Raw genomic sequence first — 232,500 nt, forward strand, 5'->3', positions numbered from 1 at the left:
TGTCTTTGAAACGAGTATCTATCAGCGTCCGTTTTACATTTGTGTATATTCAGTGTGGTTACTGTGAATGTGCCAGCGTGTCTGTGCAGTTATTACAGATGGCCTGAGAGTAGTTGAGTTCAAAGAAATATTCATGCAATCCTGTGTTTCGTATTTACATATACATTGCCTTTACTAGTGCACTCTCGACTACAAAACCACTATTTTATGACAGTGGAAAGCTGAATCCAGTGAGGCATTCACATTGCACACACTCAGAATCTCTACTCAATAATATTACCACAAGAAAAGAAAATCCTCTGGCCTGTACTGTACTGCAGCCAGACAAAAAGACAATAATCTATTGTTCTTTAACATACTGCTGTTTGTGCAGCACTACTCAGCCCACACATAGTCAATGATGTAAATAATGGAACAGACCATACTGACTGATGAACCCATGAACAATTTGTTTCTGTTTTCACCAGTCTTTCTCCCAAGTTAAATGTGTTTTGGTGTCTAATAAATTATTCTTGGAGAGCTACACTTCAGGTTAAATGTGTGAAGGAACTATCCAAGGTGCTGAACCTGTCAATGATTCTGGTTCAATACAATAAATTAACAATGGAGCAACAGAATATAAAGACCAATTTCAGCCATTGTGAAAGTCCAAATAGTCTATCAAAATATGACATTTTTGTTTTTGTTGGTACGTTTCAGATAACTCTTCACTTAACGCCTGCACGTCAGACAATGAGAAAAGCTGAACTTCCCTGGAGAGTTAAACTGTTTAGAAAAACAACCCCGGGACAAAATCAAAACAAGATGGTGAGGGACTTATTAGGCTTCACCATGGGAGTTGAAAGAAATGGAGGGTGAGTAGGTGCGCGCACACACACACACACACACACACACACACACACACACACACACACACACACACACACACACAGACTACAATAAGCTGAATGGAGACAACCGTTTTCACGTTTACTGTACGTGTGAGAATAGACCAACAGACTCCTTTAGGCTGCAGACCTCAGGAGTGTTCCAGTCTGTCCAAGAGAGAAAGGAGGGGGGTTGGAGGGTTAAAACAGACTGAACCTCAGCTGGTCTGGATCCCTAATGGAGCTCCTGGCAGCCCCACAAAACACTCGATCCTTCTCTGAGGCTGTGGAGGTTGGATGTGGGTCAGCGCCCGGCGCTCACACAGGTATGTCTGCAGGGTGTGCGAGGCTTCGCGAGGAGAGAAGGAACAGCCTCTTTTCAGCCATTAAAGGAAAAACAAACAGCCTCCTGCAGGGTGGAATAATGCTGCTTCTGCTCATATCATAATCTATTCACCCTAAGGATATTTGGGTTTGCTTTCTGAGCAGCCAAGACTTCTTATTTAGTCTTGTGAGAAGAGTGTAGAGGCACAGCGCCACCTAGTGGATAAGAAAAGCTGTAAGTGTGTAAAGTTCACTTTGTAAATGTCTGGTTTGAAGAAGTATTGTACAGAAACCGACGAGCCAAGACAAGACCAGGAAAGACAGGACATGTCAGGACAGTAAAATTAAAAGCTCAGCATAAGCTCAGCTTTTAAATTGCTGTCTCCCAGACGACCCTGCTCGGCACTTGAGCATCTCTGATCTCTCTTAATCTATTAATGACTCCACAACTCACCACCAGTGATTATGGCCGGCCAGACATGGACAGACACTCCTCCCACAAACTGTACAAGGTTACACACTCTGCTGTCAAGTATTAATTTAGTAATGCATTAATTCAATTATATCATCTTAATATTATTCAAGATGGTGGCTATTTAAATTCATAGAACAGTGCCTTACCATGCTGATATGAACCGCTCAAGGGAGAGTCAGAGACAGTGTTGATACCAGGAGCCTTTTTTTTTTTTTAGGTTTATGTAACCATAATGCATCTTATGCTGCAGTACAACATTAATGGAACATGCCTGTTAAAGCTATCATGCACTAAATGGATGGCTTTGTTGTGTGCTACAGAGGTACCCTGTAATTGCTCCATACTCACAGACACGTACAAATACATTTCACAAGCGTGCAGCCAACACACACACACACACACACACACACACACACACACACACACACACACACACACACACACAATGATGCACAAAGTGATTTAACAGGTTTTGGTGGCTTTTTTTGCCCCCTCTTCTCCTCCCAATAGCTTCTTTATCCATTTCCTGATTCCAGCTCTTCTCTTTCACACCAACAATTCCTAATTTAAAAAACCCTTCTCTGCACTTCCACCAGCGTACTTTAGCCCTAATACTCAATAACACCCTCTATCACACCCTCAGCATCTCCACTCTACCCTTGCATGCCCATTCAGCCTTTCCACTCACCATCCCACTTCATTTACACCACATTTTTACCAGTCCCAACATAAGTGCTGAGACGGAAGTCCAAATGCCAGCCCATTAGCATAGCTAATTACATTTCAGTAATAATGACACCGTATTAAAGAGAGTAAGAAGGGGGGAACAAGTCAAAGTGATTATCAAAACAACCTCTTTCCTCTTTCAAGCACCATCACTCCCTTTTCACTAGCAGATGTGCAGAGGAGGCACTTTGTCGTTGACAAAAATGTCCAAATATCACATTGTTCATTAAAGCCAGGCCACTGATACAGTAATTTTAGCAATTTCAGCACCTGCAGAACTGACACACACGCACATGCCCACACAAAGCAATGAAGCAGATGGGAATGCCCATGAATTAAAGTGAAAAAACGTAAAGGTATTTATGATTTTGCAGTAAAAATTAAAAAAATATTGTAATTCTAATTTTTAATTGGATTCATTTCTGACAGGGATGCTGCAGGAAACCAAATACTATCCTGTGGCAAATCGGTGTTGCATTCCACCTTCCTGGATTTGAGCTACAATCTTCTTCCTCCTTTTCAAGGGCTGATGAGAAATATTCAGCCAAACAAAACCAATTTTAACACCATACACAAAAGCACATGCAACTAATACAAAGCATCTATTCCACAGGAGGCACCAGGGGTCATATCAAAACACACTTCAGTGCCACTAAGAGTATTAGAAAGACTCAATTTGGCTTTGAAAAAATATTTTCAGCTTGATGTTTCTCTGCTCCTCTCTCTATGAATGTGTGTGTGATGATTTTGTGTGTGTGCCTGTGTGACGCTTTGTGTGAGAGTGGGAGTGCAGGAGTGGGTCAGACAGTCTAAGCTCCTTATCCAGGTTCAGTGGCCCGCCACACATTACAGGGACGAGTAAAGTGAAAGGACTGGCGTCAGCACACTAAATAAATCACTGTGGCCGGAGCAGCAAATTCAGTTATAAGTCTCGTCTTTGCTGTGAAATAAAAACACTGACTGGAACAAAGCCAGAATCATCTACAAAATCCTGTTGCACACAACCACTTGAGTGTATTTATGCTTATCCAGCTGGGGCCATTTTCTGTCTTACTGAAGGTGAATATAAAAACAATTCTTTTGCAGCCAGCAGATGTATGCCTTTTGTTTTATTCATCAACCACCTGTCCAGTTAGTAATACCATTCTGTAAAGGCATTATTCATTTCCTTCACATTTCCTAAATATCACCTGAATGCTCACCTTTTCTCACTGAGCATTCTTGAATTATTAAAAGACAGGGAAGACAGGGTTATGTTGTGTCAGGTGGCATGTTGTGTTTGTGTCTGGAGCGGGAAGTCTCAGAGTGAAAAGGGGACCCTGGGGGACAGATGTCAGCATGCGACATAACAGGAAATAACATTTCATAGATACGGCACGTCCATTGCTTTGATTTTCAGGTAAATGAAAAGGGATGATGGACGCCCTCCCTCCAGGAACATGGTAACATGGTAATTGAATTCAGGAGCAATAAACAGTGACACATGAAACTGCTGTGAAAGTGCCTACTTTTCCATAGATAGACAGACGAGTTGGCTTTTATAAAACGGGATAGTAAAAATGAGAAGATGAAACGTCGTGTGTACTTTGAATGTTCTTTTCTGTGGGAGGCTGATTATTTGGAAATATCTACTGCTGTGGTAAACCCAACCCATCTGGTGCTCCAAGCAGATTAAATAAAACCCGGGAAATACCTATTTCACTCCTAACTTAGGTATGCTGAAATCATCACATTATCTGCCGCGCTGACCCCTCAGAGTTCAGGGCATCACAATCTGACCTCTATTTAAAAAACCTTCAAGTGCTAAATGAACCGCCAGAGGCCGAATTTTCCACCATCCAATCACATTGTGACAGGTGAAAAGAAGGAACAGAGGTGTCTGTGGGTGAAAGATAAGAGAATGCATGAGACTCAAAGTATTACAGACAGAGGCTGAATGTGTCTCGGGGTCACAAGCTCATGTGTTAGGAATTTTATCTGTGAGGACATTGTTCTGTACGTCCATCAAAACTATCTGATGCCTCAATCTGACAAAGAGCATCAGAGATGGTGGGGAAAAGCTAAAGGAACTGTATCATATAATCAGAGTGGCCTAAAGCCGTAATTTTGCTCCACATTGAATGTAATGCTCCATACGGGGTCAAAGGGACCCTGCATTGCCAAATCCTTTAAATACTCCTTTCATTACTTCTATAAAGAGTCTTTGTGCTGCCAGTTTCATTAAATGCTTTTGTAACATTTTAGGCAATTTGCCTTGAGAAGTTCAGCTAAATCAACAGACATCCAACTTGGCAGAAACACTTACATGGAAATGCCAAAAAGGGGTGTCATTTCTTTATACAAAACATTAAAAATACTCCTTGTGTTTTTGTCAGTTTGTGCTCTCCTGGTTTGAACTAATTATAAATACAAGCTTGTGTGTGTCATTGCCTCACTGAACTATACTGGAATACATTTTGACCTTCATGAAGGTGTGTTCTTTCAAAGAGGGTTCAGATTAGATGACAGCTTGCCCACACTCCATATTGTATGGGCCGTACCCCCCCAGTGACCTAATCCTGTGATATGTCACTCAAGCCCTCGCTGACTGTCAGGTTAAAAGAGATTATAATCTGATCTGCAATGGAAGCTGTCACTGAGAAAGCAGTATGGACTAAACATAAATAACTATTAGTACACACACACACGCGCGCACACACATGTGCCATTTTATCAAACATAATGTTCTGTTACAGAAGCAGAAGCTGAACCAGACATGGCCAATAAGCCCACAGGGTGAAAAAAGCTTGTGCTGGCTGTCATGCGACTGCCGCTATGGCAACGAGTCATAAACACAATCTGGAAAGACAAGGAGAAGAAGCATCAGAATAAATAACAACTCATGCTGCTGCTCTATCCCACACTGACCCTGCTGCCACAGTTCTGAGGCTACAACAGAGTAATGGCTTCATGTTAATGGTCTGGTGGCCTTGAAGACTTGCTCTGGGTCTGTTTAACCACTCAGCTAAACTGCTGACTCCCAGTGGTATGATAGCGGGGAAAAAAAAAAAAAAAAAGAAGATGCATCACGGCTATTTTTAACACCCAGTGTTTGTTTCGGTGTCTGTGTGCAAGTGTGGGCACATGCATGTGTGAAGCCGTGGTATCCAGAGCTGCCGACGATAAATGGTGGTGTCAGAACTAAACAGGAGGCTGGCATGGCTCAAGGTGACCGTCTGCTTCGGCCTTTTCCTTGGCTGCGGCCGAACCATAATGTCGCCCCTGGCAACAGGATGTCACCCTGGCCCTGTGCCAACCTGAGGATCTGTGCCAGTCCCACTAGCAATCAGGAGCTTAAAAACTGGTGTGTGGGCTCCCTCTGTCTCTCCCCCAGTTGTCCAGTCTCATTTTCTTGCTTTTCCCGCTGCCTCTCTCATCCCCGTTTCATCAATCCAACACTCTCAGTGTGGCACTCGTGTCTTCCAGATGTGCCAATCTTGCCCTTTAGACTCTCTTCCTCAACTTTCTTTCCTGCTCAGCATCTTCCTTGACCAAAATAACATTAGCAGGGGCTTATAAAATTAAACTACACTGCATATTTATTTGAATGCAGTCACTCTGCTTTGCACAGCAGAACCCCGAAGCCTCAACTGACTGAGAAACTCAATGTGCGGCCATCTCCGTCTGTATTATCTGATCACAAACAAATTGCCAGTACAGGATTACACACAGCCTACGCACAGAAAACTCAAGCAGGTGCTCCCAACACAATGAGACTTAGCAAACGTGTCCGTTTCACAGGCTAGCAGACGGTAAAACCCAGAGGTGTGGGCGGGAATGTATTCCTCTGCCCGCCCACGACGAGAGAAAACAGGTGAGAAATTGAAATAGGAAAAACAGTGCATCGATTTTCTCATTAATGAGAGACAACAAACAGGCAAATTCCACAGCATATGGAGGAGTTCAGGCTGGGAGGTGTTCAAAGCGGCCTCGCCGTTCTCTGCCATATGGTGTCACTAATTGCTGTTTTTTCACTGCGACAGAGAGGTACACCAAAAGAGATGGTTGAAGGGAGAAAAACACAGACCCAAAACTGGGGCAAAACTTTTGATTGTTTTGATGTTGCATTGAGCAGTTACTAATAGCTTCCAAATTGAGCCTGAAGGGAGTACAGTTCATTTCATGCTATCTGGTGATTTGTGGAACGTGGCTAATTTGAGAACATTGTCCTCTCTTGAGAGGAGGAGTAAAATATGTTAATCTAATCAGGCTTTAAAAGAAATACAAATAGCATGAGATTACCTATGTTTAACTCTCAGGCGGTAAGAAATGATATTGCAATCAGGTTTTCCTCAAAAACAAGTGGATATTAACACATAAGTATAACCCATTTCCAAACAATTACCCCACTGGAGAGACACGATTACTGCAACCCTCAGAAATGAAAAGCAAGCCACCCTGAACAAAGATAACATTGATTTCACTTAGAGCTGTCATTTGGGACCAAGCTTGTGACTACCTATAGAAACACTGCTCATACCAAAGACAAGGAACATATGCTTATGTTATGTTACGTTCCCCTTTCATGTGCAGACTAATGAAAACAGCAAATGTTCCGCTTTGATTCTTACAAAATCGTCTTGATGATATCATCACAGGTTCAGCTCCCGTCTCCCAGGAGATGGACATCAACCAGGACGCATCAAGTAAAATATTATGTCAAATTAGATCCCATGTGCCCCTTGTAAATAAGCTAATGTGATCATGTACTCAGAGGAGAACATACATAGCGTGAATGGTGAAAAAACTGTAACAGATCCACACACCATGTAAGACTTATAGTACTCTATATCTCTACTCAAAGCTAGCACTCAAAGCAGAAGGAACCCCATGTAATTCAGCCACCATAAACACTGTCCATGTGTCTGTGTGGTTAGGGCACACGTGGCTATGTTAAAGCAGGATTGTCCCCACGAACCCTCAGTCCACCCATCTGTATAGATAACCATGGCAACAGAGCACGTCTCATCTGAGATGCTTACATGCCGGGAGACATCAGCAATAAAGCCACTGCTGGTAAAGGGAGTATTTGGCCCCAGACCGCAGGCTCAGTCAGAAGATTATTTTTGGAACAAGCCACATTTGTGGCAAAACTGCGTTATTTACAGCTGATATCATTTTGTGCCTCTGAGTGTTAAATGTGACACCCACACAAGTAGTGGACTTGTGTGGACTTGTGTGGGTGCATATTCTCTACTATACCTTGTTAGTTTGCAGAGATATCCAGAAACACCAAAGTTCTCTGGTGTAGATAAAATATTATTCAGATCCCCAAAATAGTGATTTCTCCTTGACGATGATCAGGTTCTTGAGTAAGATGCTGCACCCTTAAATTAAATTAATTGTGTAATTCTCCCTGAATATGTATCTGCATCAACCTCTCTTCACGCTGGAGAGACAGCTTAAGGGGACGCTTCTAAAATTAGATCAATCACAGTACAATCGGGATTCAGTGTGTGCACCCACACCTGCACAGAGTGATGCAGAGGAGCCACGTGGCTGGTGATGCTGTTCTCAGCTTTCACAGAATCTGCCACCTCAGAAGCCACACAGGGAGCAGCCATATTGGATCTCAGCTCTGGTGTCACCTGACTTTCCTGCTACTTTGCAAGTGTCATCAATCTGATCCTGTCAGTATGGGTTGTGTGTTTTTGCCACACACAGATTCACTGTTTTCGAGTGGAGGCTTGTGAAATGGTAGTAAGAAAACAATACGCCCACATTATTTGACTTCTAGGAAGGGAAAACAATGAATAAATGCTGATATCTGCTGCAAATAAACTGCACAAATGAAAGAAAAGTTAGAGCAGCGGTGAGATAAGATAAGAAAGCCAGAATTGCTTATTTTTATGTGCCAAAGGTTCAAAAGAATAAACATCACGCCTGTAACTCATGCTAGTGGTAAAGCCTCAGAAAATTATATGAACAGTAGGATGAGAATATGATTGTCCAACTACTACAGCAGAGTTAAAAGGGGGGGAATAGACTTCATCCTGTCACCTCCTCTGGGGATTAGCTTTGCTATTGTCTGCTTCCCTGTCTATCCACACACAGAAACACACAGAAACACACACATGCACACGTATGTGCACATGCAAGCTTGTAAACACAGACACATACACAGCAAACACACAGCAAGCATACGCACACATCAACACAGACGGTAAGTGCATACAAAGACAATGCTATAATACAATCTCTCACATACTGACTCACTTAATCTAATTTGCTTTGGTTGTTGTCATGGCATTAAATCTGCCACACTGCATAATTCTATACACAGACTACCACCTCCATCTCTACTCTCAATCGAAAAGGAAAAAAACTCCACAGAAAGTAAAGCAAACTAAAGCATCGATAGCAACTGAATACCAGACAAAGCACAATTGATAACAACCTAAAAATTTCCAGTGTACTTGAGTGTTGCTTGCTGTGACATTGCGTATCGCATTCAGTTATGTCCTTCCCATACCACAGATTTATAAGCCCTATGAACTTGAATTCCAGCACTCAAGAGATAAGACTTACAGGGTCCTGAGCAGAAGAGAGACGATGCATGTAAAGGATTTTTACAGCAACTGTAAGTGCCTTTAGCTCACACTGTTTTGCTGTGTCATGCCAAGCGCCAGGTCACCTCTAAAAACACTGCAAACCAAGGTGGAGCAGTGTGAGTGAGTAAGCATTTTACACCTACCTTGCAGCTTCTGCATCACATTGGCAATATCCCGAGTAGAGTGTCCATAGTGCCGGGGTGATGCCATGCCACTGTCTTGAGGTCACTAAAGTCACGTTCCAGCTCCGGCGCGTCACCCTCGCTGCGCTCTCATGTTCTGATCAGGACTCAGATTGGGCTGCAGTAGTTTTGTGTCTTCGCACTGACTGCAAGATATCAAGACTCAATCGTGTCCATGTTGCTGTGTTTCTCCTCTCAAGTCATCCCTGTTGCAGCAGCAGTCTGCAATCCTCAGACTCAGTGAAGCTCCTCCTCCACTGATGATGTAAGTGCCCACCGTATATGTATGAGAGCATGAATGTGTGTGTGTGTGTGTGTGTGTGTGTGTGTGTATTGAACATCTCAGAGGTCCCCTCCCTCGCCTGAGTCTTTTACTTCTGCAGACAGGACAGCTTCCTTGTCTGCATGCACTGCCACCTGCTGTCCAATCAAAAGGGATGGCTCTTCCATCTCATTGAGACGTCAGGACCAATAGTGTGCCAGGTATCTTCTGGCGCCACTGTAATAGGTGTGTGTGTGTGTGTTTATGTGTGTGTGTGTGTGTGTGTGTGTGTGTGTGTGTGTGTGTGTGAAGGAGAGTGAGAAAGTGAGAGAGAGACCAAATGAGGGAAGAAGAGAGAACAGAATTAGCTGCAGCAGACCTGTGACGGCAACAACACATTGCTTACTTGATGTGAATTTCTAAAAGGGAAATTAACATAAAAGGGAAAATCCACCCTAAAACAGGATTTACATTGTGTGATTTTGGACACTGAGGACAGCATCTACAAACACAACACTAATAACTGTTAGCTGGAAATCAGGGCATCAAGACTTCCTAGTGACTCTATCTTTAATAGCTTTATGATTTGTTACGTGCTGGATAAATGACATTACAGTAGTGTTTAAGTCATTGTTTGACTAGTGTATTTCGACAGTGAAAGCTATCTTTGTTGGATTATCAATTTATTTTAATCAAAAATTATGATAACCAGATGAATATCTTATGTTTCAAAAAATCAATTCTAACTTTTCTTCATCAAAGAATGTCTTTGCTCATCTGTCCTCACTGACGAGTTGTATTCCTTCCAGACGAACAGATATTCTACAAAATATTTTCATACAGATCTATATGTGTGCATATGTATGTGTATGTACATGTTTTGTTATTAGTTTCCTTTTTATTAGAATGTGCACTATTATACCCACAAATGTAAAATAAATACGATGACTTGGATCCTGTAATGACATGATGATGATTAATGTTCTGAACTAATTAAAGTATAACGTAAAAAATAGTTTTATTTGAATGAAGTCACCACTGGTGCTCTTTGAGTCTTATGGGTTGCTCCAGTGTTCACTGTTCAATAACCAGCTCCAGGATTTATCTCATGACATCACCACTACACAGTCAGCATCTCTGCTGCTCAGGCTAAAAGGGGATTTGTTCTATTTCACAAATCAAATCCTGCACAATATCGTAGGAATAACAAATTGGAATTCTAAGCATAGCAGATTTACCCTTGAAAATCATTTTCGTGATGCGTTCAAAATTTACAGCTATAAAGAAAAACAGCGAAATAAGTAAACAATCAAAACACGCCCCTGCCAATAAAAGTCCCTAAAACTCTACATCCAAGATATAGCTACTCCGCAGCAGATCAATGGCACTCTTTGAAATCCAGGAGGGAGGTGTGATGAAGCACTCGGCTCTGAGCACTTATCGCGATGTGTAATCCCATTAGACGAGTCCTTTCATCATCATCTCAGGAGAGCTCTTAGAGGAGCTGAAAGGGGAGCTGTGCTGCTCTGGCCACAGTGTCGTTCAATAAAGTTGGGGATGGAGGAGTGGGCATGAAAAATGTAAAAGTTGATAAATGTTCATTGATTGCAGATCCTCAGCTCAATTTTGGTACGCGATACTGAATATAAAGATGTATCGCACATTGAAGTCAATCAGTTCTGTGTACATATTTGGACCATCTGCTCCTCTGATTAATTTATGGAATGGCTTAATGTTGGTAAGATGGTGGCAGTGGGAGCAGGTGAATGAGGGTGATTTTATGGATTTTATGGTGAATCTGTAGAAACAGCCCTCCACACTCTATTTGTGAGTCCAGATTTCTAGTTTTCTGTACTGTCTAGGCGCCCTTTTCAAGCTCTGCTGTGTACTATTTGTCAGCAGTGACTGAGTAAACATGATGTTTACTATGGGAAAAATCTCTCAGCTAGCCAATATGGCGTGGGGGAGGGGGAATGATTGAGATTTTAGGAATTGTTGAACATGAAAACCTCTCATTCCCAAAAGCAAACTACTGTGATAATAGGTTATTATTGGCAAAGCTTAGGGCCAAATAAATTGTATAACAAGGTTTCTACACATTGTCAAAAAAAATGGCAGGTTATTGCCAACATTATATGTCATGATAATGAAAAAAAATATATAATCCATCCAAATTACAGGCATGCCCAATCACAATTGTCATAGCAAAGCCAGTGGTAAAATCAATTACCTTGGTAGTTTAACCACAACCCACTCAGTAGCAACAAAATCAGCACTTCATTTCAATAACTGTACATATGAATCTAACCATTTTGTGGTTAGGTTGTCAGAATCAGCTGTTTGACTTGCCAGTGTGATGAAACATTGTGAGATTTAGTTGGATTCGTCCAGCTCCTCTGCAGCAGGGACAGACTGCTGATTCCTACATTTTTATGCAGCTCGGCTCGGGGTGACCTCTATCGTCCAGAACCCCTCAGGACCAAACGCATTCAGCAAAAGAGAGACGAGGCATTGCTGCAGCAGAGGGGAGCAGAGAGCAGAGACAAAGCACGTGGGTCAGTAGGAAATCTTCCCCGTTAGAATCCCTGTTTTCTTATCTAATCATTGCACAGGCAGAGAGCTTGGACCAAGACCGCCAGTGTGGTAATCTCTTTCATGCGTGGTCAGCAGTTTTCCCAAAATCTCATTAGAAAGTTTGCTGTCAACCTGCATGTCAAAATCAACATAATGCCAAAGAGAAATAGTGGCCTGCAACTCTATTTTATGTACTGCAAACGTATCTGTCTAAATAAGCTATTCAATCTTGTGCTGACTCAGATTTTTCCTTAAAAAGAGAGAAAAATTCATTATAGTTACAAATTATGTGAAATGAATTAATCTTACATTTGCAGCCCAATGTACCAGAAGTTATGAGACATCAAAAAAAGATGTGGAATTTAACTCACTACTCTATTCCATTGTTTTCCATATTAAAAAGGCCACAGGTTTTCGCAACTCTTGCAAAAAGTGTATGTAAAGTGACTGCTTTGTGTCATAGCGGACCATGAGCATACTGTACAAACTTTGAGCTGCACAATGCGTGTGATGTCAAAACTGTGTTTTCTGCTAAAAAAAAATATGTGGAGGACTATGTAGTGTATACATCTAATATAATAATCAGAGCAGGATGTGCAGCAAATACACAGTAATACATTAAGAGCAGTTTGTATGTCAAATATGAGGCGTTACCTCTTAGCTCATATGTGATTTCTGTGGAAAAATAGAGGTTGATTAGCTAAACTGGATGCTTTTTTTCATTTGGACTATGAGCAAGACACAAGACCACATGTGTACTGGACAGGTTGTTAGTGGACCTGCACATGATGAGATGTGCTGAGAAGTTATGCTGGAGTGTTACTCCATCTACTGGTCAAGGAGGGAATACAGGGAGCACATAGTAGAGTCTGTCGCTCCCTGATGGTTGGAATTTTTTTCTAACCAACACAGCCTCTCTACATACAAACATTACGGATCAGAGAAAAAATAATAAAAAATATCCCCCAATGTATCATTTTCCCTTCTTCCCTCCTATAATATGTTAGTTTATACAGTGCTGTCCAAGTATAGCAGAAGCTACTGTTCAGGGGGATTCATCAAAGTTTGACATGTACAAACTGCTCACTGTTCTGTGTGATTTTTATAACACAGCAATAATAAAATATATCTTTCATTGCTCCCTCTATTTGTGAAGTCCTTACACAAAGCTAATTTCCTTGTTAAGATATTAACGACTGCACACTTTAATTTCTCTGCCCAATGACATTTTGACTAAGCCATGAACTTTAACTATAAAGCACAAAGGATTTTCTCCTTCACCTATGAACAGAACAGTCATTACCCACCGGTTTCACTAAAACAGGACACAATGGCGACACATACTATTTCACAGTGTTGTGGGTGTCTGCTGGTTATTTTGGACAAATTTTATAGCAGAGCCAACAATTAAAGGAAGTTCAAGCTTTGGTTGGGCCTCTCTATTTCTCTCTCTTTGCCAGTGAGAAGGCTGAAAGTAGTCAACATCTTAATATAATACACTCACAAAGGATTTGACTGAAAATCAACTTACTATTTTAGAGAATGGGTTGGCTTGACTAATGTGGGATGGATTATGATAAACTCTGCAGAATAAAATACAAAGCTGATGGGGCAAATGGGCTGGTCTACATTAAGATACATACCAATAAGACTACTCGCATCCTTCCCTCTGACTGTACTGATGACCTTGCAGATTTGGCTTTGAGTGTATTAAAACAACGCTAAGTGAGGCATCAAGAAAGAGTAACATGAGGAGTTTCAGTTTCATTCACTGTATCGTGATTTGTCATGGAGCAAAAAAAAAAAAAAGAAAGAAAAAAAAAAAACTTGCATTGAAAAGGTATCTGTGCTTCTTTTCTATCTTATCAAACTACAATGTTTTTACTGGATCACTCCAACTGGGAAAAGACCAGACGTCCAATGCAGGCACTGCTGACCTGGCAGACGCTGTGGAAAGACTGAGCTTACTAACAAATATGCTGCAAATCAGAACAGAAACAGGCAGATATCCACATAGTCACTCAAAAATGCTCCAGAGTAGCATATTTCTTGCATCATTACAACTGAGAAACTATTAAAAGCACTTATATTGTTGCCACCATCAATTCCAGCTGTGGGTTTGCCTTCAACACCCATTTCAGACCCAAGACGGTAAGTGCTGGTGCAGCTAATGGCAACACTGTCGCCTGTGGTCTCTGTGGTGGAGGGAAAAAATAGGAGAGTGATCGAAATATTTATCATCTGTGAAAGGAGCAAAAACACTGGTGAGTGTTTTGGACTTTCCTATGGTGAAAGCTGAAGAACTGAGTCTTACGGCTCAGGGGTGATTCTGTTTTACATTAATCAACCTGAAGGAAATGATGGGAGAGGAAGTGATTATAGCAACAACCCCGTCTCCCCACCTCCAGGATCTCTGTCCTGCATAGATAAGCCACTCCTGTTGCTAATTTCAAGCAGAAAAGCAGGAAATGTGACAGTGTAGTTTTCCGCTTCCATAAACAAGACGACTGCCAGAGTTAGCCGCCAGTCCTGTGTGCCTCTGGGCTGAGTCTCCCCTCTGAGGGAGACAGACACACTGACAGAGAAAGTGAGCAAGGGACGAAAAGAGGGAGAAAGTGAGAGAACAGGAAAGAGGGGAGGCAAAAAAGACAGGAAAACCCATCAGAAGAACAGAAAGACGGCGAGACCTGACAGAGGAAGAGGAGAAGGGAGAAGAAGAGAGATTAAAATAAAGACTTGAGAGTTGAGTCTCTCTTCTTCTCCTCTAACACAGCAGATAAAGTCATGGCCGAGAACAACACAAATCTCTTTCTGGAAATACTTCAGTCTTTCGATGCTGGTGAGTTTTTTTTTCCAATTTCCCTTCTCTTTTAGCTGGTCTGGGCTTTTTCATGTGGTCTCTGATTGGCACCTTTGTTCTCTCAGGAATTTAAGCTTTAATCACCCCTGGAATAGATTTAATGTGGGGGCCTGGTTCCTGTTGAGATTACTTGATCAAACAAATTAGACTAGTCAAAGAAAACCTTTTTCAGTTTCTAAAAACACTCCAAGTCCAAATCTTTAAAGTACTGTTATGTTTTCTTGGTGTGTTTTTTTTTTTTTTTCCTCAGTTTTCCCAAATGTCATTTCCAGATGACTTTTGGCCAGTGTCTGTTTTCCCCTTTCCTAAAGTCTTAGAAAAAAAACCCGCTGTGGAAATATGGGCTGGTGGCAAAATAAGTTCAGTCTTTTTAACGTTTAACTGTATTGAAAGGAAATTGATTTGTTTTCCCTGGCAGAAGTCCAACAGGATTTGTCTTAGCCGCTGTATTCTCTCTCTTCTCCCAAGCACGCTTATGTTGGCAAAACTGCATCCAAGGCAAGAAGCAGTGAACAAAAGTCAGTGCCCTTTTTTGTGGGAAAGAAATGAAATCAGTTTGTTTTCTCCAAGAGACTTGCTCTGGTAAACATGAAAGACGGAAGTCTATTATTATTTTGTCAAGATGCACAATCTTGTAAGACCCTGCTGGCAATCCTCCATTTGTTACACACAGATGGTTTTTGTAATCTTGGTAAGGACATAGATTCTAATTAAAATTCCTTCCGTTCCCAGGGGATGACGTAAAAAGACTGCTATTAAGGATAAAGTGCATTTAGATATATTGCATGTACATAACTATTTTTAAACTCTTGCCCTAAAGAGTATAAATGTCAATAGGGTAGAAGAGATAAAATGCAAATCATGTAGAAAGCAAGACTCAGGAGGATGTTTGTGAAGTATTAATTAAAAATGCAGACCATAAATGATCCTTTTTGTTACATGTTTCTCTCTTCACAGCTCCGCTGATCATAGCTTTCTGTGTGTCCATGGCTGTGGGCCTGGTCTTGGGGGCCCTGGTTTACGTTATCTTGACCTGGATGTCCCGACGCAGAGCTGGCTCTGCCAATATCACCCGGCGCCCGCCTCGCCGGTCACGCACCTCTTCTCGCAACCGTCCAGGCTTTAACCGCAACAGCAGCTACGACCGGCGCAGCAACAACAGTTTGGTCAGTGCTGCTTTCAGCTTCCACCGCCAGACTTCCTCCCCAGATCACCTCGACCCACTGGGCCACAAATCCAGCTTCAGGGCCTCCACTTTCCACCCTCTTCTTCAGTGCAGCCAAATCGCAAGGGAGGCAGAGGAGGGAAGCCAGACCACGCTGCCCCGTACACCGACTCTAAGCACAACGTCTGGGTCACCTCAAACTGCAGCCCAGTCAGCTGCTACCCCACCCAGACCTGAGTCATTTTGGGGGAACAACGGTCTGAGGGGTTTCCATGCTACACAGACCCCACCTCCAGCTTATGAGAGCATTATTAGAGCTTATCAGGAAACATGCACCTGAGAGGAGAGAGAGCGCTATGCTGACACAAACTGAATGAGCCCTGAGTTGTAAATGGATTTACAAATGATATTGGACTAAAGCTATATTGATTTATATGTCCAGGTGGGGCTGGGTGGAGTGAACAAGGAAGTCGAGGTCGAATGTGCGTCCTGCTCGACACAATAACACTCAAGAACAACCAGTTTTGTATGTCTTTTGGTTAGTTAATATATATCTGGTGCTGACAAAGGCATACTTGTCTTTCATCATTCAATACTGATGCAAAGTATTTAAAAAAGAAACGAACATTTGACACTTTCAGCAATGTTGCAATGGCTGCTTACTGGAACCAAAATTATTCCTCTTAAAAATTAGCAGCCTGTATCTAATGGTGATTGACACTAATGTATGCTTGCACAGAATCTTTGTTTAGTTTAGACAAGGCAAAAATCTACAAATACATACTGTTGGCTGGGCATTCAAGATGCAAGGCAAGACTTCTGCTTGGTTCCTGCTGATCATCTATTAACTATGCAAAAGAGAGAAGGATTGTGTATGTGTACCGCACAGGAAGACGAGTGTTTGTGTGTTAACCTGTAATTAATAAATTGTAGATGTGTCATTTATGTATCAATGCAAAAGTGGATATATGGATAGTGTGGGTATGTGTGCCATTCAAAGTAATTTAGTGTCTGTCTGTGTGTGTGTGTGTGTGTGTGTGTGTGTGTGTGTGCGTCCGGGTGTGTTTGCATGTATGTGTGAGCATGAGAGAGAGAGACAGAAAAGAGGGCATTGGGTGCAAGTTGTTTTTGTATGTTATGTATGTTTGAATGTGATTAACTGAACTCTGCTCATAAGTTAATGCAATAAAAAGCAAGAATCAGAAACACGGCGACTGAGTTTTCCATACAAAGCTTGGAGGATGTTTGTTATCACACACAAAGCAGTGCCTTGTTCTTGCGTATGGCAATACATGGACAATACACATTGACTGTGTTGGACAAATGTTGATTGAATTTTGAGATTGTGGTGCAATTTTACATTGTGATGTTGTCCATTAGTGCATTAGACATAATAAGGGAAATACCTTACAAAGGAAGTACACAAGCAACTGCAATTTAATACACCACCACCACAAACTGCAGCTCCATGTCGATCAGTCCTTTCCACCAGCATCAACACCTACTCCTTTACGACCTTTACAATAGTCGGTGTTGGGGAGTAACTAGTTACATGTAACCGGATTACGTCATCAAAATTTTATTAAATCAAAATGTTGGTGATTACAAAGGGGTTATATCCAAATGTATTCTTTTTGGTAAAGAGCTGACTAGTAGAATAACATTTATTCTCTTGCTTTTCATCTTCTAGCTGAGTTAGAGCGCCTTGTTTTGGCATATCTGCAAACAACTTGAGTGTTATGTGTGATAGGTGTGAGATCTAATAACACTCACTAAATTAATTCAGCAGTGTGTTTTCATTAGGGAGGTCCTTAGGTAGTGATATTTCTATAGGGCACCAACAAAGTACATGAATGGTACTGAAGAGCAATCAAAAAGTAATGAATTAATAAAAAAAAAACGCATTACTTATTATATCTCTAGGAGGGTAATTCATCATTTGTAATCCATTACATTTCAAAAGTAACCTTTCCAACACTGACAAGAGTTAGTATTTGGTTCATGATTGTTGTACACTACAGGTGTTTTTATTATTTTGTCCACCCTCTTTAAGCGTGCATATTATTTCTCTAGTGTGACTGCTGTTTCCTGATGGGGAAACTGGTCTGATGCAGTAAAGTTTGGCAGGTGAAGGACACTGATGTCTCCAGAGTCCCTTAGCTTCACAGGACCAAAAGAACAGCTGCTTTCCTCACAGCACTAACACGTCGTATTATTGCACGTCGAGTGAATAAAAACTACACACAAGGAACAGCATACGTCTAGTATCGTTTTGATATTAATCTAAAACACATTTGTTGAGTTTTTTTTTTCATTTCGCGTTAGTTGCGGCATGACGTATTATTTGTGAGACAAGTTTACGTTGTGTTTTTGTGATGACCAGGCGCTGCAGTGGTGGGAAATATTAACAGTCAGTCCTTTTAAACCTTGTCAGTCGATGAATAAGGTAATGTCCTTGTACAGCAATGAAAATGAACCCGCACGAAAAGGTTAATTTAATCAGTCAGCTGGGCAGCTTACAGTTCAGTACAGTTGTTAAGCTCTGAAAGCTCTGACACGTTAGCCAAAAGCTAATTCTTTAGTAAGTTGGTGTTAAAGGTAAACGTAGCTTTGTGTTTAATGTTAATGTTTGAGTTAGGAGTGTCAAAAGTTGTGCTTTGGTGTAAGATTACGGTGAACGATGGGGTTAGATTTACTGACCGATTTAGTTATTCTGAGTTAACACCAGCTAAGTTAGCTAAGGTTAGCTAAACGACTTGTGTATGAGTTGATAACCTTACATTATTTCGTTGACTGTAGTCGACATTAATTATTTATCACAAGTTGGTTAAATGCTGGTATTGTACGTTTGTTTGCTCATTACAGTCGTGAAGCGCCAGTGAAGTTTTGCATCAGGTACCTTTGATATACGTACTTGGCATTAAATTAGCTTTAGCAAACGTGCTATTGACCACACGATACGTAATTGAGTTTCCAGTGTGAGATAAGCCCAAATTGGAGTAAGTGGCTGCTCTTCTTTGGCGGTTTGATTTACGTAACTTAGCCTCACCATACTGGGGGTCATGCAGGCGGAGGATGTCTGCTGCAGCTCTACGTTTGATCCGCTGCCGGAGACTGAGCACAGCTGGGCCTCCTGGAGTGAAGAGAGTGCTTCAGTGGAAAGATTTAAGTGAGTTAATGGACCTGTATTTGTCTATGTGTATGCTGATGTTTGTTGTCAGCAATCGCGAAGACCTAATTACTCTAAAAACACGGATTCAGCCTGTATGCTTTTGTGTAAACTGTTTTAAAGCCTTTGTAAATATATAATTCTTTCTGCTGAAATGTAGGGAAGGTTGCTAAAGTAACTGGTGCAGTTGTCTTGGGGTAAGTTACAGTATTTACATTCAGATTTTACTACTTGAATCCTAAATGGCCAAATCTCATCCTTGTAGTTTGTGTGTAATATCATGAATGTGCCTCAGCTTGTCCATTATCTTTCTGCAGGGGCTGTCTTTTTATCACATATGAGGTTGTAGCCTTGGACAAGGCTGTGACCATTGACACCAGTGCAATTTTTCAAGAGAAGTACAAGTCTTACATTTATCTGAGAGCCACACCCTCAGATGAAAAGGAGAACCTTACTGCAGGTAATGAATGTCATTCATTGAGACTTTATAAGTGGGAAGTGATGTGTCCCTTTAAAACACCTTAGGAAACTTAAAAGGACTATTCTGAGATTTCTTTTTAGTTTAGAAGAGTTGTTTTTTTGGATACTGTCCTACTTCCACAGACAGCCTTGATGACATCTGACAAATATGCTGAGTGGCTTCATTTATTTCTTGTATATTTTAAGTTTGTCATGTCCAGATGCCCAATGACATCTGCGAACATTTCTTCCTGCCGTTCCTTCCTTCCCCTCTCGACTATCTTTCCTGCCTAAATATTTGGGTCAGTCTGCTGCCTGATCTCACTTCCACTAGTCAAGGCTCACTTACTTCCTGGAACAATCACTAACCAACCTACTGTATACTGAGAAACCAACTAGCAAGCATTACTTCAGTAATAGTTTGTTATTGTGGTAGTGTAAATACAACCCAGATTTTGTAGAAGGCCATGGTAGTTATTTTTTCCATTGTGTGTGTGTCTCAGGGCTTACACACAAAGCAAGGAGGGAACTTCATAAAGCAGCACGGCGGTTTCTGGAAATATCCTCTAGGCTTTTACTGCAATCACTAGATGGTAAGAAACCAAAAGTTGCCTTTATACTAGTTAACCTGGAAACCAGACTGAAAAGTCCACAGTGTGAAACCATAATACTCCCCCCCAATGTTTCTTGAAGTAGAAAGCAGAAGTTGTTGCTAATAGAAGCACAAATGTTTACTCTCAGTAAACCCAGTCAGTGCCCAGTCATTTTTATGTGGTATGAAGATGAAGAACAAAGGAAACACCTGCCCAGCACATGCACATCCTGTTTTTGAATGTCACATAGTTCATGCATTAAGTATATTGTGCAGCTGACAGTAAAATAGATGATTCTGATTGTTTTGTTCCCCCTATATAACTATATTTATCACTTACTCCCATAATTATATTACAGTGAGCTCTCTAATAAATTGACTTTTGACCTTTTAAAAATGAACAGCTGCCAAACTGATGACTCAAGGTTTGCAACCACAAGGTTTGTAACTTCCTAGCTGATGTAATCTGCAGGTGGTGTTGTAGATCCTGATAGTTAGTCATCGTAGACAGAGTGTGAGTATAATTTCAGTGTGCCCATAGGGATATTTGTGCACACTTTAACTCTTTGTTCTCTAAATGTTCAGCCAATCAGTTTGTTCTGTATCGTTATGTTGTAGAGCACTTTAGCCATGTAGATGCAGACCCACATGAGGTGGCATTGTGGGTCCTGCTGAAGAGGACACAGTCAGCCAATAAAGCCATCAGACTACCAGCTGTACAGGAGCTTGCAGATAATCACCACTGGCACGGTAAAATATGCAAAAACTGTTGCATATCATGTTGGGTGTATTTACAACAAGTGAAATGAGGAGAGATTAGGTCACACCTGTTGTCTATATTACAGACTACCAGTACCAGACAGCAGCCCAATTTATAGACCAGCGAACAGCAGTGGGCTTGGCCCGGACTCCTCAGGTAGACCTGCGATTCTTCCTGCCCCCACCTGTGCTACCTGATCTGGAAGATGTATGTATAATATACGTGACTATATGCTTATTGCTCTCTTGCCTTAGCTTCACCTCACACATGTACTGAATTTAAGATTGTAACTAAGATCTGTTAACAATTTTTTCCACAGGGTTTGACAGCAGAGGATGGACTGAGGCAGCTGCTGGCGTCTCTGCCTCTGTCTGAGGTGGACAAATGTGTTCAGTACTTCACTTCACTGGCTCTCAGAGAGAGCACTCAGTCCATGGCAGCACAACGGGTAATCATGACAGATGTATTAGTACACGTACTCTGTCTTAAGTCTTTAGGAAGATGACGTCCTGGAACACAAAACAGCAGGACAACAACAATCTATTGTATGCCCGAAAGGTTTGAAAACTCAAATCTCTGAATGTTGTCACTAACACCCGTGCTCTCATGTTGCAGGGTGGTCTTTGGTGCTTTGGCGGCAATGGTCTGCCCTACGCCCAGAGCCTCACCTCTGTCCCCTCAGAGAAGGTGGAATCCTTCTGTCTGCAGGCACTGGTACAGCACTCAAAGGTAACAATGTCCCTTGTGCATCTAAATTTGATTTTGTTGAAAACAAATTCAAACACAAAGCACTCTTTGAAGAAACAGCTATTACCTCATTATTGAAGCAGTCAGTGTGGTGTGTGGAGAATATGACTGACATTTAAGGTGAAGTGAATAACTGGTCTGAACTTACTCACACACATTTCTTGTCTACAGGTCCAGAGCCACTGTGACCACATAGTTGCCAACGGGGGCCTGCAGCTCCTCCAGAGGGTTTATCAGCTCCGTAGAGACTCCCAGAAGATTCAGAGGAACATTGTTCGTATCATAGGAAACTTGGCGCTCAATGAGAGTGTTCACCAGGCCATATCCCAGTCTGGTAAGTCTGTAACACATCAGATTATTCCATAAAGGGTTCTGCTTATGTGCAATCTTGACTGGGTGTATTGAGGATGTTAATAAAAACAACATCTAAAGCCTATTTTTGCATGTGCCCATTTCATCTACAGATAATATATTCACAATTACAAAGACTATCAACTGTCAACCCAGGCATGCGTTACAATATTCATACTTGTTAACACTTTTTGTGTTTGTTTGTTTTTAATTTTTTGGTTTTAATAATTTCAATCCCAATTCTAACAACAGACTATAATCAATCCAATATTTTTTTTTTCATTTCATCCCTACCTATGTGACACCTTCAGGCTGGGTATCTGTCCTGGCTGAGATGATGCAGTCTCCTCATGTCATGCAGGCGTCTCATGCGGCTCGCGCTCTGGCCAACCTGGACAGGGAGACGGTGAAAGAGAAATACCAAGATGGTGTCTACATCCTCCATCCACAAACACGTGGCAAGTAGGAAAACAATTCATTCCTCTTGTCATGTACTTTTAATAATTAGTTTCATTTTATTTTACATTTAAACCAACACTTGTCTTTGATAATGTTTTCATTTCCAGCCAGCAAATCAAAGCAGATGTGCTTTTCATCCATGGGATTCTCGGGGCAGCATTTAAAACGTGGAGGCAGAAGGACCGCAATACGCTAGAGGAAGAGAAGGAGGCAGAAAGCAGGGACGACTACACAGAGTGCTGGCCAAAGGTAGGAAATCCACCTTATTCCTCTTATTACTGTGGAGTATAATGGATCACCATACAGTGTCTGCCTCTGTTTGTCCTACTACAAATCAAATCAAATCAAATGAATAAAATTAGATCAAGGTCCCAAGCAGATTTGGATTAATCATAAGGAAATTAATAATCTCTCACTGTTGTTCTTGTGTGTTGTTGTGTCCTTTTATTGACAGTCATGGTTGGCTGCTGACTGTCCAAATCTGAGAGTACTATCAGTAGAGTATGACAGTCACCTCAGTGACTGGATGGCCAAGTGTCCCGCTGAGAATCAGAGGTGAAAAATCTGTAATTTCTTAAAATGTCCACTGGAGTTTAAGTATGAAATATTGTGAAACATTTTTTACATTTCATTTCTCTAAGAGTTGTAGCTTAATTAGTTTGAAATAGTCATGATGTTTGATACATTGTACAAAATATTAGGATTATTACTGTTGGTAAGTGTGTTAAGCGAAATCAGTACATTCTCTTTAATAACAGAGATGACATAATTGTCCCATACTCATACAGCTCTACAATCTCAAACGTTCATTATACACAATTCCAACAGGCTATCAGGGAGCAAACGGTTGATTCATTCTTTGTTTTCGTCTCTTCAGGAAATCCTTGGCCTACAGAAGTCGAGAGCTGCTAAAGAAGTTAAAGCTGGCAGGGGTTGGAGAGAGGCCTGTGGTCTGGGTAGCCCACAGTATGGGAGGTATTTTGTCAGACAGTTCCTTCCACAAGCATGTCAGATTTTCACTTACATCCCTTGAACACAACATGACAAAACAAGTGTCTTGGTCTTATTTAACATCTGCACCTAGATGTGCCTGTATATGTCTGATTTAAAGGTTCTCTATCTGTCTGTATCCTCCGTTTGATTTTTCCGTCAGGATTACTTGTGAAGAAAATGCTCCTTGATGCCTCTGAGGACCCAGATATGCATGAGCTGTTAAAAAACACCAAGGGCATTGTGTTCTATAGTGTTCCTCACCGTGGAACATCTATGGCAGAGTACTCAGTCAATGTCAGATATCTCCTCTTTCCCTCTATAGAAGTCAGAGAACTTTGTAAAGGTAAGTGCATGAAATCAATTCTGAGGTCCAAGACTGTTTGTGTTTCATAGAACTTGTTCAGTATCAACTGTGAGCTGTTGTCCTTGTGTTTCAAGACTCACCAGCACTGCGAAATCTAAATGAGAACTTCTTGAACATGGCCAGAGAAAAGGAAATCAAGGTCCTGAGCTTTGCAGAGAGGCTGCCAACAAACATTGGTCCCATGATCAAGATACTGGTGGTACCATCACAGTCAGCAAGTATGCAACACACGTGGGAAATAAGACACATCTATCTGTTACATATAGCTTAAATATGAATGGATGAGCCAAAAGAATCTTGTTCCTTTAGCTCTTACCTTTGCTTCTCTCATTTGGTTTCAGATCTTGGCATCGGTGAGCTCATCGAGGTGGATGTAGATCATCTCAACATATGCAAGCCAGAGAAGAAAGACTCATTCCTGTACAAACGCAGCCTCCAGTTCATCCAGGAAGCACTGCAGAGCTACATCAGCCACTGACTGAAATATATGAACACAAACACACTGATACAACCTACTGTATACTTGAAATGGGGGAGAGCTCTGTCACCCATCCACACCCTAACCAAATGGAAACATAACTGCCTCTTCTTGTTGAAAACTTACATAAACACTCACTAATGTGATCATAGTATAATTGGGGAAATTAAATGAATTTTACACAGTGATATATTTGAAGAGTTGCCAGTTGTGATGATTTTATTCTCCTAGTCATCCTCCTAGATTGGTTTCTCTAACTAGTGAGTGAGATGAATTTTAAAGATTGTTTGAATTTTTAAAGCACATAATATGTTTACAAGTAAATTCAGAAAAATTAATTTTAGATTTTATTTTTCTGGATTTTTTTCCCAATTTCATCTGAACCATAGCAGTTTAACTTAGCACGTGGTGCGTAATGCTCATATTGTATCAGTTCAAGATGCACTGACATGTCGTTGCCACTAATGCTCCTTACATTTCTGACCAGAGCAATGGTTTAAGATTTTATTTTTATATTTATATTTTATTATAACTGCAGTATGACATGTCATTGTGTGCCAAAACATATTACTTCCTGAGCCTTACCTTAAATGGACCTGTATTAATATTAGTTCAGGCTGCTTTATTTATCTGTATGGGACAAATCAAGAAATTGTTTTTTAATTTCCAAACTGTCCAAACTGCCACTAGCAATGACAATTAATAAATGTATAAAGTTGGAGGCTTTATTTGACTTCTATACACTCTTGCATTGCTTCATTTTTATCTCAAAGCTGCTTTACGCTACACATATCATCTTAATGTATTTATTTTACAATATTAATACTATGATGTTGTGAAATATGCTTTTGCTGTCTGTGTGACAAAACTGAAAAAACAACACAGTACATTCTTCTAGGGTTAAGTGATATGACCAAAGAAATGGAGACAATATAAAAATGTCCAATGCCAGAGATCTTCCTTTCCTGTGGTATATATGCCTTTACTATCTCTGGGTGTGTTAGACTATTGTGGAAAATGTAAATAACCAAGCATGACTGCTTTATGGTAATAATATATGCATAAATGAGATGATATACCTTTATTCGTCAGATACTTAATTCATTGAATTGGCCAAAAGCTATTATATAATGATATACACTCACTGAGCACTTTATTAGGAAAACCGAACTAATACTGCAGCCTCATTTCTTTGTGGCATAGACTCCGCAAAGGTGTTGGAAACATTTCTCTGAGATTTTGCTGCATTAAATCATTTGTACAGATTTGTCTGCTGTTCATTCATTCTGCCAATCTCCTGTTCTACCCTGGTTCTACCACATCCCAAATGTGTTTCTATTGAATTGACTCTTTATCACGTTCATGAAACCACTTCGAGACGACTTTTGCAGAAATACTTATACTAGCACGTCTAGCACGTACAACGATGTTTGATGTGAACATTAACTGAATATGCTGACCTGTATCTGCATGATTTTATGCCTTTCTCTGTTTCGACATGATCGATTGGATACTGGCATGAGTCAGCAGGTGCGCAGGTATTCCTACTAAAGTGCTCAGTAAGTGTATTTATGCAACATGCCCACATTTTTTGCATCGCAGAAGATTGTCCCTCGACACACACCGTACGTCACCGTACGATGCTTTGAGAAGCTAAAGCTTTCACATTAGTCAGTCCTCTCTCGTCTTCGTTAACTTCTTCGCCTGAATATAATCAGGTATGTCAACATTTATTAGCTGATTTTTTTTTCTTTTTAGTATTTGAAAACTGCAGTATTAAGCAAAAATATCCCCGAGGTTTTATACTTTAGAACTAACGTTAGCGATAACAAGCTAGACAGGCTACAACAAAAAGCCAGCTATTGTTATTTACATGTTAGCAAACTGTTTTCGTTTTCTGAAGTCACTTTAAGATATGTTAAAAAAAAGAAACTTATTGAAAGATACTGAGACCTACACACGCCGGACTTTTCCCTATATGATCTACGTATCTTTACCGGAATTTCCTCCTGAGTTTAGCGTTTGCTACGTTAGTTGCTCGTGTTTCCAGGGAAGTCATGCATTTGTTTGTTACGCCGCAGGTTTTGAGCATTGTGGACTTCTCTGCACCTGTCAACATGGTCAACGTACACAAAGGTGTCCTTGTTGAGTGGTAAGGAAAGCTATAAATCTGCCCTCAAATTTTGCATCCTACTCATGTAATGCTGGCAAAAAGATGTGCCTCTACTGATGCTAAGGTGTTAGAAAGAAAAAGTATTGTGATTAAAAAAAAAAAAAACATTTTTCTCCTCACATTTGTGCTGAATGTACTAACAGTAGTTTTCGCCTCCCCCCAATGAACCAGTGATCCTGCCATGAAACAGTTCCTCCTCTACCTGGATGAAACAATGGCCTTGGGAAAGAAGTTCATCCTCAAGGACCTTGATGACACACATGTCTTTATCCTGGCAGAGGTGGTTCACACCCTCCAGGATAGAGTTGGCGAGTTAATGGACCAGAATTCATTCCCCATCACGCAGAAATAACTTTTTCAAAGAACTGTCTATTCTTGGACTACAGACTCTTCATGAAATGAACACTGCAATGTTTTAAATGCAGACTGAAATAGAAAAATTGCTGTATTTTTTTGTTATATTACTGTGAAAAAACTGTAAGTAAAAAACAGAGCATTTTGCTTCTTGGTTGCACCATGGCTTAATTTGTGCTGTCTTTTGTGTCCAAGGAGCCACAAGAGTGAGTAAAAACAGAAAACAAGTTCACTGGGCGCTTTATGTGCGCAATACCATGCAAACACACAAAATATGTAAATCTATAAGAAACATCGAATTCATAATGCAGTGCCTGGGGTCATCTTGGTTACGTGATACGCTCTTATTCAGTGATAATAAATATCATCAGAAACTGATCTAATTTACAGCCACATTATTGATGAATCTTCAGCATCTAGGCCAAAGACTGAGAGTCAATGTCGGGAAATCTTGCAAATGTTAAATATACAACAAAAACAACCAACGCAGTTCTCTGAGGGAGATGAATATAATGTGTTTTTACGGCTCTGTGACAAACTACACAGCAACAAATAGAGCTCAGATAGTCTCTAGTGGAGAACAGAGCCAATTGCAATATTCAACTCTGTACGTAAAGCATTCATTTGCTGTGGACTGTCAACCTTAATAAGATTTCAAAACATATTTCAATAGAGAAAAATAAAGAGCAATAAGATATTGTCAGACTGTTCTTACAAACTAACAAAACCAAAGGCTATAGGGGGGGGCATGTTAAATATGATATATTAAGACAAAACAGTTTTGCACAAAGGCTGACAAAGATTATCTAAATTTTATTTGAAAAATAATGCTTGTATTTCCCACTATGCAACCCTGCATTTCCATATCAAAAGCTGACCTAAAATCGCATATTTCTTGTATTGTACTTCCTAAAAATGAACAACAGCCCAACTGCTATTTCAAATGAGTGAAAGTTAAATCAGACTGCAACACGTTGGTTGATCCACATTCAAAATCCTGTTCTCATCTCTGTAACTCATAGCAAGTAGAAATCATTTAGATAATACCATAAAATGAAATACACACTGTGTATTTGCTTGAAAAACAACAACAGAAGAAATTATGCAATTATTAAGAATGAGCTAGAGTAATAATCAGCCTGAATTGATAGTTCATTTCAAAACTAGGATGTAATGAAGCAAAGAAACTCGATCAAACAAGGACAGTTTCAAGACCTACTGACCTAACACTGAAATAGAAATAATGCATTAATTGTGTGTTAAAAGTGTGCAACTACGGCAACATGGTGTTACACCTCATTTTGATTTCCACAATAATACCGTTTAGCATTACGGGTTAATAATTAAGGTATTAAGTCTCTTAAATCGATATTTTTAAACAGAGAGAGGGGGTGCACCGTTCCTGGATGTACTGCAATACCAGGCCGATGCGTGGAGTGGACGGAGCAAGCCCCTGTTCCATCTCCCTATTCCAAAAATCAATTTAATATATGGTCCCCGGGTAGGGGAACTATCAGATATTAAACTGATAAGAACAGATACTACACTTGATCTTAGCCAAAAGGCCGAGAAGCGATAATTTAAAAGTGTCACAGACAGGACAGTGATTCTCCTCACTGTTACTCTCACTCACGGTTCAACATAGTTTTAATTACTACAAAAAAAAAAAAAAAAAAAAAAACAACACCCAATTTACAACTACAAAACTACCAAACCAGCAAACTGTGAAAGCTCAGTTTGATGTTTCAGGACACACAAAGTACGCAAGTTTGAAGAGTCTAGTTTGAAAACATTTGGATAGTACGCCGGGTTGTTAGTATCACGTGATCTGCTATTGCCCAATAAGCGAACACTACAAACCAGTATCCTTAACTCTTATATATAGATTTAACGGCTTGCTTCTTCAGTTAAACTACATGATTTAATTTTCGTATGTATATTTCTGATAACAAGACTGTGTGTATTGATAGACATAACCCAAATACATGAGTTTGCATTTGAGGGCTCACGGGTTCACAGTGATAATTTGAGCTGTTTCTCCCTCCCTGGTGCAGAATCAGGAAACTACATTCAAATATAAACCACACTATGCATTATACGCAAGTACATATTTCGATTTGATATCCATTAAATTATTATGATGACGTCCATTTTAGTACAACTAAACCACCAAAATGTGCACAGACCCAGAGCATCAAGCTAGAAGCTGAACCAAATAATTTCCGCCACTCTGTTTCAAAATAAAGGTTGTAATAGCTCGATCGATTCATGTAATTCGAAGTTAATGGTAACAGGTGAATTCATGACTAAGTTCTAAATTTTTAAGATGCTGTTTTAATGATTTTAAAATATATATTTCTAATTGTGGGAGTAACGCTAAAGTACAACTTAGCGGACTTGCTAACTTTACCCCTTGCAGCCATGGATGAATTATAAGAACATCCATGCTTGTAACTTTAGCCAGCAAATTAGTTAGCCTAGCGTAACATGTGACCGTTTAGGCTAGCAACATTAACATTAGCCTTGCAGTTCGAAAAATACGTTACTAACAAATGTCTACAAAATTCTTGAACGTAGATGTAAAGTCAGAACTCAGTGATGGATGATAATAAATACGCTGGTTTGTAAAATCATTAGCCTACCTGAAATTGTCATCAAAACACCGAGGACCACAGAGGTTACCAATCGTCGCGTTGGCTTCACCTGAGGTGAAATAATGATTTTTCTACAATTGACCAGCAGAGGGAGCTGACTGCCTTCCAGGAGCTGTTTAACAGTGTTTGTAAGAATTTAAGTAAATACATCCAATTGTACATTTACTCAAGTCCTGTACTCAAGTATAAATAGGTAATTGGGCTCTACTTGAGTATTTCCAATTTATACTTCATTAAACGTATACTCCACTACATTACAGAACTAAAAATAGTACTCTTTACTGCACTACATACTGTATACAGTGGCATCAGATAGTATACAGACCTCTTTTGCACACTGTGTTGTTGCTTTAACTGCAAATGCTATTTTTCTCCAGCAGTCTACACTCAATATCCCATGACAAAGTGAAATCTGCTTTTAGAAATTTTTTATAAACTTATAAAAATATAGAACTGAAATCACCCATTTACAAAAATATTCAGACCCTTATCACTTTGTATAACCCGCCTTTGGCAACAATTTGAGATCTTTAATGGGTTGCAATTCAAAGCTTAAAGTCCGGGCCATTCCATCCTTGTCACTGACTTGCTCAAAGATGAACCATCGCCCCAGTCTCAGGGCGTGTGCACTCTGCAGCAGACTTTCTTTAAGTCTGTGTTTAGTTGCATTCCCCTTTCCCTCAATTAAGACCATGGCCTGCCCCTGCTGCTGAGACACAAATCCAGAGCACAACGTCGCGACCACCATGCTTTACTGTAAGGGCGGCATTTGCCAGGTGGCTAGTGGCTAAAGCTGTAGGAATTCGATATTATGAGCAGATAAAAGAAATAGTAGAAGTTTTGGCCGGATTATTTGTGTTACTTTGTGTTTTGGGCCCAGCGATTCAATGAACTGATGGACGAACTGATGGACGATGAAAAAAATGTTCTTCACTCGCTACCTGAGTCCAGTAGATCTTTAGAGACCAAACCTTTATTGTGAAGAAATATGACCGGAAGTCTTCTTCCTTGGTTTACCTGGTATTGTTTATTCTTGAGGTACTGATTATGGACGAGTACCAAACAGAAGAGGAGGTGAGTTGAATGTGGTAAAGTAGTCACTGCACGTATTTTTTATTTGCCTATAGCTTATATATTTGAAAGTTCTACCTAAGATTGTAACTAACAGATAATAATTTGGCCAGAAAGTAGAAGGTGAACATTCACGTCGACTGGCTAGCTTAAACTGCAACTTCTTTTAATGTTTTTCACCTAACAGACTGCGTTCGTCGTTGAAGACGTGAGCACAATAATTAAAGAGGTAATGTCGCTATCTTCTGGATCACCCGTAAAGTTTGGGTATTAGGTATTAGGTATTGGGGTATTATCGGCTCATTGCTACCGCTAGCTACCAACTTTATGTTTAGCGACGCGTTAGTTGCTAAGTAACACTCTAACGGTTGCTAGGCACCGATTCAAATAATTTATAGCATAACATACAACTGATTCTTAGTACAATTTTTATTCGGTAGTTTGTGGTTAAGTTGCATTATATTATGCGGTTTACAAAGTCGTGGATTTACATGTATTAGTATTATTGCAGTAAGGCAACTAAAAGATAGAGACATTGTGGGTGTTGATTTGTTTAAACACAGCTTTGTTAACAATGTCTCTGTAGTCAGTGGAAGCAGCCATAGGAGGAAATGCCTACCAGCACAGCAGAGTGAACCAGTGGACCACCAGTGTAGTGGAGCAGTGCCTCAGTCAACTTAGCAAGCTGGGAAAGCCTTTCAAATATATTGGTATGTGGTGTGTTGCGTCAGAAATAACACGCTTCTGGCTCTTATGCTCTGAGGTTGGCATTAAAAGACAGTATTTGTGTTTTCTTTCAGTCACCTGTATCATCATGCAGAAAAATGGAGCAGGTCTGCAAACAGCAAGCGCCTGCTTCTGGGACAACACTACTGATGGTAAAAATAAAACACCTCTGTGTACATATAATCTTGAATATGATCTAAGAGTTGTTTTCTTCAACATCCAAGAAACACTTAACTTGTCCCCAGGGGTAAATGTAAAAGGCACATAGTGTAATAAAATGATTCTGCACATTATGCAGCCAAGTTACAACAGTAAAAGTTTGTGTGACAGTCTTGAAAATGCATAAACACAGGAGAGACTTGTGGTAATTTTATTTACAGAGGAGGTCCTGGACAGTCTTGAAAATGCTCAAGTCAAGCTTTTTGAGTGGTCCATTGTCACAAACTGATGCATTGTCTATACTTCACATTTAAATGCATTGGTGATACTGTCACTGAATGTATTGTGTATTTCTCCCAACAGATAGCTGTGCAGTGAGATGGGAAAACAAGTCCATGTACTGCATTGTCAGTGTTTTTGGGCTGGCTATCTGAACGTACTACGATGCACCTCAAGCGTTTGCATGATTTTATGTATTTTTGAGAACCTACATGTTATGTTTTTATGTTTAATGCCATTGATTAAAACAATACCATGCTGAATACACTTTGCTTTATTTACACGTGACATGACAGTGCTATACGTACAACTTTTATCTCTTAAAGCAACAAAAATATCAAGAGCTTCCCATATATCAGGACTCACAACAACCTCATTTAACCACCTTGAATCAACATAAGCCACATTCACACTAAAACAACCAAACAGGTACATTTTATGTCAAAAGCATTTACAACTTTGAGACTGCAGCCCATTTAGAAGAAAACTGATGTAAAGACAAGGCACCATCTTGATTAGAAAACATGTTGAGATATTATTTGTAAAGAACAGACACGCATTTGTTTTGGCTGTTTTTGTCCAAAAGCTCCAGTTTCATAAAACAAAGGAAAGTTCAGCAAGTAAATAGAGGCAATATAGAAGGTTACAGAGAAAAAAAAAATCTTACTTGAAATCATATGCTCTACATAAGGCAAAATATATGTGGCCAATGGTATAACTACCATATATGCTGGGATACCAAATGTTTAAAATAATAGATCAGTAGTCCATTAACAAAACAGTGTAAAATCCATGCATCCAAATCATCAGATCATACAGCATCAAATGTCATCACTTTTCAGCAAAATAAATAACATTTTTAAACAAGTGCAATTTCAAAGCTGCTTTCCAAGGAAATAAGTGGTAAAAGAAGTGGTAGCAGCTCAGTGGCTCCAATTCCAGGTCAGGCTCTCTTATTTTTTTATTTTTTTTTTAAACATGTCTGAGGACAAAGAGGATTTGTCAACAGCCAACACTGTTATGGCACTTAAATTCCCCATTCATGACACTAGTCAGTGATAGTGAGCCACAGTGTACTGTTTTACCATCAGCACAATGTTACTCAGCTTTGGCCAGATATATGCATTCTCATTATTCTCAGACGGTCAGAGAGCAGAAAGGAATGGCAAAAACAACACAGTAGAAGTATATAGAGACAACAGTGTTCCAACACAAAGGATTAAAAAATAGCATTGATTTCACATATAAACAAATCCCCAATTAATATTAGCACTTTTCCCGATCATTTTTAAATAAGGTTGTGAAGAAATGCTGGTTATGAAGGAAAAACATTTTTATAAACTGGTAAAAATTGTATTGTTTTACATCAGTGTTTCTGCTGTTTTTAATTAGACTGAAAGCATAAACAATGGAGAGGAAAGTCTGAGTGGCTACATGCCTCAACTTTCAGTAAATTTACAGTACATTCAGTAGACATGGAATTTATCTTTTTAAAAATATATTTATGTACAACTAGAGTATCATATCATTCCATAGTACCAATCCAAATATCCTGTATGTACACAAAGAAATGATGGTTTGTTTTAATACATTTTCATAGTTTCCAACAGGGACACAGAGGAGGAGCAGTCGGAGATCCATCAGTCACTGTCACTCTCATCCCGGTACTTGGTGGTTGCTTTGATAGCACGTCCGTTTTGTAAAGGCATGTCTTCATAATCACTCCTTTACAAAAAAAGAGAAAGAAATATCAGTGGGTTTATATATGTTCACCCTGTGTATAACCTGCCAAGCTGTAAAGAGTAATAATTCACAAAAGCCATCAACACTGGCCTATTTCCACAGGGAAAACCTAACCACCTGAGGTAAAGTGTGCTTTTAATTTAATTTAATCACAAAAAATGCCAGCTGAATTGTAGAGGCTGTGAGTTGTCTGATATACATACCCATATATCACTTCATCATCTGAGTCATTTAGCATGGAGAAAGCAGGATTATCCTTTAACTGGGAGTCTGGGAAATTAAACAAACAACATCAGGTGCATTGATATAATAGTTCATTATCTACTGCAGAAAAGAGAGAAGACGTAGAATTAGTAAAGGCCACGCTGTATTACCTACCGTAAAGGCCATTTTTAGAGGGGGAATACACAAATGCTAATGTGTACAAGTAAAAGTTGAGTAGGCCATAGAAGGATAAAAATTCAGCTGGTATGTCTGGAGTTAAAGAATAATAACTTTCCATTTAAGACACTAACATGTTATGTCACATGGTATATTTAAAGTGAAATTGTGGTTAAAACATTTTTTAGAAAGGATATAGTTTTGGTAATGAGTAGACAATTCAGCCACAAAATTGTCTTGAAGAGCCTTTGCACCAAACCTCAGGTAGAGAATGACCATGCTGGAGAACAAAAAAAAAAAAAAAAAAGAGTAACCAGAACAATCGGATCAAATTAGACCAAACTCTTCAAAAATCTCAATGCACAGAGAGGGTGCTTTTCCAATAGACACACCTTATAATGAGCACCACAAACGTCAGTGCTGTCAAAAACTTCAGCCGAAGATCTAGTGTTTGAAAACACACAGCACACTAGTGTTATCATAGTAAAATGTAAAGTTGAATCAGATCCAGAGGCGTGTGGTGTGGTGTTGTACCTGAGTAAGGCATGTTCTTGAGTTCAGAACAAGCTCTGACAATCAGGAAAATCAGGTAGAGGATGTAGAGGGCAACTACAATCAGGAAGAAGACCTTCATACCCTGGAGAAATAACATAGGACGTTATGGTATAGTAACTATAAAAGGTTCTATTCTCTATCCTTTCCCTTTTCTCCATCTTTGACTCCAGCTTCATAAAAATTATTCGACACATTGCTTAGAGTGCCATTATAGGTAACAGTCTCACCTGAAAGTTCACTATATCCACTTTATATTGATAGGTGGGATCCTGGAGTTCATTGACCCTGCAATTTCAGAAAAGAAGAGTGGATCTTTGCAGTCCTGTTGCAGTTCACAGTTTGAATCAGGCTAGTGGCAGCCAGTGAAGTTAGACTTACGTTTGCCAAATGCCCAGTGTAACCGCTGAGAGCCACAGAAGACCTACAATGATCATCTTAGGTAGGTAGAACGTCAGGCATTTCCTCTCACCCTGTGGAAACAGGATAAAACATATGAAAAATGATTCATAACTAGCTAAATAAGGGGAAAATCTTTAAGTATGGGAATAATACTGTACCCACCTGAACCCTGATGCCATGGTAGACACAGAGCCAGAAGAGCAGCAGAGAACACAGGAACAGAGCCTGAAAGAAAGCATCCAACATCCCTGGAAACCAGCTGTTCACCAGGAATGACAGCGGGAAGAATGGATCTGAATAGCAAAAGCAACAAAACACAATAAGCAACACACCTGACCATAGAGTTGTACTTCTTTTAAATTGCACAGGACACGTTACACTTGCACAGACAGATTAAACCCACTATTCTTTCTCTGTCAAATTAAAAGCCACTGTACTTCTGTAATAGTTAAAAAGGAAAGAACATGGAATGATAATTAAATTAAAAGGTAAAATGTAGCTTTGAGAGGGAGAATATTGAAACTCACCATTATAGAGTAGGAGCAATGGGAGTAGAATAGACATCCACTTTTGCTCTATGCCCCAGTCCCTCATAGAAAATTTCCTCAGGGAATGAGCAAACATACACTGTAACACACAGAAAGAAATCATTAGTCATCCTGCGTTCTGAAAAGAAATGTAATGAGGGTAATGAGAAATTCATTTAGATGTAGAAAACCTAAAGTAACCGGTATGAGTGCTCTTACCGTCACCATGAAGGTCAGCACCACAAAGACGAACCGGAACCAGATTTCCACTTGCGAGAAAGTGGGATTGTACGTTTTCCACTAAGGACGAATAAAAAAAAAAAAAATTAAACAGGGAAACAAAACAGTAAAAGAGTTGGTGAGTGACCTGTTAGCTCGAGCAATAAAAATAAAATTAAATGCAACAAAGTATTACAGAGTTTGTTTAATGAGTTGGAAGAAAAATACAGATTTTGTCACTTACCACAAACTTGACCTTAATTTCATACGTGATATTTTCAAGGCCCTTGAAGCTGACCATAACCTGATACTGGGTGTAGTTCAGATAGCCCAGATGGAGCACAATGATCTCATCACATTTCTGTAAGGAAACAAAAAAAGGATGCATCACTGCCAATTCAGCAAAGAGCACAACTGCACAGTAGATCAATGAATTTGAAATGGAAAGGACTGCATGCATTTCATAGACTCACACTGCCGTGCTGGTTGCTGCTGCCTGCCTAAATGATTAATGACATCCCAGTGTGCTGTAATAGAGAAAGCAATGGTTGGGTCTGATTGACACTTACTGTACCGCAGTGAAGTGTTCGTGATTTCTGGTGCATGTTGTTGATGTACATCACGCTGGCGTCCGGCATCACTCCCTTTAGCTCAACGTTAATCTCGAAAGGCTGCTGGAAGTCTCCCACTGTCACAGACAGCAGTGAGAACATGTTATTAACCAGCCAGGTATGTTTACAACATATAAAAGATAAATTGCTGAAAGCGCAGTGTGTCGTCTTACTGTTACTGTTTTCAACCTGCATCACACAGGTGAGCCATAGCTGCTGGTTGTAAGTGGTGAGGGGAGGAGAAACTAAATTGAAAGGCCCAGTCTGAAAAAATACAATGAATGACATCAATAATATGTTATTATGAATGATAATTATTATAAGTGCCAATAATTAAAACACAGAGGACTTCTGCAATCTGTCTGTACATCACACAAAATATATTGCTCAAACCCAAATACCTTGTCCTAACACAGGGACGTTCCTTAAATTAGAATTGCACAAATTAGTCAGTAAATCGATAAGTCGATGAATAAAAAATGAATAAGCAACTATAAGGATATTTTGAGTAATTTTTTTTTAAAGAAATGCCAAAATTCTAAAAACAACCCATTTTAAAATTTTACTTTAATCAAATACATCAAGAAAAAAAAAAAATATAATTATTAGTTGCAACCCCACATTGAAATCTTTGACATGGAAAAGTATACACTTTCTATCTACTACAATATGAAATTCTTCCAGAGTCACATTTTTAGACCACTCAGACATGCAATGAAGTCACGTATAACAAGAATCGTAGTATTTCTTTTCAGCGCATTCTCAAAATGTTTACATGTGTCCCATCATTCAAATGCCCAGCAGCCAAAAACTACAAAAAGACTGACAATATACACGCTTCTGCCTTAGAAACGTCTTACCTTCAATGAGGCATTTTTTACTAGTAACTGATCACCACTGTGCTCTTGCTCAGCAATAATCCTAGGACCTACAGATATGAAGAAAACACAAACACATTTTACTTAATGTGATGCCGAAGAAAAAAGTGAAACCCTCCTTGACTTTTAAAATAAAAAGTAAATATTAAATAAATAATAAATGAATTAAATAAATAAATTTCACCTACATAATTATGGTTGCTTTCTTTGTTTTTCTGTAACAGTAGCTATATACTGAAATCACTAAAACATTAAAAATGTGATACTCAAATTGTGGTGAAACTATGAGATGTAAAGGAATTGTAGCAAAGAGCATGTATGCCCAGAGAGAAAAATGTGGATGCTAAATTGCAGTGTTGAATTAATCTGATTTAAGGTGTATGATAAACAATACAACAATACAAGAGAGCTGGGGGGCATGGATGCTTCCATGCTTCTGCTTTCAAATATATGTATGATAGAAGAAGTCTAAGAACCACTGGACTATCCAGGGAAGAGCAGAGTAGGGGTGAAAGGGGATTCATGTTTTTCAAGTACTTTGTTATCAAAACTTGTTTACAGTTGGTGATGACTCACCCACTGACTGTATTTCAAAACCAGAAGTCTGTGTCAAAATGAGTTCAGACCAACACCCAGCTTTGGTGTGTTGGTGCTGCAGTAATGTTTATTGGTCATACCTGCAATCCCAATGAAGACAGTGAGGCCGAAGCAGATCAGGAACACCACGAAGACCAAGACAAAATGTCTTTTAGACAGGGTGTAAAGCCGCATAGGGGCTAGTCTGTTACAGGAAGACAAACATTAGTGTTAACACACACTCGGCAAACACCACAGCTACAAGAAGACACCAGGAGAAACAACACTCGGTAGGTAATATTTATTTTGTGGTTAATGTTGTTAGCCTCCAGCCGGTGGTACAGGCGCGGATATGTCAACACTGCTAGCTTCCATGCTACTTTTACTAGCAGTAACAGATGGCAGGACAGAGCAGCACAGTGGCTTTAACGCGTATCCTCACACGTTTACGCAGCAGTGACACAGCTCGAGTGTATCCGCTGAACAAATCATACACTCACCGCTCCATTTCAGTCGGTGTGAAGTCTCAGGCGAACGAGAAAAAGCGTTAAAATTTCTCAGTGAATCTACATCCGTGAATCCACATCAGCTGACATCTTTTAGTCTGCGACAACTGGAATGCAACGTCATCAAATGGGCGGGACCGGGGACACGTGGTGCCGACGGGGAGAAAAGGGAACTTGATAAGGGGACTTATCTGAGTGAGTAGGGAACAAGGAGACACACTCCGTCCTGCCTTCTCCTCCTTGTTTAGTCTATGAAACTGGGATTTACGATTTCATGTCCTACATTCGGTCAATATATTTTACCTACTATTACAGAATGCATGTGTGAGCTTATAATTTTTCAATGTATTGTCTACCTAGTTGTGTATTTAAATGCAAATTGAAATGCATATTTAAATGCATCTAAATATACACTGTTGTTACCGTTATTGAAATAAATTATTATCTGAATGTATGTTTGAATCACTTCAGTCTATAAATGTATATTCAAATCACAGAAATTTTGTATCTCTGCTATAAATATTTATTTTTGTTATATATTTTATTTTCTGTACTCAGGTCTCACTTATAAATGAGATCTCGATCTCACTGTGACTGCCTGATTAAATAAAATACATATATGTGTGTGTGTGTGTGTGTGTGTGTGTGTGTGTGTGTGTGTGTGTGGCTTAATATATTTAGTCAAAAGGCATGGGGTTCTAAGTCTTGAGGGCATGGGCGGATAATGAGACAACAGGTCCAAGTGCAGAGACCATAAGGCTGTATATAAAGATGCATATAAACATAGTCTATATAAAGTCATACAAAAGGTCCCTTACACAGATGAACATGGTATCCAAAGAGATGATTAACTATGAGGCGGCTGTGTAACTCTGTGATCATTCTGTGTCCGTGTGTGTTCATTTGTGTCTCTTTGGGGTATCTGTGTTTTGCGTGTTTGTGGTTATTTGTCTCTCTTTTGTCTCTGTTGGTTGTTGTTTTTCGTCTCATTTTGGTTGTCTTGCGGCTGTCTGTGTCTGTTTTACGTCTCTCTGTCGTTTTGTGTTTCTTTCTATGAGATTTTGCAGGTGCCCCCCCTAACCCCAGGCCTGTGTCTGGTCGGCTAGTGCAGTAATCCCTCCATGACCGATGGTAACGTCCATCTGACGGCTGAACGTCCTTTGTATGAAAAGAAATTTCGCGCATGCGTAGCACGACTACATCGCGTATCAACGTCTACTTTTAATTTTTAATGAGCTATCCATGAGATATTGTTTCATTTCTTACAGTGTAAAGGACAAAATCTATATTTCAAACCAGGAATGCGGTGTTCAACCACCATCACATGCACGTAAATGCCCATCCACAAGACAACACTTGTTGCCTTATAGGCTATAAGGCCTCTGCCTCGTTTTCAATTGTGATATTTTCTAATAAAATGGTGCTACACATTGAGGTATGTGTACTGTATATGACTTTCTTGTTTTTTCCTCTTTCCACTTATATTTTCTGGCTCTGTTGATCGAAGCCAGCTCTCATCTTCAGTTAAGGCAATGATGCAAAGCAACACAACGATAAAACAATAAGCAAGTATGATTCCTCAGAAACCTAAACTGATGAATACCTTTGTTTGCATCTGCCATCATAACACAACGAGATCACATTAAGCTGTGAAATGGTCCATTATATCACAGCATGCAATACCAATAGCCTGGATACGTAATGCAGCAGAATAATGGATTTGCCTCTGTGTCGGTGAGAAAACAGCAGACCCACCTGTAAAAGCGATCATCTCGGTAAGGTGTCAGGTCCTCCTTCAGCTCGTTGTAGGCCTCCTGTATCTTCCTACAGAAGTATTTCAGCTCGCCGTACAGAGGGTTTTCTAAGCCGGACGTGTAGTCGGTGTCCATTATTATCACACCGAGCCGTCTGGCGGCTGAAAATGGCGATGGAGAAAACAATCAGCGGCCTTTACAGAACAGCACAGCGGTGTGTGTCTGTATTGTCACGTCGTTTAATTGAAAGTGCAGCCGAAGCTGTTTTGTTTGTGTCTGTTCAAAGAAAGAAAAAAAAAAAGCTGTAAAACGAAAAAAAAGAAAAAAAATGGGGTGGAAGCACACCGGCGGGGGTCACGTGATCATTGTTCAGCACCACGGATAGAGGCAGACAGCGGAGACACCACAGTGATGTTGAGGACACATCAGCACGTGTAGATATATGGATGCAACACCCCAGCAGAGTCTACCTTTACATGGCCTCTCAGCTTCCTATGTTTGCAACACACGTCTTTTTCTGAACTAATGTGAGTTACAATAAGTCAAAATTGTTAAACACAAGAGAATTCTCATAACCATAACCTAGATATACTATAACTCACCACCTCACACTAATGACATACACTAGGTCATATCATTGAAAAACCTTATATGTATGACTTGTTATCTCAGTATAAATGTGTTAATTATGAGGAAAAAAATACTAATACTAATGTTTTATCCTCAAATTTTAGAAAAGTTTTCTCAGCAAAGATTTTGATCATGTCGTAGCAGGAAGGTCTGTTATTAATAGTGTTGATTAATGATGGCTGCATTACATTTAGGTGTCAGTTCCAGGGCCCAGGTATTGTACCTGTCGGCTCATTGTCATGACTTGCAGAGACACTTAAATGGAAAAGAGATATTTTTAAAAGTATTAGTTCCACCTGTGCTTTTCTTTCTATGACAATTCAAATTGTTTGCAGTTTGAGACTATGGAGCCACTGAGTAAACTCTAGCCAATAGCTGGTGATGTTTGAACATTGCCATCTTTGAATTCAACAATAATACTGGATATATTTAAGAGACAAAGGGTTTTTTTTTCTGAAACAATGACGTTTTATTCAAAAGATGCGTGACATATACAATTATAAAATAATTTACATGGCATGCCTTACTATCCATTCACTATAAACGTTCAGTCACCAAATCAGACTCAGATTTTTTTCAAGTGTTTTTGTCATTTAAGTCTACATCTACAAATACAAAGCACATATCTTTTCTAAAGAAAAGCCAAATCCTACAATATCTACAACAGGTCATCTCATAAAATCAGTTTAATGTGAATCCTTAACCTAAGTCCATAGGCAATTCCGAACATGAACTCAGTGGCTTACACTTGTGAACTTATGTGAATGATGTGTGTATGTGTAAGAAGCCATGACCCCACACACGTTTGAAGATAATAGATTTAACACTGATGGGATTGGTAGACTGCACAGTTGAATACAGACACACCTCGACTTGACAGTTACACTCTACACAACTAGTCTATCAGCTACACTAAACTGGGCACTGACTCATTCACATCTTTTCCATCCAATGCAAACTTCACAAAACACATAATTTGCCCCTTCCCAAGCCCGCCCCACCCCGCATTCCAATCTCACAATTTGGGCTACACTTGTAACAAAATTTTATCAACACAAAGAAATGTTCTGAAAACTCCACAATATACAGTATGTATAGATACTATATCTCCTTTAGGAAATAATCTCATAAATAAAATATACAGACCAGCAACTGAGATGCTGAACTAAAGGAACGGTATCAAACTGTGGTCAAAAGTGATGACAAAAAAAATTTTCTTCAAAAAAAGTATTGCACAACTAACACAAAAGGTGGATATTTTCTTTATGCCATGCTCATGTTCTTTTCATTTTTTAGGATCAGTAGAGACTTTTTTTTTTCAATCCTCGTCCTTACAACCCTCCTCAGACAAACATGCATTTCGTTTTGATTTTGACAAATCACAATAACCTATATAATAATCTCATAAATTCAGAGACCAAAGCAGAGCTGGTCCAAAGTGATAGCTTTTTTAAATACTAAGTATTAAGTTACACCTCCCTCTAGACCCATTTTTTCCAACTTTCCAATTTTAGCAAATGCATATTTTGGCACAAATGTTTGTGGTAACCCTAATTACACGAACCTTATGTTGCTAAGCCTAAATATTACTGCCCTTTTTAGTGATTTTGGCTACCATCTTATATGAATAAAACCCACTGCAGATATCAGCTGGCCCTGCTCTGTGTCCTTAGTTTAACATGAACACAAGCTTCACTGGCTGAAAGAAAAAAAAATAAACCAGCTTTTCAGTGATTTCAGTGTCAGCTTACTAAATGAACAGATTTCAATAGCTTCATCCTTCATTGGAGTTCTGACTTCAAAGATTCAGTGACAATGATTTCAGCTTAACTGTTAACTTTTTTGTGGTTGTAGCTGTTGAGTTAAACAGTACTACAGCTTTGCTCCACACCTGAAATTACACTTTAAACACAGTGGAAACAGGTGGAAACAGACATCTGTCAAAGTCACCCTAGTCTCTTTACAACATTTACATGACTGATATGTATTTACATGACTTCTGAAGAGTATGAAATGGCATAGGTGAAATATACAAAAATATTTCCTGTACCTTGATAACATGTTTAGTGTGGTCTGTGAGAGCAGGGACGGACAGCCCCCCCCCCCCCCCATGAACTCACTTCACAGAAGTGACAACAGGTGACAAATCACTTCATGCCACAGGTTAAGTTGTTCAATCTAGGCCTTGGCGACTTCTTTTACACCCATGTCACCTTATGTAGATATTTCCCTAAGTACAGGATATGTCAGTCAAAGCTGTTCTGTACACCGCTCCCACCTCAATATTCCACAGCATTATTCAAATTCAGTCACTAGTCTCCCAAATAAAGCAGGTAAGTTGAAATCTATGTTGACAGGGTATGAAGATTGTATATCACAATGATAATAATGTCAAAATTCATATCTGAACAGATAAACAACAAAATGTACATATAAATTAATCCATGTAGCAGAGGAACATTTCTTCTTCCTTCAAAGTCCCAGGAAACCATGTGGAAAAGACTGCAGTTCACCTCAGATATATTTACTCCTTGACCTTCCCAACAGTGACACACCTTTCACAACAGTGAAAAGTGTGAACTCTTAGTCGTGCTCCTAAAGGATGCATATATCTAAGCCTCAATTCCAGCCAAGATAGACTGAGCAAAAGGAATGGCAGAGAGCAAAAACAAAAAGTCCCCCCTACCCTCCACCATGTTTAGTCATTTAATAACATTCTAAAAGCAAAAGCAGTATCATAAAGTGGTAACTGTTTCACTGAAGTTTTGTACAGCAATGGATTTCAGTGCCCAGTAGTACCTGTGCGCTCTGGAGAAAAAACATCTTTGATCTCCAGAGTGTGGTTTTCAAGTATTACTGCTGCCTCTTTTGAAAACTGCACCTTGACAATTCCTCTCTCAGTTAACCGATAGGTTATCATGTCTATAAGCTTCTTCTAGCAAAAGCAGCATTTATTTGCATGACAATTACCAAAGCTCAGCTCTTTGGCCTTACATGCTTTGCAAGGTGCCACTGACTTCCAAACAGAGCAAATCTGAGGGCATCCTTGGCAAATGCAGCCAATGCTTATTGCACCATTTCTAGTGGCAGCATTGTGTAGTGCAGCATGATTGTATCTCTTTCTGTGACTAGGGCTGATTTTACTCTTCTCTCCGAAATCAAAGTTTATTAATCTCAAATGAAACAACTGTGCCCCTTCAACAGATTGCATTTAAATCCCAGATATAACTCAGGGTAAGTAGGGATGGGACATGTCATTTGAGGCGTTGAGTGACATTGGCTAAAGCCACTGCAAAGGCCTGAACAGCAGAGAAGGGATACTGGAAGTCCAGGATGTAGGCGTTGCCATCAATCCTGCCAAACTGCATCACCTGTGTAAAAATACAAACGTTAGTACAGATTATAGGCAAAGAAGATACTATTGTTACACACTGAGTGATATTTCTTGAACTGGAGCTCTCTTACCTGTCTGCCCTCTAGTTCAATTTGAAAGTTCTTGGCAGATTCCTGTGTGACGCGCCCACCAAAGTCCAGCTGGTAGACCTGCGTGGCTTCATTCCACAGTGGCTGCTTGTTGGCCATGACATAGACAAACCCCTGGCTGCCCAGCCCTCTGTCCTCCTTCTCATTGGCCTTTCGACATTTGATCTCATCCAGTTCACTGGCAGCCCTCAGATTCCTCTTACTTTTCCAGCCCTTCTTACCACTCTGGCACTGATTGAGAAGCTCATCCCCACTGATGAACAGCTCTGGCTCACTTTCTGAACTGTCTTGGAACTCACTATTGGCAGTGGTCTTACTCAGCTTCTTAGCCTTCAACTGCTGCTCTTTCTGTCCCTTCAGCTTCTTCTTGTCCCTTCCTCCCAGCCGTGGACTAGAGATGAGTGAGTTGAAATCACCTAGAGCTCTGCCCTCCTTTTTCGACTTGCTCCCTTCAGCCAGTGGTGGCATATTAGCCTCGTCAGCCCGACCATCCACCCGCTTGCGGTTCTTCTTGCTGAACTTCTCAGACCGCTGTGGCACAGGGCTCTCAGTCAAGGAGAGCACCTCCTGGAAACCTTCTCCAGCTTCTGCCATGGCCTCTTGTAATCCTCCATGGCTCTGCAGTTCTGCTGGTGGTGGCGGAGGGGGTGGTGGAGGAGGAGGAGGGGGGGGAGAGAGGACATTTTTGTCTACTGTCATGTGGGATGCTTTGGGTGGAAGTGGCACTGCAGGACTGGGCATAGGGGGGCAAGAGTTATAGGTACCCCAAGGTGTATGCAGGGCAATGGGAGGAATGGGAAGCCCTGAACAAGTGCTTCCTCCTGGATACATAGGTGGGAGGGGGCAGCAGGCCAGGTTTGCCAGGTTTGCAGGGTAACCTGGCGGTAAGACAAGGGTTGCATCCTGCTGTGAGAAGGGTACTGGTGCCACCACCTCCTTTGGGGAGGAGCAAGGGCGTGGCGACCCTGGGATGGGCTGGAGCTGGGCTCCAGAATAGGCAGTTGCTGGAGGGTACTGGAGAGAGATTTGGTAGCCTGCAGCTGCTGCTGCAGCTTGAAATGATGCAGCACTGGGGCTGGTGGGGGACTTTGGAGAAAGAACAAAAGGCAGCCTGGAAACATCCAGGTGCTGGGCTGGGCTAAGAATAAGTGGAGGTGGTTTGTGGGGTCCGGGGGGGCCAGTTGGGTTCAATGTTGCTGTCCGTTCCTGAGGAACCCACACCTCCTCCGTCGCAGCTGGGTCCCACTGATAAGGAGGTGGGCGTTTGACAACCAGGCCTGATGCATCATTTCCTCCTAGTGCCAGATGCCTCAGTGTCTGATTCAGTGTTTCATCCTCAGTAAATGCTGAATTAACATAATCAGCCCTGTCTCTGTTACTTCCTCCTCCTGCTGCAGTCCCAGATCCTTCAAGAGAGCTCAGCAGGTTATAAGAAGACTGGGAGGCCAGAGGAGTAGTGCTGTTGGAGTGAACGATAACTGTGCTGTGTGGTGCCCCATTCCTGGGAGGGAAATCTTGTCTGATAATAGTTCCTCCTGCTATTCCATTAGCACTCCCTGGGGCAGTACCTCCAACACTGGATCCACTGCTACACTGACTGCAGGTGTATAAGGCTGTTGGCACCCTCTGCTGGAATGAGGCTGCTAGTGCGCTATTTTTGGCCTTAGGAGGCAGTGGTCTAGGCGGTTCCAGCATCTGGGAAACTTTGAGAGCGGCCTCTCGGCTGTTTCTCCTGAGAGTGGCATGGATCAGACTGCTGTCAAGCCTCTGTCCAGGGTTCCTGCTAACAGCACTGTTCTGGTTGGCTGTGTCAGGGTATGGGGGTGGGTCTCCACTGGGTATGGAATAGCGAGGTGCTGTGAGTCTATTGAGGGTGGCAGATGTATAGGGCAGCTGGATCTTCTTGTCAGATGATGAGGAGGATGATGAAGAGGTGACCCTGAGAGTGGCAGAGCTGCCAGGTCCCTGGAGTGTATACACATTCTGATTGCAGACAAGGCGCGTTCGCGGACGACATACTTCCTCCACATTCCCACTGCTGTCAAATGTTGTTATCCTTTCATATCCCAGTGGTGTGGGGTATTGCGCTTGTTGCTGACCTGAAGGATAAAGTGGAAACTCTCCCTTCTTCAAACAAAGCTCACCAGGAGGAGTCCCACTGGTTCCCCCTCCTGTTCCAGATGCAGCACTGGAGGCTGCAGCGGATGCTGATGCTGAGGCTGCAGCGGCCGCTGCAGCAGCCACAGCAGCAGCCACCGTCCCGGGGTAGGGGGGCGGGGGGTTCATCTTGCTGAGCTCTAGAGGGGCACTGAACACCACTGTATCACCCTCAGCCAGCTGTGGGGTTGACCGAGTCGTTTTGATTTTCAGTAGGTGCTCATGTTCACCCCCCACTGCTCTCTCAACCACTAAATCAGGTGGATGAGGGATCTGGATCTGCAGTGCCCCCGGTTGTAGCTGGTGCACAGCTGCAGCTGAAGGCTGTCCTGATGACATGGAGGGAACAGGGATTTGAATCTGAAGCTGCTGCTGAAGTTGATGGTGATGCTGCTGTTGTTGTATCTGATGCTGCTGCTGTGATTGCTGTTGATGATGCATTTGTTGTTGTTGTTGTAGTTGCTGCTGAATTTGTTGATGCTGTTGTTGCAGTTGTTGCTGTTGCTGTATGTGCTGTTGGAGCTGCTGTTGATGCTGTTGCTGCTGCTGCATGTGTTGAAGCTGCTGCTGAATGTGCTGTTGCTGAAGCTGCTGCTGTTGTAAGTGTTGGTGCTGGAGCATCTGCTGCTGCTGCTGTTGGAGTTGCTGTTGCTGCTGAAGCTGTTGTTGGTGGTGCTGAATTTGTGGTGGGTGGTGCTGTAGTTGTTGGTGCTGCTGCAGTTGTTGGTGCTGCTGCTGCAGTTGTTGGTGCTGCTGCTGCAGTTGTTGGTGTTGCTGCTGCAGTTGTTGGTGCTGCTGCTGCTGCTGTTGATGGTGATTTGGTTGTTGTGATGGATGATGGGAAGGTGGAGGTCCCACCATTAGGCGACCCATTTCCAGTCCCCCAAAGATGACCTGACCAGGACTAGAATACCTGGTGGGAACTGTGTACTGGGCTGTCAGGATGGTGTCCTGACTTTGGTCTGACCCACCGGCAGCTGCTCCAGCAGGGGTTGTGCTGGGATTTGTTAGGACGTCCAGCTGAACATTTTGATTGGCTAGGAGTGACTGGACCAGACCGATGCTTTGAGCTGGGGACATAGCCTGGGCAGGACTATGGATGGGGGCAATAGGGATGTTGACAGTGCAGGGAGGGTTGTCATCGGCACCACCAGCAGGGCCTGTAACAGGCAGGTCATCTTCATCTTCACTGAAGACGTTGGGGCTGAAGACAGGCAGATTTATGTAGTCCATTGAGATCTTACGCACCTCTGGCAGGTAGATGGTCATCTGTCTGGGCTGCAGATGGAGGAGGCTTGTCTTATAGATGACTGAGGAGAGAGGGACAGGGTAAAATGAGCAAATGAAAAATAAAGGCAAATTCTATTAATTTATTTATTAACTTTAAAATGGCAAAGACAAAGATGTGGATTGTTTACCTGCACCTAGATTGGTAGGCAAGAATGTGGCCAACCCCACTATCTTGAACTTTGTTCCCCAAATATTGGATGTGACCTGAGCAAGGTAATTTTGCTGCAAGACAGGAACAAATGGATTATTTTCTGTGAACACATACAACAATCTGTAGAAGAACATTTATGTTTGAGCTTATCATTAAGCAACATTGCCCCCACCCCTGGACAAACAGCTACCTGACTAATCCATAGGTGACAGCACTGTAGCAAAAATGGCATGGACCCCCTCACTGGTTTCCCAGCCAGCCAACAATGCCATGTGTTGATGCACTTAGTGGGCAATTAATTAGACTTTTACCTGAGTGATGTCATCTAAAGGAAATTCCCTCCGTGTTAGACTAGGTGAACCAATAGAGGGCTTCCGTATGGGTAACCGTGGTGACCTGGAGATCTCCTGTGTAGCACGGGACAATTTGGGCGATTTTCTGGGATCAATGTTGATCCTGTTGGTAAAGGGACAAACTAAGTCTCTACAGAGAAGGTAGCAAATGAAAAAGAAAGTTTAGGCATGCAGTGAAACAAAAAACGAACGAAGAACATTCCATTTAAATGCATCACTGATGCAAAGGGTTAATATAGGAAGGTTAATATTTCAATAACAGTTGGGATGCCACACAATTTCTAAAATGCAAAATTACACTTATTTTGGTACAATTTGTATTGGGCAGAAATGTAAATTAAAAAGGGCAAAATAGTAATTTAACATTCATTTAAAGGTTAATTCTTATGTTTTCAAGTTGTTGTTGTAGGATGATATAACAGCTATGTCAAAAATCTGAATTCATCCTTTGGCTCGCTCCTTTCACAGAAACATGTAAAACTAACCTTTAATAACTCCAAGTCCAAAAAAATCTCAGTTTGCATACAAAATGTTTCTCAATTCACACTGAATAACTGTGACCCCACTTATTTAATACTGTGGAAACTTGCAGGCAGAGTGTTTCACCTGGACTGTTGACTGCTACTGGGTCAAAAACACACAAAAACAGTAAATATTAGTTATAGATGACATGCTGCAGTGCACACAGATCAAGTGTCTGGTTACCTGGGCAGTTTGGGGGATTTGCTGCCCCTGGATATCTTTGGAGATTTCTTGCCAATCCAGTCATCACTCAGCTCAATGTCACTGGAGTCTGAGCAGTTACAGCTGTCGATCATGGCAGATATCAGACTATTGCCGTATATCTCATCTGAGGAGAGAAAATGGGACGATGGACGGAAAGAATGGAGTTACTTTCGAGCAAATGGGTTATCAGTGTGAAGTCCCTAAGTTTCCAACTTCTACCCCTGCGATCAACACTGCTAAATTGTGAGTGATATTGCTGTTTCAAAGAGTTTAAATCAGTAAGGAAAGATTGGAATAAATAAATACAAAATAGCAGTCTTTTGGCAATTATTACAATAAAGCTGGCATTGTTTCAGTAGTTCAGATTTTTTCTCTGTTCCCTCATTCATATGGAGTTTGTGAACCACTGCTGCTCTAGTTTAGGTCAGGCTAATTTACTTGATGGACATTAAAGTCTGAATGGGCTGGAACCATCTCATGGCTGGCTTCATTTATCACTGTGTGTGGGTGGGGGGTGGGGGGTGGGGTGGGGGAGCAGCGGCATGATTTATGAGGAACCCAGGGGCCATCAGAGCCCCCATTAAGCAGCTTTTAATTAACATGGGCCCAATCTGCCCTATGTGACTAAAACATATTAACTCATTGAACGCCAACTCAAGAAACTCAAATAACTGGAAAAGTACTGGAGCAGGCAAACATGTCTGAGAGGAATACATTTGGCAATTCAAATTTTCAGGAATATATAGACAAACTGCAAAAAAAGTTTGTTGTTTGATCAATAGTAATAGTGCTTTGTTTTAATCCAAAGTAAATATATTTGACATGGGAGTCAGAGGTAAGTCAAATTATGATATACTTTACTGTTATGAGAGTTCAGCTGTTAAAATGGAAAGAATGACAAAAACTGGATTAAAAAACACTGGATATCAAGTAACTCCCACATTTTCCTCTTAACCATATTCCATAAATAGAGAGCTCAGTTTTACTAGCTTATATTTATAAGCAACTATTGTATATACAAATGTATTAATATTAAACAGCTGACTTAAATGTCCTAGTGATTGTGATTGCGATTGGATTGTAGTCCATTATCAGCAAAAATGTCAATTAGGAAATTATTTTCTGGTTAGGTTATTACATTTTGTTAGGTTGCCAATATGAAGGGAGCTCAGTTCTACCTGTTTTCCCATCTGTCTTGGGGTCCATAATGACGAACTCCGGACGCAGTTTACTTATTCGTCTGCCCTTGAGGATAGGCACCAGACCTCCTAGGTACTCCAGGTACAGAGTGTAGCAGGGCCCCCCCACTTCCGGGTTATCCTCTGTACGTTTCATGGTACAGTGCAGACGCTCGTTCCCAGCTGTTGGGTAGCTCACAAAATCACGCATGTTGTTGGGATCTGGGATGGGGGGCTGGAAGAGAAAAACATGAGGTTGTAGAGTTGTTCAGAAACTTATTTTATTCATTGTTAGTTACTTAGTTACTGTGTGAGTTTTCTCATACTACACTTCAGCTGCCATTTTACAAAGGATGCTCATCTTAGTCATATATCATCGTCTCAGAAAGTGACATCTATGACAGCACTAGTATGGTGCTAGAAGCTTTCCTGGAAGTTCTTCACATTTATTTTATGGTTTTAATGGCCCTAACACCCTCCTGCATTGTGTTACCTTGATGGTGGGGATGAAAGCGGCAGTGACGTAAGAAGAGAGGCGGGAAGGCATGGTGAGCTTGGCAACATCTTTTTCCTCCTTCACTGCCGTGGCGATGCCCTGCTGGCAGAGTAGCTGCAGGTTGGCAACCCGGTGCTCCACTCGGACAACGTAAAGCGCCGGGCCACATGCCAAGAACAGACGAGAGTCCCGGTGACCCCAGCACAGCGTGGTGATTGGGCGCTGCAGGATAATGGAGAAGATACATTAGAGGGTGCACCACATCCTTTCACAAGGTTAATGTCAAGCATGAAAGATTGGCAAATGTTGGGGGTTTTTGTTATAGCTGTGATCAAATTCTTTCTTGAACTTTGCATCTTCGCAGGGGCACATTGCTTAGAGTGAATTCTGAGAACAGCAGTCTTCTTCAACAAGATTTTACAAAAACATGAGGGTATGTGCATGCTTATGGCAGACCGCTGAGCAGACCTTGGTCACTGCGAATCCTCAAATAGACTAGTCTTTACTTTAATCTTCTTGGATGGTGTGACACACAGTGCAACATACTGAATGTTGATGTACAAACTGAAAGTTGGCTTTTACAAAGACAATTTCATATACTTGTCTATGAGTGGAAATGTCATTCATTTGGCCAGACTGTACAGGTGTGTAATTCAGCAAATGCTACCTTTTCAACTTCAATCTATGTTTAAAGTGAGTCATCTCACTTTGTTACTTAATGTACTTGTTTCACTGTTAACTTACCAACAATCTCATTAAAGTAACGCATTAAAATGTTTTTGTCAGATGATGATCACCTGTGCTGGTGTGTCCAGTGTGTAGATGTGTTCACCCTGAACATTGTAAAATTTGACAATGGCATTCCTGGTGGGGGGAGGACAGGATGGGTCAGGGGAGAGGAGTGTCCTCTCCATCCCTGCCACTGCAAGGAGGTCCCCCTGTGAGCACCATTGGACCACCACATCTGCATCACAGGACAAGGAAGAAAATAATGTTATGAACATTAACATATGAGGATTGACAAAAGACAGAAAAACACAACATTCCTTGAGACATAATTTGTAACTGGTATAAAAAAACAATGAAACAAAGAAAGAGACAGAGTTGCTGGAACACTCAGGTATACATTAATGATAAGGCGCCCACACACCTTTCAGACCGGTGCGAATGAGGGTGGGAGAGAGGTCATCGTAGTTGTTCATCAGGTTAATGTCACCAGAGGTGAAGCTGACTGTCAGCAGTGGCTTCTGGCTGTGCACTGAGAGGAGACAAAGGACAACACAAACATCTTAATAATAATAACAATAACAATAATGTGACAGTGTAAAGTACACTGGGATTAACTGCAAACTGTTCTTCCATGTACGAAACTATAACTTGTATGTTAATACATTTAAGTAATGTGGCACTGACAGTGGATGTCAATAAATGTCTATCAAAGGTGGACTAAAGTTAAAATTATACACACCGGTGCAATGAATAAAATGCAATAAATTATTCTACATGAGTGTTATCTGGGGATTTAACTTTATATAGCAAAACACAGAGAGTAAGTAACATTTCAGCTTATTACATCCACAATATAGCCTGACATAAATTAAGGGAAGAGCTGAAATGATCAGTTAATTAATCAATGAATCAATCAACTAAAAAAAGCAACTATTTTGATACGTGATTCACCGTTTGTTTTTTCACCGTCTTACTTGGTAGCAAACTGAATCTGGAGGTTTTGAAGAGTTGGTTGGACAAAATAAGCATTTTGATGGCATCCCCTTGGGCTTTAGAAAACTTTTCCTGACATTTTATAGACGAAGTGAGTGATCATGAAAATGAACGGCAGAAAAATTGACAGTGAAGAGAATTGTTAGTTGCAGCCATAAATGAGGTATCATACTGGTAACCTACAGAGGATCCGGTGATCAATATGCATTTCCAGAGTGGGCCATAAAAACAGACTGGATGCGAGGAAGACAGAGTGTGTGCGGTTATGTATGTGTGTGTATTTGTGAGGCTGCGTGTGTTTACTGTGGGTGTAGTTGAGGGCTGTTATGAGAAAGGCTAGGACAGATCCATATCCGAGACAACTATATTTCATTTTCAGTGAGTTTCCATTGTTCCCTATTCATGAGAACACACAACTGCAATGAAAAACACTCAGCACATCTCACTGCTGCAAACAAGCGGCATTCTCAGTCAAACTGCTATAAATAAGAAATTTTCAGACAACGAACAATATGTTTTCATTAAAACAGCTTTGACTCTGTCCATTCACATAGTCCTGCAAAGACCCAAATACTACCACAAATAAAACATCCACCACTTCTTGACTTTCAGCCCAATAACAGTTACCACTTCCTTATAGAAATCAGTTTACATTGAGAGTGTTGCATTAAATCATATAAATGATGTTGCTGTAAATGCAGAGTGTTGTGCTGTGCTTTGCAGTGATAATCGGTCATCATCATATATCATGACAGAGAGATCTGGCAGGCGGAGGAAGAGGCAGCCTGGTGTCTCAGTCAGGTTGTCCATTTGAGAGATAATTTCTATCAGGTCAAATCAATTACTATTGACTGGTTTAATTAGTGAGTTAGGGCATAATCAGTGTTCCAGCTGAGGCAAGCACTTTTCAGCTTTACCACTTGGCACACAAGTGGAAGGGAAGGATAAAAAAAAAAAAAAAAAAATAGCACAGCAGGATGAGGACAGACCCTCAAGAGTTCAGCCTCAGCAACTGGGACTAATGAAGGTGAAGACAAAAGGAGGTAAAAAACAAAACAATACAAAACAAAACAAAACAGGAACCAATAAAAATTAGGTTGTCAAATGCGCTGGTGTACACGGTGAAAGCAGCAGGAGGGTGGGGAAAGGTAACCACATGCAATTCTTCCCTTGTGTGACTGCTCACGTCCCAGTGTACTAGATACACACTGGACTGTATTTGAATTGGATAGCGAACTCACCAGATATATTCCCAGACTCACTTTTGACTGTTGTAAATTGCCACTATTGTGTTTATATGTGTAAGCTGACAGTACATGAAGACAAAAAAAAAAAAAAAGGTGAAATGGCATGCATATATTAGATGATTAATAAAATATATGTGAACCATGACAATGTAAAAATAAGTTAGTTGGATGGAAATCTACAAGTGGGGAATAAGTGTTTACTCCGCAACTGTTCCTGCTATTTTTTTCCATTTTCTTTCCTCAAGTTGTAGACAGTGGTGTAAATAGGGCTGCTGAGGCCAAAACAGGCCCCAATTCTGAAAATAGCTTGCAGTCAACTGTGGCATCAAGCTCAAGTACCAGGGCTATATCCTTGACACTGCAGTTAATCTTATTTTATGAGAGTCGTGGGGATTTCGTTAAAGACAGTGCAATTGAAAACACAGACAGACGAGATTAACACATAATTTCAACAGAGGGGACTTTTTTGTTCCACTAATGTACAAGTGGACAGTGATGAACACACACTTACACCGTGACAGCTGCTGCTGTTATGACAACAGCCTCTGCACCATAAAGAGCAAACAGGAGGTGCAGTGGCAAAAACAGCCCAATGGCAGGAGAGCTCTCTTCACTGTGCTCCTCCTACACCTCCTGCCCTCCATCTTTCACCACAGCTGCCCACCCACCTTCCATTTCACACTCTTTTGTTTCAATGCATCTCTTCCCCTGTCTTCACACCTGGCAGAGAAGTTGAATTATCACCTCCTCAGGCTTCATCAAATGGCTTGCATTACTAAATTTGCCTGTGAGATCAGTATCACAAATGACTTGCATTTCTAACTATAAGCTCCAATGAATACCTTTGCACTTCAGCTCAACAGTTAACACCAAACAAAATGAAACTGTGTTTTCCCAGGAAAAATGGCTGACAGAAAAAGCAACATATATAGCTCTGACTGCCAAAGTGTACACAGTGTGGTTGGCACAACTTACCACTATTTGGAGTGTACTACCCCATGTACTACTACACAGGGCAAAGTGGGTACCCCAGGATAGACATTTAAATATGACAAAGACACAGTGCTAATGACTGGCTCTGTAGTTCAGAAGACACAGCTGAAATTGTTTGTTGATCAGATCCATTGCTTGGACTGAGCATGAGCAGTAAAAGGTAGAGGAAAAAGAGGGGAAACTCACAGATGGCCCCACATCTGCTTTCTTGTGCATTGAAGTACCTACTTAAGAAACAGCTGGACAACTCCACCCTAGCACTGTACTCCCTATAGGCACAATGCCTTGCTCAGTAAACCTTTCACAGATTGCCCTCCAATTCTGCACCACATTATACTCTTACATAGACGTATATCCATTGCATTATGTCAGAACAGATACATTTCCAATTTAAACATTTTAAGAGACTGGTAAAATCTTTGTAGGCTCCTTAGTACAAGATTGCATATTGGGCTATGAGCTCTGTCTGTACTTCTGAGTACACAGCAGTACTGTGGCTGAACTTGAATGGTTGTGGTGTAGCTACTGATGGAGAACTGCAGTTGCTGCTAATGTGCAGCTTTTGCTGCATGGCTGATGAAGACACTTTTAGTGTAGCTGCTGTGTTAACAACTCAGCCTGCAAAGTCTAAACTCCATACAATACTCCAGAAAAGGTTCTTACTTAACACAAAAGACAAACAAGAGATGAAATGACATCTAGCGCTTGTTTATATGGAGGTTGAATGCACTTATTGTATGTTACATTGGACAAAAGTGTAAGTTAAATGATTTTAACATAACTTCAGACTGATTTTACTTTGGCTCATATTACTCATCAAGATTAGCCACCAAATGCAAACATGTTCGATGATAATTCGATAGTTTGATGCTGTAGATCTGGAAATATTTAGCCAGATAAGTAGTTTGCAATGGAGAAATGATAGAAAATATGAGTGAACTGTCTAGACTAAGAAGTGTGGGCAGACAAAGGTTTTTTTTGTTGGTGTTCATTTTCAGTGGAGAGGTGAGTAGGAATATGAAGGATAGACATGCAACCAAAGCTCCTGGCTGGAATTGAACTAGGCACGTTGCATTTATATTGTACGTGTCTCAATCTCTAAGCGCCCAAAGGCCCTGGTAGAAACTGAAGGTTGAAGGTGAGGGGTTTGAGTAGGTGAAAGTTAAGAGTCTACTATTCAAATCAAACCCTAAACAGCAAACCTTGAGGTGGGGAGTAGTCGTCAGAGTCTGTGTCGCTCTCACTGCTGTCCTCCACCAGGAAACTGGGGTAGTTCCAGGACATGCTGACAATGCCATCCGACTCATGCAGCAGTATGTGGGCCAGCATGCGCCCGTGGCAGTCCATCACTATCACCTGTCCGTCTGCAGTACCAAACAACACCTGGGACAGAAACAGTGAAGAGTTATTAGGGAGAAGAAGAAAGAGATACCAAGATAAAATTAACTTGGACACAAAGACAGAATAACAAAGACAGAAACGGAGGCATGCTTAGAAATAGAAAAAGAGATGACAGATCTAAAGGAAGCCCAGAGAAATACATATCACAAGGAAAACAACTTGGAGAAATAGACATAAATGGGATGAAGGTGATGAACAAAGACAGAGACAAATATACAGAATGAAAGCTTGATGACATCCAACCTGAACTGACAATGTAAGAGCACGAGAGCAAATACATAGCCTAACAAAACCACAACACATTCAAGACAGAGAATGCTTGCCGTCACTCTCAGCTGATCTCCCTCAGGGCCTGTCTCTGCTTTTTGAATGACAAGTCTACATACTAAAAGGCAAATGAAAATCTAAAATTTCTACATCTATTAGCATTGAAAGACTGGCATAGTGCACAGTGCAATTGGGGCTGTGGGGTGTGTGTGTATGTTACCTGCTGGTCATCAGGGGTCCAGATACCACAGGTAATCTGGCTTTCCAGGTTGATCTCCGAGGACCAGTGTCTCTGCCCGCTGACTGATCCCACCAGGACAAAGCCATCACGATAGGAGATGAGAGCCTGGGTGCCATCATGGGACCAGGTGAAATCACTCACCTACAGGGGACAAGACATGTCAGTTAAGAATCAAATGGTGTTACTGACAGATTACTAGGTTAATCAATATTCTCAGGTTAATTGTGTTATTATGGTAATTCTGCCTTTGTATACACCTCTCTTATTATGTGCAGTATCAGTAGCCTCTGATGTTCATTTTAACTGTAATTTTGGAATGAAGAAGTGACGCAATTACATGATTTTGCAATAAGATGACTGACAGAAAAATAATTGGCAACTATTTTGACAATTGATTAATTGTTCAAGTCATTTTTCTAGCAAAAATGCCAAACATTCTCTGATTTCAAATTTGTGGATTTGCTGCTTTTCTTTTGTCATAGGTCATAGTCAACTGAATATCTTGGTTTTTGGACAGTTGGTCAGATAAAGAAGGAATTTTAAGATGCCACCTTCAGCTCTGTAGAATAATTTTGGGAATGAATAAGAAACTGGTCTTTGTTAATAATGTTCATGTCACTCTCACTATCAGGGCTCCAAAGATGAAGACAGTCATTTCAGAACACTTTAAGAGAACGGCCTCTAGGAGCCACTAGCGAGACATTTACACTTGTCATTTTTTTTACCTTGAAATTTATAGTTGTATTCCAGTATTAACAGTGCTGTCAGAAAACATAGCCTCCTGCACACTGGTAATAGTGAAAGGATCTGCTTTAAGTAAAATGACTGCCTCTGCTATTGTCTGTATATATTAATACCCTTGTGTGACATGAAAAGGTAATCTCTAGTAGAAAAGAGCAGAGGTGCTATTTCATATGGCATAGGCCATATACTTAAAGTGTGTGCCAATTGTTTAGACTGTCATCTACTAACAAAATTGATCACAAAAGATAAGATGATGTCAGGATGTGTCAGACTGAGCTCAGCATAGGACAGTGATTGATTGATGAACCTACACATTATATATTTCCTTAGCAGTTATTTATTTAAATTGGCATGTGAAATGTTAGAGGCAAATGGATCAGATATTTGTGTAATTCACTCCCTTTTTTTAGTATTTGTTGTTGCTGCTATGAGTTTTGCTCCCATTACTCTTGTATAGTGTGCTTCTACTGACTATTTGTATTCACCCTATTGTAATTTAATGTATTTTTGTTATTTATGTATATGCTTTTCATATTTTATCCCTGCAAAGTACATTACAATACGTTTAAGTAAATAAGCACTTTTAATTATTGATTGAGATCATGTCCCGTTTCTGCGTAATGTATCTTACCTGAGCTCCACGGTCATTGACCAGCTCCACGGACCAGCGGCCCTCGTACTGGATCCAAACAAAGATTCCTCCATCTGTATCACAGGTGGCCAGTTTCTGGAAGGGCTCATTCCACCGCACCAACACCACCTTACAGAGACACAAAGCAGAAGAGGGAGAAAATGATTTGGAGCTAATGTTTCTGTTCCTATCAGTGTCCCCTAGTGAAAGTAGTAGTAGTATTTTCAGACAGATAATTAATTAGTAAATTGTATCCCAGATTGTGTTGTGTAAAGTATGGCAAATAATTTAGCAGTGGCCTTCATGTGACTCTATGCCCTCTTACCTACAGATAATCTAAGATAATCAACAACATAGTGCCCTTGATCAAGACACTGAACTCTTGCCTGTACACTCACAGTAAATTGCTCTAAATGAGAATATCAGCTGAATGCCTAAAATGCAGGAAGCAAAATCCAAGTTCCCACATTTCAATGTGCTAAATTTAGCATTAAACCAGATGAAAATATATCACAAAGTGGGTTAACCTCATTTTGAAAAAGTCGCAAAGGAGCTGCTAATATCCTGGCTATTAAAGACAATGAGATTCAATTATTCTTTTTCCTGTCCTTCCGTTTCCTTCTGTACCACACTTCTTCTTCAAACCTTGAAATTCCTGAGTGTTCCTCCTGGTTTGTCATTTAATTCTAATGGGTACCTGAAGGTGTGTATGTTTCTACTTTTCATTTTATTGAAAGCATTTAGTTTGCTCGAAAAATAATTTTGGAGATATTAGAATTTAAGGTAAATGTCTAAATTTAAAAAAGAAAGCAACAGTAAGAGATGCAAAGAAAGGAAAGAAGGAAAAACTGAAGGGAGACTGAGTGCACTGATGCATGAACGTCCCTACAGAAAATACTATATTGTGGCCAAAACTGTAAACTGTAGAACCACTAACAGCAGCGTTTCACAGATGCATGGGTTTCTATATTTGACCTGAGGTCAGCAGATAGAAAGATGGATCATCATTACACTGAGGGATGAGTTGCAGAGGAGGACAGTGTTGAACACTGGCAGAGAGCAATATAGATGAAACTGTTCATAACCTCTTTCTTTGTCAGTGTCACCCATCTTAAAAAGGCACCCATTACAAACTCCATTCAGCCCCCTCTCCTCTCTGTCTCTATCTGTCTGGTCTTCTGTAGCGTGACTCAGCCTATTCCCAGGGGAATAATCCTAAGCAGGGAGCAGCTCTGCTCTCGCTGAGTGAAGCACGTGGGCTGTACACGCTCGAACACACAACACAGGACAGGTTTTAGCGGGGCTTACACTCTCTGAGTTCAAGTCCAACAGATCAGTGGCTGAGAGTTAGATAAGCCAGCCAGTCTTGCTCTTTTTCCCCAAACATGACCCCCTGATCCCCCCATAAATTATTTTTTTTATTAAAAAAAAAAAAATGTTTTAAATATATATTTCTATTTTCCTCCAAAGTACACAATCATTCCTTCAGCTGTATTTTATACATCTTCTTACACCAATGCCACCTGATTGGTTACAGGCTGCATTAACAAATCCATTTCAGTTAAGAACTGTTTTTAAAATTAAAATTAAATCTTTGCAAAAATAATAAATAAGCACCAAACTTTAAGACAACAATGTTGCAAAACTGGATTAAAAACAAAACTTTGCCACTTTCAGTGTCCTGCAGTGTTGGAGGCACCCTGCTAGACTAGAATAAAAAGTGCCTCCACTAACGTCAGGAGAAATGATTTCCTTTTTAATAAAATATAACACTAGGCTGATTAAGCTTTAGGGACAAAGAGCAGTGGTGCTAGATCATAGTCAAGGCCACGTATTTAATGAGTGAGGCCATTGTTTAAATTGAAATCTGTAACTACACTGATATCAAGTTCAGTTTAGCAGGTGACCGATCAATCACATCATAATTTCACTTCACAGAAAATACTATGAGCAGCGTGTCACAGTGTTGGGAAGTTAGTTTGATAATAACCATGGTGAGAGAAATCCCAGGTAGTTTTTGTTCAGGTTGGTCTATTTTCTGAGATTATATACAGGGGAATATTTACTGCACTGTACTTAAGTAATTTTCCAGCAGAAGATGCTTCTATGCAATTACAGAAGCAACACTGAGGTAACTCCAGTAACCAGTGACATTTACTCTGCAGTTTCCCAACAATTCCCCATTTGTCACTGTCTTGCGACAGAGTTATCCTTACTGAATATAAAGAGATCTGTCTTGCACAAACATGTTTATATGAATACACCATATACAGGCCTGAAGTGTAATAAGTTCACAGTGGCATTCAGTGCTCTCCTGGCCCTGCTCCCTCAGCAATAAGGTGTCCTGTGAGCCAGACTTACTGTGTTTTCACTCCCACTCCCGGTAGTATAAATCCTAATGTTGCTCTGTAGGTGTGTCTCAGCTGGCAAGCCGCAGGGAAGCGTACACAATGAGACCCAAACTGGTGCAGGTCTGCAGCTAAAGTCTCTATGACATTGTGACAGAGTTGACCATATTCATGGACCACTGAAAGCACCCTGCCATCTATCATTCAGTCACCTGATGCAGAAGTGCTCACTGGGCACAAAAATGATAGGCTTCGGCTGTAGTATTGTTAAAGATAAAACATTTCCATGCACAAGCATCTCAGTGGGGGAATACAAATCTGTGTTGTTACTCCTTCCATGCACTGTCTGCAACCTCTGGTGAGCAAAATGGATTTTCCGGATGGTATTATACAACATAATTCAGCTCCAGCCAGTGTAGACATGAGGCTTTAGATTAGGTAGAGGCTTGACTCTGCATAATTCTAACATCATTCATACACTGCACACTGCTAACAAAGAAGGGCCAAAAAGGACCAAAAGAAAAACAACAAAGAAGACATTAGTATAGGGTTAACACATGCTCTGTCTTGCATGTGAGCACACTTATCTGTAGCCCCATAAAGGTGAGAATAATCTCTGTATGTATGTGTGTGTGTGTGTGTGTGTGTGTGTGTGTGTGTGTGTGTGTGTGTGTGTGTAAATTTAGCTCAGTGTGGAGATTAGTGTGAGCTAGTCAGGCATCCCACGAGGGGGACAGCTGAGCACCTCAGTGTGACGCAGCGATCTGGGAGATCAGACGTCACATGGAGGCAGACAGGATAAGAGTGAGAAGCCACAAGATAGCGAGGGGCCAAAGAGATCATGGGCGGAATAGGCATATGCACACATGCAAACACATACAGATTATATTAATCATTATATTCTGCATGGTCAAAGACAAGTACTTAAGATTATTACATACTCATATTGACTCAAAATACCTTAGATTGAAATATAAAAGAATTTTTAAAAAAGAAAAAGTTCTAGGAGGACTACACATGTTTTCAGGCTGGGTTAAGCATTTGTGTCGTCTCCATTACATCCCAACCAACACCTATTAAAAGAGGAAGAGAGTACATGTTTCCGATCCCTTTAATTCTGCCCTTTGGCCAGCACATGGCCATTGACAACTTCTGCTTGGGAAGTTGGCAGTGTCTTCTCTCCCGCGGTGCCATGCTGTTGTCACTGCAGCTCTGGCCTCTTGCTGGGACTTAGAGACTGGAAGCTGAGCTGACCCCAGCAATTTAACTGAGGAGACTAAATCAAATCAGGGGACAGCTTTGGGTTGCAATGGAGTCAGCAGAAGTGAGAGGACAATGGGACGGTGCAGTATCACCGTGGCCCAGTTGTGAACTCACGGGTCCATGGCAACACTGGCCCCTTGCATAGAAGACTTTTTTGCAAGGTTACTAATAAGCAGCTCGACTGGTAGTATTGGAACTCACCGTTTCAAAAATATAACTGAAGATTACGTTGCCACATTCTGACAAACCCATTTTTTGTTTGTTTTGTTTTTGCTGACATGCTATACATGCACACTACAGACAGACTGCGAGCAACCCGAGTTATTTTCATTAAGTAAACCAAGGGTTTGTATCCTAGATAAACTAGAAAAAGTCATAGCTACACCTATAAAAAAAATGTCAGTTCAGTTTAGTCTTTATAGTCCTACATTGGAAATTTGAATTGTAGCATGGCAATAACAGACACATCAAAACAGACATCCATCAGAGAAAAAAAACAAATTACAGGAAGTAATATATAACAGCACGCATAAAAAAAGAAAGAAAAATGTTGGTCATATGCTACAAACTGTGAAGCTGCTGGGATTTCTTGACTTATGACTGAAGAATCATTGGAAAGTCAAGACCACCTGGCTGATAATAGAATAAGTTACACAGTGAGCCAGTGAGAAGTAGACTCTCCCCTTTCCCTCCACAACTCCCTTTACCTCCCCTGATTCCGGGTCTGATGTGATATTAAATCAGACGCAAAACTCAATTAAAGAAAAGCGCTGTGCTGTGCTGATACAGAAGCAAGGAAGCCAGAATGGGCAAAGTGGGGCGGGAGTGATTTGCAGCATAACAGAAAGGGCAATGGGACAGGACCTACAGGGGAGGTAGAATCTGGGATGTTTACGAGTAGAGCAAACGTAGTAAAACCTTAATCAATATTAATATCTGATAACAGCAAATACATTGGTTAATACTGGATGCAGATCATTTGGTTAAATTTTCTCTTTACAGTGCTAGTCTTCAACAGTTGTTGAGTATATAACGGGCGGATTCAATGCCAATAAAATGTATCAAATAATAATTACATGTGAAAAGGATGGAAAATTTGTTTTTATGTGATCTATTGATGTTAATGTCTGTTAGGACTTAGACTTCACTGTATGCCCCTGTACACTGCTCATATTGTGTTCATGCAAATACAACAGCATGCAGGGACTTACATTGACTTACAATACTACCATGAGTATGTTAGTGATACTGAATCAGCTCTTTGTACCAATTTTATAAAAAATATCTTTCCCCAGGCTGCCTCACAACTTGTAATGCAACAGGACATGAGGGAAAGAAATATGGCATGCATTAATAAATCTGTAGCATCCCAAGGTAATAACTTGACTACAGTTTGCAAAGTTGATTTCCATTTCTTGGATATGTTTCTGCACTCTACTAATTGATAAAAATGTCACTGCATTGATGGTGAGTAGGGAAATGTGTGGGTTTGTGTTAGGCCAATACTGCACCTCCCTGAAACATAACAGCAGAAAGAAGGGTACACAGTACAAAAAGACAAACATAAGAAGAGCAGTGTGGTGTATTAGTTTTCAGTTTTTTGTCTTCACAGACATTTGCTATGTAGGTTGAAATTAAGAGCTTTCATCTGCAAATAGCACAACTCTAAAACAAAGAGAACCCAAGTGTGAAGATATGTCTGTCTGATCCCTGACTACAAACAACATTAGCAGGAAAAAGAAACCAAACTGTACAGACCACACTGTCCCTCTTGGAAAATATCTTATGATCAGACAAGTACACCTGGATGTGAGGAAGCAGCCGAGCTCGAGTGTTATGCAACATGTCCTCTCCAAGGATGGATTAGCACACTAAAGCCATTTCCACTAAGCACATTTGGTGAGACCATTTTAATGCAGTGCATGGGTCATGTGCTCTTCAATCCTGAGCAGAGCTTCCAATGTCAAGAGTTGAGATAAGGAGTGAGCAGAAGGTACTCAACAAAAGAGAGGAGATGTGTAACGGCAAGGTAGTGACCCGCACAGGGGAGGAGGTTGGAGAACATTGGTGCCGAGAAAGGAACTAATTAGACAATGTAACAAGACTAGGGAACACAGATAAGTGTCTGGGCACAGGTGGTGATGGATGCAGAAGTGAGTGACACTGAGGAAAACTCCATGAGGCAGAAATGCAGAATAGCCAATTAAAAGTGATCACTTAACTCAAACTTTCCTCTGCTTGTATTAAAGCAATGTAATGCTATATTCCATCTGTCTTGCAATCCATTATTGTGTGCCATATAAGTCATTCAGTATCCTCTTCCTCCTCCCTGTCCATTTAAAAGAGCTGTGCAGGTCCCAAATCAGTGATGGTCCTTGCACAGGCCCTCTACCAGAAATATAAACTGATTTATTTATGAGGCTTTGCCAGGAAACAACTTTTAATGCATGAAAACGTCACACAGCACAAGTGAAAAATGAGAGGCAGAGAAGGACACATAGTGGTGGGGTTTATCTTAGAAAGTGATTCACTCTCTCTGATCTATTGGGATCAGCAGCATCAGTAGAAGTGTCCACAGACCTCATGAAGTTTAAAAGCCAGGCATTTTCAGAAGACAACAGCCTGAAATTAGAGGGACAACAAAAACACACAACTCTTGAGTGCTTTTGACGGAATGCTTAAGCTGCGCATTACTTGAAATGTAAAGTTTTAGCCACAGTAATTTACTCAACTGAAATATGTGTAGAGAAAACTTAAGTTGTACATGGTTAATACCTTATAGTTTCCTCTGTACTCTATTTATGTATCAAATAAACTGGCTCTAAGCATTATCAATATTTTAGTATTAGGGCAAAGAACATCTGATCAGACACAAATCAGTGCTCAGATCAGCATCTAGGCCACAGGAGCTGCACTGCGAGTTCAACCCACATGGTGAAGTGGTAAACAGGAGCTGGTGCCCTGGGGTCACCTGTCTCTGGGGGATTAGGGCCTTTCACACTTGTCCCTTGTTACCTTAGCAAAGAGTCTGGATCTGGCCTCTCAGGGAAAACCAACGGGTGAGAATGGTGAAGAATCCACCCACATCAGACTCATGGGGATGGTAGTGAGGTGTGTACAGATGTATGTTTGTTACAACCATGTCTGCAGTCACACAAAACTTCTCATCCATCACTATAAAGGGTTTTCAGTCACAACAATTCATGAACACAATGACATTGTGCTGAGGACTTTATCATGGTGCATATTTTTAGCAACCAAAGTGAAAATGTCCTCTCTTGAGACTGTCGCTTAATGTTCTACTTTCTAGCTGCAGAAGTAGGAGTCTTACTGTGTGTTCTGACAGCAAGCAACTAATACCGTACATACTGTAGCGAACACAACACAAGCAAAATGATGTTGCAGCGATAAGGAGGTTAATATTGGGATCGCACTACATACAGGCTGGAAACTGTGCAGTTAAAATAGTGAAATGTAAATGAGCAAATCTTTTATTTTATTATATTTTATTTATTTATTGTTTTGTCCATTTTCAATTGTGTATTAATATTCAAAACAGACATCAATATATCCAAATTTTTTCCTTTAAAATAGGAGAAAAGGGGCGTCGTGTGGTGTAGTGGTCTAAGCAGGCGCCCCATGTGTAGAGGCTACAGCCCTCGCTGCAGGTGGCCCCGGTTCGAGTCCCGCATCGGACGGCCTTTGCTGCATGTCATTCCCTCTCTCTCTGCCTCCCCATTTCCTGTCTCTCTCCACTATCCTGTCCAATAAAGGCACAAAAGCCCAAAAAAATATACTTTAAAATAGGAGAAAAAAAAAAAAAAAAAAAAAAAAGTATTGCAGTTGGGAATGGAATGATCCCTGAATTATATTTTCACTGGAAATAAAAATACTTCCCTCACATGATAAAGCATTTATGTATGGTTCCACCACAAGACAAATAGCACAGCTAACAACAGGATACTGACTATTTTCCTAAATCCTGTGCAGCAGCCAAGATGGTGACAGTCATTGTCAGGCCTGTCTCGGATGTTCAGCTCTCTTGGAGAATGAATGTACTCCTAGAGACTAGCTGCTGACTCTGTTCACCATCTCAATGCAATGTAGTGGGGAAAAAAAGCAATGGTTTGTCAAAAGAGGCGTTGATCTATTGTGATACATATCCCAGAGAGACTATTCTGCAACATCAGTACAGTCACATAAAAAGACTCAAAACTTACCTCTTTCATCTATTTTAAATTTGATTTAAGTGTGGTGCAAATTACACGCCATCTGCAAAAGGTCAGAAGCTCTGTTTAAATAACAACATAAAAATAGTATCAGGACATGTCAGGCCAATTTTTTTTTACGTTTTTACTTGTCTGGTTGATTTATTTTTAGTCCAAAAGAATTTTTCCACAAGAAAACAGACTTAAAGCTGTTATACTGCGTTATAATACAAAGTTGTTGTGTGCTACAGCCAAACATCTTTTAGAACAAAACATCAATCCCATCAACCCAATGATCAATCACCTTAAAATCCACCAAAACCAATAAGAGTAGTGCTGAAATGATAAGCTGATTAAATCGATTAATATACAGAAAAATAATCAGCAACTTCTTTGATAATTGGGTTTGTTCCAGTCAATTTTTCAAGCAAATACCATGCATTCACTGGCTCCAGCTACTCCAACGTACAGATTTGCTGCTTTTCTGATCTGAAGTAAATGAAAATAACTTTAGCCCCAGCACTAGTTAAGACCAACATTTCTGACTCATTTTTGATTGGCTCATTGATCAGTGACTTGGAATATGGTAATGACAATGACAATGTAATTCATATCTGAGCATTTCTCCTAAGCAACCATGCTCCATGGAAAACACTAAGCATAGAATTCAAAGTAGTGTGAGAGCCACTGTGAAAGGATGGCTGTGGGAGACGGAACAAAAGGAGCATGGCACTACATACATACACCTTGCTCCCTTTGAAGCCGTTACCTTGTAATTATCTCTCACCCTGGCTGAAGGGGAATTAGACACAGAGAGGACAAACCTTCATCAGAGATGTACCACAGGCCTTGAAAAACCTTTTCATCACCTGAAGAAGATCATGAGAGCTTTCAGAAGAGATGCTATTGCAGGACAACAGCTGAGCTTCACCACAACACAAAAACTTCTAGCCAAAGTGCTTTGTAATGCCATGAGTGCCAACTTTTTTATCATGGGATGAACTCAAATGTAAATTAAACCCCTCAACCAGACAGGGAGCAGTGCCACACTCTAAAAGACAACAGACCTCTACCTGTCTGCCCTGTTCTTAACAGATGTCTGACAGCTTAAGATCCCCCCTTTACTTTACTACATTTCCCATATTGGGCCAAGTCCAAAAGATACATCCATTCAAACACTTGCTTACATTAGAATGATCATGGGACAGTAGGATCTATACATCAACAGGAATAATGGCCAAACTTAAGGATGCTGGCATGAGTATTGATCTTGGCAGGAGTGGACTCCTTCAGGATGAGTTCATGCTGCATTTTTGTGTGTGCGCTCATTCATAACATGACTTGAGCTAATTTACCTGAAAGGACACTCATCACAACCAACGACAAGTGTTCAATGACAGCGCTGACCTTCAAAGGACAGGACTATTAGGGACATGACTGCTTTCACTGCTGAGTAAGCAGCTTTTCAAGACATGGAAAGGTTACTTAAATGTATTGGCATAGATCATGTTGGCTTGATGAGAGCTTTTGCCTGTTCTAAACCATATTTTAATAACTAGATGGGACTGGAGACTAGATACAAAGCTCTAGGGGGCCATTTTTCTTGGTTTTTGACCATATAAAGCTAACAGCATTCTCTCCCCTCTTCATCAGAACTGGGATGGAATATGACGTGAGTGAGTGAACAGATCTGTCATAACTTGACAGAATTCATTAGGCTGCGTTATTTCCACTACTGTCAGAAATCCCAAATTATGCATAGGGTGGACAAATTATGGATTTCACATTTTCCAAAGCATTTATTTATTGCTTTACATCATCTAGATTGGAAGTAGAGAGGACATTACCGCTGTCCTGGTAAAAATTATTGGCACCCCTGAATTTCAAGTGCATAATTCAGAATATCTTCGGAAATTAATCCAAATGATACAATTTGGTATAACGAGAATATTTGAACAAAATGTCTGAACAAAAGAAAAAATAGTAATGAAATAATACAAACACAAAATGTACCCCAGACACAATTAATGTCACCCTTCACTAAATTTGGTTTCAGAATCTTTAGAAACAATGACAGCCTAAATGCCATAAAGAAGCTTCTTGACCTGAGACCTTGTCCTCCAGCCGAGTTTTCTGACACTGGGTAACACATTTCACTCTAAAGTGCCTTGGTAATCTTTTGATTTCATAATTTCTTTGATATATATTCAATGCCTCTAGTACCAGACAGAGCAAAGCAGCTCCACAGCATGACAGAACCTCCACCATGTTTTACTGTAAGTATGGTGCTCTTTTCCTTACGGGTTTCATGTCATCCTCTTTAAACAAACTTATGCACTGTGTTTTCAAAGAGCTCTACTTTGGTTTCATCTGTGCATAGAACATTAGGACTTGAGACTAACAGCATCCCGTCATCCCAGTGACAATAGAAAATGTGTGCAGGATGAAAGAGATTTCATCAATTTTTTTATTTATTTATTTCAAACAATCACTTAGCAATGACAAACTGAGCTGAGTGCTGACTAGTGACTACAACGGAGTGCATCTTCTCATGCTGTTACTATGGTTATTATCGCGATACCTGAAATGTTACAGTGCAAACCTCAGCATAACTCATAAATCCTGAGTCTGAGGTAACTTACGGACAAATTTAGATGGATAAATTTTGTTATTAGGCATTGCATTGAAACGGTCACCTGCCACTTGCTAACTAAGGATGGGAATTTATAAGATTTTATTGATTCAAATGCCATTATCTATTCTGGTTATCGATCTGATTCTTTACAGATTCCATTATTGATTCTTGTGGATTTTCTGTGTGGAAAAAAGTAGGCCTATATAGGTTTTCAGTGTCAACAACGCAATTTTATTGAGTCTCTGAACACTGAACAAGATAGATAACTGCTCTGTAGTTGTTCAATCGCCTGAGGGGGGGTGCTGTCTAACTCTTTAGGTCTGCCTTGTATTAATTTACAAAAAAAGAGAGAGAGAAAAAAAAAAGGCTCTCGGACGGGAACCGGCTCCTATCGTTCACTTAAAAGAGCCGGCTTGTTTGCGACCGACACATTCGTACCTTAACTACTCTGTTGAGACTGTGAAGCACTCCTGATATTTAATGCTCTGCTGCACGTCTACACATGTTTCATGTTTGTTTTCAAATTAAGCCACACGTCCTCGAATCCTTCGTTGTCGTTCGCACTGACTGCCTCTCGCGGAGGTGTGAGGTTATTGTTTTGCAAGGCACACGCAACTAAGCGGAAGGCATCGATAATGGAAAGTGTAAGGCATAAAGGCAAATGATGTCGATGGATCAAACCAGTTGGAACCGGTTCTCAACAGGAGTCGGTTCTCGATTCTCATCCATATTGCTAACGTTACTTGCAGGTGAACTTTGCGGGCACCAATCTCGATGTATATGAGTATATTAGCTAAAGCATACATTTAGATGATTTCAATCTGTTTTTGTGATCTTTTTTGTTGTAAGTCTTAACATTTTGTAGACAAACAGTACATTGTGTGTGGACAGTAGTGATTGCAGTTATATGCACAGATCGGAAAAATTTGTACTTTAATTAATAGCAGATGGGTTGCTGGTGGTGAAATGATACATCATTAATGAGGAAAATATTTACATATTTACATTCTCTAAAATGTTAACAGAGCAGAGATGCAGTCCACTGCTCTCTGCAGCAAACTGTTTCGTTTTAATGTCAGGCGAATTATTGACTTACAACTAAGCAAACTAATAACGGGGAATATGAAGAAATACAGAAACTAATATGGGTTATCAGGAGGCGAAACAGGACCAGAGCAGACAGCATACATCCATCTAATCTAATTATAAAGTAAGAATCTCTGTCTGTCTGTTCTTCGCAAATCTAGAGAACTTTGCACCCTATTGACATCACACTTGGTGGGTGTATTGCTGGGGACCAAAAGAAAAGGCAGTTGGTACATAATTTGGTGCAATTTGGACACATGACATGTTTAGTATCAATAAACAAATAACTAACAACTACAGATGATCATAAAGTAAAGAAACAATATTTAGATTTTGGGATAGTTTACATTAATTTAGTGACGATTAGAATTGTTTTTGAGACAGGTGATGAAAAAAGTTAGTCTGGCCCCCGGAACCTTATCCCAGAAAGACTGTAGCTTAGTTTTTGCAAACATTAACCTTTCCTTTTTGTGCCTTTCCTTCAATAATTATGTCCTTCTTGGCCCTCACCCATGGAGCCCTACTTGGTTTACTGTGAAATGTATGGTACGGGCAGAAAACATCACTCCAGATTGTTGTACATCAGCTTGAAGCTCTTTAGATGTCTTGTGTGGTGTATATATGTATATATCTACATTACAGTGAAGTCAGAGACTTCAGTAATAATAAATGCAATACTGCATATCTCTCCACTAGTCAATATGCTTTAGTCACCAGTCAGCAAAGAGTCAAAAACATTTGGTGAATGGTGTCCTGGAGGAGACCTGTGCACTCACTTGAATAGTAACCAAAACATAATGATATAAAATATTACACCTTGAGAAAATGTATAAGCTGTTAAGTCATGTTTGAATCAATGGAAGGACAGCTGTTGTATCTGCAACACTCAGTGGGTACGCTATCAAAAAGATCTACAACGAACACCAATATCATGCAACTTCAATCACAATGAAACCTGTAAGTTTAATTCCTAAAAGTATATGTCATAAAGAATTTTATCAATGTGAATAGGAGGCTGAAGTCAAATACACATGTGTAAAAAGGTGGGTAAATTAGAGTTGAGTAGGTTTAAACCTCCTCTATACTGCATACACTAGAACAAAATGGAAATTTCAGTACTTGGATCACATTCAAGTGGGCAGAGTTAAATGACATATCTGCTGCGCTTCAGTCACTCTCTGTAGGGATTCATCCACTCTCCCTTCAGCTGCCTTATGGAATGCTGACCCAGCACCTTGCTCCATCTGACCAAGAGCTACGCCCACTCAAAGAAATAACGCAACCTGTGTGCAATCTTCAATTGTGCCAGCATTGCTATATACTGACCGGAATATTCATACACATGGTGAGCAATAGACCACGGACATTACTCAGTTGAATAACAAAATAAATGCCCTCAGTGCACTAATGGTGGGGAACTTTGGTGGGTATAACCATGGTGAGGGATAAGAGTAATGCCAGGGAGTGGAACACTTCAATGTTTGACTGAGGTGCAGCAGGGCAATCTAATGCAAGGTTGTCAAACCATCAGCCACAGAGTACATAGCTTTTACTTCCAACCAAATATGACAGACGTTGAACTCACCAATTACTCCCCCTATTCTGGTGAAAACTGTAAAATTGCCTGCTATACAAAAACGGTAAACGCTCAACCTGTTATGGCACAGGGTTTGACTTCCTTCAACTTAAGTTTAACATCTTTGTGCTAGTCAACCCACAATAAGATACTCAGTGGTATACACCTGCTCTAAAAGTGTAAAGCCGAACAGTTTCAAGGACATTGTTCAGTGACTCCACCCAGCCTGGAAAAGGAAATGCTACATGTCAAGCCCATTTTGTGAAAACTGAATACTACTAGTAATAACAAAATAATAATTCGCAGTCAGTTGCTTTCTTCAGCTTTCTTTGTAGGAGGGAGTGAGACGTTTGAGATGCTTGCTCTAAGGGATCAATGGGATCACTAATCCATCACTATTAGGCTGATGTTTTGTTGCTGTTTATGGCACAGATTTTAATTTGAAGGAGAGTGTGAATGTGCAAAGTAACTAAATACAAATGCTCAATTTTTCTATTATTGAGAAGCTGGTTAATGTACTTTTTATATCTAACATAAATCAAATAAAAGGAAATTCTAATTTTGCTTAATCGAAACTACTTGGGCAACAGTTATGGCATATTGGAGGGGATATTCTATTTAAGTTTGCTTTGTACCACTTTTTATGGTAGCTTTAGGTTATCTTTATTGAAATAAATATGGTCAAGATGCCACATTGACTTTTACAATGATTATCACTCATATCTGTCTTTTGTTCTCAACATGTCCTTTTCTTCACAAGTACTGATGATCTATTATACAATATCTCCTCTTACCTCGCTGTTGTGTCCTCTGAGGTTGAAGTTTACTCTCTGCGGAGTGGGCCGGTCCCGTCTACAGTGGCTGGATGTGAACGTGACCCCGACGACTCCTCGGCCGTTCCCGGTAGCGAGCCAGCCCTCCTCGTAGTAGCGCTTCCTGCACACCGGCTTCTCCTTCTCGCTCTTAGGCACCCGGCCCTTCCATGACAGGCACAGGATGTTGGAGTCGCTACAGAGGACGGGGCCATGCTCCACGGCGGCGAACATCCCTGCAGCTCTCTACACCCCCGTGGATAAAAACAGTACCAGGCGAGAGGTCGGGGGGTTCTTCGGAGGGGTCGGTACCGTTATGAGTGCTTCTCCTCCACTGAGGTTACTGGTTCGATGTCGGATGTGAGACAGCGATAACGGTGCATAGTACTTGCGCTTCCCCCCGGCTGTCTCCTTGATTTGCAATACAGATTAAAGGTGGTCAGTGAAAACTTCTCCAAATGCACAAATGAGGTCACCAGGGATTGCTGGATTTGAAACCCAAATGGGCTGCATACACAACAAAAGGCACTCAATCAAGTCATTTTGATGTTTGATCAGTGAGCTGCCTCGCTGATGATGTTTCAATGACAAGGCAACAGATTAGATTATCGGGAAAAATATTTAGAAATCCTCTGTCGGAGATTCCAGACTCATGCCAGCTGATCAAAAACAAACATCCACAAAAAAACTTGTAAACTCACAAATGGGGAATGCATCCAATCCATTCAACACGTTCCTGCGCTTCCAGTCGATGTGAACAAAGTTTCTGTCCAGTTCAGCATGTCATTTCTAGTCTCTGTGTCCTGCTCATAAGATCCCGACCGTGTGTGAGAGAGGAGGAGCAGGGTCCCCTCTCCATCAGCTGTCAGCCCGCAGGAGAACCGCTTCTCCCGGTAACGTCATCACGTCTTTTCACCCCGCCTCGGGGATCCCATGAAGGACTGCTGGATAGCACAAAAAATAAAGGGTGTTGCTATCACACAGAAATGGTCACTTACAAATAAACAAGCGAGTGTTATGAAATCATTTGATTTGTTTTCTAAAACGGACGACGTAACGGTACAGGCGCTAAATGCCCTCACCTACCGCCTACAGCTGTTAATTTAAATATTAATGCTTGCCTAAAATTACCCCTCATTTACCGTTACTTATGTCTCCCTGAGCAACCACTTTAGTTCGAGGATTATCCTGTTCAGCGGAAGGATATTTAACTAATTGTTGAATTATTTAAAATGACCATGTATCATTTTAGCTCTGGTTTTATTAAGCTACACTGATGTAACAATGCGGCCTCCCGAGGCTTAACAGTTAAATAAACAGTAAAAGGGGAAAACAGACAAGAGACAAAACAATTGGATGAGAGACAGGAGAGAAATAAAATTCAGGCAGTGACAATCCGTGAAATCCAACGCGGTCCGTCAGACCAAACAGACAGACCAATGGGCAATAACGGATGGCTAATGACTGTCTTCTGACGATAAAAGGGCAAACAATGGACAACTGTTACATAATAATATAACTGAGATTTAGATTAAGTCAGTTGTCAATATGATAAAAGATAGTATCCACATAAATTCCAATATGACTAAACAGACAAGAGTACACGCGCTTCCCATATACCTCCAGCAAAAGAAAAGCAGTAGAATATGCCAATCTGTTAACATCTAATAATGTACGTTAACATAAAGAAAGACCGGGTGATACTAACGTCACTAACTGACGAACAAATACAGCTGAAGCTCGTGAGATGATGATGCCCAAACACTCATCACCATGAGCTGCCTGCTAGCCACAGCTAGCTAGATCCTGGATGTTGAGTCCAGACAGACAACTCTGTGGGCTCCGCAGATCAAAACATGTCAGCCGCCGGATTAATCTTTCCTTTAATTCATTTATCTTCTTTGTGCAGTAATATAACTGAGATGCTTGGAGAATGTAGCTACCACTGGCTGTCTGTGTTGTCTCCTCCACAAAGAAACAGTCAGTGATAGCTATTCAGCTAACCGACCTGCTAGCTAGCTGAACCTGAACCACCATCAGCGGAGTGACTGGCTCCGTTCACCCGCCGTTGGCAGTCGTCGCTAACAAGCTACAGTTAGCACATTAGCTGACTGATTATCCTAAGGTTTTTTTTTATATTAGCATACAGCTATTAAAAATAACCATACGTCGGCGGAGTAGTGGACAACATGGCAAAATAATATCAGACCTGTCGTCAACAAAGGCAGGGAAACATCAACGACCAGTAGAGCGCTTACCTCGGCTGTGTGCTGCTGTTACTACTGCCGCTGCTTCCTCTGCCTGCAGCCTGCTACTGTACACTGGCAGGGCCCGACAGCTGTGTCACGTGACAGGCACGTGATTTAGCCCAATTAAATTATCACAGCTACACATCAATAAGTGTAGTGTTTTAAGTTTAACCTAATCTTATTACAAGTGAGGATGAAATGATGTGGTCTTCGTTGTCAATCTGCCCACAAACATAGCACAGCATGTAGTCACTGGAGAAGAATTCAGAGCAGAAGCAGAGATAATGCATTGTATTTTATAAATCGATTAAATGTTTTTTGTATGTATATTTCTAATATGACAATATAACAGTAAATGCGATAACTATAGCTGGCAGATTCTTTACTAAAGGATTAGTAGCAAAACCACAGTGTAAAAATACTGAATTACAAGTAAAAATCCTGCATTAAACATCTGACCAGAGCAATGGTGGACTGTAACTTATATTTACTCAATATACCACTCAATAGCTTAAATCCATTTTTGAACTACTTGTACTTTATACAGCATTGCATCATATTTCATTAGTTGATAGTACGTTTTGTATGTAAAAACAAAACTGTTTTAAGGTACATATTTACAAACTAAATTTGGTAGTAATGGGCACAGCAGTTATTCCAACACAGGAACACGGGAATACTGTTTTCTTTTCTGGGTGTTTATGGAAATAATGAAGCAGGCATGTATGGCAAGAACAAAGTTTTGCCTTGCCTAAAAATGACATAAAATGGAAATGACTAGTACTTATTATGTATTTGTAAAGATAAAAACAAAAAAAATCTATTTATAATGATGGGATGGTTGACCAGCTGTGGTGTTAAGGTTACCACCGACCTGCCACAGTTGTAGTTTACCCTCCAGTACTCGCGAGGGCAGTATTGAAAAGTTGTTTGTCCTTATGCCCCTCCTACTCCAAAAACATGGCTGCTCCCGTGGCTCTCAGGCGACAACTATTTTCTTTGGCAAGGATATTCACGGGGATCTCACATTTGGTACAATAACCAACTTTTTTTTTTAACAGCAACTAACGTATTTGACATTTGTTTAACTTAGGAAAACTGAACGTAGATGATCAATAAATCTTACATTTTGGTCACTGTCGGCAGTAGTAGCATGGTGGTTACACAGCAAATGTCATCTCTAAAGGTCCACTGATCTAAGTTTATTTATTTCCAGGGACCGGGAGCTTCGGGTACCTGTTCAGGTCACAGGAAATATAATATAATAAGGTAGGTAACCGTTTCCCCTCTCCGCTTGTATGACGGCTATGTAGTTTATTATTACCTGTAGTAAACGCAAGCACACGACGCTTGTTTGCTGGTACATCAGTGAGACACTGTCATCATTACAGCCCTTTGTTGCCAGACATTTTGATCAGCAGAGTGCATGTGACTGTAACTGGTTTACATAATTTACAAGATCCTAAATTCTATTCTGAAACTCAAGGGATGCACACATGTACACCATGATTGCATTTGCAACAGTTAGGCCTATAATATGTCCAGTGCTTTCAAGTCAAGTGTGTGTGTGAAGCCAAAGGGCAAAAACAACCAGGAACAGTTGTCTCACAGTTACAGAAGCGTTTGTGCTGGACTTTGCATTCTGACAAAGATCGTTAATATGCCAGAAATGACTCACCGCTGTCTCTGCAGGTCCCATCTCCCTCTGACATCCAGCACTTCCTTCCACACATCAACAGTGTTTTCATCAACACCTTCTGCTGTAAGTTATCAGAATATCTTTATTTACTTCAGACTGTAGCTCAGTATTAAAATAATGTTATAGTGTGACTTTCACTCATACATGTCTATCCTCTTTCCTTACATGTATGTCTCCTTGCAGATCACTGTCACAGAAGAGCCTGATGCACTGTTTCAGAGGGTGTCAGTTTTGGTCAAAGGTCATGACAGGGCCGTCTTGGACAGCTATGAGTTTTTTGCCACCATGGCAGCTAAAGAGCTGGGCATCAACATCAGCAAAGTGTGAGTCTTAGTGAAGCAGCCGTATGCTAACAATGATGACTGTTAACTGCTGTATAACTTTCTTAATGCCATCATTTTCATCATGCTTTTCCCCTCCAACAGTTACGAGCCTCCCAAGGAGATAGACAGGCTTACACTCCTGAAGTCAGTACACATCTTCAAAAAACACAGGGTCCAGTATGAGATGAGGACGCACTACCGGTGTATTGAGGTGAGGAGCTTCAGCCCTGTTTAATTTGCACCTTTTATGGCAGAGCTACTTACACCTGTACTATTCTTATCAAGTTTTACCTTATCTAATTTTTAACCTAACTCCACTCAATGTCAGTCTGAGCACAAATCTAATTACATACAAGTAAGAACACCTGTGTGAGTGCCTTTAAAATCAACCCATTAGACAGGCCATTTGTGTCAAAAGGTTATTAAGTTATTATTCAATCTTCTTAATGGTTCATGATGATTAGGTAATTGGTTTAATTTGTCCCTTCTCTCGTTTTGTAGTTGTCTCATTTAACGAGCTGCACAGCACAGGCATACCTCGAATACATCCAGAGGAACCTCCCTGAAGGTGTAGCCATGGAAGTGACAAAGGTGAGGCACTGCAGAGCCCTGCCCTATCTGTTCTAGACCTATGGACTAAACGGAAGAAATTAATTAATTTATTCCCCTCCTCTTGTTCTGTTCATGTTGTCAGACTGCAATGGAGAAGGTTCCAGATCACATCCTTGAACCCATGTGGAAGGACGACACCATTGACGACAAGCCCAGCCAGTGAATGCAGTGATGAGCAACAGATGCATATTGGGTGTCTTTTTTCAGACATCAGTGAATATACTGGGTAATTGGGAAAACGTTAAAAATGAAATACTACTATACACCTGTCATGACCTCCTGAACTGCTCATCATATATAATTCAAAAGAAACATCAAAATTGATAGAACGGAAAAAGGTCCTCTTCAGTTACAGAATGTGCATTCATTGTCTTTATGCACTGAAACTTGTTTTCATCGTCTTTTTCTTGTCTTTTCTGTGTCAAAACAATGTGGAATCAATTGTATGTTTCTCTTCCCAATAAATGTCACATTCTGCATTTAATGATTCTCATAATTCTTCCACATTAATACAATGTTTTTCTGTAACTATCTGCTGTGATACTGGATTGGATTGTTACCCTGTATAAACATGTATGTAATGAGGGACACAAAACCAGCACACAAGATTTTTTTTTTTTGCATTTATTGAGGAATTGGTATACAATGATTTATAATGCAAAACATAAAATCATCTGGATTCAACACTTACTTTCTGTTTAACAGTGACTTACATGGCGTACTTATCTTGAGCGTCTGATGGCTCATCCTTCCTTAAAATGACAGAAAGTACCTTACCAAAATTCGAAATCAGGATTTCATTCGGTTTTGTTTGAGTACGGCAGGTTAAAAAAAATTAGTTCAAGATTCACAGAAATATTTGGTGATCTCTCTTTAAATAAATATGCACAAACATAACCCTGAAAGTGCTCTATTCACTACACAAGCCAACTGTAAAACTTATTCATGTACACTTTAACATACTTCTTCAAATGAGTTTATGTAATATTTTTTATTCAGTATTTTTATCATCCAAACATAAGCATACCTTTGGAATCTTAATACCTTAACCCCCATGACACTGCAAAACAAACATCATTAGTGTTTTTGTCACTTCATCAGTGACAGGATATTGTCACTTAAATACGAACATCATGATTATGGGAACTGGTATAACTGTGGTGATGAAGTGTAAGTTTATGTTTACCAGGACAAATAAACAACAGTATAGTGCCCTGTTGCTGTAGATTTTAGGTTGAGTTTCTGAACTTACCTGTTGGCTTTCTGGCCCACAAGTGAGAAGTGATCAATATTTGCTGCTGATGCTTTATCCAATTAAATCTGCTTTGCCAAAGACCTCATTCACATCTGACATTTTGGCTTGTCATAGTAGAAAAGGACTAATGATGGCTGTTTTATTCAAGTGTCCATCAAGCCTCAATTGTGACAGTGATCCAGCATGCACAATAATTCAGCCTTCATTCATTTCTACCTGTGTATTTCCTACTGTGACATGCCAACAAAAAGGCCTATAGATCAACTCAAGTGAGTTGAGAGTGGGAGTGCAAAAACACTGATCTGTCTTTTCCTGCATATATCCTTGCATGCTCTTTGAATTACCATAAATTGCACTAGCTATTATAGTTTAGATTTCAAAGTACTTCCATGTAAATTGAGCAACAATCTCTCCAAATCAGAATTTTGTTTGTACCCATTTGAGGAGAGACAAAGTACCTGTGTAGTATCTGTAGTTGTTTCACCTTCCATCCTGAAAGAGAGAATCTCCAGGCATCAGAGACAGAGGGGTTAAGGGATTAAGGCACAAGAGGAGGCTCACCTTTTCAAGCGAAGTGCCGGACCTCTGGTGTCTCGCTGCTGTTGAAGGAGGGGAGAGATGTGAGGGAGGGCCTGGGTTCCTGGGGCCTGGTAGGTTAACTGTACTGTGTGCCCCCCTTCAGGAGACAACAACAGTCAGTCTGTTACAATCAACCAAAGGGAGAAACAAGAAGGGACTGCAGAGATTGAAGAGGCAGCAAAATGTACTGAAAGTGCTGAAGAGATGGAAAAAGACAGACAGAGAAGGGGAGAGTGCAACACCTGTCTGTGGCTCTTATTTTGATGTTTATAGCCATATGTGTGTATTCTTCAGCATCTGAGTGGCTCAGTAAATAAAATGCTCTTTCTTCCAGAAATCATGTCATCCAATCCTTGTTTGTGCCAGCAGTAGGCTACATACAACAGACTTTTTATTAATAATAAATGCCTCTCCTTCATGTGATTGTACTTCTGCATTACAGCAGGGCTTTTGTTTTATCTTAATAAATTATTATGCCTTACGGAAAAAAAAGCCACATGCATTCACACAGTTTGCAAAAACTTGGAAGAGCTCAAATATTTAGATTATTGGTGTCCACTCGATTTAAGAGCAAATCTGTGTGTTCAAAACATGAATTTGATTATCATAACTGTTACTGTTATTCCATCTACAGCCATGGCTACAAATTTGTATTTTTATGATTACAAATATATGGGGTGTAGCAGAAATTATATAAGAAAATTTAACTATTAGAATAGACACTGGACAATACACAATACTGAAATTCTCAAAACCCATTGGTCCCCTTTGAAGTCAAATTAAAATTACTGACAATTTACCAAAAATATGACAGTGCTTATCCTTGCAGATGATGTCCTCCTTTTAGACATGCTACCACTGAATTTGATATGTGACATGACGTTCAGTCATGAGCATTTCAATGCCTTGCAAGTGGAGCGGTTCTGAATCCTCCAGTGAGATTTACATGGGAAGATATATGGTAACACACTGCTTGGAGTAAATGAAACTCATGTTTTATGTCCTCTGCAACTAAGGATGCAATTCATAGATTAGGTTTCCAAACCTACAATAAATTTCAGCCCTCAGCAAGCCTACAGAAAAACTAGTATGTTCACTAGGGCTCCTGGTCCTCCACAATCATTCAAAAAATTCTCCATAATTATGAGCATCTTTGCAGTGGTCTTTGCATGGATCAAATGTTCACTTTCAAATATCAAACAGTTACTGTGCCACTGTGTACAGCACTAGCTCTGACATTGCCATTCATTCTGTTTCAGATATTAATGAAATGTTGTAAATTGTAATGACAACTCTCAGACTTGTTTGTGAAGAAACAAAAAGAGTTGAGTTTATTTTTAGTTTTATTATTTTTTTTCTTCACGACTACGTCATATGTCTTGACGGTTTGCATAAAACACATTCACAGGTTCACAAAAGTTATGTTAATTACAGTGAATAAAGTATTTGTAACACTTCAAAAAACTAAACACAGTAAAGAGTAAATTCTTATCCTTAACTGAAGCAAATACTAATGGAATTTGCTTTCATTTATAAAAGCTACTAGATATATATTTCAGTGTAATATTCATTTATAATTCTTTTTCCTTTTTGTCATTACACAATAGATTGCTGGAGACAAACATGAATGTTCCAAACAGCAATACTCATAACTTAAAATAGCTGCACATTAACGATATAAAATATAAAATTAAATATTCATGAATACTTGACAAGGGGAATATTGTCTGATCACTTAAAAAATGTCTAAGTGTTAAACAATATTTGCTGCACTGCTTGTAACAAAAACGAAAGGTTAGGGAGGTCCAAGGTTTACTAAACTAGTTAACAGTGGTGCTTGAGGGCTGTTGTGTACTTTCATAAATTTTCCCCCCTTCCCCTACCTTCAAACATACATTGTCACCCATATTTTATTCTTTATTAAGAATCAGGAAATTTTCTTAAGGCTCACAGGGTGACTGTAACAAGAACCAAAGAACATTTAATGAACTTTGACAAGAATTTTCCTTCCTTTGAAAACAGAGGTTTCAAACTTGTTTTTAACAGCTTTTCTCAACAAAGTCAAATAGTTCCTACAGTACCAACAGTATTTATAGGTAACAGAATGTAAGAATGCCTTTACAATGTTAAGTTTTGAGGCATTTTATGTGTCCTCGGTTGTAGTTAGTCATTTCACATTATTTCTTTGCCAGTAGACAATATCAATAACCAGACATTTGGCCACAGAGTATGTAATAAAGATACTCAGAGACTTTGTATAACACATAGTTCAGGGCGTTTCATTCACTGCACCACTTTAGGCCCCATTAACAAGTGCATGGTTATTGTTTTTAGGGCAGGCTGTGTTAAAAGCGTCGGCCACCAGGGGGCCCTGGCCACCTCTGGCCTCTGCCAGGTGGGGGATGAGGCGGAGGAGAGACCGGTCCATTGTGGTAGCTGTGTAAAAGGATAAAATCACACATTGGATTCTTGGCTTTGGCCAATAGGGGGGGGGCATACTCTGATAAGAGCAGCCTTCTGGATTATTCCAGTCAGGGATGTCACCCCATCTGAATTAACTGTGTTCCTTTGAGAGGCAAAATACACTGAAATGTCCTTTCCAGTTTCATTATTCCATGCACTATTTAAGAATTTGTCTTCAAAATAGTTGAGCAGCGTGTATAATTTTTATTTATAAACTAACTTAATATTCTTTAACTCAACAACTGTTGTAGTAAGACTATTTGGGCATTATTTCTTCTATTTGGTAGACAAACTGAGAAAGAAATGCGATAATTAGAGGGCAAGTTAAAGTAAAGAAAATTAAGTTATAATGAGGTTTAAGAGAAAGAGACAGAAAAGACTGTATTTGTGTCACAATCCTCAGTCTTTATTCTCACAGTTTGTAGTGTATTTCCATCAGAGATTTAAAGGAACACAACTGGTGTAAACATGTCTCACATGCTTCCCAGATGTACTTTAAATCAATTAGTCTTAAAAGTATGCAAGCAAAGTGTAGAGAATTGTGACTTGCAAAGCTTAAGCATGATATTAATATTCAAAGAGCTCTTACCCTCTTGGGCCGCGGGGATGAAAGTGGCGTGGAGGTCCAGGAGGCAGCATACCACGGCCTCGAGGGTGAGGTGGGCGCCCTCTGAAACCAGGATGACCTGGAGGAGGAGGTGGAGGGGGTCCGTGCCTACAGACAGGTGCAAACATGACAGCAACGCAAGAAACAAGTTTCATGCACATTTTGTCAGTAAACCTATCAAAACCTGTTGTAGTGAGTAACAAGTGATGCACTTCTAAGGTCAGTTGAGTGATACCAAACCTCCACTCAGTGGAGGCAAGTGATTCAAAAAGTACAAAGTGACAAAAACGTAATAAACTGCTGCATCAAAATGTATGTAATAATAAAATGTAATAAAATGTATGGTTACTCTGTCTACTGTAACCAAATAAAACAGATAGTTTTAGGACCAAAACACTATAGAATCTTCCTTAAAATCTTCCCTGTGTGAGGTCCATTTAGCTACCAAAGCAGCTTCATGGGTGTCTGGACATGTGATTGTGTAAGGTGCTTACCTGGGCATAGGTGGGAAGGGGCCTCTGAGGTGCATGGGAGGTGGGGGGGGAGGAGGAGGAGGCGGGCCCATACCCATTGGTCCACCCCTACCTCGATGGCCTCTAAGATCTGGGTAGGGGCGCATTCTCCCCATTCCCCTGCAAGGGAAAGGCAGGAAATATAATTTATCAAAACGCAACTGTGGTCCATAAGGTAGAGTGGATCATCCACTAATCAGGTAGTTTGATCCCTGGCTCCTCCAGTCCACTTGTTGAAGTGTCCTTGGGTAAGATACTGAACCCCAAATTGCCCCTGATGGCTGTTCCAACAGTGTATGAGTGTGTGAATGTGGCATATATTGTAGAGCAATTTCAGTGGTGACTAAGACTAGAAAAGCACTAATTAAGTGCAATCCATTTACCATTTACCAAACTGATAATGGTTGATACCTAAATACATTACACCTCAGTGGTAGTTTCACTTTGAGTAAACCTACAAAAAAGAAAAACATTTAGAGGACTTAAAACATAACCACACTATTTGTTTGTATTCTAGCATAATACTTAAAACACTACATGTTTGATTAATGAAGTACCTCATAGGTGCAAGTCCATTCATGGCTCCATCCTTCATTCGACCCCTCCCATGTCCAGGTGGACCAAACCCCTTTATCATGCCTCTTCCACCACGCATGCCACCACGAATCATCCGACCCCCTCTACCACGGCCTTTGAACCCACGACCCCTGAGGAGATTTTAAAAAAAGAAGAGCAAATCATGAACTATATACAGTATTGTTGTGTTCCCCAATCCAACCTCTTCATGACTGAATCATAAAACTAGAATGGCACTCAGTAGAGCGCATACCTCCTCCAAGGCCAAACAATCCAGCACGTCTGTCAGATCCAGTTTATTATCATTATTATCTTGATCTGCACCAAATTGTACAAACTCATAGATGCCAACACAATAAATATGTAAGATTTTTTTTCACATAATTCACACATTATTTCCTGAATTATTTCCTTTCAACAATGTTGAAAAATGCCCCATCTCACAATGTTTAGGAAAGTGACAAAAATAATTACTGGATCCCTTTTACTAGATCCGCACCACAATATAATAGTTTCTACCCTAGCCCAACACCCCATCCCTCCACCACCTTACTTTTCTTTCTTTTACTTCATAACCCTGCTGACAAACAGAAACGGGTGAAAACATAACCTCTTTTATGGAGGTAAAGATAAGAAAAAAGACCAACCATGAGCAAATCTAGATTTCATTTGAGAGTGTATTCATTGACTGCTGTTTAACAGACATGATGTGAGGAGGACTCTCACCTGCTGTCTACATGTAGGTTAAAAACATTATGCATTCATAAATACAGTAGAGGCTGTACAAGACAACAGGACAGACCTGGATTTATTCTCGATTACAAGTCTCTCAGATTCATCCTTGGAAGTCTTTGAAGTTTCTGTCACCTTCTCTTCTGTGTCTGCATCCATCTGAAATGATTCAGTCAGTAATTACATACAGTACACTACCACAATGCCAATTTATTTAACATTAGTAGTTGTTAAAAGTAACGTCCTTGAATTTCTTACACACAAAACACAACTTGCTCATGACTTCTCACGACCCTTCTAATAGCAAAGATACTCTCTGCTTCCACATGGAAATGTATTATTCAAACTCTGCAGAAAGAAAAAAAAAAGGGCATTGTACCATTTTAAAAATAAATTTATGTAGAAATAAATTAACTGTGAATTCCCTGCAGCGGTAAGGTAATCAAGCATGACTTGAACAAATGGCAGCCTCATTCACCAAGATTTATCTGATGTAGGAAAAAAATCCTCTTGCAAAATCATTTTTTTTAAAACTAGTGTTATATTGATAATCCAGCGATAGCTACTTCTGTGGTTTCTAGATTCTTCTGTGATGCTTGATGAGATACACGTTAACATATACGGGACACTGACATTGAGTGAATTTATCTTTCAACCCCCCACCCCCACGAGTTTAGTGAACTTCAGTGGCCTCCCCAGTCAATAGATCTGAATCCAATTGAACAGCTTTGGGATGTGGAGATTGGCTGCATGAATGTTCAGATGACAAATCTGCAGAAATTATGTGATGCAATCATGTCAGCATGGACCAGAAGCTCAATGGTGTTTCCAACCTCTAGTGGAGTCCATGCCATGAAGAACTGGGGGGGTCCTGAGAGCAGTTTCTATTAGGGGGATGTTTACAGGCTGCAGTGTTGCCAACAACTTGGCTACTTAGAAGAGAGCCACCATCTACTCTGCTCAATGAATGGCAGGGCAGCAGCAGCAGCAACTTTTTGATGTTTTGATTATAATATTCACTGATTAACAGCAAATTTAGGCATGTGGTTTTATGATGTGACACAAGGTTGTTAAAAGGTCATTTAACAGATTCTGGACATATGAAACCTCAGCATTGCATTGTTCTACAGCTGGATGTGACACACTGTGAGTTAAGCACAAAGAACTACAAATCAATACTGAGAGCTAGAAAATTAATAATAATCTTAAAGCAGTGACTTTCAAATTTGACCCCACCACCCCAGAAGACCAAAAATTGAACGAAATGTGTTTGTGTTCCTCTGTATCAGATACATTGCTGGTCTAGCAATTCCCATAATGTTAAGAGGTCAACACACATTTTTAAAAATAACCATATTCTAAGATAAATTCTGTAAGGACACAGTAGACATATACACAACTGTTGAATCCCTGCAGGAATTACATATAATTTATAAACAATATTATAGATGACAAAATGCCACAAGGTATGGTGAGGTCACCAGGAACATTACATCTTCATTTCTTCATAATGTTTATGTATGTCTAAAAGCACTTAGGTTTTTAGGATCATTTGCATTCTTCAAAGGCTGATGAACTATGAGTTTCAGCACCTTTATAGACTTTATATTAATTTATGCAAGTACTGCTGCATTTATATCACATTTTGTATGCCCTTTGTCTCATACTTTCTTTAAACTGTAAGGACATTCAGTTGACAGTTCATTATGTACAACTGGCTAAGATTAATTCAGTCTAATGTAACAAATAAGGCAATTAATCTTACCTTTATAACAGTTTAACAGGAGGCTGTAGTTTGAGGTGTTGTTGAATTGTATTGCAATATACCGAGGTGTTTTCTAATATTTCATACTTCCCATTTATATCGATAAAAAGTAGACTCTATCTAGCTATCTATTTACATATTATTATATATTGCATATTATTGAACATTATAAGGAGGTAGCCACAGCAAAAGGTTTTGTGTAGAGGTGCCACTGCTTTTAATTCGCTGTCTCTGATGCATATGACAATGACAATAACGTCTGTAAGTAAAGGCTGTAACCATGCCATGGAGGACTGTCACATATACATATTCTATCAGTGTTATTTTTAAGTAAATAAGCCTGCAAAGCCAAAGGCACGACGAGCGTCATGGAAACATTTTTATCCTGATCCTGGGAGGCAGTTGGAGCTGTGAGCTCTTTAATATTAAGCTAGGACCAGCAAAGATGCCACGTTCAACAAATGCACTTCAAATCTCAAATCATACTACTTAATACTGTGTAACATATAATGGCTAATGCTGAGCACAGCTGGTTAAATTTTAATGATGACGTTTAAGGGGAATGTCTAATTCCTGGAATTAACATCGCAGAGCAGACCTGACATGCACTACACTGTGTCCAAAACAGTTGCTTCGTTATAAATAGTGTTCAAGCGGGCATTTAATGTTTGGTTAGCCATTTTCCTGACTAAAAATAAGAAATAAAGTAAGCCTCGTAACGAGCGTGGAGCTAAATATTAAGGTTGGTCGTATATGAAAGGGGCGTTCCTTTGGTATTCAAACGCTTTGGTGAAATGTAAAAGAGAAATGACTTACTTCAGTTGGTGGTGCAGGCGAGGTAGATTAAATAGTAATATATTTTTTCCAACTTGATAATAAAAATAAAAATATATTAGAAAAATAAAAAAAAATGTTTACAAAAACCGCTACAGCTTCTGTGGCCCCTTAGCGCTTTGAAATGGCGGCTTCGTCAGACTAGATTCATCCCAGGTTGGGATTTCTTTGTGAGAAACACATTGTATGAAAGTCACCGCCCACCGGGAAGAATGCTAGTGTCTGATTGGCTCTTTCTAGCTGTCATTCAAGACTGTTGTTGGGTCTTCTGGTATTCTGATTGGAAGAACGGGCTGGCGTACATTCCTACTGTCTTCAGCCTATGCTTCAGCCTGAAGACGGTTCATTAACTAACTGGGCCACAAGTTCAACACGGAACATACATTTATTGTAGATTTTTCAGTAGAAACCATGCTTGTGGAAATGAAATGCGTCTGACACACGGTGAATACATTGGATTTATGTGACAACTTCAAAATGTGAAACCAGCCTGATATATTTCATAACTGGGAAAAAAAAACGTGAAGAATTTTATATTTTACTTGTCCCATACAAAAACATCAGAGCTACTTATTTAATAACCTTCAGACACAAAAAACTTCAAAATGTCACACAGCTACTTAAGCTCTACAATATACCAGGAGTATCATACTAATGAGTATGATGTAGTGAATTCTAAAACGAACATGAGAATATTGGAGATATTTTCATCATTATGGCTGTAGCCTATTTCACTCATGAACACATACATCTCAACTAACAGCAAACTCTATTTCCAAACACTGAATTCATAATTCCAACAAAGACAGCCTCATATACAAAAATAATTGTCAAGTGCCCGCTAAAAGAATATTTACATCATGAGAAGGGCAAAAAGAGAAGAAGAATATTAAATGAATTTTACTGATTGAGTTTAATATGGTACTCATCAGAGATATAAAACTAACTCCATCAAATGTCCAGATGAGGATGAACCTAATGCGTAAAAGTGGTCCATTTTGTGTCCGTTACGCGCGGCTCAGGATGTCTGAAAGCTTGTTGATGTATTCAATGGTGTATTTGAGGGTTTGTATCTTGGTTAGAGGTTGACCTCTTTTGCTGTAGTCCGGCGGCAGGTAGTCGCGGAGCTGGTGCAGGGCCTCTGCGAGGCTCCTCATCCGCATCTTCTCCCTCTCGCTAGCCTTCATGCGTCTCTTGGTGGACATCTTGGGCTTGCCGTGCCTTTGCGCTGCCGGAGCCGTCCTGCGCCCCGAGAAGCCAAAAGAGAAATCCTTGATCTCCTGATGCCCGCCGGAGTAGCACATCTCCGGGGAGGAGCACATGGAGTCCATCGAGGATTCCGGTGAGGTGGATTGCGGCGAGTCCTGATCTTCTCCAAAAGTACTTTCACGGCTCTTCCATTCGGAAAGTATTTTAGCTGTAACCTCCAGGTCCATGTTAGAAATATCCCGAGACTTCCAGGCGTCCATGCAGCGAGGATGACATTCAGGGAGGATGACAGGCAGATTCTGTGAAGGTGATTTTACCAAAGCGTTTTTATATAGAAGCAGATCTCCGGAGGTTTATGGGTTCACAGCTCAGGCCAAAAAAAAAAGTTCAAAGAAAACCTCAAGTGCCAAAATGCAACCTTCCCGAAGCCCGTCGTTCGTTATCACTGGGGTGTGAATAAGGCTAAATAGACGGATAATGTGATAGAAAGAAAAATAATTAGATTCCTTTTGTGGGAAATTACTCTTTAAAGTCTGCACGACAACAATTATCAGTTTGATGTGATCTGTCTAATGAAGAAATGGGAGGATGCGGTTTCACCTGAGATCTTCACACCTCTCTGGTAAGTCAGGCCTGCGTGTGTCTTCAGTCTGGAAGTTAAGTGGTCAAAAAACATTGGCCAACATAATTTTTAACCAATTAAAAGTAGCTTTGTAGAGCCAATTTATCTAAAAGAAACACATAGGGGCCACTGAAGGTTCTGTGTGTCATTGTCCTGGCTGCAAATGGTGTATAATTACAGTGACAAATGATTTCATATAGTCCCAAATCTGAATCCAAAATGCCGTTTTTCTTTTAATCGTGCACAGATTTTGCAACTTTCCATCTGGAGTAATGCTACTTGTTTCCAAAGCAGATCAACTTGCTAGAGTTTTCTACAAAATCTAAATGTCCATAACAAGAAAGTTACTCAAGGTTCCAGTTAATTTGCATTGGAAAGTAAGTTGAGTTATCCAGATACGCTGATTTTTAGGGAAAAGTAAGATTCAAGAGCCAACACTAGGACTGAGTTGTTATTTGGGCAGCTGTCACCAAGCTCCTGCCAGACCTTTCATGTCTGAAAAGGTGAGTAAGGCCTCACTCATGATCAAGGGGGCCAACACTAGTGGGTTGTAAAACCAATGGCTCAGTGTCCTATGTGTCCCTCTCAGCTGCAGTGCCTTCTCTCTCTGGCTCTGTGAAGTGACATTTAGCTTGTCAGAGAACAGTGGGAGAAATTAAGCACATGTGGTGCCATAATATGGCATTTAATACTTAGAACTGTGCTAATCCACAAGCGCCTCACCTGATTTACATCAACTGTTAAATTCAGGGTCAGAGCAACAGCTTGTGGTACGATTGGTTTTAGCAACAACACTGTCTTAAAGAAATTTTTCTTTATTCGAACACTTTCATGTTTTGCTCACTGGGCATGCAGTCAGTCTAGTTTTCAAAATTATCCATCAAACATACAATAGCACACCTTTACTATAATCATCTGTATCATAATTATTATGTGCAATGTATTTCTTATAAACACGCAAAAATAAACATGTAAAGAAACAGATGAAACATTTTGACACAAATTAGTTAGTCGGTGTTTTCAAACCACATCTCATCAAAACTGACATTAATACTTCCCCCTTGTTTTACAGAAAAAGTTACATTTAGGATCACAGTAACAGGTTATGGCAAAGCATAGACTGACTTTTATTTTCTTTATTAATTGTTTGGTATTTAAACATAAAAAAAAAAAGGCTATCACAATTTCCTAAATCCCTAAGTGTTTAAATGTCCTGTTTTGCCTGATCAACAGGCCAAAACCCCAATAGAATCAATTTATTATGTTAAGACAAGAAAAAGCAGCAAATTCTCATATTTGAGAAGCTGAAACCATCAAAGGTTTGATATGTTGAATAATTACTCAAACCATTATTAGATTATTAAAATAACTGCTGATTCATTTTCTGTCAATTGACTAATCGGCTGATTGTTGCAGCTCTACTGTAAAAAGCTAGTAAGTGAACCTTGAGTTTTTCACATTTATAACAACATAAAATAACTTAAATGTTTCTGTCCATCATCCTGTAACCATGCTGCTCACTTCAGGAATTTGAGTCTCAGTCTCTCTGCCAGTGGCAGCGGACTCTCAATACCAATCACTGAATCATCACTATCTATCACAGTGATAGGTGAAGCTGGAGCTGGAGAGGCCACATGACAATCCACAATAGCTGGTGGGACATCCTGGCATCTGCTTTTCGTCGATACAGGTGTTGTGTTTATCTCAACATCTGTGCTGTGTCTCTGAGATCCTCCTAGCTGAAGGCTGTGGGCCGGTGTCATTGTTTGTTTGTTTGTTTTGGGCACAGAAACCGGTATCAGGGCATAGTCTGTGATGAAGCTGGCCATGATCTTATTTATGGGTTTTATCTTAACCCTTCTCTGGGGTCCAAACTGCTGGTTCTCTGTGTCACTGTCCTCGCTGGATGAACACACGCTCAAACATACACTCTTCTTGGTGGTCTGTGGCACGTTCCTGTCTTTGTCACTTTGACCTGGGTCAGAGTGGCACTTCTGTCGTGGGACAGCAGATGATGAAATGGCTGTCCTGACAAATTTATACTTCTGATGTGGCTTTTGGGAACCATAACATTTGTCCTTTGGCTTACATTGATCTGGTACTGGAGATATTAATGCCTTTTCTGTTTCTGCCTTATTCTTTACACTCTGGCTTTTATCAATGAGTGGTTCTTTTTTGTTAACATCAGATTCCTTCCCTGTCAATTTACCGTCACCTCCATCTTTACGGGAGATTTGTCCATTTGGTTTTAAGTTGGAGCTGTGAGGGGAAATGTGTTCGAGGGAGGCTAACTCGTAATTTAGTTGCTTTGCCACCACATCATTGTGTAACTCCCTCTGGTTTACAGCTTTGGCTGTATTCCTCATAAGCACCCTGTCCCTCAGAGGGCACTCTGTGTAACACAGCTCTGGAGCTGATCTGGAGTCTGCTTGTTTGACATCACTTGAGGTATTCTGCTTGGTTTTTTCACTCTCTGTTTCCTTGACATCTCCATCTGTGGAGTTATTCCGCTTGGGCTCAGTGGTGTGGTCTGTAGCCGCTTGAAGAGTTGGAGAAGACGTGAAGGACAAAGCATCCCAGTCGATATCACTCAGGTGTAGAGCATCAATAACAACAGAGACAGACGGTGAAGCAACAGCCTCCGATTCTGCATGAGACAGAGGAGTGCTGGGGCAATTACTCAGACTGCTGTGGTCTTCTTTTGAGTTACTATGCTGTTTATGGTTGACTGGAGTGTCCAAAACCACCACTTCTGGTTTTTCTGTGTTTGAAATGGTAGGGAGCAGTGTTTGTGGTTGAGTCGTAGCATTTGCTGAGGAGGAACTCTGAAGGCTCATCTGAGCCAAGAGGTCCGAAATGCCATCAGAGACATCAGATGGCTTCTCCTTTTTCCTCTTTGATTTCTTTTCTGTAAAGCAAATGTAGAGTCAAACGTTTAAAATCTTTGTCTGAGTGAGTTCACGGCTACTCTGAATACCTTCACTGGTATCTCTTGACTGAAACTTTTTCAATCTCAGTGGCTAGTTGTCCATACAACACATTAGACAGTGGAGCTCTACAGCAGTGATAACCAGGAGGAGCACAGTACAACCTGCACAAAGTGACAGCGAGACCTGTGAGACAGACACCTCTCAGCTGCATCAAAGCCTTTGGTGTGAACAGGCTGAGCTGCCAAACTCTACATTTTCAGGTGTCAGAGCGGCTGTAATAGACAGCCTTGAAAAACAAGTCAAAGCTCCAGGTGCCTTTGATCAGAACATCCTTGTCAGCCCAGTGTGGGAAGTCTTCTAGCCTGTCACGTCTGTGAAACATTATTCACATTTATTGTCAGACATGGTTAACTTTCTAAGACCGAAGATAGAAAAATCCCCTCCTGACATTAATTTCTTTAAAGAGAAGATTACAAAGTATTGTCTTACTTTTGGTCTTGTTTTCTTCAGCTAGAGCTTTGTCTCTCAGGTAACTCTCCACCACCTCTGGGAAGGCCACACGGAAGAGAGACTCTTCCTCTACTGTCCTCACCTCATGTTGACCCTCTGCAGGCTGATCCTCAGGAAACACGTAATGTTCTGCAGAAGACCAAAAAAAAAAAAAAAGTCAATAAATCAATTAATCAAGGTCAGGTCAAATTTGCCTGCGGTAAATGGCTGCTGCTCTTAAAATATTTTTTGGGGTTTATTTTGAGGAAATTTAACTGTCTATATTGCATGATTTGCATTTGCACTGCAACCCCAACAACAAAATGGGCAAATTTTATATACTATACTGATTGCAAATACACATTTCAGTCTTTTAAATCATAAATGCAATCAAAACTATTGCAACAGTTTATGATATGATAATGTATTTTTTGGGGAAATTAACCCACATTTCCAACAAACTCTGCTATTGAGACATAAAACAGGACAGTCAGGGATATCTGAACCAGGGGACTACAGTTTACAGGGAAGTACTTTGGATGAAGGCGCTTCTTAATCTGCTGAAGACACTATTTTTCTATTATAAAACCATTTATTTGTAATCGGTGACTTCAGGCACAATAACTTTATAATAGCACAATACAATACAACCCTTTAGTTGTATTAAAACTATTAATTTTCCATGATGTAATATAAGTGATTTGGAACCACGTTAGTTAGCTGATTGAGACTTTCTCAGGCCAGTCATGTCAGGCAGGCTTGTTAGTGAAGTGGACTTTGATATGACAGATTTCCCAGCCTTGAGAGGAAGCCAGTTTAGCACCTAGTGGCTGTTGTGACTGATCTGTCACCTCTGAACCCCACCTCACAACCAGTCACTAACAGACAACCCGGTGACGAGCACCCTGCACCCCAGCCTCTGTTTAATGCAGCAGTCATGTCACTCAACTCACAGGATGTTTCGTTAGATATAGTTTTTTCTCTTATCTTCTAATATGAGAGAAAGAAGACTGCAGGAAAACTGAGAATAAATGATTCAGTGGATGAAATACTTTGTCTAATGAGAGTGTAAATAAAAATTTTCCACAAGGTCTTAACTGACCTGGTGTGCTCCAGATGACTTCGAAGCAAGCGATGGCATTCCTCACTCTTGGTTTCAATATTCTTTTGTAGGAAAAAATTAAATAAACTTTTATTAAGTCACTGAAGAGACTTTTTTGTTAGAAATGGGAAATTAACTTGTAGGACTTACCTGAGGGGCTTGATTTGGGATGACATTTCTCTTTCATATTTCCTGTTCATCAACTCTGCATAGGTCATCAAGACCAAAACCTTTTCACAGGTGTAGTGCTTCGGCCACTCCATCTTGTCCCAGGCAAATTTCTGGAAAACACAAATTTTTACATGCAGCCCACTAAAGACGTAACTAAACAACTAACTGAAGAAGCACTTTAAATAAACCAATTACCTGCATCAGCTGCATGTTTGGCTGTCTCCTCTTGAAATGTGACACAGGCTTATCTTTGGAAATCAGAAACTCACTAATGATCTGCAAAATGCAATTTAAGCAGTAAAAGTTAATACTGTAGATTGTTATACTAGTGTCTGAAACAATAAACACAGAAACCATAGCAGATGAAAACAGCTGTACCTCTGTGAAAGGGAACTGTTGACTTGCCAGTGTTTTCCTGAAAAAGAAACGAAACACAGAATAAACGTAACATAAAAACAACCCATCTTTGAAATCATCTTTGAAAAATCTTTTAAATATTTAAAAAGTATTTAATGATGATTTAGAGCTGCAACTCACGATTGCAGCCATTTTTGATTAATTCACTGATTGTTTTCTCAATTATTTGATGAATTGCTTGAGCTATAAAAAGTCAGTAAAAAGTGAAAAATGCCCATCGGAAGTTCCCAGGTCTATGTTGAGGTCTTCAAGTATCTTGTTGTGCCCAATCAAATGTTTTAAACCCAAAGATATTAAGGGTACTATCAAAACATTGACACTTCAGTAACTTGAACCAATAAAAATTTGCCATTTTTGCTTAAAAATATCTTAATGAATAGCCAAAAAACAAACAAATCTATGGTGATCATTTTCTTTAACAATTAACTAATCAACTAATGAACTAATTGTTTCAGTCCTTAAGTAACATTATCAGTTATTTCACTTCCTCTGACTGAATGAAGATGTTCACTGATAAATTTACTATAACGCTACTAGTCTTGATCTTCTTTTTAATAAGTTGCCTTTATGTTCTTGTTTTCTCATGCTATTCCAGGTTTGTTTTGCAACTGTTTATTTACAGAAGGTCACGTACTTCCTGATATTTGCCTCGAAAGACAAAGCCTGACGGGTCTGCTCATAGTGGTGCCAGTCACAGGGACACTGGTAATCAAAATCCTGAGGTTCACAGAAATGTTTACTATCACAAAGCACACAGCCGACACGCTCATGTGCCTTTGATGAGCCTGAAAACGAAAGAAGACGAATCACAATAAATACTTAATGGAACAGGAGAAGCAGGACAGAGAGAGAGGAGAGAAATTTAAAAAATGCATTACTACAACTTGGGTGTAAAATCAGAGGCATGTTCAGACATCTCTCACATACGTGTATGTTTTAACATGACAGGTTAAATGGTTTTCAATCAGCCATGTGTGAGATCCGGGACACCCCCACTTTGCTTTCCACCTCTTATCAGGCTCAGAAACAGGGGTCAGAGTTCAAAGCAGAGCTCCACTCACCAGGATGTCGACATATGTGGCAGTGAGGAACTTTTTTTACAACTTTCTCAGAGACACCTGCATTATCCTCCTTCCACTGCATGAACCTGAAGCAACCAGAGAAAAGTTACAAGTTCACCAATACAACACGTTATCTCCAGCTGGTAGGAAACAAAGTGATCAGTGGATTTTGTTTCCTACCTCTGCAGAAGTGTTTGTCCCTTCAGTGTCTGGATAAGTTTAAGAGTTTGCTCTTTACCAACACCCAGTATGCCCTTAAGAAAGCATGGAAATGCACAGTTAATATAGGTCATACATCTCAGTGAGTGTGATGTGGCAAATTTGAAAGGGTCCTCTCTACCTTAGGAATGTAATCACAGCCAAGGAGGATGGCCAGACCAACAAGGTTCTCTCTGGACAAATGTAACTCCGTTTGCAGTCGAGAGGTCCGATAACAGTCCACCTGAGGGTCCTGGAGGGAAAAGTGAGGAACAATACTATGCAGATTTGGTGTTTTTTTTACAATTTGGGTATTGGTACATCAATAAACAGAATTAAATTGATAATGACACAGATAACTATATTTTTAATTACTGATTAATGTATGACTATTTTTAATGATGTAAGAGACTAAATAAATCTTGAAATGCCAATCACAAGTTACCATAACACATGCCTCCTTGGTTTTGACAGCAAACAAAGGGATATGAAAAGAGAAAAGTAACCATCTATTTGTATTTGCTGTTATAATCAGCAAATGTTTGGGATTTTTACTTGACAAATTTTGTAATAAAATATCACTGATCAAAACTTAAATCCATTAATTAGTTGTCAGTCTTTTACTTGACTAATGATTTTGCCTATAAGTAATAAAATAATTATTTAGTATATAACTAAACACTCCCTCTTCACTGGTTGAATTAAAATTGTTACAATTATACATCATGAAATAAAAAAGCACTTTTAAGTATGAGGAGAAACTAACAGTATGTTAGTAATAGTGAGTATAACTACTTACTGGAAATCAACAAGGAATTTGTGTTTAAACACAATCCTGGAAAGTTCACAGTTTTGACAGGTGCCCAAGTGTTACTTTGGTGTTCTGCATGCAGTTTAATGCAAATCACTGGACTGAGCCTTGATTACAGGCATTTACATTTAAGTACTAATCCCCAGAATAGTTTGAATTGAAGAAGCCTGAATGAGCAATGAAATATCTTCATTCAAACGCCAGTCCAATTATTTGGGATCAACTTTCTCCAGATTTTGTACAGTGTTTTGTACACTTTCACAAACATACTTTACTATTCATGTTGAAGTTCCTATAGACAGTTCGGGCTCCATACAGAAACGCATCTCCATCATTGGTGATGCAGCCATCCACCATGCCCTGCGAGTCCAGGTAAGCACACATGGCCTCGGCCTCCCCAGCGGCTGTCACCCATGGCACACCCAGGTAATCCAACATCTCTGCACACTACAGAGGTAAGAGAGCGTGTGCTTAAAACAACATGAACTTATTATTATTATTAGAGATGCAGGAGACAGAAGAACCCACCAACCTCTCTGAGTACAGCTTTGAAGCGCCCTCTGCTGGTATTCGTTGACTTAGAGGTAGAAGCCTTTTTCAATCCTCCAAATCTTGTTTCTGTCCTCTTGCTCATGGTTTCTGCTTTAAGTTTAGGGGCTTCTCCTTCCATGACAAAGACAAGCTTTACCCCCATAAGTGTGAGGGAGGACACCCTGAAAAATAAATTCCTACACACAAACGAGCAATGGATTGAGGTGACTGATGACCAGTTGACGTACAAATGGATAAGGTTTCAAATATTAGAATTGAAGCTAACATACAAAATAATTAATTTAAGTGTTGATATGATAACATTACCTCAGGTGAGGCTTGGTAACTCTCCCCATCATTGCTTGGACATGCTGAGCCTCGCACACCCATAAACTCAGATCAACTGCCAGCGTCTTTCCGCTCAAACTGTACAACGGCACCGACTCACAAACTGTCTCCACAATAGACCACAAATCGTGAACACCCATAACTACCCCCGAAATGGCTTTATACTGGTTTAACAGCGAGAAAAGAGTAGAAAAACGTGACTACTAAACATCACAAACAGGACAACGAACCGGATTTTCAAACAGTGGCGCCGTTGGGTCACGTTCCACTTCGTTGACTATCTCTCTACTATGCTGCCTTGTTGCTGTATTATCGTCACATTGCCATGGAAAGAACATTATTTGTGGCTACAAAATAGTTACAGAATAACTTTATAATATCTGTACAGTAAATATAGCGCTTATTTACGCAAACAACACGTTCACTAAAAACAAGGTGGAAAGAAAGGAACTACTGTAACAAAATTGAGCGAGGCCGGATATTTTAACATGTACGTCATATTAAAGCGCCTCCAAATGCTTGTTGCTATGGATACGAGGCTCTTGTTTACAGACTGAGGTCTTGTTTTCATTTTTTACGTTTTTTGCGTGTTTTTCTTACTTACCATGGACTCAGTTCATATAGAAATTGTCGGCTTAATTAAAGACAGTAATTTCCATGTTGCCAAAAGTATTGCTGAGGTAAACTGTTTTATCAAGTCTGTAGTTTTATGTGTCTGATGTTCTCTGACCTTAACGCTCACAACAACACTAATATATTTTGGCTATGCATAACAGGGACTAAAGCAGAAGTTTCCGGAGGCATTTCTGGACCCAAAAATTCAACCTTTACTTGAATTTGACTGGCACACTTATTTGTGCAACAAAAAAAGGGTAAGTCACCTGATTAAATTGTTTGAAATCCAGCATGTCCATGGGTGCTGTGGCTCTGCATAGTGTTTTGTAGCTAGTCGACATCAGTGGTGAAAAATGTATTCAGATATCTTACTTAAGTGAAGCAATGCCAGTAAAACTATACCATTACAATTAGATGTTATGCATTCAAAAATGTACTTAAAGGTTCTATACTATACACAAAGCTGTTTTTGAGTTACTGTGGCTGATAAGACCTCTGCTCAGGTTAAAGCTCTCCACTATGCTATGAAACTAGTAATGTTATCTTCATGTACAAATAAGAAAGACAGAGTTGTAACTTGTGTTGTACCACTTGAACAAGTTCAACAAAAGTAATATGAATGTGAGAGAGATGTTAGTGAAGCACAGTCTAATCAGGCAAATTAAGTGCGTATCATGGGTGAAAAGAGGTATGCTTAAAGTCTCAATTAAAACTACTCATTAGGCAACAGGATATTGACAATATCAGTTTTATATAACTACTGACTTACGATTATGTTATTGCATTATGGAATTATTATGACTGACACATTACAGTGTAAGGAGCATTTAAATGATGTTTAAAGAAGAGCTAAATTTGATTAATTTGTATACTATTGCGTAAAAAAAATATATAACAATGCATTGTTTTTTATAAACACATCATAGCATTTTGTATGTGTAATCTTACTCTGTAAAGTAACCATTAACTAAAGCACTCAAATAAATGTAGTGAAGTTAAAAGTACCATATTTGTTTTCTGAAATATCGTATAGTAGAAATATGAAGTATTATAAAATGGTAATACTCAACTAAAGTACAAGAACCTCAAAACCCTATGTGAGCAAATGTTCTTAGTTAGATTCACCCATTACATCAATGTCTTCATATGCTGTTATAAATAATAATAAAGGTGACTGTATAAATTGCAGAACCTTGCTCATGGATGTGATGCTCTACTATACAGCTAAACACACCTACACAACACAATACTGCTCTAGTTTGACGTTATGGTTATTCTTAAATTCTGAATCACAACACATCCATTGTTCAACACTTGTGATTCAAGGAGCTGCGTGGTGAAGTGTGGCAGTACTCCAGCGGCCTGATGTGCTTTCTGAACGGCGTTCTACTCGGTAATGAGAAGGATTTCGCCAGCTGGGCCAAAAATCAGTGGAGTTTCACTTTCGCTCGGCCAGAGGCTTTCTATATGGCTCTAACTGAGGACTACTACTCCAAACACCTCCAGAAAACTGGGGCAAGTCAGCATCACAGTCACATAAATAACAAATGTGGGTAACAAGTGGGTGTATGGGAGGTTCATATTCTTTCTGTGGTGGGTATCAGGAAATATGTCTATGCGTTTTTGGTCATAATTAATTTAGCCATAATAAGCCATAATTCATTTAGATAATAATTTGATTATTCATATGCAATTTATTAATTTTTTAAGTTCATATATATATATAATTATATATATTATTTATTATGTTTGTGAGTTTTTACTTGTATATAATTTATATATTATAAGACCTTATATTTATATTAAGACCTGACAAGTAAAAATGAAAAAGAATATATATCTCTGCACTTTCATTTTAGCATCGGTTTGTCTTCATGGACATTGATGTAGCAGGAGAAGCAGTGGGGAGGTTGTTGTTTGAGGTGAGATAACACTGACACATGAAGTACTGGATCCACATTCATGTATTATCACATTTTTTACTACCGGCGTCATCTCACCCCTGCGACTTTTCAAACCAGCCTTTATGTTAAGAGGTGACTGATGTTTTCAAGACACATTGTCTTCCCTCCTCCTCAGCTGTTCTCAGATGTTTGTCCAAAGACATCAAAGAACTTTGAGGCTCTGTGCACAGGAGAGCAAGGATTGTCACAGGGCGGCTTCCCACTCTGCTACAAGGGCTCTCTATTTCATCGGGTAGTGCCCAATGGGTGGGTGCAAGGCGGAGGTACTGTATAGTCCACACCAGTTCTGTAACAATGTTAATGTTAATTTATTTTGTTTCAAATACAAATATAATACAGTTAGTATAGAAATACAGCCCATCCAATTTGAGTGTCAATGCAGTTAATTTAATCTTTCTGGATATACAGTATTTTCCATACAGTATATGCTGCTTGTAGAGATGAGAGATATGTCAAGATATTATCAGTAGTGTGATTTGAGATACGAATGGGATTGTATTGATCGTTATAATTGTTTTAAATGTTATCTCTTGTGTTGCTCTTAAGGGCTGTATTGCAGTTTACTTACATAATCTTCTAGTTTATCTGACTGTTCTGTTGTGAAATAAACAGCAATACAAGGGAAATAAACATTGAACACCTCTTGCTTCCTAGCTTTTCCTCAAAGAGTATACAGACCCAGCCCTTGTTTATATTATAAAAATACCTAAAGTCATCCACAAAGTATGTAAAAAATGTCTTGATATTTTTGTTATGCAGTATCACTGTATGACCACATACTGTAAACAACTACTGTATCTTTCAATTTCGCAGATATTTCTCCTGAAAGTAAAGGTAATGGAGGCGAATCAATCTATGGTCCAACATTTGAAGGTAAAAATATAGAAAACAATCTAAGACATCTAAAATATTATCATGAGAACACACTGTTCGTATGAACATTTGTGGATTTACTTGTGCTATCTCTAAGTTCATCTGAATGTGTGTCCTCCATGTTCTCCATTCAGATGAGAGTTTTGCTGTCTCACACTCAAAGCGGGGGACTCTAGGAATGGCCAGTAAGGGTCCCCACAGCAACGGATCCCAGTTTTACATCACCCTGCAGCCAACACTCTGGATGGACAGGACCTATGTCGCCTTTGGGTTTGTATAACATACAGTAATTTGCCAAGTCTGTATAATCTTGCATTTGTCAAACAGTTTTGCTCAAGTTTAGTGTCTTTATTTTTCATTCTAGACAAGTGGTTGAAGGTGTTGATGTCCTCAAGAGATTGGAAGAGGCCAAAACTTGCAATGAAAGACCCAAATATGAATGTAAAGTTACAGATTGTGGAGTATTAAAGCTATAGCTCTATATGACTCAGATAAAATAAGTTTTGTGTTTTTGTCTACTAGCATTCTTAAGGAGTGCTACATCAATTAATCTGTGTGCGATATTATCATACTTTTATAAAGGTTTCTTTGTATTTTTGAATGATACATTTAATGTGTTTATTCACAAAATACTTACAATAAGAACCAACATTATGATATCCGCTAATGATATTCTATAATGAGTAGCAGGCCAGGGTAAACCTGTCCAGATACTGAGATGCAAGCACAATGCTGAAAATAAGGTGGGAGGAACTGAAAATATTTGTCTTACATAACTATGTAATGTACTGCTGGGCAACTCAGGTTTCTTCCCTTTCAAACTAACGAGTACATTTGAATATGAATTTCAGAGAGAGGTGCAGTGATAGATCAAGCAGCTCAAAGTTCATGGCTAAATACAATTTTAGCTGTCCAAAATGAAACAATAGGCACTTGGAATGCATTATGCCCCACCATGATCTTCATGACAAAGCAACACATATGCTCACATTACTGGTAGTTCCTTATCAGGAATGCTAACAGAAATAAAAACAACAGCAGCATACCAATACCAATACCAAACTGTTTCCTCCCAGTTAAGCCAACTAGCTCATTAATTAGCAATGATTTATTATACCAACATTTTTGTCTTTGCATGCTACCTTGTGTCAATTTGGACTTGTTAGTTTAAAATGTTATGGAATTACAGCAATTTCTTATTATATGCAAATGGCTATTGGGCTCCTAAATCTAGCCGGGTAATCTACTCCATATGGAGTATCTGTGATGTAAGTATGAGGTTTCAGCTATTTATCATTCTTAATTCCAGTTATTGTGCAGAGTCACAGCTGCCAGCATGACAACATAATTTGTTGCACACCACCATGGTGGCAACACATGATTATGATCTACGACTGCTACTCAGAATGATGTTAGTAAACGGTAAATTAAATCTGCTGTGTAGAAGAGCTTTGTATCTGCACCTGTATCTGTTTTTGAAGTCACAGAGATCGAGCCTGTTATTCACACTGAACTGCTACTAAATAATTTATTCAGTACACAGGAGGCTCCTGGCAATGGTTTACTTGATATTCTGAACAATTTTGTATCTCATGAAATCATTTGGGGTAGATGGGAAGTAAGTGTGTGTGTGTGTGTGTGTGTGTGTGTGTGTGTGTGTGTGTGTGTGTGTGTTTGTGTGTGTGTGTGTATTCATAAGGGGGGACCTGGGGCCCTGTAACGGCTCAATCCGGCCATGTTTGTGAGAGGTTATTTTTAGCATATCAATATTCAGTGTTTTGCGTCACAGGTGTACTTTCAGGTATTATTGAGTCCTAAACAATCAGAAGTAAAAAACGTATCAGGTTAGTTAATGACAAAATTACCCCCCCCCCCCCCCCCCCCTTGCCTTTTGACGTGTTCGTAGCTCACGTCCTCTTCACGTTTCTCACCCCTCCCAGTAAAAAGTGCCACATGACCTGTCAAGTAGGAAGTGGTGAGCTAGCGAGCAGCAGCAGCAGCAGCAGCAGCAGCAGCAGCCAGCGACCAGAGACCAGCGACCAGAGACGCAAGACGGGGAGGAAACTGTGAAATCTCCGAAGTGTCATACTCGACGTTTCTCTTCAAATACGTTTCCCCAGTTGAACAGAGGAGAGCAATAAGCTGACCGCAGTCATGTACCTGAAGGTGGTGTTTTTCGCTGTAGTTGTGGCTCTCATTGGCGCATCAACCGCATCAGACTCAGGTAAGTTTGCGACCTCTCAGCGCCGAGCTAGCGGCTAGCTACGGCCGGCCGGGTCCCTCCTTAGCTCGGTTAAGACACCTCCGAGTAAACACATCTGAACCTGTCTGTATTGTATGCCTCCATTTTCGGCCACTGCAGGGGCCATTAGATATCTCGCTTCTTAGTTTGACAGTTGTCACCTAGCCTTATTCAGGTTTACATAAAAGATAAAATATGTCCCTTTTGGCAACTTGTCAGTTTTATTTCCACGCTGGCCAGTGGCACTCAAGTTGTAGGTAAGAGCTAACGCTTTAGCCTGCTAGCAAGTTGTGTGACCTGACATTTAACTTAAATTATGTAACTGCAATATCTGTGTCATTATGTGGATTGTGGGAGTAGCAACAAGCCCAGATCCAGTTGATCAGGTACCAGGGACCAGAACAGCTTGTTATGTAACAGCCTTACATGACACACGCCTTTGCGCCTCTGTTGTGCCACATTTTAAAATTCGTTATGTCGTACTGCCCTGCTATGTTTGTTTTGTGATTTAAGATTTAACATTGTTTTTGTAGGTTATACCCATTTTTCAGCAACAGTATTTATAGCCACCCCTTGAATGCTACAGTTTCATTTTCTCCCACATGTGGGAAGTTACCTTTTTATTTACAACTACTGTAACTAAATCTGATTCATGACTTCTCTGCAGATGGATGTTCCGGCCTGTCATGTGCTTCATGTACAGCCAATAGTGCCTGCGCCTGGGTCAATTGCACATGTGAGTATCTATCGTAAATGTTTGGTAGGTTGTGGTCTGAGACGCACAGGTTGGTCTTTGTGTGTCCTAAATTGTCCAGACAGCTGAGCTGATTGGACTCATGATTCCTGGGTATGGAGGGAATGTATGGCAGTGGATGCTGACTTTTAGATGATGTCATCCAAATTTCCTAAATACCCTACGGCCCAAGCTTTACCGTAATCATCTGGCAACATTGTCTCTGTGAATCTGGACAGGCTGGTTTGGGAGTAAATTACTGGCACACGTCTGCGTAGGGTGACAGGTCGAGGTTGGGCTAAATCTTGAAGGAGATTGCATAGATTCAGTACTTTTTCTTACTACAATAAATTTGTTGTAGATAATTAATAGGGAATGGGATGCAAAGCTAGTTGTTAATGTCTTTTGGACATTTAAGTCTCGCCTCAATTGTGATTGTGGTTTTGCTGCCTTTTGCCTACATTGCCGAATCACCACTCTGTAATTTCATTATGTTAATGGAAATATCTGTCTAAACATGAGTGAATATCTCAGACTTCTGCACTGTAGAGGGGATGTGGGAAAATATACTGCGGTGGTATTTTTCATCTTAATTTGGAAGTCTGCTGGTTGTGATATAGAAACATGAACCATTCAGTAAAAAGGAGTTGCAATAACAAATAGGCATGACTGACTGTTTCCTGAGTCAATGGCTCTTCATTCACCTACCAGCTACCCCTGTGATATGTGTCTATTTTCTTTTTAGTAGGTCATGAGAGGAGTTGGCTGTATTCATGTTGTTACCAGTGTCAGGAAAAATGGTTACAAGTTTTATGGATAAAGCAGAGATAAGTGAACATATTTAATCTTAAAATCACAGGGTTGTCACACAACTTCACTCAGCATAAATTAATAAAATTGAGTGATAAACCTGTGGATCCTTGGCACACTTCTGGCTAAGTGCTGGGCCAAAACCTGTTCTGTGATACTGACTATATTGCCCTAGAGGGCCTTAATTCAATGTTAACCTGAGTTCAATATGTGTAGTGAGATATACACAGGTCTGTAGTGATTGTGAAGAAGATGAACTGCAGAGGAAGCAAGGGGATGTGTGGCAGGAAGCCTGCAATATGGCCACGCTTTGGAACAGAAGGAAGGAAAGGAAAGAGTGTGCAGATAGGATAGAAGAAGATTAGTTTCATGTGCCTTGTTATTCTCATAATTTATGCCTCGGGTGCAGTTCAAGACAAGGGTATACTGTGATCTCGTTGTAAATTTCAGATGTCATTAGGGTCGAAGAGTGGAAGTTAATGTAACTTCTTAACTGTGTTACAAGTTGATTAAGTAAATCCAAAATAAGTAAGCTAAGCTCCTACATCAGTTAACTTTAGCAACACAATCCCAGGTAATGGGAAACTTTGATTCTCTCCACGACAGGTTTGGTGAGATTTGGTGATCCCACTCCCTCTTTCAGCTTTATCTCTGAATGTTAAGTGGCCCTATGACAGTACATTACTTAATGATTTATTAAGTGGTTGAACAGGACAGGCAAGATGACAATAATTGACATGTTCTCTGACCCAAGGGAGACATACACTATATGCTCAGGAGGAAATAGCAACTCCCGCCCACAGCTCTATCAAGATCTACTCTCTTACTGAGATCATAATCATTTGATAAATTTCAATTTGCATAGTCTAATCTACAAGCGATTTGATCAGTAGTTATGTTTTCCTCTTGCTCTGATGTTGTTTGAAATAAGGTTCCCTGAGGTTTGGCAGTTTTTTATCATGTTTTATCTTGTTGGAAAACTTGTCTTCCTGACCCCCAAAGACTGTCAGAGCAGTTACACACCAGCACAAACAACTCACACCAACCTATCACACAGGATACACGCTGTTACCAAAGTGCTGAACAACACTGACTGCTTACCACACACACACTCACACACACTCTCACACACACACACATACACACACACTAAGCAAGCCTACAGCTAAAGCCTTTCACAAGCTCAAGAATGGATCACCTATTTGATATAAACTAAACAAAAGGTCAGCTCTGGTCAGTTGAGATGGCTTTGCAGAAGCACAGCATAACCACACTGCTGCAGCGAGCTAACGCCTACCACGTTGTCATTACCAGATTTATCTTTGGTTTAGGGATTTTGTGTAAACAAGCCTTTGGCATCAGAGGCACATTTCAAGTCAGCCCAACGTTTAGATGCTCAAAAACTTAACCTCTAGCCTCTAAGTACAGGATGTAGTTCTGTGACCAAGCTTGTTGAGTCCTCTTAACCCCAGAGGCTGTTTTCTGTGGTAAAATGAGCCCTTCAGTTTTTCACTCACACCTCTGGCTTGAAGCTGTGGATGTACCTCGTGATGATGATGATGTCACCAGCTTAGAAAAGGGTGAGAGCCAGTCCTACCTTTCACAGCTGCCTGCAAGATAACAGACCTCTGACCTAGTGGAGAGAGAAAAAACCCTTCCCCACACATGGCTTGACATACATAGATGGCAGTGTCAGATCACACAGAAAGTGAAAATAAGACAGCCAGCACTTTCAGAATTACTTGATATTTGACGCTGCTTAATCACAGTTAGAAAGGCAGGGATTCATTCAGTTTCCAGCTATAAAAAGTTTCACTCATTGAGTTTAAAATGCATGAGGCTATTGATTAAATGTGCTCACTTCCCTTCCTGGTCATTTACACCTGCTGAATCATATAATGTAGCAGGATGAACAGTCTGGGACATGGTGAAAATGTACATGAAAATAGGGAGAAGCTGTCAGAATAGCTACCAAACACCACAAACCACTGGCCTTAATAATAACCACATGATTGAACTAACAGCTGTCTCAACCGAAACTTTGCACCAGGAGCTCCAAAAAACTAATAATTATGACCCAACAGCCATTTGGTAGTTGTTTGTGTCCAAGGGCAGTACACAAAGGACCATAACTTTTGATACAAGGACCATAAAATATATTCCTGTGTGCGTAGCCTTACTGTTAAAGTTGGTTGTTGTTGACTGGTGTCCCTGTAATTTATGGGCAGCCATCTGGTCGGTGTCATTAGGTGTGGCTGCTCTGGATTATTGTACAACAAGCACGGAAGGTGTAGGAAGGCATTTTACAGCGCCAGGTGCACCACGGAGTGGACTTAGTTCCCTTTATGATGTTCCCGTATTTGAGATGATAATGCCCCCATATGCTCATATAAACAAATTTAAGAGAGATTTTATCGACACAAAGAAGAGGTCAAGGGCCTTTAAAGGCCTCCCCTCTCACTAAATTGAACAATTATTGAAGCTTTACGGGAAATGTATTTTTCACTTTAGATGTTTGGTTTAACGGCCTGTAAAACAGCATTCCAGAGAGGTCTGAGACAAGTGAAGGCCAAGTGTGGCCATGCTGGATATTTGTACACTGTTACTGTTTTCTCATGAACTAGTAATTACTGTGTCAACGTCCAGTAAATTCCAAGCTGGATTCTGATAAATTAAAGCTTTGTTCAGCTGTAGTAAGGTTTTCACAGCTTTATGGTTATAAACATAATGGGGCTCCAACTTTTTTTTTATTTTTTATTGTGAAAAAATCAGGCTTTTCTTTTTTTTTTTTTTTTTTTTTTTTAAATAACGTCTGAAAGTAGTGAAAATCTCAATGTGACACAAATGGTGCAAAACTCAAGGATATTCAATTTACTGTAATTTATGACAAAAAAATCCTCACATCTGAAAAGCAGAAACCAGCAATGTTTTGCTCAACAGATGACTGAAAGAATTAATTAATTATCAAAAAAAGGTCACCCATTGATTTTCTGTTGATCCATAATTCAAACAATTTCACCCACTTTTAGAATTCCACTTACACACAGTCTGAAAAACCTTGTTTAGCTCCTTTTTTTTCTCACATAAAGGAAGTTTGAAACAAATGTGCCCAATTTATGAAAATATTTCCTGTGAGTATCTGAGCAATGTGGAGGTTCTTACTGAAGATTGTAATAGACTCAGCTGCCAGTTAATCTTGTACAACAGCAGTGAATCTAACTGGGAGTGAAAAGAATCTATAGTCACAAGGTGTTGACAGTCATGACTCAAGGGCTCCTCGCTGTGACACCGTTGTTTCTTTTAAAGAAACTGACAGAAATGGATGGAAATTTCATCTTGTTATTGTTAGTTATGTCTGTAAATTACTAAAATTTTGTTTCTTAGAGAAATGAAAAATAGCAAACAAATGAAAAAAAAAAAAAACTAAATCATTGCCGTGTCTGTATGTTGACTTAGTATGAAACTTAGTATGACTTATTAAGTATTTGGGACAGGCAAGACTCCATGGCAGGGCAAAGTCCCTTCCTGTCATTGGTTAATTAGTAGTCAGATTATACAATAAAGCGGGATACACCTAGATGATCAAACTATGACTCAGCAGACTGAATGTGGAAAATAAAATGTCTTTAGTTTTAAGATGGATTGTAAAGTAACATTTACTGGAGTACAGTATTTTTTTTATTTTAGGCTCCTTCATACTGAGGCACTGCTTCTATGGGAGATTCATTTATTTGACATTTTGACTTACTTGCTACATTGCAGCTAAACATTTTGGTACAAAATATTTTATTAGTTTATAACACATAGTGAGTTGATTAAATTGCCATACACTGTATAAAGAAGTTAAAATGAAATTTATCTCAGCCAGCTTACATGTTTATACATTAGTAATCCTGTTGTAATATGGCTATGACGGAGGCCCCTCTCTTGCATGTCACATTTCTTTAAGTACATTTAGATGATAATGCCCTGTGTCCTTTAGTTGAATATTTTGAATACAGGTTTTCTACATGTAGTTGATTACATTGTGTTAAACCTATGTGAGGAACAGTCTGACCTTTCGGTAGAGGAGATGAGGAAATGGGATTGCTTCACTGCTTATAATGTTGCTTAACAATTTGTATGCATAGAATAATTGAGAAATCATTAGATGGAGCTGTGTGCTCTATGTGAATGTAAAAAATGTAACATTGTGAAATTATGCAAAATCTTGAGAGCATTATGTTTTGGACACAGTGATGATAGTGAGTATTTGGCTTCTTCTGTGTGAGCTGTTTAATGAAGGTCTTATGACACTTGAGTGAGATAAATAACTACCGCCCACTTGTCAGCTTAGATGAACAGGATTGAATTTAAATTGATAAAATAAAGTGCTTTTGCTCTTGCTAATATAAGACGCTGAAATTAAGTTTAAAACATGAATCACATCGAGAATGTAATTTCATTTATTTTTAATTAATTTTTTTTTTTAAATGTTATATTACATTCTGTTATTTCTGTGAATAGCCTGCGTGTCTGTCTATGTATAAAGCGTATATGTTTATTTTTATACACAGGTCTCTCTTGAAAAAGAGATCCTGATCTCAATGAGACTACCTATTTAAACAAAAAATTCATGAAACTTTTGTATGTTTCAGCATCTTTTGGCTGTTACAACATGACTCTTCAGGCAGGAAACGACTCTTGCATCAACACTACCTGCTCAGGTAAGTCTAACGGCATAGTGGCCTAAATATCAAGGTGGCAAAGTAACATTTTATGTTCCTTTTAGGCTCCAAAAGAATCAGCAGACTTCATATTGAGTACAAAAAGCACATTTCTCCTTGTTTAGGAGTATGAATTTTCTGCAGATTCTGTTTGTCTCTAGCTATGTTCTAACTAAAGTGTCCAGTCTCAGCACTGTGGGTCTGTCTCTCAGCTGTCTTCTTTGTTTGTGTCTAAAAGACTGGGCCAGGCATTACAGTATTTTCACCTGCCCAAGAGAAATAATGAGGGGGCGCTGTGTCTTGTCCGTACATAACCTTGTTGTTCGGGTGGTGTCTCTTGCTTTCCCCCTAACACCCTGTCTTCGTGTTGGCTCCCTGTCCAGCTTCTCCAACTCCAACAGCCCCGATTTCAACTGCCTCTGCACCTACGACTACTTCCCATACTCCCACAACCCCCACTACCCATGCTGCCTCCACTGCCTCTAACAGCAGCAGCAGCGCTCAGCCCACCACAGGTAACCAGTCCCTAAAAACCTCTGCGACTCCCTGCTGTAGTCTGTGTTGCCCAGTATACAGGGTTTCAAGTGATCTTGTAAGTTATGATCCTAAAGATTTTCATGAAATCATTACACCATCTTTGATATATACTAGTTATTTCAGTTAGTGGAAACGATGCAGTTCTTCCTATTGCTGCTGCTTCAAATAAAACGTGTTCAACAGGCAAAACACAGGGTGGCATTTATTGTGATGCAGTTACAGTTAACGCATTGTATTTGTCACCAGGAATAGTGCTGAGGTGCATTTGGCGTCCATCAAAAATGTGTATATAATACAATACAACAGCAATTTTGTCAGCAGATCATTTTTACTTTTGGCAAGGGAGAAATGGAACGAGAAGGGGCAGCCACAGTGAGTTATTTGAAGAGTTATGTTTGAGTCACAGGCAACAGGCTGCACATCTCCAACTCCAACTTTACCATGTCCTGCTGTTAGTAAGGAAAAGTACTAGTGCCATGTGCAGCCTGAAATCAGATTCTGGTGGCAGCTTTTATTGACTTCTGTATTAATACAACATCCATTTCTTTGGCCGCATCATAAATAGATTTACCAGTTGCTCCTCTGTTGTTGTTCTGACAAACTTCAGTGTTTGCTGTTTTATCAAACCACAGTTGCGGATTATAATTTGAAATAAGTCAAATAAATTTACTGGTGTAAAGGCTAATGTATGTCTTCTTACTTTGACCCTACTACAGGCAACTCAACCATCATTACCCCCACTCAGACTAGTAACACCTCCTCCGCTTCTTCCACTACTACAAGTAAGTCGCACATTGGGATAGAGCAAGAAAGTTTTTAAATCTAAGATAAACAGTAACTTCATTCTTCTTTGCTCTGTTTCGTCACAGCTGGAACCAGCACAAGCACCCCAGCAATTGCCCCAACTCCTGCCCCTCACAAGAACTCAACCTTTGACGCTGCAAGCTTCATTGGTGGAATAGTGCTGGTTCTGGGCCTGCAGGCTGTGATCTTCTTCCTCTACAAATTCTGCAAGTCCAAGGACCGCAACTACCACACCCTTTGAAGCAGCATCTCTGTTGGATCCACATCACTCGACCCGTCCCCACCAACTAGAACCTTCCAGTGAAGACTTCCCCACTCAACACGCACTCATCACGACAAACTCAAACAGTGTTTTCAAGCAGGTTTTTTTTCTTTAATTATTTTTTGATGTCTGTGCCACCTGTGGTTTCGGCCGGCATTAGTGCTGTAGTTGTAGTCTGAATTTAAGGCACCCATGCATGCCTGTATGTGTGCACATCGCACCAACTTGTAAAATGAAACAAATCTCTAGTGATATGTCATTTAAGCCTTGAGCATATGGATTACATCATCTGGTAGCTACTCCCACCTCCATCATGCTGTTAGGCATAGCTCCAAAACCATTTTCCAGGGAATTGAGGGGGCTGGTGTTATTTACAGCCCCTCTCCTCACCACATGAAAATCAAAGAATTAGTCGTGTATTAAGAGTAGCTTTCATTTGAAGCTTGGGAGTAGTACAGCTGCAAAGTGGTTGCATTTACAGCCTTTCTTTTTTCTTTTTTTTTTTTTTAATCTTGATTTGGAAACACTGTTTGAGTTAACAGCTATTCTCAAATGTGACGATCGTGATGATTCAGTATTGCTTTTAGCCTGCTGAATCGTGGGCAGGTTCCCTCCCCCCATGCAGCTGTATCGTGTGTATGTGTTCATAGATGATGTAAAAGAGGCGAGGTTATTTGCGAGGGAATAAAAGCAACACCCAATCATCTAATGTCAGGCCCAAAAAATAGCAGTCATTCGGGTAAACAGTCTTATTTTGATGGGTGCCTCCCTCGGCATTTAGGAGAGTGCTGTGTGTTTTCTGATGTTGAATTCCCTGGGGAAACCTATTGCCGAATACGAGTTGTTAAAAAAAAAAAAAAAAAAAAAAAAAAAAAAAGTCAAACACCGACTGCTAGTTGAGCAGCTCAATGCAATAAATCATGTATTAAGTTCATTTCCCAACCATTAATCTCCGAACTGCTATTTCTGAGCTTTACTGACATCAAATATTACCCACACAGATTGCTAATGTGGAGCTGTCCCTTCCTTTCTGTGGAGTAGTCAAAAAAGGGTGAAAATGAACGATTGTAGAATATTTCAGAAATATGAATAATTCATTTGTTTAAATAATTTATAAAAAAAAAAGAGAATGGGGAGACAAAGAAAATGGCATGCACCTTTCGTGATGTGGACAGTGATAGCAGTGAAGTGCCTTTAATGTCCAGTATGACGTAAAGAGAGAAATGGAAGAGGATTAGTTCTTTCTTCCCGGTTGAGGCCCTGAGTGTTGTCATTAGTTTATGTTTGCGAGACAGAAACCGTATCGCGGTGCTGATATTGGTGGACAGTGAGATCCGTAGTAATCCAGCTGGACTGAAGAGCCTTTTATTGTTGAAAAATACGGTAAATAGTTGTCACTTGAGGGCCTTGATCAGTCTGGATTGAAGTTTTTCCCTATAAGTAGAGGACTATATTCAGACCATGAAACCTATGGTCTTCTCACTGGCGACCTTGTATAAATAGGTAATTTAAAGGTACTCTCCTTTTTGTAGCTCCTAATACAGCTTCCAAATGTCCTCCCGTCTCACCTCACTATATATGTTTCAGAACTCAGTTGTAAAATGTGTTTAATTTTAAAACGTGAACAATGAGCTGGCAGGAAATTTCAGACCGCTGTTAGGTGCTATAAATCCGGTAGTGTACCTTGAATGGCAAACATATTGGGCTTAATTTAAAAACTTGAGTACTGGAGAGTGCATTGAGGTTCAAAATGTTGACTGTTTTGAGTGCTGGTTTGGTCGAATGAGCATTGCACCTCTGATTTTGCCGTGTACATGAGAAGATTGCGAATAGAGTGCAGAATTGCAACAACTACGTGGCCATGCTAGAGTTCATTGTCAAGTTCTCTAATTAGCTTGCTGCTAACTGTGTGATTTAGTTTTTCTTTTAGTTTTTTTTATTTGTCACTCCTGTACATAGCCACATCCTGTTTGTGTTTATCTTCTTGGTTTCAACTTGAGGAAAGGCTAAATGAAGGAGTGTTTATCAGAACATTTTTGCTTGTAGCAGCTTGTCAGTGTCAAGAATGTTTTGTTTAAATGCCTTTTTTTTTTTTTTTTGTCATTATTGCATGCTGGATGCTTGGAGTTGTGATTTTTCCTCCCATTGCATATGCTCTTAAGGGTTTAGACACACTTAAAACCACTTGATTAGTTGTGATTAGCCCATATGCTAGTTGAAAGAATGCCTTGAAACAGTGTGCATTAAGCCAAAGTCCTCAGTTTTGGCATGGAAATTGAGCATTGCACTGACAAGCTTTGTTTTGTAACTTTGTCTTTGTAAATGTTTTAATGGTTTCAGCCAAAAAAAAAAAAGAAACAAATCTGATGCTTGTATAAACACTCTTGAATATTAACTAGATAATGGATGAATAATCACTTTGTTTTGTATGACCACCAACAGTTAGAAACTCATGAGTGCAGATGTTTGCTTGTTTTTTTCCTGTTTGTTTTGGCTTGTGTAATTTAGGATTACATGTTTTCTGCTGCTCACCATCAACACGCCTTTTAACCTACAGTCACCTGGTGGCATTAGGCTACAGCCCAAAGACCCAAGTATGGCGAGTAGGCTACAGAGTTTTGCCTTAGCTGCACCCATTTGTTCATTCTCTGCATGAGGAGTCCCTTCACCCCAAAATTAGAGACGTATTTGAGTTTAATTCACAGCTGTTGAGTGGTACGCTGTGTAGCCACTGAATCTAGTCAGTCAGAGTGCTCTCTGCTTTCGACATGGAAGCTGCATTCCTTAACAACACAGCATCACATGTTGACATCGTGGTGTGTCAAAACACGTCTGGTATCCGTTTATACCAATAGATGTCCATTGTGTTGCCTCTCTGCAGCTTCTCCAACAAGTTACTCAGTCCCTGCACCTCTTAAGGAAAAGTGCCTTATTCAGTTAATATTCATATATAGTTGTAGTTTGTAAGATGATATGCCACACCTATTAAATATCGATGGGACTCAGCACTTTCAGACCCCTGTGAAGTGGTTTTCTGTGTTGTATTCTGCTTAAATGTCTCTTTTGTCACGCTCAGCCTTAACTTTTTGATCAAATCCACAGAGCAATTGCTGGTGACGGGCTGTCTGGGCAATTATCAGGCTGATTTTGTTTGATGAGTGAAAAATTGTTAGATGTACTCGGAAAACTTAGGGCTGCATTTCAGCTGCATTTAATTGCCTACATTTTGACCAGTTACACATTTGAATTACGGGTGTTATGTGTAAATGCTGGTAGGTCGATATGAGCAGCTACTGTTTGGCACAGGTCTTCAACTACATCTGGCCTGGCCGTAGCTTGGACACCTCGTCACTAGCCCATTGCGATAAAATAACTCATTGGTAACGTATCCACAGCCACACACCTCTAGGGTTCTTTACTGCATCATTTCCTCCGTAATGCAAACAGTCACACTATAACTTGAACTCCACTTTGGTTGTAATTTTCAGTTGTTGCATTGAATGACTTGTTTTTTTTCTCCTGCAGGATTTTAAATTCAAAATCCAAATTTGCTTGGTCATGGAGGACTCTCCTATCAGTTTTCAGCCTTGTAGTGTTCGGTTCCAAGAGCGATGAGTAAAGAGCTTTTTGATTCCATTCTTTTGCCTTGTGGCTTTATTGCTATGCGCACACATTGTAGTGCCATACTTTTACCAGTTGTGTTACAGGCCGTCAGTCTTGTAGGTACGAGTTTTTGGCTTTGCTCTCACCCCACATTAACACATACACACATAGACCACACATACACACACACACACACACACACACACACACACACACACACACACACACACACACACACACACACACACACACACACACACACACACCCACACCCATTTGTAGACACTTGCAGGTGCCACAATGCCTCCTGAAATGTTTTGTGCTTATTTTGTGCCCTTCTTTTCCAAACTGTTTATTTTTTTTGCCTTGTTTTCTAGTGTTGCCTTTAGTTTCACAATGTTAAACCAATAAAGTTTGAATATTGTTAAACATTTCTCTGTCTTTACCTTTCATTTGTCAGCAGTGTCTACTTTCTTGGGGCTGGTAATTTACATGACAAATCATAAGTGGGACAATTTGAGACTCGGCCAGGTCTCGGTTTGAGGCTCCATTGCCATGGTTACAATTGAAAGGCCAGTTGCCTGGACAACAGAAGGTATCAAGTTCAGGCTTTGCTTTGTCTTGCCCTGTGTGTGTACCTAATGCTAGGTCAACAAGTTTTCCTGTTAAAAAAAATAATTTGACAATCAAATATTACTCACAGTAGCCTATCTTATAGTATCTAGACATTTAACTATCCCCCAAATTCAGTAGTCTTTACCTAGGACACCTTGAATTAACAATAAATACACTTATATGTGTCTTTTGATACCTTCAGGTAGAACCAGGCTAAATGTTTCCAGATTTAATGCTAAGCTAAGCTAAGTCCTGAATTGAAAAGGTAATGCGTTCAATGTAGAGGCCCCTGTAACTGTTATACTATTATAGTAGTATATCAGTAGATTACCATTACTTATGTATTGATGTGTCAGCAGCATTTTACTCTTGTAGTTTTTTTGCAGAATGTTTTTATATAGGGCTGGAACCATATTTATATTCTGGAATAATCTGCTGATTTGCTGAAAATGATCGCTTAAGTTTAACCTTCGCGTCAGCTTCTCATGCTCATGGCTGTGTCTAAGCATGTTGTGCAATATGCTTGGAGTCTCCTGAGAAAAGCTCTAATATAATTTACAGGCATAACCAGATTCCTATTGACATACTTTTCTGATTTTGTAAATGCGGGATTCACCCTACCCCATCAATTCCCTCCATCCCCATGATCTGCCTGAACATAGTGTAGTGGTTCCCAACCTTGGTTTAAGGCCTTTCATGGGTTTCCAAGGTTAATCTGAGGGGTCATCAGATGATTACAGTGATAAAACAGAAAAATTACTTTTTGCTTGTTTTTCCTTCTTTTCTTGTGAAATATCTGATAAGTTTTCCTCTTCAAGCCTCATTTATATGGTTGCTCCTTTTACAGAAGTCTACATTACCCTGTTTGTAATAAAGTCTCATTGGTGGACTAACTCTAGAACTGGTGTTCACTTTACTGCACACATCACTTAAAGCGTTACCTTGATATTTACTTTTTTCTATGTAAGATAGAGATCAACATGCTTTTGAAAAGGAAAATGGTACAAAGTTTATTGCAGCCATGTGCAAACATCAATGACATGGACATTATTTGCTGGTATGTACCATTAACAGACAAACTGGGGACAATGAGACCTAAAGCTAAAGACACCACCCCTTGTTTTTCTCACTCTTGAGTGTTCACTGTGCTGCGCCCCTGACAGGACAAATGGTTGGTTTCCAAGGTCACAGCAAAATTCTGCTTGTGTTGCAAAAACAAATCGCTCTAAAGGAAATGTTAGTGAGCATGTGGATCTGCGTGCGCTCACTCAAGAATCACAGTCTGCACAGTTGACTACATTCTTGAGTGAGGTGTGTGTGCGTACAGTATTTGTTTGTGCTGAGCAGATTGTTATTCTTCCAGTGGCCCAGAGTCCCCAGCTGGCACTGTTTCCCTGAACCAAGAGGAGTTTCAGGAGAGAATGTTTTTCTGGACAGCCGCGCCACAATTTCTCTCTCGTGTCCATTTAAAACAATCTGCAGCTCTGCACTCACTCTTTGCCGTTAATGGACAGAGATGGCAAACCTTGTGATGCTATATCCCTTATAGCACTTTCACTAAGAAGTGGAAAACCCTACAGCAAGCCAACTTTTCAGTGACCAGTAAACTTGTGTTCACACACTGAGGATGCGTAACACCTCAAAGAAACACCTTGTGGACAATTACACTCTGCAAATATATCTTTATTAGAGGATGGATCAGGAGATGTTTGTGGGCAATCCCCACCCACAGCAAAATGCCTGACACGCACTCGTACCTACCCAGTCCTTCTCCGTACACCACTCTCTGAACACACCACTGCTATTCAACAGCAGACAAAAACAGGAGTGTGCCGTCACAAAATATCAGCGTTGCACGGTCAGGAGAGCAGACAGGAGTGGCTGGAGCTGTTGTATATGTGGGCATGGAAGGGTCTTGACTTGCCTCAGCTAACCTGATTGCTGTGTCCAGTCTTGCTCTGTAATCTAATATGAGAGCACAGAGAAACAATGCATTAGGTTTAGTGTCTCTCTCATACACCAGCTCAGTCCATTTAACCATCCAGTGAACTCTGAATCATGCCAAGAATACCAGAACCGAGCAATGTTCGCCGGATAATGAACTGAAAAGGCTGAATGGAGAGAGAAACAATAACAACCAGCTGTTCTCCTCTCCCATGACCCAGAGCCTTTGACAGGGCAGTAAGTGATATCCACTGTTTTAATTTTAGGATTTTATATCAACAATTTGTGACTAAACAACCCTTGTAGAGTTGGCTGTACAGTTTTTTTGTTTGTGGTATGGGGAGTGACTGAGATAAGATTTAAGGTCAAAAAGGCCTCTTGTGTTTCAAAAATGTGACTCGATGATACAATAAAGATGTTGACTGAGGCCCGATAGTGAAGAGATAATGCAGGAATGTTATGAGGCAGCTTCACATGTGGTTATTCATCCCGTAGAAAAGGTGGCGGACTCAAATAAACAGAGAGCAAATATAAAAGCCTCAGCAATGCCAGAAATGTGTCCTGTCCTCTGACCAGCCCATAATTAAGATTGATAATAGCTATCAAAGTTGAATTTAAGAGAATAGAGCTGTTTTGGCTGTGTGAAATTGTGAAATCCTGTGGCAAATAGCAGTTCCTCCCACTTTTGGACAGCAATAAAAACCACATCCCTTTGTCCTGTGGTTACAGCTACATTTACTCAGCTGTCCAGGCAGCTGCTGTTGTAGAGTTCACAGAGCACTTGGTGAAACTCTATTGTAGGCTGCTCAAGACAGAGGGAGCTTGATGCTGCACGCAGTATTATAAAGTTATATTTCACGATTGTCCATGCAAATGTATAGTGTGTCAGGGGTAAAATAGACATAGGCTGAGCACTGCCACCTAGTGGTTCTCAGTATGAAATCCAAATGATGCTGAATTAGACAAAAACTTGTGTTGGCTTCAGTAAAATGTGAACAAAGATGTATTTACATTATGTAGAGGGGATAAACTTTATTAAAAATTGAAAATATTAAAAATAGATTACTCCAGCTTCATTTGAGAGGAGACATACTTCATGAAACACACTTAAGTCACATAATTTTTTGGGCTGGTTTAAGTCATCGTTCATCTATCGTCTGCCTATGAAGGACCCTGTATGTGCAAAATTTCATTTAAATCCATCACCCATTGCTTAACAGGTTTTATGATCAACACATTATCAAGTTCCGTGTAAAACACTTTATTCCCTCTTTTCATTTGTTACTAAAAATGGCCCAAAGGCTGTTTAAAGAGAGGGAAAAACAAACTGAAAGGAACCAAGCGGAGTCTTGTGGCTAATCCAGCTGTCAGATCAAAGCCTGCGCACAGAATGGTCTTGCAGAGAACCTCATGTTTCCCAGGAGAGATCGTCTTGTTTGAGGCTGTTTCTGAACTTCTGAGTCTCCCGGAGAAGCTGCAGGTTATTGTAAGTGGTCCCACCTTTCCTTCCCTTCTGCTTGGCCTTAACAAGAGAAGGGACAGGTGGCTTGATCCCACTCAACTTCTTGGTTGTGTCTTCCTCAGCACCTGGCTGACTCTGCGCCAATTTATGGACCTGCACAGGAGCAGAAGACAGAACACATCAGACACCAACACCTATCAACACAATTAGGGATGAAAATCATCTGACACAGGACGTACCTGGCATACAACATTCCCTTTATCACACATGTATTGAGTTGTGGCTCACTTACCGTCTGCTGGTGTTTGCGAAGCTTAGTGATATGAACTCCCTTCTCTTCCATCCTTGCCACCAGCCTCTCCAGTTCTCTCTGCAGGTCCTGCTTCTGCTCCCGATGTTGGGCTGCATCGATCTGACGCACCAACTCCTGATGCTCACTGACAAAAACAACAGAACGAAATACAGAAATGCAGACACATATTATTGAATGTGAAAAGAAAAACTTAAACAAAACAATTTTTAAAAAGAAGCGTACTCACAAGCTCATCTGTCCCAGCTCGTCCTGCAGAGCCAAGAGCAGGTCTGACAGGGAGCTCAGTGACCGGTCTACTTGCTCAGGCAGGTAGTCAGGCTTCTTAAAAGCAGTGGAAGATGGAGAAAAGTCCTTTTGGAGGCTCTTCTTGGCTCCACAGCCAGGCCTGTGCAGAGAACTCACTCGTTCACATAGCTGGGGCTGGTGGTGCTTCATCATGTGAAGGATACTTTGCACGTTGGCGTGGACTGAGTGGCTCGGGCTTATCGACTGTGACAGGTGGGAAGCAATAAAAAAAAAAAATCAATCAAAAAGTGAAAAAAGAATGCATGGTTTTGAGAGTTAGCACAGAACTAACGTACCGTTCCTGCGACAAAGGGCATTTTTATGTGTCTTGGGCTGCTTGCTGATGCCAGCTCATTCTTTTTGGATGTTTTCTGAGGGAGAAGATAGCTGTTATCATGACTTTATTCCAAACAAATCTTTCCCATCAACTAAATACAAAAACATAATAAACTTTATTGGTAAGAAAATCACCTTGCTGGTCTTTTTTGTTTTCTTCTTTGGCTTTATCTCTTCAGCAGTTTGCATAGACAATTGAAGGTTGATGTCCAGCTCCCTCTGCAGCTGGGGACAATATCATGGTTAAAGGAAAAGCTCATTTCTTTTCTTTTTTTCTTTTTAAGATTCTTTGTTTTATATTTTACATTTGTGTTAGTTGACAGAGGGTTTTATGTAACTTAAATACCCATGAGAGATCATTTAGTAGATAGTAGAAGTAATGGATTTTAATATAAAATATATTTAAAAATTGCTTTTTACGAATTTATTGTAAAATATGTGTATGTTGGAGTAAGGAGAATTAAAACACAAAGTGAAAATGAGGATTCTTGCGTCACTGTGACTGACCTCATCTGCTTTCTCCTGCACAAGTTTCCGTTCATACTCTTCTTTCACTAGTTTTTGCTCCAGAATAGCAAGCTTCATCTGCACCGAAATAATGATATTATCATTCAGTTTGTGATGATTAATGTTTAGACTAATCAAACGGATAAACGTGAATTACCTCTGCCACAGTTTGGGTTCTACTCAATTTGAGACACTCTGATTCAAGTTTGTCCAGCTTCTCCCGCTGAATTTGGGTGTTTGAGCTGCTTGGCTGCTCATTCTGCAGTGAAGCCTGGTGGGGAGGTAAACAGAGATTATAGGATAATTTAGTAACATCTATATACCACTAACAGTACATCCAGAAATGCTAGGAAGTAATGGAACACAGATGATGAAAAGGGTTAGGATCACTTGTAACCCTTTTGTGTAAGAGTTGATTCAATCTTGTTTAAAAGATTTTAAACCTGCTTTCCAGGCTACGATTTCTCTAAAATATATCCTACTTGGATCTACTTTTAAGGATAGATTTGTTATGAATTTTGTTTGTTTCAGTTTGTAGCTTTTTGAACTACCTGATTCTCCATGAGAGCATTCCTCTCCTTCTTGGCATTTTCAACCATCTTCCTCATGTAGTCCAGCTGCTTCTCAAGAACCTTACAGCGAGCCTCTGCAGACTGCAGCTTTGAGTCCAGCTCTGGTATCATAATCACAGACACAACTGTTAAAAAACATGTAGCGAAAAGACTTTGCACTTTCACAGTGTTCAAAATAATATTTCAAGATCCCGATCAAGTGCAGTGGCATTTCTCTTTGCACCTTCTATCACTTACCTTCCCTGCTAGAGTTACTGGTCTCAGGCAGCCTGGCCGCTGGTTGTTGACTGGGCATCACGTTAGATGCTGTGACCTGCTGATGCTTCTGAATATCATGGGAGAACTGCTGGAAGCTCTTCTCCGCTTGCTTTCTTTCCAGCTCCAACCGCCTAATTTTCTCCTGGAGGGTCTTCAGTGCATCAACAACAGCTGGAGAGGAGTTGACAAGAACAGAAAACCATACAATATAATTGGAACAGAAAGTGGCCATAACAATAACATTGCATGAGCCAAAAAAACTTGACATAATGGCTGCGCCATACCTTTGCTGTCAATATTAGGTTTGGCCTGAGACTCCCGGAGGCTGTTGATCTTTGGATCGGTGTTGATAGATGCAGGCGCAAAGAACTCAAGCTGTCTTGGTATTGGTATTATCCTGTCTGGAGGCTGGTAATAGCTCCCAATGTAACTGTTTTTGGAGGGTGAGTCTAAAATCTACAGACAGAAGGAGGTTGCTTTAGAAGCTGTTACAACAAATTAATTACATCGTGGACAAAATAAAAAAATATATTAATAAAATTCCAATCAATAAGTTCTCAAAGCAGTAGGTGAGATCTCCATATGGACTGTTTTGATTGACTATAAGTCGAATTCTTAAAGACATTCAATTTACAATAATATAAAACAGAGAAAAACAGGAAATCTTAACATCTGTAGAGCTAGAAGCAGACAAGTTCAGCATATTTCCGGGATAAACGCCTTAAATGATTGACCGATTGTCAAAATTTCGGTTGGAAATTCTGAGGATCATCTAACGTTCACGGGTTTCCCCACTCATCGTCTACACATTTGTACTGTACCCGAGTGCACCAGTTTCCTGCAACAAGGCTGTTCAAGTGCATCGTGAAGCTCCTAAAAGCTGCAGCAATTCCAACACCGCTAAGGTTTCATAAGAACAAAAACAAACCGGTTTATTTACGAATAGCGTTGAACTAGCTTGGAATAAACTACCAGCAAACCGCAACTTCACAAAAGTAAACAATGCCCAAGCTAATGTGTTAACCACAGTCGCAGCTAACGGCTGATTAGCAAATGTTACCTGGTCGTGATACATCTCCATTCTGTTACTAAGACGGTTATACCTGTGTGGAAACTAATCATATGTTTATATTTAATGTTCTCAGACTGCTTGTGTAAGCTGTAAACGATGTTAGTTCAGCTAATTAGCTTCTCCGAGCGACTCAGTTGTTCTGTCAGCTACAAGCAGTCCGGACTTTTTAAATTTCCCTCCTCTTCGCTGCCCTCCTCACTGTAGTTCCGCCTGCGCAGTGTTTCCCCCTCCACAATCCAGAGTTCCTCACCTTTAATACAAATGTATATGTTGGCCAGTTCTCATAAAGATGTTTACAAAAGTGATCTGTTTTGGATTAAATGCAATGAATGTTCACTGTATTTAAAATCTAAAACCTACAAATAATTTGCCTGGTTTTGTTAGAAAAGGATTAATCAATAGGCTTGCATTTATACAATTTGGGGGTTCTTAAAACAAGTTTGATAGTTACACATATTCTACACTGTTAACTTTATTTAAATAAAAAAATATGGCATTTTTGACCAAATAAAAAATGAGAAATTTCGAAACCTGGTTATTACCAGCATTTAAAGTTTAACACAATAACAGTTTGTAAATCCTACCACATCCTCAAAAATACTGTGGACAAGACCTTATTGTTCTGAAAGCACTGCTCTGAAAGGTGCCAGCAGGTTCCAAGACTGGACTATTTTGCATTAGGAAAATGATCACCTTGTGGTCTGCAAAATGGGAAGCTGAAATATATCATATTATGTGGAAACATTCATTTGGAGACCACTGACATTTCTTTAGGAATTCTTCCTGTTTGATGCTATTTTTCCTGATCATTTAGGCTATTGTAGATTAGTAAAGTGTCTTTAGTCAGTCAATCACCCAGTAAATATTTGCACAGTATTATGCAAATAGCCTGCTGCAGCAATAGACAGTACATATGCTGTGAAGCAGTTGTGTTGCACTCAGTGAAAGACTGTATTTTATCTGTGAAGCTTGTTTGGGTGTTTGTGTTTCTTATGTGCATTTGTATGTGTGTGTGTGTGTGTGTGTGTGTGTGTTATCTCATTTGTAACACCTTTGTCTCTCAAACAACATGGCACACCAGAATCCAAGTTCAACGTCTTTCAGATAATTTGAAATGTTGACATGTTGAAATTCCTGTGTTCATATTATTTAATAGGCGCTGATCCTTCCTGTGTTTAACATGGAAATTTGCCAAAATACAAACGAGGTTAAACACAAAAAAAACGACATTTCTCTCTATGACTCTCCTTTCTGTTTTTCTGCTTGCCTGTTTCAGTTATTTCTGATAAACAAGAAAAGGGAGGGGGCTGCTGTCGACGAAATGTATGATGGGAGATGCAGTTCTACAGCGTTACCCTCCAAAACACACACCGAACGAAGAGAATCCAACTCCCATAAACCCATCCCCCGCGAGCTTGGCAACACCCCTCTAACCAATCACTGGTCAGAATCCTAAAGGCACCGCCCTAGAATTCCCACATACTGCGTTGATTGGCCAGCTGGCTGTGCCAATCAAATGTTTACCCTCAAGTTGTTGCCTCCTGTCGCCTGTACCCTGACTGGGACTAACGTTGCTGGTCAGCGCTGTGGCAAGGCGTCCCGTTGCAGAAGACCTGCACCAAAGAATGAGGATAAAGTGAGTATTTGAGAATGACATTTTTTGCTTTTGGTGCACAGTGACAGGTTTGTGTGTGGGAATGTTGGTTTTGGCGCGGTTCTGTTGTACTTTACTGGTGTCTTTGTTAATGGGCAGCTTGAAAGCCTTGACACTGAAAGAAGGCATGGAGAGATTGAAATGGACCTCACTAACTGACAAGCTTCGTATTCGTACATTTTTAATCACATGTCATTAACCGTAAATCATTGTTGGTTCATAAACGTTTTCTTAAGCAATATCACTGACAGGTTGTGGTGGTTTGTGACATAAATAAATCATATGTAGATAGGATTTTTCTTGGAAGTTGGTAATAGACCAAATACCAACATGATGAAATTGAGAAATTACTGGTTTCCAGCATGACCTGGGTTTAAATACCAGATATGATAGAGCCTGACTGATCATGTATTTTTTTTTAAGTCGATACTCATATCAATAATTGAGAGTTAAGAAATGAGATAGCAAATAGCTGTATATGCCAGTATTCGCTTTTGGTTATACTTATATGCTTAACATCTACATAATTAATACAAATTGTGTTAAATTTGTTATTGAAGAAATCTGACCAAGAAACTGAAGAAGGTTAGGTTATATAATGACATATACTATGTGACACAGATTTGTCTGCCATCAGAGACTTCTACATGCCATTAAAATGTGATATCATTATCTGTTAGGCCATTGCAAATAAATGAGCATGCCTTCTTTGAGGCAATATTATACATTTATATGATTTTTGCATCATAGTGGGAAGGCACCATGATTTTTTGAGTGTATATTATGCTGGGTTGTTAAAAAACAGACATTTCTATCTAGCTGTTTCATCCATCAACGGTTTGATTCGATTTGATTCTGAGGAAGTTTTACTTCATGAATATCCATAATACCATAAAAAAATTCATGCAGATAATAGAGGAGTTTATTAGCGTTAGACAAATAAATTAGTTTATTGCAGATATATCAATGTCGGTATTTTGACTGATAAGTAAGAGGACATTATAATGCACAAATACCTAACTTGGTTTGAGATCATTTAGAAACAGTGTCATCATTAAGACAAGTTGCTTAAAGTTACTAGTTACTAAAATATCCCATTCATGATGTATCTTGGTCACGGTTTAAAAAAAACAAATCTAAGGGATCAGTATCAAGATTTTTTGTGTTTTGTGTTAATGTTGAAAATGATCAATATCATCCAGTATATCGATTTCAAGTTTTTTTTAAAACTCCCAAATATAAATATCAGTATCAGCCTCAAGAATACAGTAGGGATCGGGCTGTAGATTTTATTTAATGTAACCTAATTGGCATTTCTGTAGTCTTATTTCTTGCTACTGACATACTGTATATGCTGATGCAGATATACCTGTGATGAGGTAATATCGACTCATGACATTGGCTGGCTGATTATTGGTCGAGTTCTAATTTCTAATTCCTGCAATGCTATGCTATGTTTGATACTGACTGACACAACATGCATGTGCCCACCCATCCCTCCCCATTAGCATAATATTCAAAAGTTGTTTGCTGCACACACTGTGCTGCTGTGATGTAAATCTGGATTGTATCGTGTTATTCGTTGTGTAGCTTCCTGTAAGACAGCACAAACATTAAGTCCAACGTCAAAAGATGGAAGTGCAGGACCAGGAGTCTCTGGGGAGATGGGACGGGCTGGGCAGCCGGGATGCCAGCTCCAGAACTGAGGCCATGGAAAACATATGCCAGGACGTCATGAGGAAAGCGGAGGCTATTGGGCCCATAACAGCATCGGTCCCCTCGCCCCCGGCCTTGGGATGCCTTCCAAACAGTGATCTGAATGACATCCTTGCTCATCTGCTCATGCTCTCCAAACGGTGTCCCTTTGAAGATGTCAGGGCGCGATGCATTCGACTTCTAAAGGCCGTCCAGGTAGGATATTCATATTATCTACAATGAGACCCTAGTGTGCTATTTGTACCGTGCTGCACTTAGCTGCGCCATGCTGTCATATGTCCGCACATTTTAGTACTTATGGTATTGTTCTGTTGCCATCTGCTCCTCTCTTCACCTCCTCATAAGCATGCAAACACTGTAGTTGAGTCAGAGCCGCGCTAAGAGCAATGCATGTTCTGTCAAGTGGATTACAGTCAATGACATGATGCGACACCATGAACTCATTAACACTTAAACATGGCAAGAACCAAGGATTTACCAATCCAGCTCTTCAACTATATGCATGCATGCCAAAAAGAGAGAACGTCAAGAGTTTTTATATTACTGATACACAAAAAAATACCAATATTCTCAATTAATTATACTGTAATGTCTAAAATCAAAAATCAATTCTACAAAATATCGTCTTAAGTTTAAAACCTAGAGACATGACAAATTTGATTGTCATAAAGTTTGTTGTAATAAGAGTTCATTTACATTTTTGAGCTGAAAAACCTGTATTTGTTGAGAGAATTTTAGCTTAGTGCTTAGTAATGTAAACAGTTTCCTTGCCTCTGTCTGAGCCATCTGAGATCAGAGGCACGTATACAGCACAAGGGATTCTTTTCAAAACCTCACAATGATTTCTGCCAATAAAAAAGCAATGACACCGTTGACGGTATGTGGGTATTCTCAGAAACCTAAGGCGTGTTTACTGAAAATACTCAGTTACACACTCCATCATCAACATCATACCGCTATGACATAATCTTTCCAATGTGATTTTTTTTTTTTTGAAGTATTTCAACACGTCTGTCTGTTCATTTATGAATTTCATTGTTGATGTGGTTGATTTGCCAAATGACAGGGGTGATAGTTCTCAGGTCAGTTATTAATTAATGTTGGGGTGTAATATTATACTGCAGGCGACTAGATGAATGGGGCGAAACCACATTCTGCTGACATAAACTTTAAATCCTAACATCAGTTAAAGTCGATGCCAGTGTTATCAGAATACCGTGCAGTTTGTTGTTATTGCAGAAGTGGTGGGTTGCAATTTTGATTCAGGTCACATCATTTGCCTGAATTAGATTTTCTATTCATGTTGTTGGCAGATCTTTCCTGAAGATCCGTAAGAAGTGGACAGAACTTCAAATAAAAGTGAAAAATATTTTTTGATGGTTAATGTTCGCGCTCAGGCATCTTGGATTGATTATATTTTCTCAGTTAGTTATTTGTCATTATTTACCTGTAGAGAACCAAATATTTGATTTATCCCAGCTTAGCGGCGCTAGCTGTGGCCTGGTCCACTTAATAAGTCCTTTAATAACAAACAAAAACTAAGCCGGACAACTTTTGATGGCCTGACATGTTGTTATTCTGAGGAAATAGACTGTTTGGCTGTGGCATTAATTCCTGTTTGTGCGGAAGTGTTTTTGGAAGATGGAGCAGGGCAGAGAGAGATGAGAGAGGGAGAAAGCTGCTTTGCGGGTTTAGCAGTGCACCACAGTACACACCGTCTGGTATTTTTGAATTATGCTAAGCTGCATTTGCTGAGGACTTGCCAAAGGGTGCATTTATGAGCCCAATGTAGCAGCTCATGTTGTTCTGGTCCCACGGTTGAAGATTGCCCCCCCCCCCCGAGCAGCACACACACACACACACACACACACACACACACACACACACCTTTCTCACGTTGTCAGAGGTGGAAGGGAGGGGGGGCTCGGGCTCAGACAGACCTCTAATTCCAGCAGATCCGCTGATTAAAGACAAAATCTTTGAAAGCACAGACAGTCCTTTCCTTATGGCAACCCCCCTCCTCTAGAAGAGGAAGGCCTCCTGCTTGGTGAGAATAATGTCCCGTAATACCCCCGTGGCTCGCAAAGATTTGGCCTGGACTAATTTTCTGCTGGTTTGGTGGCCCAGTGTGCATATCCACAGTATATTGTGTGCATTTTCTTCACTGGATTTTTAAAAAAGGAAGAAATATCCATGGCTCTGTCTGAACAAAAATCCACCTACCAACACCTCGAAAGTTCACTAACACTCTTGTTTGTTCATTTGTTTGTTTCCCCCATAAAAAATGAGGTGCAAAAAATGACACGCTTTGGTTTTATGGGGGGTTGGGTAGCCAGTGTCAGGCGATAGCTGTTTCTCCCCGTTTCAAGTCTTGTGTTATGCTAAGCCAATAGGCTGTTGGCTGTAGCCTTATTTATGGACAGATACAGGAGAAGACTGGTAAGAAAGGTAAATAAGCGTCCAACAATTCCTTTAAAACAACTGTACAGATAAGTGTTGGATATTTTATACTGGACCTCATTCATGGATGAAGGCATATCTTTTTATTTCTATTTTTTTGTGTCTGTTATTGTTCTTTTTCTAGATCAGATACCCAAGTGATAAAATAAAGATTCAATAAAATCTCTCATCAGACCTTTTTTTGGTCTGTACAGTTTCCCTGCTGAGTCGTTGTTTGTTTTTCAAGGCACCCTGTGAATATGCAGGACAAGCTGCAATCACAGTACGAGAACGGGCTTGTGGGCTAGTGAGTCCCAGGGGTTAAGGGTTATGGGGTCACATCCGAAAATAGGGTTCTATATGTGAGGGGGGGGGGATCAGGTTCCCATAAGGCATCCTTGTGTAGCAGTCTGTTGGGGTGAACATACAAGGGTCAAAATCGCTTACCCGTGCAAACCTGTGAGTATGCTTAACATAAGTAGACACTGGGGGTCATCCTGGGACTTGTGAAGGCTGTTGACCTTGCTGAGCTGTATTGATCTGATACATATAGGAAGACAGGATAACGATGGGTGCAGACAAATGCAAACACACACACACACACACACACACACACACACAGATATATATATGCACACAAATCAAGCGAGACAATAGTAAGTGTTTGTTCTGAGTATATGAAAGGGGTGGGCAGACTCCATCGGCCGGCTCGCTCTCCGGTCACCATGTTCCCTCGCTGGATGAAAGGAGCCCAGTCTTGGGCGGTCGGACAGAGACAGAAAGGGGATTCTTTGTGTTATGTAATTACACCATTGTGTTTCGCCGCTTACGCTAACTTGAATTAAGAGCTGCTCTCAAAAGATCAACCTGTTCTTGTGACGTGGGCTGGTGCTGCTCAGATTCCAGAGATTGTGCCCACATCCACAACCTACAGGGATGAAATGATGTGGTAGAGAAGCACAGTAAATACCAAATGGACTTAGTGTCTCTGTGAATTTCACCCAGCCCAGTTCTGAGCATGTGATCAACTGACAATGTAGTCCAATCTGTTTTAGGGCTGACTTTTTTTTTTTCTTTTTTGCTACTTAGACTTGGTTTCATTAGAAAATTACATAATAGAATGTGAAGTCTTAGCCAGGAACTCGGCATCTTTGCGTCAGCTTGTTCCAAACCAAGCCTTTTTCTAATGTCCTGATGTACAATTCAGCATTGTGCTGGAGTGCATAGCCCCAGTTTGTGTCTCTTATATATTATCATTTCATTCAAGTCACAGAGCAAAGCATCTGTTTTCTGAAAGATAAATCCCTGGTGATTTCTTTCCCCCAAAAAACCCAGATGGTTGTTTAACAACACTTAATTCAGTTTTGAATTCATTGTCAGAATCCACAAAGATTCCTTTGTCCATCTGGATAAAAAAAGATACTCAATTTGTTGTGCAATAAAAAGATTTTGTAACCTACTGTATTTATATATGCAATCTTTTTCACTGTGCAGCAGACAGAATACATTTGGACCCAGATCTTGCAGCTTTCACTGCTGAGAAGAGTCAATTGATACATTTTTTAGATATTTTTACAAATCATAAAATTGTCAGTGAAGTGACAGTCTTAGAGTAGACTTGAGCCTACCTAGATTTCTCTGAGGAAGGCGAAGGCAGTGGATGTTTCAAGCTCATGCTGCTCCTCATTTTTTTTACACATACTTATTTAGCTAATTATGGACATTTAGGATGACTCAGCAGCCCCTGCAATAAACACTTATGTGTGATTAATTAAGTGAAATGGCTTCCTGGATCTGGCCTCCTCCCAGAATAACCCAGAACACACTTCTGTCTCTGTATGGAAAGCTTAGGAGTGTCTCCAGGCCCTCAGAAATGACACCAGATATTGATCGTAATGCTTTTTCTGGATTGATGTATTCATAGACGGTGGATAAGGTCTCTGCCACACAGGTTTTAAAGGGTGTACACTGCCTTTTAAATCTGTGTCTCAAGACTGAAATATGTATTGCTGGACAGTTACGGTCATAAAGTGCTCAAGTATATGCAGCTGTAGTACCTAGTAGGTTTGGCATGGTAGCTTGTGCAATGACTTAATTCTTGGAGATTGTGTGGAGATAATTTGCGAATGATTCGGACTTAGGCTTGTTGTCCGTATAAGCCTGTCTCAATGGTGGCATGCTTGTGGTGAGGCTATATAAACAAACTTGACTTGTCAACCTTGACAGACAGGAGTGTGGACAGAAGCAACATTGCTTTTCTGAGAAGGCAGAGTCAAAGTCCACTTGTGAACCGTGGCATTAGTTCAAAGAAAGATTTTAGCCTCTGTCACAGTGACAGGAAATTGTCCCCTCGTCCTTTTTTTTTTTTTTTTTTTTTTTTTTACAGTAAATGGATTTATGCATGAGTGTGTTTCTTTGTGTGTGTACTATATATGTGTGTGATTGAGTGCATGCCTTCAGTTCTCTCGGGGCTTCCTCTGCTTACTGTGGAAATAGAGTAAGGACCCATGGAGAGAGAGCCTTGTGGTCTGGACGGATCTGCTGGATTATGGGCGATCTCTGCTCGAACCAGGTCAGACAAATTGCACGGTGAGGGGGGGGAGAGAAAGCAGCAGCAGCAGCAGCAAGCAGTGACCTTTGGCACAGTAACTGTACAGTGAAATGCTCCGTGGATATGGAGGACGTGATAGAGGAATAAAGCTGTGGATTTACAGCTGCCAGCCAGCTGGACAGAGTGATGGGACAGTGCCAGTAGGGGTTGTCAAGGGTGGGTGTGTGCGCGCTGGCAGTGTCTCTGTGTACAGTCTGTGGGATGTTCAATCTTACTAAGCTACATGAAGCTTTATGTTACAATCATATCATGGCCACTTAAGGCTTTTCTGCACTCCGTCAAACCTCTTGTAATATGATTGTTTTTGGCCTAGGTGATAGTGATGGTACTAGCGATGACAGCTGCATTGTGATGCAGCACTTCTTTTTCTTCGAGCATATTTTCTCTCGCTTTTCCAAGTTGTGGTACAAAATCCTGTGTCACCAAATGCATCACCTTTTGGCTTTTATTACCACAAATATCTGTGAATATAAATACCCAATTAAACTGCAGGTGAGTGGTTTTCTCAATGTACAACAAGGGTTTAAAACCACAAGTAATGAACGCAACTGACTGATAAATACGCTCCCATTTATCAGGGGTTGGTGTGCAAACAAGGAACCCTAACTGGCTATGCATTTTTGTTTTGTAGATAAAGTGATGTAAGTGGCATTGTACCAGTTTATGTAGCCTAGTAGTTCTAGCTCAATAACCAGAAGGAAATAGATATACAGAGATTTGATAAAATTCCTTGACTTTTCAACCAAACGTCTTCCTTGCCAGCATATTAAAAACCATTTCTAACATGCTAGGAAAGCATATTAACGCACAAGCTCCCACTTTGATCCTACAACACAGACAGACCCCCACCTTCCAGCCAGTGCAGCATGCTGGCGGCTGCAGACTCGAGGAGACTGGAGAGGAGGGGGCATGTGGGAAGTGTGCAACTAGGTCACTGTCAATCCTGTTGTAAGCCTGAATAAATGATAAAATAATCACCATTTTCTTTTTCTTTTTCAGTAGCACACATGAGTACAGATCTTAAACATTTTTCTGTAGAAAGAAAAAGGAGAATCTTTCTGTTTGCTGTAAGAATCACGAGTCTTCATTGTAGGGACTGTTCCACTAAAAGCTGTATTATCTTGGCACAGAGGGAGGGATGGGTTGGTGTTGGGTATGGGCTTTTGCACAGCATAAGCAGTCGCCATGGTACCAGTGGCATGAGGTGCGATGATGGGGTGGGTTGGTTGGCACTGTTACTTGGGGGGTGGGGGTGCTGGCTTGTCTGCGATTATTTCTGGCCCTGCTATTCAGGAACTGAGAGGGAGAACGACAGAGAGAGAGAGAGAGAGAGAGAGAGAAGGAGGTGGTAGAGTGGGAAAGAAAGCGAATGTGGCAAAACATGACGCCGATGCACTGCAGGTCGAGGAGGAGATGGAGGAAAGTAACAGTGAAAGAAGAAATTGTGCAGTCTTAATGCTGGGAGTAAAGAGGGGAAGGGATGAAAATGATGAGGGGGTGGGGGGGTGGAACAAACACTGTCTTTCTCTGTATTCAGTCAGCAACCTGCAGTGGAAAACTACTAGCACCCCACAACTACCAGCCCTGCTCTCCAGAGCCTGAGCCCAGCCTGGCCCAAAACCTGTATATTTCCATCCCGTCCAGAACCAGACGCACCATGGAATAGCTTTAAATGATCCCAAACCAGACTTAAGCCCCAAATAGATGATCATTTCTTATGTAATAAGTTGACAATCATGCCACGTTTTTTCTTTAAGAACACCGTCATCCGAGCCTAGGTCTGTGTGATCCACCCAGGCTTGCAGTTGTCTCCCATCTGAGCAGGCATACATTGCAAGGGTCGGCTTGTCTCACCCACACACCCCGAGACTGTGGGAGAAGGAGGGAGGTGGGGAGAGAGAGAGGATGCGAGGCAGGCGGACAACAGTAACAAAGTGCTGCAGCAGGAGGTGGGAACTCTTTGGAGGATAAAAGAGCTGAATACCTAGGCTAACACTTCAGTGTGTGAAAAATAATAACAGCCATGTTCTCCTGCTCTACATTCACATTTCAACCTAAGGCAGAGAGATTTACTGTTGCTCCTATCAGGAGATTGAAGAATAGAGATAGGGTGATCACATGGTGCTTTTGAGTAAACAAGCCTCCCTCTCTCTCTCTCTCTCTCTCTCTCTCTCTCTCTCTCATTGCCATAATGTGATATTTATAACTTGCATATGGAATTAGACTTCACAAATAATTTATAAAGTTGTGCCTTCTGCTGCTTCGTTAGCGCCTATTCTTATTTCTTTTCCAAGCGAGTCTCTCGCAAGAATGTGCTGAACTCTTTTTTTTTTTCAGTTGTTTTAATGTTGCCAATAAAAACTGAAGCTTGTGTAACTGTTGCAGCCATAAGTCACTCGACTACATGCCTAAATGTCAGAGAAATCATGTTGTCGTAACTGTTTAACACCTAAACAGGTTCATCCACAGGGGCGGCTGTAATGTTTTTTCAGCTCTGTAGATCCCTTTTCACCGCAGCCCGAGAAGCACATGTGTATTTACTTCAGCAAACTCTTTCTATTTGTGAAGATTTTGTTTTTTTTAAACGATATTACACAAACACATTGAACATTTTCCATCTCCTGGATTTGCCCTTACTGTGCCTCCGCTTCCCATCAGATTATATAATAATAATTTTTTTTAATATGTTGATTGCTTTAACTATCTAATGTAATGTGATGACCATAAGCCTCTGTGATGACAGCTAGCTCAAGTGCTGGACTCGTTCCCTGTACATCAGGGCTAATTATACACTTCTGCCCAAGTTCAGGCGTTGCTCGACACACGTAAAGAAAGCTCCTGGGTTTTTTTTTACATGAAACCACTCTGGGTAGACACTAAGTGGCGCACAACAACATGTTTCATGTATTGTTCACCTTGTCTGACTGATGAACCAGCAAAATGTTTGTGACCAACTACACAGATACTTTTGATGCCTTAATAAGAAAATGGTCTTACAGATTTTTACAGCTATTACATTCATCTGCAAATCATCATTGAAGCTGTAGTGTATTGTGTATTGTCTGTTATGATCCTACAGAAATGGTTTACAGGGACACTAATGGAACTGAGCCACCATTAATGTTATTAATAACGCTTGTACTTTTCCTACTATGACAAGTTGACCTGTTGTGAAAAAGGCCTTTTAGCTATTTGAATAGTTACATGAACCAGGTATTCAAATGTCATGTATATTTTAAAGGGCGTAATTTACACTGGGAATGGACTGGAACTTTTATGGTTTGATTTTTATTTTCCTAGTAAAATCTTTCTGACCTTTGTCCACTTACTTTCCAATTACCATAAACTAAATGAGAGAAGAGACGAGTTGGTGAAAATGTTCACATGCTAAGCTTAAAGGTCCCAGTATATGCCGACATGTCAGATCGTCGAACAGTGTCTGAAACGCCCTCCTCCTGCGCCTAAACGTCATCAGACTTTCTGTGACTTTATTCAAAACTGGCAACTTCACATGAACACCCACTTCATGCAGTGTTTGGCCAGCTGTCTGGAGGTGAGAAAGTAAGCTCGGTTTGAACTTCTCAAGCTCGCTCTCTCCATTGTTTTATGTATTCATGAGCAATTGCAGCACTATCAGTGCCTTCCAGGCGAAAATGCACACCCGTACACCCGTATTTAAACAGTTACTTTGTCGCACACCTATCTATGAAGGCCGGCTTTTCACCTTGCCTTCAGAACAACTATAATTTTTTCCTTCTGTTGTGGTTGTGCAACACATCTTATGAACTAGTATTAGGAGCAGCAGAGGCAGATTTATGATTTTCTTTGCCCTTTGTTTTGCATATGAACCCCCTACATGATCGTTGGAGTTTGTTGATGCAGCCTTAGATCAAGACTGAAAGCACTACTCAGACCTATGCCCTTGTATATATTTCTGTAGGCTTTTGGACACCAGGAGGGAGTATTCAGACACACACACCCACACACACAATCCAGGAAAATAAATCTTGCAGATATAAAAGTGACAGCATATCACCCCACTTGCCTCTTACACTCAGACACTTTCATCTATCGACCTGAATGCCATCTGTTCAGGATTAATTTGATTGAATTCATAAATGAATGATGAAGGTTATTGTCCAGTGGATGAGGTTTTTGAACAAATCAATATGTGCCTTTTATCCCCCACCCTCTTACTCTTTAATGCTCCACCTTTTACTTGATGAAACATTATGGGCCATCGAGTGGTTTCACCATTCACACAGCATATTGAGGGACAGAAGTAACTGAGGTTCACCTGTGTGGACAGAGGAGGGCGCTCTTTACCAGTCTTTAACCTGATTTTGCTCTCCTCTCAAGTTGTTGGATGGGAATTTTCCATGCACTGGGCTCGATGCAAGCAATGCTCTGTATCATTTCAATTTTTTCCTTTTGCCCTGGTCACTGGGCATTCATCCAGTGTGTGTGTGTGTGTGTGTGTGTGTGTGTGTGTGTGTGTGTGTGTGTGTGTGTGTGTGTGTGTGTGTGTGAGAGAGACTTTTTCCTCTATGCGTTTATGTTTATCTGTTTGTGTCTATATGTGTCTATCTGTCTTTGAATACGAGTCTCACTGTCTCTCCCTCTATGTGTGTGTGTGTGTGTGTGTGTGTGTGTGTGTGTGTGTGTGTTTATTCGTCTTGAGAGATTTATAGCAGTGAGCATGCAGGATTTAGAGGCATCTGCGGATCAGGTCACAAAGCATGAATAGCCCAGTGGCTGTGGTCCAGGCCTCAGTCTGAGGTAGCCCCTATTAGGATACAAACCACACAGGCTCAACACCAGGCTTAACCAGCTGGAATACACAAACAAAATATTAGGGACGCTTGCTCCTGCTCACTTCAGAAAACATTGTGTAACCACTAAAATGGAGCTGAAAACAAGTCCAACTGGAAGCTGCAGTTATTTATCGTTTTAATTTACCATAACTTAGTTATAGTAAATTAGTTTAAGGTGAATATTTTGTTTGCTAAAACAAGCAGTGTTGATGGATTTCAGTCTATGCTTTGTGCTTTGCCAATATATTTGTGTGTGTATAGGCTTCACACAAACACACACACACACACACACACACACACACACACACACACACACTGCTTACCAGGTCTCCCTCATCCAATCTCGGAAAGACCCCACACTTTGAGACATGAACTTGAGCTGTGTCAGCACCTGACAGATTGTTTCCCTCACACCGACCACTGCATGTATTGTGTGGTGCTGCACCAAATGGTGTTGCTCCAAGCTTTGCCCAGTGCCATGTTGGCTTAGGCCTGGCTATGATGTTGTTTCAGCGTGTGTGGTATTGTTTCAGGCCCAGTGTGGAGTGGTGGGATGTATTGTGCTCTCTTCTCGGGGGTATTGTCCCGGGCTGATGTATGTGTGCTTGTTTATGTTACAGGCCAGTTTGTCAGGACGGTGACAGTTTCACGCTACGGGACCTCCGCGTTCCCACAGTCGTTCACCTCTGACCTCAGCTCTTTTGCTCCAAAGCCAGACTGAAGTGTGTGTGTTTTTGTGTGTGTGTGTGTGTGTGTGTGTGGTAGAGAAACGGAGGGTTAGAGTGTGTGTGTGATTGACATGCTGAAAAAAACTGCACAAGTGGGTTTGCTTCACAGTGTTTACTTAAGGTAGGAAAACATACTCCTTCACATTGACCAGAGAGTCTATCTTAACACGCACCTTCATGTTGGCGGTTATTTAGCATCCAGTCACACACACGCACATACTTACAAAACGTAGACAAAATGAACAATTTGCTGTGGGGTTAAAGTGCTGACTCTGGAATGAGCAATGTAGGACTCATAGCTCATAGTTCCCCACTTTTTAAGAGACTGTGCTGGTGATGGTCTGCCAGGGGTGTACTTGCTTGTTTCAGGGGCTTTTCGCCTTCATGTTAGTTCTTCAGCAAGTGAGTTAGACTGAGATCATGACACTAAATTACTAGTCAAAAATATCCCACCTTTTGGTTGCTTTGTCTCCTATTCAATTCATTTCAACTCAATGCAGAATACTTTATTTGTCTTCATTACTTCATTTTGTTCAAGTGCACTTTGCGGCGAGCGAGGCTGCAAACACAAAATACACACAAACAAGGAGGTAAAGGATGCAGATCATACACTTTACCAGGGCTACTACAAGTATCTTCATTATCAAAAATTGGAATGATATATAATGCTATAAATAAATTTGCCACACTCACATTATGGTTGAACGTTGCAACCAGCTGTTTTGTAAGTGTAACCAGATACTTTAGCAAGATACTGTTGCAAGGTACGTCTGATGTTATTGGTCAACCACACATTTCTCTCTTATAGTGAGAGCAGAGTATGGTTAGACGATATCACTGCTGATTGTGCAGTTGATTGTGCTGACTGAACAGTTGAACTATCTAAAAAACATATCACCTGACATCTTGAGACCTGGTATGTAATAATGTAATGATAACCATCATCATATGAAATTTAACACAATAATATCAATTTTACTTTATCATCTGCACAGCAAAGACGTCCAAATACTGAGTGTGAAAGTCGATCTGGACAAAGTGTCTGCAAATAGATAAAAATATGCCTAAGTGTTAAAGATGATAATCTGTAGTTGTTTGATGAATGTAGACTTTCAGTGTGTTTGTCACACTCTGTCCTGCCTCCCTGTGTGTAGTCATCACACTTGTCTATATCTACTTGTCTGTGTTTTTGTATCTGTGGTAAGTGAAACTCAAAGGTGTATGTGTGTGTGTCTCACTTTGACACCAGTGTGGTTGATGTCTCTGTGTTGATTTGGTCACTTCAGATGCCCGTGTCTTGTGTCTTAACTAAAAGAAGACTCACGTGTCAAAGAGGAAATGCTGATGTTCCCTTTTTTTTTTTTTTTTTTTTGTTTAACAGTTCAACGGTTTTAAAGTTCATGACTGAATAAAGAACGGAAACTTAAGCTCAAAGGTGCAAAGCAAGTGCACAGAGTTGTTTACAGTCCTAATGCTCAAACATTTGTACTACATGTCCCAACGCAGTTATTGGAAGAGATACCGTTACATCATAATGTCATCCATCACACCTTTTGGGTTTATTAGACCCCGGGGTCCACACACACACACACACACACACACACACACATACATACACACACACACACACACACACACACACACACACACACACACACACACACACACACACACACACACACATTCCCCCTACACTAAGCGCTCCTGGAACGCTCTAATAGCACATTACCTAACAACTCCACACTTTTATAGCATCTTCTGTCAGTGAAGTTCATGTAAGGATTTTTGTCATACTTTACTGACTTGTTTTGCAAGAATCAGGGAGGTAGCAGTCTGGAGGCTGGTGACTGAACAAATCATGTAACTTGCAGACTTGTCAGGCAAGGGTCTGTAAGCTGAGCCCCTCTGACTCATAAGCCTCGTAGGAAAAAGCCAGCGCCTTGTTGTTTGCACCAATAATCAAGGTTGTCCCATGTGTGTGACTCCCTGAGTCACACACATGAAATGCAACTAAAATACATTTTCCACCTGAAGAATATTGCAAAAGTCATGTTGTTTGTCTCGCTGGATGACTCAGAAAATCTGTAAATTCAGCTGGCTGGAATAATAATTCTTTACTCTCAGGTTTTACACCTAGAATCACTCAGACTATTTTCTGTAGCCAGTTTCCTGAAATCAACTTTGGGAGATGCAATTTGGTTAATGTTTGATGCATTTAGTCTTGAGAAATCAGAGGTGGTTTTTCATTCAGAGGAGGACATTTCTGAAATAACACAACAGATTTCAGAAGTTGTAAGTCTGTCACTTTAAATCAACATTTCTTTTTTCCTATTTCAGTAGAAGATCAAGTTCATAATAGCGCTTTCATTCAGAGACCTTTCTGTGTACTGTAGAAATATTTCAGGCTCTTCGTACCTGTCGCTAAGTTAACACTGCAAACACTTTCTGTAATCCTTTGTGCTTACTGGTTGAAACAGATGGTTTCATGACATGTTTTGCTACCCGATAAAAATGTAGGAGTCATGAAGGCTAATGGCTGAATTATGGCAGTGGTTCAGAGACTCCCAAGGGTCCCTTGAGAGGGCTGCAGAGGGTCTCCAGCAAAACAGGAACACTCTACTGTAATTCAGCAGAAATTATCCCAATTACATGATGATTAAAAATAACTGTTGGACTAATAGGCCAACAATGGGGAAAACGACCTTTATGGACTTTTGAGGATTAATCTTTACCTTATGGGGGCCTGTGGCACAGTGCATAAATATTTGGAGGCCCAGTAAACAGAAACGTAGGCATGTATAGAAACTTTTATGTGGTCTTGCAGGTTCTTGTACATCAGATACTGCATTACAGTGCACAAAGCCTTCATCAGAGCATTTCAACAAGGGCGTGTAGGCTTACTGTATGTCTCTGTGCTGATGGTGATTAAAAGTAAGTATTAGCCCTGCGTTGAAAAATACCAAGTATAATCTCTGAGGCCAAAGAGCGCATTAGACAGAGATCTAAACAAGTAGAAATATTTGGAAACAATGCAATCCATTGTTTAATGAGCAGGAGAGAGAGAAAATGAGAGGGTGGAATGAACGGGCATGGTGACGTATAGAAAAAAAGCATGCTTAAAACTAACAGTAAATAAGGGGAAGGAATGAGGAGGAGGAGGAAGTGGAGGAGGAAGACTAGACAGCAAAGAGAACAGCAAAAAGAAGATGTGTCGGGCTTCAAAAAAGAAACAAAAAAACAAAAACAAAGAAATATCTCACATATTAATAAGACAACAAGGGTATAGTAGAGGGAGATGTACGAGACATTTTTAAAGATTTTGTCTGACTTTTATGGAGCCAAGAAACGCAAGAATAGCAGGGGTCGAGTTTGGCTAAACTCTTGAGAGAAGAGAAGTATCCAGGCCACAGGGGGATCGATGGTTAAAGACAAAAACAACTTCTCCATCTGGTTCCTGAATGGTCTTTGCTGGCAGGTTGCCACACCTTGTCTTGTCCCTCTGTAGGTTTCTTGGCATGGAGTGATGTTGCACTAAATACTCTGAGGCCCTTAGGAAACCAGGCATGTAAAGGTTGGCAACCAACCAACACAAAATATACACAAACCCTCGAGTCACTCATTCAGCTCCTTCTTCTTTTTTTTTCTTCCTCCCTCCCTCTTTTTCACTACTGAGGATAACATCCTGGTAAATATCTGTAAGCCCCGAACTAATGTCAGCTTTCACCAACATCAAACCTTATTCTCAGATATGTAGAGAAGGAGTCCATAACTGCTGTGAGTTCCCTTCGTGACCCACATGAGCTAATTCGGACTAGAGCTGCCCCTCAGTACATAAATCAACGACATGCCCTCGGGCGTTCATTGGTTTGTTTTAAGGGTGTGTCAGTCGCCCAGTGGCTCACTTCTCGTCACTTGACGTCAGGAAAAAAGGAGGGGAAGGAAGGAACTCTATAAGGACCCCTTGTCATGAATTTTACACAGTGCAGGGCATGATGCGATGTCGGGAGAGAAAGCAAACAAGCGATGTTTAGGAGCATATATAACCCATTTCCTTTGTGCTGATGTCCAGCCAGTGAGCAAGAAATCAAGTTAAAAGTCAAAGCAGTTAGTCTGAAGCAGCAGCAGACTGTTATCTTGAGTTTAAATGCTGCTGCTGCTCCCTGATGTTACAGTCCGTCTTAAGTTGGCCTTCAACAAAACATAGATTAAGCTGATTAGGCAGATAGGTTGGTGCATAGATACACCCAATTCCTCCCATTCCTGACATATCATTTATTACGATTAACATGTATAACACTTATATACAGTATTTAACAAGTAATCAAACATGTCAACACAAAAAACTATTCTACGTGTTTGCTTGTCTTCATCTGGACACCCTTGCCGCCCTGTTTGTTTGCCCATTATATCTTGTGTGCTTTGCTACATAAACTAAGCCAGTTGGTGTCTTGTGGTCATGTGCTATGTCACATGTGCTTCTACTGGTATGTATTTTTAATGTCTGCTTCTAATTTGGTGGAGAAGGCTGCGATGCAAATAAGTTGTTTTTTGCCAACTTGAATACAGTTACATAGTAATGTTTTTTATGCTTTTTTTAGGTACAGTTTCTGACAAAGAAAGTCTAAAACTTCCTAAAAAAAGATGATGGATACTTTTGCTGTTTATTTGGACAGTCTGTTGAAGAGTTGTGCATCCAAACTAGAAGCTAGAAGACCAGAGTAGCTGTGTGGTGAAGGAATTGACATTCTGGTCATAAGTTACTGTAATTATGGTCAAAGATGGATAAACAAGGCCTAATTCAATACACATTTTGATACAGAAGACACAAGCACTGCCTGTTCCCATTTCCAAATATAAGGATTTGCTGAGGTCACGCTGGGCTCTCGGAAACTGCAAAATTTTTCATTATTTTTTTGATGGTGTTAGAAGTTAAACACTTAAAACTGGCCGGTTGATGTCATATCACATAAATCGAGATCAACAAATATGTCTGCCAATAAGTAAACGCATGCTAAAGAAATGGCATGAGGTGCATTAGGTCAGTTCATTGTCTGGATTGTCTTATATGTAAGTGACTTGCTGTTAAACACTACTCATACTCTTATGAAGAGCACCTGGATTAAAAGGCGCCAGCAATGATATTTTAATAAAATATGAAGCTGCACAGATGTTGCATTGTTTCGCTGCTGTGCCACATTTTTCTACTTTGATAACTAATCCCAAAGATGTGTTGGTAGTTATGTAGCGACAGCTCCACAAGAGCTGTTTTCCCACCATTGTAGATTTTGTCTTGCATAACCACATTTAAGGAGGCCAGATGAAAAAGTTTGTATATGTTTAGCCAATATAATATTAAAATATCAATATTGTCATCTGCCTTAAAAGTCAGGTATCAGTCAGGCTTTAGTAAAGAGAAAAAATCTGCTATAAAAATAATCATAGCTGCAGTTCAAGTTTGAAAATGAACTTTTAAAGTGAAGCAGTTCATTTATACAGTAGTATAATGTGATGTGTGCCTGGTGCTGATCCATGATACTTTTTGGGTGATGATTCTGCTGAGAAGCTGCTTTTGGTAGATAACCTTGGATCCAACAACCAAATCCACTCTGGTAAAATTAGGCCGACCATTAAAAAAAACGGCAAATGAAAATACCTAACTCCCATGTTGTGCATCATTAACGCTTCTTATTGTGGGTCAGAGCTTGTTTTGTTTGCTTTGTTCCACCAACAACTTAGCTTGTCTTTCCTCACATAGGAATATGGGTCAGCAGGGCTCAGTTATATACGGGTGAAAGAATGGAAAAAAAAGAAGAAGAAAAAAAGATCAGTGGGTGCTGTTTAACCAATGCACCTCTGTGAAATATCACAAGTGTCTGTTTGTTTCTGGACGCAGGTGTGTGAAGGTGACTATTCAGCTGAGACGTTCATCCAAACATGCTGTCATCGTTCCCTTGTCTCAGAAGTTTTCCCTCGTCATACATGTGAGAGAAAAAAAAAAAAAAAAAAAAAGCGCTGGTGATGCGTTCATGCCGTATCTTTAACCACACAAGCTTGTTTTCACATCTCGGATTTGATGTGGTCACTCCACAACGATACTTTTTGATAACTGAACGCACTGTTTATCACCTGCTGATGTCACATGGGGTTTGAATGGTTGTGCTCCTTCCGATAAATGCCGTGTTTGCTCAAGGTTTTTCTTTTCAGACGTTACAGGTTAACAGTTGCAAGCAGCACTCTGGTTACCTCATTGCGCAATACAACCCCATTGCATAAATTTGGCTATAGAGGGAAGGGTGAGAAAAACAAGTAGAGAATGTTTTCCTTGTACAGATTGTTTTAGATTTTCTGCATGAAGCCTCAAGTGCGTATTTTTATCGCGTGTGTTGTTTGAAAACTCAAAAACTTTCCAGATTCCAAAACTACTTGTACTTTTTTCAAATATTATAAAAACGGGAACTACTTGTCAGTCAGACAGACGGCTTATTTTGAACTTCTGTTTTGTGCTGATGTTGATATGGGAAGTGCAGAATCATCTGTGTTTGTGCTGTGTTTTTGGCTGGTTCGACAGGTGTCCTGTTTGTACTGGGCAGAAAGTCTTTCCCCCATTGCCAGCTCTCCACACCCTTCTGACCAGATATAACCAGTAACTGTCGGCTGTCTCTGTGTGTGTGTGTGTGTGTGCACGCGTGTGTGTGTGTGTGTGTGTGTTTGTGTAAGGGAGAGAGAGGATGTGAATGATGTTTATGTACAAGAAACAAAGTCTGGTCTGTGTGTTAGAGGGAGGGAGAGGGCGGGAGAGAGATAGATAGAGATAAGTGAATGCTGCGTATGTTCTTGGGTAAAACAAAATGAGTGTGTGTGTGTGTGTGCGTGCGTGCGTGCATGTGCCATGCTCACACACACTTGCACTTGTGAATTTGAGATTAGCCCCCACCTAATTGTGGGCAAGCACTCAGAGCCTATTAATGCCTGACCCGACCTCTTCTTTATTCCCTCCATCCATCACTCTGAAGACTCGCAGAAAACACAGAGCAGCAAAACAACAACTGCCGTTAACAGAAGGAGACGGCTGCTCTCACCAACCTCTCTGATTGGCCCAGATGCACAGCCTAAAGGGGCTGCTATTGGCTTAGAGGAGACACACCTCTAGAATCTGTTTATGTGCAGCCAGAAAGAGAGGGGGTGGGGGAAGGGGAAGGGGAAGGGGACGGGGACATCGGGGTGGGGTGTGATTGCGATGGGTTTGGCAGCGGGGTAGAGTTTGATTGTGCAGAAGGGAAGAGATTTAGGAGCAGGGAGGGGTTACATGAAAACTCTGGAAAACATCCATTGGAGCTTGTTCAAAAACTTCTAGGAAACTAGGATGTTTGTTTGCTCTTCTGGGGTGTGTGTGTGTATGTATGTGTGTGTGTGTGTATGTGTGTGTGTGTGTGTGTGTGTGTGTGTGTGTGTGTATGTGTGTTTGTGGGTTTGTGCTGAGCCCCCTTAAAATCACAACCACACTAAGCTAATTTAGTCAGCACCATTTATGAGCCGGCAGCCCTCCCCAGAAAGTCCAACCCAACAACTGCATGTAAAGCTTTGCTGTGATAGAGGAAAATCGACATCTTTATCTGTGGTAATCACATCAACATGTTTCTGTGGTCAGGCCTGTCCTAACATGCTACAAAGACCCCAGTTTGTAATCAACAGCCGCTCAGGCACTCGTGCTTTTCATATTTGACGGACACGAGCGCTGTCTCGTGGGTATAGAATACATGTCATTCATCACATGTGACATACTGTATGTGACACAGAGCCCGCGGGGAGCCTATAGCATGATGGTGAAGTTAAAGCAAATAAGCCAGTTACACAAGGTTGCTCTGCGTGAGGAGAGCTGTTGTTTTCTAATCAGATGCCAAGCAGGTAGGAGGAGCTTCCGTGTGTTTGTGTCACAGTTTAGATGGAGAAAAAACGGTTCCCCATATTTTTTTTTGAGGTGAAAGGTCAGTCACTGGTTCTTCAAAACATTGACACTAACCGAGACGAGGTAACCGTAAGAAAATATACAGTATAAAGGAGGATATCTTGTTTAAGCTGTAGTGACCAAGAACACTCTAGGACATTGTTGACATACACTGTATGATATGGAAATACTCACATTTTAGTTTATTGTATTTTAGTTTTTAGTTTAGCTTATAGTTTAGTGATGAGAAATAAGAAGACTATTTGAAGCTGTAAGTGTATTATTTACCTCACTGACCCTACAAAACAAAATGAAAAACTGTGATCTCAGCTCTGGTCAGGATCAGGATGATGTCACCCGGGGAAAATAGTAATTGTAGGAAAAATAATTAATTTAATTATAAACTACTGTCTCACTCATATTTTGCTTTATTATTGAATTCTTCTGTTTGTAAAATGTGCAGAAATGGAGAAAATGCACATCAGTTTCCCAGAGCTCAAAGTGAGGTTTTCAGCTGTCTTGGAGTGTTTGTGCCTTCACGTTTTATCTAAGCAGGCAAAAATGTGATAAGTCATCCCCCTCACATATGAGAATTGTTGGGTCATGCACTGCAGACTATGTAGATTACTGCCCTTTGACTGTAGTTCCCAGGGCTGACTGAGGTCAAAGGTATGTCATAGTTTCTGTGGTATGTTTGAAGAGTTCTCGCTAAAGTCTGCATAAAGTCTGTGTGTGTGTGTGTGTGTGTGTGTGTGTGTGTGTGTGTGTGTGTGTGTGTGTGTGTGTGTGTGTGTGTACTGTACTCAGAGTGTGTTAATTAGCTGAGAAAAGGCCAGGAATTTGCGCTAGTTATGAAAGCTGAGAGCATTGCAGTGTCACCCACTCCTTGTTTACCATCTCACTGTGCGTATGTGTGTTTGCGTGTGTTTGAGGAAGCGTGTCTGGGAGTACTCAGCAGCATTAGTGACCCCTGGGCAGGCCTGAGGAAAAGGCTGGGGTTACTGTAGTACATACAGTATATTCTCCTGGGCATCATTTGACAAAAGTGCGCGCGCGGGGGGGGGGGTCCAGGAACTAGCACTGATAATGCATGTTGTTACATCACCAGACTTCCCCTTTATTCCACCTCCATTCTCTTCTTATGTCACATCTGTTTGTCTTCTGTCCTCAGGTGGTTGATGTATTTCTTTTATCTGCTCTCTTGTAGATGTTCAGGCTGCTGCACTCCCCAGGGAGAGAGTTAGGCACAAAGTGACATGGAAGGAAAGCAGAAGAATTCAGATATTTAAAAGAAATAGCCCACAGATTAGGCGAGAGCTACAATAATAGGCACTGCTTGTCTTCGGCATGTAGGCTATTTGATTGCCCAAGCTTATGGTATGTTACTGTGTTTGTGTACTTGCAACAGAGTTGGGTAGTATTGAAATTACCTGTAATGCTCGTTTTTATTCAAAAGTTTTGCACGCAGTACGTTGCTACTGTTGGTACTGTTGGTGCACACTATTTAATCCTCTCCGTGCACTTAAACTCTTGTGTTTTTGGTTTTGGAAAGGCAAAACAATGACACCACCTTACAAAAGTCAGTTCACACAGTTCACTGAGTGTCGCTCTTACTATTGTCCCATGTATACTGCTTCAGCAAGCTGAAAAAACTCCAGAGGTCGACAGACCTGCTGTGATTGGAAAACTGCTGTTCCTTGGGAGAGGTTTGGTGACCATCCAATTACCAATCAATAACATATATGTCAAACTTCTGAGGTTTTATTGTGGTTCCCTTGGACCAGTTATTAATTTGGACATGTTAAATGCATTATTTGATAGAAGGTTCGTTAACTTGAAACACTCGACCCACAAGTGAGTAAACGAGTCATATCATTTGTGCATGTGTGTGTGTGTGTGCATGTGTGTGTGTGTGCACGTGCGTGTGAGTGTGTGTGGGTTGCAACAGACACGTGTTTGAATATTTCACTCAATTGCTCGTCACCCCGTTGCAGCAGACTGCTGAAGGCTGTTTTTGCTCAGAGTTACATGTTCGGGCATGTTGTGCCAAGATATTGTATAGCTCCATGTGTCTCATTCTCCTTTCACATGACAACGAAGTCAATATAAACAAATACTTAAGGGCTCATAGATGCATTGTTGGGTGCAGGGATATCGGCCTCCAAATCAGGACTCTGCCTATCTGTCCCTTCCATAAAGCTAAACATACAGCCACCAAGTGCCAGTGGAGGCGTCTACATAAATCATCTGCTGAACTCATAACCCTCTGTTTGTTTTTTTTAGGTTTTTTTTGTTGTTTTTTTTCACGTTGAACATACACAGTCTCGATTTTTATGGGTACAGAAAGTACGTGAACATTCCTCGCCTCTCTTTACTGGATGTTCCTCCGGTCTCCAGGTCAAGTTTACTCAGAGTTGAAAGGTTACAGCACTTAACAGGCCGGTGCATGCGTAAGTCACCGTTATACACACATAAAAGTGTGCATGCAAACAGACACACAGCTGTACACTTGTATAAGCTAACTGCTGAGCCATTCATGAAGCTGTCGTGCAGCAAACTCGTGTGAAATGTTCAAGTCGTTCGACCAAATTGCTCCCGTATGTGTGTGAGAGAGCGACTGCCTCTGTGATGGAAGGAGTTATTTGGATCACAGCAACACAACATGGGGTACATTAGAGGCACTGCATTTGTGTGATTGTGCATGTTTGTGCATGCCTGTTTGTGTGTGTGTGTGTGTGTGTGTGTGTGTGTGTGTGTGTGAGAGAGATAGAGAGAGAGAGAGATTTGTTTGTACTGTATGAGGTCTATGGGGTGTGTGGTGTCTATTGACTGGAGCCCACAGTCCTCACTGGTTCAAACTAGTTTATGTGTCATTGTGGGGTATGCGGCTGAGGCCTCGCCGCACAAAGCCACTTGTAATAACAGAGGGGTTTTGCTCTTCATGAAGGGTGGTGGTTGATGAAGTGAGATGCTGTGATATGCACAAACCAGTTCGGTTCCGAGCACACCACCGCTGCTCTCTCCAGCGTCACTATTTCACTTCAGAGCGCACAGAGGGCGAGGCAGGAGGAGAATACAGAGCCGTGAGCAAGTGGTTAGACAATTACACAAATAAACAGAATTGACAGCTGCATGAGTGGGAGAGAAGAAGAAAAAGAAGATACATTGATTTAAATAGGAAGACTGATACTGAAGAGGTTGTAAGGGAAAGTTTGTGCGTCTTTCACAGGAAGTAAGGCTGACAGTGTGCTACCCAACACAGGAAATAGAAGCAGTGGGTAAGAGGTCGTCTGAGCCCACAGGGGAAATTTCTCCAAGGTTTCAACAGCTGTGTGTGATATCTACTGTAGCCTACATTTACATGTTAGGCTTTTAACTGAATGGAAATGTACTTTATTCAGAGGCATGCAGAAGATTACAAGTGAAGTAGGTCAGAGAATAATGTTAATACAAACAGACAATGCACCAATTTAACATGTCAATATCGACCCACTGCTCACAGGGATACTTTTCAAATAGAAAATAAACAGCTGTATAATTTCTTCTGTGGATCTTCAAGTTAGTGAAAAGTACTCAAGTGACATCACTCTGGTGTTTTGGCTTGAGTTTGGAGATTACACACTGTTAACATAAAACCTGTGCCCCAAACTGGACATTTACCAGACAGGGAGTGTCTAAGGCAAGATGCTACCAAGTTGCATTATGGGAATTGTATGAGCTTGACCTCTACGAGACCATTTAAATCTTGGATCTTAGAGTCACCTGTCTTCGGTAAAATGCAATCTGGACTGGCTTTCATATTCAGCTCTTTCATCATTATGTTCTATAAACACCACAAAAAAACTAAATAACATAAGTCCATCATGCTTGGGAAATTGGGCCTAAAAAAAACACATATTCAACAAATTGTGTTCTATGGATTGAACCAAAGAAAACTAACTAACAGATATTTACTGGATTACCCCACTTCTGTATATGTCTCACTTTCTATCTCTCAGATCTTAGATATTTAAATATCTAATTTCACACATCTCACTGTATTACTTTCACTCTTGCTTCATCTTTTTCACACGAAGGCCTTCCCCGCCTCAAAGATACTTTTTTAGCTCTTTCTCACCTACACACCACATGCACACTTTTGGAGCCGCACACACACGCTGACAGTGACTAAGGTCAGCTTGTTATTGTAGGCAGCTGGCGGAGAGGGCTTTCCTGTCCAAACAGGCCAAACGCTGAGGTGGCAGAGCTGTGGGGGACAGGGAAAGACACACAGAGGGGAGAGAATATGCAGAGTGGGGTGACCACCAGCTAATCCTCTGGCAGGGGATGGTGGGGGGGTGGGTTGGACAGGAAACATGGGGCATGGGAGATGGGTGAGGGCAAACAAGTTCTTCCTCTCTCACCCCAAATGGTTGATACGGATGATGTATACATAGAAAGCCACGTGAAGAGACATATGCATAAACACATAAATGCGCACTTGCTGGGAGTTGTTTTACAGCACGAAGGCAGAAACCAAACCTGACCTGCTCCACCACACACTGAGTTTGTCTGATGAGAGTTATGGTGCTGCTTGCTTCCAAACTTCATTCTCATACTTCCCTGACAACTGACAAGGACTGAAGATTCATAGCACTGCCACTGCAATCACTGTTAGTCTGAACACGCCCTGACAAACGTAGACTCATTTAAAGGAAATGTCGAGTAATTCTGAACTGTGATTTTAAACTGGCATGAAGCAACTCCTCAAAGCCACAAATCGTGACACACCACAATGCAACAAACTGCACAGATGCCAAACATTCAGTTATGCCACAGGTAATATTAGGAGATGAGTCATACTATTTAATAAGTCCAACATCTTGCCTTCAGGTACTGTCGGTGCTGTCTGGTGCTCCGGCGTAAAATGAGAGGAAATAAGAACGTGTTTGCCAAAAACAATAAAAATGTTGAAGTGCTGGCGGCGAAGTATCCGACTCTGCCTGCACTCTGCAGTTTTGTGCGATGCAAAGTGCTAACGTGCTAGCCTTTATAAATCAATGAATCGGTCGACTGTGTAGTCACCTAAATTGCACGCTCTGAGGCACGTTATGGAGAGGAAACACAGCTGACTAAGATTTTAATATTTCAGTTTTCATGGTATGAAATTATTTGAAAGGCCAGAAAGCAGCTGGATTTGATGCATAATTATTGTCTTTGGCAAAATATGTCTTGTGGTTGTTTCTGACATTTTGCAACATTTTTGGCATTGAGACTGCAATTATAAAAATGGTTGGCCACAACCTGGAACGGCTAGAATTTGGAAGATTTTTTATGCTGACCTTGACATAATCACCAAGCAATTGCTATTGGCTTGGAACAGTCAGACTATTTAATGGTTCAGTTTCATTGTAACAGATAAAACCTGGCGTTGCACGGTCTGAGGATGTTGAGAAATACCAAACCAGCTCTTCCTCCCTGATATGAAATAAAACAAATGCCTCTTTATTTCCATGTAAAAGCAACACTGTTGTGACTGTTGGCTTTAAACGCTAAAGAAGGAAAACTTGTCAAACTGTAGTCAGACAGTCTTTTTATTTTTGTGCTTGTGTTGTTTTTAGTGTTTAGAAAGTTTGGATAGAAATACAGCTTTTCCCATGGACAAGACTTTACCGAATGTTCTGAACAAAGGCAATATGCTTGACAGATTACAGCAAACTGTTAAGATGTTTTGATACTATGTCGCTAGTATAGTTACAGATGCCAACATACATTATAAACTGTATTCCCTCGGTAAATGACCTAAGGTGCAACCTACTGAGGGTCATGTGCCCGACCTCAGCCCTTCAGTGTTATGTAACCCAGGGGTAACAGTGACGGCTGCATGGGGTTTATTTTGGTACTCTGATGCTCCTGTGTGACATTCTGCACCGGCCTACACTGATACGTCCTCTAGTTTATGTTTTTGCGTTTCCTCTTAACACACACAGTTGGGGCACGACAATACACACATGCACAGTGAAGCATCTCGAGTACTGAAAACACACTGGATACTGATATTACAGTGGGAACAGCCAAAATACATGGAGAAAGGAAAAGGGAAGGACCAGAAACCAAACAAAGAGTGGAGCCGCCTAACAGCAGCACTGGGCAGTGGGAACTGCGTGCCTGCACGACTTTGTGTGTTTTTTCTTGCATTAGCATATGGGTCTTTCTTCGTTGAAGGTCTTTTCCTTATCAATGTCAGCGGGTTTGCTTTCTGTTGTCTCCATAAGGAAGAGAAGAGGAAGGGAGGAAGAGATAGTCTGGGGGAAAGAAGAAGAATAGGGAGTTTGGGAGATGACTGAGGTGAGATAATACTGGGAATTGGAGGAGGAAAAAAAAAAACATGTGCACATTTGGAGATGCTGAATAGACAATGAAAAGACAGAGCGAGAGAGGATAGAGTGGGAGTGGTTATTTTGGCAGATAGCCCGTGCAGCTGCTTTAGACAACGCAGCAAAGATCAGGAAAATGTTACACAAAGACACACAGACACTTTCTCTCTCATATACCCACACACACACACACACACACACACACACACACACACACACACCCACACCCACACACACACACACACACACACACCCACACGTGCATGTTCATTTTAAAGACTCTCACCGTTTGACATCGGGTGCTTGTTTTTGTCTTCTGTGCTCTCAGAAGTTTTCATACACACATAGTTTAAGTGTAAACAGGTCTCAGTGGAAACTTTTACGCCGGTCTCACAATATAAATGCCCTTGTTTTGATTTAGTTTTTTCAGGTTCTGTTTTTCCTCAAGCAGCAGTTACATGCAAGACGTTAAATGGCTTGTAATGACTTCAGAGCAGGATGTGTGCTAATAGATAATTAGTGTGTTTAAAGTGTTAATTTGGAGGGGAGGTGTTTTCAGATGCACTGTTCGACCGCTGACGCACACTTTGCATACTGACACCTGAAGGCCACCAGTGCTGCTTCCGACTCACTCCAACCAGAAATGTCAAAATGAGTCACACTGGTCACTTTCCTTTTTAAAGGAAACAAAGTTAAGATACAAAAATATCCTGGAGCTTTCAAATGCATCTCATTGTCTTCATCAGTGGATGGACTTGCACAAAAATACTGAAGGTTATTTCTTTGGCATTTTGCATTTATTAGATAGTGATGGTAGAGGCACAGTCAGTTTTTTACTCTTTAAAAGCGAGTAAGTAGACCTTGTGTTGATTAAATGGTCAAACTACTATTTAGGAAGGATGAACTTAAGATACATTTTTTTCTCCCTACATCTAAATCTCGTGACTGAGAAGTAGCCATTACATTTATGGTGACACTCTGAAAAGAGCTGCATCACCCAGAGAAAATTTGCTGAAAAGGCACTGTAGCAGACTGTACTTTACATTCTCATGACATAATATGCAATCTGAGACAGTTTATTAATGAACTAAGAGTTCTTTCAGTCTAAAGTCCTGAAGTTTCAGAACTGTTGCATAACTACTCATCATTCACACCGCATCCATCAGACGGATACCTCCATTTGACACGAAGGTGCAAAAACACCCCTGCTGCTATCTAGAAATTAATGAGACACATGTTTGTTTGTTTGTGTCTGAAGGAACTAGCTCATCATTACTTACTGTGCAGCACAGCAGGGACTCCAGGTGACAGTCAGGTGACACACACACACATTCACACGTAATACCCACAAACACATGTTCACACACACAGACAGAGTGGGCCCTGTCCTGAGGGGACACGATGTTCTGTTGACCCTGCAGAGGACAGCAAGAAGAATATTGGGAGCAGCCACGGTGACATGTCCATTAACATGCCTGTGAGAAACAGCACTCCGCCTAGACCCCAGGCAACGCTTTTCTGACTCTGCTTATTTAACTGTGTGTGAGTGTGAGCGTGTGTTCTCTCTCTGTCAACATGCATTGTACGCCTCAGGTCATTGTTGAGGATCTCTATGCAGCTGTGTATATGTTGTCTGTCTCGTCAGGCTTTGAGTTCATGGGCTTGTGTAAATTGAGTTTTACTAAAATGCATAGATACAGTAAAAAACATTCAAAATGAATATAATGCACTTCTCAGCGATTCATCTATCCAAGCTATTCATTATCCTGACTGTTTGTCCTGAACAGGACGTCAACAGTTGTCTTGTATTTTAGTGTTTTGTAAGTCTATGGCGCTTGGTAGTCATATTGACTAATGTGTACTATCAACTTGATTTAAATATATTTAACCGTCTTTGCTGTTGACAACCTGTGAAGATTGTGGTAACAAGTAAGAAAGTGGGGGCTATGCTAAGATACATAGATAGACTGTTGGTATAATCTTTCAACAAGAAATGGTAGCAAATGGTAAAAAGGCACAGAAGAAAAAAAATCTGATATAGTTTATCATCACTTCTGTTCTGTGTTGCAGTTCTTGAAATCTATGGACTTCTCTTACACCTTGCATCAGTCTTTTTTGTATCATTTTGGATGTTCTGAATGTAGTACCGCATTGGCATTATTATTATTATTATTTTTAAAAATACAAACGCTTTCGGACCAGTGTTATTTGGAAGGTTTCCTCAAGATACTATCCGTCTACTCATCCCCCTCCTCCTTGAAAGGTTTTGTCTCATAAAAACATTATTTTAAAACTCCATTTAAGGATAACATGAATCCCACATCTGTGTAGCTTGTCTGTTAGCAACATACTCTTAACATACTCACCTGTCAGGCTGTGAGAAGCGATGTTAGCAGTTTTCAGTCTGTCCTTTTATCAGTCGTCAAGAAATTCAGTGATGCTAGTATATTTTGACTGCTTGAATTTGGTACCTGCAAAGACGTGGGGAGATTCTTTAAACTGCTTTTTACTTCTCAGCAATTTATTTTTTCCCTGGCAGAAAAACCCCTTACATAAGCTGTTAAACTGGACTAACTGAACACTTTTATTTTAACAATTTCTACAGTAATGAAATAATGAAAATAATGAATTGGAAAGCTTGTGGACACAGCTGTGCAATAGGTTCTTGTGCTGCCTTTCTATGAACACACTCCATAAATTTATTTAATGGTCAGTTTCAGGCTCATAACTGGAGCTCACACAGCGTTAACTCTCTCTCTCTCTCTCTGTGTGTGTGTGTGTGTGTGTGTGTGTGTGTGTCCTGTCAGAGTCCTCTTTTCCTGGCTGCTTCCTGTTCAGATCCAGGGGTGTGTTCCACTTCCTTCCTGTGCTGCCACAATCTTCGTCAGGCTTCCTTCATGTCTCCCAACTTTATGAAATATGCTGTACATGACTATATATTTTGGCATGTACCTCGACAGTGTACCCAAGTATTCTTTAAACATGTGCAGGTGCAGGTGCTGATGAGAGTGCACATGGAAACTGGGACAGAGTGCCTCTCTGCTGTGTTTTGATGTGATCCACAGCCTGACACCTCTGAGGTCAGACACAGATAAGACACGGAGTAACTTTTCCCACACAGTGATGACAGCGCTTGTGAAAATCCAGTCACAAACCAGCCTGTATCCATTCGCTTTGAATTTTTTTATCTCTTTTCTTTGGTTTCAGCGGGCGTTTCTTGCTGTTCAACCTCTTTCATCAACCCCACTAGACCAGACTTTGTCCCATACGTCACCGATACCAGCCGAGAGGTGACAGGGTCAAATCTGCTGACTCAGACACAGCAAAAACAAACAAAAAAGGAAAATCTTTGTGTGTTTATGTGGTTAGCACTTCTCCATCACTGATGAAACATCAGTTTTCTTGCAACACAGAGGAATGCTTCTGCTTCCCATCTGGGTGCTGTTGTTTTGACCCGTAAAAATCTTATTATTGGCTGCTTGTTGTTCTGTTGTTAAAAAGCTTATTTTGCTGTTTTGTAATCTGGATAAAGACAGAATCTGTTGTTCACTAGATATGGCCCAATAATGCTATGACATGTGCATTGTTTAAAAGTTGGGTTTAGAGTTGCAAACTTTAAAAACTTTTTTTTCTTTAGTCCAGCATTTTACTTTAACACCAACAATCTGATCTATATCTAGATACTGGATGTTTGTTGTCTAGCTCTTGCCCTTTAGTTTACAGATATATGTTTACAGTTGTCTTGGTTTAGCTCTATGTTTATATTGTGTGTAAGCACATTGAAAGCTACTGGCAACCAGTCAAGTGTCTTTTGTCCATCCACAAACGTGGGCAAACAAGTTGATTGTGGCTTTCATCAATTTATCAATGGCCATGCAGTGATCAATAACTGATTAGTCTTTATAAGCTTATAAAACAGAAAATGCATGCTCTTCCTAGATATTCATTAAACAATACACACTGTTTATTTTACAGTACCACCTTGATAAGTTAGGTATTTGAGTCCTAAGTAGAATAAACATAGGGAAGCAATTTGAATCGCAGAATGATTAAAATGAAGTTTCCATGCAGCTGTGCCTAGACGCCTCAGGGGGGAATGTTCATAACTAAAATGATCTGATAAAGAGAAGTAGCAAACATTTATGGTGTCCAGCAGCATTTACTCAAACTGCTCCTGCAAAAGATGAAACATAATAATTCTGTACAACGTGCAGGCCTTCTAGACTGGAGGACATAAATGAAATCAGACTGGACACACACAGAATACCAAACTCATAGAAGAGAGAAACGAAATGCCCTACTGTGACCACCTGAAAACAGTTAAATTCAGGGGTAGATGGTCATGTCAAGTCTCTGACAGGTCTCTTCAGACATCATGTAGAGAACACTCTGCATCAGTTGTCTGTTCGCCTTTTATTTATACATCTGTTAACTCACTTTTGATTGATTGTGATTTCACATCCTTTTTCCAGTGGTTAACAACCATTTTGGGAACTTTAACCTGCGGTAACTGATATTTTCTGGCCACTTCGGAGCATTTGAAACAAGCTATCAGCAATGACATATAATCACCTCTTTGGTTGACATGGTGAACTTGTTATAATACAGTTGCACATACAACACATAAAGAGCAACATAGCATTTATTTGAAGTTGTGTCGTGTAGATACCTGATGAATGCAAGTCCAGTATTCTTGATTTGGTCTTCACCAGCTCCTGAGGGAAATGTGACTCTTTAGTCACTAAAAAAATCTTCCTGTCATGACACTATGAGTCGTGAGAGTGAACCAAAACTGATTATAAATGTCTGTGCAACGGTATCTGCGGATGGAGGTTATTAAAGGTGGATGCTGACAGTGAGGTGTAGTATATAGACAGACAGGATCAGGCTCACGTTTTTAAAGCTCTGGTCAGTGTAACTGTATGTTGACCCTCAGGAAGCTGCTCTGGCTTGTGGCCTGTCCGAGGTCATGGGACTGTTTCCATGTGTGGCTGCCATAGAAACCATGGGGTCGTCTGATAGGAAGACATGTCCCCTTATCTTGCCCTGTGGTAGAGTCGACTCCTGAGCTCTTGTGAAGCACTTTGGGAAATATGCACTTCATCACACTCCCAACACAGACAATCACACAGAGATAGCTGGTAAATTTAGGGCACGACAGATGTCCTACATGCCAGAGCTGACTGAGCAGCAGCAGCAACAGCAGTTCCTTAAAGGTTCAGTGTTAAAGTTCATTATCCGTCTTAAAATGGAAAATCCAGTGCATAAAAACCAGACAGAGGCAAAATAAAAACAGGAAGAATATAGCAACATTCCTAAAAGCAGATGCTGTGAAAGCAACCAGTAGACAGATACAGAAATACAGTTGTCATGTGCCTGGTAAGATGCAGACAAACCATGCCACTCTTTGCTGCTGAAAATATTTTTAAAACGGTATAAAGAATCAGTCTAGGCCCATAGACAGTCTGACTTTTGTAAAGATCATGAGATGATGAGCCCCCCTGCACCCAGATGCCCCCCCTAAATCTCACACGAAAGAAGGGCCGATTGCATCAACACTCCTAATCAAACACCTCTTTTGCACCTCGCAGCCCAAACTTTGTTCCTAACTATCCCAACCACTGCCTGTCTCTCTCATTTACTTTCAAACAAAACAACTTTCACAACTCCACTTCAGAACAAACGTTCTCCTACATGGGCCACAAAACACCAAACAATCCCCCAAAGAAAGGCCTCTGTCTGGCTCTAAAGAGAAAACACAATTTGCCTTCAGATGGAAAAGCACTTTTCTAGCAGCCAGTGTTTTTCAGTGTTCACAGAAAACAGCGTGGAAAACATATTTGCCTCCTCCCTCTGCAATTGATTCCATGCTGTATAATCGTTTGAGCTGTAGGAGTGTCAGTGCGGGGACATGCCTGGACGTCACAGGGTGAATGTTTGTAACTAAGACTGTTTGATAAAGAAAAGTAGCAATGATTGTGGTGTTAAACCACAGATACAAGAAGGAGAAAATGATGCAAAAAGCCTTGAAGTTGACCAGAAAGCTGGCAGTGCAGTGACCTTGTTTGGTGGTGGGGTGGGGGGTGGGGGGTGGGGGTGGGGTGGGGGTGGGGTGGGGGGTGGGGGTGTTTTGGTCACTGTTTTGGAGGTGCCTCCCCTGCAATATCTGGGGACTTGAGGGCCCACTATAACTGGGTTGTCTTCGTGGCGGGGGGCTACACAGTCGTATAGAGGGGGCCCTGTTTTCCATCTGTGCTGTTCATACTCGCAGTTCCTCTGCAGGCAGGCTGTCAGTATGTGGAACAGCCGTGGAGGGCCTTGGCTCAGGGCTTACTGCTTTTTTTTTTTTGTGCTTTTTTTTTTTTCACAGAGCTGACGAATTTGCTGGGGTTTGAGCTGTAGCATCTGTTGCTTTGAGGGGGCCTGCTATTTATCAAACTGAAGCTGAGTCTGCTGGGAGCCCAAAGGGAAAGAAACATGGCTTACTATATAGGTTTACCCCCCTTCTCCCTTTCTACTCCCTCTCTCTCTCTCTCTCTCTCTCTATCTTTTTTTTTTTTACCCCCAGCCCTCTGTTGCCTCACTCTCTCAATCTGAAGACATGTTATTCAGAGCTGTGTTTGTGCGAAGGGAGCAACCAGGAGGGGGTAAAGGGGGGATACTGAAGGTGGTGGGAGGGAGGGGGGGGGTGCGAGGAGAGAAAATGAGAACGATAGGATGTGGCTTACAGTATTTTCTACGACTCCCTACAGTGTCATAGTTAAATGCATGAAAAAAGTCGACTTACATTTGGCACATGATGTTGTTTTTCAAACTCTGCTGAAATAGTTGAGCACTGAAATGCAGATGGGCCCCCGGCTTTTCAGGAATCCACAAGCACGTTCTTAGAAAGACCGTTTAGGGAGACAAAAAAAAAAAAAAGCTTTACGGTTTGGTTTTGTCCCAGGCCCATTGGCACAATCAAAACCAATTGTTTTTGTTTTCTGTGTACTTCATTTGATTCTCAGAAGAGACATGACACGTCAGGTGCGTACTACAGTAATTCTTCACCTTTTTAACAAGTTAACTATCTGCTTGCACTCGTACAAACACGGGCATGAGCCGAGCTGCTTCTCAGTGAGATGACTAATGCGTCAGCCGGCCCTCAGGCGTGCTGTGAATCCTGCTTTGACCACATTCTTCTTAACTGTCCCAGTGACAAAAACAACGCTCAGGGAGCATTGCTTCAAGGGGACCGATGAAAGGCGCCTGGGAAGCGAATTAACAAAGGAGAGGAAGAACAGGGGAAAGCGGGTGGAAGATGAATAGCGAAGGAGAAAGACGGGTATTGATTGACAGAAGAGAAGTAAACAGCTTGACTGAAAAGACAGAAAACTGTCCAGAGGGTGAGACTGGGTGAACTACTGATTTTACGTAACAATATTTCCTCTATGTCTAACGACCCATTTACTCTGTCACAGCTCACCTGTCTCTGCCTCTCTCTCCATTTTCTTCTTGTCCCACTTTCCCTGTTTGTTCTGTCACTTTCTCTTCCCCTTGCTTTTCTTTGACCTCTCTCCTGCTCTCTCCCTCTTTCTCTCTGACCCTTCCCTCTCTCATACCTCCACTGTGATGTAACTCTCTCGAACAAACATGTTTTTTTTTAAGGAGACGCACTCTGCTGCGCACACAGAGACTCCATTCATACAAAGTTGTTTTCTGTGCTTTACATCTTTTTACACACAAGCCCGAATAGCTCACATGTCTGTCCTGCATCTGCCAGCCTGCCGCAGCCAATAAGTCCTTTATTTATGTAAGATGACTCTTGTTATGGGTTTGGCCGCCCCAAAACATGCCTCCCGACACGCTATAGAAAATACAAGACAGAAAAAATGCAGGGTTGTTGTTTTTTTGCTCCATTAAAGTAGGCTGAGATGAGCAAAGAATATAAACAGTGCTTTAAAGGGCGCACACAGTAAGCTAGAGGCTCTTCCTCCTCCTCTCTCTCTCTCGCTCTCTCGCTCTCTCTCTCTCTCTGTCTCTCTCTGTCTCTCTCTCTCACGCTCACACACACAAACCGATGCATGCTCTCCAATCAAAACTTTCACGCTGAGAGGCAGCAACTGGTCAACAGGATATGAAACCTTCCTCTCTGTTCTTTTTTTCTTTTCTTCTTCATGTTGGAATTGACCTTTCCCCTAGTTTTCCTTTTCTGCACTAAAGCTCACTCTCTGCCCGTCTCATGCTCTTTTCTGCTGTGTTTGTGGTTTACCCATGTTGGTTTGGTTGACTTTTTCAGCCTGTGGCATTCATTTCAAACACTGCTGTACGCAGTCTACCCTCCCTTGGGCGAACTGTGTGTTTCACTCAGTACATCTGGGCCTGGTAAACTTTCCATTTCTGCGCCGTAACTCTGTGCAGACTGTCAGATAATCAGTATCCAGCTCATTTGCTTTATGGGTTATGGCTGAGTCATTCCCATGTACTTGGTGAAAGGTGTTCGCTCGGAGGCAGAGGCCACTCTGCTGAGCCTCACCCCCCCCTCCCCCCCTCCCTCTATCCTGACTGGTGTTAGTGGAAGGGAAGATGACCATCTGCTGCCCCAGTTGCCCAGTGACTGGACAACAGCCTTCTCTTATGGCACAGTTCCACTGTCCATTGTCTACTTGAGACTGTGTGTGTGTGTGTGTGTGTGTGTGTGTGTGTGTGTGTGTGTGTGTGTGTGAGCCAGGTCACTGCATTCAACATGTGAGAGAGGGATTGTGTGCTTGCCTTTTATGTGTGTGTGTAGAAGTTTGTCTTGATCTGTCCCCGTGTGTGCGCTTAGTTGCCTTTATACATCTTGTGTGTCTTTGTGTGCGTGTGTTTGTGTGTGCGTGTCAGCCTCAAGGAGAACCAAGTATTGTGTGAAGCTTTCCTGTGGGAGTCCCGTAGAGAACGCACCCTCACCCAGCAGGACGGTCCCTGGTGTGGTGTGAGCTGACTCTGCCTTGCAGGCGGGTGAGTGGAGGGTCAGAGATTTATAGGCAACAGGCCAAAACTTTGCTCCGGTGCATCAAGAGAATAGATTTCCTCTCCAGACATGTGTGCATGATCACACGCAGACACAGACATCGATGCACACTATTGTTTTGGATGAAACAGGCTCATCATCAGCCATCACGCACAAGTAGGGAAAGCTAGCGGAGGACAGGTTGAAATGGAACATAAAAACAAACCAAACAAAGTGTTAGTTTTATACATTTACATAATATTTTTTTTCCCTGGACCTGTCTTGTTATTATGCTGTGTCATTTTTATTCAAAGCCATTTAAATATCCATGTCGTTCATGTGACCAAATTCAAAAATGTTTTTATTCATTTACACATGCAAGCAGTTGATTCATGAACAGAAGGAGTTATATGACAGCAGGAACAGAAATGAAAGGAAATAAATGTGGCTAATTACCAACACAGACAAACTGGATGATGGATTTGTATCTTATTGATCCCTTCTGATACACATATCACTCTTAAGGGTTGAAACTTAATGTAAACCTAAAAGAAAATCTTTGAGATTGTTAACCAAGAGGCAGCAGCCTGACTCTCTCCAAAAGGAGTTGGTTTTTACTTTTCTATTTGTGTACAGATTAAAAAAACAGATATAACACATCGGTGAGCTTTGCAGGGGCTGGTTTGCAAATTCTTTGGACAGAGCCAGACTAACTGTTTCATCTATCAATCTAATTTAGTCTATCTTAAACTCAGAGTGTTTTGCCACTGCTTAACTGAGCTAATTAGCTTCTGATCAATGTTTTACTATCAATATTTAGCCAAAGTCAAAAGGCAGGAAAGCGTTCCTTCATTCAAAGGATCTCTTAAGTAGTAGTCAGCGGGTGATTGGTCACCATCTTTACCCATAAGCCCATCTTGGCTGTGCTGTTATAACACAGCATTTGGAGTGTCAGCAGGACGTGAACAGACAGATGGCGCCCCAGGTGAGTGCACGCTGTGAAGAAGAGAGGAGGTTGTCATGTTCCACTGTTCATATTTGTTCATATTTGTGATACACCTTCAAAAACCAATACTGACAGATCTATTGTGGGTAACCACACAATTTGCTCTCAAAAAGAGAAATACACAGTACCGAATGTGATAATTAAACCCAACCCACACTGTGTAGAAAAAAATACACCCACTCAGCAAATGTATCTTCATCTTAGTCACTTCAGGAAGTTAACACACTGTGCTTTTTTCTTGTTTTCTGAGCGAGTCAGTTTTTAACTTTTTGTGTTCACACATTTCTCTCCGGCTGTATTTAGTTTGTGCGATTTGAAACAGCGCTTGTGTTGTTTGATATTTTTCTCACCCGCTGTTTCCATTTCTGTCTCGTTCTCTTATTGCCTCTCTTTCCTGTTGCATGCCATGTCGCTCTCTCTTTCTCACACATACAGGTGATGAGGGGATTGTACTGAGCTCAGTTACTCATTATCCCTCATCCAGTCCTGTCAGTTAGCCGGGAGCCATGCATTTTTTTTTCTAGCTTAGCTGAAAGACTCCTGTGAGCACATCCAGCTTCAGTTTTGTCAATGGTGCTTAAAGCAGAGACCCCATACCAGACACTCTTTTATGGGTGACACAATTGAGTGATGCCAAATGCCCGTGTGGTTCAAAATGTTGTTAGGCTCCACTTATTCAGTTTTTATTACCTTTTAATCCTCAACTCAGCTGTTATTGCATAATGATATACTGTAGATTGAGCCAAAAACAAGCAGAGGGAATAGAGGTTGACAAATGCTTCTGAGGAAAGCAAAGGGATCTGGGAGATTTGCAGATTGGACCTGAGCCATGCTGCCTTGGGTTTTTAGGTGTGTGTATGTTTGTGTGGGAAACCTGATGGAAATCTGATTTGGCAGAGCCATTATCCCCTTTAGACTTCAACAGTAGGCCTGCACTGCACTGTGGCTGCCACTAATCCCATAATGGGCTGACTCTGCACTGAAGCCGCACAAATACTGTTTCCCTTGGTGAAAACTGTGACAGTGGGTTTGTTTCTGTTAATGCTCCCTGTGTATGTGCTCTACATTACAGTGTGTGCATTAGTTGTGTGCTGTGTGTGCTTCTCCTCAGGTGAGTGGGCACAGATAGGTAATCTAGTGTACAGAGGCATCGATTTTTCCCGCTGTACAGGAAGTGGCTGGTTATTGATTCTCTGGGACAATGATGTCACTCCAGACGGTGTGGGATGTTTACTTATCCATGATAAGGAACGAGGTGCTTTCTCTTTGCACACTGGTCAAATAATCCTCTCCCTCTGTCCTTTTATCACTCTCATCACTCTTTCCACCCCCATCTTTTCATTCATTGTTAATGCCCTCTTTAACCCCAACATCCATTAAGTGTGACATAATCACTGATGAGGGATGTCACTTCACACATTTGGCTACAGTGGTAGTTTGTAACAGTTTTGCTAAGAAGTATGAAATTAAGATTTTAATTGAGATGACCTGCCCTTTCTTATATTTGCATGTATGTAGTCAAAAAGTATGACATTTGGCATTTGGCTATGGAACAAAATCAGTAGCAATTAGGAGTAAAATTTGCTGCTACGGCATAGGCAACATTAGCATTAACAGCTGTTTACTTACCAGTCTAGAAGAGATGTTGTGAGTTCAGCATCAAACTCATCGATCAAACTTCATTCCTTTACTCACCAAAAGCTGTCTCCAGCAGGGAAAAGCAACGCCAATGTCAACTCTTGTTAGTTAGAGTTAGAGTCATGCTAACCAACTAGCCCTGGTCTAGCCAGACCATCTCGTTACTTTCCAATACTGAGTCACTTTAGCGTCAAGTCTGCCCTGTGGAAGTAGTGCTGCTCAGAGGACGTATTATACGCAACAATGACTGAAGCTCTTGGCAATACTGGTAAGTAAACGGCTGTTTATGCTAATGTTCGCCATGTAGCAAAACTTACAAATAGCTTCTTTAAAGCTCCACAGTTAATTGAGACAATTTTTCCATCTCTGTAGTTTAAAAGACATCATCTGTTATTACGAACCTGTTGTGTTGTGTTGTTAGATCACTTTACTTCACTTAGCCTGGATACTGGTAATCACTGTATGCTACACTGGAGAGATGCCATCTTATCTCTTAATTATAGCTGACACTTGAAAGTTAGTGAGATATTTAAATCAGGCTGGAGTCCACAAGGGGAATGTTATGAAAGATTTTCAGCCGTTGGTTTGTTCTTTTCTTGGTCCCACAGGCTTGTAATTGATTAACCACAGAGCAAATATGTCTAACACTACCTGTGGCATGAGACGGAGAGGACCACACACACACACACACACACACACACACACACACACAGACAGACAATGCAGGCACACTTCTGTCAGGGTTATGAGGTCCATGGAGAGTTTGTAAAAGTCAAGAACCAGCATGCTCACAAATCCTACACATTAACCCAGTCCATTTTTAAATGGGGGTTAAAAAAGTTCAAGATAGATTAATTGTTCCATTAAATAATACAAAAGCAAACATATTTTCTTAAGAGAATAGAAAAAGTTGCTTTTCCAGTTTTGTTTATCATGGATTTTATTATTTTACAGATTTGAATAGTTATTATAAGTTCATATGACTTTAATTTACTGTGAGACTCATGATTGACCCAGAATGCAGTGTTTGCAAAACTGGTAGGATGTATGGACATATTTTAGACCCAGAAAATAATGTGCCTAGGTAAGCATTTTCTGCATTTTTCCACTGTTGTTTTAGACAGTACAGACTCATGATCTCATGTCACGTGCTTGTGTTTTCATATTTGAGGAAGTCACTGGATATAGACTCAAGAGGACCGTGTGCATGTACATGTACCATGAGTTTGTGTATGTTGGAACTTGTTCCTCTTGTGATTGCACACGATGAGTTCGCACGGCTTTGCTGTGTATATTTTATATTTTCAAGTTGAACTTGGTGCAAGAAAAACTAAATGGGACATCTGAGAGGAGCTGAAGTGAACTGAAGGAAAGAGAGAGGGCTGTGACTGGTGAACAGTCCATAGCTATAATCTGTACACTTTCTTGTGTACTTACATCAGTGTGGTAAATACACTGTGATCCAGACTTGTCTCTTTGTCTCTTTCACCGGTCTTTTTTGATTCCTGGATGTTTCTGTATATTTTTGGAAACAGAGTTTATCCGGGAGAGTAAAAAAAAGCTGAGAAGGGAGAAGGGAGAAGATTTATGCAGTTGACCATTTGTTGAACCCTTCTCCTGAACAATGTTAGCAGCTGTGTGCTGCTAACATTACCAAGTAAATCTTCTGTTACATTAAAAGCAAAAACTGTTTATAAATACACACAATAAAGCATAAATCTAACCTCTGTCCAAGTATGTAAGTCAAGCAGCCCAACAGAGTTTGAACTTGCAACAATAACAATGCTGTTTCTTCTTCATACAACTTTACCCTCAATCCTTTAGCCTCATATAATGCATATAGCCATCAAGTGTATGTTTAGGACCCATTTATAAGATTCTTGTTTTAAAATCACTCAGCTGGAAACCTGAGACTGTTTTCAACCACCTCCTGGAGCTAACATCAGCTTAATTAGCTAGCTCGCTACAGCTGATCAAATCTGCCAACAACAGTTGTTGATTTAGTTGGAAAAGAGTCGCCAGCTAGAAATGGGAAACCTGCTTCTGTCTACCACTGTCTGAAACCAAGGAGCCATTGTTGCAAAAGAAATACTAAGATGTTCGAGTTTGAAATCTGGCAGCCTAACAGGCGATAAGTGCAACAACAAGGCCCAGCGAATGGCCAACCATAACCCCGTGCACAAAACCTCATGTACACTGTCACATAGAAAATGCACTCAGTCCCTTTATCTTAAACTGAATATGGGGGAAGATTTAAGAGGAAACAGTAATTGACAATACCATTTTACTTGTCATGTAAATTTCCACCCTCACTCTATACCATATTTCCTCTGTTTCCTCTGTTCAATGTCATCCAAAGCATCAGCTGCTTAAAATAATCTCTAAAATTACTGGAAATGTTGAGTCAGTGATGATGAGTGAAGAGGACAGAGACCAAGGTGATCGAGTTTCTACCTAATCAAACAGACATTTCATAAACGATTAAACATTAATGGGGCAGTTGCCGTGACATCGCACTCAAATGAGGCTCTGCCAGCCATTTTGTTCTGCCATTCAGTACCGGGCCTCATTGCCTATTAATGAAGTAATAGGACACGGCCAAAATGGATCTGAGGGCGACGATTAGGCCATATCACTTCCTCCCCCTTTAAAGTAGAGCGGTATCACATCCCCTCCTCTTTGCAATCAAAATACATATCGGTGAAGGTTACAGAGAGAATAGATAGTGGAAACGGAGAAGGGCAGAAGTGAAACCGGCTTCAGGAACAGACAGAAATACAGATTAATGCAGAGCGCAATAGTTTCTAATCTTTGATGAAGCCTCTGTGATATATTACATCAGACTTTATCAGCGCCTGTTTTTGTCTGCTGTCTAAGCTGGTATACCTCACACTGGATCATCGCTCTCTCACGACTGTCGACTCTTTTTTTTCTGTTATATAAAAAGAGGTTATTGACTCTCTTGTTTTCTGTGAACAGCTACATGGAAATAATAAAACTGTTTGCTAGGCTCAACGGTTCATTAAGTTTTTATGGGCTTTGATTTAGAGGCACACATTTGATTACTAGTTGGAGCGTTGTCTGCCGTAAGATGCTGTAATGAACTTGTTTCTTGGTATTTTTGAGAGTGAATCATCGTCTTTCTGTTTCTCACAGAAACAGGTGAAGGGTTAGCTCCTTTGTGTAGGGTTTACAATGCCCATTAAGAATTATAGGGTGATGATCAAAAACTTTTTGGCCGGGTTCCCAGTGGGATGAGTCACTTTTTGCTCAGTCAGCAGAGCGGAGGTCTTGTCAGAGAGAGAGAGAGAGAGAGAGAGAGAGAAAAAAACAGCTGTGCGTGCCAGGAGGCATACAGCAGCGTCAGGCCAGAGGAGCTGTTTTCTTTGGGGCTGTTAGCTTCTCAATGCTGATATAAGGTCAGCTTTGTTGGTCCCATGTTTTAGGATAACATGAGTAGTAGAGATAACCTTGCCCTAGATTTCACCGTGCATGTATCTGAAACATTCACTGCAGCACTTGACAAGATTTTTGTCATTTGAACTCTTGGCAACACCTCTGGACTCGCCCCTCAGTGTTATCTTTCTGTGTTTCCAATCGGTAAACTTTATGGTGATGCGGGAGTCAAAGCACAGCTTAAGTTGTTTTTTTTATAGAAATAGGGAAACTTCAGAGAAGGAAAAGAGGAAAAATTAGTGAGTTTTCATTGATTCGTGGTGGCTGTGTCATATCAGGCTAAAGATAGCAGGGGAGGGTTTGGTATTTTCTGTTTTTCTATGGGATCTTTTCTCTTGGATTCTGTTGTATTGTGACAGCTGCCCTCTCCCTGTTAGAATAACATCCCCGGGAACTCACTCTTCCTCACGTGCTCACAGGGGTTGCAGGCCAACGCCTTTTCCCCTGGATTGTAGTCCGCTTATAGATTATTTAGGGAATTGTGTGTATGCATGTTTACACCGTGCAGTATAAAGTCATAAAAGAGAAGTTATCTTTTGTCCCAGATACCTCTCTCCCCTCGATTTGTAGTTTTTTTTTGTTTTTTTTTTCTGTTTTCCACATGCTCCCTGAGGTCTCCACAGTTCCTCTGCGTTTCATGGAATCCAGGGAACGCTGCTTCCTCCCAGTGTTGGTGTGCGCTGGTCCAGGACCCGATGGTCTGGGGGGCACGCCTCTCCTCTCAGGAAAGCCGGCGCTTGGCGAGACCACTCTCTGATAGCCTGCCAGAATACACACAGATCAGAGAAGAGGCGACTGGGAAAAAAGCAGAAGAAAAGGGGCCAAAAGTCACTCAAAGAGGGCCAAAAGGCAACTCTTGTCCAGTTAATTCCCACACTGATCCAACTTAGGCTCATAAGACTTTACATCAAATGAAAATCATGGTTGATATTATACTACATCAAGTCTGACTCTTAAGCTTGTGATCAACAGGTTCTTAGCAGTAGCTTTAGAGGCTGGTGACTGCTCTGTAACATGAGTGCAAAGTCTGCAGGATGTGGCCTGCGGGACAGGTAAGGGTTAACCCTCCAGTCTGCTCAGTTAAATGCTCAGTGATAGATGAACAGGCTCGAACCCAGAGCTGTGTTTGAAGAGTCGGGTGGGGGATACCCTCTGAGTCTGCAGTTTTCATTCTTTGGCTGTATCAAAGTTTAAAACTAAACTCTCATCTGTAGATGTGTTGTATTTAAATAAGTTGACTACAGCTTTCACACACACACATCTGTTTACATGGAAAGAGTAAAGTTAGGGGACGTTTGTTTTGACACTTTTCGTCTGAGAAAATCAAACAGACAAAAATAACAACTGGGCAAATACATGAGTAAACTGCTAAATTACTAAATTGCTTTCTGTGAAACAGACCAGATTGGGTTGTTCAGTGAACTTCATACCTTGGAAGAACTTTTTTTTCTTGTTTTCCTTTTCTTTTTTTTTTTCTCAGAGAAACAAGAGAGGCAGAGAGAGAGAGCACAGAAGATTGGTTCCTGAAACTGTTGTTCTGCCCTGTGATTGGTGGAAGCCTGTTGCTAGGCTTATGTCAGTGTTCGCGAGTTTTCTGCTTCCTCTCCTCTGTGCACTGATAGGTCAGGTTTGAACTGGTCTGGTGGACTTCTGCCACTTGTTGAACATCCCCACAGTTTCTGCGGTTCCCTCGGTGTCTTGCTGCATGAAAAAACACAGCAGCCACAGCGCTGAGACACATATGTGCTGAGTTTACATCTGCCATGGCTTCCTCTCTGTTTTTTAATCTTATTAGCTTTTATCATCCTTTTTTATTGGTTTAAGGCTGTTTTTAATTCTGCTCCGCACTCATAAAGGAAAAACAACTGTTTTTGTGGGCATTTGAGAAAGTAGCTGCCATACTTGTTTACTTATAAAAAGTTTAGTGAACTAATTATTTTGACAGATCTTAATGAAACAGCTACTTTTTTTCTAAACTACCTGTTGTTTAGTGTCCACCTTTGTACATCATGGTACAGCAATGTAATTTCTGTCTGCATAACTCAGTTGTAAAATGGTACAACAACATTCCCACTGTTGCACATATACTATCTGTTTTCTGGTGCACTTTACTGACCCTTAAATGCCTCAGTGTCAGTTTTTGAATTTGCTACATGTGTTTTTTTCTGTAGCTGGTTTCACACTTTATTTTTCGAAGTGATACTGCATTCTTCAGGTCTGAGAAGTGGCTGTAAAAGACTGTATTTTGTACCTTCATGGAGCACAGAGGCGGTGGTCAGCTTTGATTTAAAGTGGACCCAGTGGATTCCAGTAGTGACAAAGTAATAAAAGTTGTTGCTGAAAGAAAAAAACAACCATATAAACCTGTCAAATCACTCTTACAACATTGCCTACTCTTCTCCCATCAATCTTTATGCTCGGTGTGTTCCAGTCAGTGATATTTTTCATCAAAATATGACCAACTACACTACACCCACACTATTACTCCCAGCTCTTCCCTCCATTGAACTTGTATATGCTGATACTCCCATATGCAAAGTACAAATCCACTTTCTATGGCCACTTTTCTCATGCATGAAAATGAGGCAATGTAACATTTTCTGAACAACAGCCTGTGAGCCCACAAGAAGCAGGTCGGGGTAATGGCAAATGTTAAAATGTAGTGTAAGAGAGAGGATTCATAAAGTAAAAGTACTGAACTGAACAAGAGTGGCTTTTATTTCTCATGAGTTTAACTTCTATTTTGTAAAACGTACATTGTAAAATTTCTTCTTTTAAAAGTCACATATTTACACTTAAGAGTATTGCTAGCTACTACTATTGTTCTTACTATCCACATATTAATAGCTTCAGCTGGGTAGCCATGTATGAGCTATGTACGAAAAAGCTGCTTCTTATAATGGCCATGAAAGAATATATGTAAAACATTTTTAATATGAACAATTTTCCCTATTACTCTTAATGGGAAATATTTTATTACTATTAGTGCAATACTCTCAGAAATTGCTCAGGCCTTTCCTCCACCGGATCACTATTTGATGATATACACACTGTTACAACTAATCTTCATCATAACTTATTTTCCCAGTGTTGTCCTAACCTCTGTACTCCAAACGCCCATCACATACACAGTCACATCTCCAGGGTGGTGTGGCTGCTTAGTGGACATCCCATAGCTAAAAGGTCACTGGTTTATCTCGTGCAACAGCTAATGAGTCTCTGAGCCGACGTGTTGTCTTGTAAGTTTAAACGAGTGATTAACAGAACATCTACGTGCTCATTCATTGAAGCAAGCTCATAACAAGCTTGCTTGGAGTGGTTAATTTGATCTTTGGATATTTTCCTTATTTAGTAATTTAGTTTTGTTTAGCAATTAGCCATTTAAGTAAAACGCCATTGAAACTCGATCAAGGTGACATGAAATAAGTGAGATGCAGAAAGATGTAAGTCTTCAGACTCTCCTGAGACACCTGCAGTGCGGTTTTTCATGTCACACTATGTTCTGAACAAACTTCAGAGGACACCATAGAACAGCGGTTTCCAACCAGGGGCTCGGGACTCCCATAAGGGGTTGCGAGATACAGCTGAGTTACCGCAAGATGACTATCAGGACAAGCACCAGAAAAAAACACTTTTCTGGTGCACAAATTTTCTTTCCATCTTTCTGCTAATCTTTGCCTTTTTCTAGTGAATAATTTTTTTCACCTCATCATGCCTCTAAACTGAAATGAAGAAGAAAAAAATCACCCTTAAATGGTCACAACTAGTGCACAAGTGCAGGTGGTAACAATGGGTCAGAAGTATACATTGCTTTGTTTTAAGAGGTCACAAGCAAAAAAGTTTGGGAACAACTGTCTTAGAACAGGCAAGGCCTTACAGGTCGTAATATTAGCTTGGCAAAACAATGAAATCCTCAATTTAAACTTTATTAGATGGACCAAAGAAAATGAACTGGAGGTGTAATCTCAGCCTCAGTGAAATCTTTGAAGGAGCATTTTGCCTGAATCCCAGAAACACACAGAGACACCCCTGGTGTGAGTACAGTAAAGCCCCACAAAGTAGTCAGTGCGTGCACTCTGACAATAGTGTTTGGCCCTGTCCGCGAGGCCGGACCCCCGAGCCTAAGCGCTTTTATGTGAAAAGGTTTGGTGTGTCGTAAGCCCTAACGCTGACCAGCCTCTTCTGCAGCTTTGCTGAGCCATGGGGCTCCCGGCTGCCCTGGGAGTGCTGACTCCAGCCCTGGGAACATGTTTACCGCTGCCCCGCACCCAGCCCTGTGATATCAGGAGAGGGTCTGCTGGGGGGGTGGGGGGTGGGGGCAGGAGGGTGTGTACGTGTGTGTGTGTTGTGTGTGTGTGTGTGTGTGTGTGTATGGGTGGGTGGGTAGGTGGGGTGGATCCACACAATGAACCTGCTGAATACTGTGCTATCTAGTTATTGGTGCTGAGGACTTGCAGTCAGTTGCCAAACTGGCTGGGTAGGCTCTTGATCAGAGTTCACAGGGGCAGACTTGCCTTTTCTTGGCTTCCTCTCCAACTCGTTATTTCCAAATTTAACTTGTTTGTCTGGTTTTTATTGGGTATCCCCTCACAGTTCACCCATACACTTACGAAATCAGAGTTGTTGCAGTAAGGATGAACTGAACCAAGTGTCGTATCTTACAAACACTCAGAACTATTGTGTAGTTTTCTCCCCATAAAATGAGTCTTTGTGGAATCTTTGCTTGTTATTTTGAAATCTCACACAGAAACATGATGCACAGATGTGCATGTGTGTGTCTGTGCAAACACAGGCCAATATGTGGAGGCTTTAGTAATGTGGTCTCTGTCAATCCACAGAGGAAACAACACTTGACTTGCATGGTCTTTTACATGACAATATAACTTCTTTATTTGTTGTTTTCCGGGGATTTCAAAGACAAGTGTACCATTTCTGGCACAAAAAATAACTTCGTCAACTTGCCTGAATGAAGTAAGATGGATTTTATACTGTAATATAGAATTTGCAGCACACAGTTTTGTTCTTATTAAATCTCATCAGATATAATTCTGAGTAATTATTGACTTTGTAACCACAGTGGTGTGATAAACCAGTTATACACTGTTCCATTGAACGTGTTATTGTCAAGCTGTGATAAACAAAGCCATAAGAGCTGCCTTCCTTATCTCTGCTTCCTCTTGCCTTTTAAAGGACTCCTTCAGCCCGGGCTGATTGGTGGAGGAATGGCATTATCTGTGGTCTGATAGGCTGCAGTGCAAAACCACTAACTGAAGGGCTGTTGTTGTTGCAGCAGGTCCTGCAGCTATCCATCTCGCTGTGTGCTGATGATGCTGATCTTTGCACAGCAGTCCTGTACCTTCTTCTGCTGCTTACCAAGGAGAGCTGGGGCTCAGTTTGGGGGGGGGGGGGGGGCTTGCTGCTGCATGCTCTAAGCTGACTTTGAGTTGTTGTTTTCGCTGAATGTGCCGATGAACGCACAGATAGCACACAAACGCGCCTGCCACTTCCAGCTGCATTTGGCAATGTTACAGAGAACTATTTCTAGTATCATTGCATGGTGGTTTCTCCATGCTCTGATAATTGATTTCATTATTGATTTGAGTGATTGGATAGGAAAATCAAGCAGCAGTCACCTTGACTTGATTGCTGCCATTATTTAGCATACAGAGTGCAATTCATAACAGTGAACTCTATATCATGATCAATGGCAGCAGGGAACAATAGAAGGAGAGAGAAGTGATGATGTTTCTTGGAGGGGGGGGTTGTTCTCTTTGCTCACGTTTAGGACCCCCCTCTATCCTCGCACTTTGCTCCGCCCCCCACGTGCTCTTCCCGCTGCCATTGGATGCCCAGAGGCTGTTTTCGCCACCCGATTGGCCGCTGAGCACGTCAATCACACGAGCCTCGACTTATTTACCGAATGTATGAGAGAAGGAGGACGGTATTCTGCTGTAGGGCTGCAACAGCTGACTGCCGAGCACTTTACCCAGTGCCTCAAGGAACAAAGAGAGGAGGACACAGCCATCCAGGAGACGTTTTTTAATAAGAATTAGACGCATAAAAGCGAGGGCACGAGATGAGGCACGCGGTCGGACCGTCAGAAAACGTGGAAAATAATTCTTTTGCGGTGACAGGCTTGTTAAAGATATGTACCCATTGTGAACGGCTCAGCAAAAAGGTAAGAGAAAGAAAGGGCTTCGGGAACAAATAACACTCATAAAATGCACCGTTTTTAAAGCTTCAATCTACTGTCGGGGCTTAATTGGAAAATTGTGTCATATTATTGATGTTTTTGTGCGACATGTTTTTTTTTGTCTTGCCTTTGAACAAACAAGCTGCAGTGCAGTCTTTTGTCCTGGCTTGTTTACGAGTCAGAGGAGTTTGTGGTCATCGGGCAAGAAACCTTTTCTACGTTTCATTTCTTGACATGGTTTCAGTTCAAAAGAAGTAGACCTTTAAGTGACACATTTAAAGGGATGTTTTCTGCTCAGTGTCATTTCTGAATAATACACATTTCATGGTCATTCATTCATCTGCTTCATTGTGCTCTGCGGGACAGTGTCCGCTGGTAGACATGTCTCGACAAGCAGCGGAAAGTTACAGGACATTAACAGAGACGATGCAAAGGTGTCTTGTGCTTTAATTTTCTATGAGGGGCAAGCAGTCACTTAGCTTGTTTGGATATCTCATTAATTAAAAAACATTTAATCAACATTTAATCCTGCTTTTTATACGTCAGTGTATTTGTGACACAAGAGTTGAATGATGCTTCTGCAGCGGATAAAACCTGTAATCGCATTTTCTAATAGTACATTTCTGTGTAATCTAATATTCGTGAGTTTTACTAGTGTCAGACAAACAAAGCGACTCTGGTGAGGCAGTGAAGTCACAGTAGCGGGGCTACAGTAGACTTCAGACGTCAGACGGAGCTAGAAGCTTCTCTGCTTTCCTCTGATATTTAAAGTACGTTTGTCTCTTTTTTTGTTTGTCTTGCAGGACTTGGGAGTAAGGATCCCAAGACCCTTAGGTAACGGACCAAGCAGATTTATCCCTGAAAAAGAGGTATGGGGCAGCCTGTGATCCTGCTAGACATTAAAAACAATTACCCTTGTTACAGATATTAGATTTAATTTTTGAGTTAATATATTTGTAATTTGTTGCTTTTGTCAGATTCTTCAAGTCAGTAAAGTGGACCCCAGGACACAGTCGATATTTGAGGATGCGTTTGCAGCCCTCGGCCGTCTGGACAACATTTCACTGGTGATGGGCTTCCACCCACAGTACCTGGAGAGTTTTCTCCGGACGCAGCACTACCTGCTGCAGATGGATGGACCCCTATCTTTGCACTACCGACACTACATCGGCATCATGGTATGGCCACATCCAATCCCCTGTGAATTCTCAAATGAACTGTGGGTCCAGTTTTATGTGAAGTGGTGGTTAACCCTCTCTCTTCCTCCGATCCTGCAGGCGGCAGCTAGACACCAGTGTTCCTACTTGGTCAACCTGCATGTGAACGATTTCCTCCAGGTCGGGGGAGATCTGAAGTGGCTAAACGGCCTGGATGAAGCACCACAGAAACTGCAGCAGCTCGGAGAGCTCAACAAAATCCTGGCCCACCGACCTTGGCTTCTCACTAAGGAACACATCGAGGTGAGAGGAGGGGCACGGTCTGGAGGGTTAATGTGGACACAAAGTCTTATGTAACAGTCTGAGATCATGGGTGGAGGCTAGGGTATAGCTACAGCTGTATAACTCGGACCGGGAGGGGGGGGGGGGGGGGCTGGAGGGCGATAGGGGTTGAGGCAGGAAGACGAAGAGTCAATAAAGTGGATTAGAAGGGTGAAAACATATTTTCCCACTTCCTAAAAGGTCAGTGATATTGAAGTCATTATTTGGCTCCAGTTAGCATCACTCACAAGTTTTTCCTTTATTTTTTCCAGCGCCTCCTGAAGGCTGAGGAACACAGCTGGTCCCTCGCGGAGCTAATCCACGCTGTGGTCCTCCTCACACACTACCACTCCCTCGCCTCGTTCACATTCGGCTGCGGCATCACGCCAGAGATTCACTGCGACGGTGGACACACTTTCAGACCCCCCTCCCTCAGCCAGTACTGCGTGTGTGACATTGCCAACGGCAACGGTCACGCTAATCACCATGACGATCCACTTGGCAACCAGGTGAGTGGTAATGGGACAGAGAGAGAGTGTGTTTGTGTGTGTGTGCGTGTGTGCAGTGAGCTAGAGAGATAAAAGTTGGAGCATGTGAAGGTTTTCTAACTCGTGTGAAACTTGAATCCAGGCTGCGGGTATGATCCATGCACTTAACATCCTGTGTGTGTGTGTTTTGAGATGCTAAGAAGTTGTATGACTCTCGTTCCTAACCGCGGATGTTGATCTTTGTTTCTAAGGAGATGTGTGGCGAGGTGGAGGTGCTGATGGAGCGCATGAAGCAGCTGCAGGAGTGCCGCGATGACGAGGAGGCCAGCCAAGAAGAGATGGCAACCCGCTTCGAAAGGGAGAAGACTGAGAGCATGCTGGTGGTCACAGCAGAGGACGAGGAGTGTGTCCCCTCAAGAGACATCTCTCGACACTTTGAGGACCCCAGCTATGGCTACAAGGACTTCTCCAGGAGGGGGGAGCACGTGCCCACGTTCAGAGTGCAGGTATAGATTAAATACAGCCTGAATAAAGAGTACTATATGCAAAAGAAAAAAAGAGAGATCTGTTGTTAACTTGCTTTTTCTCCTCTCTGCAGGATTACAGCTGGGAGGATCACGGCTTCTCTCTGGTCAATCGACTGTATCCTGATGTTGGTCAGATGCTGGACGAGAAGTTCCAGATGGCCTACAACCTGACCTACAACACCATGGCAACACACAAGGATGTGGACACCAGTATGCTGCGTAGGGCCATCTGGAACTACATCCACTGCATGTTTGGCATCAGGTCAGTGGCTGGATACTCGGTTTTTTCTAGTAGCGTTTTATTTTTGCAGTGTGTGCTATTTTGCTTAATCAGCACTGTTGCAACTGTGTTTTAACATTCTGTTTTTCTGTGATCCGCAGGTATGATGACTATGATTACGGGGAGATAAACCAGCTTCTGGACCGAAGCTTTAAGATCTATATTAAGACCATGGTGTGTAGTCCTGAGAAGACCACCAAACGAATGTATGAGAGTTTCTGGAGGCAGTTTCAGCACTCCGAGAAGGTGAGATGAGATTCTGATTCCTCTATCCTGGTTTCTTAGTTGCAGCTATTTCAAATTGGTTGACTATGGCTCAGTGTTTAAAGACTTTCTCTTTACTTTTTTTGTTGTCTCCTGCAGGTCCACGTTAATCTGCTTCTTATGGAAGCGCGAATGCAAGCAGAACTGTTATACGCTCTGAGAGCGATCACCCGCTACATGACATGAAGTGCTTTTGGTGTTTTTATCGTTGTGTTTTTACTGTCATTGTTGTTGCTCATTATGGGACACTTCAAGAAAAAAAAAAAAAGAAAATCAAAGGGGTGGGGGGGGGGATTCAACAAAAGAGATGAGTGGAAGAGAGTCCTGGGTTGTGGCGGTGCTTGTTGGATGGATGTGGAGAAGAGGATCAGAACAAATGGAAAGCAAGGAAAAAAAAAAAAAGAGAACTGTGGAAGAAAAGTCATCTCAAACTACAAGTGGATACACAAACTCAGTTCGTGTTGCCTGCAGTGCCAAAAGTGACCAAGAGAGGGCTGCCTGGAGCAAACTCCTGCTCAGCTGGGGAGTTTGTGCCAGGCCAGAGCACTGACACCGGAGGCATCCAGGACGATGTTTCAGTACTCCAGCATGCAGCACGTTGGTTGCCAATCTCTTCTGTCTCCCGGTAGAGTGAAGACCCACAGCAAGTCCCCAGAAAGCTGTGCAGCCACAAAGAGTCTGCACTTTGAATCTGTTGTCACTGTCATATTTGTTTAGTTTCTTGAATTATCTTTTTATTTCATTTTGTATTAAGAGAAGTGGATGTTGTCGATGTGGTTGCTGTTAGTGGAGATGGAAGCATTAACTATCGGCGGTGTTTTTTACGTGTGCCTGAACTATCCAGCACAGTGTGCATACGTGCTGATGCTGCTGCTCCCATGTTGTATTCAGCGGGGTCATATTGATCCCCAAATCACCCCCTCACCCTACACCATAATACCCCCTAAGCCCCTATCCATTAGAAATCCACTGCATTACCCCCCCCTTTTCCTCGTCCTCTACCCCCATCCCAAATCTCAAATGTCAATGTAAGCTAATCCAAGGAGTGTGTGAAAACCAGAGAGGTGTGGAAAGAAACTCAAAGAACACTGTCTGAGCCCTTTTTGAGTTTGACTGTACATGTGTGGATGAGATCTGTGTTCGTGATGACTGAGGTGTGGATGTTTGTGTGTGTTTCACACAAATGACAGAGAAAAAAAAAAAGTACGTCTTTGAATTTCATGTGTCAAAAAAAAGAAAAAAAAAAGAAAGATAAGCGAGGCACTTTGAAGGAAAGACTTCTTGCTTCTGCTGTAGCTCTGTTATTGTGAGATACTTGTTTATCATTTGTTGATGATGATGTCTTTATTTTTCTGGTATTGGGGAAAAAAAAGAAAAAAAAAGCTAATCAAAAAGAATGTTAGAAACCAGGTTTTCCAGGAGGGATTTGCTTCCGGTTGCCCTAACCACACCTTATCTGTCTTCCGCTTATCCCTGCTGCCTGGTCGCCCTAACACCTTCGAAGCTTTGGATTGTGAATTTTACCAGTAAATGAATACCTCTTCTGTTTTTCTCTATAAAACATATAAGAAGTGCTCTTTGGTGAGCAGAGACTCTTTCCGGGCTGCCGTGTTCCCATTGCTCGGGGACCCGGCTCGCCCACACAGGGCCGACTGCGGTCGATAGCTGTCGGACGCAAAAGGTTGTAGCTGTGCTTATTTCCCTGCTAGGGAAGTCTAACCAGTGCAAAAGCAGCTTTTTTTTAATTTTATTTTGAACAGAGGTGTGAAACCTCTGCTGTTTTTGTTTTTTGTTTACTAAAACCAGTAAAGTACTGCATTCTCCTGAGGTTGGATTGAGAGAATCAGACAGATGAATGAGTGATATCTGGAGAAGGAGGATAAGGAGGAGGGTGATGATGATCAAGGAATGGTACATTTGGAAGTGGTTTGAGAGGAAGTGGAGGTTTTTTCAGACTTCTGACTGATGTCAGTTACTGACACTTTTTATATGAAATTATATGAAAAAGACGAAAAAAAAAATAAACTATGATATTGAAATGTTGTGTATCATTCGTAGTTTTCTCCTAAACAATTTGATTTCATTGCTTCATAAAAGTGATTGTATTAGATGTGGAGAGGCCTACACAATTCAGGAATCAAACAGTCATAGCACAATCACTGTCACCATCAGCTCACTTCCACTGCTCAGTTGCAGGAATGCAGGAAGTTTAACGACCCATGGTAATTAGAAAGCATAATTGCTTTTATGCAAAAGATGACTCATGAAAAGACATGGAGTTTTATTCTCACACCTTTTGTTCCAAAGTACACTTTGATAGCAAAGCTGACTTCATTAACAGTAAGCTGAACTCAGGGGGATAGTTCAGTTTGTCACCAGTGCAGTCCAGGGACTTTCATGTGAATTTCATTTTACTGTATAAGCTTGACAGGTCAGTTTCTCTTTGCTGCTGACCGACACTTAGCTCAAGATAAGGGGGAATTCCATGTTGGACACCTTTTAGCTGTGTTTCCTGATTGCATCCATGTCACACCTCACGGGAAAAAATCCTTGACTTTCATTGTGAGGTAATCTGTCTGAACTTCAGGGTGTTTCCCATCGAGGCCAGAGAAGCCTGTCTGTCAAAACACAATCACCAGCAGAAACTCACTGTTATCCCCCGCTGACCAAACTGCCTTCACATTTTGGTGGCTTTCCCAGATAATATGGCATAGGAAGCATTTTCTTTGAGTAACTTTGATATCAGCCAGCCAACTGTCTTTCATATCAACCTGAGAAATTCTGTGTAGAGAACAATGTTTGTTTCTAGCTCTGGCTAATGAGTTGTTTAGGGGTTTTTGAAACATCAGCTTGTCTTGTGGTTGTTTAAAAGTCACTATTGTGTGAGATCTGGGGGAACTGACACCGGGGGTTTTTGAATTAAGTGCCGTTTCTGATTTGTTTCGATGTGATAACGATGTGATTTTGAAATGCTGTACTTTAGGCAACTTGGTGTAACTTGTAAGCACTGCCTGGCCCCATATCTGTGTAATAATAAAGGCTTTGAGAAGCAAAATGTTTCCTGCTTTCTTCAGCTTTATTACGAACAAGTTCCAAAGTCACACAATACACCGACAATAAAGGATTTGCTCATGAGGTAAATTCAAGGTTAGTCATCTGTTTTCAACACTACATTATCATAAAACTATCTTTACAACACAAAGCAGGTCAAATCTGTTATATAAATGTGCAAAGAACTTGTATTAAATTATCCCTGTACATGTGAAGATACCCTAAATGAAAGTTAAAGTGCATAAGAGGTTATAAATGTCAACAAAATTAAAAAAAAAAAAAAAAGGCTGCTGGTATTGATAAGAAAAGGATGCTTTGAAAATAAATAAAAAATATATACGGATGGAAGTGCAAGTGTTTTTTCTGTAGACAAGAATTGAGAAAAGAATCTAGTAATTTTATATATATATATATATATATATATATATACGGTATGTCCACACGTTTTTTTTTTTAACATTTCAGCCTGCCTCTTATATTTTGCATAATTACCATTATCAGCCAATAAAGCTTTTCAGTCAAAAATCTATTGCTTTGAGTATGAAACACTGACCATCTATAGGCTTTAAAACTGGCTGTAAAAAGCTGGTAGCTTCATCGTTCATGAAAAAACAGCATCAATAGTCAGCTTGAATTCTGAGTATTTAGCCATAACTTTACAAAATGATAAGCATTGGGAACATACTTGAGCATGTGGTTGGACAGTGGAGACCTAAACTATTCTGCAGCAGCAGTCTGAGATGTTTTAAATGTGTTTTGACACTTTTTCTGCAGTGAAAACTCTTTGTTCAAGCTGATCATCTCTGCTTTCTCTATGACGATGGCTATTGACCTTTACAGACACATTTCAAACCTACAAGAGATGAGTGTTTTATACTAATAAGATGAAGCAAATACTTCATCCTATACCGTTTTGACAGAGGATAAAGGATTTACTTCTATGGCAACATGACTCCTAACTTCATGTAACAGTGTGTCAGGCTGTCAGGTCCAGAGGCTGGAGGATCTTCATCAGTTTTTGAGCTACAGGTAGGAATTCCAACTCCCAGCATGCTCTGTGAAAATCCCTCATGTCTTCATTTTCTATCCACTTCAGGGCCTCCTCTTCATCTATGGAATAGATTAAAAACAGTGGACAGAGGATGAGAGGGGGGCAGTATGAGGTTTCAGGTTCCTTTTCAGTGCTTTACATTGACATGTTTTATGTTCAGGCAGCTCCCAGGTGTGACCATCGAGGTTTTAGTTCGTGTTAGTGTGACTATCTCTGTTCCTCCCTTCCGCCTGAGGGCCACTGATGTGAGTAAGAACATGTTCTCTCCAGCATGGCTCCCTCCCTTGTTATGTAAGGATTAGTAATAACACCAACCTAAGTATGTAGTGAGGATCTCCAGCAGGGACTCTCTCTCCTTTGTATCCAGCAGCTTCTCTGAACCACCACCGATCAGGTTCCACAGCGCCTGACAAATCTGTCCTGCCAGTTGCCAATCACCTGGTCCGAAGTCTCTCAGGCTGTCCACCAGACTGTTCACACAACACACACACACACACGGACTCACATCATATGACTCAAGGGAACGGGATTCACATGACCGGCAGGTTTGTGGGCATTAGCTCCACTTCATTGAATGTACAGTACATCTGAAAGAGGACTGTGTGTGTGTGTGTGTGTGTGCATGTGTGTGTGTGTGTGTGTGTGTGTGTGTGTGTGTGTGTGTGTGTGTGTTTGTGTGTATGTGTTTGTAAAGGGAAAACTAGAACCTAATTGTTTAAGCAAAGCTCACTTTTGGAGTGATAAGTGATAAGCCTGCACTATAGTAAGAAGATTTCACAGAATCTGTCCCTCTTTCAGCTCTCTTGAGTTAAAAATGTACAAATTAATCTAAATTGACAAATTGACAAATGTATAAACACTGTGAACAAATAACATCAAGGCTCAGATGAATAGTAGCATCTTGTTAATGCCAGTAGAGTGGTTGGTGCTCATTGCTCATGTCTGTGAAAATGCTCTTAAAGGAACAGCTTGGCATTTTGGGAAATACACTCAGATCTTTGTGTTGGTCATGGTCATGACATGTACTGCATGAAGACGAAGATGGCTGCACATTAGGCTCCAAACTGCACACTCAAGTCCTGGTCTTTCTCCACCAGGTGTGTATAATAAAACTACTGGACGTTATTGGCAGTCACCTTCATTTTCATTCACTGATATAGAACCCCTCTCCTTATTTTTCTCAAAGCCAGTCTTTATGTCCTACAGCAATTTCACAGATTTAGCGCAAAACTAACAGAATTCAAATGGACTGCATTTTTATACACATCACATCTCTATCACACACACATTCATACACCAATGGTACATTGGGGGCAATTTGGGGTTCAGTATCTGCCCAAGGACACACTGGGCTGGACTGGAGGAGCCGGGGATTGAACCACCGACCTCCTGATTAGAGGACGACCCACTCTACCCCCTGAGCCAGCCCTGACAGCCACCCTGATTTTTATGCAGTTATCAGTTATTTATTAATTTTAAAATTCTGTTAGCCACCAAGATGTTCTTAACTATATTGAACTTTTTAATTCATCATCATATTTGAATCTCAAGAGAACTGAGGTACAGAAGATCTGCTTCTTCAGAACCTTGAGTAAATTTAGTGGAAAGTCTGTAAATTGTCTGTGAATTGTCAAATACAATTAAAATCTCCACACAAACTCTCTCCTACATGAACAAACCCTTAATCCCTAAGTGTCCTTACTTGGCAGCAGCCCCCTCTAGTGAGAGACTGACCCGGTTGGGAGGGTCCAGAGCCAGGTTGGTGAGGACCCCGCAGGCTGAAAAACACATCTCAGTGCTTTTTGAGTCGAGCAGCGTCACCACGAACTGGTGCACTGAGGGAGAGAAAGTGGAGAAAGATGACAGAGTGATTGAGCGGACAAAGGACAAAGCAGGGCAAAGATAAAGAGGGCCGCTATCACCAGCGTCAGCGGGTATGTTTATACTGACTGTTGCTGGCCTTGCAGATAAGTCCAGCCCAAACATGACACAACAGTACAGTGTACCGGTATTCTGTGACTATGCACTCAGCTTCCTGTAAAGTTCTGCGCTTGGAGGATACAATTTATACATCTTTACGGGTGCATTCTTCAATGTATTCATGTTTATCAATATCAGGCTTTGAATAGATGGGACGTTTTGATTCTAACATGCCAACTTTTCCTGCGAGAGTAAAATAATATGGCTTACAATACTATGACATAGTCCCATGCTGGAGTCTTCTGTGTGTGTCTGTTTGTTTGTGTCCACCATTTACCTTTGTTTTGCATAATAAAGTCCCGCACATCATCGGACTGTGACAAGTTTCCATACACACGGGTGGCCTCAAGCATGGCGTCCATACTGGAGCTGAGCACCAACTTCAGCATTACTGATGTAAAAAGACAGGGTGAGCAGACAAAACAGAGGAATGGGAGAGTGAAAGGGGGAGGATAATTGAAAAAAAAAAAGTGGGACAAAATTAAGAGTTAAATTGGCAAATGGAAGCATACTTTCATTGTTTTTATTTTTCCTTTCTACATTAAAATCTGCCACTCTTAGAGTCTTACACTTTGCGATGGTGAGACGACTGTGTCTGATTGCAGAGCTTTCTTCCTGGTAGAAGGACAGGTTGTTGATGGTGGCAGCCACATTCACCAATAGCTCCTCGCTCTCCTGCACAGACCTCAAATCTGTGTTACCCACATACACACACAAAAGAACAAGATAGAAAATAATCATGAGTAAGAGAAACCTTTAATTAACTTGACTTGACTTTTGACTTTTTACAAAGATGTCAAAATGTTTGTCTTTTTTCCCTAAAAGTCCTCCTGTATAAGGTGCAACCAACAGAGGGAGCATCCACACTGCACAGCCATGATGAACAGGCCTTAATGCTCCTGAAATATTACTGCTCACTATTCATTCATGTGAAGTGACCCTCGTTCTGGTGACGAGAAGAGTCAGAGCTCAGAATAAACTGCTCTCTCCCTGATAATGACTACCCAGATGAATCTAGATGAAGGCATCACTTCCTTTTATGTTGATGAAGGGGAGAAGATAACGTTAGGGTAAATGATAAATCTTTAAACCATGTATGGTGTAAAGTTTTTCATATTTTCACGAATAATGCAGGAATAAATAGATATACATGGTAATTTACAGATAGAACAATTATAGAGTATTTTAAATGAGATAAATACATGCAGAAACGCAGTGAGCCCCCTGGGTTTTCAGCCTTTTTGCATATTACAGCTCCACACTGATGTAACAGTGTGACATTATCATAAAAGCAGCTGTTATCTGTGGTTAATTTTGGCCTGATATAGTCAGTTTGATCATGAGCTGCATACAAAGGTCAATGTGACCCAATCCAAGCAGGCATGACAGTGTGAGAGGCTTGGAAACCAAGTCTGTTCCTGATATAGCAGCAGATGTCGTGTGCTCGGTCATAAATTGCGGGTATTGCGGTTGCACTGTCAACCGGCGCCTGTGTCACACAGAATTTTGTTTCTGGATCTGACTGGATATGCTGCTTTGTTGTGCCCCCCCCCCACCCTCTCCCTCCTCTTCAAAGCTCTGTAATGTAAAGCAGCGCAGCCCGTCATGAACTTGATCAAAACAGTTCATCGATCAGCCAAGCCTGCTCTTTCTTTCTCTATTGAGATTTTGTTTTCTGTCTCCAGCTGTCACAGCAGCTCCATATTCCCCCTTCAATTGCTCATTTTATGTTTCTGTCTTCAGTTACTTAATTTACTTCCTATCTTACTCACTGGCCACAGTCACACACCCCTCTATCCTTTAAAGTTTGCCTATTTTTTCCACTAGTTTTACCCCTGTTTTGTTTATTTAATACTCTTTCCTAACTGCCATGAAGCATGTGTAGAAGGTACGCTGCAGAGAAATTGAGAGTTTCACACCCACCTGTGTATCAGTTCAACCTGTCCTGAAACCATCTAACCACATGGGAGAATTTCACACACACAAACCAAGTCGGCTGTGAGATGTGACAGAACATCCTGCTCATGCAGTGAGGTGCTTCGCTCTGTCAGACTCAAAAAATACAAAAAAAAAGCCAAACCAAACCAAAAGAGGATGTGCTGCGTATTGAACAGAAAGCACTGAGAGGAAAGCGAGCGATGGAATGAACAGACGAATGAGGAGTCTGTTTTCGACCAAAGTCATGTCTTGTTCCCAGCACAAGGGAAGTGGTTGGGTACCTAAGCAGATACTTCAGGTACTTACAATGCAATAAACATCTATTTTTAAACTTATCAGAACTCCAGGTTGTCACAGACTGCTTCCTTTGTATGACAGAGATACAATATGAGTATTACAGCTCTAAATCTGCTATTGATTGTACTTTTTGCCATTTAATAAATTATATAGATAAAAAGTGAATGACTTAAGGAGAGTGTTGATGAGTTCTTCCTGCTCTCTGCTCACCGAGTGTCTCCATCAGAAGCTGAATGCAGGCTGTGTTGGTTGCCAGCGCCGGACCTACAGCTGGATGGATGCACATGTTCGCCAGCACCCTGACCAGCTTCACCAGCACGTCATCAGCCTCCTGCACGCTTGTGGTCGGAGCGGAAGGTTTGCTGAGGGAAGGGGCACGTGGCTGTGAGGGCGTGTGTGGAGACGCATCTCTTCGCTGGTAGCTGTCGTACACTTGGAGGAGTGTGTCCATGCAGCCCTGGCACTGGAAGAGCTGCAGCCTAGCCTCGTCGCTTTTGGCTGTGAGGTTCCCGAGGGTGAAAAGAAGGCGCACAACAAGGTCCTGTGGGAGAACAGTGGGAGATTGCATTTATCTAATCTTTTCTTACTTCTGAATGACAGCTAACCAACTCAAAATGTATTTATATGTTTCATACTATCGCATATTTGGTTGAAAGGCCAAACTGCCAAAGTTACTTTCAAAGTTTCAAACAGTTTTCACTTAACGTTTCCTCTTACAGCATTTTAGTCAGTGTAAGATGTAGTATGTAGACAGTATATGACATATATTATGAGCTTCTTTGTACTTAGTTTCTGGTTTCATATTTATCAGCTTAATGTATACAGTACTTTAGGGCAGCAACTAACAATTGATTTCATTACAGATTAATCTGTAAGTAACTTTCTTTATTAATTAAATATTTGTTTTGTCTGTAAAATGTCAGAAAGAGTCAACATTGCCCAGTATACCTTCTCAGAGCCCAAGTTGACATCTTCATCTATCAAATGTTGTTGGATCAATCAGTCCAAAATCTAAAGATATTTAACTTACAATCATATGAAAAGGAGAAAATCCTCTGCGGTGGAATTGGGAAATACTTGGGATTTGAACCGAGGCAATTAGTCAATAATAAATATAGTTGCAATAACAATTTTCTGTTGATCGACTTTAAGCTTCAGCAGTAGAGGTTGTTTGTTTCTAACTAGAAAATGAAAAGCAGACAACATTAAATCTTATGAGACTGTGTTTACAATTTGAAGATCAGCAACAACTTCACCTGCAGCACAGTGAGCCTGCCTTGTCAAGTAGCACTATTGTCAGTGTCAGTCATTTCCCCTAGAGGGTTTGGAGCAGTGTAAACATGTTTGAGTGTAACTACACCCAAAGTTTTCAATGAGTTATTGCACATTTACTGAGAAAAAAGGGTGACAAACAACACCCTGTTTTTTCACATTTGTATCCTGACTCTCAAGTAAATAAGGTGAAGAACACGTGAGCCAGGAACATACTCAATTCTCCCATAAATGCGCACTGACATTGATATGAGGACAGGACTCACTGCTCATCACCTCTTACTGTCAAGTGTGTGTGTGTGTGTGTGTGTGTGTGTGTGTGTGTGTGTCTGTGTGTGTGTGTATTTGAAGGCGTTGGTATGTGTTTATTCCCAGTTAGATTAAAAACATATGTCAGTCAAGTCTCCTCCCCTCCACCTCTGCATCACCTCTACTCTACTCAAGCTCACCTCCTTTACTGTTTTTTTCCTTTTCTCCTCCCTTCCTCCCTCCCTTTCCTCTACTTACTCAGCCCCTCCTGGGATGATAAAATGTCAAAACACACACACACACACACACACACACACACGCATAGCAGAGCAGAGACTGAAACAGGAACACCACGTGCAGATGGACACAATGTCCCGTAAATGTGCTTGGACTTGTACATAAACAGCTTGCTCTGAAGGTAAACATGCTAAGTGGAGCTACATCATGAACACCGGAAAAACTTGTCTTCTCTAAGACATACACACTAAAGCACACACACATACAAATGCAGGGGAGGCTAGCGGACTCACCTGTTTTTGGTGATGTTTGGTCAGCAGTTCTAAAAATAGTTGGTAGCAGTCGGGGGTCTGGGCCAGGGCGAGGCGGCACTCAGAGTAAGAGGAGAGTTTACTGAGAGAGAGGGGACAACAAATACCGCCAACCATTAAACTCTCTGACTTCTCCGCTGTGCTGACTACATATGGAGATATTAAATCAACACTGATAATGGATAAGTAGGCCTGGGCTGGGATCTCATTTTTATGTTTTCATTATCTTGTGCAAAATTATTCAGACAGTATTTATTTTAACAGTACTAAAACAAACCTAAAATTGTGTTGCCTTATAATTTGCATCGGAAAAAACAGTTCCTTTGCACACTAAAGTACTAAATATTCTATTTTGTGCTTCACACACTGATAATGTACTTGTGCCAGAGATGGAGGCTGGAGACCTGGAGAGAGGATTTGAAGATGAGCATCATTTGTGTCATTGTGCTCTGGTGCAGGCACTGAGACCAGAGGGGACTGGGACTTGAGTAACTTTGGTGCCAAAGCCCTGTGCCAGGTTTTACACTGGATAATTGTCCCATGTACCACTATGAAAGGTCAAGTGGACAGCTGGCACGTATTGCATAGCATTTATTCTGAAGTATCCTAAGTAAGTACAGTGGGAAGAAAAAGTATGTGAACACTTTGGAATGACCTGGTGTTCTGTTAATTGATCATGACATGAGATCTGATCTACAAGTCATAAGTATAGACAAACACAATGTGCTTAAGCTAATAACACACAAATGATTATAATCTTCTGTGTATTTATTGAACACACCCATTAATCATTCACAGTGCTGGTGGAAAAAGTAAGTGAGCCCTTGGATTAAATAACTGGATGAAATGTTCAGGAGGAATTTTGGACCATTCTTCCAACAGAACTGCTTGTGCTCAGCCATATGCTGAGGATGTCTGGTGTGAGCAGCTATCTTCAGGTCACTACACAGCATCTCTATGGGGTTAAGGTCTGGGCTCTGACTGGGCCACGCCAAATTTTACTTTGATGTTTAGAGTAATTGTCCTGCTGCATCACCCAGCTTCTATTGAGTTTCAGCAGGCTGAGAGCCACCCTGACATTATCCTGTAACATACCTTATACACTTCGGAATTCACTTGCACATTCAGAACTCTACAGTTGAAAAGCTAAAAGTTGTAAGGAAAAGAGAGGGAGAGTGATTGCTGGAGAAAGAAGAAAAAGCAGAGAACAGAGGGTGAGAAGTGAATGATGGTCTGTTTTGATTCAGCTCATTACAGGTTGTGATGGTTTACATTAGTGAGCTGCAGAGAGAAGCAGGAAGAAGTAAGGGAGAAATTATCCCCAACAACAAAGACAATTTTGACTCCCAGCCACAATTGGGGTGAGACATTGAATCAAATTATTATAACCATATGGAAGTCTGTGTATGATACCTGTATATTCTGGAAATGTTGGTGCAGATGTCCTGGTCTTTGCGGTGATGATGCAGCACCAGACAAAGCTCTGACAATACAGAGAAGGAAACAAAGAGTGGACGGGAATCAGGGTGATCGGCAAGGTTCCTCAGGGTTGCTGTCAGCTACAGGGGTCAGAGGTCAGACAGAGAGAGACAAAAGGGAGAGAGAGGGTTGAGAGTGCGGGTTAGCAAGTGGAAGTCTGCACACATAGTACCTTAAGGGTCTCTATTTAGGTCAGTATTGCGTGTCAGTGTTGTATCGTGGCTTGCACACAATGTCAGTCATATGCTCATTAAGGCTGGCTGCTGGCCTGTACAGGGCGGCATATAGTAGAGCGACCGGAAACTATTCAGTATGGACATCAATCATTCTATCACCAGAGGGAAACAGAAATTTCCAAACACACGGCAGCACTGAAAGTCCTGCAAAGTCGTGGTCTGCTTATTTCCCTCCTCTAACACCATAATGACTTGTGTTATATATATCAAATGAAGCGCTGGCTTACTTGTGTGGTTAACTGCAATCATGTTCAGAGGAATGAAGCAGGGTGTGTTTTGGACTGAAATGTCCAAGCCAGTACAGAACATCATGCTCTTGTAGCAGCTTATATACCAGACATAAACAAAAACATTTTTGTCTAACAGTGGGGAAATCTGCATCAGCCAAAAAATACATAAAGAAGAACATTTAACATTTTGTTCCTTTCTATTGACCTAGAATAACTGTGTTTCTTTAGTTGCTGTCCACCAAATATCAAATGATTCATAAGTCTGTCACACCTGTACAAGGATGTGCCCGGCTATAGCGAAGTGGGTGTCTTCTACTGTGTGGAGCCTCTGGAGGATTTTCCGGGCCACACCAATACAGTTCTTTTCTAGCAGGAGTCTGAGGATTGCACTGTTCCCTGACAGAAATTTCAGAGTGCCAACGCAGTACAAGAGAGCTTCTCCAGATGTAGACACATCCTCATAGCTCAGTACGCCCAGCAACGAGTCTAAACATACAGATAAAAAAAAAAGAAACACTGGATGGGTCACAAAAATGGCACCAGATCGATATAAAATTAACACATAAGGAATTACATTTAAAAACAGGATTTGGTACAGAATGGGAAACCACTGAACTAAATCATCCTGACCTATAATAGAGTTGTTCTGGAAGAGGAGGTCGTTGGTTTCACTGCGGCTGATCTGGAAGATGAGCTTACAGATGTTGAGGAGGTTGTTTCCACTGATACACAGCTGGAGAGAAAAATGCAAAAAAAAAAAAAACCTTCACATAACTTTTGTATAAAGCACTTAAGTGCCCTGGATGCCCTTTGTGATAGAGACTTAGTGGCAGACATGCTGACACACACACACACACACACACACACACACACACACACACACACACACACACACACACACACACACACACACACACAGATGACTCACAGCAAGGCAAAGCTTGGCGATGTGCAGGTTGAGCTGAGCAGAGTTGAGGTCGATGAGGCGGAAGAGTGTTCGAAGAATCCCTGACCTCCTCTTACAGCGTCGTCCGAGCATGGCTGCTTCTGCCAAGGTGCCATGGAGACGGTCACAGAAATCACACAGACGGTCCACCGAACCCTCGGAGCTGCCTGGCATCGCAGGAAAGCACATATTACAAAAAAAGAGAGAAAAAAAAACCAAGTCAAGTTCAGGGCAACTTGTCAAACATTCAGAAAGTAAACATCCCAAAATGAAATCACTCACTTGTGTGTGTTGGCAAGTGTGCATCCATATAAATACCCATGTGAGTAATAGTTTGTGTATGTTGTGATATGTATGTGTAATTCATTTGGGCTCTGCTGCAAGGTAGCATTGCCCTTCCTTTTCTAAGAAGCAGCTTTGACTTTCAATAGTCAAATGCAGGGAAACAATTCTGCAACAGGCAGCTACAATCTTGACGCAGAGGAAGAGAGAGGGTGGAGTCTTTTCCTTGTTTTTGAGGTAAAATAAATGTTTTCCCTGCATAAATAACAGGGTTTGGCCATTTCTAAAAAAGGTCGGCCGCAGTCTCACACTCGACACTTCGCTGCAATTTCCCACTGCAATCTGAAAAGTGTTTTATGCATGAGCCAGAAGGCACTTGGTGCAATAAATATTTAATATTTATCTTTCAAATGAATTTTCCATTAAATTTGTAGAGTGTTAAAATATTTACAGCCATAGATTTCACTTCATGGGTGCCAGACTGCAGTTTCAGGCTGAGACAATTCTGTATGGATGCCAAACATAACATTATCCGTTTTGTTTGCCTTTCTTCAATGGTTGAAATGATAGTGGCTTTTCATTTTGTGAGACCTTATGTATGACTTTTTGCTTCTGCTGAAAAATCTATTTCTCAGCCTGCTGTTTGAAAATGAAATCTAATAAGGAAACACAGAAATGAGGGACTGATGTATGTCATGTGTTTGCACTTTGTTTTTGAGGTTCCTTATTGCACTGGCCACACAACCTGGCACCACAGTCTCCAGTTGTTGTAGAAGAGGACCAATCGTATTATTCCACACTAGTGACTCTGCATCCTCCTCTGTGCTTGTGGTGTTGTTTCCATTCCCCAGATCTGAAATGTGTGGAGAGAATTGCAGTTAGCCACCTCCAAATGCAGACGGTGAGCAAGAGTGGCAAGCACGGTTCACAAGTTCACTGTCTTAAAATAAAACAGCAGGAAGTTTGATGCCACAATGAAAGGTCACCATCCACAGCTAAACTTCCTCTGATTTGTGTCTGTGCTGATGTGAAATAGCCTGCATGTGGGCATGTGTGTGTGTGTGTGCATGTGTGATGAAAACACTTGTGTTTGTGCACGCAAATGTCTGCAGTCTCTCACACATCATGTACCTTTTTTCCTTTTTGCTAAACATTTGCATACCCCCCTTGCTTGTTGCTTGGTGTGATGCAGGAAACTGTGGTTGCCCAAACCAACAGCTCTCTCAGCTATTGGCTGGCTTCCTCTCGAGGTGGAAACGAAGCCCTTAGCAACAACACCCCAATCAAAGTTTGACAAAGTCTTGTTCATTTATAGAGAGAGAGGTGTGTCTATGTTTTTGGTGAAATAACATTTCTAGCCCCAGGACTATATACTGTGGTATTATCTTTAGACATGCTTTCATTGATTTGGTTTTTGATATCTTGGTAGAAATAAAATAAAATGATTGAGTGAATGAGTGGTATGTTACAGCAAAGTTGGTGAGTAAAGTTGCAACTACACTTTTATTTCTACTTGCTGTACAAAATGTACCATTTCTGTAAAAAAAAAAAAAAACAGCCGCAAGGTAATTTAGTATATCTGGACAAACCTGTTCTCTGTCCTGTTGTGCAGTCTGTGGGTCTAACTCCTGAGTCAACAACAGGCTGCGTTATTCTACTGTTGGTACAAAGAAACAAAAACACAAAGAGTGTGGTTACATCAGATTCTGCGCATGAGATGTGACTACTATTGGTTTTTGTTAAATTTCATTGACTTTGGGAGTTTTGGTTAATTTGGACACAAAAGAGGTGCACAAAATATTTAAAGCATTAATTCTCATGTCAAAGAATACATTTCCATGAAAAGTTGCTGACCTGATGCACTGACAAGTCTGTAAGTGTATGTTCATCAAGTGCCACTAGGTGTCCCTGTTGCAGCAGAGGTTGAGATGTGTGTGCAGGTGCTGTGTGTGTGTGTGTGTGTGTGCCTATGTATGCACATACTGTATTTACTTACACTTATGACAATAGATGTGTATATGTGTGTATATGTGTTTGTTTGTGTGTGACAGCTTATACGTTTCTGTGTGTGTGTGAGTCCTTGTATCTGTGCTTGCGTGTGTGACACTGAGCATCTCAAACTGCAATCCCCAACAGACAGGAACTAAGGACTTAGCTTTGTGGGCAGTCTGGTTAAAGCTGTTCATGATTTGTCAATGTGAGCTGTCTCCACAGTCTTACTGTTGAAAAATGTGCCCACAAAACATGCACTGTGTCATGCTGTGCTATGTGTTGTGGCTTGCCCTCTGCATATGACTGTTGAATCTTAATCCCTGCATGTCACTGTCAAGTCCATACTTTTCCACTCACACACAAAGAGAATGACTCAGTGCTACAACAAATTCTATGACACATGACAGGTAGTATGACATATGATGTATTACTACGTGAACGAGTGAAAAAACAATTATTAATAAGTAGAGATAAACACAAGCAGCATGTTCAGTCATCCTAATCAGCTCCATCCATCCATCCATCCATCCATCCATCCATCCATCCATTAGCTATATGGAGCTATATATTAGCTATATGGAGTCCCGGGGGGGGGGGGGGGCTGGAGCCAATCCCAGGTGACATTTGGGTGAGAGCGGGGTACAGCCTGGACAGGTCGCCAGTCCATCACAGTGCTGACATACAGAGACAAACAACCACTCACACTCACATTCACACCTTTAGAATTGCCAGTTAACTTAATCTGCATGTCTTTGGACTGTGAGAGGAAGCCGGAGTACCCAGAGGGAACCCACGCACGCTCAGGGAGAACATGCAAGCTCCACACAGAAAGGCCCCAACCCTGGGTTCAAACCCAGAACCTTGTCGCTGTGAGGCTGCAGTGCTAAAAACTGCACCACTGTGCCACCCCTAATCAGCTCTATTACTGCAAAATTTGATTCACAAATCTCACAAAGTGAGAATAACCTTTGAAAAATATGTAAAACTGTAATCACTATTATGTTATCAGGACTGTCTGAAGCTTCCAGAGTGACATTAGTACAAAAGGCTTATTCTCAAGATGGAATATTTCCTTTGAGCTTTTACACTCAAGTGAGCTTTATTTCATGGTCTTGTTGACAGGTATGAGAGAGAAGATGACCCCAGCTATTGTAAAAATGTTCCCCTTTCATTCCACTCAAGCATCACCTGAAGGTGTTGCTTGATAACATATACAGTATGTGGTCGTTACTTTAGAGTGCACTTTCACTTTGAAGGAGATTTAGTGATTGGTATAAGCTGGCACACAGGGCATATGCAGCAGGGAGTGCTGGCTGAGGCATGTTGCAGTGAATGTCAGAGAGGGGGCTTTGGCTCTGTATGATAGGATTAAGAGCCTGATAATAAGGCTTCTTTGTGTGATACTGCATTCTCTGAGACATGACCTCATCCCTGTCTTAGGCCTGGCCAGTGCACTGCAGTCACAACACACGCTGCTGCCAGCCTTGCCCAGATGGGTACCCAAATCTAATAGAGAGCCATTTGGAGCTATAAAGCTCCGGCTTATTGGAGAAAAAGAACCTAGTGGATGTCTAATCTCCCCTATCTTTATATTCCATCCAACTCATCATATTAATCTGTCATGCTGTGTCTATTTCCACTTGCAGTTAGTGTACTTCTGGTTTGACTATCTCTGCGATTTTCACTCTGTATGTCTCTGTCTAATGCACCTTTTATGTTGCTCATTGCAACACTAAAGAACAGTGCATCAAAAACTCTGACCTAACACTAATCAAGAAGTGGAAGTCCTTAGACTTACCCTCTTTCATCATAAACTGATCACAGTCTGATCTCTTGGGACCTCTTTGTCAGCAACAAGTTATACAAACATTGTGTGTTAACTTGGCTTGCGAGGGAGGAGGATATGCTGCGGGCGATAGCCCAGATTTCCTGTAAAAGTGTTTTATGGTCTGTCCCCCCTCTATAGCCCCGGCTGCCCCACCCAATCGATAGTCGGATGGATTGTAACGACAGCCCCCGACCTCATGCCCAGAGTTATGCCCCTCGTGCTGACACACAGCTGATGAGGTCGGCAGAAAAAAGCAGAGCTTTTAGCCTCTCTGCACTGTGAAGGTGTAAAAGCTGACACATGATAGTAATGACAGATAGAGGCAGTTTCATTGGGGATGAAGCTCACCAAGAAGCTGGATTTAACTGTGACCAAGATATAGTGTACAGTAAAGTATATGAGGGTTTGAAATGGGGTTGAGCGTCTCAGGTTGAAGAATTTGTCTGTTAGTTAGTGACACCATTGCTGGTCTAATTGACTTCATATATTCAGCTGTCATCGCTGGTAACTGAATATATCTAAAAAGTTTTGGCTCTCGATCAAGTAAATTAGTGGTTTGAAAACTTTCTGCTTTGGAAGATACTGTAGTTGTAATTAAAAGAACAATCCAAGATTTTGACTGTACAGAATCCACTCCAGAAATGGGATATGAGCATTTTGTGTGTTGTCCAAGTAATCATGACTAAAAGTGTATGACTTTTTTTTTTTTTTTTTTTTTTACAAATATTACAGATGGAAACAACCCTTTAATAGCATTAGACAACACTAGTAACTTACACTAGATATGAGTTTGTCTAATGTTAGTCTTGGCACAATATATGACATGTCAATCAGTCTGAGAGTGATAGCAGCTTCCAGACCTGTGTTTTAATTTTTGATTTTTGTTGACATTTGGATCAGTGGCTGGGCATTTAAGTGAAAAACAAGACACTAACAATGATTTGGTTTAATTTTTCTCTTCTCTTCCCAGCAGCATATATAAGTTATGGACCAGAAAATTAACACAAAAAACCATTAGAAACTCCATGCAAAAAGAGAGAGGCAAGAAAGCGAGAAGGAGGTGGAGGAGGATTTGATGAAAGGGAAAAACGGGAGGCACAAACTCCGTCTAGTAATGGCTACCACTGCAACCTTTGTGTACAAATAAATCTTCAACTCATTGTCAGACTGTCACTTCAGTCAAAAAGAGGGAGCAGGAGAGGGTGGGAGAGCAGACGAAAGAGAGAAAGACAGATCTTGCAAATCAAACGGAAGAGCAGAAAGCGTACCTTTCACTTGCTGTTCTGTGTGGGCCAGGTCTGTGGGGACCACTGTGGACCTTGGTGTGGTCTGTATTGAGGAGTTGTTGAGTTGATGGCTGCTTTTGATCCAGGCCTGGGTTTAATCTTTCTGTCACTAAACACGTAGAAAGGATGTGGCCAGAAGTTATTTACAGGTTGCTGCTGTGTGCTGCAGTCAAATTTATACTTCTTTCACTGAGCAAAAGTACAAGTGTCCATTCATTCGTACACAATCACACGCTGCACACATACAATATTTGTGTACAGGGAAAAGAATTCAGTCAAACTCCATTATCTATTTTATTGCTGTAAACGGTAGAGCGGTTTCACAGGAAAGGGTTTGAGAGAGAGAGGAGTCATTTTCCACTCAAAACAGCAGCAGTAAATTACGTTTTTCATCCAGCCCAACCACAGAGATTGTAAATCAGGTATAATGTCAGCATGTGAATGGCTCTATTCATTTCCATTTGAGAAAACTGCCTTAGCACAAGTGTCTGCACAGAAGATTTAGAGCGATGCATTGACTGAAATAAATGGCATGCTTTTTTTCTCACACTTTTTTTTACCTGTTTAACAAATGCACCTTGTGTTATTAGCATTTTATTGTTCGCAATAATAAACACGGTTATCTAATAATAATCACTTTGCTTTGTGTCATACATTCAGTAACTATACACTTTTTAGTTTTTCATTCATATACCGTGTTTTCTCCATTGATCCAGACTTTCATCAATATTTTTTTCCTGACTTACCATCTGTGTATCCCTCTACAGGAGGTAATGTGGTGAGAGATCCAGCCCTGAGGAGCCGTGCCCGTGCCCCTGCCAGCCCCCTCTTCACTTCCAGTGGGTCAGCGGGGGGTTTGGGAAAGGCTTTGAATGCATCTTCAGCATCACATGGGACTGGAAACTTTGGCTTCTGGTGCAGCACAAACATATCAGCGGCATGATGGTGTGAACAATTAGCCAGAGCTTTGATCCACCAATGAAAATACGTGGATCCAGAAAGAGATCATATTGCTATTGTTACTCATTTATTGTTATCTTTTATTTCATATATTAACATTGTAATCCCATTTACTAAAACCAAGTTTTTATCTTGGTTATAAAAACACCAATGCTGATGCTAAACTTGCATACAGAGGTGTACACACAGCTTCCATTTGCTGCTTTTTTCAGTGCATTTGAATTCAGTTTTCATGGTAACACTCAGAATATTATAATATTAATCTTAATATAAATTTTTGCTTAGATTATGACACATAGTGTGCGCCTATGTGTGAGGGAACTTACGTGGTTCAGTGGAGAGAGGCGAGTCCCTGAACCTGGCCTTGAATCAGGTGCATCAAAATTTTGAGCATGAAGACTGTAACATGAAAAAATGGATGATTACTTTTACAGGCTAGATGTGACCAACAGTTGATCTCAGAAGGTGATAAACTGAAAAAGGGTTGAGTATATGACTAACCTAAAGGTAGATGGAGGTCTGTTGTCACGATCGGCTCGGACAGAGCTCTTTCCAAAAAGTTGCCTGTGTCCATCTCTGGGAGTAAATGGTCGCTGGGTGGACTGAACTCGCAGAGACTGTCTGGCTTCACTGACAATTTCTGCACTTGTTTTCCTCAAAGTGTTGCGTTGTGGAATGAAGGGGCTGCAATTCTCATGTTTCCTCTCCATAGAGGCCATTTAGGCCTTTGTGACATTTGCCAAGACTGACTGCAAATGACTTCAGTGGTTTGACTTCATTATGCGAGTGGTTACGGCGTGTATCACTGATAGGAAACATAAAAATTTGGAGCATGCCAGAATAGAAAATGAACAGTAGGTGTGAAATGCTTCTGACATTGCTATGAAAAACATCCAATATCCAAATCCTTTACTTTAAAGGTAAAAACACCACAATGTATAATCAATCTTAAACAAAAATATGGAAGCATTATCAGCATGATGGTTTACTTGAACCATGATTTACTTTAATCATAAATCTATTTGGGCTTTGGACTGCTGGTTGAATGAAACAATTAATCTGAATATGTGAAATTGGGTTATTTGAAACTATAACAGACATTTTTCAATATTTTCTGACATTTTACTGACAAATCAATTAGTGATGATCAATTGCAAAAAAGATTAATCATTTCTTGCAGCCCTTACTGTCAGATGAGTAGAGTTAATATACTCAGTTATTCACCACTGATGGCTAGATAGTATTTCTTTTTCCAATGGTCACACGCTTTTTGATGGGTACTAAAATGAGACCAACAGTGTGACAGTCCAAAAACAGCTTTTTCTAGGCATGGAAAAGAGCCGCCTATGGTTTGTCACTTTGAATTAGAGTGCAAAAACGGACTATAATTTTGGCTCATGATTGAATTTACTGTAGTTAAAATGCAATAAAATGTAGATAACTTCACGTGGTAAATGATTAAATTTGGTGGATTTTACGACTTAAAATGTGAGTGAATGAGAAGTCCCTCTGCGCGTTCACGCTCCGTCTCCATGGTGACCAAATGCTGCGGTGGTAGCTAGGACAACAAACCCAATCAACTAAATAGTAACGTTATAGAAGGCGAGATAAAGTGTTTTTTTTTTTATCAACAACATGTAAGGACAGTTGTAAACGTCTGTTCTGTAGTAAGTGTACTCAACTCTTTCATGACCGGAAAAGGAGCTGAGAGACAGAAAGCGTTTTGAAAGGCAGGTATGAAAGCCTACCCACTAGTTAAACGAATCGTGAAGTAAACCAGAAAACTCACCGATAACCGCCGTGAAACCTTGTGTAGGAAATAGTTTTGGACAGATGTCACTCCAACTCTTGAAGTAGCACTTTCACAAAAGAAATGGACAACTATTACAGCTGAAATTTGTTGAAAATTGTAAAGTTTTCGAGCTTGCAGCAAACTAGCTTGAGGAAGACGCGTGCACGAGCAGCGGCAGTCTTGCGCGCCTGTGACGCGCGTTCACCGGCTGTGGAGGGTGCAAACTTTCATCAGAGGACCGTGTGTTCATTCCCAGGTATTTTGTTGATTTAAACTGTGTTACAAATCGTCCTAATACAGGCACTGTATATTAACGATAACTAAGTTAAATAAAATGTAAATTAATTTGAAAAATTCAAGTGAGGGTTGAAAAAGTATATTTTTATTTTGTGGAGGTCGCTGACGAAATGGTGGGACACGTAAGGTGCATGTATACAAGTCTTCGTCCTCGATTGAGGTACTCTGGCATAGTTTAGTTTATTTGACATTAAGAGAAGGAAGGCATTCAATCACACAAAACAACACAAATGTAAAGAAAGATACTTGCCCATATAACTGGCCTATTTTCATTGTAGATCTTGGTGTAAAGACAACATGCATCAATAAAATCACTCACAAAATTATGATTACATACCAATTATAGCCAGAATAGTAAGCTTGCACTTCCAAGTTTCCCATAAGACATACAGTACTTTGACCATTCTAATGAAATTAATTGTCAGTTTATTCTACACTGAAGAATACTTTAAATCCGAGACTAATCCTGGGCACTAAAATGTGGATATTTTATTGCATATCAAACCATGCGCATATGCCCCAATTCAATCACATTACACCACTGAAATATTCATATCATGTTTGAAAAAGTGCAACTGTTTCCTTTCAGTAAACTATAAAGCCAAAATGTTGAACAGTCAAACATGATGCTTTATAATGTACCTCCCCCACTGAGTGACATTCGTGGATCACTGACATACTATGAATTTATCTCACAATACTGAGAATGTTTAAAATTTACTACATTATGTTGATATTAGAGAAACATAACATGTTCATTGATATAATTTGTTGATTGACAGGAAAAGGCATTTATTTATTTTTTCATGTTGGCAGCAATATGGTGTCATACAATTTAAAAGACTCCAAGACAAACAAACAGGTTATAGAGACCAGCACAGATTTGTGGTAAACACTGTAGCCAAAATTTGATAAAGCATGTCAACAAAAGTCACAAATCAGTATCACACTGAAGGAAGAAAACAAATAGCTCCAATAACAAAAGACAAAATTTAGCTCATTTAGAAATAATTGCTCATCATTACATTGCTGTTCAGTAGCAGCATGAAATCCAGCGTAACTGTCAGTAAGACTCATCAGTTTTGCCCTCTGAAAAGAATCTTACACACACTGAAGCATAGACATGACAAATTACTTCAGAGAGAAACAGTGAGAGATATCAAGCAAAGATATATTGTGTATCTTTGGTTGCTATTGACCCTACACTTCAAGGTTTATCAAGTTCAGAGTACTCTACTACTACTTTCAGACTACCCTTCAGCATTGATACCTTCAGTCACTGTAGTTGTTGTTTTCATGACCACGATGTAGTTGGGGGCAGCAGTCGTAGCTGTAGCTCTACTTCCACCTCTCCTCTAATTCATGTTAAAGACACATCAGGTCAGTCTCCATAATCCTGTGAGCCAGATGTCTTGTTCTCTTACGTTACAATATTATCTATCCAAGTTCATCATTAAAAATGAATTATACTCTCTGATTTTACAGATACAGACCAAAGTTTGATCAAGTACAATATGACAAAGTTGTATATTCACTTTCATCAAATTGTTCTATTTTGGTTGTTTACATTCGGATTTGTCCGCCATTTTGTAGTCACACAAAGTATGACGTTTCATAAAATGAGTGGACACAAAATGGCCGCAGACTTACGCTGTGTTCGTCAGCGAGTTTCACTCTGTAGTTGTGGTCCACTGCAAGTTGGTCTTTGATACAGCATTCCTGCTCCGCAAGAAAGACCAATAGTTGGTTGCCCCCCTGACACATACTGTAGTTGCACAGGAAAACTGAAGACCTCCAGCTTTTACTTCCTCTGTCCATTCGATTTAACCCAGACATCCCTGCTCTCTTCAAGCTTCATGTACTGCAACTCAAGCGTCAGTGCAGCAAAGTAGTAGAATTTGATCGATATTCATGGATAAACTCAGGGTTCAAGAGGAGTACATGATGCACAAGTTCAGTCATTCAACTCACGCTTCGCTCTGGGTCTCTTTAACCCGTCTAGATGGGTCGACCACTCTAAACGCCAATCAGGTCTGTCTGGATTTGCACATTCGTCCACTCGTAAACCTTTTCCCCCTGCTTTTTATTTTTTACACTGTGAAATATACATCTGAACCATCTTGTGAGTCTCTGGTTGGATTTAAATAGCCTTACATGCTTCAGTCTCTTGGATACAGTGAACCTGATTGGCCGAGAGTGCTTGCTGGGCATGCCCAATCACAGGGCATCACCATGGAGCTCAACAGCCAATGGGAGGAGGAAGATGGTCTCTGTGATTTCATTGTCACTAAGGGAGGGGGAAACATACTGCCAGGACAGTTGGCACTAACATGTTAAGCAGTGGACTGTATAGTCAGAGTATATATGTGTGAGATAACCTGTGGAGCCAGATCAGGAGCGTTGCTGATGAGAGAAAAGCACAAGGCGGGTCTTAAAATGAATCTCCTTTCACCAGGAGCTACACAGTCCCATGCACACGAGCTCATACTACACCCACGTCACTGTTATCAGTTCTGCTCACGTCACAGGAATGAATGGGTTGATTTGTGAGAGCCATCGTCCTGTTTGAAGGTGGTGTGTCTCCTTGGCAACCAGCTCCATCTCTGGCCAGAAGCTTAGACTGACAGACAGCAGTCAGCTCTCAGGACAGGGGCTTCTTTACTTTCTCTTAATCACCATTCAGTCCTGGTTTGACTCTTACCACAGTGGTACCTCCTCCTCTCTCCCTCTGTCTTCATCTTTTCCTAACCCTATTTTGCCCCTTAGATAGTGTTTTCTGTCCTTCCTATTTTTTATATTTCTGTTTTTTAATCCTTATTTTTGCCACAAGTGAAAATGTTGAAAAATATATACAGCCAATTTCCCAGAGCCCAAGCTGATGTCATCAAATTACTTATTTTGTCTGAAAGACTGTCCCAAAATATTAATTTTCCTCTCATAAAAGATGAAAAAGAAAAGGAAAAGAAAAAAATTCAGCATTTTTTAATGTAAACAATTACCACAATAGCTAGCAACACACACACAAACACAAACACAAACACACACACACACACACACACACACACACACACACACACACACACACACACACACACACACACACACACACAGACCTTTCCAAATGGGCTCATTGTCAGGTGTATCAAATGTACTTCTAATCAATCATACTTTGTAATTTGGCATTATTTACTGCATATCCTCTTGAAGTATATTCTTGAACACGAAAATAGTAGTTTACCAAAAAAAATTTAACATGAGTACCACTTATTGGCTTTTTATAGATCTCCATGACAACGAAGAAGAAAACTCCATCCACTGTTGAACGCCATCGGATGTGATTGGAAACGCCATGGAATTTCCCGTAAGTTTTTCTTTTTTTCTGTCAAACTACTTGATATCAGTTTTTTGTCAGTCCCAAAAATTCTGCACTTTGAAAAATCACTGTTTAGGAATGATTTTATTTTCATATACACAGTAGGGGCTCCTGTATTGGACGGGACAGAGGTTATTCTGTTTTCCACCAGATGTCTTATCTTCTCATCAGTCAGCTTTTCCAGCAGTGACACAACAAACCGCCTGAGTAAAGTTTTTATGAGCCAGCAGGTTAACGTTAGAACATGACAGAAATGAGCAGTGAGTCGCACTTGGGTTTTTCTCTTAGTCAGCAGACTGCCTGTTTCTGACAGACATGCGCGTGTGTGTGCTCTCCTAACTTTTCAGCACTGTTTCCTGTACAAGATTATAGATTCAGCTTTTGTACTTAGTCAGAAAATCTAAGATGAAATAGGTTGTTCAAAGGAAGTTTGTGATAAGGAGAGTTGTCTCACACAGAAGGACAGGAAAGAACATTGTGTATTCTGCATATTTTTTGCAGATGAAAGATGAAACAGTAACTTCTCTTTCTTGACAGCAAGCACTTTTTTCACTTGATCAGTGGTGGCTGTCAGTTTAATTAGAGAAGGAAAGGCGAAAAAAAACCCCAGACTCACTTAATATTGTACAGTCAGTACATTTTATCCATGCAATCATTTTCTTTGGCAGGAGTTTAAAAAAAAAAAAAAAAAAGTCAGGCAGTCCACATTTATGTCACAAGGTTTAAACGTATCTCCACGCTGTTCAGTCAAAGGCAGAAGTGGGCAGAAAGCCAGACTCTCCTGCTGTCTGTAAAGACTAAGAGTGAACCGCCACTGTACACAGACGTTCAAATAAAGCAGACATTCCAGGCAGACAGTCGCCGTCTTATCATCTCTCTTTGTGTGCTTGGAAATGAAATCTCACATATGCACACACGCATATTACGCATAGATGAGCTTTTTAAGACCCTCACCCAGGCATTAAGAACACAAACACACTCGTGCTCCAACATATGGGCATGCAGGTGTACAGTACAGCAAAAAGACATCCCAATTTAAAAATACAAGATGGTGTTATAATTCAATAACAATTAAGGGATTTTCCGTTCAAACTCTCTATTGCAATACTGATTATCCCATAAAATCTCTGTCATTTACTTTTTATCAACATCTAGGAGAGGGACCGTTTTTCACATTTAAGCTCTCAGCTTTACCAGGAGTAGTTTAGTGTGTTTTCTACCAATAAGTAAGCATTAAAAAGTAAGTAAGCAAGTTTTGGATGGAGTACATACCAAAGATGTCACCTAAATACAGAAAAAAAATCATGATGTTTTTAGGAAAACACTGTTTACCCCTGTGACCAGTCTTTATGCTAAACTAAGCTAACTAGTCGGTAGCTGTATCTTTAATCTACAGAGAGTAAAGTGGTGTCAGTCTTCTCATCTAATTCTTAGAAAATAAGCAAATAAGCTTATTTCCCAAAATGCTGAACTGTTTCTTTAAGATATGTATTAAAACATTTAAATCTGGTATTATTGTTATTTTTTTTTATCTCAAAGAGGTTGTATTGAGGAGTACAATTTGATATAGGCCCAGAGAGAGACTGGTTTTTGTTTCCCCTGAGATTACCATCACCCTGACAGATCCCAGTGAGGCATATCCATCTCTTTTTGAATGCTAATCAAAATGCAGGCGACTCAGCCCTATCTCGATGGAGCTTATGTCTGTTTCTATGAATAGATATGTGGGTGTGTGTCCTGACCTGTCTGTGTGTTTCACCATGTTCCTCCTTTGCATCAGTCCTCTCAGCACTTTTCACCAAGGCCATCTGACCACACATAAACATCCCCAAAATCCACTGACTCACTTGTTACTGGCTTGATAGTTATCAGTGTTTCTTAAAATGTATAAGTAGATGAAACAGATGAAATGTTAATGCAGAGTGTGTTCTGTCCTCGGCCCCCAACCCATGTTGTTTGGCCTTAAAAAAAGACAGATTCAGTTTAAATAGTGAACTTCACCGTCTGTGTTCAGTGCTCTCACAATAGGCTTTTCTCACAAGTACATGTGGGGGTTGGTGAAGGCCATCAGTGCCTGCCTCGCTCTTTTTCAGGCTTTGGTGTGTTTATCAGGGTCATACTTTTGTAGTGCCTGCGTCTGCGCCTGTGTCTTTTTGCGTATGTTCAACAATAACCAACCTTCTCCTTTTACTTGAATTTCTTTTGCTCATTTCTGTTGCACAACCAATGGTGCAATCACGCTTTTTTATTCGGAACAAAAGAATAGTTAGTTAGTTTTCGCTTTCGTAATCTCATGGCCATTCATCATGTTACAGGAAAAATGTTTCTGATATGCTGTTGAAACGCTGGTCTTTTGTCGCTCATGAGTTGCTTTGATGATGTAAGATGAAGATGAGCTACATTTTTACCTTAAACTGCTCAACATTTCACTCCCAAACCTGAAGATATCCAATTTATTATCTTATATGATACATAAAAGCAACAAATTCTCACAAAGTTTTTTGCCTAGAAAGAAGATACAATTTTTTTGTTGATCAGCTAATTTGAATAAGTAACTAATTGTTTCAGCACAGCAATTCATTTTTCTACATGCATTATACGTCAAAGGCAAGTGAGTTTGCTGTTTTTGTTTGAAGAAGCTGTTTTGTCATGAAGGACTCAAACAAAAACTGAATTTGCTGTCCAGTTGCCATTGATTCACCTGGCTAAATCTTCATAAACATTTACAATTTATTTCCACCTTCAGACATCTCTCCAAAACTCTTTTGCGTCTAAAAAAAGAAAAAAACAAAGTATTGTAATTCAGAGATGCAGCATGTCCTTTTAAGTAGCACACACTTGGGTTGAACTGTCATGGTTACATAATGTTCTGGAAATGCTAGGTTGTTACAGCTGCAGTTGTGGAGTGTTATGGAAAAATAAGAGACACATAGGTACATCAGTGCCTTAGGGCAACAACTGAGACAAATGCCAGTATAAAGTTGTCTTTCAGAACGTACTGGTGCATGCTGACAGGGGTGTGCAGCTCTGCTTATCACATGGGAAAACATCCCCCTTGACCTCTGCTCCACTCACACACAGACACACACACACACACACACACACACACACAGAAAGGCCGAGCCAAGTGGAACAGAAAACAGGAAAAAATACAGGACACAGTTGTCCCTGGCTCACACTGAGCATTCCCAGACAAACCACTTTTTTTTTTTTATACCAACAATAAACATCAAGTAAACACTGTCAAGAAATTAAAAACAATTGTATGAAAAAGAGACTGAACCCACATTGATGACCTGCTCTTGCTATTGCATGTCGTTCTGTTGGGCATTCTGTGGAGCTCTATAGTAACCTGCGCTAAATCACCATCATCGGTCAGGTCTTCTTGTCCTGCCGTCACCCCTCCCCCAGACCTCATATCCTTTGTTCCTCTTTGAGGATCATCCATCGCTATTGGGTTGATATCTGCCAGTGAAGGAGCACACCATCATAACTGTCCTTCTACCAGCATTACAATAACACCTCCTGTCTTTTGTTCTCTCTGCCTTCTCCTGCTGTATTTCTCTCTTTCTTAAATCTTGTCATGATCTCCCAGTGATTAATGGCGATGGATTTCTCTGTGTCTGCACTCACTTGGATCTCGCACGCAACCCAACACACGAAAAAACAAAAACACACTCTCCAGATCAAACATTTAATCAGTTAAAAATCTGGTAAGATCTCTGAATGAGACATTTTCAGCAGCATTCGTTCACAAGTATAAATATTCACAAACATAAACAACAAAGTACTGCAGGTGTTTCTGGTTGAATTGTGTGCATGTATGAGTTTGCATATTTCGCTCTCATGCAAGGGGCTCTGCAGTCTTAATAAACAAAGTCAGAGACTGAAGCCACAAGTTTTACTGTACATGCGCTCACACACACACACACACACACACACACACACACACACACACACAAACATATAGACACACAGCTGAACAAGTCAAAGACAGAACACACACACACTCATAAACACATATGTAACACAGATGGGTAGGAGGCCTTTAAGAGAGGGGTGAGGAAATTATTCGCTGTCACACAAGCATTAACACACAAATGTGCACACAGAGACTTGAGCATGCTGTCACACATACACAGAGGACAAAAAAAGCATAGGGACACAAGATGGACGGGACACATAATGCAAATTTAGGTCATTAGGGATCATTTTTCAAAGCATTTTGTCCGCAATTTCCACATTTGACCAGACTGAAAAGAGCCAAGTGGTGTCTGGTCTGTAAAGTGGCGTGTTGGTGTAGATTTACATTAATGTCAGATCCATGCAGGCGATTGCTTCTTGGACCATGTAGACATTTTTGGAAACTTTTCAGACACATAATAATGTTAAACAAGAATCCTCTATATCAGATTTATGTCACATTGGACGCTGACTTCACTGCCCTGTCGGCTCATTCTTTATGGTAAATTAGTTCCTCTTTGTCTCGACAGCCAACACACCATCACCACCATTACTTAACGCGTGGAGAAAACAGGGGAAGGACGGAGGGAGGGATGGAAGGAGGGAAAATGGAGACAGGGAGTAATGAAGCTATGTATGCGCTTTCCCTGGTGGTTTTAATGGTGAGTGCAGGCCATAATTCACTCCAACGCACACGCGCGCAAGCACAAATGAACGCACACTCATACATGTGCGTGCATGCACACACACACACACACACACACACACACACACACACACACACACACATACACGCTGGGACGCCCAAAGCAATACTTTTGACTCTCTCTTCGAGTCTTTGTGTGTGTCCAACCTTCCATTTAGGCCAGTGCAAAGAAGATATATGGATGTGTGGAACAGAGTGACCTTGACATTCTGGGTGTGTATATGTGTTTGTGTGTGTGTGTGTGAGATGGGGGTGGGTGAGGGTCTATACTGACTGTGCACCAAATACACCCATCTATAAATCATTATAATAGAACACCAGTACATCAATTTAAAAAAATAAATCAACAAAACATTAAAAGAATACACTGTCTTCAACAGCAATTCAAAATTGCTAGTCATCATGAACCCATATTTAGAATATTATAATATATTACCCATATTTAGAATATTATAATATATTACCCATATTTAGAATATTACTGTTAACATATATATATATATATATATATATATATATTATGAACAGATACAATACATATCTTATGAAACGATACTTTCAGTTCAGTTAAACATGCGTTTAGAAAAAAAAAAAAAGCCATTATGTGATTTGTTTTTGGGCCCCTGCTGTTGCAGACCAGTTGCGGACTCTACAAAACACATTCAACCCAGAGACTAAACAGTGCCCTTAAATACCTGGTCCTAGGTTTTCTGTGTCAATTATTTTGTTGTAATTTGAAAATAATTACCATTTCAATACAAGAATTCAACACAGGGGTAATGCAAATTCCTGTTGAAATATTAGCAATGGAAAATTCACTAACAAATTTGGAAGTAATCAAATGACACACAGTAAACCTGGAGGTCTGCGGGCCCCAGGGCAGTCGCCCACTTTCCTCGTGCCTTGTGTGTATGTTTTAAAAATGTCCAATTTTAGTGACCCCTAGTGGTTGAATCTGAAGACACTGTATTTGAAAGCAGTGTGCTAGTGTTCTCTAGGATAATTTCATTTTTCTCTAAATAAGAAAAATAGAATAATTAAAAAGATTCTACAATCTCATAAAATTCTACATAAAGGTATTGTAATATTATAACCTCTCCTTATGTCATGTGTTTACTAAATGAATCTGTGTCCAACAACTAATTAAGTTTTACTGACATCATGCTGCCTCTGTCTGATGTGAATATAGGACATTTTCTTTTCTCTGTCTACAGAGAAATGACGCTTGGGAGAAGGTTCATAAAGGGGGACATAAATAGTCAATGGAGGCAAACCAAGTAATGTGTTATATTGCCATCCCACACACACACACACACACACACACACACACACACACACACACACACACACACACAAACACATACTCGCTGGAGCAACATGGGTTAGTCATTAATCTAAAGTAATGAACGCACACTCTGCAAGATAACACATCTCCATGTAGGTCAGTGGTGGATGATGCAAGACACAGTATAACACACAGACACTGCTCACTGTGTCTTCCTCTCCACACATTTAAATCCAGTCCTTCCCTGACGTGACTTTTCATGAAAAACCGTTCACCATGAAGAAGACAGCATGGTAGAGTACAGTATGGTATATTGCACCCTGTGACCCAGTGTACATACACACACACACACACACACACACACACACACACACACACACACAAAAAAATGTAATGCAGTCACATGCAGCCACATGCTACAGTGGGAGGTAATGCTGTCAACCCCTGGAGGTTGGTAGGGGGATGGGAACACGGTGGGGGTTAGTGGGCTTATACAGCAAATGGATTGAGAGCAAGCTGAGCATGTTGCCCCCCTCACATGGGGAAATAACACAGCCTAGGTATGTGTGTGTGAGAGCGTGGGGGAGAGATGAACTCTGTATCTACTAGCTGGATATAAAGGAGGAGATGAGGGTTAGACAGGCAGCTTTTCTGTTTCCTGCATGATTATTCCACCTCATCTCCCTCTCCACATCCAACCCAGCATCATCCTCTTCCTTTCTCTGTGTGGGGCTGTTATTGAGGAAAAGTGGGGTTGACAGTGGAGAAATAGGAGAGAAAATATACAGAAAATTATATAGGGAGGAAACGTGACAATGAATGAATGGAAGGTGAGAAAAAGAGAGCAGGAGGGGGGAGCAGAAGCTGTAAATGACTGATACGGAAAAGGGATTTTAACAAGATTTTATTGTGTAATATGCATAATTTCATTTTGGATGTTTTCACTGTAATCAACATATACTATCAAATAAAATGTAGGTTTTTCAGATATATCTAAGATTACATCACTCGCTCAGACCTCTCACAAGTCCAAAACAAATCAATGTGACAAATGAAAAGCATCAATCAACACAATGATTTCTCCTCTTCTAACGGTCCACTCCTGCACTCCTGGTGCGTGAGGTTATCCAGTTCAATCCCATCAATGCTCAAACCCCCATCGATTCAGATAGAAAGACCAAAATCATTTCAAATCCATGCCGATGCTTCACCAAGGGTGATAACCAGAAACAGAGGGAATATCCATCAGTCTCTAGTGCTGTTTTATTTTCTAGACCTCTTGGCTTCATCCTCATCCTCCAAGTTTCAGACCATGATTTCATTCACTCTTCTCGTTCTTTTCATGTTTTTCCTCAAAACGTGTCTGTGGAGTGAAAGAGTGTGAGAGGAAGACCGCAGAGAGATCAGGCAGGGATTCAACAAAAAAAGATAAAGGAAAGATGAAGTATGAGGAGAGTAGTGCATTGTATTGCAATAGAGGCATCATCCACTTACACAGCGCTGAGGAATCTTTCTGATATTTGACGCATCACCACCATGAGACAGATGAAAACACAAATATTGCTTCCTGTATCAAACTGATCTATGAAAGTGAAACTCAATTTGGAAAGACATTTGAGTCAGTTGAAGACTTCCACCTGCCAAAGGAATACACAGTTAGACTGATATTCTCTAAGCACTCAACTATCCAAGGAATCACACATGAAAAAAATGTCAAAATCTTGAAAATTTAAAGTTCTGTTTTGAGGGTGTTAACAAAGACATAACACCGTTTGGTATCTGGCAGTAATGCTACATCAGTGTCAAGCATTAATCCTTGTTTCCTACAGGGGTTCAGTTTTTATTGTCTGAAAAATAATACTTTTTTGAAAGATAAACAATATAATGTACATGAATGTTCTCTCTTTGGAAAAGGTAGTTTAAAAAAAAAATCATGCCTCTATTTGAAAGTTAATAGTAGAGAGATGACGTGAAATGAGGGGTGAGAAATGTGGAACAAAAGTCTCCGGCTGTGTCTCCGTTTATGGTCATCGCCATAATCCTCTATGCCACAAATAAAGCCAGTTAAATAAATCTTACTGTAACTGAACGTCCACTTACTAGGTTTTTCTGGGACTTTCAACTGTGTCTCAGTCTTCATCAGTGAAGTTTGAAGCATGATATTTGTTCAGTTGTCAATATGCGTCAATACGTGTCTGTTTGAGTCAGATACGTTTAATATATTTTTACTGAAACACTGATATGCACCGTTCAGAAAGTCACTTTTGTATTCAATGTAAAACCAAAACACAAAACACATAAAAACACGTAATTAACATATGGAAACCAACAAACAACCAGACAAACAATCAAAAGAAAAAAGTCTCTGGAAAAACAATGGAGGATCAATTTTTCCTCAGATCATCAGAGACCAATGCAGACTAGGAGAATAGAAGTAGTCAGTGAAGATGAAAGAAAAGGAGGGGGATGACGCCACAGATCAAGGTGATGCTGCTGTCCTTGTAAGAGCTACTAGTCTCTCTCTGATGTTGTGTTGGTGCGATTCTAGTATTTGTTCTGTGGTGTAATCAAAGAGCCCTGAAATTGTAGCGCAAACACAGGAGACAAGGCTCAGTGTTCCTTCATACTACAGTACATATTTGACTACAGCACTGCTACTGCTCTCGATATTATCATTTTTAAAATATGCCTATTTCAACACCCTGCCACCTCTGACTCTCTCTCTCTCTCTCTCTGTTTATTAACCCAACCTCTTCTTCTCACTTCCTCAGCTATCTCTATTTCTGTCATTGCACCCCACCTCTGCCTATCACTTTTCACACCAACACTGTGGATTGCATCCTCACACGCTTGAACTTGTGATGTGCCCATATGGATGCACATACCTTTAAATCTCAAAGGAAATGGAAGAAAAGGAATGGAAAGGCCTGTGAATATGTAGGTATACATTCTTTGTAGATTTTATCTACATTACAGCAAGGAAATATGTGTAAATGCATGGTATTGATGACTGTTTTTTTTTTTTATTATCAGTTGGTACATGCCGATTTTGTGTGTGTGTGTGTGTGTGTGTGTGTGTGAATCTGTAATTACAAAAGGACTGTGCAGTGTGAAGCAATCTGTCATCCCACCACAGGCTGTGAGTCTGAGCTATAATCTGCCTTGATGACGCTGATCACAGCCTGTGAATGGAGGTGCTGCGGGACAGTGCTCAACCGCTCTGTGCCAGTGTGCCATTACAGAGATGACATCATTCCACTGCAGCACTTAGCGCGCGCATTGCACACGCACACACGCACACACACACACACACACACACACACACACACGCACACACACACGCACACACAGAAGTATCATGCTCAGTTCTCAGGTCTTTCCACTTGTCATGGATCCGTCCTCGTGCGGCCAGCAGCAATTAGCATGTGTGTTCGTTCATGTTTGTGCAGAGCAGGAGTTCAGATAAGGTATAGAGATCAGACGAGAGGCGAGCCATGGAGATTAAGATCCATCAACGGGGCAGTGTCAATGCTGGCTGGAGGATGAGAAGCCCCACTAATGGCCATATCTAGACAGATCCATCACATCTCCATCTTGTTTACACTTTGAACCCCACATCACATATTGATGACTCACTCCTCATTAGCCAGCTCACTGCTACGTGTGTGTGCATGGCATCAAGTGTCTCCATTTGTGTGTGTATATGGCGAGAAAAGATAGGGATATTAACAATCATAGATAGATAGATAGATAGATAGAACAGCACTGAATGGTGTGAAGGGTGAAGAGTGCACACATACACCCTGTATGTGACCTATTACTCTGTATTTAACTTGTTTTATCTTCATGTCACGACCAACTTGTCGCCCAACCTGTCTTTATGACTAATAGCACTAGCAGCCAGAAGCCACAGTGACTCCTCACCATCCAGTCTGGCCAGGCAGCAGTCTCTCTCTTTGCTTGTTCAACTGGCAAAGTTATTAATGCTTAAGCCTTTTGTTATTGTTCAAGCAGAGTCTGTTGGATGTGCTGTCTGACCACAGGTTGGTCATCCCGATTTCAAATGGCCAAACCCAGAGGTGGGGCAAGAAACTGTCCATCAGCGTGTGGACTCGGATTAGAAGACAGAATTTAGTCATCGGTCATGAGGTATGAGAGAGGATTAGAGTTGGACATATGACAAGGTATTATAGTGATTAATATGGTAGTATACTAGTGTAGGGATTCAACTTTTATGTTTTTTTTTTCTATTTTCTTAAGGTTTTTATTAAATGTTCTTAAATCTTATGTATTATATTTGATCGTTTAGAGTATATATATTGTCGGTGTTGTGTTTGCTTGTTTTAATGAACTGTCAGATGGCCAAAAGACCACCGCTGTGGACAATAAAGTTGTATTCTATGTATTCTGTGATGAAGCTGCAAACTTGCTTAGTTTTTTTTTGCCATTGTGAATAAGCATTTAGTGAGTTTTGATCTGTTGACAAAAATTTGCAGAAAGGTGCACACATCTGAACGCAGAGTAATTGGAATTTATCGAACCACTAGACAGGTTCAAACAAGCCAATGCCATATAATGACTAGAGACTGATCAACAACTGGATTTAGTGAAGGATGATGCCAATGTCACTATTTGAGAGTTTATAAAGCCCAATAACAATATGTGAACTGATATTCTTTTGTTTTTACACATACTCCTAACAAACCCCTTTGGATCAATTCAATTTGGTTATTATTATTAAACAAATATTAGCAAGTACATACTGTAAATCCACACCCCAGTGGTGGCGAGGAGTCAACTGTGTTTCAGAAAAGCAGTATTTTCTTTTTTAAATAAAGCTGCTGTGTATTGAGTTCTTCTCTTGTCAGGTGATAGCACTTGTTCTTCTGTTGTTTTGTAGCTGTCATAATGGATGAAACTATAACTCGCATGTCATAGCTTTATAAAGACAACATTGTATAACACATTACCTGGCGAGCCATAGCTCAGGAGCATTATTAGCCCGATTCTAGACTTGTACTTTTTTTTATAGTGATTCAAATAGGCCGGGCGGTGAGTCTGTGACAATGTTTCCACAGGTCAGAGAAACAATGGACCAGTCAAAGCTTAGTGGCAGGATTACAAATGGGGAGTCACCTACATTGCTAGCTAGATACTCAGCTACAATCATAAAAAATAGTGACAGAAAAATGGCAACAAGTTTGATATCGACACAGCAAAAATCAGCAGATGTTCTGTTAACTGCTCCTGGCGACCTCAACTGCAGTTTCCCTGTCAACTGAAAATGACGTTAGCTGGACGGACATATCACTTGCTACTGATGATGATGGTTAAAGCCAAACCAAAAAAAACACAACCTCCTACATTTCAGTGCACAATGACCACTTGCAGAAGCTTTTAGTCTTCTTGCCTTATGTATTTCAGCTTTTAGAGCTTGTTTTGCACAAGGAGTGCTGACTCACAATATTACACGCTGTACGAACAAAAATATACACAAAGACACACATGTATGGAAGGACTCATGTGGCACTGTACACACACCGCTCCCTCTCAGGTAGAATTCCATCCTTATCTGACTCTGAGAGTAATTTAACCACCTGTACCACCTGTGTCTCAGTGGCTATCATCCCGATCTGCATACTCACAGGTAAAAGCAAGCCCACATGGAAACACATGTAACCTAATGCGTGCATACACCAACATATTGCTGTATGGTGAAAACTGGTGTTAGCTAATAGGTGAACAGTTTGGAGATGTGGTGGACACTGATGATCTATCATGGAAACAGTATCTACACGCAGTCATTTGTTCACATGAGCATTGCTGGGTTATCTCACTCGTGCTGATATCTGGGGGTGGCCTGCAGTGCTCTCTGAGTACACAGGTTAATTACTTTCTATATTAAAACAAAGATGACATTTACAAATAGGAGCCCACTTACATGGAACAAGGCAGAGGCGAATAACAAAACCCCGAAACTGTGGGTGGAGATGAAGACGGTGGGAAACAAACATACACAGTCAGTTACTTATGATGTGACATGGAACCAGCCAATGAGACAACCAGCAGAGACAAGAAACATTAAACTGGTACTTATTTTGCTGCATATTAAAAGACATTAGTACATAGCTTTGGTAGGCTCTAATTTTTACACATTCAATTTTCTCTCAAATAAAAATAATGCCCATCATCAGGCTGGGGTAAGAATGATGAACATAACTTGGCTCAAAATGAATCTTCTTGAATCTGGACATCGCTGCCCTTAAATAAGAAAAGAAAAAAATAAGAGAAGGAAAAAATGGAAAAAAATTTTTCCAGCTGCTCAGTAACCTCACTGACCTCGCGCAGACTGGTGTGACTGCAGCCAGGCCAGACATTTAGTCAGTCAGGTGACCAGCTGACTGGGAACTGCTATTGAAATGTGGGTTTGGTATTTGTAGTTGTGGTGAGCCTGCTCTTTCAGCCATAAAGCATGTTTGAATATTTTGAGTTTGCAGTCAACCCTTGGCTTGGCATCGGCTATTTCAGAGAAGCACAGTGGACTTTTTTTTTTTTTCTCCCTCCATTTCTTTTCATCCTTTCTAAAATGTCTTCTCTTCATGAAAGAATGCGTGAAAATATCAAGCAAACAGAAATGACTCTCTTTATTTGAGGTTCTTTTGTATATTTGAGTGAAAATGAAAAGGCCACATTGGTAGACCGAAAGTACCTGATGCATGTACTGGGTTTGGTAAAAATGACAAACAGTGTGGTTATGAATGTACTATACTGTATATGACAACAAAGCTTGGGTTTCACAAATCATTCAGACAGGTTTTTACTTTGACAGACAGAAAAGACCAAGAGACTGAGGCATCTCTGGAGCGCTGTGAATATACTTTTAATATCTAGGCATATATAGGCAAATGTATTCTTTGTAACTTTCACAATGTAAAATCTGGTAACATATCATTGCTTCACATAGAGAAGCTAGCAACGATGATTAGACAGCAAGTCTTGATTAGCAGGTCCGTAGCCAGGAGTTTAAAAACACTGAGATCATGTGGTGCCCCTGTGGCTTATGGGTTAAGACGATGAAAGGCAATGTCCCTGGTTTGAGTCCAGCCAAGAACCTTTGTTGCGTCTCTCTCTCATCACATTTACTGTCACCTCACCACTCTGTAATAAAGGCTTAAAATGCCCAAAAATATGTTTAAAAAAAAAAAGGAATAGCAGGGTCATAACTTTGAATTGCCTCAGTACAACCACAGAAATGGCTAGACTCTGACTAGACATCAAACTTTTAACCTTTTTCATGTTGTATTTGTGCATTTAACTAAAAACGAAGCCCCTTGGTTTTAGTTTAACTTTTTGTTTTCTTGTTCAGCTTTCCATTGGTGTGCTCATCATCAAGACAATAAGATGGTGTGATATTCTTGGGGTCATAAGGGAAAAATATGTACTTTTAAGCAATTTAGTTCTTTTCAGTTTTCTATTTGTATATATTGTGTATTGTTGGTGCTCCAGTGATAGACGTGGGGTGCACCTGCAGCTAGTGTAAAGGACAAAAGAGCTGAAACATTTGGTAGATGTCCTACCTACAAAATGCCATTAATATAATTGGGTCTTACGAAATGGCATTAAATCCCGTAAGTGGTCCTGACTTCAGAATCTGATTGGAATTAATTAACTGAGAAGCCAAGCTTTCATTAACACTGTTGATTCGTATAGTTTCCCTAAGAAGATAAAACAGATGCTGTGCTCTGTTAATTCTAATGCTCCCATAAATTCTGCAGTCTGAAGGTTCCACAAGAATGTTTCCAACCCTTTCCAATCCCAACTAACCCTTAAGATACAAAACACACATAAACTTACAGGTAAACCTTGAATAATCTTTTTATGATAGCAGGCTTGACCTCTGGTAGGGGAGTGGGTCTATTGGTTGTTCTGAACAGGGGGGGAAGGCAAGAGGAGTAGTAAGGCCAAGACTGTCAGCAGATCGGCCGGCAAGGGTCTGTGTTAATATTTGGCGTGGAGGCCTGGGGGAGGTTTCAGACATGCAAGCAAAGGCTTTGCAGAGTAACTTGACAACACCCCATTTCTGACTGTTCTCCCCTCTCCCTTTCCCTTCATATGTTTCGCAACAGCTGAGGAAAAGTACCCAGCCCAGTGTCAGGTATCAGGGGGTTGCAGTACGTCTGCTCTCGTTTAATGCTGCCTTCCACAAAACAAACATTGTGCAAGAGGACTTCCAGGAACTTGAGAAGAACATGGAGTTGTTTTGCTGTTTATATCCCTCCAGACTCTGACACGAAAAAGAGTTCGGGAGGGGGTGTGAGGTTAAATCTGTTCACGCACAGGCTTTCTGATACACACACACACAGTTTTGAAAAACAGTTGGCAAGTTAACTTGAATTAACAGCACATGTAAGGCAGACAGGAGTTGTAACATTTTCCTTGCTGGGCTGAAAAATTCCTCTCTCGGCAATATGAACTGTTAACAGCGGCCCTGTGCTTCCACAGCACTCGTGAAATTTATGTACTTCTAATACGTTCATATTTTTACAGCAATAAAATAAGTTAAGACAAGGACACAGAAGGGGTGTGGAGCCTCACCAAGCTTTATTTACATGCGCACCATTTCTTATACAAACTAGATTACAATTCAAAATGGAATACACAGGAAAAATACCCACTAACATCAAGTCGAGAAGAAGCAAGATTAATAAAGGGCAAAGTTCAAAGGGCAAAGTTCAGAGGGCGTATGGATGGGAGCTGGCCCTTAGCAAGGATGGAAAAGGTTCAAGAGAAGATAATGAAAAGGAAACGTCCAAGAGGTGATTAAGGTATCTAGTGGTATGTCTCTTCTAAAATTTTTTTTGCTTTTCTTAGCATTAAATTTGCACGTTGTGCTGCAGGTGTGTGTGTGTGTGTGTGTGTGTTCAGCACAAGAACAGATAATCTGTGCCTGAATGAAGCAGTAGCACTGAGTGACTGTGTGGAGGGCCTGCTCCACTATGACTAAGTGTAAACTATCTCCCCGAAGAGCCGAAACATTTTAAACTGAATGTACAAAATGTTAGCAACACTTTCCTGTGATTGAGATCCCCTTTGCAGTTTATCAGGGATCAATAACTCTTCTTTAAATAGAAAGGATTACAGCGTTCCCTGGATTCACCTTGTCCGTCGCCTTCACAGGAGGATTAAAGTAATATTTAGTACAGTCAGTGTAGATAAATTCAAATGCTTAGCAGTTCAGGTGATGGCTCAGGATTCTCCCTGCCAAAAGTAAAGGTGATAATGCTCTGGAAATTTTATATGTGACAAGATGTAGGGAATTCCAGCTCATTGTCAGATGATGCTTCAACCACGTTAAGGTCATAACTAACAGCTCAAATGAGAGCACCGGGACGTGAGCCTGCTGTACTCCACGGGGAATAAAAGGAGCGTGAAGCTGAGGGACGTCCGTTAAGGAGGCTTCCTCTGCGTCTGCGACGAAGTGCACACACTCGTAATAGTAAACCCATCAATGCAGGAGGATGGTTCAAGTGCTGCTCTGTAAGCCCTGATTTGAAAAATTGAAACAGAGTGTGCGTTTGCGTGCTGAAGACACAGGGTTCCTCTCTGTATTACAATTTCTGTCGAGGGACGGCACCATTGGCAGGGTCAAAGGGGGTACAGCTATGTCATGCACTAAACCTCAGATAGCACAGTAGATCATTCTAGCCAACCATGCACACACACTCCTCTCCCTTGGCCTCAAAGTGATATACACACATCTGTACACTATTATACACAGCGGGGCATACACTTCATGTCACTACCCCAGACAGAGAAGGGGTACCAGGGTCTCAACATGCTACAACAATGGTGCTTCTTCCACCATTTACAAAATCTGGTTCAAGAATTAAATCGCTGGTAACAGTGTTCCCTCCTACCTGGCGTGTAACGTTGTTCATTATTCCTTCAACTTTACCTTCAGAGGTATTACAAAATCCAAGGGTCAAGTACTACATGAGTATATAAAGACATACAGCGAGTATATATGCATTTCACACAATTCATAATGCATAAATACATACATGCATACAGTCGGCCGTGCTGTATGCACCATGAGGGATAGTGAGGGATTACACATCGTCGTGAGATTAGTTCAACAGAAATACACACCACAGATGAACACATACACACACATACACACACAGACACGTACTCAGGAGATACAGGAAGTCACCTGCAGGAGCACCAGGCGTGTCCATGAGGGGATGTGTGTATGTGTGTCACGAGTCCGACAAGAGGGGAAAAAAAAACAAACAAAAACCTATGACAGCAAAACCAAAAATAACAGACCGCGAGAAGTCTTAAACCTGACGTTGATCTTGCTTCCTCCTCTTCATCATGGCGGCCAAAAGTTCACAGGTTACAAGTTCACAAACACAAAGCATTACTGTTTTTATCAAGAAATGTTAAAATACCATTAGAATGTGACTTGATGTTACTTAAATGGGAAGCCTCCCTTTTCCCCCCTGAGTGGTTCTATATATGCATAACAAGCCCCACAAGCTCATGACAAGAAAACAGCAGAGCTTAACACAGATCCCTGGTATTATTTTTTCTATGTGTGTGTAATATATGTACGTGTCTGTGTGTGTGTGTATATGTGTGTGTGTGTGTCTGTGTGTGCATGTGTGTGTGTGCGTGCTGCGATTTGGCTGCCAGCATATCCTACTGTTTGTTTCAAGTAATTTGGCAATATACAGAGATAGCTTATTGTTTTACTCAAGAAACAAATGGCTTCTAGAGGAATGAGCCTAAAACCCTGCCCCCCCCCCCCCCCCCCCCCCCCCCCCCGCCGTCTACAGGTTCGACCTTGCCGTGCTACAAGTGGCTGCAGCTTCGGGCTTCTGCAGGTCATGGGTAAAAACAAAAAAAAACAAACAAACAAACAAACAAACAAACAAACAAACAAAAAAAACCAAAGTAAATGCACGGCTTGCTCTCAGGACAGGATTCAACACTGTTTACATAGCACCTGTTATGGTGTGGAAATGTTCACAACCCTAGGACACAGGTATTCATTTTGGCTACATCATATGCTGTGATAAACGACCTCGACAGACCTCACCAGAAGCTAAGAAACCTAAGAAAAGACAGTCGGTATCTTCCCCTCCCTCCTTCTTGAACTTTCCACTGCCCTGCACTGTACAAACATCCATGACAGAGATTTTCTTCCTATAGTCTTTTTTCACTTTTTCTTTTTTTTTTACAGTTAGATATACACAAAAGAGAAAACTTATTTTGTAGTATTCAGCTAATTGTAATATAACCCTCAGTATGCTGCGGTTACGTTAAATTCAAGCAATTTGTAAGAACAAAACAGGAAGTGCATGGCATTATACTGAGAACTTCTAAGGTTCTGAAATCTTGCAAACTGGGGCAAAGTGTAGTTTTGTCTGTTATGTGTGTTTGCATGTATTTGGATGCGCGGCTGCTCAGTGAGTAAGATACAGGAAAACCCAAAAAAAACAAAACAAACACTGAACGTTTAAAATCACTAAATGAGAACAGAGGCATTTTTTTTCAACATAACACATTCCAGGAAACCACTTGATCAGATTTACACCATATCACTTTTTGATTTTTTCACTTTACACTTTTGTCTTTTTCTTTTTTTTTTTTTGTCTTCAATGGGAACAACTGCACCGTGCACTCCTTCCATCTTTGCTTGATATTTAGTCCTTGTATTCCACCTGAAACCCCTTCTGATAAGCACAGTCTCTTTGATATCAACAGACTGGGTGTCGAAAGGAAAATTGCATAATTCTAAGATTTGTGAGTTTGTTGTGATTGTTTGACATAGCTTTCTTGTTGTTGTTGTTTCACAGGAGGCTTTGAGGGCTTGTGTGCAGCATCTCTAGAGTCTGTCGGATCGTTCATGGTTCACCAGTGTGGGAGCGAAGGTAAAGCTCTCGAGAGGAAGTCTTCTTCTGTAAACACAGGGTTTGTATTTTACGTTGTGCTGATGGCAGGTTTGGCAAAAAGGGTGTTGTGTGTCTGATCTTCTCTTGCACCACACAGTTCAGACCTGAAGTGAAAAAGAGATAAGGCAATCATATTATTACGACTATTTGTGCCCTAAAAAAATAAATCTTTTCTGATCTAAATTCAAACATTTCTAAGGATGCATCGATCAGCTCTGTTGTAATACTGACCTTATTAAGTGGATCAGGTGTTGGCCAAACATCACCAAAGCACAGTAAATACAGTTGCATGCTGTTGATTTGCAGTGATAAGCTATTGTACTTAAAGCTACTACAGGTAGTTTGTGCTTCACAATAAATACATTTTAATGTGAAACAGGAAACATCACAGTAAAGTGTTGACAATGGCCTTAGCAGTTTGTTAACATTTCCAAAGATTTACCCCATAAACAGTAGATAAAGACTTTTTCAACACTTTTTATTGGCATAGGAGATATTGTTTTGAAACTTTGCATTGACTCAATATACATTTTTATTACATATTGAACTAAGCTTGCTGATGAGAAATAAACCTTTAGCAAATGGCGGAAAAACTACTGGCAAAGTTCTTTAGCAAGTCAGTTTTGGTCTGGTTAAAAAGACAAAGCAACATAGCTGAAGTGGTTAGGTGAACAGAAGAAGAAGCATGTAATTTGGTTCAGGGTAGTCTTTTCTTTGTAAACGTACACAGGACAGTGAGAGAAGGATCTGTGTGTGTATTAGACAAAAATGTGATGGTGTGACTGTAGTTATAAGGTTTATGCACCGTGTTATACAATTTCATAACCTTAACAACATGGTCGATGATTGCCCTTATAGTTATACTCGCATGTTAGCGTACACATTGTACACATCAAATCATTACAGATTTTACATAAAAAAATTGAATAACCACTAGTATGAGAGTCTAACTGGTATCGGGGGAGAAAAACTTGGATTGGCGCATTCCCCATTTCCTTCATCAAAATACGCTCACCTTTTCTCAAATGCCACATCATTTACACACACTGACACATACATACCTGCTCTGCTCCTTCCCGGCCTGACCCTCTCAGCCAGGTACCCAGCTCTGAGAGGTCTGCTTGGTGCTAGTGAAGTTGCCGACTCCATTCATGTTGGCCAGAGAGTCAAAGTTAAAGTCCAAGCCGTCTGCGTCCATCAGCTCGTTCCTGATGATGGAGTCCATGTCACACTCCAGGCTGCCATTGAACATGTCCAAGTCCAGATCTGTCGGAAAACGATCCTGACAGATCCCTCCACTGTTGCTAACTGTTCCATTCAGGAAGATCGATGTGTCGATCTGCATGGAGGAGGACCCATTTCCTCCCAAGGGTGAGAGCAGGAGCTGCTGCTTGGCATTAGCCAGAACGTTAGCCTCATTGGCTAGGTTCAGGCCTCCGTTTAAAGACCTCAGGGAGCTTTGGTTGTGGTTGTTACTTTGCAGCATCTCCCCTTGGCTGCCCTGAAGTCCTCCGGTGGTCCCAAAGGTCATTACGGGATCATTGCGGAGCATGAGGCCACGGCGGGAGTTCTGGGAAATGACAGCGGCAGCGCTGGCCTGTGACATCAGCGGATCAGATTGGGTCATCATGACATCGCTGTGGCTGTGACTGTCAGAGCTAAGCAGGTCTTGTAGTGTCTGACTGCCAAAGCGAGACATGCTGATGCTGGAGAAGGAGGTCTGCTTGTTCTCCTGGATGGTCTGCATGGGGGATGGACGCAGAGAGGAACCCGTCGTGTGGGGGCCAAAGATGGAGTTACTGTAGCCATTTCCTCCACCGTTAGACGAAGAGTTGGAGGATGGAGAGGAGGTGGAGGAAGGTGAGCCTAGCCCATTGGGTTTGGACCCAAAGTTGAACCCTGAGGAACCATTTGGAGCGTTCTGGCTGGAAGTGGTTGGCACCAGGTTGATGTTATCCAGCAACTCATCCATCAGGTCATCTGTGAGTCCATCATTCAGGTTCATTGTGCCTGCCAGGTCTGCCAGGCGAGGCAGCTCGGTCGGCACAGCTTTCCCGTTGGTCGTGGCATTGCCAGGAGACAGTGCTCTGCCAGGACTGGAGTAGAACATAGGCGAGGGAGGGGGCTCATCATCGGGCACCTCATCTAGCTCAGGGTTGGCCAGAATGGGTGAGAGCCGACCACTCACAGTGCTGGCGTTGGAGTTAGTGCGGGAGCGGAAGTCTGTCCAGGCATCCAGCTCCTCACTGCTGCGTGACGTCGGGCTTCCAGGCCACTTAGAGAGACCTGAAGGACTGTCCCCGCCTCCTTCACCTGCTGCAGCAGCTGCAGCCTGCAGCGCTGCCTTCTTCTTGGCAGCACGCCCACGGGCGGACTTAGTGTACTTGTTGCTGTTGTCCATGGAGACTGCACGGCGGCGAGGAGCCTTGCCACCCTTTCCTCCCTCGGGGTTGATCATCCACCAGGAACTCTTTCCTGTTCCCTCGTTCTGGACGCGAATGAAACGGCTGTGGAGGGAGAGGTTGTGCCGGATGGAGTTCTGTAACATAAGAGAGAAAGAGAGGAGGTTGTGGTGAGCGATGTGTGCAAAATCCTTTTGAAACAATTACTCAAACAATGGCTGTCATCAATATTGATCTGTTGTATTCTTTCTTTCCTGTTGCCAATGACACATTCAATGAATACATCTCATTAAGTTCAACAACACTGATCCATAAACCACCCACTACCACAGATTCTGCAGCAACGCAAACAGTTGCTCTTGGTGATTAGACACACAAACAAAGCAAAAAGCCTATTGTTTCAATTGTTCTTCCACTAAATATAGACAGGAACACATTAACGTGCAACAGCACTTAGTGCTGATGTCTGCATTGTTCCCACTGTAGCTTTTGTCTTGTGAGTATAAAAGAGAAAAGAGCGACAGTGGTCTATAATCAAGCGTCTCCTCGATTATGAATACCACGTACAATGAGCCCATGTTGCATAAGGAGCACATTCTGTGTGAGATCATGTGTGTCTGTGCATGCCTGTGTGTGAGGCTTGGCTTTTGTATATTGATCAACTCTCAGCTCCCTCCTTGTGTGAGCCCAAGAGGCTCATTGGAGGGGAACTGGTGCACATGACAGCCCCTGGTAATGATCAAGGGTTTTACTCGCGACGCAGAGATGTACGTACATATTAACGGCCAGAACTGCCACATAACAGCCCTGTTGAGTCACTTGTTGGCTCACTACTGGCTTTGTCTACATACATAGTTAACAGATGGACAATCTTTTGTAAAATATAGACGCATATTTAGCAGTGTTACACACCTTTTAGGCCTTCTAGCAACTTCTATTGACTCCAATTGAATCCAACTTTTCCTCCAGCACAACCATGAACTTGACATTTGTGATTTGAGTGAAATGTCTCAACAACTGTCGTGCAGACTGTTGTGAAATTTGATTCCCTTATTCATGTTCACCCTGGGATGAACTTTGATGATCCTCTGACTTTTCCTCTGGAGCCATCATGAAGTCAAAATGTGTCCAATACTTTGGTTCATGACCTCATACCTAATGACAAATGGCAAAACTAATGACATTCCCATCAGCCTCAGCTGTAGCCTACATTGTGTTTAATGCTAATTAGCAAGTGTTAGCAAGCTAACACCATAGACAGTATATGGCTAACACGCCAGAAACATTATAGCAGTGGTACTGTGAGCATGTTAGCATGCTCATGTTAGGATTCAGCTCAAAGCACCACTATGGCTACAGTATGTGCAGCCTCACAGAGCTGATAGCATGGCTGTAAGCATGGCTCATTTCCATACACTAATCAAACTTTTGAGTATGACCTATGTAAATATCTAGAAGCGCTAGAGAGCTGCTTTGTACTCTGGTATCGGCACATAACTCTTACAACCTCGTCATATTTCAAGTGCTAATTCTGAGCATAACAGCTACAGTAGGAGAAGAAGAAGACGCTGAACGGTTCGCCTAGTTTTCAGGATGGAAGGAATCAGAACCATCAGAGATTTCAGTTTGATGTCACTTAACTGGGTTATATTTAAAACACAACAAAAGACATAAAGGCTAAGAAACCTATTAAACTATTTAAACAAGAGTAGATCAGTTGCGTGTCATCAAGGGTTTACATTTACACAATAGAAAGGACTGACATGAGAACATGTTTACACTGTCGAGATGTCAGTTCATTTCAGCCACTACTCATTTTCAGTAGTTAATTAGTGCAGGTTAAATGAAGGATATCATGATGTGAGCTCGGGTTTTGCAGTTATTTTAGACTGGATATTGCAACTTCACTTGTTCTGTAAATCACACCCATGCACATGTCCATCTGGACAACCCCCCCCTTCACACACAGACACCCACACAAACACACACTTGCAGCCATCTGGTCACTTAAGAGGACATAATTTCATGGTTCTTATATGACAGCATACTGATGACACACAAATGCTGAGATAAATATGCACATACGCTCTGTTACATTCTCAAATGTGGACTCAGAGTAATGGGACTTCACTATAAACGTTTATAAAACTGCATTTTGAGAAAAAGCATTGGGAAATTTAGGACACATGATTATGACCTTTTTAACTTTACTGTTGTTATTTCACTTTCTTCTTTTGGTTTCCTCTTGTTGTGCCCCACAAGCCACTGTAGACCTTGTCGAATTCATTATTTTGCATCAGTCTCCTTCTCTTTCCATACCCCTTCCCTCCCAGTTTCTGTTGTTTCACAAACACATAGCTCTTATGGGCCCTGAGGGACTCTGGGGCTATGCTATATCCTCCCATATAAACAACCCAACCGCCATCCGCAACATGCACGCATATTTCCTTCTTTGTTTTCCTGCTATGTATATTTTTACTCCCTAAAACAGAACAGATTTCTGGGTTCAAACCGTCGAGGGCCAAAATTTTCTTGTTTTTGTGGGAATCACAATATTGTTTTCCATAAAGCAGTCCCGTCTTTCCTGGGCAACAGTTTACAGACAATTTGGTCTGGATTGTTATTCTGGTCAAAAGCAGTTCAATCAGAGAGGAAAAAGAGCGGGCTTAGGTTACTGAGGGCTACGTTGGCAGACTCCAAAAGTTTGATCTCTGGGGCAAAACTGAACCTCTGACCCTATGTGAGTGTGTGTGTGTGTGTGTATCTGACAAGTATGTGTGTGTTTTTTGGTAGTTGAAATATAGAGTTTAGAATTTTTAGCCTCTTGAGTCTTTTGCACATTTAAATGCATAAGTTGTTTTCTGCAGGACTGTGTGCTTTGTGCAGGCACTGCTGTCTATTAGCAAATCCATAAAAAACTGCATGTAATCATTAATGGTGTGTGTATGTGAATGTACGTTTCCCAAGTGAATGAATGTATGTATGTGTGTGTGTGTGTGTGTGTGCGGGTGTGTATTCATGTATATGAAATGAGGTAAGATGAAAAGAGATACCAGGGAGACCAGTGTTTATCCTCTGCCAGCATCTCTTGAGGCATGACGTAATGCTGCTTTATTACAGAACATTTTACAAACACAGACACACACACACATGCATAAACACACACACACACACACACTAGTTAAATGTTTCCAGCTGCCAGGAAGATGTAAATAATGACAGAAGATCGACTTTGTAAAGGAAAAAAGAGAACTTCTGGTTGGATGAATGAAGAGCAGAATGAATGGAATCTGAGTCTCCTTCTCCTTCTGCTGTAAACATTTACCTGCCAGCACCTGACACTTCATCAATCCTTCTCCTTCGCTTCTTCCTACACTCTCTTTATCCCAGCATCCTCCCACTCCCTCCTCCCCCCGCCGACAAAGCCACTTGTTTAATCTTTCTCTTTTCCGTGCCACTGCTCGTATCCTTCAAATGTCAGGTGAGGTAATTCTAACTTGATGTGATGGAGCAGCAATAAAAGGAAACGGGACATCTGCAACCGAAGCATGGACAGTGATAAAAAAAAAAAAAAAAAAAGAAAGAAAGAAAGAAAAAAGAAAAATTGGGTGGGATGGAAGTGTGAGTGAGTGATGATGAGAAAGATGGTGAGAAGAGGATAGCTGCAAGAGGACAGAAAGAAAAATGTGTGTGCTATATATATATATATATTACGTTGAGGCCGATCCTCCATCTTGCTTGCTCACAAACCCTGTACTGTACTGATCCCAGTTATTCTGGATAATTCAGAGATATATTTTCTGTATGAACAAATTATTCAACTATAATCTTTTTTAAACTTTGAGCACCACAAACAATCGTTCATTCACCGCCACTGTATAGAGATGGAGCAGAAGGGATATACTGTATGCCCTGTATGGCTTTGTGTGTGTACATGGCACATCTCTGTATGTGTGGGATACTGTATGCTTACTGCTGTAGCTCCTCTGGGGTATTCCCAAAACCCATTAATAAAAACAGCTCACTGAGACAGCGGCTCTGATTCATAACTCCTACTATGCAGCCATGAGAGCTAAATAACACACATACACCACTACAGCTTGCAGCAAAAGCCTTCCAAGGAGTAATGACGCTGTTGACTCTGCCCGGCTAATTTAAGGGATTTTCTTTCTTTTTTTTAAGTTCTCTGCCTCTCTTGACCTTATATTTCCCTTTATTTTACTGTTTTGCACCCAGCACCTCTTTTTCTCTCATGTGACACTTTGGGGGAAAAAAAAGGCTCATTTGCTTTCTTACGGAGAGTTAAATGAGAAGATTGGTGCCACCTTTACCAATTAGCTAATTAGCAAATTAGCTTATTTTATGATAAGGATTGGGCAGGTTAGCCCACTTAAATGATTTCTAACTAATATCAGTTACTCGAATGTAAAATCTTCACACATTCAGGTGACACATACACCAATCAGCCACAACAATAAAACAGGTAACTGTTTTATTGTTGTGGCTGATTGGTGTATATCCATGGCCTGTTTTAAGAATTTGTTCTGAACCATTACTAATTGGATTTAAAACTTAATATGTGGTTTGAATTATTTTCCACGGCTTCATGGCTTGACTCAGTCAAAAACATTAAAAGCAGTCACCTGTTTTATTGTTATGGCTGATCGGTGTATGTTTCAATGAAATGTTTCACCACTGTGCCATTATAAGTCTTTTCATTTACACATTTACAGAATCTGAAGCGTGTATTTCTTCATCATAATAGTTTGTTCATTTTGATGGAAGAATACAAAGTTAATCATCCATTTCCTCCTATACCCACTTTTAGAGCAGACTACTGGGCTACTAGTAGGCATGTCAACTGTTTTATAAAATTTGCTGACCACTGAGCTGAACTGAACTATCTTATCTGCTATTAAAAGAAGAGGCCTATCTGTTGACACCCTCTATGAATGGTTTGATATCATAACCTCCTCTGGTATAGAAAACAAGAAAATGCTGGGTGAGAGATTCAACTGTTCATGAGGCCGGTTATCCAGGTTCGCTGGTGTTACATTTTTGAAGCCAACTAACTCAAAGTAGCCTGACAGAGCTAAGCTTGCTTTGTGAGACAGGCCCCAGCTGTGTGTGTATGTGTGTGAGTGAGTGAGTGTGTGTGTGTGTGTGTGTGTGTGTGTGTGTGTGTGTGTGTGTGTTTGTGTGCGCACCAGCTGCAGCCAGAGCTCAGGAACACAGAGGCCTTTTTGTCCGTCAGCAACATGTGGGAACAATTAATCACTGTCAGCAACCACGCTAGGAATCTCTCTCTCTCTCCTTTCTCTCATTATTCTGATGTTTGAAGGTGCGTAGGTGGGAACTCATATGTTTGCATTTATGTAAATCTGAATGTAGTGGGTGTGTGTACAAAAAAATTAAGGAGGTGTTTTAAGGAGATTTTAAGTCTGCTCTGAGGGAATTAGATCAATTTACTACCAGTGATGCGTGTTGAAAATGTGTAGAAATTAACACCCACGAGGTCATTCAGAAGCAAATGCCTCTGATTGGTCCAGAGGATTCTAAGAATGCTTTCTAATTGGTTGTAGCTGTGCTAGTTCCAGCAGTGGTGATTGGTGGATGGAAATTGGCTTGCGTAGCCAGGCAGTGCAGAGAAGGGAGGGTCTACACTGTGTTGCAAGTGTATTTCATCACCCAGCTACAGCACATATCTGAACTCCAATGTATGAAATGGCTCGGTTTCACTTTGTCAGGTTCCTTTACTCTGAAAGTAAAAGAAACATTTTCATGGTCAGCCCAACCCTGACACAACCTTCTCTGCCTTTGGAGTGAAGAAATACACTGCAAAAACACACACACACTTGGAACACAAAACTCAGCACACACACACACACACACACAGCTCTTCATGTGTTGTGCTGCAGGGAAGCAGTAGGTCAGAGAGTTACAGTGTCATGGAGCCAGGAGACAGCAACGAGTCAAAGGTCAAAGTGCTTTGAGGTTGCAGCTCTCACCTCATACACCCCTCCCCTTTAACCCTGCGTCCACTGCTGTGATTGGACAAACCCTGTGACCTGAGCCTCACACCTCTGGTGTACTTAACCACCCACTGACACTGTGTGTATGTGTGTGCGAGTCCTGGCCAAACATAACCACACTTTATCAGCCATTATGTAAACCAGCACTAATCTGAGTCTAATGTCAACAGTGACCGCTGCTGGGTCAAGCGGACAACTTGCGCACCATTAGTTGCCATTTAAGACGAGGGACTGACAATGGGCTGTGGGTAAAATAATGCTTGTCTTTCAATGAAGTGTTCTTTCCTTAGAGAATGCAAACAAGATTAACTTTGTGCATACAGGTGACAGGTAGCGTCCTAGCAAATGAATGACATATAAGTCACAGGTATAAAATGAGCAAACAATAGCCAGATAAAGACAAAGGAGCTCATTGTTTGGTTTTCTGTTCTTTTATATAAGGGAAAAAAAAAACTCTGGCACATTTACAGTTATGTTTATTGAATTGCACCATCCTTCTTAAATAAACCGATATATTAATAAATAAACAAAGAAACAAATGAGGGCATAAGCCCACAATTAAGCCACAAATACATGTAATAATATTTTACACTAATTTGGAAAAATGAGTTCAGTGAGTTTGGACTCATGTAGTTAAAAAGAGAAAATACTAATAATTAATTCATATTAAGTATGCAAAACATGTATTTTGATGCCTTATCAACTCATGTCAGAGTCAAAAAAGAATGAATAAATAAACAAAGACAGACACAAAAGAGTTAATCGTATTTTAGGCTGCAAATGCATTATTTTATTTATTTATTATAGATTTCTTTTAGATATTTAGGGTATTTATTTACTGTTGATTTACAAATTTTATGGAGCTTTAATTTATGTTGCCTTTTAAATAATTTGCTGTTGATATGTGTTAGTACATGATATACAGTGTATATAAAGATATTTAACCATTCTGTATTTGGAAAAATCAGCTCATAAAGTTACAAAAAATAAAATTCAGAGAAAACACTTCTGGACTTTTTGTGATACACTGTGGTTAAGGAGAATTTACACGGAGCAAATTCAATATTTAGCTACTGTATCAATGTTGTTCTCAAAGATTGTGACCAAAATTATGACCACAGGTGTATATATGAAGCACACCTCCATGCAGAGATGAGGTGAGGTGAGAAAATGAAAGTTTTGGAGGGAGAGTGAGGTAGAGGCGTTGGCGACACACAGGTCTTTGACATGTATAAGGCGATTTATAAATAAACAGCCTGGCTGGTCTACGCTAACACAACAGAGCGAGAGGATGGTTATTTATACCGTGACCCTACACAAACACACACACACACACACACACACACACACACACACACACACACACACACACACACACACACACACACACACACACACACACACACACACACACACATTTGGTCTGGGTTCCAGCAGCCCTGAGCTCTGGACTGCAGACAGAACATTCCATTCTCTTCAATCATATGTGCGTTTCCCGGCCAGCGGCCGGGTGTCTCTCCCAGCTTGTGTGTGTTTAAGTTGTATTTTTGTGTATGTATGTGTGCGTGTGTGTGTGTCTATGTTTGTGTGTGTTTACACTGGACAGGGATCTGGAGCCTGGCAAAAAGAATCTTGTTACACCTCATTCTGCTTATATTTTTGCACTTACTCCCCCTTTGCTCCTCTTTTTTGTGAATAGATACACACATACACACACACTTACACTCAAATATACACACACACTTAAATGTTAAAACAATTGAGGAAACAGATTCTAATTTTTTTGTCATGAAAAGTCTCTCATATTGAATCTATAATACTTTATTGACACTGACAAATCCATCATTATGGTGTGAACAGCGATATCAAGTTCCTCTTAGAATTAAATTGCTGTTAAAGTGAACACACACACACACACACACACACACACACACACACACACACACACACACACACACACACACACACAAGCTTCTTTCCAAGAGTTGTGACCTTGTTAAATCATAAAAAGGGCTGCTCCTGTCATCTCCGAGACCTCACTACTGCATTGTCGACCTCTCTCTCTCTGTCTTTCCCTTCTGTCTTCCTCTCCCTCTCTTCTGTCTTTCTTTGTCTGGATCTCTAGTGTGTTCCCTGTTGTGTAAGACCACATGCTCAAACAACTCCTTGTTTACTCTTTCATTTCCTCCAATCAGTTAGCCTGAGGTGGGGGAGTCGGCCGACCCATCCCACCTAAAAGAGCCAATCGGTGTGGGCCGGTTGAAAGGCATGGTTAGTCGTTATCCTTGTAAGGCCTCACTGGGTCAGTGTGTTTTGATCAGTGCTGGACTGTCACCTCAACTCCTATGGAGCATGTGGCTCATGGTCAAGGTGGGAAGTGTACACACACACACACACACACACACACACACACACACACACACACACACACACTGGAAGAAGGAATATGAGAAGCAGCTAGGGATAGGGAGTTACGTCATTAGATATTCTCATTATTTGGATCTAGAAAAATAAAAACTACAACAACATAAAAAAAAAAAATCAAATTTCTGTCTCCCATGCAAACAAACTTATGAGGAAATCACTGTCAGTGTACGTTCAAGAACACACTGTTTGTTACAGCTCTGTACGGGACGTCTACGCTTTGCTTTGGGATGACACAGGACATCCCTGCTGGGTTTTATCAACCCGAGTTCCAGGACACGGTGTCCTTAAGCTTCGGAGCAACTGCGGCTGCCAAGAACGTACACACGCACACAGACACACACACAGACACACACACACACACACAACACACACACACACACACACACACACGAGCACACTGACAACAGAAACATCTGAGTGAGACAAAGACGACACATGCTGATTGAATTTACACAGCATGGGTCAAATATTCTGCCATGTATACTTTAATATCACAAGAGCAGTCATTTGGACCATTTTAATCATCTGGCAATTCAATTCAGAAACTTTTCAAGGACACAACAACCAAATTCAGATGTCTTTCAGCTAGCAAGCCGATAAAATACCAGGCAAATTTGGGCATTTTGTCACATAGATCCTGTAAAATCCTACTACATTGTGATAACAGTAAAAAAGGGGTGACAATGACCAATAATCAACCTTGAACATAACACAAACTTCTTTTAAAATGCCACTTCAATCTGTCAAACTCTTTTGATCAGTTGTAATAGAAAATAAAAAATAGCGTCAGGGCATTTCTGAAGCACACCATGAACCATCTGCCAGTGTGGTGATGAACTGCTGGTGGATTTAAAATAATTCATTTGCTGTGTGAAATGAATGTTGTTTGGGTTTGTCTGCGGGGTCGGGTTGACAGATCCTCTGCCCCGGCACGATGACGATGCCGTGGTGACTCGCAGCCTGCCCTTTTTAAGAACTTGAACTATTTCAACATCTGACTTCTAAAAATAGAGAGGGAACAGAGGGCAAGTCTGCTAGCGACGATTATCGTATTCATCCTGGTGTATGAGCGCCGCTGATGACAGACACACTCTTAATACACACATACACACACACACACACTCAGAATGAAAGCCCAGTGGTGTGGTGGTGCATAAAGTACGTGAGTATGCAGAGACAAGGGTAAAAAAGACAGGCCAGCCATCAAATGATCCCACTGGTATGCATTACAGAGCTTTTCAATGTGAGCAGGTGATTAATGAGACCTTCAAACTACACGAGTATGTGTGTGTGATAGAGAGAGAGGTACAGATTGATAGACACTGAGAGAGATTTAGGGAGACAGAGCAAGATAAAGAGTATAGAGTGAAGACGGAGAGATAGTGGAAAAGAGGGCACCCTTAGTATTAAGACTAACAGGGTGACTATGTGATTAATTACATCTCGGTGCGATACGAGAAGCTCCGAGGAGCGGAGGGATAGAGGGAGAAGAAGGGGGAAGGGCAGCATCATTCAATTATCAGGAAGGGGAATGTTGCTATTCCTGTGGGAAGATACGGCGAGGGCGGCAAGGAACACATTTGGGAAATGAGCCTGCCATCTACACCTCAACCCTCACACCTATATCAAGAGCAATGGAGTGGCGAAATGGGAAGATTTATTTTTGGCATCCAGGATTTGAATGTAAAAGTTTCGTTCATTTTCCGCACAGACAATAGTGGGTGACTGGTGGTGGTTGCTGACGTACTCCCAAGGCTTGATTCAGCATGAAAATCTCCTGTTTAAACCTTTGATTCTGGCCTGATAATCAGACCGAATTTACATTTCATTCAACTACATTCATTCGGCCCGGTGTTATGTTTATATTAACCAATTTTCTTGCTTGTGGATGGGTTGTTTTTGTTTTGCTGTAACCCATTACCGTATCCATCCCGCTGACATCATTTTCAGGAGCATATTACCTCCACAAGTTTTTCCACATTGATCAAAGAAACGATTTAAGAGTGTTGATCTCACCCATGTCTGTCGCCCTTTTTCTGTCTAGTTGACTTGTTTACTCTTGGATTCTGGCTCAATATTGGATCAACTGTGTTACTATTATGTGGTATTTTATTCTTGACTTGCTATTACCACTCTAATAAAGCGCCATTTCTAAAAGGTTTTAGGAGGAATAACTAATGGCTTTATTAATGGTAAATAAATAATTTATATATAGGACAGTCTTGCATTTCTTTGTGGGGGAACACTGAGGATACCATTAAAAGGAAAACCTTCAAAGGCGAATTTCTCGATTCGCTACTGTATGTGTTTGAAAGAAGAGAAAAAAAAAACAAAAACGCGTGGAGTAAGACGATTTATTCCACCAGTGGAAGGAAAAGCGAGAGGACAGGAGAGAGCCAGGTCAAGGGAGAGAGAAGCGGAAGGACTGAGGGAAGAGAGGTGGGGAGGAGGACATGCTGTTTTTATGTGCATAGCTTGGGTGAGGGGTTGACTGAGGTCTATCGCCTCCCTTAAACACCACTCTGCCCTGTGCGCATACTTGTATTTCCATCGAGGACCAGCTTTTGTTCCGCACAGAACAAAATGGTTCTAGGTGAACTGAGGACACTGATTAGGTTTTGAATTACACTGGAAATCTGTAATAAATTTATGGAAGATCTGTGCTACCTCAGATGTTTCTGTGCAAATACAGACTAAATTACAGATTATAGAGCTGCAGCACCTGCAGCAGAGAGATGTATCCCAACCCTCTGTGACAGAGAATGTGGATTTTTCTTAGCAACCCAAATTCATTTCTGGTATCTGGTCACTGGCTACAAATCTGCACACACAGAAAATGACAAATCTATTTCTTCCTGACTGTTATCTCCCCTTTTAGATCAGATCTTTTTGCTTTACTGATTTTTTGTGATTTTGTTTCTATTAATACTTACTGTAACTTTGTTTTGAAACACACTATATTGTAAAAACAATTATTCTAATCTGTATGTTATCATTATAAAACTACTAAAAATATATAAAAAACGAAGATTGTCCTTGAACCAGCAGCTAAAGAAATTAGTTTTGCAATTTTCACCAACAATGAAAGAAGAAATTTAGGTACATTAGAATTTCCCAAACTAGGGAAAAGGAATCTTGAGATAAATCTGTGGGTCCCAAGATGATTAAGGACGATGAAATGATGATAAAAACATATAATTTCATCAATCATATATTTACGTTACACATAATTATATACAGGATACTTTCACCTTTTCAGGGCCTCTAAAATCCTTTAAATTAAACAGTTTCAAAAGGAAAACTTCACTTTTTGTCGAACTTCTCACAACTCATGTCCAAACTGAAACCATAACATGTGATAAACAATCACAAAGAAGATTTTGCTTCATTTTAAGCGGTCATGAGCCAAAAAACTTGAGAATCACTGCCTTACATAATCTTGAGGGAGTCAAATATATAAGATTACTTTGTGCTGACATGTGGGGCCACCAAACTGTCTGCTGCAGTGGAGTTGTTAATATTAGGCATGATGTCAAGGTTAATGACGGTGGTAAGTGAATTAAAGCCAATAAAACGTCCTTCGAGTTATATAACACAAACATGTGCGTCTGTCCTGCAGAATACAGTGTGTTTCTCCCAAAGTGCCTTACTGCACAAAAACTACTCACACAACAACTTTGACATGGGCCACCATACAGTATTGTGTTCATTGCCTTTTCTTGTCTTTTTTGCTGTATTCAAAAACACTTTGCACGTGTGCGTGTAAAACTGTATGCATACGCTCACTACAAAGTCAGACATGCACTGGAACTCCAAAATCTTCGTCCACACAAAAATGCGAAAACACACTGTTGAGAGCATGTCACATCAACAGACAGCGATATAACCCTAACTGTAACGCCATTGTTGGCCAATCAGAGGCCTGAATAAAAGGGTATCACCGGTTCCAGTAAGCAAACATCAATGACGTCAGACGCAAGGTTACAAGTTCCAAACAGTCTTCAGCCTGTCTGGTGTCTGTTTCCAGTGACCTGCGCATAGAAAACGTGTCCATGTGAACAGGGCCTGACCTTCCCTCTGTGCATTTCAGTTATGTCCACGTCTTTTATCATTACTCTTGTCTGCTTGATCTACTTTTTGCTCTGGTGTGTGTGTGTGTGTGTGTGTGTGTGTGTGTGTGTGTGTGTGTGTGTGTGTGTGTGTGTGTGTGTGTGTGTGTGTGTGTGTGCGTGACACTGAAGTGTGCTGCCTCTTTGATCCAGAGTTTCCACAACATGTCCTTAATGCCTCGGGGATGTATCCAGGATATTCCCATGGGACATAGTTTTCTATCTGTTGACGTACACAGTTTAATAACCTGTCAAACCTTCAATTAACTCCGCTGAAGGTGAACTATGATCTCATTGAGACAGATTATGACGATAATAGCATTACACATAATCATGTTGGCTAACTAAACAGTAGGTAACAAATCTAGTTTGAGCTCAATTGTTTGGAAGCAGCAACATGCAGTTTCTTGTGAGTGTGTGTGTGTGTGAGTGTGTGTGAGTGTGTGTGTGTGTGTGTGTGCATGCGTAGGTGTGAGTGTGTGTGTGAGTTTTGGTACAGCAGTGGAGTTCACATCTGGTTGGGATTAGTGTCGGGGCCCCGCTGGTGTTCATGGGGCTCTTCACTCTAATGGTGCTAAAAACAGATACAGTACACACACTGACACACACACACACACACACACATACACACACACACACACACAGACCACAGGCTGCTGATTTTTACCATATGCTGTACCATGACACACACGCTTAAAAGATAATTCCGGTTTACTACAACTAGTTACTTTGGGCTATCGTTCCTTGCTGTCAGGCACTCAGTAAGTTAATTGCTGTGATCTGGGAAGAGTGTGACATTGCTAAAAAGACATCTGACATGACAAGAAACATGAGCAGTCAGGCGCTCAGACAGCTTTTAAACATATCCTCAGGTCAGCCAAACTTATCTTGATGGGAAAAGGAAGGGAATCCTAAACATTTTACCCAACCTGTCCACTGTAAACACCCATCTCAGTTTACAGACAGACAGACAGTCAGACAGTCAGACAGACAGACAGACAGACAGACAGTCAGACAGTCAGACAGACAGACAGACAGGAGACAAACAGACAGACAGTCAGACAGACAGACAGACAGTCAGACAGACAGACAGTCAGACAGACAGACAGACAGACAGACAGTCAGACAGACAGACAGACAGAAGACAGGCAGACAGACAGAAGACAGACAGACAGTCTTCATGGCCCAAACTAAAGAATTAGACTTAATTAGACTTAATAAACCAGAACTTTCAATTTCAAACTAAAATTGCTGGTGCTGGTTGTTTAAACCTATAATGGTGAATCATGCTGCAGACATTTTTGGGTTTTATTTTCAGGACCAGTTTGCTGTGACTCTGCTGGTTTAATGATGAGCTATTAGAGCCAGTGAGCACTTATGAAGCAAACTTTTCTTTCAGTCTATCCCTGTTTCTCTCAGGCTCAGAGTCAATTTAACTTGCCTGACTACATCTGCTCAGGACCTCTGCACTAGAAAGTGTTTCTGTTTGACCGTGCGTGTGTGTGTGTGTGCACGTGTGTGTGTGTGTCCCTCATTCTCTGCTGATGTCAGCACTTCCCGGCCTGTCGGCTCTCTTCCTCCTACACACCGGCTGAGCAGCTGGAGAGAGGGACAGAGATTGCGGTGGAGGTTTTTCAACTCACCCACACTGACACAGTTGTATCTGTGTCTTGAGTGTGTATTATTATGTGTGTGTTTTAGCATGGGGCGAGATCTTAACCTTTTCAAGGCAAACACCCGACTGCTGACACACACGCA

The 232,500-nt window shown here is 40.8% G+C and overlaps 17 protein-coding genes, 1 long non-coding RNA gene and 1 other non-coding gene across 29 annotated transcripts in view; 9 read left to right on the plus strand and 10 right to left on the minus strand.

Annotated features, from left to right (window-relative positions):
- syne1a (spectrin repeat containing, nuclear envelope 1a) overlaps nt 1–9,404 on the minus strand; it is a 132,539-nt gene extending 123,135 nt beyond the window's left edge. Inside the window, exon 1 of the mRNA XM_056405840.1 lies at nt 9,125–9,404. Within this exon, the coding sequence (XP_056261815.1) occupies nt 9,125–9,191 (67 nt within the window). The 5' untranslated portion in view covers nt 9,192–9,404. The remainder of the gene's footprint in view (nt 1–9,124) is intronic.
- Nucleotides 9,405–14,406: 5,002 nt separating this feature from the next.
- Nucleotides 14,407–17,230, plus strand: myct1a (myc target 1a). The gene is made up of 2 exons (XM_056405516.1): nt 14,407–14,838; nt 15,817–17,230. The coding sequence occupies exons 1-2, from the start codon at nt 14,784–14,786 to the stop codon at nt 16,362–16,364; spliced, it is 603 nt and encodes a 200-aa protein (XP_056261491.1). The 5' UTR covers nt 14,407–14,783; the 3' UTR covers nt 16,365–17,230.
- A 1,128-nt stretch (nt 17,231–18,358) lies between these two features.
- Nucleotides 18,359–25,661, plus strand: serac1 (serine active site containing 1). Of its 3 annotated transcripts, none has more exons than XM_056363294.1 (17): nt 18,359–18,470; nt 19,093–19,193; nt 19,354–19,390; nt 19,511–19,653; nt 20,156–20,245; nt 20,863–20,994; nt 21,090–21,211; nt 21,324–21,452; nt 21,620–21,733; nt 21,923–22,085; nt 22,414–22,564; nt 22,669–22,810; nt 23,016–23,116; nt 23,439–23,536; nt 23,715–23,897; nt 23,993–24,136; nt 24,260–25,661. In XM_056363294.1, exons 2-17 carry the CDS (start codon nt 19,100–19,102, stop codon nt 24,394–24,396), a joined length of 1,980 nt encoding a protein of 659 aa, XP_056219269.1. In that variant the 5' UTR covers nt 18,359–18,470; nt 19,093–19,099; the 3' UTR covers nt 24,397–25,661. The 3 variants fall into 3 exon arrangements, with proteins under 3 accessions (XP_056219269.1, XP_056219271.1, XP_056219270.1); XM_056363295.1 differs by having other exon boundaries at nt 18,386–18,470; nt 19,068–19,193; XM_056363296.1 differs by having other exon boundaries at nt 18,371–19,193; nt 22,464–22,564; nt 22,673–22,810.
- A 331-nt stretch (nt 25,662–25,992) lies between these two features.
- gtf2h5 (general transcription factor IIH, polypeptide 5) lies at nt 25,993–27,088 on the plus strand. Its single transcript, XM_056363297.1, has 3 exons — nt 25,993–26,114; nt 26,478–26,548; nt 26,741–27,088. The coding sequence occupies exons 2-3, from the start codon at nt 26,514–26,516 to the stop codon at nt 26,919–26,921; spliced, it is 216 nt and encodes a 71-aa protein (XP_056219272.1). The 5' UTR covers nt 25,993–26,114; nt 26,478–26,513; the 3' UTR covers nt 26,922–27,088.
- A 1,221-nt stretch (nt 27,089–28,309) lies between these two features.
- On the minus strand, nt 28,310–28,500 carry LOC130160855 (U2 spliceosomal RNA). The gene has a single exon (XR_008826057.1). It is a non-coding gene; the product is annotated as a U2 spliceosomal RNA (small nuclear RNA).
- A 1,863-nt stretch (nt 28,501–30,363) lies between these two features.
- Nucleotides 30,364–32,075, plus strand: dynlt1b (dynein light chain Tctex-type 1b). 3 transcript variants are annotated; one of them, XM_056363212.1, is made up of 5 exons: nt 30,549–30,651; nt 30,836–30,877; nt 31,235–31,358; nt 31,449–31,526; nt 31,897–32,075. In XM_056363212.1, the coding sequence occupies exons 1-5, from the start codon at nt 30,625–30,627 to the stop codon at nt 31,965–31,967; spliced, it is 342 nt and encodes a 113-aa protein (XP_056219187.1). In that variant the 5' UTR covers nt 30,549–30,624; the 3' UTR covers nt 31,968–32,075. The 3 variants fall into 3 exon arrangements, with proteins under 3 accessions (XP_056219189.1, XP_056219187.1, XP_056219188.1); XM_056363214.1 differs by lacking the exon at nt 31,897–32,075 and having other exon boundaries at nt 30,364–30,651; nt 31,469–31,524; XM_056363213.1 differs by lacking the exon at nt 30,836–30,877 and having other exon boundaries at nt 30,555–30,651.
- tmem181 (transmembrane protein 181) lies at nt 32,071–40,378 on the minus strand. 2 transcript variants are annotated; one of them, XM_056363210.1, is made up of 17 exons: nt 39,963–40,378; nt 37,803–37,906; nt 37,108–37,175; nt 36,421–36,511; nt 36,206–36,324; nt 35,881–35,997; nt 35,637–35,717; nt 35,418–35,517; nt 35,053–35,183; nt 34,870–34,961; nt 34,719–34,776; nt 34,471–34,573; nt 34,329–34,380; nt 34,134–34,216; nt 33,934–34,023; nt 33,759–33,825; nt 32,071–33,537 (listed from the first exon to the last, which is right to left on the minus strand). In XM_056363210.1, exons 1-17 carry the CDS (start codon nt 40,094–40,096, stop codon nt 33,453–33,455), a joined length of 1,575 nt encoding a protein of 524 aa, XP_056219185.1. In that variant the 5' UTR covers nt 40,097–40,378; the 3' UTR covers nt 32,071–33,452. The 2 variants fall into 2 exon arrangements, with proteins under 2 accessions (XP_056219185.1, XP_056219186.1); XM_056363211.1 differs by lacking the exon at nt 39,963–40,378 and adding an exon at nt 38,202–38,351.
- A 657-nt stretch (nt 40,379–41,035) lies between these two features.
- On the minus strand, nt 41,036–73,938 carry tulp4a (TUB like protein 4a). Of its 2 annotated transcripts, none has more exons than XM_056405435.1 (14): nt 73,858–73,938; nt 71,582–72,543; nt 57,672–57,800; nt 56,276–56,437; nt 55,590–55,770; nt 51,576–51,683; nt 51,223–51,389; nt 50,423–50,647; nt 49,930–50,164; nt 48,731–48,875; nt 47,984–48,128; nt 47,650–47,743; nt 44,057–47,541; nt 41,036–43,962 (listed from the first exon to the last, which is right to left on the minus strand). In XM_056405435.1, exons 2-14 carry the CDS (start codon nt 71,831–71,833, stop codon nt 43,846–43,848), a joined length of 5,445 nt encoding a protein of 1,814 aa, XP_056261410.1. In that variant the 5' UTR covers nt 71,834–72,543; nt 73,858–73,938; the 3' UTR covers nt 41,036–43,845. The 2 variants fall into 2 exon arrangements, with proteins under 2 accessions (XP_056261410.1, XP_056261409.1); XM_056405434.1 differs by having other exon boundaries at nt 47,984–48,155.
- Nucleotides 73,939–74,775: 837 nt separating this feature from the next.
- Nucleotides 74,776–76,966, plus strand: mrps10 (mitochondrial ribosomal protein S10). The gene is made up of 7 exons (XM_056363247.1): nt 74,776–74,880; nt 75,065–75,117; nt 75,541–75,610; nt 75,731–75,870; nt 75,973–76,081; nt 76,372–76,461; nt 76,565–76,966. The coding sequence occupies exons 1-7, from the start codon at nt 74,809–74,811 to the stop codon at nt 76,643–76,645; spliced, it is 615 nt and encodes a 204-aa protein (XP_056219222.1). The 5' UTR covers nt 74,776–74,808; the 3' UTR covers nt 76,646–76,966.
- Nucleotides 76,967–77,558: 592 nt separating this feature from the next.
- Nucleotides 77,559–85,978, minus strand: si:ch211-51e12.7 (uncharacterized protein LOC336335 homolog). 2 transcript variants are annotated; one of them, XM_056363244.1, is made up of 6 exons: nt 85,788–85,978; nt 83,277–83,365; nt 82,456–82,605; nt 81,881–82,018; nt 81,369–81,494; nt 77,559–78,413 (listed from the first exon to the last, which is right to left on the minus strand). In XM_056363244.1, the coding sequence occupies exons 2-6, from the start codon at nt 83,363–83,365 to the stop codon at nt 78,218–78,220; spliced, it is 699 nt and encodes a 232-aa protein (XP_056219219.1). In that variant the 5' UTR covers nt 85,788–85,978; the 3' UTR covers nt 77,559–78,217. The 2 variants fall into 2 exon arrangements, with proteins under 2 accessions (XP_056219219.1, XP_056219220.1); XM_056363245.1 differs by having other exon boundaries at nt 77,559–80,752; nt 85,788–85,975.
- A 193-nt stretch (nt 85,979–86,171) lies between these two features.
- Nucleotides 86,172–87,379, minus strand: msgn1 (mesogenin 1). The gene has a single exon (XM_056363221.1). The coding sequence runs from the start codon at nt 87,272–87,274 to the stop codon at nt 86,813–86,815; it is 462 nt and encodes a 153-aa protein (XP_056219196.1). The 5' UTR covers nt 87,275–87,379; the 3' UTR covers nt 86,172–86,812.
- A 1,071-nt stretch (nt 87,380–88,450) lies between these two features.
- LOC130187794 (flap endonuclease GEN homolog 1) lies at nt 88,451–95,925 on the minus strand. The gene is made up of 13 exons (XM_056405686.1): nt 95,674–95,925; nt 95,348–95,543; nt 95,086–95,262; nt 94,147–94,257; nt 93,987–94,060; nt 93,807–93,892; nt 93,380–93,530; nt 92,707–92,743; nt 92,524–92,604; nt 92,308–92,438; nt 92,158–92,219; nt 91,056–91,205; nt 88,451–90,544 (listed from the first exon to the last, which is right to left on the minus strand). The coding sequence occupies exons 1-13, from the start codon at nt 95,832–95,834 to the stop codon at nt 89,154–89,156; spliced, it is 2,808 nt and encodes a 935-aa protein (XP_056261661.1). The 5' UTR covers nt 95,835–95,925; the 3' UTR covers nt 88,451–89,153.
- A 309-nt stretch (nt 95,926–96,234) lies between these two features.
- ppil6 (peptidylprolyl isomerase (cyclophilin)-like 6) lies at nt 96,235–99,743 on the plus strand. The gene is made up of 8 exons (XM_056405787.1): nt 96,235–96,374; nt 96,471–96,566; nt 97,636–97,824; nt 98,169–98,231; nt 98,389–98,536; nt 99,087–99,146; nt 99,281–99,416; nt 99,511–99,743. The coding sequence occupies exons 1-8, from the start codon at nt 96,300–96,302 to the stop codon at nt 99,620–99,622; spliced, it is 879 nt and encodes a 292-aa protein (XP_056261762.1). The 5' UTR covers nt 96,235–96,299; the 3' UTR covers nt 99,623–99,743.
- A 1,387-nt stretch (nt 99,744–101,130) lies between these two features.
- cd164 (CD164 molecule, sialomucin) lies at nt 101,131–113,276 on the plus strand. Its single transcript, XM_056405382.1, has 6 exons — nt 101,131–101,370; nt 102,056–102,124; nt 107,569–107,637; nt 108,021–108,152; nt 108,891–108,956; nt 109,044–113,276. Exons 1-6 carry the CDS (start codon nt 101,301–101,303, stop codon nt 109,217–109,219), a joined length of 582 nt encoding a protein of 193 aa, XP_056261357.1. The 5' UTR covers nt 101,131–101,300; the 3' UTR covers nt 109,220–113,276.
- A 3,128-nt stretch (nt 113,277–116,404) lies between these two features.
- On the minus strand, nt 116,405–120,391 carry cep57l1 (centrosomal protein 57, like 1). Of its 2 annotated transcripts, none has more exons than XM_056404561.1 (11): nt 120,196–120,391; nt 119,420–119,591; nt 119,115–119,306; nt 118,857–118,978; nt 118,463–118,576; nt 118,306–118,383; nt 117,934–118,017; nt 117,759–117,833; nt 117,404–117,666; nt 117,157–117,301; nt 116,405–117,017 (listed from the first exon to the last, which is right to left on the minus strand). In XM_056404561.1, the coding sequence occupies exons 1-11, from the start codon at nt 120,214–120,216 to the stop codon at nt 116,811–116,813; spliced, it is 1,473 nt and encodes a 490-aa protein (XP_056260536.1). In that variant the 5' UTR covers nt 120,217–120,391; the 3' UTR covers nt 116,405–116,810. The 2 variants fall into 2 exon arrangements, with proteins under 2 accessions (XP_056260536.1, XP_056260535.1); XM_056404560.1 differs by having other exon boundaries at nt 117,934–118,023.
- Nucleotides 120,392–121,721: 1,330 nt separating this feature from the next.
- On the plus strand, nt 121,722–174,810 carry sesn1 (sestrin 1). 2 transcript variants are annotated; one of them, XM_056404697.1, is made up of 10 exons: nt 121,722–121,843; nt 123,452–123,772; nt 170,538–170,603; nt 170,712–170,912; nt 171,012–171,194; nt 171,485–171,721; nt 171,952–172,206; nt 172,299–172,489; nt 172,609–172,753; nt 172,871–174,810. In XM_056404697.1, exons 2-10 carry the CDS (start codon nt 123,494–123,496, stop codon nt 172,955–172,957), a joined length of 1,644 nt encoding a protein of 547 aa, XP_056260672.1. In that variant the 5' UTR covers nt 121,722–121,843; nt 123,452–123,493; the 3' UTR covers nt 172,958–174,810. The 2 variants fall into 2 exon arrangements, with proteins under 2 accessions (XP_056260672.1, XP_056260673.1); XM_056404698.1 differs by lacking the exons at nt 121,722–121,843; nt 123,452–123,772 and adding an exon at nt 169,480–169,719.
- Nucleotides 174,096–194,355, minus strand: armc2 (armadillo repeat containing 2). Of its 2 annotated transcripts, none has more exons than XM_056404696.1 (18): nt 194,186–194,353; nt 192,898–193,201; nt 192,723–192,795; nt 192,183–192,348; nt 191,419–191,545; nt 187,920–187,987; nt 187,076–187,183; nt 186,031–186,215; nt 185,733–185,835; nt 185,374–185,588; nt 184,571–184,716; nt 183,140–183,239; nt 181,299–181,629; nt 179,423–179,545; nt 179,131–179,244; nt 178,576–178,708; nt 177,189–177,343; nt 174,096–176,932 (listed from the first exon to the last, which is right to left on the minus strand). In XM_056404696.1, the coding sequence occupies exons 2-18, from the start codon at nt 193,113–193,115 to the stop codon at nt 176,799–176,801; spliced, it is 2,499 nt and encodes an 832-aa protein (XP_056260671.1). In that variant the 5' UTR covers nt 193,116–193,201; nt 194,186–194,353; the 3' UTR covers nt 174,096–176,798. The 2 variants fall into 2 exon arrangements, 1 of the variants encoding a protein (XP_056260671.1); XR_008830428.1 differs by having other exon boundaries at nt 176,798–176,932; nt 178,608–178,708; nt 194,186–194,355.
- On the plus strand, nt 194,308–198,291 carry LOC130187265 (uncharacterized). Its single transcript, XR_008830429.1, has 3 exons — nt 194,308–194,444; nt 197,767–197,846; nt 197,961–198,291. It is a non-coding gene; the product is annotated as an uncharacterized LOC130187265 (long non-coding RNA).
- A 14,100-nt stretch (nt 198,292–212,391) lies between these two features.
- foxo3b (forkhead box O3b) overlaps nt 212,392–232,500 on the minus strand; it is a 46,440-nt gene continuing 26,331 nt past the window's right edge. The window contains exons 3-4 of the mRNA XM_056404838.1: nt 216,834–218,311; nt 212,392–215,876 (exon numbers count right to left, since the gene is read on the minus strand). Coding sequence (XP_056260813.1) covers nt 216,863–218,311 — 1,449 coding nt within the window. The 3' untranslated portion in view covers nt 212,392–215,876; nt 216,834–216,862. The remainder of the gene's footprint in view (nt 215,877–216,833; nt 218,312–232,500) is intronic.

Source organism: Seriola aureovittata, chromosome 19 (genome assembly GCF_021018895.1).
Source record: "Seriola aureovittata isolate HTS-2021-v1 ecotype China chromosome 19, ASM2101889v1, whole genome shotgun sequence".
NCBI classification, from domain to species: domain Eukaryota; kingdom Metazoa; phylum Chordata; class Actinopteri; order Carangiformes; family Carangidae; genus Seriola; species Seriola aureovittata.

What these genes read in the sequence shown, in the direction of transcription:
- ppil6 (XM_056405787.1), top strand. Translation starts at nt 96,300, where the DNA reads ATGGACTCAGTTCATATAGAAATTGTCGGCTTAATTAAAGACAGTAAT. An exon ending in TGGGGAGGTTGTTGTTTGAG is followed by an intron (nt 98,232 to 98,388) that starts GTGAGATAACAC and finishes CCTCCTCCTCAG; the next exon opens with CTGTTCTCAGATGTTTGTCC. An exon ending in CTATGGTCCAACATTTGAAG is followed by an intron (nt 99,147 to 99,280) that starts GTAAAAATATAG and finishes TTCTCCATTCAG; the next exon opens with ATGAGAGTTTTGCTGTCTCA.
- gtf2h5 (XM_056363297.1), top strand. Translation starts at nt 26,514, where the DNA reads ATGGTCAACGTACACAAAGGTGTCCTTGTTGAGTG. An exon ending in AAAGGTGTCCTTGTTGAGTG is followed by an intron (nt 26,549 to 26,740) that starts GTAAGGAAAGCT and finishes CCAATGAACCAG; the next exon opens with TGATCCTGCCATGAAACAGT.
- si:ch211-51e12.7 (XM_056363244.1), bottom strand. Translation starts at nt 83,365, where the DNA reads ATGGATGCAGACACAGAAGAGAAGGTGACAGAAACTTCAAAGACTTCC. An exon ending in GTAATCGAGAATAAATCCAG is followed by an intron (nt 82,606 to 83,276) that starts GTCTGTCCTGTT and finishes AAATCTCCTCAG; the next exon opens with GGGTCGTGGGTTCAAAGGCC. An exon ending in AATGGACTTGCACCTATGAG is followed by an intron (nt 82,019 to 82,455) that starts GTACTTCATTAA and finishes TTTCCCTTGCAG; the next exon opens with GGGAATGGGGAGAATGCGCC.
- armc2 (XM_056404696.1), bottom strand. Translation starts at nt 193,115, where the DNA reads ATGGCCTCTATGGAGAGGAAACATGAGAATTGCAGCCCCTTCATTCCA. An exon ending in AGACCTCCATCTACCTTTAG is followed by an intron (nt 192,796 to 192,897) that starts GTTAGTCATATA and finishes TTCATGTTACAG; the next exon opens with TCTTCATGCTCAAAATTTTG. An exon ending in GCCTCTCTCCACTGAACCAC is followed by an intron (nt 192,349 to 192,722) that starts GTAAGTTCCCTC and finishes GTGCTGCACCAG; the next exon opens with AAGCCAAAGTTTCCAGTCCC.
- dynlt1b (XM_056363212.1), top strand. Translation starts at nt 30,625, where the DNA reads ATGGACGAGTACCAAACAGAAGAGGAG. An exon ending in AGTACCAAACAGAAGAGGAG is followed by an intron (nt 30,652 to 30,835) that starts GTGAGTTGAATG and finishes TTCACCTAACAG; the next exon opens with ACTGCGTTCGTCGTTGAAGA. An exon ending in CTGGGACAACACTACTGATG is followed by an intron (nt 31,527 to 31,896) that starts GTAAAAATAAAA and finishes TTCTCCCAACAG; the next exon opens with ATAGCTGTGCAGTGAGATGG.
- tulp4a (XM_056405434.1), bottom strand. Translation starts at nt 71,833, where the DNA reads ATGTTCGCCGCCGTGGAGCATGGCCCCGTCCTCTGTAGCGACTCCAAC. An exon ending in CTTTCATCCCCACCATCAAG is followed by an intron (nt 50,165 to 50,422) that starts GTAACACAATGC and finishes TTTCTCTTCCAG; the next exon opens with CCCCCCATCCCAGATCCCAA. An exon ending in TTGAACTAGAGGGCAGACAG is followed by an intron (nt 43,963 to 44,056) that starts GTAAGAGAGCTC and finishes ATTTTTACACAG; the next exon opens with GTGATGCAGTTTGGCAGGAT.
- LOC130187794 (XM_056405686.1), bottom strand. Translation starts at nt 95,834, where the DNA reads ATGGGTGTTCACGATTTGTGGTCTATTGTGGAGACAGTTTGTGAGTCG. An exon ending in ACTTCAACATGAATAGTAAA is followed by an intron (nt 94,258 to 95,085) that starts GTATGTTTGTGA and finishes TTTTCCCTCCAG; the next exon opens with GACCCTCAGGTGGACTGTTA. An exon ending in TGAAGAAAACAAGACCAAAA is followed by an intron (nt 90,545 to 91,055) that starts GTAAGACAATAC and finishes TTTGCTTTACAG; the next exon opens with AAAAGAAATCAAAGAGGAAA.
- cd164 (XM_056405382.1), top strand. Translation starts at nt 101,301, where the DNA reads ATGTACCTGAAGGTGGTGTTTTTCGCTGTAGTTGTGGCTCTCATTGGC. An exon ending in ATCAACCGCATCAGACTCAG is followed by an intron (nt 101,371 to 102,055) that starts GTAAGTTTGCGA and finishes ACTTCTCTGCAG; the next exon opens with ATGGATGTTCCGGCCTGTCA. An exon ending in CGCCTGGGTCAATTGCACAT is followed by an intron (nt 102,125 to 107,568) that starts GTGAGTATCTAT and finishes TGTATGTTTCAG; the next exon opens with CATCTTTTGGCTGTTACAAC.
- serac1 (XM_056363294.1), top strand. Translation starts at nt 19,100, where the DNA reads ATGTCTGCTGCAGCTCTACGTTTGATCCGCTGCCGGAGACTGAGCACA. An exon ending in ACTGGTGCAGTTGTCTTGGG is followed by an intron (nt 19,391 to 19,510) that starts GTAAGTTACAGT and finishes ATCTTTCTGCAG; the next exon opens with GGGCTGTCTTTTTATCACAT. An exon ending in TGCTACCTGATCTGGAAGAT is followed by an intron (nt 21,212 to 21,323) that starts GTATGTATAATA and finishes TTTTTTCCACAG; the next exon opens with GGTTTGACAGCAGAGGATGG.
- msgn1 (XM_056363221.1), bottom strand. Translation starts at nt 87,274, where the DNA reads ATGGACGCCTGGAAGTCTCGGGATATTTCTAACATGGACCTGGAGGTT.
- myct1a (XM_056405516.1), top strand. Translation starts at nt 14,784, where the DNA reads ATGGCCGAGAACAACACAAATCTCTTTCTGGAAATACTTCAGTCTTTC. An exon ending in ACTTCAGTCTTTCGATGCTG is followed by an intron (nt 14,839 to 15,816) that starts GTGAGTTTTTTT and finishes CTCTCTTCACAG; the next exon opens with CTCCGCTGATCATAGCTTTC.
- mrps10 (XM_056363247.1), top strand. Translation starts at nt 74,809, where the DNA reads ATGGCTGCTCCCGTGGCTCTCAGGCGACAACTATTTTCTTTGGCAAGG. An exon ending in AGGAAATATAATATAATAAG is followed by an intron (nt 75,118 to 75,540) that starts GTAGGTAACCGT and finishes CTGTCTCTGCAG; the next exon opens with GTCCCATCTCCCTCTGACAT. An exon ending in TTTCATCAACACCTTCTGCT is followed by an intron (nt 75,611 to 75,730) that starts GTAAGTTATCAG and finishes GTCTCCTTGCAG; the next exon opens with ATCACTGTCACAGAAGAGCC.
- sesn1 (XM_056404697.1), top strand. Translation starts at nt 123,494, where the DNA reads ATGGAAGTGCAGGACCAGGAGTCTCTGGGGAGATGGGACGGGCTGGGC. An exon ending in GACTTCTAAAGGCCGTCCAG is followed by an intron (nt 123,773 to 170,537) that starts GTAGGATATTCA and finishes TTTGTCTTGCAG; the next exon opens with GACTTGGGAGTAAGGATCCC. An exon ending in ACGATCCACTTGGCAACCAG is followed by an intron (nt 171,722 to 171,951) that starts GTGAGTGGTAAT and finishes TTTGTTTCTAAG; the next exon opens with GAGATGTGTGGCGAGGTGGA.
- cep57l1 (XM_056404560.1), bottom strand. Translation starts at nt 120,216, where the DNA reads ATGGAGATGTATCACGACCAG. An exon ending in TGGAGATGTATCACGACCAG is followed by an intron (nt 119,592 to 120,195) that starts GTAACATTTGCT and finishes TTCTGTCTGTAG; the next exon opens with ATTTTAGACTCACCCTCCAA. An exon ending in AAACAAAAAAGACCAGCAAG is followed by an intron (nt 117,834 to 117,933) that starts GTGATTTTCTTA and finishes CTTCTCCCTCAG; the next exon opens with AAAACATCCAAAAAGAATGA.
- tmem181 (XM_056363210.1), bottom strand. Translation starts at nt 40,096, where the DNA reads ATGGACACCGACTACACGTCCGGCTTAGAAAACCCTCTGTACGGCGAG. An exon ending in ACACTGGGCATTTGGCAAAC is followed by an intron (nt 34,777 to 34,869) that starts GTAAGTCTAACT and finishes CTGAAATTGCAG; the next exon opens with GGTCAATGAACTCCAGGATC. An exon ending in GTCTACTCATTACCAAAACT is followed by an intron (nt 34,024 to 34,133) that starts ATATCCTTTCTA and finishes CTCCAGACATAC; the next exon opens with CAGCTGAATTTTTATCCTTC.